The 288,358-nt window shown below is 44.5% G+C and overlaps 10 protein-coding genes and 1 long non-coding RNA gene across 17 annotated transcripts in view; 2 read left to right on the forward strand and 9 right to left on the reverse strand.

The window, feature by feature from the left end:
• The window catches only part of antxr1d (ANTXR cell adhesion molecule 1d), a 50,996-nt gene extending 43,789 nt beyond the window's left edge, over positions 1–7,207 (forward strand). Inside the window, exon 18 of the mRNA XM_079513202.1 lies at positions 6,807–7,207. Coding sequence (XP_079369328.1) covers positions 6,807–7,136 — 330 coding nt within the window. The 3' untranslated portion in view covers positions 7,137–7,207. The remainder of the gene's footprint in view (positions 1–6,806) is intronic.
• Positions 7,208–7,489: 282 nt separating this feature from the next.
• Positions 7,490–8,863, reverse strand: LOC306931025. The gene is made up of 2 exons (XR_013790953.1): positions 8,511–8,863; positions 7,490–8,411 (listed from the first exon to the last, which is right to left on the reverse strand). It is a non-coding gene; the product is annotated as an uncharacterized lncRNA (long non-coding RNA).
• A 1,806-nt stretch (positions 8,864–10,669) lies between these two features.
• On the reverse strand, positions 10,670–40,661 carry rrp12 (ribosomal RNA processing 12 homolog). 2 transcript variants are annotated; one of them, XR_013790940.1, is made up of 35 exons: positions 40,433–40,661; positions 37,223–37,452; positions 36,389–36,472; positions 36,199–36,281; positions 35,545–35,650; positions 35,139–35,255; positions 34,263–34,401; positions 34,026–34,153; positions 32,948–33,046; positions 32,719–32,810; positions 32,506–32,617; positions 31,521–31,621; positions 31,295–31,409; positions 28,801–28,943; positions 28,359–28,480; positions 25,627–25,691; positions 25,055–25,217; positions 23,802–23,959; positions 23,555–23,622; positions 23,017–23,110; positions 21,808–21,966; positions 20,507–20,587; positions 18,634–18,739; positions 18,072–18,179; positions 17,239–17,396; positions 16,893–16,984; positions 15,975–16,136; positions 14,558–14,730; positions 13,846–13,953; positions 12,783–12,832; positions 12,575–12,653; positions 12,420–12,484; positions 11,742–11,824; positions 11,133–11,340; positions 10,670–11,073 (listed from the first exon to the last, which is right to left on the reverse strand). XR_013790940.1 is itself a non-coding variant. In XM_079512068.1 (34 exons), exons 1-34 carry the CDS (start codon positions 40,569–40,571, stop codon positions 11,238–11,240), a joined length of 3,885 nt encoding a protein of 1,294 aa, XP_079368194.1. In that variant the 5' UTR covers positions 40,572–40,661; the 3' UTR covers positions 10,670–11,237. The 2 variants fall into 2 exon arrangements, 1 of the variants encoding a protein (XP_079368194.1); XM_079512068.1 differs by having other exon boundaries at positions 10,670–11,340.
• A 2,693-nt stretch (positions 40,662–43,354) lies between these two features.
• On the reverse strand, positions 43,355–58,780 carry ubtd1a (ubiquitin domain containing 1a). 2 transcript variants are annotated; one of them, XM_079512174.1, is made up of 5 exons: positions 58,385–58,780; positions 57,241–57,330; positions 47,295–47,522; positions 45,192–45,377; positions 43,355–44,060 (listed from the first exon to the last, which is right to left on the reverse strand). In XM_079512174.1, exons 1-5 carry the CDS (start codon positions 58,434–58,436, stop codon positions 43,837–43,839), a joined length of 780 nt encoding a protein of 259 aa, XP_079368300.1. In that variant the 5' UTR covers positions 58,437–58,780; the 3' UTR covers positions 43,355–43,836. The 2 variants fall into 2 exon arrangements, with proteins under 2 accessions (XP_079368300.1, XP_079368301.1); XM_079512175.1 differs by lacking the exons at positions 57,241–57,330; positions 58,385–58,780 and adding an exon at positions 54,261–54,641.
• A 1,413-nt stretch (positions 58,781–60,193) lies between these two features.
• Positions 60,194–65,079, reverse strand: LOC306931642 (tubulin alpha chain-like). The gene is made up of 4 exons (XM_079513132.1): positions 64,921–65,079; positions 62,587–62,809; positions 61,532–61,680; positions 60,194–61,448 (listed from the first exon to the last, which is right to left on the reverse strand). Exons 1-4 carry the CDS (start codon positions 64,921–64,923, stop codon positions 60,483–60,485), a joined length of 1,341 nt encoding a protein of 446 aa, XP_079369258.1. The 5' UTR covers positions 64,924–65,079; the 3' UTR covers positions 60,194–60,482.
• An 846-nt stretch (positions 65,080–65,925) lies between these two features.
• Positions 65,926–85,426, reverse strand: LOC306931647 (uncharacterized protein). Of its 3 annotated transcripts, none has more exons than XM_079513140.1 (11): positions 85,173–85,426; positions 84,096–84,220; positions 82,082–82,217; positions 81,178–81,288; positions 79,988–80,120; positions 76,703–76,881; positions 75,966–76,045; positions 75,351–75,513; positions 74,195–74,277; positions 73,484–73,674; positions 65,926–68,943 (listed from the first exon to the last, which is right to left on the reverse strand). In XM_079513140.1, the coding sequence occupies exons 2-11, from the start codon at positions 84,217–84,219 to the stop codon at positions 68,458–68,460; spliced, it is 1,686 nt and encodes a 561-aa protein (XP_079369266.1). In that variant the 5' UTR covers position 84,220; positions 85,173–85,426; the 3' UTR covers positions 65,926–68,457. The 3 variants fall into 3 exon arrangements, with proteins under 3 accessions (XP_079369266.1, XP_079369267.1, XP_079369268.1); XM_079513141.1 differs by lacking the exon at positions 85,173–85,426 and adding an exon at positions 85,114–85,172; XM_079513142.1 differs by lacking the exon at positions 85,173–85,426 and adding an exon at positions 84,302–84,429.
• Positions 84,581–227,392, forward strand: wdfy4 (WDFY family member 4). 3 transcript variants are annotated; one of them, XM_079513137.1, is made up of 66 exons: positions 84,581–84,604; positions 85,384–85,471; positions 88,704–89,021; positions 92,555–92,666; positions 96,258–96,385; positions 96,911–97,042; positions 98,185–98,374; positions 99,660–99,849; positions 100,724–100,884; positions 108,785–109,020; positions 110,684–110,823; positions 111,393–111,523; positions 113,196–113,297; positions 115,391–115,581; positions 117,934–118,547; positions 118,642–118,812; positions 119,695–119,785; positions 120,461–120,690; positions 121,138–121,220; positions 121,571–121,820; positions 123,320–123,396; positions 123,834–124,052; positions 124,234–124,409; positions 126,088–126,322; positions 126,601–126,758; positions 127,352–127,463; positions 128,476–128,666; positions 129,855–130,007; positions 130,581–130,654; positions 132,620–132,784; positions 133,567–133,658; positions 135,330–135,426; positions 138,352–138,554; positions 139,091–139,251; positions 140,845–140,964; positions 141,700–141,894; positions 144,923–145,102; positions 147,414–147,540; positions 148,163–148,299; positions 149,918–150,156; positions 150,933–151,063; positions 151,580–151,771; positions 152,941–153,050; positions 158,294–158,371; positions 163,692–163,907; positions 165,017–165,095; positions 165,869–166,104; positions 173,213–173,361; positions 174,567–174,681; positions 175,262–175,347; positions 176,990–177,052; positions 191,070–191,112; positions 191,687–191,806; positions 193,814–193,940; positions 194,374–194,483; positions 195,751–195,901; positions 205,112–205,203; positions 210,426–210,644; positions 211,139–211,259; positions 214,554–214,711; positions 215,374–215,532; positions 216,135–216,314; positions 217,547–217,729; positions 220,633–220,729; positions 223,133–223,250; positions 226,868–227,392. In XM_079513137.1, exons 3-66 carry the CDS (start codon positions 88,725–88,727, stop codon positions 226,929–226,931), a joined length of 9,957 nt encoding a protein of 3,318 aa, XP_079369263.1. In that variant the 5' UTR covers positions 84,581–84,604; positions 85,384–85,471; positions 88,704–88,724; the 3' UTR covers positions 226,932–227,392. The 3 variants fall into 3 exon arrangements, with proteins under 3 accessions (XP_079369263.1, XP_079369264.1, XP_079369265.1); XM_079513138.1 differs by having other exon boundaries at positions 163,692–163,889; XM_079513139.1 differs by lacking the exons at positions 84,581–84,604; positions 85,384–85,471 and adding an exon at positions 85,704–86,140.
• On the reverse strand, positions 159,805–160,176 carry LOC306931449 (activated RNA polymerase II transcriptional coactivator p15-like; the record flags this gene model as incomplete). Its single annotated transcript, XM_079512851.1, has 1 exon — positions 159,805–160,176. One exon carries the CDS (start codon positions 160,174–160,176, stop codon positions 159,805–159,807), a length of 372 nt encoding a protein of 123 aa, XP_079368977.1.
• Positions 177,202–177,999, reverse strand: lrrc18a (leucine rich repeat containing 18a; the record flags this gene model as incomplete). Its single annotated transcript, XM_079512852.1, has 1 exon — positions 177,202–177,999. One exon carries the CDS (start codon positions 177,997–177,999, stop codon positions 177,202–177,204), a length of 798 nt encoding a protein of 265 aa, XP_079368978.1.
• Positions 227,393–236,792: 9,400 nt separating the features above from the next.
• vstm4a (V-set and transmembrane domain containing 4a) lies at positions 236,793–261,730 on the reverse strand. The gene is made up of 8 exons (XM_079512569.1): positions 261,597–261,730; positions 259,175–259,645; positions 245,464–245,517; positions 244,094–244,201; positions 243,182–243,215; positions 241,600–241,745; positions 239,300–239,367; positions 236,793–237,238 (listed from the first exon to the last, which is right to left on the reverse strand). Exons 1-8 carry the CDS (start codon positions 261,643–261,645, stop codon positions 237,056–237,058), a joined length of 1,113 nt encoding a protein of 370 aa, XP_079368695.1. The 5' UTR covers positions 261,646–261,730; the 3' UTR covers positions 236,793–237,055.
• Positions 261,731–264,772: 3,042 nt separating this feature from the next.
• cUnh10orf71 (chromosome Un C10orf71 homolog) lies at positions 264,773–280,777 on the reverse strand. Its single transcript, XM_079511939.1, has 3 exons — positions 280,247–280,777; positions 272,807–276,674; positions 264,773–270,835 (listed from the first exon to the last, which is right to left on the reverse strand). Exons 2-3 carry the CDS (start codon positions 276,465–276,467, stop codon positions 265,557–265,559), a joined length of 8,940 nt encoding a protein of 2,979 aa, XP_079368065.1. The 5' UTR covers positions 276,468–276,674; positions 280,247–280,777; the 3' UTR covers positions 264,773–265,556.
• Positions 280,778–288,358: the final 7,581 nt, after the last annotated feature.

Raw genomic sequence — 288,358 nt, forward strand, 5'->3', positions numbered from 1 at the left:
TAGTGTCGAGCATCTAAAAGAATCTACAAGGGCCTGGGCCATGGCTCAGTGGTCCAGGCACCTTGGCTGGTAATCCAGTCTGGCAGTGTGCTGCGGGTTCGACTCCCGATCCCGACGGCCCTTACTGCATGTCTTCCCCCCATCTCTCTCTCCCCATTTCCTGTCAGCCTACTGTCTGTCCCTCCATAAAATATATAAAATAAAGGCGAAAGCCACAAAAAAACATTAAAAAAAATCTACAAGCTGTGCCGAGCATCAAAAAGAACACTTCTGCAAGCTTGTAGATCTGCTATTTTCAGCGCGCGACACTGGAGCGCAGCCCAAGTATAACTCAGGCTTGACCAGGGGTGGGCAACTGGCAGCCCGGGGGCCACATGCGGCCCCCACCATCACTTAATGTGGCCCTCAGGTTAATGTCAGAATACTGATATAATATTGGTTTCAGCTGTTACTATTCCACAACATGCAAACATGACCTGCTTTTATTACTTCAGTCTAAATTAGTAGCTCATTGCTTCAACCAAAGTATAATTAAAGGCATTTGAAATTCGAATGTAGCAAAAATAGCTGATCTACAAGCTCAAAACGCGTCGCGCTGCGACGCGTTTTGAGCTTGTAGATCGGCTATTTTTGCTACGACAGTAATATATGGCCCTAGGGAGTGAGTGTGGAAATATAGTGGCCCTCTCCATCGTCAAAGTTGCCCACCCCTGGGCTTGACGTTGCTCGGAGCAGGTGGATTTATCTCCGTCGAAGGAGGGGACACAACTTTCTTCCCCCAGTAGTCTTTGTCTTGACAGTGTCTCTGGGGACCGCGCTCACGGAGCCACGCAACACAATGACCCAACAAACCTCCTTCACGCGCCATTAACTGAGGAAAATAAAACTGCCCTTCTCATGAAGGAAATGAAGGGAACGCAAATCGACTTTTGTTTCGGTGGGGGAGATGGCTTGCACAGGCATCGGTAATGGCCATATCAGACATGAAAAGACCACAATGATTTCTCATTGTGCAACTGATCTGCACGGAGGTAACAATGCCAGGCTGCCGGATTCAGATATTCTAATGAGGACTTCCTCACAATAGCCATGTCAAAAAAGCGAGGAATGCTAAAAAGACATAATAAATTTGGCGCTGCATCGGTCCAGCGGTTTGAGAGATTAGCTCCGGACAGACAGACAGACAGACAGACAGACAGACACACAGACACACAGACAGACACACAGGCAGGCAGGCAGGCAGGCAGGCAGACAGGCAGACAGGCAGACAGGAAATCACAACACATGTTGCGAGATCTGCTATTTTTTATGAATTAAGTCTAACTTATTAGACTGCGTGTTTTTCGGTTACACCAATTGCCATTTTTGCCATCATTCAGAGAGACACAAATCTTCCATAGGCTAGTCTCCTATACAGACCTAGCACGCCGTAAAGGACACAGCCAGAGAGCAATAAAATATTATAGCCGGATGAAGAATTGCAACTAGATCACAGAAAGTATCATCAATTTTTATTTTATGCTCTGAATTATGTATTACAGATGACTCCCGCTCAGGGACAGCAGATGTAAACTAGCTTATATACTGCAATATATTTAGTGTGCCTTGTCCCTGTCTCATAAACAGACAAATGCATAAAATGCAAGAAGAAATTAATAACATGAATCAGATCTTAGTCTGGATTGTTAACGACGATGTGAAAATAGATGATCTACAAGCTCCTAACGTGTTGCATCGTGACACATTGTGAGCTTGTAGATCTGCTAATTTTGCTATAAAAATAAATGAAATCGAAACGATTGACGATTATTCAAAAATAATTGTGATTATCTCCAATAATTGTGATTATCTCCAATAATTGCGATTAGGCGATTATGTAATAATTGCGACAGGCCTACCTGGCACTGTGACAATATTTGAAAATCTGAAATAGCGTGCCAGGGTTAACCACTTAAACCGGTTGACTGGAGTCCCTCAGGGCTCTATACTGGTGTGTTTTCTGTTTTCTGTTACTGTGGGGAAAGCTTTTGCTGAAAATGCAATTCTCATGCAATTCTCAGAGAAACCGTTCCCCACAATAATGTAGTTTAGTCAGGTATTAAAGTGTGCATATAATATTTTATCTTGGCGTTCGGCTCTGCTAAATCTTTCTCCCTGCTCGGCACAATTAGACAGCCATCATTAAACATTAAGAGCAGGGAGATAGATATACAATAACAACCCCCCCATGGGGAACAGAAATAGCAGTGCTGGGGTGGCTGTGGGAGCAAACTTAGGAACGCAGGAAGAATGCAGTCTTAAGGTGAGCTTAAATACCCCGGGCCAATTGGTCAGCTGACTGCCACATCAGCGTGGGTCTTGCATGACACTGAATACACCCACATAGTAATGCAGTAATGCTGACTTAACTAACTCTGCAAGCTACGTATCATCTATAATGTAGTCAAGGAGCAGTTCAGGAACGTTCAGGAACACCCCTCTCTGTCCTCCGCCTGCATCATACGTCACACTGCCAAAATCCTTAGTATTCATTTAACTTAATTCATTTAATCTGTTGGTTTACAACTCCACCGAATCTGCAAATGGCCGTCAGCAGGAGAGCTGCCACTTTCTGCCACACTCAGAGTGTGTGTGTGTGTGTGTGTGTGTGTGTGTGTGTGTGTGTGTGTGTGTGTGTGTGTGTGTGTGTGTGTGTGTGAGTGTGACTGTGTGTGTGTGTGGCTGTAGTGCGTGTGTGTGGCTGTAGTGCGTGTGTCATCCCTCCAGAGCGAGCATCACATAAACAGATGGGGAGTTGAAAGGCCACGAGCCGCGTTGTGACAGAAGACATTCCCTCCTATTGTCCCCAGAGCTGATGCCCCCCCCCCCCGTCTGTCTGTCTGTCTGTCTGTCTGTCACACAGCACTAAACCATCACCACTCTCCTTAGCCGTCTCCCTCTCTCTCTATGTCTCTCTCTCTCTCAAGACTGACAGAAAAATGCTCATTTATCCTGATAGTTATGTATCTAATTCTGCTGCACTGTGACAGAGTGGGTACATGTACACTACACCTTCATTATGCCTCATTAACACTTGTAGCGGACCCAGCTGGCCATGAAAGGTTGAAGACTTAACTGATGATTTTGAAGTTTTTATTGGTAATCAACGTAGAACTGTACAAGAAACAGGCATAAAATGTATCATAAATCAGACAGTAATCAATAGACAACATATCAAAAATCTTAATATCAGCAACAAACATTACCATAAACCATAATTACATAACCAATAAAAGCCATACAGTGCATAGCTTAAATCTACCATATCAAAATGCAATATGAAAACCACAACAATAAACCTCAGACAATAAACCACAAGAATAAGACCCAGTCAGACCAAATAACCATTAAAGAAATTCACCTTGTCCCCTTTCCAGCTGGGTGCTAAAGTGGCGTGTGCTTCATTGCATGGCGTCCATTTGTTTCATAAAGTTTGGCCGTGAGTCCTTTCCTTAGGCCTTCCTTTCCATAAGCCTTGACCAAACATTCCTTAAACACAATTTGTGTACTGGTCCCATAGTGATGCCGTTTGTGCTCCTCTACCATTGAGGCTGTTTTAACTGTTGCCATCTGTAGCACCATGATGGGCGTCAGCAGCACCACAGGTGAACTTGATCAGCCTAATCAGTGCCCATTGATGTGCTTCTGAAGTTTAGACGGAAAACAAGTGAAGTAAAGGTCTGTGAGGCCTACATGGCAGGAAGCCCTTCAAAATAAAAGTTTCACCATCCCGGGGTCCGTTACAACACTTACAGTAGTTGCATGTCGGTGTGCGCATCCAACAACTTTAGTGTGTATTGCTGTGCTTGCCCTGTAAACACGCAAAGCAGGAACATGCGGCTTAATGGTAATACTATAGACCTATATGATCCCACAGGGGAAATTCAGTTTTCAGCTCCGCCTGGCTCAAGTGGTCAGACTTGAGCGTAACGTACAGAGGGGAGCTGTTATAGGGTCCTGCTCAGGGACACCTCCTTACAAAGACCGGGGATTTAAACCTGGGACCCTTCTGTTTCCCAGACAGCCTCGCATGGCATGCCTCGCATGGCATGCGCATGTAATGGGTCATTTTCTGTTGAGGATGACAAATGTCTCTGTACGTCTCTCCCTTCCGTATAGTTCTCCCCGTTTGTGTTGACTGCTGTGGTGCGCCAGCCAGTCTGCGTGTGTCTTCTTGTCAAAGAACAGAAAGAGAAGCGGTGCAGAGGGAGTCCCCCGAAATATATATATATTATATATAGGGGGTTAATAATAAACAAAGTGCCAGGAGGGTGAGAGATGCAAACAGTGCGGCCACTAGAGCTGCAGCGGCACATTGTGTGGAGAGAGAAACCATGACAAGTGGCTGCTGACCTGCATCACATCATCATGGCGTCACGTCAGCACTACAACGTGGCTTCAGTACTCGTGTGCAGACAGCTTTAGTCTGAGATCTCCACCTATACTGGTACGTCTGGTGACGTCGTGTAAGGCCTCACTCACACTGTTGCAACATGCATACAACATTTGTCTTGTGTCTTGTCCGTGTTTAATGGCCGCCCCCAATGCATTTCCAATGGAAGTCACATGGTTTTGCAATACATTGGTTCTGCACTGCAGTTACTTTTTTTAAATCTTAGTTTTTTTTAAATGGTTTGCAGTTTTAGCCTCTACATTGAATGTAGAGGAATGTAGATATCACCACCAGACACATTGGTATTTGTGGAGGCGAAGTATTCACTACTCAGATGGTCTGGCTGTGTGAGACTCATTTAGCTGCAGATGTTGTTGTATGTTTATTGTTTATCTCTCCCCTGCCTGTCTGTTGATGCTCTCTTCCAGCATGTAATTTAATTCAAATAAGCTTTATCGGCATGAGTAAACACATACATTTACATCGCCGAAGCAAGTGTCAAAAAAAAATGGTGAAAGTCAAAGTATGTACATTTGGAGAAATACAGCATTTGCAAAAAAAAAAAGAAAAAAGAAAAGAAAAAAAACCCTGGTGAAAGTATGTACATTTGGAGGGATGCAGCATTGTGTAAAGTAAACAGCGCTCTCTCTCTCTCTGTTATTCATGGGCTTGTTGTGTCTTCATCCAGGCCATATGTGTGGTGGTGGAGGCCTGCTTGCAGTCGGCCTCGTATTCATGAGGCTGTGCTGTCATTGTGTCCATATGTTCCCTCCGGTGTTCACTGCCGTGGCTCTGCTGCTCACAAACTGGGCCTTTTCACTGCGGCCCACCGACACAGCTGGAGCGACCCCCACCTCCAGCCAAGCAATCAATTACACACGCACACGCGCGCGCACACACACACACACACGCACGCACGCACGCACGCACGCACGCACGCACACACGCACGCACGCACGCACGCACGCACACACACACACACACACACACACACACACACACACACACGATGAATGGGCCCTCCTCAGTCACAAAACCCTAGCTGCTGCCTGGCCCCCTCTTATTATTATGGCCCCTGTGTGACTTTAGGGCCTCTGGGTTTAATAAGGTGTTAAATCAGACCACCAAGGGTCTAACCCTCCATTCTACACACTGACTGAGCGCAGCTACCACTTTTGTGTACGTTTTGAATGTGTGTGTGTGTGTGTGTGTGTGTGTGTGTGGGGGGGGGGTCTAGAGGGAACAGAGAGGGTGCAGAGAGAAGAACACTATATCAATGAGGACAATAAGAGAAGAGAACCATTTTCCCCTGACTTGTAAATTATGTTAAAAGCTGCGAGGCCCCCCTAGACCATTGTGTGTGTGTGTGTGTGTGTGTGTGTGTGTGTGTGTGTGTGTGTGCACGTGCGTGCGTGCGTGGGTGTGTGTGTGTGTGTGTGTGTGTGTGTGTGTGTGTGTGTGTGTGTGTGCTCTAAAACCAGCCTTTACATTCCAGCCACAATAAGACACATAAACCACTTTGTGTTGTGCATCAAGAGAGACAGAATGGACGAGGCTCCTATAGGAGAATGCTAACATGTGTACCGTCGCAGTCGGAGAGCACAAACCTCCTATCTCCATTATATTATATCGTATTGTATGTTTCTTGGTACATCAACGCCCTGCTAGATCACACTACAGCGACAGACAAAAGTCTCGCCTGAAAAAGTAGATCTGCTGTTTTTTGCCGTTTTTGAACTTGAATCCTGAAAAGTACGTTTTGGACATAATGAGGTTTCCACTCGACAGAGACCATAAGTGATTGTGTACGTGTGTGTGAACGGCGTGTACGTGTGTGTGTGCACGTCGTGTACATGTGTGTGCGCACGTGTGCGTGCGTGAGATAACGTTGTCCCAGTTGGCTATAGCAGCACGATGACCATTGTGGTGCAGGTGTGGACCTTAACACAGAAACGGCTCTGTGTGACTTGTTGGTACACACAGGCCTCTGTCATCAGAGCTGGGCACGTTGCCACACCATCCACTTTGGCTGGTGCTTCTAAAGAAGCTCTCTCTCGCATGTGCACGCACACGCACGTGCACACGCACACACGCACACACACACACACACACACACACACACACACCCACACACACAGATACATAACGTTAGCATCGTCCTGCGTTCTGAAGCCTGATTATGGTTTCATGCCGATAGCGTGTTGGTGTTGTGTGGCAGTGTCGCGTTGCTGGCTTCTTACACTCAAATTAGCCGATCTACACATGAACAAAGCGGTGCGTTGTGAGGTGTTGCGAGCTTGTAGAACTGCTATTAAACGGATCTTAATATGTATGGCCTCGTAACTCTGTGTGTGTGTGTGTGTGTTTGTTTCAGGGTCGCTGCATACAGTTCCAAAGGGTGAAAGCGGAGGGGTCCACGGCGGCCCGGCCCGGCCCTCTCTCCCACGGCTCCCCCCCTCCCCCTCCCCTCCATCCCTCCCCTCCTCCTCCTCCTCCAGAACATCAACCACTGGTGCAGACCCCCTCCTCCTCCTCCTCCTCGGTCCCCCGGTCCAAGCCCCCTTCCAGAGGCCCCCGGACCACACCGCCCCCTCGAGCACCCCCGCCCGTGGCCCGCCCCCTTCCCCCTGGTCCGCCCCCGACCCGCACACCCCCGGGGGGACCCCCGGGACCCCCTCCGTCTCGACCCCCACCCAGACTCTGATGAGAGAGAGGAGAATAAGAAAAGGAAGAGAGGGTGTCTGAAAGGGGCCAAAATGTCAATTCTTAACAACTGTCCCCCCACCCCACCCCACCCCACCCCTCCCCCCCCCCCCCCCCCCCAAAAAAAAAGAATCTCCTGAAACAAGCCAGGAGCTGTTATTATGACTTGTTGAAGCTCTGTGCCTTGTTGCTGGACAGCAAAAAAGAAAAAAGAAAAAGAAAAAAAAATAAAAAATGAAAAGAAAATATATATTTAAATGTAATATCTAAATCAGCTACTGAGTTTTATCCGGAAAAGAACATTTTGAGTTTTTTGGCACATGTCATTGCCAGCGCTTGTTTTTGGTTCACATGATAACCTCTTCCATCCACCGCACTTTAATTGCACGAGGCTCACATCATGGGACTGTGATTTTAAAAAGTCATGGATTTGGTTGTAAAACCTTCCACATGCACCAGTGGTGATGAGTGAACCGAAATGAGCGCTCCCCATTCCCCCCCAACACATTCAGCATGGCAATGACACTGACATAGGCTACATTCCGCTGTTTTTACAAAACGTTATGACAAGAGCCAAGCATGTACAGCATGCTATAATAGTGTTGTTGGTGAATTCTTCCTGCAAGAAATGTCAGTGTAAATGTGTAAGGAAAAAGTCACGTGTCAGCGGCGTGTTGTAGAGTAGATGAAAGCTGCAGCTGTGATGTGTCGCGTCTGAGTAATACTGAGTCATGCTTGCCATGTTTTTATTTTAGATTTTCAAGTGCTTGACAATGGTAAATGAGAATGTGATGATTAAGACGGGGGAGGTTTTGAGATAATGGATGGTCATTTCAATGTTTCGAGGGTACTGCAATGTGAGTTAGTATGTGAGAGAGGCTGTGCTGGATGCTACAGTAGAGATCAAACTAAGGGACGTCGACCAAAGTAGCCGCTTCCCTCTTGTTCAGTGTTTCACAGTAAAATGTGTTAAATAATACATTTTTAACTCTACAAATGCTATCTGGGAACCCATCAGCCAAAAAAAAGGGGGGGAAAAACAGTGCCCTCTGCTATTTGTTTCCTTCAAATCGGTGCTTGAGAGATTAATACAAATGTAACCAGTCCATTTGGTTACTGTACTCTCTCAGTTTAACACGGAGGATTTTACTGTGTAGGAAATATAGGAACAGACACAAATCATGCTCAACTGTAGTGTTAAAAATACAGTATCACAACTGCGGGGCAGTTTTTCATATTTAATTTATTTAATACCGGCCCAATTCGCTTTCAATTTCTGTTCAGTCAAATGCCTGACTTCTATTCCTAATGTTTTGGTAGCTCAGTGATTAGAGAGGGACATAGTTACATGTATAATGGGTGGAGGCAAGTTAACCACATAAACCCTATTCAGGGGCAAAGATAGTCAATCTATGAGCTCAACATGTCGCTATTGTAAAGGGAAATGCTAGCAAACTAGTATAGAGCCCTGGGGGACCCCAGATAGCTAACGTACAAAAGGTTTTAAGTGGTTGCTTGCTACTTATTTGTGGGTTTCCTTTTTTGTTTTTACTTTTTAAAAGTACGATATTTTAAGAGTTGTATTGTTGGGGGTTCTCCCGTACAGGCTATTTACTGACTGAAATGATCATTTGCATTATTTCTATATTAAGTCTATTGCGTCTCTGTTTTCATTAAAAAAAGATTTTATACTGTAAACTGTGAGGATTAATCTATAGGATCTAAGAATGCAGAAAAGAGTTATTTGGTGGTTCTTCGCAGTGGGCGGGAACCCCTTTTGGTGTTAGCATTATGTTATGCTTTAGCTATTGAAAAATAGCAGATCTACAAGCTCATAGCGCGCCACCGAGTGGCGCGCTATGAGCTTGTAGGTCTGCTATTTTTGAAAAATCAAAGAACGACTGACATAGAAACATAGCTTTTTCGGAGAACTGTCAGGATGTAGAAGACATTTTTAGAATCTGATCTCAGGTCAAAATGGGTTATAATAATGGTTCTCAAACCTTTTTGATGTCAAGGACCTCCCAAATAAATAGGCCTATGCATGTGGTCACGGACCCCCATCTGAAATATGTTTGTGCCAGGGACCCCCACACGATTTGTGTTGCTAAAATCTTTCTAAAATATTATATATTGTTTTGATAAAACGTTTCTATACTTTTTGATTAAAAGACACACAATCCCAGGGTGTGGTTGCAACTTCTCCAGGTTGATTCATACCAGGGGTTGTGTTGCTTGTCTACTCCCAACACATACAGTATTCTTCCGCTTGTTGTGGGCACCTCTAATGGTTGTAAATAGCATCATTTGATGGGTGCTACATATACATATTTAAATACATGCTATATAGCACCAAGAGGTTCCACCAAAGAACCACTCGGTGCTTTCTAGCACCTTTTTGGTTCAGGGTCTACTCTATATAGCATCTTTATATTACAGAACACAAGCAGTTGTATGATTCATGTCTCTATAAATTGAATAGTTTCCCCCCATACAATGTCATCTGTGAAGAACTCTTACAAAGTCATAGAACTGCAGTTCTGCTGCCAAGCACAGCGTCGATGCAACAGAGAAACCAAATGACACATTTATTGGCTGTTGTATAATATTATGGGATGCAACATTGGTGATGTAATGTTTTCACTTTAATAGATCTTCTTTAATCAGTCTAATTACTCTTCAGCTGCTGTCCGGATGTGAATAATCTAGACATGACTTTTAAGAGATTGCCTGCATTATAAATCCTGAGTTGCAAACTTAATTGGCGCATTTAGCTGGTGTTAAAAGTTGTATGGAGCTATAGCAGCGCATCATTCATAACACGACGGTCTACAGTGCAATGGCGGCAGGTCTGGGAATGTTCCACGACAGACCAGGAGCACATCTGCTCTCCTCTTCAGAACAGACCGTCTCTGACAGAGAACTTAGTCACACAGGACGTCCGATAAAGGTGGTCAGTGTGTGGTCATGTGATTCATTGTGTAAGCAATCCATAACGGGAAATTTCGATCTCATGGATCTGCTATTCTTTGATGATCAAGTAGGCCATTCGTTCCAAAAAACTAAATATTAAAATATTGAGAAAAGAGGGTTCTGCCCAACAGCAAGGGCATACAAACAGAAATAGAAAATGAAAATATCAGATCTACAAACTCACAACTCACTTTGAAGGTTGTTGTGCTGTGAGCTTGTATTTTCACTATGCGTTGTACAATAAAGTATACAGGGCATACAGGGGAATGAAACCTAGGCTGATTTTGTTTTGTTTTCCAGTTTGAATTAATAGTTAGTAAGCAGTGCAACTAATAAAAAAAAATATATGAGTACGTTAGATTTAGATGTGCCACTATTAATTTGATTAGCTGCTACATTCCTTACATTACAGTGTAATATATAAGATCAGTCTTATGTAGCAGTTTATTTTTTTTACATGTAGTTTTTAAGCTGAACCAGGAAACAAACTACAAAATGAAACAAAGGTTTTCATCATCCCCATTCGTATTACACTTTCAGAAAAACACGTCAAGACAATAACACCTGAACTATTGTTTATTGCCTGTATTTCCCTAACAAATACTGCACCATCCTGCAGGATAATTGTCTTGAATCCACTCAAGAGACCTATGAAGCGTTTGATCCGGCAGTCTATAGTGTCATCTAGTGGTCAAACAGAGCAATAACATGAGCGCACACGGTATCATAATAGTCTATACACTTTGACCAAGATACATAAATACATATTCACGTTAAACAGACGGTTAAGTACCATCCACAGAGTGTATACATTGACCGACACTGATTCGACAAGCGTGTTCAATTTACGTTCACGCGGTCATCTGTCAATATCTTTGCAGGTTTGGTGACATTCAACAGGGTCACTGGCAAATATTTGCTAACTTCGTTCCACGCAGTCAAGATGTTACTTTGTCCATTTTCACCTGTAGACAAGACACGTAATGTCTCTCTCACACACACAAACACACACACGCCAATACACTCTTCCAGGGCGTACTTGTATGTTTACATTTCAGAATGTTCATGAGCAGTTTGATCACGCCATCACACACAATGAATCCAGAGTCCACGAGACGTCTTGTGCTCCTCAGGGTCTCCTCTTGTTCCTCTGCACCTTCTTCCCGGAGCGCGCCCCCTTCTGGGCGCCCCTCACCATGCCCTTGAACTGCCCCTGCAGCTTGGCTCGTTTCCTACGCACGCGCACAGGAAAGAATGAGCTCTCTATAGCAGTGGTTCTCAAACCTTTTCATGTCAAGGACTCCCATATTGACACTTATATGCCAGGGACCCCCCATGAGAGAAGTTTTTACAGATCTTGCACAGACTTTGCAGTCATTCTCAACCATTTTGATTTCAAGGACCCCCAGTTTGACATGCATTAGGTTACGGGCCTGTTTGGTTCCATTTGTACAGTTACAGATCTATCATTCACCATCTCAAGGACCCCTGGGGGTCCCCGGACACCACTTTGAGAACCAATGCTCTATAGCCGATCTACAAGCAACACTCGTGCGACACTCTTATATGAGTATTGCATACATTTTTGAAAAGCCATACAAAGTTGAAATGGAGGACAGCAACGTCACCATACCTGCGGTTGAGCTGCTCCTTCTTCAGAGGGATGTATGCGTACGGGTCGACCCGGCCGCTCATCTTTACATCTCCCTTCCCCTTCTGAAAGACACCCAAGGAAAGAACACACTTAAAACTGCAACGTGTCATTTAAGGTAATTGGAGTGACAAATAAAATCTGAGGTGGTACTTGGTGTAAAAAGGTTGAGAACCACTGTACTAGAGCATGTCTGAAATAAGTGTCAGTGCTGAAATCGACATGTAAAAATGAAATGAATGCTTAAAACATGTAGCTAGGTGTAATGTTAGAGACCACAGAAGTGAACCTTTCAAGCCTGTTTTCTCAACTCGCTGTTTCTCTGCAAGACATTACTCTAAAAGCCATATCTCCAAAACTGGTGGGTCCAACTGAACAATCAATATGTCAATTTGAAGCTATGATTCCCTGCTTTCATATGACATGGGAAAAAAAGAAAATTCAAAAGAAATCCAATGGCAGTCCCTCAGTCAAATTTAGTCACAAATAGACAATCTACAAGCTCAAGTGAGCTTCTAGATCTGCCATTTGAGCTATTTTTGAAACGTTTGAAAGAAATAATGGGTTTTATCATCACAATACCATATTCTGGTCTATAAGAAGTATGATATTTGATTTTGTCCATATTGCCCAGCCCCATTGTGTGTGTGTGTGTGTCACCTTAGACTTGTAATCTGCTCCAGAGTCTCGGCCTCCCAGCTTTCTGTGGATGCCCTTGCCTCCCGCTGAGTAAAGACAGGACACCATGAGGACAACTGACACACCATCACTTTACAGAGTAACATTTTGTAGCTTTCTTTAAGTATCCATCATACCCGAATATTTAGGCTGAGGTTCAACATCCATGTCGTCATCAAAGTCGCCATCTTTGAACTTCCTCTTCTGGATTTTTTTCTGAGGGGATTCAAAAAAAAGAAAAAAGGTGTGGAACAAAAGGCGGAGTAATATTTATATCATATTATTTATGAGCACCATTAAAAAGTCTTAATATGAGTTGCAAGTCAATACGATCAAAGTACTCACACTCTTGACCCCGGCCTCGCCCAGGATGTCATTCAACTCTGCCTCGTCATCTGTGGAGGGTACAGTCAATGTCACACAGCTGCACTACATTAAAGCAAAAACACATCTAACGACTGAAAGCTTTGTTAGGCCAAGTCCCGATCTGTGATTTGTGTAATTAAAACAATTGCCTAAATTGACAATGTGTATAAAATTGGTTGTCCCGATCCGATCACGTGATCGTAAATCGGGGCCTATCAAGTCATTTTCAAATGATCAGAATCGGATCGGGAGCAAAAAAAAACATCCCTAATTATAATTACTAGACTGGTGCCCGGCTATAGAGCTCAGAGTCTGTAACGATGGAAGTTGGAGATCCATGCCCCACCCGGCTATGCAATACCCGTTGTACCCGTGTCTGAGTACCCGTTCAAGCCATCTGTCTGTGTCCCTTTTATGCCCATATATGGAGATTTCTGTATCTGTCTCTCGGTGTCCCTTTATTCCTATATATGGAGTTCTGTCAGGCATGCCCAAATTTGGAGTGTTGTGCCAGCTCCAGAGCCCGGGCAGAAGCCTTTGTGGCGGTGCTGGACAACCGTGGGTCCGGCCGTCTCGACACCGGGCACTGCACTCCCTGCGGGGGTGTGGAACGCGTGTGTCGAATTTGAAGTCGGTGGGGCGAACGGTTCTCCAGTTACGTGCATTACAGCCGTACATACACACGTACGTACCTACAGAGAGACGTGGTGCATTTATAGATTTAAACTGGGCTTTTATGAAATATCCCAGATTCTCAGTAGAAGATACTTCTGAACATGCATTCCAATGCTGGTTTGACGGACTCAAAAACATTCTTTAATCTTAAAACAAACGTATGTTGTGAGCTTGTAGACTGGCTATTTTGGGTGTGCCACATGCTAGTAGAGGGTCAATTTATCCAAGTCCATTTTGTGAACAGCCATGATTCTAGGTCAGGAATCAAGACTGTTTTCTTTACTCTCTTCATTATTGGCTTTTCTCCTTATGGTCAGTAGAAAAAGACTGACGGCTGGCAGCCTACCGTCATCCTCAGATTCCTCACCTTTATTCTTGTCATCCTCGTCGTCTTCTGTGATGATCAGCTTTCCGTCTGATGACATCTTGAAGCCATGCTGGACTTTGGCGCTCTTCTTCCCTACCGGGTTGGTGGCTGAGAACACCATAATCACGTTAACAATCACATGACCTCTGTTCATTGTAGTGCAATGCTCAACCTCGGCAGATCAAACAACACTAAAAACCTCAGTGTTCATTTAGAGTCCAGATAAAACATTGTCTAACTTAAGCATCATGACACATCTCAGAGCGAAACGCAGAATCCAGAACTCCTTTAGCTCCATCTAGTGTTAGCATGCTCACGCTGCCGATATGCCGCCCGTCTGCTGCCACTCTACGGAGCATCTACGTTTATAAACGTGGATGGAACACAAATAATTAAAAGTTGAACATTGATTGATGGGCTCATGGGTGGATGTCCTTATTGGTTGAAATTGGACGGTTCAAGCACATGCCATATTTTATTTGACCACAATAACACATACATTTGATTTTGACTTGAATACAAAGAAATCGCCTTTTTTCTTCCCATCTTCCATATATTGTATGACTGGCATTTGAACTATGATTTGAACTACGGAGAGAGAAGGCAAAAAAATGACCTGGATAAATTTTTACACTCTCCTGGGTGTATAGGAGTGAAAATAAAGTACTTTGAAGTTGAAATGACGTTGATAAACCTTGAGAGATGTCCTTACCCAGAACTCTGTGGGCCGACTTGGGGTCCAGGAAGTTGAGCGGTTCGTCGGCCTCTCCTTCTTTCAGCCAGGCCTGGCCCTTGGGCTGTTTGCTTGCCTTCTTCTTGCCCTTTTTCACCTTCCCTTCATCATCCGACATGTCACTGTCCGAGTCTGCCAGGATGTCCTCGATGCTGACCAAGAGAGGGACAAAGGAATTGACCGTATGCACGTGGCAAACTGATATGCATCGATATGCATTTGACTGCCCCCCCATCAGAAAATATATTGTGCCAGGGACAACTATACAGGCATGCAAACAGGCCCAAGGTGAAAAAGGTGACAGTGTGCGGGGCACGGCGCTGTGCCGCGGGCGAAGCGTTTATCGGTACTAAACCCACTTTGGATCTACAAGCTATGAGCTTGTAGATCTGCTATTTTTCAATAGCTAAAGCATAACATAATGCTTACACCAAAAGGGGTTCCCGCCCAAAATGGGAGTCACTGTAAAAGTGAAATAAATCAATATTGAGCAACTGTGGCCCATTTCTTGACTAAAACGTTAGCAGTCTCTTACGCAGGGGGGGTAGACGTCACTATGACAACTAGCTACAATAACAGGGTCCTACGTTTGCCATCATTTAAATGCAGAACCAATTTACAAGCATCTACAACACTTCCCATAGCAAAGCATTGTAACCTTATAGATCGGTAACTTTCGAATAGCCAAAAAAATGTAATGGGAGTTTTAACCCATTCTGGGCGGGAACCCCTTTTGGTGTTTCAAGCATTTGGTTATACTTTAGCTATTGAAAAATAGCAGATCTACAAGCTCATAGCGCGGCATCGAGTGCCGCGCTACGAGCTTGTATGTCTGCTATTTTTGAAAAAACGTGAAAATGTGACACAAATCTTTGAATATATATTCTTTCAGAGCGAACGGTTTTTGAGTGGTGCAATCACTCCAAGGAACAGCAATGTCCGTGTTCAACCGTGTTTGTGTGTGTTCAACCGTGTTTGTGTGTGACTATGAGCACCAGTACCAATGAGTACCAAAAGTGTCGCTGTTGTGCCAGAAACAGAGAGAGAGAGATAGTGCCTCACTGTTGCCTGCTAATGAGAGAGAGAGAGGGGGGGGGGGGGGGGGGGGGATTTGCACCACTCAGTTCACACAGGTGTGATTTTAACTCAAATCTTTGCTACTGGGAGGTCCCTGGAACTACATATTTTCAGATGGGGGTCGGCGGCCAATTACATGTAACTTTTGGGGTCCTTGACATGAAATATGAACTTATTGAGCACCACTGACAGATTGAGCACCACTGACAGAAACATAGGTATTTCAGAAAACTGTCACGATATAGAAGACGTTAGGCCTAAATGGGTCAACTATTCCTCATTCAGGACCACGGCTTCAGGCAAGGCACAGTGTCCTAACCTCTGGGCCTTAGCGTTGGGCATGTCATTGTCCTGGTCGCTCTCCGAGTCGTCCTGCTGCTCAGACGCCTGCCTCTGTCTCTTGGTGCGAGACTCGTCCTTTCGGATGTTCACCAGCACCTTGTGGTGCTCTGCAGGCAGCATGCTCTTCACCAGCTCAAATCTACATCACACAAAATACACATTGCGTGGCTCAATCTCCAAATTCAGTAGCGCATGGCAGCCTTTTCTATCTCATGTTGACCGTCTTACACTTGTGCCCCCGATTGAACCTGAATAGCTGTCGCCTGACTAGCCAACCTGTCTTGTCTGGATGATGTTTGTGACCATGAACTGCTTTGTACATTGACTATATTGGAGTGTTTTTTTTGTTTTTATATATATATATATATATATATATATATATATATATATATATATATGTTTTGTTTTGAATGTTCTTTGGTTGTCTTGATTTGGAATTTGTGTGTTGTTTGTGTTTAAGTTTTTTTGTATTTGTTACTCTGTTTGTATTTCTCAATTTACTTCTATATTTGTAAAAAACAAAAAATTAATAAACAGAACATAAAAAAAAAAAAGAATCTACATCACACACACAAACGTAGTGTACACGCATACACACACAGGGCTGTCACCATCCCGAGATTATACTCGACTAATTGTCATGAATAATAACGTTCAGTTCTCTCAACCTCACCAACTCGAAAAGGCTGCTCTCTACATGACTATATGCAGCAAACACCATGTTTCACATTTTAAACGTCAGCTATTTGAAAATAGCAAATCTACAAGCTCACAATGTGACGTGTTGCGAGTTTGTAGATCTACACTTTTCTAATGTTTTTGACTGGTTAGTCAAACATTCCTATTACCATCAGTTGACAAAGACATGCGTTTAGTCGAGGACAGCTCCACTCACCCAAACTTTCTGATCAACTTGGTGAAGATGGTCTTCAGTTTGACCCTGAAGTGTCTCCTGATGTCCTCCTTGATGTTTCCAATGCCCTCCATCTGAGAGAGAGAGAGAGAGAGAGAGAGACCGACAATTAGCCACTGGGAACAGTCACTGACAGCCACAGGAAAAGAACAGGCTAAAATAGCCTATCTTCAAGCTCACAGCTTTGAGAGCTTGTAGATCGGCCATTTACGCCGAAGAGATTTGGTGTAGATAGACAAAGAAATGGTGCCCGTGCGAACTGAGCGGTGCAACTACATATACTTCAATTCAGTCTTGTGGTCATGATGATGAAGAGGATGGTACGTACCAGGACAGTGACGTGTGAGGCCAGGGTCTTGGTGTCCATGATGAAGAGGATGACCTTGAGGAAGCCCAGGGCGGCCTTGACCACCTCCCTGGTGCGAGAGGTCATCAGCAGACACACGTTCTGCAGCAGCTGTTCCATGGAGCTAGACTCGATGGTGTCTGGGTGGAACACACACAGGAATTACTCCTACTGGACACATGGAAAACCATGCAACCACCGCAACCGTGTTCACACGGGCAGGTACAAAGATGCAAAGCCACAAAGATCCACAGCACATTTGTCGCTTTGTATCTGAAGTTGAAGCCACTTTCTATCTTTTTGTAGCAGCTACAAACGACAGATTTGATTCGTAGCTTCACGTCGCTGGGCTTCCATTGAAAATGAATGATAGACTATCTTTGTATCTGCCCGTGTGAACGCAGCGTGAGAAGACACACCCCTTCATTGATGGACTGAAGCGCCCCACCGATAACACTCCTTTATTGCCTACCGTGTACTACCTCTACTTTTTAACTACTTGAGGCCCATTTGATGTTCTCATTAATTTTATCTAATTAATTTTGACTTCATCGTAAGATGGTGTGATGCGGCAAAAATACAATTTTTTTTTTACTTTTAGGTCTGCTATTTTTGAGACAATTGACAAAATGTTTGCCTACAATGACATGCCATCAACCCCACACTCCACATATGAGTGGAGTGGGGGGGGGGGGGAGCAAATGGTTAATCATCTTATTCTGCTGTAATAAAAATCCTGAATTCCACCCTTGGGGGAATAATCAAGTGCTATCAATCAATCAAACAGTCCATCCATCCATGGTAAAATGTCTTACCTTTATACTCGTACACCAGTCGGGTCAATGCTAGGATGGTGCAGGAGATCATGGTGACAGAGCCTGTCAGCCCTGCATACAGCAACACCAAATACTGATCTACAGCATCTGCGAAACAAGACCCACATGTTAAACCCATTTAGGCCTGACGTCGAAATAAAAAAAAAAAAAAAGTCTTCTGAAATAATATACATTCAAATATTTGTGCCGCATTTTCACGATTTTTCAAAAATAGCAGATCTACAAGCTCGTAGCGCGCCACGAGCTTGTAGATCTGCTATTTATCAATAGCTAAAGTATAATATAATGCTTAGTTAAAACACCAAAAGGGGTTCCCGCCCAGAATGGGTTAGCATTCTTTATAAATTATACCCTTATGCACTAACAACTAAAACATCATGCTGAAATGAATAATCGCCTCCGTGACCTTACTCTTTCACCCCTTCCCGGATTTAAACATCATCACATATGGATATTACATAATGTTGTGATATGAGACTAGATATCAGACAGCAGCATAAAGTTTCACTTAAAATAAACGATGGAACATTGGAATCGTTACCTTTGGTATTGCCACAGATGCGGACAAACGCTTTTCCTATTTCCACCAGCAAGGAGTAGGCGTTCTTACGAGCTCCAACCGACACCTCCTTGGTACAGATAATCACCTGGAGGAGAAGACACGCGTCAGTTAACCACTCAGAAGACTTCAAGACACGAGTCAGTTAACCACTCGGAAGACTTCAAGACACGCGTCAGTTAACCACTCGGAAGACTTCAAGACACGCGTCAGTTAACCAGTCAGAAGACTTCAAGACACGCGTCAGTTAACCAGTCAGAAGACTTCAAGACACGCGTCAGTTAACCAGTCAGAAGACTTCAAGACACGCGTCAGTTAACCAGTCAGAAGACTTCAAGACACGCGTCAGTTAACCACTCAGAAGACAGTAAGACACGCGTCAGTTAACCAGTCAGAAGACACGCGTCAGTTAACCAGTCAGAAGACTTCAAGACACGCGTCAGTTAACCAGTCAGAAGACTTCAAGACACGCGTCAGTTAACCACTCAGAAGACAGTAAGACACGCTTCAGTTAACCTGTCAAAGAAGACATGCATCTATTGTATACTTGGTTGTAACCATATCGCACGAAAACGGACAATCTACAAGCTAATACCAGGTTAAAAGTGGCCAGTGGTGGAAAAAAGTACTCAAATGTTTTACTTAAAGGACAACTTTAGTTTTTTCAACCAAGGTTCATGTTTTAGGTTATTAGAGAAAGTAAAAGATGAGTGTAATTATTTTTTTCATTTGCTGCTTTCTTTTCGTTTTAGCGATTTTAACTATTCTTTACAGGGGGGCGGGGGCATTCGAACATGGGGCTAAATATGTATTTTTTTTGTATTTTTTTACAATTTTATAGCATTTTTTTTATTATTATTTACTATAGTCCTACTAGACCCCTAGCCAGGAAGTTACATCTGGCCATAAAAGATCACAGGATCTACTGAATGTGAAGGGGGTACTATAGGGGGCTGCCATACTGTGTTGTAGGCTCAATATAATATGTCAGTTTGTCACCCCCTTCACATTCAGTAGATCCTGTGATCTTTTGTGGCTATAGTAAATAGTTAAAAAATGAATCGCTATAAAAAAAAATATTTTTTAATACATATTTAGCCCCATGTTCGAATGCCCCCGCCCCCTGCCAAAAATAGCTAAAAGAAAGAAAGCAGCAAATGAAAAAAATAAAAAAAATAACACTCAACATGAACCTTGGTTGAAAAAAACTAAAGTTGTCCTTTAAGTAAAAGTATCAATACTGCAATGTAGAAATAATCAAGTGAAGATTGTGAGCTTGTAGATTGGCCATTTTCAAATGGCCGAAATGTATATAGGGCTGAAGAGGTTAATGTATGTGTTGAAATAATAATCAGAATCTACAAAGTAACTAGTAACTAAACATTTTCAAATAATTGTACTTTTACTCCACGTAAAAGTACAAGATTTGGACACGAGGTGTAGTGGAGCACAACCGGAAACTACAAAATAAATACCTCAAAATTGTACTGAAGTACAGTATTTAAGTAAATGTACTTGGTTACTTACTACATGAACACGACTGACATGTGTGTGTCTGTGAGGAACACGACTAGCATGTGTGAGTCTGTAAGGAACACGACTAGCATGTGTGTGTCCGTAAGGAACACGACTAGCATGTGTGTGTCCGTAAGGAACACGACTAGCATGTGTGTGTCCGTAAGAAACACGACTAGCATGTGTGTGTCTGTAAGGAACACGACTAGCATGTGTGTGTCTGTAAGGAACACGACTAGCATGTGTGTGTCTGTAAGGAACACGACTAGCATGTGTGTGTCCGTAAGGAACACGACTAGCATGTGTGTGTCTGTGAGGATGTGTACAGTTCAGTTCGTACCTCTGGCAGCAGCTGTGTGATGAAATACTTGTGTTGTTCATCGAGATGTTTCACGATGTGGATCAGACACTTCAGTCTGGGCTGAAGTCAGAAGACAAAAGAAAATCAGATTATTTTACTACAACGATCATGTGCTCACTCGCTCGCGCGCGCACTAGAACCAGCTAAACTCGACTTGTCTTTTCAGGTTTTAGGCCTGGACGCCTGGTCATTTTGGGGCGATACCAAAGGGTTGAAAACTGCAGACTTACACCATGGTCACGACGGACCACTGCATGGAAGCTCCAGACCAGAATACTGTCCAACTGTTAACCCATTTTGACCTGAGATCAGATTTAAAAAAAATGTCTTCTACATCCTGACAGTTTTCTGAAACAGCTATGTTTCTATGTCAGTCGTTCTTCGATTTTTCAAAAATAGCAGACCTACAAGCTCGTAGTGCACCACTCGGTGGCGCGCTAAGAGCTTGTAGATCTGCTATTTTTCAATAGCTAAAGCATAACATAATGCTAACACCAAAAGGGGTTCCCGCCCAAAATGGGAGTCACTGTAAAAGTGAAATAAATCAACATTGAGCAACTGTGGCCCATTTCTTGACTAAAACGTTAGCAGTCTCTTACGCAGGGGGGGGTAGACGTCACTATGATGTTTAGAGCAGTGGTTCCCAAACCTTTCAGCCCGTGACCCAAAAGAGAAATTATACATTCCTCCAGAACCCAACATAGTGAAAATAGCAGATCTACAGGGTCACAACGCGTCGCTCCGCACCGCATTGTGAGCTTGTAGATCGGCAATTTTCACTACATCTTAAACATTTGTTTTCTAATTTATGGAATTGCATAGATTTTTATTTTATTTCTTCATGAAATGACTGGGATAGAAATGTGTCCTCGACCCACAAACGGGTCCCGACCTTAGAGTATATATGAATAGAGACGGCACCCGAGTTCTCCTCCCATCCACTTGCATTAAGTTGCTCTAAAGCGCAAGAGGCGATTTCACTCCTCCTTCCGGGTAGGAACAGAGTACATTCTGGGATGGATTTGCCCCAAACACATGAACGTGCTGCCGTTGACTATCATTGCACGCATGAAACAGCGTTCACGTGTCATCGTGAACGTGCACAATGATAGTCAACGGACCAGCGTGTTCATGTTTTTGGGCCCACGCTGCAATACCAAATTCGGCCACTATGTCCATTTCTCCTCAGGGTTTCCTCCGGGTGCCGTCTCTATTCATATATACTCTAAGGTGTTTGGGAACCACTGCTGTAGTGTGTGCACGGTGGTCGGTGGTCTTACCCTCTTTGCTGGTGACGAGGCGTGCTTCAGGTTTGCCATCAGGATCTGTTTGAGTGACTCCAGGTTGGTGACGACAAACGAGCGGCACTCCTCCCTCTCCCCTCCACACATCTCCTCCAGCACGCGGTACGCCTTCTTCTGCATGCGCGGCTCCTTCGTCTGGACGCAATTTAAATGCAAAGGTCAAGGTTCGCAATGGAATTTGGGGGGTTTTGGGGTCCATGGGCTATATGCACACAGAATAACTCATGGTCACAGGACTGGGCTGCGCCATGACACTTTCATGGACACTTTCATGGGAGCCAAACTCACACCGGAAGTTCAATGAATACATGGCAGTGAATGGAGCCGGCTGGACCAGTTCATAACAAACATTATTTATGAACAATTGAGACCTTTGTCGCAGCCCAGTCACGTAAAGCTTCCTTGCTGCTTCCCTACTTCCTTTACAGGTGTTACCAATGATAATAATTAACCCATTCAGGATTGGGCTTATTGTTGCCATGTATAGTTTTATTAGCAGTATAAAAAATTGCAATTTATGTTTTACAACAAAACTCTTACACCACAGACAACATCCTGCATAAATCTAAAACCCTATAGTAAAAACACAAGACTAATGTCCAGTAATGATATGGTGTGGCATTTCTGAGGATCTCTGATGTCATGTTATTGTTGATGATGTTATGATTGACTGGAGTCTGCAGTTTCTGCTGTCATGCAGGCCCTCTGTATTGTTTTCCTGTGCTTTGTATTATTCATTGCGTAGCAAGACATTGGCGCATGCGCTCAAATTATTTATCGTTTCTTCTCGCGGTCAACTCCAAATTTGGCCAGATGTGAGCCCCTTTGACTCAAATTAAAGTTAACCCATTTTGGGCGGGAACCCCTTTTGGTGTTAGCATTATGTTATGCTTTAGCTATTGAAAAATAGCAGATCTACAAGCTCATAGCGCGCCACCGAGATCTGCTATTTTTGAAAAATCGAAGAACGACTGACATAGAAACATAGCTTTTTCAGAAAACTGTCAGGATGTAGAAGGCATTTATAGAATCGTTCCCAGGTCAAAATGGGTTAATTTGACAGGGGAAGCCACTGCAGACCCGTTTCCGGGTTTTAGGACAACACAGTGTAGCCTGCGTAACTAAACATGTTGGGGAACTGTAGCTTGGAATCCATGGTTACAGATATTTTCCGCCGGTTCTTACCTCCAGATATGGCTTCATCAGCTCATAGGTAGTAGACATGCTGGCCTCGTCCACACAGGGAGCCATGGCGATGATCAGGTCCATGACCGACAGGCTGAGAGGAGACAGCAACGCAAGGGAAATGAGAATGTAGATTTTAAAACCCATTTTGGGACGGGAACCCCTTTTGGTGTTTTAAACATTATGTTATAATTTAGCTATTTAAAAAATAGCAGATCTACAAGCTCATAGCGCGCCACTGAGTGGCGCGCTATGAGCTTGTAGATCTGCTATTTTTTGAAAAATCGTGAAAATATTTATTTCAGAAAACTGGAGGATTTAGAAGATTTTTTTTATTTATTTCAAGGTGAGGTCTAAATGGGTTAAAAAATAAAAATAAAAGAGCATGACCAAAACCATTGATAAATATACTTCGTCGTACAGTGGGGGGTGTCAGAAAACAGCAGATCTACACGATCACTGTGTGGCACGTTGCGATGTGCTGTGAGCTTGCAAATCTGCTATGTTCATAAATAAGGCATTAGGCTGTTGTTCCTACCGGGTGAACTCGGTGGTCCCTGCAGAGACCAGTCTCTCTGTAGCTTTCTGCAGGAAGGTACAGGTCATCTGAGGAGGAAAGGAATCATGGATTAATTTGAGCACTGTTCACAGCCCTATTAAAGGATAGTGTGTGTGAGTGTATGCATTCTTGTATTAGAATTTGAGAAAGAGACATTGTGAGGACAATTTTCCACAAGTATAGTAATACAAATGTGTGTGTGTGTGTGTGTGTGTCCATAGCTGACCTGTGTGTCGGTGATGGTCAGGTAGACTCTAACGGTGTCTAGGACAGCCATCCTGCAGGGGTCAGCGTTTTCTCCTTCGGCAGGCGGCTGGCTGTACACATTGAACAGGATGGGCAGGAAGTTCTTGGAGAAGCGCGCCACCTCAGCCTTCTCTTCCTCTACAGACAGGGAAGCACATGGTGATGACAACATGCCTCCAATCATAGACATATAAAAGGTAGACTCTGGGGCGTATGTGCAAAAGTGAGGGCAAGCTTCCGCGCTGGTGCCAAGGAACGTAATGAAAGGAAGGGACGCGAGTCACGTGAATGGACGCCGCCATGACGCTCATGTCCATAGAACTCTATGGCTCATGTCCATATTAACTCTATGGCTCATGTCCATATTAACTCTATGGCTCATGTCCATATTAACTCTATGGCTCGTGTCCATATTAACTCTATGGCTCATGTCCATATTAACTCTATGGCTCATGTCCATATTAACTCTATGGCTCATGTCCATATTAACTCTATGGCTCATGTCCATATTAACTCTATGGCTCGTGTCCATATTAACTCTATGGCTCGTGTCCATATTAACTCTATGGCTCATGTCCAAATTAACTCTATGGCTCGTGTCCAGCGCACTTCCGCCCTCAGTGCGATACATGTCGCGCCAATGAATTGCAGCGGCGAATGAGGTTTCTACCTTTCTAATTATGTCTATGCCTCCATTACCTTCCTGGCACTCACGGGTGTCTGTACTTTAACACTGAGGTTTGGACATGTTTGCCTGTTGTAGGGCTGTCACTTTTCTTATGCACAATTACGTTTTTCACACTTTTAGAGCATATCCATCATATGCCATCATACGGGAATATCTAACATGCCAAAAGAATGGGAACATTACCATTTTTTATATCAAAAGTCCATAAACATCCAATTTCAATTACTTCCTTTGAACGTAAACATGCCCAAATCAAATAAAATGCCCCAAAAGGCCATTTCACTACGTCTTTAAATAATGTATAAACTATAAATGATAAACCATTCTATAGCAAACTGGGAGCAGGAACAGACCAATTTTAAAGTGTTAAAGAGAGATTGGTCCTCGCCAACACACAAATGGGGGGGGGGGGGGGGGGGGGGGGGGGGTCATGTGAACAATAGCACCTGAGCAAAATGAGTTTTTGTATGTTCCACACACTGGTAAAGTGTTTGTGAGTTGTGAATGCATACAGTAGGTGTGTATGTATGTACATGCATGCCTACGTGTGTTGCAGCTCTTGTTGATGATGGTGCGTAGGGCCTGGCAGATGGTCAGTCTCAGGTCGGGCCGTTCGTTGATGGTCACGCCCAGGGTCCGGGCCACGCCTTTGTAGGACTCCAGCACGTCCACTGCCCCGTTGCAGAACCCAGGCAGCATGGTCCAGAACTGACAGGAGAGGAGGAGACAGACAAGAGAGCCATGACACCTCCAACCACGTGATATAGCTGCTTAACCCATTTAGACCTGAGGACGCATGTGTGTCATATTATAGCTTTAAACCCATTCTGGGTGGGAACCCCTTTTGGTGTTTTAACTAAGCATTATGTTATACTTTAGCTATTGAAAAATAGCAGATCTACAAGCTCATAGCGCGCCACCGAGTGGCGCGCTATGAACTTGTAGGTCTGCTATTTTTGAAAAATCGTAAAAATGCGGCACAAATCTTTGAATATATATTCTTTTAGAGCGAACGTTTTTTTTATTTCGACGTCAGGCCTGAATGGGTTAAGACCTGAGGACCTGGTTCTACAAATGTCTTCTAAATCAAAACAGTTTTCTGAAGATCTGAGCTCACCTGCATCTGTAAGGTGTGGTAGACTTTGGCCTCCAGCTTCTGCCCTGCTTGTTCCAATGCTTCAGCTGCGGCACAAATCAAAAGAAAGAAAACTAGAATCTGACCGATGCCACCAGTTTTAGGTGAGTATATTATTCAATTTATGAAGAGAACATTTAAATTAAACCGCAATGAACAGGCAAAAAATGCACATGTGAACTTTTAAACTGCAATTTTCTAGCATACTGGCAGCACAGGCATCAATACAATAAAATGCTTTTTTTTGTTCATTATACTAAAAGGTCCATTCAGACAGGGAGCGGGTGACGCAGGCGTTGTCGTCTGCATCAAAGACCGGGTCTGCTCATGAGCCGCACGGAACACGTAGCATAAAAAAAAGCTCACTAGTCACAGCTAGTCACCGGCGGGAGTGTGCACGAAACAAGCACGTGCGACGATTTAACCCATTTTGACCTGAGATCAGATTCTAAAAATGTCTTCTACATCCTGACAGTTTTCTGAAAAAGCTATGTTTCTATGTCAGTCGTTCTTCGATTTTTCAAAAATAGCAGACCTACAAGCTCGTAGCGCGCCACTCGGTGGCGCGCTATGAGCTTGTAGATCTGCTATTTTTCAATAGCTAAAGCATAACATAATGCTAACACCAAAAGGGGTTCCCGCCCAAAATGGGTTAACGGGACCGCGGCCACGAAAATACACTTGCGTAATCGCCCCTCAACTTCTCCACGCGTCCAAAACAAACGCACGCCTCTCATTGAAAATTAATCACTAGGCGTGTCAGTTGCTGCCCGTCTGAAAAGGACCTTAATTCGAAAATCGGGACACATTGGCTGAATCAATTAAGCCAAAATAAGGGCCGATCCTATATTACAATTGAAAACATGTCCCCAAAAGCACGCACAGGAACAAAAGGCACCAGCTACTACGTCACTGACACGCTGCAACACGCTGCAACACACACTGCAACAACACACTAACACGACACAGCCTTACCCTCCGCGTCGATCCACGGCTATCTCCTCATGTCGCGCCGCACGCCCACAATCAACAACACCCGCGTAAAAACTGTCATTGCACTGCCACTACAGCCGCCTCCCGTCCACACTCACAAACAACATCAATATCAATAACAAACACAAACACGCCACAAGCACCGACACCCCCGCCTAATTTGTTGCCAGGTCTATGAAAACTAGCCCAGAAAAAATGCCATTCAACACGCTACTTACAACTCGCTTACAATTCGCGGACCTGGCAACACTGCATCCTGTTTTCCCATTGGCTACGGTTGCTACAACACGCATTTGCACTGCATCTTGGGAGCAACACAGCTTAATGTAGGGGTCACCGATTGCTGTGCTACATCCCCCTCATGTTCTCAACACCCCGTTCGGCTACACCACACACACTAACCTACACCATTCTCCACATGCAACACAGGGCCCTTATTGGCTAGCCCCCTCACATGGCGATCCCCACGCAACAAAACACAGCCAGCCACACACACACACACCCACCCACACACACACACAACGCCCACGTTCGGAAATATCGCACTGAGCGCACTGTGCAAACCTGGCGTGGTACAACAACAACAACAACACTACACGCACACGCGCGCGCTGCAACAACACACAGCTACGTACAGTGTGTGTGTGTGTGTCTGTGTGCGTGCGTGCGTGCGCGGGGGGGAATTTGGCTCGCCTCGCGATGCAGCGCAAATGCCACTACACTACACAGGGCTCGACAGTGCGACTAGGTACTCGCATTTGCGCCTTACAACATCACCGTGCGAGTTGTAACATTCACTTTGTACCACCGGTGCGACTACACAATCCGAACTTTCAAGCTACAACTTGCGCAGTTTACATCCACACGAATGTGTCACTCTCTCGGTTCTGCACCGCTGCTGGAGAAGTATAGCACTGTCGCAGGCAGCGCAACTAATCCCCCCCCCCCCCCCCCCCCCACACACACCACCGAGACGGAGGAGAGAGAAGAGAGCGAGAGAGACAGAGAGCACACACGTGAGTCCTGCACATTATATTGACCCTATATTAATTTGTACAACCTAGCAAAGCATAAGATATGATGGTTTGGAGAATAGGCTGCTCTCTCTTTTTACAAGACATAAGCCATTGCATACAGGTTCTCAACCTTTTTCATTTCAAGGACCCCCATAACTCTGAGAGTAAAACCAAATGGACCCATAACAGTCCCATTTGATTCCATTTGTACAGTATCACAGTTAAACATTATAAAACAGTCCATTTGGTTCCATTTGTACACTCTCAGAGTTACAGACCTGTAGGTTCCACTTGGTTCCATTTCTACACTCTCAGAGTTACAGACCTATAATGGGTCCATTTGGAACCCCCTCAAGGAACCATGAGGGTCCCTGGAACACACCTTTGACAGCCACTGCTTTAAATCTATACATAACTAATATAGAGCATATTTGATCCATTTATTGTTATGGATAAGAACAACAACACTACACGCGCGCGCGTGCACGCGCTGCAACACAAAACAGCTGCATAAAACGCGTGTCACTGTGGACTTCTGTATCTGTGGACTTCTGTATCGCAACGCGGGGCAACGCAACTCTGGGATGAGCGGGCCGAAGGCCCGCGAAATTCTAGTATCGTACAAACCAATTTGACAAGTCAGGCTCACGTATTATATACACAAGAGAACCCCACCGTGGTCAGCGGATAAGACTACGCATTTACCTTTCTGCTTCAGTGTGTTGGCCAGAGGGAGGAAATAGGAGACGAAGAAGGCCAGGTGGGTCTTCTTCACGTGGTCTCGTAGGACCGGGACCAGCCAGCTGCGTGGAAACTCCAGATCATCCCTGAAGAACAAAAGGGCACAAAAGAACAACTCGTTGATAACATAACTCCAAAACAAAATCCTATACAAACTGTAAGTAAGTACATTTTATTTATAGAGCACATTTCACAGACATCATAGTCACAAAGTGCTTCACAACAATAAAAACAAAACATGTCAATGGTAGTAAAAGTGAATAATAAGAATAAAAATAATAAGAATAAAGCAAGGAAAAAGACAAAAAAGAAGAAGGCACTGGTAAAAATCAAGAAATCAGTACAGCACTATGTTACAAAGGCCTGTCTAAAAAGTGTGTGCGTGTGTGTGTCTTTCTTTACTTACTCGCATCCGGTGATGTTGAGCGGTACGGCTGCCAGAACTATTTCGGGCCCCATGGCCTCCACCGCGCCTCCCACGGCTAAATCCAGCTCACCGCTGGAGGGGAAGTGAGGAGTGGCCCGCAGGTCTGACAGGGACTGTAACGACTGAAGAGGGACACAGAAGGACACGATGACAGGTCTGACAGGGACTTTAAAGACTGAAGAGGGACACAGGAGGACACAATGACAGGTCTGACAGGGACTGTAAAGACTGAAGAGGGACACAGAAGGACACAATGACAGGTCTGACAGGGACTGTAAAGACTGAAGAGGGACACAGAAGGACACAATGACAGGTCTGACAGGGACTGTAAAGACTGAAGAGGGACACAGAAGGACACAATGACAGGTCTGACAGGGACTGTAAAGACTGAAGAGGGACACAGAAGGACACAATGACAGGTCTGACAGGGACTGTAAAGACTGAAGAGGGACACAGAAGGACACAATGACAGGTCTGACAGGGACTGTAAAGACTGAAGAGGGACACAGAAGGACACAATGACAGGTCTGACAGGGACTGTAAAGACTGAAGAGGGACACAGAAGGACACGATGACAGGTCTGACAGGGACTGTAAAGACTGAAGAGGGACACAGAAGGACACGATGACAGGTCTGACAGGGACTGTAACGACTGAAGAGGGACACAGGAGGACACAATGACAGGGACTGTAACGACTGAAGAGGGACACAGGACACAATGACAGGGACTGTAACGACTGAAGAGGGACACAGGAGGACACAATGACAGGGACTGTAACGACTGAAGAGGGACACAGGAGGACACAATGACAGGGACTGTAACGACTGAAGAGGGACACAGGAGGACACGATGACAGGTCTGACAGGGACTGTAACGACTGAAGAGGGACACAGGAGGACACAATGACAGGGACTGTAAAGACTGAAGAGGGACACAGGAGGACACAATGACAGGTCTGACAGGGACTGTAACGACTGAAGAGGGACACAGAAGGACACAATGACAGGGACTGTAACGACTGAAGAGGGACACAGGAGGACACAATGACAGGGACTGTAAAGACTGAAGAGGGACACAGGAGGACACAATGACAGGGACTGTAAAGACTGAAGAGGGACACAGGAGGACACAATGACAGGGACTGTAACGACTGAAGAGGGACACAGGAGGACACAATGACAGGGACTGTAACGACTGAAGAGGGACACAGGAGGACATGATGACAGGTCTGACAGGGACTGTAAAGACTGAAGAGGGACACAGGAGGACACAATGACAGGTCTGACAGGGACTGTAAAGACTGAAGAGGGACACGGAAGGACACAATGACAGGTCTGACAGGGACTGTAAAGACTGAAGAGGGACACAGGAGGACACGATGACAGGTCTGACAGGGACTGTAAAGACTGAAGAGGGACACAGAAGGACACGATGACAGGTCTGACAGGGACTGTAAAGACTGAAGAGGGACACAGGAGGACACGATGACATCAGGTCTGACAGGGACTGTAAAGACTGAAGAGGGACACAGAAGGACACAATGACAGGTCTGACAGGGACTGTAAAGACTGAAGAGGGACACAGGAGGACACGATGACAGGTCTGACAGGGACTGTAAAGACTGAAGAGGGACACAATGACATCAATAGTCTACAGGTCTGACAGGGACTGTAAAGACTGAAGAGGGACACAGAAGGACACAATGACAGGTCTGACAGGGACTGTAAAGACTGAAGAGGGACACAGAAGGACACGATGACATCAATAGTCTGCCAGGGACTGTAAAGACTGAAGAGGGACACAGAAGGACACAATGACATCAATAGTCTACAGGTCTGACAGGGACTGTAAAGACTGAAGAGGGACACAGAAAGACACGATGACATCAATAGTCTACTCCAGTGGTTCCCAAACTTTTTCATGTCAAGGACCCCCAAATCAACATGTATTAGGCCACGGACCCCCCATTTGAAAACATATGCCAGTGACTCCGATAAGGGAGGATTTTTACGTCTCTAGCAGTGATTCCGAAACACATTAATTTCAAGGACGCCCAGTTTCACACGCATTATGCTACGGACCCCCGATTTAATGGCATTTCTATCTCTGGTACCCAATTTATATTGTAAAACCACTGTTAATTTAACTCTGAGAGTGTACAAATGGAAGGGTCCATTTGGTTCCATTTGTACACTCTCAGAGTTACAGACCAATAAGGGTCCATTTGGTTCCAAACTATCTCTAAGCTAGGTACCCCCTGGAACTCCCTCAAGTACCCCTAGGGGTCCCCGTACCCCACTTTGGGAACCACTGGTCTACTCTATAGCAGTGGCTGTCAACCTCATCTCTGAGTCCCCACACAAACCCCATGTTTTGAGTATCACCGGTCTATATCCTCAACTCACTATTCTGTCCATTGCTTGTCTTTGGTGTTATCAGAACCCCGGTGCTGTATAAACGTCTGTGTGTTACCTTGGTCATGACAGGGTGCGCTTGCTTTCCTGCAGCTCGATAGAAGCAACCCAGCACCTGCAGCACGACGGGCCAGGAAGCATGGAAACGATAAGACAGACCCTCCTCCACGATACTGGAACACACATACACACAAATATGACACCATTACAACAACAGTCATCATTGTGTAACTTAGGAAATGATATGAATAAATACTATTTTTCTATACAGCTCTGGAGCTCACCGGAACATTTTGCAGACGTATGCTGGGTTCCCGGTGGAAGCCGTGGCACTGACGGGGCCTATCTCTGCCATTCGAGGAGCCACACACTCATTCAACAGAGCCTGGACACAAAACATACATGGTTGAATAATAATAATAAAGATTGACTGGATTTATACAAAAAGAAAAAAAGAAAAAAAAAAAGAAAAAAAGATTGACTGGATTTATATTGTGTTTTTTTTTCCTTTTGTAAATTAGTGATACTACTGTATGCAGATATACTGTATGTTCGTAATGTTTCCTAGATACTCTGTGTGGCGTGTAATTGTCATCTTGCGATCAATTTACGTGACCATTTACCATGTTTCTTCTCGACTTGGGTTCATGCCATTTACTACTATGGTAGTCGGCTCAGGTTGTTCTGTAATAAACTAGCCTGGGAAGCATTCCTTTTCAGGGTTTATGATCCGGTCTGGAGCGGATGGTAACTTACATAATTTTGTAGTCATCAGGCAGGAAACTACAAATCGGAATCAGAAGTACCTCAAATTCCCTGTGATCAATGGCATCGTAATTTTAGGGCCTATACCTAATAAAAGTGTTGGGTGGGGTATTAACCATTTCCATCAATCCGTAGGACGTAGCCACACGTCCTAGGGAATCCAACCGACGCATGCATTGTAAGCTGGCAAAAATACTTCTCCGGTTTTTTTCCGGATCGTTTCCGGGGGCGGTTCAGAGTAAAATGGGCCATGTCTTTCCGGCACCCCAGAGCTTCTATTTTGAAGGAATCCCGGCACTGCTTGTGTTAATCTGATATGTTTCTTCGAGTACGTCTTAAAACGATTAGTTTGTTTGGTCCATATTTTATTCTAACTCGTAGCGACTGGTGAGACAAAAAACAAACAGGGGGGACCAAAACAAAGCGATGCCGAAAAAGCCGTAAACAACAAATGGGAATAAGAGTGTTTTAACACCAACAGACATCTGAGGACCGTTCCTTTACCTTGAGCGTGTTGGCAGCTGCAGAAGCCACCTGTGTGTGAGTGGACAGGAAGCAGTTCATGGCAGCGGAGAACAAACGAGGGAGGTGACCCAAACTTAGAGAACTCTGCAGACTGCAGGGAGAGAGACGGGAAACGGTGATCAACAACATTGCCAGAGGGGAAAAAATGCTACTGTTATTTGGCGCACATTGCTGTGTGTGGAAGTGATTTACCTCGCCAAGTGGACATGGGCTTTCTCCATGACAGCCAGCCAGGCCAGTATGGGCTGCAGGTCATTCTCACTGGGCAGGTAGTCATACAGGGCCTGGTTGGGGACATTCCCATTGACATGTACATTTTCATACAATTCATACAATCCCAGGTCGGTTTTGTGCCTTCACCTGCTTTGCTTCAGTGTTTTATTCTGTACGTTTGGACAAATCAATGGTGCATTTCTCTCACCGTGATGATCTGTGCGTTGAGTTCAGGTGACAGAGAGACGGCACCCGGTTTCCCACTGAAGAGTCTGTGGAAAGCCTGCATGGCGCTAGCCGTCACCAGCTGCAACCGACACAGGGAGATTATGAGAGGAATGTATCTACCTGTCCTGTCCAACCAACACAGGGAGAGTATGAGAGGAATGCATCTACCTGTCCTGTGTGTACCGACACAGGGAGAGTATGAGAGGAATGCATCTACCTGTCCTGTCCAACCAACACAGGGAGATTATGAGAGGAATGTATCTACCTGTCCTGTGTGTACCGACACAGGGAGAGTATGAGAGGAATGCATCTACCTGTCCTGTCCAACCAACACAGGGAGATTATGAGAGGAATGTATCTACCTGTCCTGTGTGTACCGACACAGGGAGAGTATGAGAGGAATGCATCTACCTGTCCTGTCCAACCAACACAGGGAGAGTATGAGAGGAATGTATCTACCTGTCCTGTCCAACCAACACAGGGAGAGTATGAGAGGAATGTATCTACCTGTCCTGTCCAACCAACACAGGGAGAGTATGAGAGGAATGTATCTACCTGTCCTGTCCAACCAACACAGGGAGAGTATGAGAGGAATGTATCTACCTGTCCTGTCCAACCAACACAGGGAGAGTATGAGAGGAATGTATCTACCTGTCCTGTCCAACCAACACAGGGAGAGTATGAGAGGAATGTATCTAACTGTCCTGTGTGTACAAATGATCAATGGCTTTGTGTCCCGAGGTCATAATATGCATAATAAAGCAATAGAGTAATTTCAGACGAGTTGATCAGAGAATGTGAGGCTGTGAGCAAGGGAAATGAAAGGTTGCGAAACTGTGGTCAAATTTAACAGCATCACAAGCAAAACAACTTAAAATACAAGCACCCGTGCATCCAAGGCAATGAAACACAAACAATTCACGCAAGGGGCAGCAAAAATAATTTGATGCGCGTCCTCCGGAGGTCCGAAAATATCTTTTTTCATGTAAAACACGATGGGTGTCGGTAACTGATGGCAAAACGTTCAGCATTTCTTTCGCCCTACTTTGTGTACTCACCACATGGCTGAGTGTCATCACTCGGAGCAGAGTCTCGCAGCAGGACTTGACCGCCCCCAGAGGGAATGTAACCATGAGCTCCTTTAGAAGGCCCAGCACGTGTAGTATGGTGGTGTCCTCTTTACTGCCTGAACACAAACACACCACACAAATGATCAAACATCTCCAAAAAAAGGGGGTAGGCCAGTTGTGAAAAACAAAATGCCTCTGAGTCAGAGCACATGTCCTCTCTCTCACCCCCGGCCTGCTCCATTTCTTTGATGCAGAACTTGGCGGTGGCCATAGCAGCCGGGTGATGGGAGGGGGCGTTCTCTCTGAACAGGAAGTCACTCCCCCTGAGGACTGCACACACGCTCACGTGGGCGGCTTTACGCACCTAGACAGGATGAAATGAAACACACGATAAAGAAAAGGATGCACCATAGTTTCACCGTCGCATTGTGTTATGATCTTGAAAAGACACAGTTAACACCGTCTTGCATACTAGTAAGACGTATCGGGGATACACTCAAATATCACTGCATTGTACAACCAATGCAAAGACTTTAAGGCGGTCCGTCATAATAGGAATGTCATGTGATCTGTTCCAGTCTATACATTGGATTTAGATGTCCTCAGATTTAACGGCAGGCGGGGATCTCTGGTCTTCTGGCTGTGCGAGACTACAGGCACAAGGAACACATTTGAGCAGGCAGTGGATAGAAGCAAAATTCCAATGCCCAAAATCTCAGCCACTCACTCACGCTCGCTCTCTCTCCAGCATGGCAGTGTTACGGTGAAATTGGTGACCTGACGAAATATATGTGACCATCTTGTGGACTTCACATAACTTACATGGAGGTCTTTAAATACATGGCCTAAATACCGCTAGGTTAGACTCTGCTAATAAACAAACCGCAGTGATTATTATATTATATGATGTCTAGCTCTCATATAATGATAATGCTGAAATAGATTGTCTCCCATTTCAGCAGGTCACCAATTTCACGGTAACACCGCCATGCTGGAGTGACTGAGTTTGAGTGAGCAAGTGGCCGAGATTTTGGTTATTGGAATTCCGCTTTAGACGTCGGGCACTAGAGTAGACTTTGGAAAGAGAACCAGGAGACGGACCTTGGGCTTGCTGTGCACTGCGAAGCTGAGCAGACCATGGAAAGCCTGCAGAGTGGAGGGGTACGTCCACACCGATGCATCCTGCTTCCTCAGCAGAGTGGCCAGGCAGCACAGAATCTGGATAAGACACATACGTTAATGAAACACACGTTTTGTGTTGCACGGAACATAAACACCTAAACCCTACGTGTTTCATTGGCCGGCGTCCCGTAGGGGTCTATAATGGTCTTTTTACCAAATCTTTGATATACAATTCAACTTTGCCACATGTTATTGCCTATTTGTCAATATTGGCTATTTTCTCCAAATGTTCATCCATCACGCATATGACATGCACAGAATAGTCTTCACCAGATGATAATAATAATATACATATTTGGCTTTGAGGCAACAGACATCCACTCACCCATCGGAGGGCAGGAGCAGAGTCAGAACTGGCCTGCTTCGACATGACGTCCATCAGAGCTTTAGCCGTGTCTGAGAACTTGGAGATGAGAACTGGAGCTGGGACCCTGGGAGACATAATTAATACACATGCAACAATAAATATACAGTATATATATATATATATATATATATATATATCGTCTGTCAGGTGGAAACCTCTTACATCCAATACCGATTCAAATTTGAAAGTAGCAAGTAGTAGAAGCTCGACAAGCTCAAAACGCATTGCTTCGCGCCACGAGTCTTTGAGTGGGTCCCCAGCTAAGTAACAGTCTTTGAGTGGGTCCCCAGCTAAGTAAGTCTTTGAGTGGGTCCCCAGCTAAGTAACAGTCTTTGAGTGGGTCCCCAGCTAAGTAACAGTCTTTGAGTGGGTCCCCAGCTAAGTAACAGATACTTAAGAAATAAACAAAATGAACCCATACCGCTACTTCTGCAACTCTGAGAGACTGTAGAAATTGAATAAAATGGGCCCTTATACATTTCCATTTCCAGGACTTTACGGTGTATATTAGAGACAAGAGATTGAAAATCTTCAAATCAAATGGGGGTGTGTGGGTTATAACGGGTTCTTGGAATGTTAAAATAAAAAAAGCACGAGATACACCACACCAACCGTTTCATGGCGAGGTTAAGCAGGTACGCCACAGCAGCCTGCGACTCCCCGGAGTCTCCATCTACAGCCTCGAGGGTGGTCATCTGGAAAAGAGCACCAACACAACGCACAGAATTGGCTTGAACTGGACACGACACATTTGACAATGTCGAACTGAACGCAACAATATAATGCCAGTAAGTATACCCACCAGAGCAGCAAAGTACTCGGTCTCCGTCTCTTTCCCTCCCTGAGCACGGATCACTTCAGTAACGGCTGCCAACACCGCACAGATCTGTGGAACAGATGTATAATATATTATATAGTATGTATAGTTTACATAGATACTCCACTGTTATGTTCTTAGTTTACGCATGATTCATGATAACTACTTTTTATATATGTGATGTATGCCATGCTTTTGTTATTGCTTAATGTAAGTCGCTCTGGATTAAGAGCGTCTGCTAAATGCCTAAATTGTAAATTGAACACATCAAGGAGCAGCACTAAGATCTGAGGCTGATTCTACACCTGCTTTCTAAAATCAGTACTTCTGATCTACATGGAAGCCATGCTGTTATCAGACCCTGTCTTGTGAACTGCAAAAACCTCTTATCTACATATTTTAACTTTTAGTTTTTTCGTAAATGAATGCCCTATACTTGATAACACTACAGCGTCACAACAGAATTTCCAAAACTCTTCCAGAATATTTAACCCAATTTCCAGACCTAACAATCCTTCATCCAGTGCAATAATGAGTCTCTTACTCCTATGTGCAATGTCCAAATAAAGCATAGAATGTAGAATGGTATAATTCCATGCCAAATGTTTTGCTACACCACCTTCTTAGGGCATAGGATCATGCGTCAGCACGTTGTCAGCTTGTAGATCTGTTCTTTTTGTCACATCCTCCAGTACACATTTGGCTGCAATTACCGTTCGGCAAAATACGACTTCTGCTACATATACAATTAACACAGTATACAAAGTTTAAGAGGTTAATTGAACTCAGCTGGCTCCATAATGAAGATGACGAACCCACCTCTTTGTGAGCGGCCGAGTTGGACTCCCAGTAGCGCTGCACCTTTCTGAAGGTGACGTTGGTACAGTCTGACAGACCACTGAGGAAAGTGCCAGAGGTCCTCTGTGAGAGTGGCTGCTCCTCTGGTTCCTCGTCCATACAGGCTTCTCCGCGGCCACGCCGCTCCAGGGGTCCTTGTGTCTGCAGATCATTGTGTAGCTTAATAGCGTCCACTGTCAGGTCACTCTTTGCTATGGACAGAGACAGAAGACAGGCTAGTGAGTGGGAACTAGGCAGGGAACTAGGAACTAGGCAGCCAAAATATACAGCTCCTTATCAAACACACAAAAGTGAAACTTTCATATATTCGATCCATTGTGCATAAAGTTTAATATTTCTTTTTTTGTTTTAACTCAAAACGCATGATGATTATGGCATACAGCTCATAAAAAATAAAAACAATCCCAGAAATGTCGAGCATCTGAAAAGTATATTAATGTACAGTATGCAGTCAATACTTGGTCTGGGCTACTTTTGAACATATTATTTCATCAATGGGGCGTGGCATGGAGGTGATCAGCCTGTGGCACTGTTGAGGTGTTATGGACATAGACATTATAGTAGACGCCCTTTCCGGCTCTGAGGCGCGTGTCACAATTGAAGGCACAATTTTCCTGAGATTCCTTGCAAAGCATTTGCCTTCAATAAGCAGCTTCCGCGTGCGTAACATAAGTCCCGGAAAAGACGCGCTGTGATTGGCCAGTAGTCACTTGAGTTTTATTCTTTATTTTGTTTTACTGAGAATAAGGTTAGCAATAAGTTTAGGGTTAGGCATAGTTTTACTGGGGTTAAAGATGGAGTGCCACAATGTATGTATTTTTCCAGTTTTTCATGTGTCTATGAGGTGACAGTACTTCTTGGACCCCCTTTGTATTTAGGGTTTCTTCCTGGAGGCTGAACCCTTTACAGTAAAACGGGCCAATTAAATAAACACTGATAGTGTGACGTATAATTATCTTACGCACCCACCCAGCCACCCACGCACTTCCCCCTCATTATATATATATATATTTTTTAAATACGACAACCTCTGTGGGCGGAGCTGCCACATACACATATTTGAATTTTGAACATGGCAGCAGCACTGCTCTGTACCAAACGGTGTGACAGGCAGTATTACAGATGATGGCCCCCCACCAATGAAGAGGGCATTACCTCCTTGCCCTTTGTCAAAATTTTGTAACAAAATGGGTAGAGCCATGGGCAGTCCTTTTGTAAGGAGGGGGAGAGACTAGGAGAGGTGGGTGGTGTTAAAGTAGGAGGCGGAGGGACTGGATTAGGTGGGTGGTGCTAAGGTTAAACTCACGTATACCTAATGGACGTGTCCACATAAAAACGACATTTTAACAAATACTGTACACTTTTTTGAAAAAGTTCTTCCTCATATAATAATAAATATACCTGATGATCATGTTTTAGGCTGGAAAACAATCGCGGAACTCAGTCTTTAAGTTTAGGAATAGGGTTAAGTTTAGGCATCGTTTTACTGAACATAGTTTTACTGAAGTTAAGTTTAGGAATAACTTAAGGTTAGGTTTAAGCGTTTAAGCATAATTTACTTTTTAGGTTAGGTTCCGCGGAACTTCCGTTGGCTGTATGCCCGGAGCGAGTTGGTAAATGGGCGACTCGTTTGGTATTCGTTATGGAAGTCCAGGTTTGCTTTGATGCTATCAAGGAAGTCAATACAAATGAGCTGTAAGCTCATTTGTATTGTTGAGTCTTACAACCTCAAGGTCTCACACCTTCCGCTTGACAATTCAACCTAGAATCTCTGTGGGGTTCAGGTCAGGCCAGTTGGCTGCTGGTCAGTTAAAACCATGGTCAGTACACCAATTACTAGTAGTTTTGACTCTGTGGGCAGATCCAGCTGGAAAGGAAAATCAGCATCTCCATACAGCTTGTCATGTCAACACACTGAAGCACAAAGTGCACCTGATAGATGGCGGTGTTGACTCTAGCCGCAATTTGCAACTCTAGATTTTTTTATAATGGGATGAATCTAGAGTTGCAATACCCTCCATTGACTCCCCACTCATCCAATTTGCGTTTGCGATCTGCTTGTCTTAAACGACATTAAACTCACCAACATTGCAGCTGTAGTCCAAGCTTGAATTATCCTCTTTCAATCTGCCGAGCTAGTTTTTCATAGAAATCCCCCATAGACATGTTATGAGCTACTTTCTGTCAAGAAATTCTGTGCAGGTGATTCTTTTTCTAAGTGCTGGAAGTTTGGAAGCACTCGTCATAAGTCACTGAACGGTCCTGCGTACCACCTGTTTCGAATTTGCACATAATGCAGGAGGCAGCAGCGCGACCCGTTAACAAAAATGAGTGCTTCCAAACTGCAACACTTAGAAAAAGAATCACCTGCAGAGGATGCCTTGACAGAAAGTAGCTCATAACATGTCTACGGGGGATTTTAATGAAAAACAAGCTCGGCAGATTGAAAGAGGATAATTCAAGCTTGGACTACAGCTGCAATGTTGGTGAGTTTAACGTCGTTTAAGACAAGCAGATCGCAAACGCAAATTGGATGAGTGGGGAGTCAATGGAGGGTATTGCATTTGCAACTCTAGATTCATCCCATTATAAAACAAATCTAGAGTTGCAAATTGCGGGTATGTTGACTCTGGACTTCATACACCAGCAGATGACATGGCACCCCAAATCATCACTGACAGTCAGACAGTGACAGTGAAATCCTCACAAACTGAAGTCAATGATAAATGTCAACTAGCTCTGATCCATAGCCCTAATGCCATTGCTGCCGTTGCATTAAGGCATTAGGGCTATGGACCAGAGCAAAATGTCAACATTGATCAAATTGTCTGCTGAGGCAGACAATGTGAATGTCTATGATGAATGAATGATGCCAATATTCATGTACCTTTAGTTTACAGTCAGCTACGATAAAACTATATGACAAACTATAAATATGACATGTTGTGGCTCACTCACTCTGACACACAGAAACATCAGCTCATACATAACGTTATACAGGTCAACTCGTGCGTTAAGTGCAACTTCAAAACCATACACAACCTCACAATGAATTAATTTAAACCTTTGAAACTTTGAGCATTTAAAGATACCATAATGGCTAAGCTAAGTGCTAATGGTAGCACAGAGACCCACGTGTGATCAAGGAGGAGGAAGGCTGAAGGCTCTTACCAGTCGGTCGGCTGAAATAGCGACTTTTTGCGGCCTCTCGGAAGTGACTGGTCTGCGGGTTGGAGTCGCTGCTGTGACCTTTCCTCCATCGTTTCAGTTTGGACGACGTCCCGGATTTTAATTTCCCCGATTTGACCATTTTGTTAAAATTGAGAATAATAATCCCCGTTCTCTCAACTTTCTGCACTGCTGACGCTGTCGCTCATCTGATGACGTCACCGTCAGACTCGCGTGTCTGGTCTTTGCTTGTTATTTACTAACCAGTAGAGGGCGCTGTCTACCCAAAGGATAGATATGCCTTTCTCATCTATCCCTGTCTTGAATGTCTGATGTGATGATGACCATTGGAATATAGTGTGTATAAAATAGCTCAAGGCTCTATTGCTGATTACTTAGGTTAGGACCCGCCGCAGTGGTGTCCGATTAGAACTTAAACCAGGATGCCTTGACATCCCCTTCTGCCTTGAACAGACCTCTATTATATATTATCCGATTAGGCTTTGTCAGGATGACTGAACCAATTAAGATCCATATATAGGTTCTATCATATTGATCTGATATTAGCATTAGGTCAACCTGGACCAAATATAGGAATAGTCGTACTAGACACGTCATATGTCACATAGCCCGACGTCCTAGTCGAATATCCCCATATATGGAGACTAAATGTCCAATGACCAACTCTCCCTCCTCCTGATATGAATAGAAGTGAGAGTCTTCGTTACAGTGTGTGAGAAGGCGGAATAGAAGAAAAAACATAAAAAACGAACTGATCATACTATCGGATAATTTAATTTGAATGAAATAATAAATAAATACAATTCTATACATTCCATATTATATTTTATCGATAGTCCCACTCCCTCACGCCTGTCAATGTCTCAAAGCAATGTCCCACCTAGCCCGTCTCCGGACCCCCCGGGTTGAGCTCCTTTAAGCTCAACCCGGGGGGTCCGGAGACGGGCTATGTCCCACCCTATGTTTCCACCTCAACTGTTCAACCAGATAGGCCTATTTATTCAACCCATTGAGATGAATATTTTTCAGGGTGGTTAATTGGCATCTTTCACTGTATAGGGCCTCCCAAAGCTGAGAGTTAGTGTATGCCGTGCATATGTTATTTCAATTGTGCACAGTACATTTCTCAGTGATGGAAAGTACATTTACTTAAGTACTTTGTACTTTACTTGAGTATTTCCAATTTACTTTTACTTCTACTCCACTACATCTCAGAGCCAAATTTGTATAGACTACTTTCACTTTTACTTTAATTTTGATTAGAAAACATACATTAAACACTTCAACCCTATACATTTCAGCCATTTGAAAATAGCAGATCTACAAGCTCACAATGCGTCACATCGGCTAGGCTATTTTCAAAAGATTTTGTACAAAATTTGAACTTGTGAAATGGGACATTCTGCAATATGAGTACTTTTACTTTTAGTACTGTAAGTACATCTTGATGCCGATACTTTGGTACTTTTACTTGAGTAAATTTTTAATAGGCCTATGGGACTTCTACTTGTAACGGAGTACATCTACATTTCAGTATTTATACAATACTTTTAATTATTGCTCTACCAGAAAACAGATGTAGAGAATATGTTTATTTAATTTACAACTTATTTATTGATAATTCAGTCAAGCATCATATTGCTAAAACATTTAATAAAATCTACATTGGGTTGATAAAATACATCAGAACCATATCTGCTCCTTTGGACCCTTTTAAAAAGGTATGCCTTCAGCGATACACTTCACACTGAAAATATGAACTTTAAAACTGATTTTAAAATACACCACGTGTGTCTATTATATAGATCAATATGTACATATTTACATGTTCAAACGGCATGCCACGGAAATTAATATCTATATAAAAAATGACCCTCCTATACCTGGAAATTAGGTGATTGAAGTCATATCGTCTCTGTCGGGTGGAAACCTCATGTCCAAAACTGTTACTTTTCAGTATTCAAATTCAAAAGTAGCAGATCTACAAGCTCAAACGCTACATTTGATTATTTTGTGTGACGCTGTGGTATGATCAAGTAGGGCGTTCATTTACCCAAAAAAAACACCAAAAGTTTGAATAGGTTTCTGGCCGACAGAGACGACAATATAAAGGGTAGTAATAGATTTTCCTCAGCAGGATATCCCGGCTGACTCGGTCAGGATTCACACAAATCCTGAGTTGACACTTACAGCTGTGTAACTCTGAGGATGTGCAAAATGGAACCGAATGGATGCTTACGGCTCCAATTTAGTTCCAATGTATACTGTGTACACTCTCAGAGTTAGGCCTGACTCACACCTTTCGATCTAGCATACAACATTGTATGCATGCTAGATGTAAAGAAAGGGTTTGTTTACATCTTGCCCCAATGCATTTCCAATGGAAGTCACATGGTTTGACACAACATTTGTGTTGTACGGCTTTCGGCTGTGTTTCGACTGCCCCTCATACAACACAAATGTTGTGTCAAACCATGTGACTCCCATTGGAAATGCATTGTGAGCTTGCATCAGACAATAAGTCTCATGCATCAGCTATACATCAGTCTGTTGTGAAGGTATGAGTCAGGCCTAACTCTGAGGATGTGCAAAATGGAACCGAATGGATGCTTACGGCTCCAATTTAGTTCCAATGTATACTGTGTACACTCTCAGAGTCACATGGACACTTTCCTGTGCATCTTGCCACTGAACGATAGTGCAAAGTCAAACACAACAAGGGGGAGAAGGGCACGTAAACATAAAAGTGTAGGAGCTTTATGTGGTTTCCATTGGTCCATTCACTCCATTGGCCAACTTGGAGAGCTACAGGGTTCTATTGGGGGAAACGACGAGGCCATTTGAGGATAGGACAGAACGGGACTGGAGGGTGGGACATACATACAAAAGGTGCAATAGAAAAGCAAACAAACGTTTTAATAAAAACCAGAGAAAGTACACAAAATGTACAGTACTGTAATTGCAGTATACAAGCCTAGCGTGGCCAGAAAATATCACTGCATGCTTGCCGAGGGCAATTTTTTGTTGCACTGGCAGATTCGTCTGGTTTCCAGGCTACAACATTCCCTCATGGGTATAGCCCAGCGGTTCCCCAAAATCTTTAGCTCGAGACCCAAAAGATAAATGCAATGCCTCCCTGGACCCCCGGGACCCTAAATATAGTGAAAATATCCGATCTACAAGTTCACAACACGTAGATCTGCTATTTTCACTACTTTCTTAAAAGTTCAATTTCTTAGATTTTTCTTTTTTGTAAAATGTATGAAATTCTCTTGAAATGTATTTTTTTATACAGATCTTTTCTGAAAATCAGGATCCAGATCGACCCACTATTTGGGAACGCCTATATTGCCTATAGCTTTGTGTCCCTCTTTGTTTGGTTGATCTCAACTGGCTATGGCTGGAAGAGGCGGAGGCTGCTGGTTGACGATGACCTGGATCACGAATTCCTTCTGCATCTTGGTGTCCTGGAGGCGGGTCTTATCGGTGAGGAACTTCCCAGAGAAGAACCACCTCTGGTGGGCTATGTCGATGTCCTCCTGGGCCTGTAGCCGCCTCTTCAGCTCGGCGATGGAGTCTGCCATGGTGGCCGTCAGACACAAGTCCTTGCCTGTCAACGACGCAAATGACCTTAGTTTAGAGTAGATTCACTAGAGCACTGGTTGAAGGTTCCCAAATTTTTCAGGTCGAGACAAAATGTTTGCCTCCCAGGACCCAAACTAGTGAAAATAGCAGATCTACAAGAACACAACGCGTCGCGTTGCTAGCTTGTAGATCGCCTATTTTTATTTATTTTCTTAAAATTAGTTTTCTAATGTATGGAATTTCTTAGATATGTTTTCCTTGATTTCTTCATTAAATTACTGAATACATAAATAAAATTAGTTTTTAATTCATGAGAAAATGTTTGCTTTTTTGGGAATGTTTTTTAAATTAATAACAAAATGTAGGAAACCAAACATAAATGGACCTACAAATATCGCTACGTGACAGAATTGGGTCCCAACCCGGTGTTTGGGAAACAGTGATTAGAGCGCTGCTTCTCAAACCTTTTCATGCCAAGGACCCCCATCATTTATATATATTTGGCCGCGAACGCCGATACAACAAAAAATGCTTTGTGCCAGGGACCCCAGAACAGAAGATTAGTATTATTAGGCCTGACCTCAAAATTTAAAAAAAATCTTCTAAATATTAGATTTTTCAAAAATAGCAGACCTGCAAGCACGTAGCGCGCCACTCGGTGGCGCGCTATGAGCTTGTAGATCTGCTATTTTTCAATAGCTAAATTATAACATAATGTTTAAAACACCAAAAGGGGTTCCCGCCCAAAATGGGTTAAGAATCTAATAAAAACATTTTCAAATACTCTCAAGATTTTTGTAAAATGTTCAAAAATAGCAGATGTACAAATATGGATATGATTGTGATGCTGCATCAACATGGTCATGTTGGTCACCAATCCGGTCAAAATTACATTATTATCCATATCTCAGAAATGGAGAGACAGGAGATGTTGGCTCTGTACCTCCAGCGTTTGTGACTGAGTTATATAACAGTGAACATGAGTTATGAACAATATTATTGTAAAACGACAGATACAAGCAATATTACAGGAATATGCTATAATTGTAAAATGGGAATACTGGGCAGAAAAGGGAATTTGTTCTGATGCACGCATTATTTTCTATCCGGGGGGATAGAAAATAAGGATTTTTTTATTTGCTGGGTTTTTCCTTACCCGTTGACATGCGGACACGCAGTTTGAAGTCCTGTTTGGGTGGAGACGGTGGGGCCTGTTTCTCTACGTGCGCAGCGATCTGACCTCCATTGATGGTGTCTCTGATCAGGTTGACAGGCGTGGCTAGAGTGTAGACTGGGAGCTGATAGCGGTTGCCTAGCTCATCATAACTCTCTGTCAGAGAGCCTGTGGAGTGGGATGAGAACCGTTAAATCAGCTTGTCTGTCAAACACTGATCTCGGCAATCCAAGACAATCGGTGACCTCCGCCTGTATGGTCAGACAACTAATTCCACAATCTTCAAATGTTACGGAGAGTCTGTAACTATGACTGCTGACAGCCACAAATGGTTTTCGGAAATATACTTTTGAATTTCTGCTAAACAGTAAGTTATATTTTATGCTTTGTATGCTTTGACTAATTAGAGTTACAATGGGACACTTTTACAGATCTGCAAATGCTGAAACGAAGTGAGGAGGAGGAGGACGACGTCCGCTTTACAAAAGTGTGTGAGCCAACAGTCTGCCTCGGAGAGAGAGAGAGAGAGAGAGAGAGAGAGAGAGAGAGAGAGACTAGTCAGATGCTGACTAATTAAATAACAGCGTCATGCAAGAAGGGTCAATGCCCAGTCCCATCAGGACACTGTGGTGTTTTGGTCTACTAAGCCAAAGATCCAAGGAGATACGTTTGTCCTTGAAACAAGGAAAAAGCTTCGTAATGAAATCCCCCTCCACCCACCCACACGCACACACCCACCCACACACACACACACACACACACACCCCCACACACACACACGTGCGCGCACACGCACGCACGCACGCACGCACGCACGCACGCACGCACGCACGCACGCACGCACACGCAGCAGACACCACAGAGGGATTTCTTTCCATCAATCTCTGCCATGGTATCTGACTACTAGCAATCCATCTGCTCTCGTCATACTCTCTGCTCTAGTCACCCTGGTAACAGTTATGTAACGCCGGTCATAGCACGGTAATCTCTAAGCGACTGGATACACGGGACTCAAACCACAGAACACTGCTGATATTTTGAGAATTAACATTGAGTTACGTAGCAAAACTAGCAATGGAAGTTTACATCTTTGATTTCTAGGAATATATAATGTGTGTGCCAGTGCGAGTGTGTGCACACGCGTGTGAAATGCATGTGTCTTTTTTATATATTTTTGGGGTTTTTCTGTCTTTATTGATAGGACACAGTGAAGAGAGACAGGAAATAGGGAGAGAGAGACAGCAATTTAGCAAAGGTTGTCGGGACCGGGACTCGAACCTGCGTCATGCTGTCAGGCATGCACCTATAATGTGGTATGCATGCACCTGGCCCGCTTGGCCAGCGGGCGCCCTCCAGATCTGCTATTTTCAAAACATTTTGAGCGCTTTTACTTTTGGTACTTTAAGTATATTTTGATGCTAAATGCTATATGTTGTACTTTTACTCAAGGGGCGACAGTGGGTCAGGGGTAGAGTGGCCACTGGCCGGTAGAGCAGCCAGATGGGAACCGTGAGGTTCCAGGTACGATCCCGGGCTCCCCCAGAGTTAGTGTCGAAGTGTCCTTGAGCAAGACTCTGAACGTCTAATTGCCTTGGGTGAGCAGGTTGGTGCCTTGCATGGTTTCCTCCGCCATCGGTGTGTGAATGGGTGTGTGAATGGGTGAATGTAATGCACAATCTATGTAAAGCGCCTTGGATAAAGGCGCTATATAAATGCGCCATTTACCAAGTCAATTTCAAATACCAAACTTGTTCTTGTAACAGACTATTTGTACAACAGAGACAGGGTATTGATGATTTTATATGCGAGTACTTCTTGGTAGGGTTAAATGGTAATTGGTGCCTTTATCCAAGGCGCTTTACATAGATTGTGCATCAATTCACCCATTCACACACCCACTCATACACCGATGGCGGCAGAAACCATGCAAGGCACTAGCCAGCACATCGGGAGCAATTTGGGGTTCAGTGTCTTGCTCAAGGACACTTCGACACTAACTCTGGGGGAGCCCGGGTTAGAACAGGCAACCTTGCGGTTACCATCCAGCCACTCTACCCCTGAGCCACTGCCGCCCTGGGTTCTCACCATGGGGCAGAGTGATGCAGGCTCCATCGACTATGGCCTGTGCTAGTTCCAGGTCGTTGCACTCTGCAGCCAGGCCAGCAGCCCGCAGGGCGTCCCAGATCTCCTTCCGGCCGTCAAAGGCCGGGGCCGTGTCCCAGAATTCATCCCTCTTACTCCTCAGCTGGCCCTCTGTCATGGGGTACTCACTCTTCCATTTCAGACGCTCCTTCTTCAGAGGCTCATTCCGTCCTGTGGTGAAGAAAGGATATAGGAATGATTCACCTCTACTCTCACGTAATGTATCACAGGCATATTATGAGATGGCAACTGTCTCATACATTAATATTACCAAGAAAACAATGGTTTAATAATATTTGTCGGGCGTTCATACGAACACAATTGGCCCGTGTTCAAAGGAGGGAAGCCGGGCGGGGAGGGTCATATTTGTATTCCTACTGGCTGGGAGCGGCACCTGTCAGCAGGAAGTGTTAGGTGAGAGGAGTAGGGTGAAAGCTCTACCGTACGTCCTGCATTTTGAATTAAATTAATTGAATTAATTGTAATGAAAGGGCAAACAATAATAATAATAACTAGAAATGCACTCTGTCGAGGTGCCAACTTTTGCCTTGCACACAAGTAGGCCATTTATTGATGACGTAACCTTAGTTACGTCATGAAGAACGGTGGTCCCCTATTGGCCGGTGGACAACACCGACATTACAGTACTTGCGCGCTCTGCTTGCGCAAGTAACCATACCTTAGTTACGTCATCAAGAATGGTGGTCCCCTATTGGCCAACGGACATACGCAGCCGATTACAGTACTTGCGCGCTCTGCTCGCGCAAGTAACCATACCTTAGTTACGTCATCAAGAACGGTGGCCCCCTATTGGCCGACGGACAACACCGGACATACGCAGCCGATTACAGTACTTGCGCGCTCTGCTTGCACAAGTAATAATAATAATTTAAATAGCTATAAAAGAATAAATAAAGAAATATGGAATTAGAATCAAGTCGCCTTAAGAGTAGTTACAGATACAGTGGCACAGGGTTAAACACGTCCTGCCCACCACTCGAGGGGTTTGAATCCAGAACGCGGCGGCGCTGCTTTCTGCAAAACGTTTTGAGAACGATCAGCTGTCCTGAAGAGACGCACCACTTTCAACCTGCCGTCACTATTATATATCGGGATGTCACCATGGGGGAAAATGTAAAAAAAATAAAAATGTTTGAGAATAGCGAAAACGGCCGATGTACACTGGGAAAGCATCTGTCATTTTTTCACTGTATATACTGTAGCAACATATATTGTACGGTTTTCAGAAAATGTCTTAGGATTGATATCAGTGTTTTAGAACAGAAATAGCAAATATACAAGCTCACAGCGCGTCACTTTGTGCCTCGCTGCAAGCTTGTAGATCTGCTATTTTAGATTTTATTTTGAATGATGTATATCTTTTAACACAAATATTCTCTTCTGGGGGTCCCTAGCACAAAACATTTTCAGATGGGTGGTCCGCGGCCAAATATATATCAATTTAGGGGTCCTTACTGATTTATAATTTGTGACTCAGGTCTCAGGTCTTAATGGGTTAACTAAAATTACATAATTTTGTCACAGCGCAGGAACAAAATGAACAGATGGTACTGGTTTTGACTTGTGACGTAATATCCTCTTGTTTATGTACACTGAGCGATCAGGGCTCATCTTACTGTACGTCTGTGAGCGTAAACAAACCCTGCAATGACACGTGCACGCCCATTTCCAAAGAGCAGCACTAACGATACTGTATCTATGATATGATCTCACACATCTAATCTTAGGCTGACTAAACTCACTGCGGAGACTTCAAACAGAGACATTCTACGTGCAGGTGTCAGTTCAGGCAGCGTGCAAAGCCATTCCTGCGCAGGAGGAAGGTCACTTTGATACAGAGAGGCAGGGAAATCAAAGTGATTATTTATAGTGTTGTGGATTACTGCGGTATAGCCACACACACACACACACACACACACACACACACACACACACACACACACACACACACACACACACACACACACACGATCCAACAGTGGATTATAGTCAGTAATCAGGATCTACATAACAGGATTTATCTTCCACTGTTCCACATTGCTAGGAGAGACAAGCGCTCTGTAGGCAGTGAGAGGCCAAATAAAACAACAACAACACAGGGACTCATGCAGCGTTAGATGTCTTAATCAACCCCACTTGTTTCACTTGCGGGAAAATAACAGGCTGAATAATATACTTTCTGCGAAAGTGTCTTCATAATGTACACTAAGACCTTTTTTTTTTTTTTTTTTACCAGTTAACCACTAAACCCTATTTACAGTATACTTTGTTGACCGGGTTATGTCACATCTCAAACTCGAAGAACTTAAATATACAATCAGGGGCTCCACTCAGAAATATACCAGAGTTTGGCAACCGTTTCTAACCTACTTTGCCTTAGTATTTTCTACGTAGTCATTGGCCATCTCCAATTTCAGTTACAGTTTATTTCATTAATGTACAATTTGTGGGGTTTTTTTACATTGTATTTCAGGCTTTTATATTTTATACATGGATGTTGAGTACTGGTGTTGTTGTTTTGTCCTGTATCTGTTCTGTAATTGTTGTCATGTAACATGTTGTTTGTCCTGTCTCATGTGCAAACTTCAATAAAAATACTTGAATAATAATACTTTGTTGACCGGGGTCCCCTAGGGCAGGGGTTCTCAACGTTTTTGGCCGGGGACCCCCGGAGATGCTTTGGCAATGTCTCGGGACCCCCGCCCCGCCCCCTCCCGACCCCCAATATAAATTGACTGCTACAATTTAGCTATTGAAAAATAGCATTTCTACAAGCTCATAGCGCGCCACCGAGTGGCGCGCTACGAGCTTGTAGGTCTGCTATTTTTGAAAAATCGTGAAATAAAAAAAAATAAAAAAAATAAATCTTATTTATTTATTTTTTAATAATTTGGGGACCCCCTAAAATAATTTGGCGACCCCCCGAGGGGTCGCGACCCACGGGTTGAGAACCCCTGCTCTATACCAGATCTCTTCGCCTACATTACAGAATAGGGATACTAAGAGTTCATGTGGTTAAAAACATGGACACTGTTGTTGTATAACCATGGACATCCTCCAAGCTGCAGCTCAACCACATGCTGTGTGCTTTATCGTGTGTGTGTGTGTGTGTGTGTGTGTGTGTGTGTGTGTGTGTGTGTGTGTGTGTGTGTGTGTGTGTGTGTGTGTGTGTGTATACAGTACAGTATGTGCCTGGGTACAAACAGTATCTTAGTTGTATGATTAATATTTTATTACAATTTACAATTTAGCAGACGCTCTTAATCCAGAGCGATTAACAAATAACAATACAATAATACATAATACATCAAGAATCACAACAGTGGGATATATATATATATAACTAGAAAAACTGCCCTTCTGGGCACAGGTCTCCACCAGGAGGATAGGACTGTGTGAGATGTTTGGCAAAATGTTGAGGAGTAATATAAACATGTTTTTCTTCATTTTGTTGAGGAAATGCAGAGCCAATCACTCATAGCACGAGGATAGAATTCTGGATGAGCAGGACATGTGCAGCATTTTGAACGAAACGGGCCACTCCTGAAAACTTTGGAAGGCAATCTTAGCCAATCAGTGTAGAATCTGAGAAATCCAACAGACTCGTCTTGATCACATGACTACAGAGATCATGATTTGCGTGAGATTTGGATGAAATCTGTGCGACTAACATAAGCAATATGTTTTGCAGAAATCGGCCTCATGGTGGCGCTATAACCGGCAGATGTGGAGGGATGCAGGGACAATGTTTTTCCATGGCCTCTTATGAGTGCACATACATAAGTTGTATACAGATCGATGCAGTTCTAGCTAAAAACAGGAATTGGCCTGTTATAGCGCCACCGTGAGGCTGATTTGGGGAAAAAAATTGTGGCATGTCGTCCTCGGCCTAGTAGAAATGTGCGTGTATAATTTCACGGAAATTGCACACTGTGTTTGTGATTTGTGGCATTTTGTTCGAAACGGACCAATCATGTGAGCTTTGGAAGCCAATCTTAGCCAATCAGGATGGCAGATGGGAAATGGTGAAGATCCGTGTTGATCACATGACTATGGAGATAGTGTATACCGAATTGTGTGATGTATGGATAAAATGTGTACGAGTAATCTACAGAAATGTGTTTTGCCTAAATTGGCCTCATGGTGGCGCTATAACTGGCGCAGAGGCAGAGGTTCGTCGTTGGCATCTAGGGAGTGTGTGTGCAAAGTTTGGCATGGATCGGGCCAACGGTGGCGGAGATTAGCTGGTAACGGACGGACGGACGGAAGGAAGGAAGGAAGGACGGACGCACACACACACGGACGGAGTGCAAAACATACTCTCTCCCCATGCCTTCGGCCTGGTGGAGACAATGAAACAATGTGTATACAGTACACTAGTATAGAGTACTATGTCTACATAAAATGTTATCTAAGTTACATAAGTTTAGCCTTTGCATACGCCTGTAAGGTCTTCAAGGCTAGGGCAAGTGCTACGGCAAGTGCTATGATGGAGTCTGAAGAGGTGGGTTTTCAGACTACGGCGGACGATTGGGAGTGAGTCTGCAGTTCTGATTGCAATGGGAAGTGCATTACATAGTTTTGGAGCCAGAAGGGAGAAGAGTTTGGAACGTGTGGAGCGTTGTCCCAGTGTTTTTAGTGAATGTACTTCCAGCATGCGTTGGCTGATCTGAGCGCGCAGGAGGGTTTGTAGGGTCTGATCAGACTTGCAAGATATGGGGGTGCCATACCTATGGTTGCTTTGAAGGCCAGCATCAGAGTTTTGTACTCTGTGCGGGCAGCGACCCGGAGCCAATGCGAGAGCGGAGAAGGGGGGAGACATGTGAGAACTTTGGCTGGTTGAAGACCAAGCGAGCTGCGGCATTCTGGATCAATTGGAGAGGCTTAAGTGTGCATGCCAGTAGGCCAGTAAGAAGAGAGTTACAATAAGTAATCAAGTCAAGTAATACAAAGCAAGGCTTTACATTTTCTGAAATCTGTGCTCCTTTCCTTAACACTAAATATGTGTGCATTTTGTGCAATTTGCATTAAGCGTTTTATACTTATTATACTTTTCCATTCCGCATTAATAGGCTAAACTTGTGTGCAGAAGTGTCAAAAGACTCAAATGGAACCATGGAACTTATAGGACACACTCCAATGATTGGTTCACATTAAAGGTCCTTAATCCATCAAATTCAATATTTGATTGCAGACCTACCGACAAATGTCTGCAAGTCTTTTTAACTTGTATTGTATCACACGTAAGCGGGAAGTTTTATTTAGTTTTTATTATTCATGTGAATATTGTTTTTGGATTGTGATATCTCGACAACACTGAAAACGAGGGCAACCTTATTTATAGAATAAATAAAGGTTTGAATGAATGAATAATTAGATTATTCCCTCTTTCTTCAAACCCTGTGTTAATTCAAAGGCCCTGTTGCTAGCCTCTGGCAAATGAGAGCTGCATGCATTTTATTGTGTTAGCCAACATAGTATTGTATTATTAAACAGTGCTGTATTATTACATAGTATACTAAACAGCACTGAATATTGTATGTAATTTAGATAGCATGTTATGTAGACAGATGCCAGGTCATTATTGACTTGGCATCCTATAGTGTTTATAGTTTCAATGTACAGATTATTGTTGTTCTTTGAATAATATCCTACTGTTAGACTGATGATAGGTTACAATATGTTCTTGGTTTACTTATGATCCGAATATTTCTACGCATTTGATGTTTTACCTTGTGTTGTCCTGCTTACTGTAAGTTGCTCTGGAGCGTCTGCTAAAATGCCTAAATTGTAAATATTAGATAGTATACTGTCTCATTAAACATCACTGTATTATTATACAGGATAGTATTGTATTATTAAATGGTGCTGCATTGTTAGATAGTACTGTTTTATTAGACAATACTACATTGGTAGTATTGTATCAACATATTGTTGATACAAACTCGAGCAGCTACATTCGAGCAGCTACACTGCTACATTCTGTTGAGCAGCTACATTCGAGCAGCTACACTGCTACATTCTGTCGAGCAGCTACATTCTGATAAATACAGGTAGCATAGAACAATGTAATGATGATAAATTAGTTCTTATACAATTAGCTACATTACGTATCTGGAAAAAAACACAATGAGTTCAACTGTCATTGAAGGGACAGTTGAATGTCTTTGACGCTAGGTCCCATGCATACAATTCCTTCACAGTTCCTCTTTCACTCAAACATCGACCCCTAATAAAGTAAAGTCTAGTTAATAACACCTCTTGTTTGTTTGCATGAAGACAACCATAACAGCCTACATGGCCTACAGGTCTACATGGCCCTGATCAAAATGTCATTGTGTAATTCAGTCTCACAATAAATAGTGATACAGTCAGCAGAGGGGAGGGGATTACCCAACACATCGCTTTCATGGTTATTATAAGTCTTCTTTTCTTCTTTTCCTTCCGTTTGTTTAAGCCATGGTGTTAAGATACATTTGAACTAAATAACTCAATGCTGAATATGAATGATTTCACTTGTGTTCCATCTGCAGGAAAAATATAATGCCATAGCTATGCCAAGTAAAATGATTGTTTTGTGACAAGAAAACAGTAACACTACTCATGTTGAGTCTCTAAATACTGTGTAGCCTATACAATGACTTTAGGAGACAATATTTTAGAAGTAAGAATGCCTATTCTATAGTTTAATGTCTCTGCCGGGGGGAAATCTCATATCTGTGACTTTTCAGTGTTCAAATAAAAAAGTATCAAAATATCTACAAGCTCAAATCGAGCTTGTGGATCTGCTACTTTTGTGTGACACTGTAGTATGATCAAGTAGGGCATTCATTTACGAATATGGAGATAAGAGGCTTCTGCCCGACAGCAACGATAAGCAGTACTTACTTTTCGGCCCCACTTTGATAGAAAAGTCCCCGGCATGATAGCTGCGGCCCCTGGAGTTAGTTACTCCCATGATGACAATTCTCTTTCTGCTTGTTTGATGCAAGTTGAACTAAAGCAGATCTAAAACCAGCATTTGAGAGAAAGAAGGATCCATAAAGTATAATCCGAACAATGCCAGCTGCAAACTGCCACAGTCCTTCCTGTATGCAGTCTCTGCAACTGTCACTGCAACAAGCCTGACCTGTTTCCTCAAAAATGAACACCCATACTCACACACCCACACACACACACACACACACACACAACAAACACCCAAAAATACCACAGGATCAATTTGTGTAGAGCAGCAGTGCAACGCTAGGTGAGGCAAACCTGTCCCTTGTGTCCAAGCTACGAAGAGACAGCTTCATTGCACAAGAGGTGTAATCCTATTAAAAGCATGAGTTAGGAACACCAAGGGCAAGATGGCGAACCCATGAATAGACTGTAAAGCCTTAGCTTGCCAATTACATTTTATCAGTGGTGGTCTGGTGGACCCTATTTCGAGGTATACTGTCTCTCATGGCCTATTGTTGTGTTTCTCTGTTCTTTGGCATATTGATTGCAAAGGTTCAGTTCAAAGCATTTTTTCAGATGCAAAGCAGTTGTAGTAGAGGGCTCAAGGTGTGCGTGTGTGTGTGTGTGTGTGTGACAACTGTGTGTGTGTGTGTGTGTGTGTGTGTGTGTGTGTGTGTGTGTGTGTGTGTGTGTGTGTGTGTGTGTGTGTGTGTGTGTGTGTGTGTGTGTGTGTGTGTGTGTGTGTGTGTGTGTGTGCTAGTACATGAGCAGGCATGAGTGCGTGTTTGTGTTAGGCTGCGCAGGTGGTGAAAAACAACCATGCTGTTTTCGTGCTCAGACCCAGCCACCCACACACATAGCTCCGTAAGGGAGTGGTTGCACCACTCAAAAATCACACCTGTGTGAAATGAGGGGCTCTCTTGTCATCGACATCGTACATCAATTTATGTTATTTATAGAAGACTATTTTTGTCCATGCTAAACCCCTTATCGACCAGACAGTGGCCCTGTGGTTAGAGTGTCCGCCCTGAAACTGGGAGGTCGGGGTTCGATCCCCGGCCGGGTCATACCAAAGACTGTAAAAATGGGACCCAATGCCTCCCTGCTTGGCACTCAGCATCAAAGGGTTGGATTGGGGGTCAAATCTACTAATCAAATGATTCCCGAGCGCGGCGCACGCTGCAGCTCACCGCTCCTTGGCTGCGGCTCAACCGCTCCAAGAGATGGGTCAAATGCGGAGAACAAATTTCACTGCGGTAACGTGTGTGACAAATCGTATGACTTTGACTTATCCCTAAACTTGTCATCGTACTACTCCTCGTTTACATATGACGTAAGTTTTCCCGTCAATGGCGGATAATGTTTTGATGTTTTATTTATTTGTTTCATATTTAGCGGAATTATCAGCTCTTATCATTATACACTATCATGCATCATCTCATACTGGCCATTGGCCAATCAGAATGCCTGTTATTGGTTAGCTGATTTGCTCGTTTACATATGACGTACATTTTCCCTTCAATGTTTTGATGTTTAATTTACGTCATATTTAGCGGAATTCTGACGTATCCGTTCATCGTCAATTGCAAAACTTGAGACGGGCGGGGACAAAATTAAGTGGACATTTGACCAGAATTCTCTTACCGTGGTCAATGGCAAATCTTGAGACGTGTGGGGACAATAGCTGTTTATAGAAGGGGCTAGCGCCCCTTAAAAAAATCACACCTGTGTGAAGTGAGGGGCGCTCTTATCATCATACATCATCATAAATCACATTCCGTGCTCAACCAATTAAATCATCACAAATGTCATTCCGGCCAATCACTTTTGGCGTCTTCACTTTTCTGCCCTCACTTTTATCTTCAATATGTACTTTGCTCAGCCAATCAAATAATCGCTATGGGGTGATCAGCCAATCACAAGCCAATGTTTTGTGTTCACACAAACCTGGAAAGCTGGGCATAGGAGGCCCCTCAAAAAGAATAATAATTCTGTCCATTCTGAAAAAGGCATATTAACACTGAATTTGTAAAAGCAATGCCTCTTTATTTCAAAACTAGATATGCACCGATATTTAAATGTTGGCCCATATCCCAAGTTCCCAACATAAACTTGTTGACCTTTTTGAATGCTTCCCCAGAAAACACTGATAGAATCAACAGCCTTCATCATCACAAAAGGCTTTTTCAGGCTTATTTTCTTACATTTTCAAAATAGTTATTATAAAATAAAATATCGGCTAAGCCTAAAACCGATATTATTTTGACATTGGTTTGATAGCGATATTGCCCATCGCTATATTATATTATCACCACTTCAGCACACAATGCATCACAATGTGTGATTTAATGACACGCTTATAAGCCTACAATAATAAGCAGGACTTTACATTTTACAATAACTTCTGCAAAGAACTTCGGGAGGCATACTATGGTCCGACGGAGCATTGGTTCGAAGGAGCATTGGTCCGAGGTGCGTTGGGGTTAATGGAATTGTATTATCATTCCATACAAGTACAGAACAAAATTTGGTCCTGGTCATGTCAAAATAAATAATTTATTTCCCTGCGAGGAGCCTCAAAGAGTAATAGAAGCTGACAATCTTCTTACTCTTTGAGTAAGAATAGTCTCCTACAAAGAGTATCCTACTGACTCTCCTTAGACCTGGTCATCAGATTATTGGCACAGCAATGTGACAAAAACAAAGAAATCTCCATGAGATTCAAGGCTTCGTGGGGTGTGTGTTGATAGTAAATAAGTCTTTTTTTTGTGAACTACCGTACTCCTTTAATAGCTGATCTACATGCTCAGTAAGCCAAATATATATTGATTCGGGGGGTCTTTGACATGAAAAGGTTTGAGAACCGCGACTGTTGTATAAGGAATATATAAATAGATCCAGGCATGGTTCCAGCTTGTCTTACCTCCACGTTTTTTGCTTCTTGCAATGTCTCTGGTTGTCCCCTGATGTCCTTCTACACGATTCCTGCCCACACAGCCACCCACCATGGATCCTGACAAAAACAAAGCTCTATCATATATCATCATGTCAACCACATAACATCACCCATTTTCCTCTGTCTCTGGATTTATTCTCTTAGCAGATTTTGTATTGACCTGTACCTTCGTTGAACTGTACCCACACTACAGTTTTTCAATCAATCAATCAATCAATCAATCAAACAATCAATTTATCAGGTATGGTAATTTCAAACACGATTTCAACCTTTTAGTTTTTGTTATATTAATGCAAGAGCATAGAAACAGAGGACATTGCTCAACAAAACCACACTCGTGTGAAGTGAGGGGCGCCTGGTAATGTTTGTGTAAAGTGCTTTAAACAAACAGCCAAATATGGACTTTAATGTTTGTTTAGGGTAGTTATGAATTTGATGCCAAGCAAGTCTATGATTTTAATTTTGTTTAAATTTTGTTTAGGTCAGTAAATGACAACGTAAGACGTCATCTCGTTGATATAAATACATCTTGTATTTAAATCCTATTTCATTTGAGAACATCAACATGCCCCCAAAGCTCGGTGTGCCCCTCATTTCATACGACTCGAGTGTGATTTTGTACTTATTACAGTAGTAGGTTAGTTAAATTAAAGGTACTTTACTTATAGTACTGTCCACCACTGCTCAATGGCAAATTATCATGAGCAATAGGCGAAATGTTGCAAAAAATTTCCCTGATCATGACATCAAATATGACTATTAAAAAACAAAGGCACGATCTCTGAAGTTGTAAAGTGACACTGTCACATCATCAGGTCAGCCAATGAGCAATATGTTTATGCTACTGTCACGTGTAGAGCCAGCTGACACTAGGGCCAGCTGACAGTGATAGACCATGCAGTGGTCCTTTGTCATTACTGCATGCTCCTTCAGCTTCACTGAATATTGTGTCTATATTGTCTTAATTAGTCTACAACTACATTAAATCAGTCGCAAATCAGTTTTGTTCGGTTACGAGACGTACGTGCTACTATTTTTGTTGGATAAACGCAATTGTTACAAATCAAGACAATTCGTGATAAAGTATATACATCTATATATCTTTGCCTACCAGAAATCCAGTCAGCGAAATTATGCATTCGTCTGCAGTTTGCTCTCCACATCCGAACTTGTTACAAAGTTTCCAGTGGATCCTCTGATGATGCGACGATCAAGAAAAATATCTATAGTCAGCAGTTTGACACGGGTTCTGATTCTAAAGACCCAACAACACCCCCCGCCGTGCAGCGAGAGCTATTAGTTTACTGCTGCAAGTAAATAACCACGGTTTCTCGCGCATGCACAAAAATACGCAAGTTTCTGCAGAAAAAACAAAAATTAACTAAAAAAATGTATGCTCCCAGTGTAATAATAGTGTAAATGGTGGGAGGGGACCACCATCATCCATACATACACACCCCGCTTGTACACTAACGCTATGCTAAAATTAAATCCCCTTGCGTCTGGCACGCATGCGCAACCTGAAGTCCTGAACCACCTCTCATCTTCTGTATCATGATCACACCCTCCTCCAGTCTGCAATCTGTCAGTCTGAGCGATGCCTCCAGTGGCGGGACAGTATAACCCAGGCCACTACATCAGTACATCACCTAGTAAAGTGATTTTCAAAATAGTATAGTCTAATTATTAGAGTGGTTCCCAAACTTGTGGTGCGCGAGCGCCTTCTAGGGGGTCGTGTGCGACATGAAAAGTCTAATGGTGGTGCTATGGTTTTATTTTAAATATATGGCAAGTAATGCAGAATATAGCCTATGCTGCATATATTATGCCATATTCAGGTTCATATATGTGGATAAAATATGTGCATATATGTGGAAATATGTCTCTATATAGCTAATGCAATTTATATTTCCATGTGGGGGGGGTGCATCAGCTAGGTGAAATGAAATGATTACTATATTTACCCAGGGTATCTGGGCTAAGCTCAATAACTTGTTTCCAGCCAGGCCCTGCTCATAGAACATTTCATCGTAGTGGTTCAATGCCTTGTTCAAGGGCACTTCAGCGGTGGTAATTTTAACGTGTCGGACCGCTGATTCGAACTGGCGACCTTCCGGTATCAAGACCGCTCCGCAATCCGTTCGGCCACCGCTGCCAAAGGTAGGGAGGTAACAGGGGGTGCATGGCCAAAAGGGTTTGGGAAGTTTGTCTATATATTTCTATGATGTTGCACGTATTTCAAAATCAAATAATGGTGAAATGGACAACATTTGCCTGATTTTTGTGGGTTAGAAAATTGGGAAAATGACCCAATGTTGTTTGTTCTGAAATAAACATCAGAAAACAGAACACTTGTGGTCCACTCAATTCCTATCGTCGGTCAGATTATACCGACTGTCAATCAGATTATGCCAAAATACCAAGGACGCAGTCCGAAAACTGAAGCATGGTCCTGATTCCTTTTGTGGGCTAGAATATTAGAAAAATGAACCAATATTTGATCAGAAACAAACAAACGTCAAAAAACATGTTTCTTTAAAGTCAATGCCTGTCAGATCAGATTATACTAAGATCCCCTGACCCAAAATAGTGGAACAACAAAAGGGTTTTTACTTGAGTCATGAAAAATAAAATTGGTCCGTGACCCACTGTTTGGTAACTAGTGCTATGTACAGTACTTTGGGCGATTAAATGCACAAGAGTATCTGACAAAGGGCTTGCATGCATCAGCAAACCTTCCCTGGATGAATACAATTGAAAACAGGATAAAGAATGTGGACATTTCAGTTGCTGAGGCATCAATCATCACACAGGTCAACTAACCCTAATCAAGTATTTTAGTGCCAGTCTATATAACCACTTTTCTATTAAGTCATACACACCATTTGGGTACTGTAAACAAAAATTGCAACTGTGGGAATAAAGTTTGAGCTTTCTTTTAATGCAGAGGCAAGGTAAAGGGACATTTCTAAAATGTGTACATTAATATGCGTTAGTTTCAGGTAAAACTGCTGCTCCTACCACTTATAGATTAGTATAGAGAAGAAAATGACAGCTTCAAATCTATACAAATGGTCATGTCACAATTTACTAATCATTGACTGCACAGGAAGCCAAACAGTTTCATTGAAAGTTCAAACTTGAAGCAACCAGTTAATTTCTGATGAGATCACTTAATTAGAAAGGTTTGGTTGCCAAAGAGTGGTCTTCTAGTACTCTTCTCCTTCTGCGACACTGTCGGCTCCCACCTCTTCGTAATCCTTCTCCAGGGCGGCCATGTCCTCTCTGGCCTCAGAGAACTCGCCCTCCTCCATGCCCTCACCAACGTACCAGTGGACGAAGGCCCTCTTGGCATACATCAGGTCAAACTTGTGGTCAAGACGAGCCCAGGCCTCAGCTATGGCTGTGGTGTTGCTCAGCATGCATACCGCCCTCTGGACCTTGGCCAGGTCTCCACCAGGAACCACTGTGGGAGGCTGGTAGTTTATGCCCACCTTGAAGCCTGTAGGGCACCAGTCCACAAACTGGATGCTGCGCCTGGTCTTGATTGCTGCGATGGCAGAGTTGACATCTTTGGGCACCACATCTCCACGGTACAGCAGACAGCAGGCCATGTATTTACCATGGCGAGGATCACACTTCACCAACTGACTGGACGGGTCAAAACAGGCGTTGGTGATGTCTGCAACAGACATCTGCTCGTGATAGGCCTTCTCAGCTGAAATGACTGGTGCGTAAGTGGCCAGGGGGAAGTGGATACGTGGGTATGGCACCAAGTTGGTCTGGAACTCTGTCAGGTCAACATTCAGGGCTCCGTCAAAGCGAAGCGAGGCAGTGATTGAGGACACAATCTGGCCAATTAGCCTGTTGAGGTTGGTGTAACTTGGCCTCTCAATGTCCAGGTTCTTACGGCAGATGTCGTAGATGGCCTCATTGTCCACCATGAAGGCACAGTCGGAGTGCTCCAGAGTGGTGTGGGTGGTGAGAATAGAGTTGTAGGGCTCCACTACAGCAGTGGAGATCTGGGGAGCTGGGTAGACTGCAAACTCAAGTTTAGATTTCTTCCCATAATCAACAGAGAGCCGCTCCATTAACAGGGACGTGAAGCCAGAGCCAGTGCCACCACCAAAGCTATGGAAAATAAGAAATCCCTGGAGGCCAGTGCACTGGTCAGCCTGAAAGAGAAAAATAAGTTGGTAAAAACTGAAGCTACAAGCTAAGCAGTTTTAGCCAAGAACAACAAAGTCAGAGCCCTCACCAGCTTGCGAGTTCTGTCCAGGACCAGGTCAATGATCTCCTTGCCAATGGTGTAGTGCCCACGGGCATAGTTGTTGGCAGCATCCTCCTTTCCTGTAATCATCTGCTCAGGGTGAAACAGCTGCCGGTATGTTCCATGACGCACCTCATCTGTCAATGGAAGGTTTTCAGTTATTTTTATATATATATATATATATATATATATATATTTAAGTAGAAAATCATTGCAGCAAACAAATCTATAACAAATTTACTACCTCAATCTTGAGTAAATTCAAATCGTTCAGCAATTTACTGAATGATGCGATGTGGTCCCGGTTCAGTGTGAGGGAATGAACTGTCACTGAATGTGACAAAAGAACAGATCTACAAGCTTACAATGCATCCTCCTGAAGCACATTGTGAGCTTCTAAGTCTGTTCTTTGTTACATGATGTGCAGCATTCATTAAGCTGCAATCACGCAGTACCTACCTACTACCTTTGGCACAAAACTACTTGATTATGTTACACATTTCATGTAATGTTAGACATGTTTTTGATTAACCCATTCTGGGCGGGAACCCCTGTTGGTGTTTTAAGCATTAAGTTATACTTTAGCTATTGAAAAATAGCAGATCTACAAGCTCATAGTGCAGCACGAGTGCCACACTACGAGCTTGTAGATCTGCCATTTTTGAAAAATTGTGAAAATGTGGCACAAATCTTTGAATATATATTATTTCAGAGCGAACGTTTTTAACTCAAATCTTTGCTTCTGGGGGGGTCCCTGGAACAACATATTTTCAGATGGGGGTCGGCGGCCAATTACAGATAATTATGGGGGTCGTTGACATGAAAAAGGTTGAGCACCACTGACATAGAAACATGGGGTTTTTCAGAAAACGGTCAGTATTTAGAAGACATTTGTAGAATCGTCCTCAGGTCTAACGGGTTAACAAAATAGCCCAAGAACTTTATAAAGTCTAAACCAGGGCTAGAAAACAGTTTTCAATTTCAAAATATTTTCAGGAATTTCATAGACATCTGAACCATCCATCTTCATTGGGGCTACTGACCAATGACAGTGGGTTCCAGGTCGACAAAGATGGCCCTGGGGACGTGTTTTCCCCCACCAGTTTCACTGAAGAAGGTGTTGAAGGCGTCGTCTGAAACACCAACATTCTTATCACTGGGCATCCGTCCGTCAGGCTGTATGCCATGCTCCAGACAGTACAGCTCCCAGCAAGCATTGCCCATCTGGACTCCGGCTTGGCCCACATGCATTGAGATACACTCCCGCTGCAAAAGAAGAAGTGAAAAGCAGCAAAAACTAATTAGAATTCTGAATTGATGGTTATAGACAGTAGTAAAATGGCTACCAAATTCTGTAAATGGCCATTATAGAAGACAAATAAGTCACAAAGTGCCGTCCTCCATGTCAAGACATCAAACACCTCACATCCTGAGCCAGTCTGTAGCACAGTTATCATTTCATTACAGTAGCAGATGAAGAGCCGGTTGCCATCAAGCTACATAGCATTATGGTGGAGATAGTGTAATGGAATCATTAGTCTCAAAACCCATTGAATGTGGTTCAAAACTACAGAAGGGTAAAAACATGGCAGGCTACATAAGGCCTGCCCCAGTACTCCTTGATGTAAGCAAAGCTGTAGCTAAATCATGGGTGTGACCCTGAAATCGATCGGAGGATTGGTCGAGCTGCAACAACTTTTGCTAGGCTAAACCAGAGAGTATGAACCAACAGTAAACTATCAACCCACACCAAGATGGCTGTCTACAAGGCATGCATCATCAGTATCCTGCTGTATGGGAGCGAGACCTGGATCACATACTCAAGACAAGAACGACGCCTCAACGCATTTCACATGCGAAACCTCAGACGCATCCTTAACAAGATAGTGTCACAAATGAGGAAGTCCTCAAACAGGCTAGGATGCCCAGCCATGTTACGCCAACGATGTCTTAAATGGCTCGGTCATGTCCACCGCATGGCAGACGGGAGGATCCCCAAGGATCTGCTCTATGGACAGCTTGCCACTGGCACCAGGCCAGTAGGCTGACCCCACCTGCGGTTCAAAGACGTGTTCAAGACGTTCAAGCGTGACATGAAATCCATGGGAATAGGAGTAGACAACTGGGAGGACAGTGCAAGTGATCGTGCCTGCTGGAGGCATGTGGTCTGGACTGGAATCCAGAAGAGCGAAGCGGAGCTAAACAAAGCAGCAGCAGAAAGGAGAGCTAGGCGAAAGGCACCTCAATCGGTGTCAGCAGGCGACAGCAGCGCATGCAAATGCCATCACTGCCAAAGAGACTGTCACTCACGTGTTGGGCTGCTCAGACACACAAAGTACTGTTCCCTCAGCATCACCTGATCCAATCGCGCTTGTGCCATGGTCTCTCGAGACGGAAGGCCGCTACTACTACATAAAGGCCTGCCCCAGTACTCCTTGATGTAAGCGAAGCTGTAGCTAAATCATGGGTGTGTCACTGTCAAGGTGTGCAAATGACATGCAGGCATTGACAATACATGGCAACCATACACCATAATATAGGGCATCTCTTCCTTTATGCAACAGCCTACACATACCAGTAGCCTTTACAGTCAGCCTAATTAGCAATTGGTAACACCTTAGCCATGGTTCACATGACGCTCGTACTTCACGACAGTCATGTTGCAGGGCTAGTAACACCTGGTCCATAGCATTAGGCAGGGCTAGCCCAAGATTTAGACTCTCGTAGAGGTTGTTTCCTCTAGCTCTGGTCCATAGCCCTGCCTTAGCCCAAGATTTAGACTACATTTACTTTAGTCTAAATCTTGGGCTAAGGCAGGGCTATGGACCAGAGCTAGAGGAAACATTACCCTACATTGACGTTATCACTTATCAATATGTTTATGGAAAAAGTCTACCATCTAAATGATGCTGCTTGCACATTGGCACACCTAAACCGAACACCCATTAGTCATGATGTTTTTACCCTTTGTGTGTTGCCGATTCGCTGAATATGCCACAGGATAAACATATTAAGCTATGCCATTTGTTTACGGTTTTCCAGTTCACATTAAACACTGCCGAAGGGTAGAAACATGGCAGGGCAGGCGAGTAGGCCTACAAACTACAAAGACAACACACCGTACGTGATGCAGAGGCTGTAACATGACAAATATGAACCCAAGGCCATCACTCACTCAGCAACATATGGGAGGGGTGAATTGGAAAACGCATTACAAAATCATCCTAGGGATGGGCTGACCGGCGATAAACAAAACAACTTGATGTCAGCCGCAGTCAATTTGCGACCAAAATGGGTTTGGTTTAAAATAATGAATCCCAAAAAGACACTTGTTTTTCAGAAATAAATAGTTTGATTTATATCGGTAGGCTACTCACCATTTTGTGATTTTTGTCCGCTCGACGCTGAAACCTACGCCACCTCGTGCTGTTCACTCACTATACCGGCCGGCGTTATGAATTCCTCCAGAGTCTAGACGTGATTTATACTTGTGGTTGTGGCGGTGTCGCGCACCGAGAATAGCCGATCTACATGCTGACAACGCGTCATATCCGTGAAGCGTTGTGAGCTTGTAGATCGGGGCTATATTTATCGCTCGTTCGAGTTTGATTCCAAACGGCTCTGATTTAGATTGTCTGCAGCAGTAATTATGCCCCGGGCGAGGCTTCCCTCCCCATCAGCTCCCATATATATTTGAAATATAATATTTCTCAGACTCAGAGTCAGATATTGTTGCGGTCTGTCTGTGTGAGCCAGCGGATACGGAAACAGTGTGTGCGCGCGCGCGTGCGTGTGTACTACAGTACTAAGTGGTTAATGTATGTTTAGTAGCCTAATACAAATCTAAATCTACAAAATAACTAGTAACCAGTGAAGTAAAAGTCAAATATTTCCCTCAGAGATGTGGAGTAAAAAAGTATTGAATAGGCTACTCAAGTACTTAAAGGGGAATTCCACTCATTTTCAACATTTTACTATGTCATTAATATACCTTAGAGCTGTGTTTCGTAGAACTGTAGGCTAGGTCTGAAATGTTAATGATTGATGATGATGGGGGGAATGTTTTATTATTTCCACACAACAGCTTTAACGTATATTAATGACATAAAATGTTGAATCTCCCTCTGAAAATGAGTGGAATTCCCCTTTAATCTGTACTTTACTTGAGTATTTGTATTTGTGGAGGATACTGGTTATTATGACTCTATCTCCACATTAATACCGTAGGCCTACTCACAAACTCCACTTGAGCTGTATTTCGGTAAAATGATGATAAAAGATACATTCAAGTGACTGACAATGTATAAAGTCACCATACCGACTTTGGTGAGGCAGTATTGTGTTGTTCTAAAAACCTTTATTAAACAAGATATTGGTAGCAGAGTGGAGGAAGTGAAAAGACTGCAGCAACTGAAACAACAAGACAGGTGAGTACTATAAAATGTAACAAGAACCAATAAAAACATTACAAGGTAAAACAGTATTCTTTTTTAAATATTATGACATGCCCAAAGTGTGTTATGACATGCCCAGTGTAGGTATTTGCATGACATGAAACTGGATTATCCCCAAACTTTTATTTTAAATGGCAACAACACAAGTTGAAAAGGTTACGGATAAGAAATATAAAAACAGATGTGAGATGCGACATTGAAGTCATCCAAAGCCTTTCCTGCTAAAACACAGTTCAGTACCATAACATGAAACTCCATCATGTCAATGTCAACCACATATTTTTTAATGGCTTTAAATTAGCAGCCTCAGTGAGAACTAAAAACTATTATTCCTATAGTTGGTGGCCTGTTGGCCATTTGTTTTTCTGCATTATTAAGTCACCTCTACATATTAAAATAAAGTATTTTACATTAAAGTACATGAACAATGGATGTTATCAGTGGCGTGTCCAGACTTGGTGGTCCTATTTGGGCATGCACACACACATACACTATTGGAATAGCATTATACCATTTTTTTTGTCCACTACTACCAATAATATCTACTTTTATAACTAACTGTTTTTGTTATATTTGAAGATTGTCAAACAAATCATTCTAATTTAAAAGATGAATACACCTACTAGCTGCAAGTGTGTGGTACAGACCATACAAATGATTTGCATGGTGCCACCCATGGGTACCACACACTCGTGTTGCAACTGGTATGTAGGTGTATCCATCATTTAAATAACAAAAGTAATTTTGGGGGGCATTTGTAAATATGCGAGAACCTGCTCTAATTGATTTGCGAACCGTACTCATTTTCCATTTTCATCTTTTCATATGCATTGAAATTAACGTTCATTTCTGGTTCCTTTGGATCACCAATGTGTTTGTTTGAGACCAACAATACTGTAATCTGACTAAGGAAGGACAATTCATTCTTCAAGCTGCACACCGCACTTTTTAATGCAATAAACAATGGCTTCTATTTCAGCATGCTAACTTTCCAGGAAGAGAAAGGCTGTAGTTCCAATTAGCTTGGAATCCCCATTAAACGTGCCATTGGTAGGCAGGTTTATGAACTGTCCAAAGCCCACCAATGAGACCCTGTGTGAGCAGAAATGGGGCCATCTTATAATGAGCATTAGTGAGGACCAATTATATGAAGATAAAAAAAGTGATCCTTTAAGCTCTATTTCATACTTTCATAGCGAAAATAAATAAATAAAATAAAATAAAATAATTAAACGCATGGCCTGTTTTGTTTGTACGATAATGAATGGTCAACTAAGATTTCATGATGGTGACAGAGACTTCATGTGAATACAGACAGAAAATCGCTCCACGAGTAGGCTAGATGCCAGGCGATCTGCGACTGGTACCCATGGAAATATTTGGTGCACGAGATCATACATGGCTTGTTTAAAGTTAGAGGCTGACGTGCATCCGTGCAACTGTTGAATTTACATTGTGACTCTAGTCTAGGCTGATGTCATACAAAACTGCCACCCCCCCAGAAATGCCACGCTAAAAACACCACTGTTGTTGGTACATCCTTATTCTTTATTAACTAAAGCAACATAAAACATATCTCATATAACTTAAATTAGTTCAGTTAGTAAGCTAGCAGAGTTGATTAGCCGCGCTGTTTTAGCCATGGACCGATGTCGAATGCCACTTCAGCTGTGTCAAATCATTGCTGTCCTGTGCGTCACATAGAAAAAAACGACCACAATTCAGCTCTTGTCACGGGCGGGCTTGTGATGAGTAAGAATGCGCCATGCAATTTCACAGGATCAAGCCGGGGTGTCGCTCCCATGCCTATACCTACCTACCTTCTCACTCACCTTGCATTCAAAATGTATTACTACAGTAGATGCCACAGTAGCTTCCCTGTGTGAAATGCCCTTTGGGCCTGGGGTTTTCAACGTTATTCAGCCCAAGGACCCCTTAGCCGAGAGAGAGAAGAAGCATGCAGGGACCCCCCCCCCCCACTACATATTGTATAAAATTGTGTTGCATATTAAACTTTTTCATAGACTTGTTTGACAGCACTATCATCAGTGTATGTTGGATTCATGTCAATGTTTCAGACATTCAACCCATTAAGGACGGGAACCTTTCAAGACGGGAACCCATTTTGGGTTCCCTAAGAAAACGTAGGTCAGGATTTAGAAGGCGTTTAGAATCGGCCTCAGGTCTAAATCGGTTAACCAGTAAACTTGACCTTTCACTCTGTGCTTGGTCTGCCCTTTTCCCCCTTAGCCGAAATAGCAGAGCTAGCTACGAGCTTGTTTGTAGATCTGATACTTTTGGCTAAAGTTATCCTCTGAATAGTGATGCTAGGGCTCAAGTGGTTAAAAAACAAACAAAAAAACAGATAACTATCACACAATTAAGATTTTGCTCGCCTCCCAGTAGTAACACTGAGGACCCCCTAGGGGACCCCCCTGTTGAAGACCACCTGCTTCAGGCTTAAATGTCGATGGAGGCCCTGTCCAGCCTGATTTGCCTCCGTCCCTCCAGCATAAAGGTTAACACTGTCACCCAGCGCTGCCGCATGGACCTCTGTCGGACTACCTCGGTGGTGGTGTCGCAGTGTCTGAAGTACGTGGTCGTGCCCTGGGCGATGCCGTCGAACTGTTCGCTCAGCAGCCACGTCTCCCAGAGGAGCGTCAGCCCGTTCATCACCGCCAGCGCCACCACCCACGACTCGTTGCCCAGCAGAGAGAGCCACGAGGTGGCGCCGCGGCCCCCCAACTCGGTGACCACGTACAGCAGGTAGTCGGCGGCCGTGGCGATGAAGAGGAGGTGGGCGCCGGCCATGGCGAGGATGAAGACCACGAAGAGGCGGTGGTTTTGGCGGCCGATGCACAGGTTGAGGAAGAGGCAGTGGTGGTCGTAGTCCTGCACGCACGTGTCACACAGCTTACAGTGCTTGACGTGGTCGGGCTGGAACAGCTGCAGGGGAAAGACCATTAGCACATGGTGCGCTCTTATCAATTCAATTTAATTCAATTCAAAGGAGCTTTAATGGCATGAGAAAACATACGTTTACAGATTCAGGTTATTAATATTCTTTTCAGATTTTAAGGGATAGCTCCTTGCGATGCAGCATCTAATTTTCAAGGGGACTCATGAAACATGAACAAGATACATAAAAACATACAGTACACAGACACAGATACATACATATCCCATTTAGGCCTGACGTCGAAATAAGAAAAACGTTCGCTCTGAAAGAATATATATTCAAAGATTTGTGCCACTCGGTGGCGCGCTATGAGCTTGTAGATCTGCTATTTTTCAATAGCTAAAGTATAACATAACGGTAATGCTTAGTTAAAACACCAAAAGGGGTTCCCGCCCAGAATGGGTTAAATACACCCACCCCACCAACCACCACATTACATTGCCAAAGCAGGTGTCAAAATATAAGAAAAACTGTTGAAAATGTGGAAAGTATATGCACACAGGTATAGCATTGTGTAAACAGAGCGATGTCACACTGTGTTGTTATATGTTGTACAGGGTATATAAAGCTTTTTGGAACAAACAGCAGCAATTTTGCAGTCACTTTGTGATAAACATTTTCTTTCTCAAGCCTCAGATGTAAAATGTGTTTGAAGGTAGCAGCTCTGTTTATATGTGGAGTAGGTCTAGAGGTCTACTCGGCACAGACACTCAATGGTTAGTGTTGCCATGTCTGCTTATTATACTATTGGGCTTGTTTTTCTGTAAATTACTTGTAAATAGTGTTAGTGCAGAGCTTGTTTTTCTGTAAATTGCTTGTATTGTTAGTGCAGGGACATGCCAAAGGTCGCTATCGTGCATAAATTGTGTTCATAAGCTGTCCAGCCAGCTCTATTATTTCACCAAAGCTCCGATGTGTGTGCCCAGCCCAGTGCAACGAATCTGATGTCTGGAATTGCATGATAGCGAAAATAACATTAATACCTTCTTTTTAATAATATACCTTGGGTTTCCAATACTGAACACTTCATTCAGCTCATGACTGTCACTGCATCAATCTTAAACCCTTTCCTGGATCTTCACAATGTTACAATTTTCCTTTCAAAAGTGCAGGCAATACTCAGTGGTCTATTAGCTAATATCGCCATCTACTGGACTTCAGTGTTTCACAATTTCTCAAATCCTTTCCTACAATCATTAATTTATTGTCTCCACCAGGCCGAAGGCATGGGGAGAGTATGTTTTGTTACATATATCATTTCTTTCAAAATCTTTTGAAAAATATTCAATGATTTTAAGCCATTTTCAGAAATGTCCAAGAATTCTTAAAAATAACAGTAGGCTATCAGAAGCTCATGATGTGGCACATGAGCTATTGCCTGAAGTACTGGGGCTTAAGTGATTACTTCATAATGTATTCTTCCTCTCTGTCGAGTGGAAACCTCGTAAGAAATATCAAAAGTAGAATATTTGCAAGCTCTGATTTGCTACTTTTGATATTTTTGCAGTGATGCAAATTATAGCCTGTATCTTGCATCCTTAGACGCACTAAATTGAGAAATGATGCAATCATGTCACCCTCTGGGGGTCCTGGGACGCAATACTGTACTCAGTACTGTACTGTAACAGAATCCACATTAAAAACAAAATCACAGTAAAAATGAAAAATTATTATTACAAATATTTCATGGCCACATCAGACTACGTTAAATAAACAATAAATGAATGTAGAAATCGTTGATCGAAAAGATAACACACAAGCGCCTCCATTTTGCGCACACTCAAACCAAATTCGATGAAATGGGAGTTGGGAGTTTGTAAAAATGACAAATACCGGGCTTGATCCTGTGAAATTGCATGGCGCATTCTTACTAAATATGACATAAAATGTCCCTGGGACCCATCTAAAAGACCACCCCTGGGTCCCGGGACCCATTACACTGAAAACCTATTTACATCACTGCTTTTGTGTGGCGCTGTAGTATGATCAAGTAGGGCGTTATTTACGGAAAAATATGGAGATAAGGGTCCTCATTCACAACGGCGTTTACGCTCATAAAGTGACGTTACGTGAGCGGAGCGTGAGCGGACAGGCATTTACGTGGATTCCCACATTACGTGGGAATTCATGAACTTGAACGTGAACTTGACGGTGACGTGGGTTGGTCGGAAATTCCGCTGAAAGCTGCGCCACCTCTCATGGTCGTGTACGGCTTGCGTAGATGTATTAAGAAGGCTTTAGTCTTCATGCTGAATCAATTAAAAGTCCCCAAACCTCAGATAAAATATGTAGGCAAGGCATGTGTCCCCAACATTGGTCGCACATAAAAAAATGATAGCCTATATAAAAGCCAAGTATCACTTGTATGCCTAAATGCATGCATTCTAGAGGCAGGTTAGCCTAGAGTGCCATACAGAAACTGCCCCTGCAAGCCCGACACCTTTTTTATTTATTTATTAGGATATTTCTAGCATGCGCGATTGCGCTGCTCACTTGACAGCTTTCTACTCGCAGTGCAACGCGCTGTGAGCTTGTAGATCGGCTCTCGCAGTCTCGCGGACTCGCGCTGCATGTTAAAAAACAAACTCACAATTATAATAAGAACATACACTTATCTGCATTCTGCACTGTACGAATCCAACGTTGTTTAGTGTAGTAATGTCTGCAGTATAGGCCTATTTAAATTGTTTCGTTATGGAGCTCCTTTGAGTCAGTCTGACTGTCGGTGCGTGTGTGTGTGTGTGTGTGTGGGGGGGGGGGATTAGCCCTATATAAAAAAATAGAAGACCACATTAGCCTATTTGAATGAATGGCATCAGCGTGTTTGAAAGTCGGCCAGTCATATCATAGTTTTAAGCCAGCTCACCTCCACTCGCGCTTGTTCACAAACATGACGGACAGACAGACAAGAAAGGCTGTTGATGATGATTATTATTACCACTGTAACTCGCTGATCAGCATGTTGACAGAGACTCAGCCAATTAAAGTTTCACGTAGGCCTAAATGCCTTTGCTGCAAGCACCTATCTGCCTCCATTTGCGTCGTGGTATTAATTTATAATAATGTATTGATCACATGCGGACGCCACACAGAATAGCCAACTCTAACCTGCAGCTGAGGAAACATACAACGTAGTTGGATCGGATGAAATAGCCTATAGCCTTTAGTCCAAAAACGAATTAATCCCACAAGAAAAAAAAGAAAGAAAATATGTCCTGTGTCCATGCATGTCCATATATTTGCTTTCCAAATCCGACGGGATTGCAGGAAATCAATCACCGCAGTAGACTAATCAATAGGGCCTTTTATCATTGCCGAGTTTTAATATAGCATTTGGTCGTGTGGTGAACAGTACAAATTAACTTCTTTCTCATTATGTGAAAGTAACTGTAACATCAGTTAACTTATTAACGTTCTGACATTTAACAAGGAGTGAAGTAATGCGTGCCAAGTTGGCAAGTTTCGTTTATAATTATATACATATAACTCGCGCTGTTTGCTTGAAGATCTGTCCGTGCAGAGACCCGCCTGTCAAAATTAACTGCTCTACAAGCTCATCGCGGCTGTTGCAGGCTATGATGACGTATTTCGATATTTCCTGTTGCCTTATATGGTGTGGGATGGGCGTTCTAACCAGGCGACACCAGGCGAATCGCTTGGGAAAAATGCGGAAAGGCTACACTCTGCGATCCGCACAAATGAAGTGATTACACCAGCTTCCCTGAATACGACGGGAGCAAATCGCAGCGTGATCGGACAGAGAAATACGATGATATTTAGTATCTGTTTACGCATACGTTACACTGCGGTGTATTTCTCCTTTGTGAATGAGGACCAAGGTTTCTACCCTGACAGCAACAATTTGTAAGTTCGAGCCCCGGGGAGACCCACATCTTTGGGTCTCGAGCTGAAAAAAGGTTTGGGAAACCCTGTTGTAATTAGTCCATGTTGCCAGACTGGTGCCTCCCACAATTTTCATGTTTCCTTTCATACAGTTTGGTGCATGGAAGCTCTGATCATGATTTGATTGATAGATTGAATAGTTTATTAGACGGAATGTATAAACAGCAACAGAGTACAGTCAAACACTCAGTCCAAAAGGGAGGATAGCACCAAAAAAAGTCCTTGCGGTCTTGTTTCCATTTAGGCCCAATGCAATCAATTCATAGACAAGCGATAAAGAGGACGTGAAGGCTTCTGATGTTTAGTCCTTACAGTCGCGCAAATGTGTTAATTGTCATATAAATAAAATATAATCTAAGCATATATAGCTTGCTGCTTAGCAGAAATGGATTTAAAACATTATGTGTAACCATTTTAAAATATATTTTTGCGAACGGAAATGACGGACATAATGCCAACTTCCATGTTCGGATTTCTGGAGGTGTAGATCCAGACTCTGTATATAGTATTCGGAGAGTGTGGAATATTTGTCTGGCTACGCGAGACAGCCGAGACTAGTTAGTCCATAAACCAAATCCCCCTCCACTGTAGTTCCACCCGTAATATGACATTGTCGGTTCCTACCTCACAGTATGGACAGAACCTGTGTGGGCTCTGGGTGTTCTCCACCAGGTCAGCGACGCAGGTGTAGCGGGGGTCGGAGTCCTGCTTGGTCAGAGTCCCCGGGTCCTGGGTCAGAATCTTACAGAACAAGCCCATGACCAGGGAGAAGTGCACCATGGACACTTGGACCAGAGTGCCGGTTGGCCACGCACGTGAACACACACGGTTAAGGGCCAAAATACAAGAGGAGATAACTACAGTCTCGGAAACAGTACTCAAATGTATTACTTAAGTAAAAGGTGTCAGTCAATTTCTGTAATGTAAAATACTCAAACGTATTGGTATCAAAATGTACTTTAAGTACCAAAAGTAGAAAGTACTCATTATGCCATTTTCAAGTGTAGAAAAATCTTTTGAAAATAGCAGATCTACAAGCTCACAATGTGACACACTGCATTTTGAATTTTTTACTATTTTGAAAAATATAAAAAAATAGTTCAAATATAGCCAAACAACAAGCTCACGACGTCCACTAAAATGTAAACATTAAATGCCAAAAAAGAACAAGGGGTAAGGCAGCGCACCAGATGGGGTCATCTCGAGCACCACTGACTAGGAAACATAGGTTTTTCAGAAAACTGTCAGGATTTAGAAGACTCTTTTTTAAATTTCGATGTCAGGCCTAAATGGGTTAAACATAAACATAGATCAAACTCTTTTTTTTAAGGATATTGGGCATTATTCTTGCATAGAAGCAGAGGAGAGAGTGGAACAGTCCAGCTATGAGCGTTCCCAGGTAGATGGGGTTGGGTAACCTGGAACAAACACACAAAGAAAACAGGCGATCACTCAATGAAAACAACAGATGAGCACGCCACGTAGCATTGGTTCTCAAAGTGGGGTCTATATAAATATCTTTTAAAGCGATTTGTTTTTCCAACTCAAATCTTTGCTTCGGGGGTTCCTGGAACAAAATAATGTTCAGATGGTGGTCCGCTGCCAAATACATATCAATGTTTTTGCGTGTGCAAATAAAAGAGACTAAAAAGCAGTTTTACTACAGACTAAACTTTTGGTGATACCTCATCCATTCATTAGAAAATCGACCAGAAGAGTAAGAGAGGGGAAAAAACGGAAGGCTCTTTAAAATGGCTACAAGCTACAAGCTTGTAGATGGGCTATTTTCTACACACAGCCAAGTGTAAACATTTTACGACTCCTGCCGAAATACATTTTAGTCTACTAAAATCAACTGTAGATTTAGTCGACTAAAATCTTATGATATTTAGACGACCAAGACTATGCCTAATGCTAAATCAAAATGTGCTGTCAGAGTATGAACAGTGAACAAGGGCTATACCTGTGGTAAAGTGGTCATACGGTGGTACATACCTGTGGTAAGTGGTCATGCGGTGGTACATACCTGTGGTAAGTGGTCATGCGGTGGTACATACCTGTGGTAAGTGGTCATACGGTGGTACATACCTGTGGTAAGTGGTCATGCGGTGGTACATACCTGTGGTAAGTGGTCATGCGGTGGTACATACCTGTGGTAAGTGGTCATACGGTGGTACATACCTGTGGTAAGTGGTCATACGGTGGTACATACCTGTGGTAAGTGGTCATACGGTGGTACATACCTGTGGTAAGTGGTCATGCGGTGGTACATACCTGTGGTAAGTGGTCATACGGTGGTACATACCTGTGGTAAGTGGTCATACGGTGGTACATACCTGTGGTAAGTGGTCATACGGTGGTACATACCTGTGGTAAGTGGTCATGCGGTGGTACATACCTGTGGTAAGTGGTCATGCGGTGGTACATACCTGTGGTAAGTGGTAATACGGTGGTACATACCTGTGGTAAGTGGTAATACGGTGGTACATACCTGTGGTAAGTGGTCATGCGGTGGTACTGGGTGAAGATGCTTCTGGCCAACCAGGGGAACAGCAGGCTGCATGTCAGCCCACCGTAGCCGCCCATCAACGACGCTATCAGCAGGATAGCAGCTCCACCCACGGATGGAAACAGCAGCGTCCAGTAATAGAGGGCTAATCAGAAGACAGAATAATAATGATGAACCTATCGTTGCTGTGTGCTGTGTCAGGACAGAAACCTCTCATCTCCATGTTTTAGCTTTTTGTGTTTTTTCCGTAAATTAACCCATTAAGACCTGAGAACAGATTCTACTAAATGTCTTCCAAATCATGACAGTTTTTTGAAAAACCTGTTTCTATGTTAGTGGTGCTCAGACTTCTTTATGTCAGGGACCCCAAAAATGATATGTATTTGGCCACCGACCCCCCCCCCCCCCAATAAACAAATATTTTTTATCTTGTACACCTGCTACTTTCGCTATTTTTTTATTTGATTCCTGAAAAGTAGCGGTTTGCTCTGTTTGATCAGCACAATCAATATCATTATTTGTTTTTGTTTTATTGCATGCAGCATCTCATTTTCGAGGGTGTCCCATAAAACAAAAAACATTATGTTTTTTTTTTACCATTGCCATGATCCTCTTTGGGTCTGCTGTGAATTGGCTCGTTGATGTAGCGAGTCAGGAGTTTGGTCAGCTGCTGATGTCTGGAAGAACAAGCATATTGTTGCTGTCAGGCAGGAACCATCTTTCCGAAAATGAATGCCCAACTTGACACAAAAGCAATAAAAGCATCAACAGTAGCAGATCCACAAGATCCACAAGCTCAAAACGTGGCACGAAGCGACGTGTTTTGAGCTTGTAGATCTACTTGACTTCAAATCAAAGAAATAAGTTGGTGTTCAATAAGTTCAGTTAGTAGGTGTTCAAGACCTGAGGCCGATTCTACAGATTACTGAAACATGTATGTTGCAACGTATATCATATATGGTTCTCAGAATATGTTTGTTTCAGGGACCCCCAGAAGCAAAGATTTGAGTTAAAAATGTTTAAAAAAATAAATAAATAAACATATATATATATATATATAATCTTTCAAAGATAGCAGATCTAGAAGCTCATACTATGAGCTTGCATATCTGCTATTTTTGAATTGCCAACCAATGTGCTATAGCTAAAATCTAAAACGACACAGATGCTTTCCCGGTTTTAACAGATGAGAACAAAACAAACCAAAAATAAGGGGATATTTGCTTGCGAGTCGCGACCCATAAAAAAACAAATGGGCCGGCCACTCAAACTTGGGTCGAGAGACCCACTGTTTGTGAAACAGTGCTCTAGCCTCTAGTACGGTATGTACTGACCGGAAGGTCTTGCCCTGCCTGCTGAGGTCCAGAGGGGTCAGTCCACTGGCGTTCCTCTCATGCAGCAGTCTGTAGCCGGCCTTCTGCAGCAGCGTCCAGCAAACCTCCACACAGCCCCGCTCCGCTGCTACGTGCAGCGCTGTCGCACCCTGCTGGTCAATCGCATCCACTGCACACCTCTGGCAAACAGGAGGCCGGGTACAAGGTTGTTATAGTTAACGAAAACTAATGAAATAACAAAAAATAAAATAAATACTGTTACTTTTCAGGATGAAAAAGAAAAAAAAATAGCAGGTCGACAAGCTCGGATCTGTGACTATTGATGCTTTTGTGACGCTGTAGTAAGATCAAGATCCCACCCATGTGAAGTGAGGGACGCTCACAAAACGTTAGAATATTATATGAGATGCCCGACAGAGACGTTATGCTTTAGGCCACAGAATCACATTTTATACCATGTTTTCTCTGGGAAAACCCCAATGGGGAACCCCAATCTGAAATCCTCAGTGTTTACTGAATGGAGGCAATTTCTACACTCTAAGGCCCTCATTTATCAATCGAGTGTAAAATCTGCCCCAAATTCGAGTGTAGGTTTCGTAGTACACCCACGTCGCCACGGCATTTATAAAGTGATCACAAACAGCTGATCCTTCCTTCATTTTGTTCCGAAGTTTATAAATGTGACGGCTGAAATCTATCTGGCACGTCCTATGAAATCAAGCCTCGCCCTCATTTTTGCGACATGAACAACTGCAATACGACCTGAAAACCATGGTTACAGGGAAAAAAAAGTTTCCCCCGTGCCTTGCCCCCCTCACCCCCCTCTCTCACACACACACACACACACACACACACACACACACACACACACACACACACACACACACACACACACACACACACACACACACACACACACACACACACACACACACACACACACACACACACACACACACACACACACACACGCAACTTGCAAGCCCAACTTGTGTTGTATCTTAAATAAATAAAGAACGAACACCTGCATGAATTAAATAAAGCTGTAGGCCTACCCTGTCTGTTTCCCTCTCACCTCGCTTGCCTTGCTGTCATGTCCACGCACGCACGCACGCACGCACGCACGCACGCACGCACGCACGCACGCACGCACGCACGCACGCACCTCAAGGCTACATGACACATCGCATCGCCATGAATGGAATACGTTTGTAGGCTGGCCTATATTCATTTTACCCATTTGTGCGCAGTGCACGGCGAAGGCGATCAGTGCGACTGTGCACTGCTGTGATAAGTCCTGTGGGTGAGTAATGCCTGCATGAGAGATAGGCTACCATGTCGTCAAGGCAGTCATAATCAACGTTTATGGAGTGATTTGATCATTGATGAACGAATCATAAACATATGGATGAAGGCTTGCATGTGTGCTGGTATGTGCTGGCGACGCACGCCCGGAAATGATCTCGCTTTTATCTGAACTGTCAAAGCACTTATTTAAATGGTGAATGATTAAGCCCCTTACGCCTATAGCCTGCTACAATTGCAAATAGGCAAGCTGTATGCTTGTCATTGTCACTTGGAAATAAAGGCGTGCAGTCCATTTATGCCTAAATATATTTTTTTATAATATCACAGTGATTATATAGGCATCTGATGTCACGCTCATGCCGCATGCGCTCCCAAATCATCTCACAAGTGCGCTCGCATAACAAGGCCAGTAAAGCACTGTTTGATTTAATAAGCACAAACTAATACATTGTAAACATGTTATATTGTTTTTAATTGCACAATTTTAATTGCTTAAAGTTGGAAATCTCTCTTTTTCTTTTTTTACATGTATATACATACAGTTTTATATTAACATTTTAGGAGGGAATACATATGTGACAGCGTGTCAGCAGTTCAGACAATGCTGCTCCGCTTGTGTACGACAGAAAAACAGCCGAGGACAAAGCGTACGACAGCTCCCGACCAGACGTGATTTTTGTCCTGGCACACGTTCAATTTCAAGCTTTGGTGGAAATGGTAAATGCCGACAATTGCGGTAATTCCGGCGTGCACCCATATTTTGGCGTACGCCGAGTTGATAAATGAGGGCCTAAGACTAAGGGGCCGTTCACCTGTCTCCTTTGTGTCTCCTGTGTCTTCTGTGTGTCGCAAGCTCGCAATTCATTTTCAATGGGAGTCACATTTGACGAGACAACCTTGTTCCATGGTGGGGGAGGAGGAGGGCAGAAGACAGCCAGGGAGCAAGCTTGTCTCGTCAAACCATGTGACTCTCATTGGAAATGAATTGCAGGTACATTTGGACCCTGCCCTGGTGATCCCCGGACCCGACATGGAGAAGGAGTGATGAAGAGGGTCACAGCTAAATGACTGATATAGTTAGGAACCAAATGGTCTTCTTATTATGGTACATGTATATAAGGCACCAAATGTGGTCCTATGTGTACATCAATCTCACGGTTAAATTAACCCATTTTGGGCGGGAACCCCTTTTGGTGTTTTAAACATTATGTTATAATTTAGCTATTGAAAAATAGCAGACCTACAAGCTCATAGTGCTACGAGCTTGTAGGTCTGCTATTTTTTGAAAAATCGTGAAAATATTTATTTCAGAAAACTGGAGGATTTAGAAGATTTTTTTTAAATTTCGAGGTCAGGCCTAAATGGGTTAACACTGAGGATTGTACAATGTAGATTGGGGTCCAAGAGATAAAAATGGTACAGAGGACCCGATAGCCGAGTGGTTAGGGCACGTACCATATAGGCTCTAATGCCGGACAACGAGTCCTCGGCTGCACCATTTGCATGATGTAGGAAACAGGAGTCCGTGGCTGTCATGTTGGTTAAATACTATACTAGATTTTTCAGGCCTTCAAATCTAGTTTAAAGTGGTCTCTGTGTTTGTGACGTCTCTACCTAGAAGGCAATTTTTGCAATGGATAATATAAAAAGGGTGAGAATCACTGATCTACTGTGAATGTTTCAGACATCATGAATGCATGCTTTAAACACAGGTGTGGTGCATAGTGGGTGTTTGAATGACTTTTTGGTGAAAACAAGCGATATATATTCAACTGCCAATAACTTATGAATTGATTATTCTATAACTTTCTATCTTTTACAATAGCTCGATTATCTGTTGCATCCCCACTTGGCACGCTTAGTGTGTGTGTGTGTGTGTGTGTGTGTGTGTGTGTGTGTGTGTGTGTGTGTGTGTGTGTGTGTGTGTGTGTGTGTGTGTGTGCGCGTGTGTGTGTGTGTGCGTGTACGGTGTTTCACCTGGGTTCGGAGCAGATAGCGGACCACCTCGGTGTTGCCAGTGGACGCGGCCAGGTGGAGAGGTGTGACTCGGTACAGGTCTGTGTCAGAGAAGCGGAACATGCCCGTCTCCCACAGGTAGTGCATGGCGACGCTGAGGAGAACAGGACGACAACCAGCCCAGGCATTACATCGGTGTTGTCGGGAAGAAACCTCTTATCTGAGTCTAGGGTTGTCCCGGTCCGATCAGAAATCGAGGCCGATCATCAGCGATCACGTCATTTTCAAATGATCGGAATTGGCTCGGGTGAAAAACACCCGAACCTAGTATCAATATTATATCCATATCATGCTATTAGACTGGATATTGTCTGTGATATTGTCTGTGGCCTGGCCAATCAGCAGCAGCTATCCCGCTTCTAGCTGCTGCTGATTGGCCAGGCCGTTTTGTGGCCAGGCATCGAGTCTGCCTGAGAGTTCCCAGATGGGAGCAGGAGGGGGGAACCCAGTGTACACTCTGCTGCCCCATCTGGCGGAGTCAGGTTAGGAGGCTGAACCCTTGACAGTCAAACGGGCCAATGAAATACACATTAAAAAATAGTGACATCACACTATCAGCCCCTCCCCTAACCCCTCCCCCTTTATCATACAACTACAGCTGTGGGTGCGGCTTCAGTTCAGGTGGATCACCACCCATCACCACCCACCAGGCAAACCAGGCATACTTAATGAACTGGTGGGCGTGCCCACCTAAAAACAACATTTTAACAAATACTGTACACTTTTTTGAAAAGATTATACCTCCTTATACAACAATAAGACCTGATGATCATGTTTTAGGGTGGAAAAAAATCACGGCACTCCATCTTCAACAGTTTTGGACATGTGAGGTTTCCACCCGACAGAGACGACATAGTGTTAGGCCCATGTCTAAGGTTGCCTGATGCTTTGTGTGCCAGTGTTGCTTGTGGAAAATAGCCAATCTACAAACTCGCATCACAAGTTGGGATATTGGATCCAATAATGCAACATTAATCCAATAATTAAATGCTATTGATATCCAAATAGTTTTTTAGCGTGACAGCTAAGATATCGCCTCAAGCTATATACAGTACATTTACAGTAGTTGATGCCTCATCCATACAGGATGATGCCTTTTATTCACTGTGGAAAAGATTCCTCGTTTCGGAAATAAATTATATTTGACTCACATGTTGCCTCCGGTCACTGCGTGATGCAGGGAGGTCTTCCCCTGAAGATCGATGATGCGCAGGTCAGCGCCATGCTGCATCATCTGGTGCATGACATAGATGTTCCCATGCCTGGGGAGGACAACCAGTTGTTGTTATTATGACCACACAGGTCTCACTGTCTCACCAGCGACCAACTAACGTTTCAGGCCAAAGTCTTCCTCGGCGTAAATATCACACAGAGGTATAGGCTTTGTCTCGGAACGTTCCCGACACGAAACGTCACGATTTCCGTATTTTAACTGGTCGACAGGCATATGGTAGTGGTACACACATCAACCAAAATAAAAGGATCCCTGGCTAATAAGCCTCATATGCCTTTAACCCATTCTGGGTGGGAACCCCTTTTGGTGTTTTAACTAAGCATTATGTTATACTTTAGCTATTGAAAAATAGCAGATCTACAAGCTCATAGCGCGCCACTCAGTGGCGCGCTATGAGCTTGTGGGTCTGCTATTTTTGAAATATCGTAAAAATGCGGCACAAATCTTTGAATGTATATTCTTTCAGAGCGAACGTTTTTTTTATTTCGATGTCAGGCCTAAATGGGTTAATACACCTTTTACTCCCCCTTGAGGAAAACATGAATAAAATAAATAAGGGCTCATTAGCCAGGGAAACCTTATGTCATGACCAGAGTAGTATAAAAGAGAGTAATGACACTCCCGTTGACTCTCATTGTAACAATGGAATGCGGAAGTGCTCATTCTATCTCAATGGAATAGTTCCAGCCATAGGAGCAATGTTTGGAACTGTCGCCCATAGGCACCCGCTTTGCGGCGAGATCAAAGCGTGTCACGGGTTGGTCATGACCAACGCCACTGACGACGGACGGACGGGGGGGGGGCTCATCACGTCCACTGACCTGCAGGCGAAGTGGAAGGCGGTCTGTCCCGCGTCACACGTCAGGTTGGGGTCAGCTCCGTTACTCAGGAAGAGGTCAACCAGCACACGGTTACCATGGAGGGCTGCGTAGTGGAGCGGGGTGAAACCACCCCAACCTGGAGCACGCACGCGCACACGCACACGCACACGCACACACACACACACACACACACACACACACACACACACACACACACACACACACACACACACACACACACACACACACACACACATCCTGAGTGTTCGTTTAACTCTGACAGTGTACAAATGTAACCAAATGGACCTGTCAGAGTTACAAATGGCTAAATTAACCCTACGTATTTTTACTGTCTACTGTGTTTACTACTGTCTTGTTTTGGGAAAATGCTTCCTTTAGCATTGTACACGTTGGCGCGGAGACAACAAGGGTGCGCCGAGAGGTGAACCGGTGACCTTCCGACCTACGATCGGCGTCAACCACCCCAAATTACTATAGCAGTGGTTCTCAACCTGTGGACCGGGGTCTACCAGGATACTTTGGAGTTTGGACCACCAAATAATTGAGAAAACACTAATATTTTAATGATAATCTACTGAATCTAACATTATTTTAACATCATTTTAAAAAAATCTTGAAAGAAAATAAAAATGGTGATATCAATAAATAGGAACTTAAAGTATGTTTCTAATGAACTAATATGAAGGCCTGTCCACACCAGTGCAACTACTGGCAACTGCTTGCCCAATGGCAGTTGCAAGGAGTTGCATTGGTGTGGACTGGCCTTAAAACTGTTTCGTTGCAAGGAATTGCGACTAGTTGCATTAGTGCGGTCTGGCCTTTAGCCGGAAAACAATCGACTGATTGATTATTTCAAAAAATGCACGTGGGCCACCCATCTGACCAATTTACACGGCAACCTATCAGCTAAGATTTTCAAGTGGGCCCTGGTCCAGTGGTCCAATGGTACTAATAGTACCATTGATGTGGGAAAACGGTTTGAGTGACTCGATCCCTTCAGTAGAAAATGTAGAAATTCCTGGATTAAAAATTATAGTGATACATCAGTTAATGTATGTTTTGGTTTTGTATTAGTAATTAATAGATCTGCTATTTTTGGGGGGAAATCTTGAAAATTAGTGCAAATCTTTGAATATCGTTTTTTTTTTTTTAATGTAATCATTTTTCATTTTTGATATTTTGTATGACATGTTTGCTTTTATTTAATAGGGTACAGTACAGTAATGTGACAGGAAAGGGGGAGAGAGATGGAGGGAAGACATGCGGCAAAGGCCGACGTGCTCGGGACTCGAACCCGCGGCACGCCGTCAGGCTGGATTACTGGCCTAGGTGAGCATTTTTAACACAACATTTTTACTTCTGGGGTTCCCTGGCACAACATATTTATTTGAGATGGGGGTCACATCCGTATAGCCAACACTTTGAGGGTCATACAGTAAGCACTGTTAGTGGTAGGGTAGCGTACAGTAGGCTAGATCTCTAATGCAGGGGTCTTCAACAGGGGGTCCGGGACGCAGGGGTGGGGTCCTTAGAGTTACTACAGGGGGGCACATCATCTTGTGATATGAACGTTTTCTTTACATTAACCACTTGAACCCCAATATTCCTATTCTGAGGGGAACATTAGCAGATCTACTAGCAAATCTACAAGCTGTACTTCTGCTATTTTCGGCAAGGAGGTTTGGTGTTGGGGGGAGGGGAAAGAGCAGAAGTTAATTAAGTATTGAGGACGAGGTTAAGTGGTTAACTGAAAATGTACATTAACATGAATCCAACACACACTGATGAGTGCTGTCAAGTGTCAATTTAGTTTAATAGGCTATGCAACACACATTGTATATACAATATGTAGGCAGGCGGTGCCGGTGGGGTCCCACCGTCCCTCCCTGCATCATCTCTCTCTCAGCGAAGGGGTCCTTGGACTGAAAAACGTTGAAGACCCCTCGCCCCTGCTGCTCCAATGCATTATTATGCTAAATCGTATGATCTTTACCTTTATGCTTGAGGATGGAGCGGTCGCACTGGATCAAGTCGACGCACTGCTCGGTGTTTCCTCTCTGGATACAGTCAAATATGTCTGCAGCGCCGCCACCATCATCAGAGCAACTAGGATGCATGCTGACAGAGAGATAGATAGATGTTATTAATCTAAACAACACACAGCGGGCTCCGGGGGGCCCTCTAATCAGTAGCACTCACCGCTACAGATGCACAGCCCAGCGGGTCCCTATGCGGTATACTATTATAAACATCGTAATAATGTAAAAGCGATACACGGTCGCTACAAAGTAACGGGATCTTTCATTGTTGCTGCAAGCAAAAGAAAAGATTGAAGGAGGAGGCAGAGATCAGATCACGCCCTGCGCACCTGATTGGCCGACGGGCCGACACGTGACGCATAGGCCCAGCGCTGCGTCAACGGACCACGTGGTCCCTGTTTATTTATAAAGTCGTCGTACCACGGTGCTGCTGCATGACGGCTGGCGGCAGTGTCACTTTAATGTGAGTTCTGAATATGATACACAGATACATTATACGGACCAGTACAGTGATATTACGAGTGTTATTTATTCACCACTACATTTTGTGGAAGAACTATCTAACCAGAGGTCCGTAACACCATGTGGACCACTAGCTCCTTTCGGAACCCTACGTTAAAGTTTCTGACATTTTGATGACTTTATAGGTCCAAAGGAGCTCAACCCGGGGGGTCCGGAGACGGGCTAGTGGACCACCAGAGAATGTGGGGACTGCCCATAGATCCGATGGGATCTATGGGCCTGTATGTAGGCCTAGTTGAACCTAGCTCTGGTCCACCATAAGCCTTAAATAAAGAGGTCCATAAAGAGCTATAGTTGAACCTGAAAAACAAAAAAAACACTTTTGTGTTAGGCTACTTATAAAACACTATTTTCATTTGTCAGTCAGCTTGAAAACAGACGCCAAACGTGATCAAACACAGCAAAGGTTAGTGGACTTGTCACTTGAGTAAATTAAAGTAGGCTACATACCGTCCCGTAACTCAATCCCAAACCGCACCAAGCAACTCCTTGCAACATTGCAAACTTACTTGAACCGTGGTTGAAACTGTTTTGTTGCCAGGACTCGTGGGTTACTTTGGGTTACACGGTCTGGCCCATAGCCTCCTGCACTTGCCGTTGCATCAAGGGCTATGGACCAGAGCTAGGTTCCACCTTGAGCTGAAGTAGATTTTAGACATTCATTTGGCTTCTGACAAAGTGACGATAATGTAAAATGTAGGAATGATTTATTTTGTCTAGAATAATTTCCCACAGAGGGGTCTGCTTTTGTAATGCACCAGGAGGTGGCGGTGTTTACCCGTACGTCAGTTGGCTGGGGACAGCACAGGTATGTGTCAAACATCTCAGCCTCTCAGGCAAATAAAGGTCTTTACAGCCTTTTACAGTACACATACAGTGAGTAAGTCACCCAACTTGAAAAATAAGTACACTTTTGACACTTTTTAGCTGTGTCAAAACTCGTGGTCTGAGAATTCCTTAATTGGCAACAAGCATGCAGTGGTGACGTTGTCATTCATTGATTCATTGATGATTCAACATGATCGTTTCTATAAAAAGCCTTATGTTCATAGGGCTGTAATGGGAGGGGCTCACATAACCAGCAGAACAACAGTAGCAGCTGCTTTTGCTTCTGCTTTCTGCACAGCAGAGTGAGAGGCACATGACCTAGGACAGCTCAGCTGATGTAAGTTATGCCCCTTGTGCAAAGTTCAGCATTCAGTCTTATACAGATTACTTTAGTGAGTGAAGAAGGCGGTTTAGGCGGTGGAGAGAGAGAACACACGTTCTAGCAACTATAGTCAGTTCTTCTTGCTCAAGTCCCAGCCTGTCTATGTCTTCCTGACATGGGATGAGAGACAGTGGTGGAGAGAGAGCGAGACCAGACCACTTGTGTTTGGACACAAAAACAACCTTGGCACCTAACTGTTTGAGTTGCTAGGAAAGCCCCCCCACCACCACCACCACTCCCACTCTGAGATGTCTGCCTCTGCAACAGGTAAGCCTATAGTGTTTCTCAACGTCGGTTCCCCATGGACGAATAGGGGTCCAAATGGACCTTTTTTGTGTCTGTAACACTGTCTGAGAGTGGCACAAATGGAACCAAATGGTTCCATTTTGTACCACACTCAAGAGTTAAAAGTGACATTTGTACAATTTCTTATCCCAGGGATAAGAAGTCGTATCAAACTATGGCCACCTTGAAATTGAAAAGTTCACTGTCTGAGTGCTGTGAGAACTAAGTGTTGAAAGTGTTGTTGTGCTGAGCAAGAGAATTGGCATTCCACACATACAGTACACAGGGATGTGTTGTAAGTATGTAATGTATGCCCTAGTGTGCACATGTGGATTGGCTGAATGAGCCATTGTGAAAACTTGCAGTAACGTGTTGTTTAACATGTAGTTTTCCATGCCCTTAGGGTGGCATAGTTAGCCTATATAGTATATACGTTTGACGATAGATACACTTTTTGTTACCACCGGCTGTGTCACACTGATGAAGGCCGGATAGCTGGAACGTTTGTTCTTGCTTGTAAAGACATGGCAGGAAATAAAAGAAACAAACTCACTCTTGTCACTCTGAGTGTAACCCGTCACTTACTCAAATAGCCTAAAACACAGATACTGTACACACAGACGTGAAGGTTCAATCCTTATCCTAACACCAGAAACCATGAAAGAGAAACTATTGATAAGAGAACGTGGGATGTGTGACTCACTTCCCAGCTCATTTGTAATGTCATTTGTTGTTCTTTATCTTCACTTTAGGGTTGGCAGTCTGTTCTGTCACCCATTAACTCTCTTTGTGTGTTGTTGACAGAGACTATACAAAGCTACAAGAGGGTCTGTGTAATTGTGTCAAAAGCAAAACATTCCTCAAGTAATAACGCTCGTGAGCCATGTGGTAATGCACTGAAATGACAGATAGATAGATAGATAGATAGATATACAGACAGGAAAGTCGAGTAGGCACTGAAAGCAGTGCTTATTGAAATAAATTAGAATTCAGATTCAAATCAAAACACAAATGTACTTGGGCTGGTTGTCTGGCAGGAGGCAGAGTTACTGACGTCCTTGTGGGAACTCGGAGTGTGTTTCTAGTTCTGTCTACGTCAGGTCTGTTTGTCACCTGATTCTGACTTAAGGACACTAATATAGACACTAAGATAGCAGAGCTGCATGAATGTGTCACTTAATTTGCTCTGAACAAAATAACTGTATGCTGAACAAACGTTAAGAGTAAATAAAAAGCATATATCTTTGCTGTCGGGCAGAAACCATATTTGCCATATTCTCTATATAACGTATAACAAGTAGCAGTGATCAGCTTATAAGAGAGACTGTGTGTCACATTCAAATTGATAGAGCTTTATATTGATCCCCCATCTGTTGGGAAATCCAGGTGTCTCACTCAGCAACACCATTAAGCTGCTGTCATTTGAGGAAGTGAGAAACGCAGCAGTGATATGCTCTAGTGAACAATTTCTTTGTTTGTTTTAAAGTTGGTTTATTTCTGTATTGTTTTTTAATGCTCTTCCTTAGCAACATGCTGTTGGGATCCACATTGGACCTAAATATCTGTCATCTGTCGGACTCTAATGATGTGTGGCCTGTGAACTAGTTCAGGCAGTTCATACACTCGTATGCAGCTCTGTGTGGGAGATGTACTATATGGGATGTGTCAAGCCGCTGATCAATTGGCGGTTTATTTAAGATCACCTGATTCATTGTACTTCCTGTTGTATCGTCACTGTGGCCAATGGCCACAGTGACGTACTGTATGTGCTTTGTTTGCGCCAACCTCCACCCCAGCACCACCAGTAGGGTCTGCTTCCCCTCAGGGATCCCCATTAGAGATAACATTTTTTTTATATTTTTCAAAGATGTTCAAAATGAGCAGATGTGTGAGCTTATAGATCTGGTATTTGTGAATAGCCAACGTGTATAATATGGATAAAGTGGTGACAATTATATTGTGACGCTATATTAAACCCATTCTGGGCGGGAACCCCTTTTGGTGTTAGCATTATGTTATGCTTTAGCTATTGAAAAATAGCAGATCTACAAGCTCATAGCGCGCCACCGAGTGGCGCGCTACGAGCTTGTAGGTCTGCTATTTTTTTTTAAATCGAAGAACCACTGACATAGAAACATAGCTTTTTCAGAAAACTGTCAGGATGTAGAAGACATTTTTAGAATCTGATCTCAGGTCAAAATGGGTTTAACACATTTGGCTGGGGGATCCCCTGGAACCTTCCTAAGGACCCCTGAGGGGTCTCTGGACCTCACTTTGATAAGAGCCACTTCTGTACTGTACATGCAGGTACATACTGTGCTGTACATAATGTATGAACCCCTGATGTAAAACACCTTGAACTGTCTGCCTTTGTATATGAAATGTGCTATACATAAATACTATAGCACATAAACCTGCCTTGCCTCACCATAAAACACATTGTTAAATCTCTCTCGCTGTCACTCTCTCCCTCTCCCCCTCACACACACACACACACACACACACACACACACACACACACACACACACACACACACACACACAGCTATGTACAATCTCTCGCTCTATGCGACAGGAGTGGGTTGGTGACGTCATGGAGAGGATCAACAAGGAGACGGGTGAGCTGAGCGCTTCAGGAGAGCTGGCCTCGGTCTCTGAGGACCTGAAGGGGGACAGGGTGGAAGGGAAGGAGGGGGTCCAGTGGGGGTCCGAGCTCCTCCAGGCCCTCCAAGAACAACTCCAGGACCTGGGGAGGGGACACGCCACTACGTGTCCCACATCCGACGACTGCATACATGATGAGAAGGATCCTGCAACGCACAGAGAGGAGTACCTCCTCAAAGTCCTGCCTCTCTACATACAGGTACATACAGTACATACATACCTCATCTGAAGGGACCTCCTAGAAGAGAAGCGAAGATTTATGTTTATATTTATGTAAATCTCCAAACATTTTCTATATTTTTCAAACATGATAGATAGATAGCACAAATATGCACGAACATCTGGCATGGCTAATGGTTGAAAAGAAATTAGCAGTGAGTCTTCTAATGCTACTGCGGAACATTATTTCCACTGGTAAGCCATATAGCTTGGCTCACCAGTTAAAAATGACTTCTGAACATGGTTACGACACCAGAGGAGCAGCTTCTGGCAACATGAGAATAAAAACAACACCAAAATCAGGGTCAATAACTCTCTGGAATGCTCTGCCCAAAAACATCTTATCTACAATACATAACAAAATTACTTTCAAAAAGAATATCAAGATATACCTTGCCAATTTGCCAAGTACATAACTGTGAACTGTGATTTGTGAATTTGTTCTTTTGATTTTATAATATGAATTTGTTCTTTGTATTTGTTTTATTTTGTTCTTTTTTTATTTTTGTTTTTTATTTTAAATTGTATTTTTAGTTTTACATTTGTATTGTAGACCCCAGGAAGACTAGAAGCTCAGTCATGTGTCTCTAATGGGGATCCTTCAATAAACATAAACATAAACAAAGTGACACTCTTTGAGATTGTAGATCTGAGCTTGTAGATCGATCGGCTATTTTCACTGAATATTTTTTGCCTATTACGACATGCCCCAAATGGGGACACTATGACCCCCTTTCCACCGGTTGGTTCCCAATGGGAACCGGTTCTTAGTCCATGAGCCAGAGCTCCAAAATTGGTGGGACAAACTAGACCTATATTAAATTGTTTATAGGATCAATACAAGTAAATGAATACATGATACCCTTCCACAGTAGTAGCTTTTTCATATTTTCGATTATTTTGCATATTGTCCTACATAATGCCTCATTTGCATATTTAAAAATGTAAAATTTGTAATACAATAAATCATTGTCTTCGTGTAAGTACTCAATTGGGGAAGTTTCATGGTGATAACAATCTAATATAGGTATGGTTTTGCCCACTCAATTCATAATTAACGTTCCAATGTTGGAGCTCTGGCTCATGGACTGAGAACCAAACAGAACTGAACCGGTTCCCATTGGGAACCAACCGGTGGGAAAGGGGCCTATGGGCTCATGTGGTTTAGTACATTCAATTTGGAAAATGAGTAAAATCCAATTCTAAAAAGGATTCCTAGAGGAACTTAATGTACTTACAGTGAGTAGGAAGGACATTGCAATGATCAGATTAGTAGTTCTAAGATGTTTTCATTTCCGCTGTGTGACTCCATCGTACGACTGAGTATAAGTTGAGCACTAGGCTTCTTCACTCGTCAACGTGAACAACTGGATGAAGCTGATTTTGTAATTCGAATGGCTGAATTATGTCAGTCCCCCACCACACACACACACACACACACACCTATACATACCTTGAATTCCATCAGCGATTTATAGTACTGTGTGAGTGTATGTATTTGTATACAATGCCCATTGATCAGGATTACACCCGCTGACATAATGTGTGTGACGTGTGTGTGTGTGTGTGTGTGTGTGTGTGTGTGTGTGTGTGTGTGCGTGCGCGTGTGTGCGTGCGCTTATAATAATAATAATAATATAATTTTATTACTATACTTGGGCCAAATGCCATTTTCCTGGGTCCTCACAACTTGAGACATGATAGTTTAAATACGTTCAGTATAGCGTTAGGATTATAGGATTAGCCTACAATTAGGAAATGACTCAGGTTGTGGTTAGGATTTGGTATTTAGGAGTTATACGTTACACAACAAGTTACACATTACCTAAAAATGTGTTGATGTCCTCGGAAGTAAAGTAATATAATATACTTCTTGTACATGTCTTACTCTTACACCGTGGATTCACTGACTCCTCACTGACGCTGTTGAGTCAAAACTCAGAAGTGGAGCAAAAATCTTCTCAGACCTCAGACAACTACATCTCCCAGAATGCACCAGCAAGATGGCTGCTCGTTTGCCTGAGCTGAACAAAAAAACCTCCCCGGTTATATGAGTAGGCGTCAGTGAATCCACGGTATGAGTCTGGCCAAGCCAGGCTAGGTCCCTGGCACAAGCAAAATCAGATGGGGGTCCGCGGCCAAACTCCTATTAGTTTGGGGGTCCGCGGCACGATGTGCACACACACACACACACACACACACACACACACACACACACACACACACACACACACACACACACACACACACACACACACACACACACACACACACACACACACATACATACAGAGAAACCTCATGACCTGCTTACGGAGATTTGACTTGAACACAGTGTAGGCCAGGGCCTCACCGTGGAACAGCAGGGTCAGGGAAATGTGATCTCCTGTTATGGAAGTGAAAGGACTCGCTGTGTGTGCATTGACTGTATATTATTTATGCTGTTGTAGTGCACTATAGCCACAGCAGTTCAGTGTGTGCATTGGCCGTCATTAGACTGGCAACGCACCTCAAACACTAACCTAAGCATAACCGCAAGCACGGGAGCAGCACATGTTCGACCGCATGTCCGACCGTTTCTGCATGTCGGACCTTTTTGAAACTAGCTCCTCGCCACTCGCCCTACACACTTCCACATGGTTTGAGCATAGATATATGAATAATAGAGACAGCACTGGAGGCGAGGGGAATCCTGGTGCCGTCTCTATATGCTCAAACCAAGTGGAAGTGTGTAGGGCGAGTGGCGAGGGCTTAGTTTCAAAAAGGGCCTATGCGTGTCGGATCTGTGTGTGCATCCCATTATTTTGCTGCTGTCGGGGCAGAAACCTCTTATCTCCTTATTCTAACCTTTTTGTGTTTTTTTTTCTCCTGTAAAATCGACGCCCTACTTGATCATACTACAGCGTCACACAAAAGCATCAAAAGTAGCAGATCCACAATGCACTGCGTTTTGAAGTTCTGGATCTGCTACTTTTGGTGCTCTTGAATTTGAATCCTGAAAAGTTACAGTTTTGAACATATGATGATGTTTCCATCCTACAGAGACGATGCTGTAGTAGTACATTAGCCACAGCGGTGCAGTTGTTATGGGATTCTAATCATGCAACAAATCTTCACGTTGAGCAGATTGGTACAGATTGAACAAAATTACATTTTCATCACTCAAAAAAGGTTACATATAGTGCCGCTTTAACTTCAGCAAACAACAACGAATAAATATATACTGTACACAAATGACATTTTGACAGTTAACTTGCAATTGTCACATCGTGATGCATTGAGATTTGAGAGTTTAAGCTAAATTATGCGATTTCTGAAGATGTTTTGCTTTCGCCTATAATGACAGCTAAACAGTAAACATCGACCCAGATTATGATATATATCGACCACTCGACCAGACTGATATATAGGCCTATATACATGAGTTGGGCTCTAGTCTACTCTGTATGTGAGATGAATTATTGTCCTTTCTGAACTGAACTATTTCCCTGCCTCTCTGTGATCCATTCTCAGGTGTGTGAGAGTGACATCAGGGCTGAAGGTCTGGAGCTGAAGGGCCTGGCTGCTCTCACTGCAGACATGGTGATCTTCAACATCCACAGCAGAATGGCAGCTAGACCTGCAGGTAGGATGGGGTGCATGCTTAGTTTAAACTAGTCATTGGTTAGACATGGGTTAGGGTTAGGTTTAGGTGTGCTGCCCCGTGGGAGGTTAGGTTTAGGGTGAGGGTTTGAGATAGGTTGTAGTTGTAGGACTAATGACTGGTCTAACCAATGAGTATAGTCTAAACCAAAAACTGTCTAAACTAAGTACTGCATCCGGTAGGATTAGACATTTCACTTGATACTGAACCGTCAAATAATGGCGATTTCATTGTGTTTTTTGGCAGTGGACATTTGGAACTTGCTGTATAATGACAAAATTAAATTAAAATACATTCCTGTTTGGCTTTTAGGTGTTGTAAACAATTATGACAGATTAAGTATACATAGATATGACTGACCACTACCAATAATCAAAGCAAATAATGCACTATGGTCAAAGTACATGTGATAATTTTATAATTTCAAAAGTCAAAGTAGCCGGTTAACAAGCTCATAGATCCATTTCCACTATTTTTTGAAAATGTATGAAATTCTTTCAACAGATGCATTTATACAAATTAATAGAGACCATTTTGAAGATCGATCAAGTAATTGCGATCGGTGTATTATAATAATTGTGACAGGCCTAGTTATGAACTTAATATAATATGGTCTGATACCAGTGGTTCTCAAACATTGTCCCCCAAATTGTATCTACCCCACCCCATCTGAAAATATGTTGTGCCAGGGACCCCTATATATACAAAAATGTAAAAAAACAATAGCAGATGAATAACATCTGCTATTTTTAATAGCCAAGATATAAATGGATAACATGGTTGAAATGATTGTGATGTTGGCACTCCGCTACGCCAGCGGCCCAGGCACCTAGGCTACAATGTACTGTAGCCGTTGCGGGTTAGAATCCCAATCCCGACAGTAGAAGAAGGACTCCTGGAGGTCCCTGGAACCCCCTTTGAGAACCACTGCTGTATACAGTCATGACTAGCCCATAGTAGGGCATTCACTTCTAGTCATTTTTACTAGTTGACTAGTCGACTAGTTGTTTAACCACCTATTATGTAAAAAAAAAACTAAAAAATATTTGTACATTTAAAAACTGTGTACATTGGTGACTATAACTATAATCTACCTGATTGAGGCCTACAAAATCGTGAAAAAAATTAAATAAAACTTTTTTTATTTTATTTTATTTTTTTCTTATCAACTAGTCAACTAGTACCAGCAAGGTCGACTAGTGGATTTACTAGTCGACTAGTAAACTAGTCGACTAGTTGCTTAATGCCCTAGCCCATAGATCCTGGAGTGAACTGCATGCTGCTTTGGTCTGGTGTTGAAATCATAGATATAAAAAAAAAACTAGATGCCTCATTGGCCACTGCAATTTGTTGGATACATGCGTCTCTAGTGTAAGGCGGAAGTGCGGAAGGCACACTGCGTCGCTGCCACTCAAGTGACTACTGGCTTGGCAAGCTTCCACTATGCTTCCCGCAAAACGCTTTCCTCCGTGTTGCCTACTCTCGAGATACACAGCGCCCCAGAGCCGAAGGAGGCGTTTCTACCTTTCTATTTCTATGGTTGAAATGAGAAGCTGCAGTTTATCCAGTCCGAAAAAGCATTCCTCCAATGAGCGTAGGGTTTGGGAGTGGGTCTAACGAACATCCAATCAGCGCGAGGCCCGTCTTCAAGCGTCATCAGGCTGTGTGACAGCAGGTTCTCATGAGGGGAAATGACAACGTACAACAATAGATATAGAGAGTTTAGACACTGCTATTGACGCGATTCTACTCGGTTCTACACTCTGCTTTGAAGGCCTTCATTCTACTCGGTTCTACACTCTGCTTTGAAGGCCTTCATTCTATTCGGTTCTACACTCTGCTTTGAAGGCCTTCATTCTACTCGGTTCTACACTCTGCTTTGAAGGCCTTCATTCTATTCGGTTCTACACTCTGCTTTGAAGGCCTTCATTCTACTCGGTTCTACACTCTGCTTTGAAGGCCTTCATTCTACTCGGTTCTACACTCTGCTTTGAAGGCCTTCGTTCTACTCGGTTCTACACTCTGCTTTGAAGGCCTTCGTTCTACTCGGTTCTACACTCTGCTTTGAAGGCCTTCATTCTACTCGGTTCTACACTCTGCTTTGAAGGCCTTCATTCATGATTCTACTCGGTTCTACACTCTGCTTTGAAGGCCTTCATTCTACTCGGTTCTACACTCTGCTTTGAAGGCCTTCATTCATGATTCTACTCGGTTCTACACTCTGCTTTGAAGGCCTTCATTCTACTCGGTTCTACACTCTGCTTTGAAGGCCTTCGTTCTACTCGGTTCTTCACTCTGCTTTGAAGGCCTTCGTTCTACTCGGTTCTACACTCTGCTTTGAAGGCCTTCATTCTACTCGGTTCTACACTCTGCTTTGAAGGCCTTCATTCTACTCTGTTCTACACTCTGCTTTGAAGGCCTTCATTCTACTCGGTTCTACACTCTGCTTTGAAGGCCTTCGTTCAAAAGAGATGTTTTTTTGCGTTCTCCCCACTGGATTTTATTTGGGAAGAGTCTCATCTACCAACTGCTGATCTCTAGTGATTGGTTGAGGGGAAATCAAATCCCCCCCCCCCCGTAAATCGCTCAGACAGGAGCCAATTTCAGACTCAACTTCAGGAAGCTTCAGTCTGATAATCAGGCTAAGTCATGACAGCACTGGAGAGGAAGTTCTGCCTCGCTCTTATCTGGTTCTGCTTTCCTTTGGTTTAGTTCCTGCCTTTACTCTCAAATGTCCTTCAGAATGGCTGGTATTCCTGTTCACGCACCAAAGTTTGTAACCGACAAAATGTACGTACTATATACATTACGTCATGTATGTCTAATGTTTAGAACCACTCTACGATGCTTTTTATCCATTGTGGACAACATTGGCATCTATCTGAAGAGAAATGCATTGCGTAATGAAGGTTATCACTGACATTTTGTCAACTACACTTGAATTAACTTCTTTCACAACAGCAGAGAAATGCTGTTGTGAAATACGTTTACAGTTACATGCTATAACAAGTCCCGACTACCACAGCCTTCCATTGTAAAACGCAGGCTGCAACGATTAATAATACCATTTTACCATTTAGATTTTTGGATAACGTGACCAGAGTGTTGTGGGATGAATCGGGGCTGCTTGATCTATTGTCCGGGTGTGTAGAAAGGCGATTGAAAGTAATCAATAAAAACATGCGCTAAACGGAGATCTACGTGTCCCGCATCGGACCGGTGGGATTCGAACCACGTAGAAAAATGGTTCCCGCATTTGGGGTGTTAACCACTCAAACCCGGGCCTCAATACTAGATCTTTGCTGATCTATAAAGCTCACATAATCTCGCATAGGGAGGCTCACAACTGAGCTTGTAGATCTGCTATTTTTTGACTAAAGTTCTCCTCAGAATTGACTTGAAAAGGTTTGGATGGAAGGATGTGCCTGTAACCTTGTGTTTTTGTCCTGTGTGTTATCAAGGTTTGGGATGGAAGGTTGTGCCTGTAACCTTGTGTTTTTGTCCTGTGTGTTATCAAGGTTTGGATGGAAGGATGTGCCTGTAACCCTGTGTTTTTGTCCTGTGTGTTATCAGAGGAGGCTCGCTATAAGGTGGTGGAGTTCTTCCAGAGCTTGGATGGACAGAGTGACAGCGAGGGGACTGAGAAGAACCCAGGATGGCTCTTATTGAAGTCCCTGTCTCTCCTGACAGCTGACAACACAGTGAGACATGTTAGGCCTGACGTCAAAATAAAAAAAACGTTCGCTCTGAAAGAGTATATATTCAAAGATTTGTGCCGCATTTTTACGTTTTTTCAAAAATAGCAGACCTACAAGCTCGTAGCGCGCCACTCAGTGGCGCGCTATGAGCTTGTAGATCTGCTATTTTTCAATAGCTAAATTATAACAATGTTTGAAACACCAAAAGGGGGTCCCGCCCAAAATGGGTTAACAAATGTTGATGCATTACTATTTTAGAATGTTTAATATTTCTATTTTTTTCCTGTAGCTGTCCCGAAGAAACCACCTAACTCCATTTTTAACACCCTTTACATGTGTTGGTTAAAGAAAATATTGAACCAAAGAAAAGTGGTAAATTGTGTTTCGACAAAAACCTTTGTTTTTTTTTCTCCCGGAAAAATGAACATTTTGTAGTTCGGTGGTTTCTTGCCGACAGCAGAGATATTCTATAAATGTGAGGATGTTTGAACATTTTGGTTGGTTGTGTGAAATACTGTGAATGTGTAGAAGGATGTGGTGTCCTGGATGCAGCCGGGTCTCCCTGCTGCTCTGGTGAAGTGTCTGTACTTGTTGGTGTGCCTCCCAGCCCAGCAGGACTCTGCAGCCAGGGAGGACAGCTTTCAACAACTACTCACACAGGTAATATAAACACTAAACCCAGCTCTCTCTGTCAAACACCATGCGCCGCTACACACATGGACAGCGTTGATGTTTAAACCATTGAGACCTGAGACCAGATTCTACAAAGGTTTTCTGAAGAAAATAAATTAATGAAACTATATTTCTACATCAGTGGTTCTCAAACTATTTCATGTCAAGGATCCCAAAAATGATATATATTTGGCCACTGCCCCCCCATCTAAAAAGACGTTGTTCCAGGGACCCCCCAGAAGCAAAGATATGACTTTTGCTGTGAATGAATATATACAAAGATTTGTACACGTTTTCACGATTTTTCAAAAATAGCAGATCTGCAAGCTCGTAGTGTGGCACTCGGTGCCGCACTATGAGCTTGTAGATCTGCTATTTTTCAATAGCTAAAAGCTAAAATAATGGTTAAAGTGGTTAAAAGCTAAAGCGACACAGATGCGTTCCAGGTCTTAATGTCTCCTGGTTAGATAGACGGTTTCATCTCAGTTACTTGGGAATGCCGTCGCTGATGGGAGACTCCATTCAGAGGAAACACTGCACTGTGGGTAGCTAGCTTGTAAGCAGAGTGTACCATTAACCAACCTCAAACTAGAGCCCAATGTCTGTCCTTTCCCTGCTGCATAGCGCTTGTTCTTCCTCCCTGCAACCATCATTTACTCCAGGGGTGGGCAACTGGCGGCCCGGGGGCCACATGCGGCCCCCACCTTCGCTTAATGTGGCCCTCAGGTTAATGTCAGAAAACTGATTGATTGATTGATTTCAGCTGTTACAATTCTACGACATGCAAACATGACCCGCTTTAATTACTTCAGTCTAAATTAGTAGCTCAATGCTTCAACACAAGTATAATTAAAGGCATTTGAAATTACATAAAAATGTTCATTTTCAGGATTCCAATTCAAAAATAGCAAAAATCTAAGATTTCAATGCAAATATAGCAAAAATAGCCGATCTACAAGCTCAAAACGTGTCGCAGCGCGACGCGTTTTGAGCTTGTAGGTCGGCTATTTTTGCTACGACAGTAATATATGGCCCTAGGGAGTGAGTGTGGAAATATAGTGGCCCTCTCCATCGTCAAAGTTGCCCACCCCTGATTTACTCTGTGTCGGTGTGACTCTCCCACTTGGCAGGTCCTGCTACAGCTCTGTACGCAGAGGGTGAGCGTAGAGCAGATGGTGGAGACTCAGGAGCTACAGTGTCTGATCATCTCCCTCACGACGCTGTGGGACCAGACCAGCGCCTCCTGGAGGCACCAGGCCACGCGTGTCCTTGGAGCCATCTCTGCTGCGCAGACACGCAACACCGTTCCCAGCCTATTGGGTAATGTAGCTCAGAGGCATTTTGGAAGGTTATAAGCCCTTCAATTAGGTTGGGCAAGAGAGAAGAGGGATCGTGTGTGTGTTGTTTTCAAGACATCTTGTTTGGGACCAAAGTTTTGGGAGGGACAGGTAGACATTGCCATCCTCCTAAATAACAGAAGGGATGGAGTAATTGAATGAATACATTTTAATTATAATAATGTAATTTATATGGCCGTTTTCTATACCCAAAGTCACTTTACAAAATAAAACAAACAAAAAACAACTTTTGGTGTTTTAACTAAGCATTATGTTATACTTTAGCTATTGAAAAATAGCAGATCTACAAGCTCATGTAGAGCTTGTAGGTCTGCTATTTTTGAAAAATCGTAAAAATGCGGCACAAATCATTGAATATATATTATTTCAGAGGACTTTTTTTTTATTTCGACGTCAGGCCTAAATGGGTTAATTAAGAAGTCACTAGAAAGGCTAAAAACTAAGCAAACGAAAACATTAAAATGAAAACGGAGCGATTAGAATTAGATGGGGGGGAATGCAAGTCTGGAGAGGTGAGTTTTGAGGGTGGTTTTAAACATGGCAAGGGTGGCGTGGCGGCAGCTTTGATGTGAGCTAGAGTTCCAAAGGGAGGGGGCTGCAACTGAGAAAGTGAATAACGCTTCTAGAAAACCTGAGGGAATGAATTGTACTGCTTTTACACCAGTGTTGTTTTCGTCGACTAAAACTAAGACGAAAAATGTTCGTCGACTACCTTTTTTCACTGACGAAAACTAAATGGAAACTACATGAAAACTAAGCTATTATGACTAAAACTAAGACTAAATATAGTGACGATTTCGTCAACAAATAAAAACTAGACTAAAATGTTAGGAAGGGACTAGTGGACAAGAGATCCGGTATAAGTCATTTTACACTTGGTTGCATGCTGAAAATAGACGATCTACAAGCCCACAACGCGTCGCGCTGCGAGCTTGTAGATCGTCTATTTTCGTATTTATTACGTATTTTCAGCAAGTGAAAAAAACGGTCGTTACGACGCCATCAAGGCCCGCCAAAATACATTTTGTTTGACTAAATCAACTGTAGATTTAATCGACTAAAATCTTATGATATTTAGTCGACTAAAACTAGACTAACACTAAAACATTCCAGGTGACTAAAATGTGACTAAAACTAAATGGAGACTATTCAAGACTAAAATAGAAATTTGCTGCCAAAAACAACACTGTTTTACACTTCATTTCTATGAAGTGCACCTCATCCATTCAGCCCGCCTCTCTTCTCAGATAAGAACTGCGTGCGCATCTGCATTCAGAACCTGTTGCGGAGCGGCGCTGACGTGCCGGGCCCCGTGCTAGCGGAGGTGGCTCTGGCCGTCTTTGGTTTCATCCGGGACACCTATCCCATCAACCCGGCCCTCTTCGCTGCCTTTGACACCACGGATGGCTACGCCGCTCTGGAGGGCGTCCTGAAACGGTGAGATTTTTGAATGGGGAAATCGGTAACGAGGGTTTTCAGTGTTCGGGGGTGTACGAAGCATTAACCTCGCCTCACCAGGCTTTCCACCACCTCGGAGGAAAGCCTGGTCTCTGTTTCAAAAGTCCGTATGATCCGGTCGGGAGCGGATGATATCGATATGTTGTAGTATTGTTTTGTAGTCGACAGGCAGGAACAACACACCCAAACTTCCTTTTCCCTCAAACCGATTTTTCTCAATAAAAGCTCTCGTAGCCTGTAGCTTTTATTGAGAAATATAGAATTTGAGGGAAAAGGAAGTTGCCGCCCCGTTGTTCCTGCCTGTCGACTATCATCCGCTCCCGAGTCCCGACAGGATCATATACCTAAATGAAATGGTGCCCAGGCTAACGAAGCATAATGCATATCACTGTTGTTGTTGTTGGGAAGAAACCTTATCTCCTCTTGATGCCTCAATGGAATAGGAGTAGGGAGACCACCACCTCCCAACAACTGCATGCAGTACATTGTTATATTGAATGAACATACTCGACTACCACACAGGTTAGAAGGGTTGGGGTCTGAATAAAGAGAGGTGAGGTTGAGATTGTGTACACTGGGAGAAGGATGCTGAAGATGGTTGAGCTGCCCAGGCAAGTGGAGAAGCAGAGGGAGGCCAAGGTTTATGCCTATGGATGATGCGGTGAGAGGGTGACCGAGGAAGATGCAGAGAACGGAAACGGATGGAAACGCTTTGCTTTGCTTTGCTGTGGTCACTTGTCATGATGGTACTGACCTGAAAATGGAAGAAGATGGGAAGAAGAAGAAGCAGATACTCTGCTGCGGGTGTCAAATTAAGCGCATCTTGCTTTAACTATCTTCCTTCTCCCTGTAGTTGTGAAGCAGGCGTTCCTGCAGAGCAGTTCCAGCCCGTGGAGGATCTGCTGAGGTTCATAGCGTCCCTCACGCTGTTGGGGAAGGGCGAGTTGAAGGTGGCCCTGTGCATCAGCAACCCCCAGCCTCCGGGCTTCAAGTTCGACCCCCCGCTCATCAAAGGTGAGAAGAAGAAGTCCTTCTGTCATCACGTCCTTTTTCTTTTCAACCACTTAAGCTCTGTAATATATTGACTCTGTCGGGTGGACAGACACAAACTGTTACTTTTCAGGGTTCAAATTTCCGAATTGGCAAAAGTATCAGATCAATGAGCTCGAAACGCCACGCTTGTAGATCTGCTACTTTTGCTGATTTATTTTGTGACGATGTGTAGTATGATGAAGTAGGGCGTTACTTTACGAAAAAAGAACAAAAAAGTTAGAAGTGGCTATGGAGATGAGAGGTTTCTGCCCGACACAATGATTACTTCGTCATACAACGCATAGCATAAAGTAGCTGGTCTACAAGCTCACATTGTGCCGGATCGCAGTGCTTTGTGAACTTCGGCTACTTTTGAAGATGTCTACATTTTCGGGATGCCTGAATGAAAGTGGTTTTGAACATATATACAGTACATTACATATACCAGTAAGACGCCCTGAGGGCGAGAAACGATCTCGCCCTAAAGGGTGAGGTCGCATGCATGCATTCATCCGCCTGGGTGACAGCAGACTACTGGGCGAGCGCTAGCTGGGGGGGTCAGATCAACATATAGAATTAATTCTGTACTGGCCATATATGAGGTGTCTTGAGTGTACAGGGTTTGATGAGGTCAGATCAACATATGGAATGTCAGAACAAGTCAATTCCATATATGGAGATCTAAGGGTGGCAGCGGGGGCAGTGTCTTGAGGGTACAGGATTTGATGAGGTCTGGCAATATATAATAATAATAATAATAATAATAATAATAGCTTGAATTTCTACAGTATAGCGCCTTTCATGAACCCAAGGACGCTTTACAAAATGAACAATCAAACAAACAGAAAACAAATCAACAAACAACTATATGCCATAAGCCCGAGAGAATAAGGTCATATTCACACCAGAAAGCTTTACTGCGATTAAAACGAATCCTGCTGCACATTGTCGGAAAGTGTGCTTCGTTTTGGCAGGTGTGAAGCCTCATTTGAATCCTAATGCACATCAAAGAACCGCATTCTGCTTCGCCAAAAACGGGGGTTTCGCTTTCGCTTCGCACCGAATCGAAATCAAGTGTGATTTCGATTCGGTGCAGGTGTGAATGCAATCCGCAGCAAATAAAATAAATGAAGCAAACTATGTGGCAGATGAATGATGAGGAAACACAGTTGGAGACGGAGAAGGTATATTTTACGCAGCGCAAAGATGTCCCGTTACCGTGGATAGACGTGGTCGAATGAGGAGACTGAAGCCCTTCATCGAAATATGAGGACGAGTATACATTAATCAATTGCTTATAAGGAAACCCATAAAAACACTGCAGTGTAGCCTACAGAATATTCTGTCTGTGTCTGTGCGAAAACATGGAGTGCTGTCACTGTCACTGTGTGGGGAGTGCGGACTTTCTTCATCTCGATAAACTTGTAAACGTTGGAGGTCGGATTCATTTTGCGCTGAGAGAGAGAGAGAGAGAGAGAGAGAGAGAGAGAGAGACTGCGTTACCGCGTTACCCTCATTTTACGTGACGTCCTAACTATTACTCGGAGTATAATTTTAACACCATAGATTTCACTGTGTAGTTTATGAATTGAACACATTGATAAAGGGCCCTGCTGCGTTTCCAATTGCTGCGGATGACAGCGCAGTGTGAAGGCAAACGCAGCAAATGCAAGAGTGATGCAACTTCTCCGCCCATTTGCATCGACTCTACCGAAGTATACTGTAGGTGTGAATATGACAAGTGTCTTTTCAAGGCAGCCTTAAAATAGTCCAGTGTTGGAGCATGGCAAATCTCTATTGGAGGAGAGTTCCATAGGGTGGGGGCTGCCACACTGAACACTCTGTCCCCCGAGGTCAGATATATATGGAGCGTGTCTTTAGTGTACAGGGTTTGATGAGATCAGATCAATATATGGAAACTCAGATCAGGTCAGCTCCATATACTGTATGCAGATCTAAGGGTGGCAGCGGGGGCAGTGTCTTTACTCTTGAGTGTACAGGGTATGATGAAGGCCCAGGGTAGGGCCGGGGCCTTAATTTTCGGGCCTGAACTCTACTAATAATAACTTTGGGGTGTCTAGAGCAGGGGTTCTCAACGTTTTTGGCCGGGGACCCCCGGAAATGCTTTGGCAATGTCTCGGGTGCCCCGCCCCCTCCCGACCCCAATATAAATTGACTGCTACAATAACCTTAAACCATTTTGGGCGGGAACCCCTTTTGGTGTTTTAAGCATTGTTATAATTTAGCTATTGAAAAATAGCGCGCGCTACGAGCTTGTAGGTCTGCTATTTTTGAAAAATCGTGAAAATATGTTTTTTTTTAAATATATATATATATATATATTTTGAAAATAATTTGGGGACCCCCTAAAATATTTTGGCGACCCCCCGAGGGGTCGCGACCCACGGGTTGAGAACCCCTGGTCTAGAGTTTGAATGGACAGGTATCAGTCAAAAGGGACACATCGAAGAGGAAGGACGGGTGGGAAAGGATCAACATATGGAATGTCAGAGCAGGTCAGCTCCTTATATGGAGATCTAAGGGTTTGAGGTCAGATGTAGAGTTGCTGGCCGGCTCCATATTAGATTGACATATTGATGATGTCAGATCGACATATGGAGACAGCCATACAGCATATGGAGCTTGTCATGAGGCGTGATCAGCGTGATGTCATGAGGCGTGATGTCACGAGGAGTGATGGACTGACAGCCATATATGGAGGCGGTCATATATGGTGGCGGGACATGTCACGAGGCGTAACCATATATGGAGGCGGTCATATATGGTGGCGTGACATGTCACGAGGCGTAACCATATATGGAGGCGGTCATATATGGTGGCGGGACATGTCACGAGGCGTAACCATATATGGAGGTGTGGCACGATGCGTGACACTGACAGGAGATTCAGGTTTTCAATAATGTGTACCTGTACCCCCTGTAGTACCTCTGCATACCCCCCTGTAGTACCTCTGCATACCCCCCTGTAGTACCTCTGCATACCCCCCTGGAGTACCTCTGCATACCCCCCTGTAGTACCTCTGCATACCCCCCTGGAGTACCTCTGCATACCCCCCTGTAGTACCTCTGCATACCCCCCTGTAGTACCTCTGCATACCCCCCTGGAGTACCTCTGCATACCCCCCTGTAGTACCTCTGCATACCCCCCTGTAGTACCTCTGCATACCCCCCTGTAGTACCTCTGCATACCCCCCTGTAGTACCTCTGCATACCCCCCTGTAGTACCTCTGCATACCCCCTGTAGTACCTCTGCATACCCCCTGTAGTACCTCTGCATACCCCCCTGTAGTACCTCTGCATACCCCCCTGTAGTACCTCTGCATACCCCCCTGTAGTACCTCTGCATACCCCCCTGTAGTACCTCTGCATACCCCCTTTGAGAAGCACTTTTGTATGACATACACACAGTAACATTTATTTAACGCCAGAGAGTGTACAAAGGTAACCAAATGGACCCGTGGGAGTCCATCCATTTGATTCTATTTTACACTCTTGGGACACTAGATATTACTGTGCAAGGTAATATAATAAAAGATATCATCAAAAGAACAACTTAGCCCGAAGTAATATAGGGGTAAAGGCGATATTTATCATATGTTTCGCTCTGGCAAGGTCAGGCGGGCAAATTTCATAACGGAACACGAAACCATTAAATCACAAGCAGCCTTTATCATAACACACACACTGGATTCCAAAAGTCAATCGAGTTACGTGGGCGTAAGATAGATTGAAAACAAACAACCCAAAGACGAGAGGCTGAAGCAGGAATCCGTTACGCTGATGGAGTTTGGGTCGCTGCGTTGTCATAACATGCACAGGCGCTCCTGGATCTGGAGAGCCGGTGTGTGCTGGTGTTTGTTTTAAGCCATTTTGGCCTGACCTCGAAATTAAAAATAAATCTTCTAAATCCTCCAGTTTTCTGAAATAAATATTTTCACGATTTAAAAAAAATAGCAGACCTACAAGCTCGTAGCGCGCCACTCGGTGGCGCGCTATGAGCTTGTAGATCTGCTATTTTTCAATAGCTAAATTATAACAATGTTTAAAACACCAAAAGGGGTTCCCGCCCAAAATGGGTTAAATTCATATCGTCTCTGTCGGGTGTAAACCTCATATGTCCAAAGTCCAAAACGGTTACATTTCTAGATAAAAAATCACAAAAAGTAGCAGATCTGCAAGCTTCGTGAAGACAGCTTCTACATCTGCTACTTTTTTATACTTTTGTGTGATGCTGTAGTAGTATATCAAGAACGGATGTGCCATTTGTGAACTTCGCATGTCCTGCCATTGGCAATTCAGTAGATTGTTAGTGCATTGTCAGAAACGGAACATCGTCAGCGAGAAAGGGGGGGGGTGGCATTTGCCAAGGTCTTAATTCTATTCAGATTCCCTGAATAGAGTTCCTCTGCTGGACACTTCTTTTCAGTAGCAAAGCGGTGGAATTAGCGAGGCTAATCGGTGTGGGGAAACATGCATTTTCAGAAAACCTTCAGGAAAAGATCAGCAAAGTGTGAAGAGTTTGAACGGCACATCTGTAGGGTGTTCATTTACCACAAACAAACAAACAAACAAACAAGAACACAAAGATTAGAATAAGGAGATGAGAGGTTTCTGCCCCGACTACAACGATATACAAGCGGCAGGTATAACAGGATTCATTTTCACACTTAATCAAAAATCACATCAGAAACCAAATAAGATCAACCCCCCCTCCCCACCAAAACAGACCCTTGTCCCAGCATCCTGGCAAGATGGCTACTCTTCTATGATAGATGGATATTGTGTGTGTGTGTGTGTGTGTGTGTGTGTGTGTGTGTGTGTGTGTGTGTGTGTGTGTGTGTGTGTGTGTGTGTGTGTGTGTGTGTGTGTGTGTGTGTGTGTGTGTGTGTGTGTGTGTGTGTGTGTGTGTGTGTGTGTGTGTGTGTGTGTGTGTGTGTGTGTGTGTGTGTGTGTGTGTGTGTGTGATGGAGGTGTGTGTGTGTGATGGAGGTGTGTGTGTGTGAGATGGAGGTGTGTGTGTGTGTGTGTGTGATGGAGGTGTGTGTGTGTGTGTTCAGGTGTGTGTGTGTTGTTGTGCGTGTGCCTCCATGATAGATGGGTGGTTGTTGGAGGCCAGTGGTGAATGGATGCGGGGCGTCCTAACGCGGTTAAGAGCTGCGCCACCACTTCATCATTCCTGACGTAATCACCTCAGCTCCCTGTTAACGTAACGGCCGTGTGTGTGTGTGTGTGTGTGTGTGTGGTGGGGGGGGGGGGGGTGGAGTTTAGGAGATTGTACCGTAGGTGCTGATAGCAGGAGGCGATGGAGTTTGCAGTGGGCAGGGGTCTGGTTATAACGTCTCTGTCGGGCGGAAAACCTCTTATGTCCAAAACGGTTACTTTTCAGGATTCTACTTGGAAAGCAGCAGATGGACAAGCGTGTGCGTCTGCTGACTTTTGATGCTTTTGTGTGATGCTGTTTGCAGAGCTTTAATTTATGAAAAAAGGGGAAGAAAAGTTAGAATCTGGAGATAAGAGGTTTCTGCCCAACACCAACAATTGTAGTGAAGAGGTTATAGCAGGAGGGGGTAGAGGGCACGAGTACACAGGTGGAATGAACCATGGTGGGGCTGTTCACAGGGGGAGGGAATCCCGGAGATCTTCGCTAATAACCGCAAGAGATAATAGGTTTGGTATGTAGAAGCATGCAAGCAATGGCTCAGAGGGTGACCTCTTGCTGTGAGGGAATGATGACACATAGTGTCTGATCTGTAAATGTGTACAGTGTTAAACCCAATTTAATCACGGGTTGTCTGGCACATCTCCATATATAATTTTGTGTTGTAGTGCAAGGGTTCCCATACTTCCCCCACAAAATAATCATATTTGAACTAGGTGGGGACCCCCCCACCCTGGCAAGCCCTTGGAATTGTATGCCATTACATTTTGACTCTGTTCCACAGATGAGAATTGTTAAAATAACCGAACTACAAGCTCACAATGCTGTGAGCTTGTAGATCCCTAAATTATCGCTTTAGAAATGTGCAGATACCCCGCATACACTTGTCACTGTCATCCCCAGTTTGGGAAGCACTGTTGTAGAGAGCATAGATATTATAAAAAATAGATGCCTCACTGGCTGTTGCAGTTCATTGGAGCGACGTGTATCCCAATGAAGGCGGAAGTGCAGTGCTGAAGGCTTTTTTTTTTTTTAACAAATCTTTATAACACTCATGACAATATACATTACAATACAAAACAAGACAAACATCAGAGCCAGGGGGGATTAGATTACTAACAGAAAACATTAAAGAGTGAACACAAAGCAACAGTTCTCCGCAGCTTTCTTATTTAGAAGTGCTGAAGGCATTTGCTGAAGGCGACTGCGTCGCTGCCCATGTGACGTCACTCATGCGACTCCTCAATGTCTCTCGCTGTCACTCAAGTGACTACTGGCCAATCACAGCGCGCCGGAAAGGGCGTCTACGTATATATGTCTATGGTAGAGAGCGCGAGACGAGAAAGCATCATGGCATGCTCTCACTTCTTCCACATCCGATTGGCCCGTAGTTTGAGGCCAGCGCAGTAACCACCAACCAGCTCTCTGTTTTCCCAGAGTTCCATGCGGGGAGTAACAAAATGACAGCTGGAATGTATATCGAGGGCCTAAACCCACCGCTGTGGATGTGGTGTTCCTGGTTAGGTGTGTGGGTGTCAGAGATATTATAATATAAATGATCATGACGGCTACATCCAACTGGGAAAACAAACATTACCTCTTCCTCTTTTATTCGAAGAACAATGTTTATTTAACTCAGGGGTGGGCAACTGTAGGCCCTGGGGCCACATGCGGCCCCCACCTTCACTTAATGTGGCCCTGAGGTTAATGTCAGAAAAACTGATATAATATTGGTTTCAGCTGTTACAATTCTAGACGACAATTTAGACTACTTCAGTCTAAATTAGTAGGTCATTGCTTGATTTCAATTCAAATATAGCAAAAATAGCCGATCTACAAGCTCAAAACGCGTCGCAGCGCGACGCGTTTTGAGCTTGTAGATCGGCTATTTTTGCTACGACAGTATATGCATAGATATGGCCCTAGGGAGTGAGTGTGGGAAAATAGTGGCCCCCTGATTTAACCCATGACAACCGGGAAAGCATGTCTTGTGTTATTTTAGATTTTTGCGTTGGCTTTTCAAAAGTAGACGTGCTGCCGAAAGCTTGTAGATCTGCTATTTTTGAACGTGTTTGAAAGCTACTGATTTAGAAGGCATTTGTAGAATCGGCCTCAGGTCTTAATTTCACTTAAAAAAAGACGTTTGGTCATTTCATCGTCTACTCAGGCTTTTGTGAACACCCCAAACAGCTTTTCAGTTGCCCGATTCAGTATTTAATATACGTTTTAGCCGCCCCGCTCCCTTCCTATACAAACCTTTTGTTTTTTTTAATTTTGATGGGAAAATTTAAAGAATAAGGATCCATAAGGTTTTTTTTTCTATATATTAATAAAAAGCAAGGCTTTTGCACACCTACAGGCGACAGGTGCGTAGGAGAGGGTACGGTGCCCAACAATGAAAAAGGAACAAACACCCGCACACTGTCTTCAAATGCAGTGACCAACTTTTAATAGGGAAACGGCAACGTTTCGGCCTATGCGGCCTTCATCAGGCTATCTTTATGGATAAATTAAACTATTAAACTATTAAAAGTTGGTCACTGCATTTGAAGACAGTGTGCGGGTGTTTGTTCCTTTTATATATATATATTAAAAATAAATGATAACCGTATTAGAAAAAAAGTTCAAATATGGAGATGCAGTACAAGGTTTCTGCCCCAGACAGACGGTGACTCTATGGGACTTTGTGTGTCTTTCCATCCAGGTGGCCAGGTGGTGAAGAACCTGCCGGCCTTCCTGCTCCTGCACGACTCCCTGATGCGCTCGCCGGACCCCCAGCTGTGCGCTGGGATCCTGCGAGCTGTGCAGAGCGTGTGGGAGTGGAACCAGGCCAACTTCTTCCTGCTGGAGTGGAGCACCCAGTCCCTGGCTCAGCTGGCCGGCTGCGTGTGGAGGAAGGCCCCGTCCGTTCACAAGCTCTTCTTCTCGCTGTTGGAGACGGTACGACTTAATATCCAACTAATGTATTCAATTGATTATAAAATAAAAATCACACCCGTGTGAACGGAGTGGTGTAAGGTATTATATAGCCTGTCTGACGTAATGAAATCATGTCTGACGTAATGAAATCACACCCGGGTGAACAGGGTGAACATAGCAACCATGCTCATTTTTTCTGCACAAACAAAGACAGTTGTAGGACGTAATGAAATCACACCCGGGTGAACAGGGTGAACATAGCAACCATGCTCATTTTTTCTGCACAAAAAAGCCAGTTGTAGGAGTGGTTTACACCACTCAACAAAAAAGCCAGTTGTAGGAGTGGTTTACACCACTCAAAAATCAATAATTTAATCAAAAACATGGTCATCGATCTCTGTTTTGTCGTCATAGGTGAAAAGTTTCAGAAAACGTCAAATAAAATGTCAGAAATAGTGAAAATGGCCGATATACAAGCTCACAACAGCGCATTTGTAGCTGCCTATTTTCAGTATTTTGATGAAGTATAAAATGCGGCTTAAGTGGCTAATCAATTCTTTGATATATTCATTATTTTTCATTTTTAATATAAAAATCACACCCGTGTGAACTGAGTGGTGCAGGGTCTTATATAGCCTGATCAGCTGTGGTCTGACGTAATGTCAGTGACCATAGTAACCATGCTAATTTTTTTGGGGACACATACACACACACACACGGGTACTAACAAAGCCAGTTGTTGGAGTGGTTTGCACCACTCAAAAAAACCACTTCTTGTTTATCTTCTATCTATAAATGCACCAAGTCTCTCTGTACGTGTGTACGTCTGAAATCCACGTAACTCGAGAACCGTTCGCCCCACCAACTTCACACGCATTCCACACCCCCACGGGGAGTGCAGTGCCCGGTGTCGAGTCGGTCGGACCCACGGTTGACCAGAACTGCCACAAAAGGCCTCTGCCCGGGCCAGACTACATATTTGGGCATGCCTGACAAAGAACTCTGTATACGGGTTTGTCCCACCGACTTCTGACATCATTCTGACATCTGCATAGACTCCATATTTGGATTTTGGGCATGCCTGACAAGGAACTCCATACCTGAAGCTGGCCTGTTCTGACATCACATTGATGTTCTGACATCTGCATAGACTCCATATTTGGGCATGCCTGACAAAGAACTCCATATATGGGCATAAAAGGGACACAGACATAATAACTGGGTGAGGCATGCATTTCCAACTTGCATCTGCCCAACAGCACCGCTCTAGTTCAATCAATGAATTAGAAATGTAATCAATGGAAGGAGAATCACTAATAAAGTAAATAGTCAATAGTATGGCTTCTCATGTATAACCACAGCCTCATGACGCACATACCTTCACCTCTCTCTCTACGCTCTAATGACACTTTGTTTTCCAGGGAAGTGCATGTCATTATTATACATTTCAACTGCAATCACAATATATATACGTGTAAAAGAGCATGTGATGTTTTTTTCTTTTCGTTCCACGAATTGTAGAATTGCAGTTTCAAAACATAATCATAAGAAAAAGGAAAGTATTAAACGACAAAACAATATCATATATATATATCTTTAACGAAATAAGGCAGACTATCTCAGACTTGACTTAGCAGCACATATCAAATGTGTGTTACGTTTGGGACTTTGGGTTTACCCACAGGTGGTGTTCCAGCTGAACTACATCCCCCACGAGACCTTGCGTGCGGTGCAGAGTGTGCTGAAGCAAGGATTGGCTGGGACACTAGCTGGAGGCGGGGCGGGGGCGGAGTTTGGAGTGACGGCTCTCAGCTGTTACCACAGGTGAGCAGATGGCTGCAGCGGACCTAGGGCTGTCACCATTATGACGTTGTACTTTTGTGATTAACCATTTAATTGTGTGGCTTTTAGGCCTTGCACGATGGCAGATATGACAAAAACTTAAATACACAAAGAAATGACTGTCAATAACGAAGCCAATTATCAAACTATATAATGTATAATGGCCAAGATACGCCATATTTCATATTTTATACTCATAATCTCGTACAAAATTGTGGAAATAGCTCACAGTGCTTCACAATGTGTGAGATTGTGGACCGGCTAGTTCCTCTGTTTTTGAAAATTGTTAAAAAATGTATGAAAATGATTATGACATTTATGTAAAATAATTGCGATTATGTAATGTAAGTGTGACAGGCAAGGCTTAAGCAGACCACAAGATGTTCCTCTCTGCTCTCTATAGGATGACTGTGCATAACCATTCCTCTCTGCTCTCTAGGATGACTGTGCATAACCATTCCTCTCTGCTCTCTAGGATGACTGTGCATAACCATTCCTCTCTGCTCTCTATAGGATGACTGTGCATAACCATTCCTCTCTGCTCTCTATAGGATGACTGTGCGTAGTGGACTGGTAGCAGAAGTGCTGAGCGACGGAGGCTTTCTGGAACTTCTCTTGGGGGAACTTCGAAGGAGAGCCAAGATCCTCCGGAAGGCTGGAGTGGTCCCTGCCACTAGAACAGGTACTGTCTGTGGGTAGATATGACCCCCATCCCCCTGTATAATTGTCTCTGTACAGACAATTAGCCCTTCACTAAATCCCACCCCAAAAAGCGATTGTCCAATGCCAATCCAAATAGTTTAGCAACGGTTGCTATGCAGGTCAAGCTTTCTTCGCTGCTAACGTGCCTATTGGACAAGGATGGGATGGGGAGGGACTTAGTGAAGGGCTAATTGCAGTCACGCAATGTGGTCAGTCAGGTATTTACAGGTATCAACACTTGGCTGCCCTATATCCTTATGGCCGAGCTACTATGGGGACGGGACGGAACGGAACCTGGAGCTTACGCAGCCAGGTTCCATTAGGTCAGCGTACCATTGGGGAGCCAATTCCGTCCCCAGTGTAGCCCGGGCCGTACTGTCCTATAAATTACATGCCCTATATCAGTGCTTCTCAAGCCTTTTCCAAGTCAGACAAAGACCCCCAAATTGACATGTATTTGGCCGCGGACCCATTTAGGCCTGACCTCAAAATTTAAAAAAAATATTCTAAATCCTCCAGTTTTCTGAAATAAATATTTTCACGATTTTTCAAAAATAGCAGACCTACAAGCTCGTAGCGCGCCACTCGGTGGCGCGCTATGAGCTTGTAGATCTGCTATTTTTCAATAGCTAAATTATAACATAATGCTTAAAACACAAAGGGGTTCCCACCCAAAATGGGTTAAAAAATTATAATAAAAAACATTTAAAAAAATAAAAAATAGCAGACATACCTGACATACAAGCTCGCAGCATGGCACAAAGTGACGCAACTTTGTGAAAATGTCAAACATTTCCGTTCTTTGCTTATAATGACATGGCCACAATACGGACGCCTGGTTGAAAGTGGTGAACAATACAATGTGTAACTGCGGATAGACTTTCAATCATGATACAATTGTTTTATTTTCCAAAACAAGTCACTTTGAAACGGTTAACGGTGGCACACCGCTGACACGTCGTAAACGCAATAAAACGATGAGGTGCTGTGCTGATCAACAGCACTCCATCTTGGTTTGCCGCCGCAGCTCAGCAGTACAGACTACAGACACTTCAGCGTGGCATTCAGCCCCTCTCATATTATTTATTATCGCGTAATAACTTATCGTTTGTTAAGCTGACATGTTAATTCAGTGGTTCTCAAAGTGCGGTCCGGGGACACCCCAGGGGTTCCTTGAGAAGTTACATGTCTGTAACTCGCAGAGTGTACAAAATGGACGTCATTATAACGTCTACTCTGGCTTCTGTGAGCTGTCTGAGCACCCCGGACAGTTTTAAGTTAAAGTTACCCATTGTAACTTCAAACTCCATATTTTGTCTGATAAAAAATGTAAAACAATGAATGTAATGTAAAGAAAAATGTCCGGGGTGCAAAAGCCTGAGTAGACGATGATAAAATAAATCACACCCCGTGTGAACTGAGTGGTGCAAGGTCTTATATAGCCTGATCAGCTATGTCAGTGACGTCACACACTAACCATAGCAACCATGCTCACCTTTGCACGGACACGTACACAGGTACACAAACATAGATACAGACAAAGCTGGTTGTTGGAGTGGTTTGCACCACTCAAAGAAATTACCCCGAATATGTTTGAAAGTGAAATAAAAAACCCTTTATTTTGCCCCTCTCTTTGCGCCTGTGTACTGCAGGTCCACAGGAGCAGTCTGGCGTGGAGGCCAGTGAGAGGGCCTTTACCACCTGCATGCTCAAAGTGGTGGCAGCCCTGACCCTGAGGTCCATCCGAAACACAGGTAAACACACGCACGCACGCGCTCAGCCGCACACACACACACACACACACACACACACACACACACACACACAGGCATCAAACCCTAGGCTGATTGCGTACTTGGTTTTTTACTGTACTGATTAAAAAAATAAACGGAAGGGTATAAATAAATCCATGGCAGGCTGACCTTTTAGTAAAGCGTCATGTAAGCAACAGAGCAGCTGCATGCAGCTAATCAAATGAATAAAGGGTTTGTTAGATATTATTGGTGTGTCATCACTATTGAGTGTAGTTAACATTTCTAACGTAGTATGCTGAGTCAGACCAAGTGCTGGGGTCAGACTCTTAATTCCAGTATGTTTCATTAGATTTTCTTTTCTTTTCTTATTCTTATTCTTGTCTCTCGTACTGTCTTTGCATGCTTACTGTTGTTGCTGCAATGACACCTGAATTTGTCCATGCCCATGATCCATCATATTGTACTATCTCACTTCCCTATATGTTATTGTGACAAGTAGTTCCTCTTTTGAGAGCAAAAATTACATTTACCTTTGAAGCATATTAGATGGATAATACTAAGATAATGGGTAGCACATCTAAAAATAGGTTCGGTCAGGTACACCCACGAATAGATTGAGACCATTAATGGCCTGAGAACATTTTATTTATAAATTGTGAATATTATATTTGATGTCAGCACATTAGCAGACAACCATCCAAGAGCTGGGAGAAATATTGTACATCTACAGTTGGAGGCCATCGATATTGTCCTTTTCTTTTTGCTGAGGTTTGCGTGATCTGCGCAAAAGGACAGTTAACGCATTTTGGGCGGGAACCCCTTTTGGTGTTTTAAACATTATGTTATAATTTAGCTATTGAAAAATAGCAGATCTACAAGCTCGTAGCGCGCCACCGAGTGGCGCGCTACGAGCTTGTAGGTCTGCTATTTTTGAAAAATCGTGAAAATATTTATTTCAGAAAACTGGAGGATTTAGAAGGATTTTTTTTAATTTTGAGGTCAGGCCTAAATGGGTCAAATGATAAGGGGCAATATCGGTGGCACCCAACTGTATAACATTTGGTCTGCTGCTTGACACGTCACATACTGTATGACATCGGGGTGTCTGTCTGTCTGAACTAGCTCGCACGCTAGCACGCTTCGCTCATTAAATGACGAAATGTTGCTTTAGAGCAGTTGGTTCTCTGGACTCTCTGTCTGGGGTCATTGGGGGGGGGGGGGGGGGGGGTAACTCAGTTAAGTCTGTAACTCAGTTATTATGGGGATCCTTGAAATTACAAAAAGTTTGAGAACCACTGCCCTAGTGCAGGGGTTCTCAACGTTTTTGGCCGGGGACCCCCGGAAATGCTTTAAAAACGTCTCGGGACCCCCGCCCCCTCCCGACCCCCAATATAAATTGACTGCTACAATAACCTTAAACCATTTTGGGCGGGAACCCCTTTTGGTGTTTTAAGCATTGTTATAATTTAGCTATTTAAAAATAGCAGATCTACAAGCTCATAGCGTGCCACCGAGTGGCGCGCTACGAGCTTGTAGGTCTGCTATTTTTGAAAAATCGTGAAAATATTTTTTTTTTTAAAAACTCTTTTTTTCCCCTTTTTTTAAAATAATTTGGGGACCCCCTAAAATAATTTGGCGACCCCCCGAGGGGTCGCGACCCACGGGTTGAGAACCTCTGCCCTAGTGGACATAGTGAGCAAATTGGGACAATATCAGTGTCAATATGCCATGAACCCCTCAAAACTGCGAAAGCATCATGTATCATTTCCCAGTTTTTCATTTCCCAGATTTCATATTTAAAAAAAGAAAATTCCCTGTTTTTTCCAGTTTCAATCACGCATCTTTGTCTTTGTGTGTGTGACCTTTTGTCTGTGTGCTTGTTTATTATTAGAATGCCTTATTCTAGACTACCAAATTTGGAATATTCCTTTACACCTAAAATATGGGTGTAAACCTCTTAGTGAATCGGTGTGGATATGTGTGCAGCGCACCTGGTCTTATAGTGTGTGTGCGGGACCTGGGCATGGTGTCCTACATAAAGATGTTCCTGTGTGGGTGTGCGTGCGTGCGTGTGTGTGTGCGTGTGTGTGTAGTGTGTGTGCGGGACCTGGGCATGGTGCCCTACATAAAGATCTTCCTGGACGAGGAGCAGTACCGAGGCCCCGCCCTCCACGTCCTGGAACAGCTGGCGGAGATCAACCCTGACGAGTTCATGAGCACGGCCGTCGGAGCGCTGTGCTCCTCCACGCCGCAGGAGGTGGCCCTGAAGCGCGACCTGCTGCAGGTATTCACCTTTTTCTTACAGCCCATAGTGCATTGCGTTTGTGTGTGCATACGTTCCAGTGCATTGCGTTTGTGTGTGCATAAATTCCTCTTTCTCTTGCTGTGTTGCCAGTTTTGCAAGAGAAACAAGTGGCCAGGTCTATGAAAACAAGCACAAATGAAAATAGCTGATCTACAAGCTCACAGCGACACATTGTGAGGTTGTACATCCGTTATTTAAAAACACATTGAGAAAAAAATCAAAATATTTTGAATATTTTTAAAACATTAAAGAAAAGGCACAAAATAATGTTCAGATGAATGTCTGTGGACAATTACATTACAGCCTATTAATCTGGGGTTCATTGATGTGAAGAAATGTGGAAGCAAGCCCAAATAAGCAACTACTATACACTTTAGAATCAAGCCCAAAAAAACCATCAACCAGCAACTACCAATAATTTATTTGCAAGTGACTTTACAGAAAAAACAAGTCAAATGTTGCTTATAATAAGCAGACATGGCAACACGAGGGATTTTGGGGATTCCCGATTCCTGCGGCATGGGATTACATTATTTGTTAATCCCCGGGATTGAGAATGAAAAATCAACGGGAGCGGGCAGAAGCCCAGATGAACTGTTTCTGGTACCATATCTTTGGAATGAAAGAAGAACACAGCATCCATTGCCTTTCCTAATGACTAAACAACCATGGTAGAATGTGAGTCATTCTACCATGGTGTGGGGCGGGATCAGATTTTTTTCTGTGGGAGTGGGACGGGACGGGAGTGAACATCCACTCCTGTGTCAGTCTCTAACGCACGCACGCACGTACATATCATTTTTGGCGTCCTTGACATGAAATAGTTTGAGAACCACTGATATAGAAACGTACGTTTTTCAGAAAGATGTCGTGATTTATAAGACCTTTAGTAGAATAATGGTCTCAGGTCTCAATTGGTTAAGTAGTAAGCACAAGTACCTACTGTAAGTAAATGTACTTAGTTGCTTTCCACCACTCATGTGTACCCAGTGTTACATGAACACTCAGGGCTTTAACAACACACAGCTGTATGTTGATCACTTCATTGTGCGTCCAATCAACAGCATTGCAATGCACTCAGAGCATAATAAGCTAGTGAATTTATTACCCGCTGCCTGTGGGACCATATGATCACGTTAAGGACAGAATGCAGATTGATTTGCTAATACAGATTTTAGCTGTTAACTCCGCTAGCATTCGATTAGAGCGGTGGCACTCTGAGCCATGATCAGATCAGTCCCAACGCCACACACATCTGATTAACCTTAAGTGAGTTACACACCTACTGCGTGTGTCCATTTTTATAGATGGCATGCGAGCGTGCGTGCGTGCGTGCGTGCGTGCGTGCGCGCGTCCATTCACCCTGTTTGTAGCATTTAGTGTGTGTGTGTGTGTGTTTTGTTTGTGTGTGCTTAGTTAACTTGGTTAAAGCAGGTGCCAATCAGATAGGGTGTGACCCGGGTTGGGTTGGAGCGTGCAGAGAGCCATTGTGATTACTCCACTTTGAGTTAATCACATTGCCTCTAGTCGCCGTGTCTCCCACATTACCTGTCTGATGGATTAGCTCTCCAGATCTAATAAAAAGCTAATAGCATTTGGTTCACCTCTCAAAACAAGTTACCAAAAATGATTCATGATATAGCTGTATGTTTCATTTATTTATTTTATTTTTTTTACATTGTTTTAATTGACTAGAAAAGGACCGTGTAGAATGTTGGGAGGGGGATCTTTGCTATGCGTCAAAATGAACTCTCAGGGGAGTTAGCGTGGTTATCAAGGTGGGGTCCTTGGGGCGGCGGTACAAGGGGGTCCCCAGCAAAAGTAGTTAACATAGCATCTTTAACCACGTAAACCTTATATACACTTGACCGGGACTCCCCAGGGCTCTATACTTGGTCCGCTCCTTTTTTCTCTCCCTCTACACCAAATCTATTTGACTCGTTTGCACACATACATACACTTATTACAGTATCTATTGAATTGTACAATTGAAGATAGTTTTGTTCAATCAACGTTCGTAATTGTCAAACGTCATCCAATAATAAAGTGTATTGAATGAAATGGATATGGTCTCTGTCGGGTTTAAACCTCATATGTCCAAACCTGTTACTTTTCAGGATTCAAATTCAAAAGTAGCAGATCCACAAGCACGAATTGTGTCACGTTTCGAGCTCGTAGATCTGCTACATTTGATGTCATTTTGTGTGACGCTGTGGTATGATCACGATCACGCAGGGCCGTTTATTTACGAAAAAAACACAAAAGGTTAGAATATGGACATAGGAGTTTTCTGCCCGATATTCAGTCAGACTCCCTCTTGTGTCGTCTCAGTCGGTGCTGAAGGTCCTGGAGAGCCCCAGCAGCTGGGATGCCTTCAGGCGAGCGGGGGGCTTCACCGGCCTGCTCTCCCTGGTGGTGGACATGGAGGGGGCGCTGTCCCCCCGCACTCCCCCTCCCCCCACCCCGGGGTGGGGGGAGGAGGAGCTCCTCCTCCTGGCTCTGCACGTCCTGGCGCTGGCCGTGCACCTCCACCCGGTCAACGCCCACCACTTCCAGACGGGGGGCTTCTACGAGAGGCTGGCCGAGGCCCTCCTCCAGCTGGGCTGCTTCCAGACCCCACCCGAAGACACCCGCCCTCCCAAGAAGAAGCCCCCTGCGGCCATGGGGGACAGAGACAGACCCTCCTCTCAAGGCGGGAGGAGCTTCCATCAGTTTGTGGAGTTGGCGGAGGCCGCCGTCGCGGCACCCACCCCCTCCTCCTCCTCCTCCTCCTCGTCGCCCCTCGGCCCCTGCGGCTCCTCCTGCGAGCCCCCTCCTCCCCTCCCTCTCTCTCTTAGGATCTGCGTGAGGTTGCTGTCCTACCTGGACCGGTTCGCCACGGGAACCTACCCAGCATCCCTGGAGCTGAGCTTGGGTCCGGCGGGGCTTGAGGAGCAGAGGGACAGGTATACACCGTTTTATTTAGCCGCTGAATAAAACGCAAGAGCAAATTTCACCCACTGTTCCACCCATTCTCATGTCGATTTGTAATTCTGACAGGGAGAGGGAGAAACCAAACGGGGCGGCGGAGCCAGGACGGGAACGGGAAGAGGGAGCGGATGCCGACGCGGACGCCGCGTCGTATCCGCTGTCGGTGCAGGAGGACACGCAGGACAGGTGGAGGAGCACGGCGCCTCGTCACAGAGTCTCCTCGGTCTGCTCAGAGTCCAGGTACAGCTGGCTGTCCCAGTCTATACGGCACATGGTCGCTGTCGGACGGGCAGAAACCTCTTATATCCATATTCTAACATTTTGTGCTTTTTCGTAAATTAACGCCCCACTCTATCATATACTGCACACACACACAAAAGCATCGAAAGTAGGACATCCACAAAAACGAAACGCGTTGTTTTTTTTATGCTTTTGAATTTGAATCCTGGTAAAGTAACACTTTTGGACCAGAGTTTTTCTTTACAGTACCGGTATATACCGGCTTGCATTCCATGCTCTTGCAAAATGTATTGTCCCTTAGTGGGGCTTTTTGTAGTCTTTAGTCATGGTGTTTTGGGGAGAGGAGAGTGGGTTTACTGTCCCATTGGCCGTGGGGCTTACTGTCCCATTGGCCGTTTGGCTTTAGTGCGTGAGCAGTGAGAGAGGGTGAGTGGGAGACTGGAAGACGTTTCTAACTCATGTATGTCGTCATGTCCACGTCGCCACACAAATAATCCAAACTATGAAAAACCACACCATCAAATAATCAAATGAAATAGTGTGGTTTAAAGAACATTTTTGTCTCCTACAAAATCACTACCGTACGTTCACTATTAATGAGTCGACTGGCGACCGGAAGTGCAGCGGCGGCCCAAGCTGAAGGCGGAAGACTTTGATCCATGTAGCCCATTGGAAACAACATAACATAATCAGCAACAAACAAAAATAAAAGCAGGTTGTGCAGGTGAGACTGAAAAGGTCTCAATTCACAATATGAATACAATACAAATAGACTAAGACTAAGTAATCCGATGGATGGAGAAATGAACACTGAAAATGTTACTGTATCGTTGAGGATTCTGTGACATCATATAAAAACTGACTTTCTGTCCATGTTTCCAGATTCACCTGTGAGCACACTATTCTTCACCCTGGAGCTGTGCGAGTCATCATGACTCTCCTGCCAGCTGTGTTCACTCCAGAGGACCCGCAGGTACACACCTGTCCTGTTTGGTGGCCTTTCCCTACACTTTCCCTTTTTTACACTTTTTTTTGTTTCTTACATTAAAAAAAATAATATGGGCACGGTGGCACAGTCGGTAGTGCTGTCGCCTCACAGCTAGAAGGTCCTGGGTTCAATTCCCGCTGGGGACGCTGTGGGTGCTGGCGGCGTGTTTCCTCCTCCGCTTCATGCAGTGCCCATACCCGAGGCAGGGGGGCCTTTCTGTGTGGAGTTTGCATGTTCTCCCCATGTCCCCTAGGGTAGGTACCCTCACAAAAAACATGCAGTAATCCTGGTCTCTAAACTGCCTCCCTTTGGCCAGCCGGGGCGCCTGATGGAGGGGAAAGGAACTGTTTGGAATAACGTGTTCCTACGTCCAACCAGGGAAACTCTCCCCTGTCAGGTGTAAAGGAGCAACTTGGACACTCAGGCATGAAGGAAGCATGAGTTCAAGTCCGTTGCTCTCCCCATGCCCCCCATATATGGGGACTAGGTTGGCGGAGGGTGTGTAGAGCCCAGGATCACATTAGATAATTGACACAGGGGTGAAAAATGGGTTACAAAATCGTGGGATAAAACATATTAGTTTAGGCAGTAGTATGCACTACTGCCATACTGTTTTTGCTTAATGGGTCATAATGTTTAATCTCTCCCTCTCTCTCCCAGCTGTCCACAGAGGTCCAGTTGTCGGTGGCCCATCACATCCAGACGCTGGTCAAGCCGGAGCGGAACCGTCAGGTCATGTGTGGTGAGGAGGAGGAGGGAGGGGGTCTGGTGCCCACCCTTCTGACCCACTGTAAGGCCATGCTGCTGGCCCCGGACCACCCACTGCACCCGCCCGTCACGCGCATCCTGGAGAAGCTGTCCTCTCAGGCCATCACCACGTCTCAACTCAGGTTACCACTGTCGGGGCAGAAACCTCTTATCTCCCTATATTCTAACATTTTGTGTTTTTATTTTATTTTTCTCGCCCTGCTTGATCATACTACGGCGTCACACAGAAGCATCGCAAGTAGCAGATCCACAAGCTGGAATCGTGGCACGAAGCGACACGTTTTGAGCTCGTCGATCTGCTACTTCTGCTATGCCTTTGAATTTGAATGCTGAAAAGTAACGGTTTTGGACATATGAGATTTCCACCCCTATTTCACACTCTTCAAAAGAGTTTCAAAAGAGAGTTTTGAAAATAAAACGTTCGCTTTGAATCACAAGAGGGAGGGGACGGCAGGTGCAAGTGGTTACGGTTCAGTACATGTCTGAAATTGAACTAGGCTAATCTTAACATCCAAAAAATGTAATATTGCGATGCTTACTTCTTCCTTGTGCTTATTGTTTTTCTCCAGGACGTTCCTGTGTCTAGCAGACCCTCTCATGTGCTTAGCAAGCAAAAAAGTGGACTCTGGACAGGAGGAAGATCAGTCATTACGTACGAGAACTCCCATCTCAAATGCTAAAGAATCAACACTCCCGATTTATTAGAATTGTAACAATCACTTGCATAAACTATTTAAAGCATTTCTCCTTTTATCACTTCTTAACGTTGCATCTGGGGGGGGGGGGGGGGGGGTTCCGGACCCATCTAAAGGGGTCCGCCACTGAATAGATAGTATATATTTTCATGATACCAAACCTTGGTAGAGGATGAACGTCTTCAATTGTAACCCTTCCCAAAGTACCATCCTTTGAGCTTTAGTTTATTAACGGACACACACACACACACACTGTTGGCTTTTCCAGTCTTCATTCATTACATCGTCTAACGATGTCCCCCCCCAGGCATGGAGGCAGACGGCTCGACAGAGGAAGGGGAGACGGGGGGAGGGTCTTCATCATCGGCGGTGAAGTTCAAGCGGTCCTTCAGCCTGCTGAGATCCCCCGCCGCCGCCGCCGCCTCCTCCTCCTCCTCTCTGCCGCTCCACCAGATCATCAGCCTGGTGTCCATGACGGCGCCGCGCAACTTCAGACCCCACCGCCTCTCCTCGTCTCCCGCCTTCGTGGAGTTTGACATGAGCGAGAGCGGCTATGGGTGAGTCCTGTGTGTTGTGTTGTGCCTTTTGGAGAAGCCTTTTGAGGTCATTACAGGTACAGTTACGCGGCCTGTGTCACGAAGACACAATTTACAATTTACAATTTAGGCATTTAGCAGATGCTCTTAATCCAGAGCGATTTACATTAGGCAGGAACAAAAGTATGGGAATACATCACATATATAAAATGCATTTATCAAGAAACATGCGTAAGCTAAGAACGTAACTAGAACATATCTATATAATGACACTATACATATTAACTATACATATATACTATACTATGCTATACATATGTAGGCTACTATGATGTGCTATGACTATATACAATGCAATTATTGTGCTGTCTACATGACATGCTATAAGTCTGTTTCAAATGCTATCTAAGTCTAAAAAGTGCTATCTAAGGGGGTAGGATAAGTGCTATGGGCCATGATGGAGTCTGAAAAGGTGGGTCTTCAGACTACGGCGGAAGATTGGGAGTGATGCCGCAGTTCTGACTGCAACGGGGAGTGCATTCCACAGTTTTGGGGCCAGAAGGGAGAAGAGTTTGGGACGTGTGGAGCGTTGGCCCGGCAAATCATATTGTTGCTGTCGCCCTACTTGATCATGCTACAGTGTCACACAAAAGCATCTCCCCCTCAACAAGGAGATAATGGTTTAGTCATTTAAGGCACTAGTCGAGGATGCAACACACAGCGACTGTACCCGTTTTTTTTTGTAGCCCCAATGTATTCGCATTATGATGTTCCTTTAATATTGCTCATCTATATTTTACCTTATGTAAAAAAAAGTTAATTTCTTTTGTATGTGTGATTGTACTCAGGGCGTCCTTGCAAAAGAGAGCATGCTCTCAATGGTCTTCCCTCATTAAATATAGGTCTATATGTATATATTTATTTATTTTAATTCCTGCAACGATCTTTTAAACGTTAAACGTTATTGCCACATCACAGGTTTACAGGTGTAAAGAATAGTGGTAAGAAGGGGGTGTGTTAGAGGGCAAAAAAAGTACAACGCTGCGAACTTACACATTTTTGAAAAATCTTGAAAGAATCTTCTCTTCTGGGGGGGTCCCTGGCACAAACCATTTTAAGATGGGGATCCGCGGCCAAATGTGTATCAATTTGGGGGTCAAGTTTGAGAACCAATGTATTACAATTACACAATCATTCACACAAATCACAAAATCTGTGAGTGTCCTGTTCCAGCATCGCACCAATAGAGGGTATCATGTAATCATCATCATCATACCCGGATAAGTTATGCGGGAACACCTACTGAGTGGCAAAAAAACTACTTTCTGGCCTTGACATGCAAACAGAAAAAAATCTGATTGCATTAAATGAAACTCACTTTGCCACTTGATTTGCCACTCACTTTATGCATGCACATACCCTCTATACGGAACATTGTGCATATTAGTATAGTGGCTTTCAGTGCAACTTGCAAGTGGGAAAGAGTCTTTTGTCATGTGTTGCTCCTCTGTGTTGGACAGATGTCTGGTCCTGCCTTCTCTGGCTACAGTGAAAGGAGTGAACGCTGATTCCATCCCAACCGGTGGAATAGGGGGAGGTAGGAGAAGAACTTCAATACCCAATATTATGCAAATATTTATGAATGAGTAGATTATAGAATGCAGCCATTCTCAACCTTTACATTTCGTCACCGTCTGGGCGGGAAACCTCTTATCGCCATAATTTAACTTTTTGTGTTTTTTCGTAAATGAACGCCCTTGCAGCGTCACACTAAAGCATCAACAGTAGCAGATCTGCAAGCTCGAAGCGTGGCACGAAGCGACACGTTCTGAGCTTGCGGATCTGCTACTTTTGCAATTTTTTAATTCGGATCCTGAAAAGGTACAGTTTCGGACATACAGTATGAGGTTTCCACCCGACGGAGATGATTTCAAGGACTCCCCACTGGACCCCCCCCCCCCCCCCCCTCCCCGAGGACCTCTGGGAACTCAACAAATGAATAGAACTGTACTCGTGTCCTCTTTTATTTCCCAGAGTGCCGTGGTTTCCCGCCCGTGGCGGGCCTGTCGTATTCCTGCTGGTTCCACATCAACAGGTTCAGCGCGGCCTGCGACTCGCACCCCGTCCGCCTGCTGTCCGTGGTGCGCCACATGTCCCGCGCCGAGCACCACTACGTCTGTCTGTCCGTCCGCTTCTCGGCCTGCGACGGATGCCTGGTCATTTCCACCGAGGAGGAGCCTTTCACGTTCCTCGGTGAGGAGAGACAGAGAGAGAGAGAGACAGAGAGAGAGAGAGAGAGACAGAGAGAGAGAGAGATTAGGACAGTGCCTGCTTTTCTTTTTTTAGACTACTGTATGACTAAAATTAAATCAAAAATCAGCTGTCAAAATGAACACTAATGTGAGCTCCTTCTCTGCTGGCCGGTTGGGATCAGATATGATGGAACCAGAGGTGTCCCCCAGCTCCCCGCCTGCCTCTGTGCGGTTCCGCTGCTCCAGTGCGCTGGTGCCGGGTCAGTGGCACCACCTGGCCGTGGTGCTCGCCAAGGACCTGAAGAAGAGCTGCCGGGTCTCGGCGTACCTCAACGGCAGGACGGTCGGAACAGCAAAGGTATACGGACAAGATCCACAGACAAGATCCACAAGCGATTCGTTCTTGTCGATCTGCTAGTTTTGCTATTTTTGAATTTGAATTCCGAAAAGTAACAGTTTTTTTTTGGACATACAGCATGATGTTTCCACCTGACAGAGACTGTGAATCGATAGGTTGCCAATTTGACCCTTGACTCACCCAGTCTACATGTCGAAGTGTCCCACTCCCTGAGCAAGACACTTAACCCATAAAAGCCCCCCCCCCCCCATGTGATCATCAGAGCCACTTGATCAACCATCTGCTGGGTGAAGCAGTAAAAGCTAAGCGGTTTCCCCTACCCTAGGGACCAGACAATGCTCCTCCCCTTTCCCAGTGGATGGAATGCAAGTAGTGCTGGGTGGTATGGACAGAATTAAAAGAGAATTCCATACTAAAAGGCTTTCTTACCTTTCTTGTAGTTCCCACCAAAGAGGTCCAGGTGTTATTTTGTGCAAAAGCTCCTTATTGGCTATTTCCCCTACCATAAGCCCTCAATTAATTGCATTGCATTGAATGGGAATTGAATGGGGCTATGGGGTGTTGTGTTAATTCGCTTATTTCCATCGCTCAAAATTATTCTTTTTTTGTATATATCCTCTCTTCATAATGTAAATAATATCCCAAGCGGCACACTTTACTACTTATTTCGATGGAAATAAGCGAATTAGCACAACACCCCATAGCCCCATTCCATTCAATGCAATTCATTGAGGGCTTATGGTAGGGGAAATAGCCAATAAGAAGTTTTTGCACAAAAAAACACCTGGACCTCTTTGGTGGGGTAACGACGTAACGACTACAAAGAAAGGTAAGAAATCCTTCTAGCATGGAATTCTCCTTTAAGTATCACTATATTTATGACCAAACACCTTGATGTCGATATTGTGACAATATTTTCGTATTTTGCTCATCGTAAGGCTACGGAAGGCTACGGAAGGCTCTGAATGAAGGATTGTCAGGTATACTGTTGCTGCATCACAAACCGTGCTCCCTCTGTATCCAGCCATTCCCAGGCCCGCTACGTGTCCATGGTTGTTGCTGCATCACAAACGGTGCTCCCTCTGTATCCAGCCGTTCCCAGGCAGCTATGTGTCCATGTAGTCTAGTAGCCAGCCTATAGAGCCCCATTGTGAACCTGGACATGTTGAGTACACCAACGTTTTATGTTAGAAATGTTTAGTATGGGTCCCCAGCATGTAGAAACTTATTAGTTTTGCAAAAAAAACACTCATTGGGCTAAAAACGGCCAATGCCGTCATCACAAATGTGATGATGTCAGCACATTTGGGCAAGTGGGCATGGCCGTTTTAGGCTCAATGAGTGTTTTTTTTGCAAAACGAATGCTTGGAATGGATTCAGCATCATGAAAACCCCCTAGTTTGACACATCACATTCATTCATGATGAAATTTTGAATATTTGGCCTTCTATAGGTTGTTAATGGTATGGTCACTCACATATTATGCCAATTATGAAAATTGCTCAACATATGCAAGTTAGCATCCGGCAGTTTCTACATGCTGGGGACCCATACTCAACATTTCTAACATAAAACGTTGGTGTACTCAACATGTCCGGGTTCACATTTTGGCTACTAGACTAATGGTTGTTACTGCATGACAAACCGTGCTCCCTCTGTGTCCCCCGACGCCGTATAGATGCGCTACATCCAGCCGTTCCCAGGCCACTACGTGTCCATGGACCCCACGGCCGTCGTGGACGTGTACGCGCTGGTGGGAACGCCGTCCGTGTGGAAGGAGCACGCGGCGCTGCTCTGGAGGGCGGGGCCCGCCTACCTGTTGGAGGACAGCCTGAGCCCCGAGGCCGTCGCCGCCATCTACGCACAGGGCACCGCCTACCTGGGCAACTTCCTGTCTCTGCGCCACATCACGGGTACGACAGTTTAATTTAGACGTTTTTTTTATATTTAAATGAGATTAAGAAAGTCACCACTCGCCACACATGGTGTTAAGGGCGCCTCTTGTCGCTCTTTCAAACGCTTGCATAGGACAGTGCATAGTCTAAAAAGGCTTGCGGGGAAATTGGTTTGCTTCTAAATTAATTAACTCAATTACTTTGTGCAAGAAACCCAGCCATCTTACGGGATTGCAGGTTTTAAAATGCCTTAGCGGAACGTAATAAAAGGTTGTCTGTGTGTGTCCTCCTGCCAGGCCACGAGGCGGCCGCGATGGATCCTCCCCTCCCTGCCAGGCTGCTTCCTGAGGAGAGGATCTCGTTTGGGATCAACCCCTCTGTATCGACGGTCACCACCGCCACGCAGATCAGAGAGGACTACAACGAGGTGGACTGCAGACTCATTGCCAAAGAGGTAGGTGTAGGTGGGGAGAAGCCTCAAGGTTGATCCTATTATATTATAGTCTTATTATGTTATGGTTAACCCATTAACCCATTTAGGCCTGACGTCAAAATAAAAAAAACGTTCTCTCTGAACGAATTTATATTCAAAGATTTGTAGATCTGCTATTTTTCAATAGCTAAAGTATAACATAATGCTTAGTTAAAACACCAAAAGGGGTTCCCGCCCAGAATGGAAAGTCGTAGTCCTCAAATGTCGTCGCGCCAAGGACCCCCACATTGATGCCAGGGACCCCCAGAAGAGAAGATTTGCGTAAATTGTTTTTACACTGTTTTAACACTTTCAAGATTTTTCTAAATTGTAAAAAAAAAAAAGAAGAAGCTTGCAGCACGTCACGAAGTTCTAGCACTGGATCTCTTCTCCACTAGTCCCTCCATACATTTGTTGACAAAATTGGCAATAGGCCTACTGTATAATATGTACTGTAGTCATAGTTTTATTCATCATAGCTTAGGTTTTTATTAGCTTTTAATTTAATTTAAAAAAAAGGTACATTTTTCGTCATAGTTTTAGGCGCCAAAATGAACAAGTGTGTGTTGTTGCAGATGGGCATAACGTCCCGGGATAACTCCACCCCTGTGTTCCTGGCCCGGAACCTCAGTCAACACCTCAACGGTACAGCTCGCACCATAGGAGCAGCCCTGGTCGGCCATTATGGTAAATAGAGTTCTCAAACCTTTTCGTGTCAAGGACCCCCAAAATGTATTGGCTGTGGACCACCCGTCTGAAAATGTCTTGTGAAAGGGAGGGACCCCCAGACCAGAAGATTTGTGTTTGTGCTTGTAGTCTTGAATAGTCTTGAATATTTCATTTAAAAGCAAAGGTTAAAGCCTCAATCTGCGATTTATTAACCTGGTTGGCTGTATGTATGTAGCCTGGCTAATAAGCCAGACTAATATCACACAACACTGTCGCGGTATATTAGTCTGGGCTGGCTCCACTTGGATTTCATTTCCCGGGGGGAGGGTTCAAACATTTTCTCTTCGACGCAATTGGTCAGAGCTACTGTCAGTCAAAGGTCTCAAGCATTGAACGTCACTGTACCAAAGCCCGCCCATATTGCATACCGTGTCCCGATTGGCCCGACCTGTTCTCGGTTGTAGGAAAGAGGCGTGCTACTGAGCCTCGCCAGACCCTAATCCGCTGGCAGGCAATTTTTTTTTTGCCAATGGCTGATTCGGTCTGGTTTATTAACCAGGCTAGTATGTATGTACTGTAGAACTGTAGAGATTTTGGTTCCTACCTAAACTACTGCGCTGGAACTGACACAGAGGCAGTTCTAGCGGACCCCCGCAGATAATAATAATAATGCAGCTGGTAATTAATTGGTTTAATCAATTATTGTTTTCTTGTTGTTTTTGCATTTTAACTTAGAGATTATGTCATCTCCGTCGGGTGGAAACCTCATATGTCCAAAACTGTTCTTTTCAGGATAGAAAAAAAAGAATAATAATAATTATGCTAAAGTAGCAGATCCATCAGCTCAAAACGAGCGGCTTCGCACCACCTTTCAAGCTTGCGGATCTGCTACTTTTGATGCGTTTGTGTGACACGCTGTAGTATGTGTCGTTAATCTACGGAAAAAAACCCGTAAAATTGGTTAAAATTGGAGGTAGCTGCCGAAAGCGCCGTGGTAGTGTGAAGCTCACAGACGCTGCCGTTTTTACAGGAGTGCGTGCCTTCACCCCCAAGAGCGCGGCCACTGGTTTCCTGTACCTGGGCGGGCCCGCGCTGATCCTCAGCCTGGTGGCCATGGCGCCCGACGACGGCTCCCTGTACGCCGCCATGAAGGTCCTGGTGTCTGTGCTGGAGACCTGCCCCGCCATGCAGCAGGAGATGGACCGCATCCACGGCTACAAGGTGGCTCCACAATGTAGCGCTGGAAACAAGTGGTTATACTTAACCCATTTAGGCCTGACGTCGTTTTTTTCAAAAATAGCAGACCTACAAGTTCATAGCGCGGCACTCGGTGCCGCGCTATGAACTTGTAGATCTGCTATTTTTCAATAGCTAAAGTATAACATAATGCTTCAAACACCAAAGGGGTTCCCGCCCAAAATGGGTTAAGTAAAAGCATCAATGCTGCAAAATAGAAAATAAATTCTCTGTTACAAGTTAAAGTCCGGAATTCAATTCAATTCAAGTACAAAATGATTGGCATCAAAATGTACTTAAAGTATCAAAAGTAAAAGTACTCATTGCGCAGAATGTCCCATTTCAAGTTTTCAAATGTATATACAATAGAAGTGGTTACTGTATGTTTTGTAATAATAATCCAAATCTACAAAGTATTGGAAATCGGAAATGCTCAAGCAAAGTACAGATAACTCAAAATTGTACTTAAGTAAATGTACTTAGTTTCCACCACTGTCCAAAATGTATTACACCAATAGGCTCAGATAGTTAACACGGGAAGATATTCATTCTTCTACTCTGCCCACCATAATGTGGAATGACATCATCCACGGATTAATTTATACTTGCAAAAAAGAGATTTCTACCTTTTACTACTAGGACTTATCAGAGGAAATTATGAAAATATATTAAAAAAAAATGCAAATTGTATGCACATTTATAATAATTATTAAAATAATAATAATGAATTAATAATTTACATTTGGGGGATATCTTTCACAATAATAAATAAAACATTTTCTAGACATTCTAATGATCACAAAAAAACATATATTACAGTTATTTTACTTACTTTTATCAGGGTTAAAGGTCAAAGGTCATAGGTTAAATAATTATTTTAGAGATTTTTTAATTTGTGTGAATTTCAGCCTCTGTGGGGGGTATTTATATGCAAATATGACCAATGGCATTGCAATGAACATCAATGATGACGTTTAGGTGAAAAAAGATCATTAAAAAAATATATGAATTAATTAATTCATTAAAATATGTTGTATTATTGCAACGCTGGGTGTTACAGGGTTAAAGCAGTGATTCTCAACCTTTTTAAGCAGCGATACCCCAACATCATATTTGAACCGGGGGAACACGTGTGCAGGATGTGTTAACCGTACAACCTCTCTACTACGACAGCTGCTGTCCTTCCTGCTGAAGATGAAGAGTGTTCTGGTGAGCAGCAGAACGTTCCAGCTGGTTCTCTACATGTGCAGCTCGCTGGAGCTGCTCTCTGGACCCGTCTGCCTTCCCAACACGCCAGCCTTCCAGGCCCTGCTGTGTAACCTGGAGGTATAGGCATAGTATAAATGTACACGTAAACGACGTAGAATGTGTTAAGACCCAAGTTTTTCAAGTAAAAATATATAATATGTATTTGGCCACAGAATACGAAGTGACGCGCTGCGAGCTTCTATAGCTGCTATTTTTTAATAGCCAGCGTATGTAAAAAGAACCAGCGGAGCCACACAGGGAACATGAGAAAGGGAACCTGAAGAAGGTCAGTAGACCGAAAGCTTGCTAAATAAATACATTGATTGTGCGCAGATCTGAGTGTGCGGAGCTTCCCTTTATTTTTTTCTCAATAGCCAGCGTATGAAAAATGGATAAGGTAGTTGAAATGATTGTGATGCTGTATTAACACATTTTGCTGGGGGCCACCAGGAACCACCTCAAGGACCCCCTGAGGGTCCCCAGACCCCACTTTGAGAACCACTGAATTAAACTGATAAACTAAGTAGAGTTGTGAGCTCTGAAATCAATTTGACCAGCCTTCAGAATAGGATTACATTTTTTTCCCCCCCACATAACATGCTTGAATGTCAATTAAAAAAAAATATCTCTCTCTCTCCTCCTTTTTTTCAGGTGTGGCAAAACACACCAGATAATCTGGACCTGTCAGTTCTAAATCACTTTTCTGAAATGTTGAAATCATCAAGGTAACGTCCACCCTTCTCAACCTTTGTTATTTATTTAAATGTTTATAAAAATCTGCCTCATGATGATGTCACTGGAAGACGGTTTCTAAACTGCCCACAGCCGTCCTATGAGACACAGACTGAGTAGAAAAAAATCGTGACATTTTTTCATGATTATTAGTGAGGACCTATTATATGAAGATAGGTTGAAAAGTGGTGAAGTGGTCCTTTAAGGACCCCCATTTTGATATGCATTAGGTCACGGGTAGGTTGTGGTCTCAAAGGTAAAATGATTTTCCTCTATGGGGAACCAAAGAATTACAGACCCATAAGGGTCCATTTGGTTCCTAACAGCCAATCATTTACCTGGGGTCGCCTTGAACCCCCCCCTCAAGGACACCCAACCACATCATTAGAACATGCGCAATTGCATATCTTGTTGGGTGGAAACATTATTATGTCCAAAACTTTGACTTTTCACGATTTCATATTCAAAGCATCAAGAGTAGCAGATCCACAAGATCAAGACGCGGTGCTTTGCTGCGCATTTCGAGCTTGTGGATCTGCTACTTTTTATGCTTTTGTGTTGAGGCTTTAATCCATTTTGGGCGGGAACCCCTTTTGGTGTTAGCATTATGTTATGCTTTAGCTATTGAAAAATAGCAGACCTACAAGCTCATACGAGCTTGTAGGTCTGCTATTTTTTTTAAATCGAAAAACCACTGACATAGAAACATAGCCTTTTCAGAAAACTGTCAGGATGTAGAAGACATTTTTTAGAATCTGATCTCAGGCCTAAATGGGTTCATATGATCATGCGTCGTGGCGTTAATTTACGGGTTAAATAATGCGTTTTTTGCCCGACGGCGACAATATGAGGCAGAGCGATAGCACACTAAACAGATTCACATGACGTGTGTCTAAAAAGGCTGACACAATGCAGCCGAGTAGAGACAACAAGAAGCCTGTTGTTCGGGAGGAGTTGCCGACTAGACAGATCTTATCGGCAGCTCTGTCGACGTCTGCTGCTGCTGCGAGCCGCCCGTCACCCGCTGTCACGGAAACGTACCACAACAAACGCTCAAAGGAATGTATACAGTGCAGAGTCAGTCTTCCACCGCTGTAGGGGGCGCCGTGGCTGACTGCTTGGATTGCTGGATTACGTTTCCTGTCTGTGTGAAGAGACTGTGATTGATATTCATGCTCTCTCTCTCCCTCTCTGTCTTATCTTTCTCCCTCTCCGTCTCTCACTCCCTCTCTCTCCCTCTCTCTCTCCCTCCTTTCTCTCTCTCTCTCTCTCTCCCTCTCTCTCTCTCCCTCCCTCCCTCTCTCTCTCCCTCTCTCTCTCTGTCTCTCCTTTCTCCCTCTCCGTCTCTCCCTCCCTCCTTTCTCCCTCTCTCTCTCCTTTCTCCCTCTCCGTCTCTCCCTCCCTCCTTTCTCCCTCCCTCTCTCTCTCTCCCTCTCTCCTTTCTCCCTCTCCGTCTCTCCCTCACTCCTTTCTCTCTCCCTCTCTCTCTCTCCTTTCTCCCTCTCCGTCTCTCCCTCCCTCCTTTCTCCCTCCCTCTCTCTCTCCCTCTCTCTCTCTCCTTTCTCCCTCTCCGTCTCTCCCTCCCTCCTTTCTCCCTCCCTCTCTCTCTCTCTCTCTCCTTTCTCCCTCTCCGTCTCTCCCTCCCTCCTTTCTCCCTCCCTCCCTCTCTCTCTCTCCCTCTCTCTCTCTCCTTTCTCCCTCTCCGTCTCTCCCTCACTCCTTTCTCTCTCCCTCTCTCTCTCTCCTTTCTCCCTCTCCGTCTCTCCCTCCCTCCTTTCTCCCTCCCTCTCTCTCTCCCTCTCTCTCTCTCCTTTCTCCCTCTCCGTCTCTCCCTCCCTCCTTTCTCCCTCTCTCTCTCCTTTCTCCCTCTCCGTCTCTCCCTCCCTCCTTTCTCCCTCCCTCTCTCTTTCTCCCTCTCTCTCACCCCCCCCCCCCCCCCCCCCCCCATGTCCTCCTAGTGGTGACAGTGGAAGTGCAGCGGCGTCCATGCACAGTGTGGGCCTGCTGTCTAAGCTGCTGTACCAGCTCTGTGATCCCAGCGTGACCGTGAGGAAGGTTCAACTAACTTCCTGCATCATCACACGCCTGCTGAAGGCTCATTTTACCACCCTGGACATATCACGGTACAGACACACACACACAATTTGCTGCCGGTGCATTTGGTAAATGCTGGTGCATTTATATAGCGCCTTTATCCAAGGCGCTTTACATAGATTGTGCATTACATTCACCCATTCACACACACATTCATACACCGATGGCAGAGGAAACCATGCAAGGCACCAACCAGCACATCACGAGCAATTAGGCGTTCAGTTTCTTGCTCAAGGACACTTCGACACTGACTCTGGGGGAGTCCGGGTTCCAACTGTCAACCTTGCGGTTACCATCCAGCCACTCTACTGCTGAGCCACCGCCGCCCCAACACACACACACACACACACACACACACACACACAGCTCACCCTGCCTTACAGAGTTTTATATAAGGCCTTTTACACTGACAACACACGACAGAGCTGTTGAACATTTTTAGCTACAGTCTTGGATCAAAACAATAAATAAATCCGTAATAGTCTTCCATTTCCATTTAAAATAATGTACCCTTGGGCCCTCTGTGATACACACACGCCAAGTTTGAAGTCGATAAGTGAGACGGTTCTCGAGATATTTTGTTTTTAATTATTATAATTTCAATATTAATAATAATGCACGACAAAGGGTGGGGAGGCTTTTCCGGAAAAGGTGAAAAGAAGTGTGTGAAAAGTGTCTGCACACACAAAACATGTTTCAGGGATTGTATGTACAGGTATCACATTAACATTGTGGAAATGCAGTATTGCGATGTTGGTCGCTATCGGCCAGAGCTATCATTGGAATTATAGCTGTGGTGTGTTTGTTTCAGGATCGGACTGTTCCTGGTCTACACGCTGCCTCCTGCTGGTGAAAGTGAAAGCTGCGGAGTCTCTGACAGGGTTCACACTGAGGATAGCACAGGTACAGTGCACTTATTACAATAATACCCCCAAACACCCTGACCGCTCAAACATTACACACCTTCACAATACCCTCAAACATTCATTCAAAGTCACAGAAAGCCCTAATGTACTCGTGACACTTTTTTGGTAAGCGACAACCTTGCGTGATGGATTATAAAATACAGGGGTAATTTTACCGTCTACTCTGAAAGGGAAATATACCCCTTTAAGCTGAAGGCGTCTTGTGTCAGTCATTTTGACAGCAAATTCTGATTTAGTCTTCTTTTGAATATCGCACCATATAGTTTAGTTTAGTCATCTGGAATTGTTTATTCTTAGTCTAGTCTTTGTCGATTAAATATAAAAATGGTAGTATTTTAGTCTTTTGGACTAAACGATCAATTGTGTGAGTGATGATCATACAGTGTGTGTGTGTGTGTGTGTCCTGTGTAGTGATGATCATACAGTGTGTGTGTGTGTGTGTCCTGTGTAGTGATGATCATACAGTGTGTGTGTGTGTGTGTGTCCTGTGTAGTGATGATCATACAGTGTGTGTGTGTGTGTGTGTGTGTGTGTGTGTCCTGTGTAGTGATGATCATACAGTGTGTGTGTGTGTGTCCTGTGTAGTGATGATCATACAGTGTGTGTGTGTGTGTCCTGTGTAGTGATGATCATACAGTGTGTGTGTGTGTGTCCTGTGTAGTGATGATCATACAGTGTGTGTGTGTGTGTCCTGTGTATTGATGATCATACAGTGTGTGTGTGTGTGTGTGTGTGTGTCCTGTGTAGTGATGATCATACAGTGTGTGTGTGTGTGTGTGTCCTGTGTAGTGATAATCATACAGTGTGTGTGTGTGTGTCCTGTGTATTGATGATCATACAGTGTGTGTGTGTGTGTGTGTGTGTGTCCTGTGTAGTGATGATCATACAGTGTGTGTGTGTCCTGTGTAGTGATGATCATACAGTGTGTGTGTGTGTGTGTGTCCTGTGTAGTGATGATCAATGATCATACAGTGTGTGTGTGTCCTGTGTATTGATGATCATACAGTGTGTGTGTGTGTGTGTGTCCTGTGTAGTGATGATCATACAGTGTGTGTGTGTCCTGTGTAGTGATGATCATACAGTGTGTGTGTGTCCTGTGTAGTGATGATCATACAGTGTGTGTGTGTGTGTCCTGTGTAGTGATGATCATACAGTGTGTGTGTGTGTGTGTGTCCTGTGTAGTGATGATCATACAGTGTGTGTGTGTGTGTCCTGTGTATTGATGATCATACAGTGTGTGTGTCCTGTGTAGTGATGATCATACAGTGTGTGTGTGTGTCCTGTGTATTGATGATCATACAGTGTGTGTGTGTGTGTGTCCTGTGTAGTGATGATCATACAGTGTGTGTGTGTGTCCTGTGTAGTGATGATCATACAGTGTGTGTGTGTGTCCTGTGTAGTGATGATCATACAGTGTGTGTGTGTGTCCTGTGTAGTGATGATCATACAGTGTGTGTGTCCTGTGTAGTGATGATCATACAGTGTGTGTGTCCTGTGTAGTGATGATCATACAGTGTGTGTGTGTGTCCTGTGTAGTGATGATCATACAGTGTGTGTGTCCTGTGTAGTGATGATCATACAGTGTGTGTGTGTGTCCTGTGTAGTGATGATCATACAGTGTGTGTGTGTGTGTGTGTGTCCTGTGTAGTGCAGAGCTCGGATCCAGCCTCTCCCGTTTGGATCAGGAACCAGCTGTTACTCTCTCTCTGTGACCTCCTGACCTCGCACGACCCTTTGACCCCAGAGTGAGTTACTCCTTAAACCCAGTATGGTTGACCAGTCCCCCAGGGTATTTTCTGACCCCAGAGTGAGTTACTCCTTAAACCCAGTATGGTTGGCCAGTCCCCCAGGGTCTTTTCTGACCCCAGAGTGAGTTACTTCTTAAACCCAGTATGGTTGACCAGTCCCCCCAGGGTCTTTTCTGACCCCAGAGTGAGTTACTCCTTAAACCCAGTATGGTTGACCAGTCCCCCAGGGTCTTTTCTGACCCCAGAGTGAGTTACTTCTTAAACCCAGTATGGTTGACCAGTCCCCCAGGGTCTTTTCTGACCCCAGAGTGAGTTACTCCTTAAACCCAGTATGGTTGACCAGTCCCCCAGGGTCTTTTCTGACCCCAGAGTGAGTTACTCCTTAAACCCAGTATTGTTGACCAGTCCCCCAGGGTCTTTTCTGACCCCAGAGTGAGTTACTCCTTAAACCCAGTATGGTTGACCAGTCCCCCAGGGTCTTTTCTGACCCCAGAGCGAGTTACTCCTTAAACCCAGTATGGTTGACCAGTCCCCCAGGGTCTTTTCTGACCCCAGAGTGAGTTACTTCTTAAACCCAGTATGGTTGACCAGTCCCCCAGGGTCTTTTCTGACCCCAGAGTGAGTTACTTCTTCAACCCAGTATGGTTGACCAGTCCCCCATGGGGTCTTTTCTGACCCCAGAGTGAGTTACTTCTTAAACCCAGTATGGTTGACCAGTCCCCCAGGGTCTTTTCTGACCCCAGAGTGAGTTACTTCTTAAACCCAGTATGGTTGACCAGTCCCCCAGGGTCTTTTCTGACCCCAGAGTGAGTTACTTCTTAAACCCAGTATGGTTGACCCGTCCCCCAGGGTCTTTTCTGACCCCAGAGTGAGTTACTTCTTAAACCCAGTATGGTTGACCCGTCCCCCAGGGTCTTTTCTGACCCCAGAGTGAGTTACTTCTTAAACCCAGTATGGTTGACCCGTCCCCCAGGGTCTTTTCTGACCCCAGAGTGAGTTACTTCTTAAACCCAGTATGGTTGACCCGTCCCCCAGGGTCTTTTCTGACCCCAGAGTGAGTTACTTCTTAAACCCAGTATGGTTGACCCGTCCCCCATGGGGTTATTCTTTTGCCAAAGCTTTCCCCACGGTACGGATGCTGGGGTTGAACCCATTTTGACCTGAGATCAGATTCTAAAAATGTCTTCTACATCCTGACAGTTTTCTGAAAAAGCTATGTTTCTATGTCAGTCGTGCGCTACGAGCTTGTAGATCTGCTATTTTTCAATAGCTAAAGCATAACATAATGCTAACACCAAAAGGGGTTCCCGCCCAAAATAGGTTAAACTAGAGCTGTGTTTCTCTTTAAAAGGTGTAAGTAATATTTTTATTTTATTTATTTTTGTTAAAATGAGTGTTAAATGGTTTTATATTCCCATGTTAATCATTGTTATAGAGTGTGTTTATGTTCATTTCTGTGTTTGTTATCCCCAATAGAGACATATAGGAAGGAGCCTCTAGTCTTCCTGGGACCTTGAATACAGCAAATTCAATACAGACGTGCAATTAAAAAAGGATTAAAGATAAAGACAAGAAAGGGAAAATTTAACACTATAACAATCTGGAAATGTTGGAATTATAATCCCTCCGTCTCATCCCTGGTCTCCCCGGGGGGTCTCCTTGATGTGTATGTATTTGTTCTCTTTCCTAATTCGGTGAAATTGGTGAATCATCCGAAAATGCATTTTCTTTTATTAAAGATTCAGAGAGACAGGGAGACGCCTATTACTGAACAAACACGATAATTGAGCAATGAATGTCGAGCTTTAACCTTTTAACAAAACCATTATTATTATTATTATTATTATTATTATTATTATTATTATTATTATTATTATTATTATTATGTTGTTGTTGTTGTTGTTGTTGTTGTTGTTATTGTTGCTGTCAGGCAGAAATCCCCTATCTCCATATTCTAACTTTTAGTTTTTCTCATAAATTAATGCCCTACTTGATTATACTACAGCGTCACACAAAAGTATTGCGTTGTGTTTTGAGCTTGTTGTAGATCTGCTATTTTGAATCCTGAAAGGTACGTAATTAAGTAAGTTGGACATTATGAGGTTTCCACCCGACAGAGGCGATATTAATGTTGTTATTATCATAGACTCTCAAGACAGACTGTTGACAGGGGTCACTGTTTTTTGGTTATTTGCCGACGGGATTCTCAGATTGTTATTATTATCGCTACAGTCTGTTTTGCCAATTATTCGGGGGCCCACTTTTCAATACGGCCCACAGATTGAGAGAACCACTGCCTATGGGAAATTTAAGTGATTTCCCCCTTGTTCCCAAGCCTCCAGAGCGGCTGGCCAACACTGAAGCCGCCCCCTCTCTACTGGCCAAAGCTGGAACTGCAGGTGGGCGGTTTATTTTGCCCGTGCATATAGCATGAGCAAATTAGCGCGCAGCTGAGGTTTAACACGGAGCACTCGTTCAGGCGAGTTAGCACTTCCACCAAATCTTTGGTGTCCAAATCAAGAAAATGCAGAAGTAGAGCGTCTTCTGGGTCCTTCAAACGCCACTGAGTAACTCCCGTTGAAATAAATGGCTGGGGGCGGGGTTGTCCAGTCTCTAGATTATATATACTAGCCCTTACCCGTTGTGAGATATTGCCCTGGGTGCGTTTTCGCATTTTTAATTCACTAATAAATTCATTATTAATCTATAATTTGTTAAATTGAAAAAAGGGCTTCGTTAAGACCTCCATATTATTATGGTCAATGCCTGTGTGAAAAGTGGGAGTGATTGGTGCAGGCAGTGAGGAGCTACGGCAGTGTTTCTGACACACATTCAGACACACATTCAAACATTTGGTTAATTATAGTATGATGATATGATGATGATGATATATAACTCTATGCTTGTTCCTCCTCGTTGTAGGCATCAGAAAGACCTGTTCCAGACCCTGGGCAGGGACTGGTTCCTGCTGTTCCTACAGGGTCACCTGCACCGGTCCACCGTGCGGCCGGCCCTGGCGCTGCTCACACACCTGCTGTCCAGTCCGAGCCAGCAGGACGGCTTCAGAGAGGGCCTTCTGCCAGGGACCCTGGTGGACGGCATGGACGAACCCTTTGTCATCATGGGTGCGTAAGCGGTACAGTATTATACACCGCAGTGGCAAGTACATTTCTTTTACAAGGCGTGGACCAGAATATGTCTTCGGCCATGTCCGTTCGTGCACCTTGTCAGTCTAGTATAAACTGGTAAATGGTGCATTAGGAGCAATTAAGGGTTCACTTCGACACTAGCTTGGCCCAGCCTGTATGATTTCTGGTCTAGAAAACATTGGTTCGCCTATTTGAGCACCCGCAAAACCCTTTTTTTTTTTTTTTTACATTACTCCTACAGATTTTGTACAAACATCATGCAAATTGGCACACAACCATGAATCACGTTTCACGCATTGTCCAATTGCCGTGAAACGTATGCATGCACATTCCCACTAGGCCTAAGGAAATCAACAATAAATCCATACAATGCTGGCCCACACTATAACCTACCTGGCCTGGCAGGAGAGAGAGACCTGTGTGCACCCAGGAGCAAATGTATCTTAGTAAGGTTAAGTTTATACAAGTATTCAATAAGTGTTTTACTTTATTCTTGTCCGCTGTACCACTAGACAACCTGCGAGACGACTCCTGGTCCTACGAGTGCCTCGGCTCCACATGTCCAGGCTTCCATGTTCTGCTGGAGCTGCTGGTCAGCCAGTGTCACCTGCCCCAGGTGTATGGAGCGCTGGCAGCCATGCTCCTGGGGACCACGGCCAGCCCATCTGCAGAGGTGTGTGTGTGTGTGTGTGTGTGTGTGTGTGTGTGTGTGTGTGTGTGTGTGTGTGTGTGTGTGTGTGTGTGTGTGTGTGTGTGTGTGTGTGTGTGTGTGTGTGTGTGTGTGTGTGTGTGTGTGTGTGTGTGTGTGTGTGTGTGTGTGTGTGTGTGTGTGTGTGTGTGTGTGTGTGTGTGTGTGTGTGTGTGTGTGTGTGTGTGTGTGTGTGTGTGTGTGTGTGTGTGTGTGTGTGTGTGTGTGTGTGTGTGTGTGTGTGTGTGTGTGTGTGTGTGTGTGTGTGTGTGTGTGTGTGTGTGTGTGTGTGTGTGTGTGTGTGTGTGTGTGTGTGTGTGTGTGTGTGTGTGTGTGTGTGTGTGTGTGTGTGTGTGTGTGTGTGTGTGTGTGTGGCTATTGACTCATTTTGACCTGAGATCAGATTCTAAAAATGTCTTCTAAATCCTGACAGTTTTCTGAAAAAGCTATGTTTCTATGTCAGTCGTTCTAAGATTTTTTTTCAAAAATAGCAGACCTACAAGCTCGTAGCGTGGCACTCGGTGCCGCGCTATGAGCTTGTAGATCTGCTATTTTTCAATAGCTAAAGCATAACATAATGCTAACACCAAAACGGGTTCCCGGCCCAAAATGGGATAAACATGATATACAGATGTGCCTTTTCAACTCGTCGCACTTTCCTGATGTTTTCTGAAAATGCATGTTTTCCACTGCAGATTTTATTCACTGATTTGGCCTTGCTAATTCTACTGCTTTGCTACTGAAAAGAAGTTGTCCAGCAGAGGAAAACTGAATAGAATTAACATAATACACGTTTGGCAAACGACCCGGCCCCCTTTCTCACTGACGATGTTCTGTTTCTGATAATGCACTGACAATCTACTGATTGGCCAATGGCACGACATGTGAAGTTCTCAAACGGCACATCTGTACAAAATAAACAAGTTGCGTATCGTCTCGGATGGAAACCTCAAATGTCCAAAACTGTTAGTGTTCAGGATTCAAAATGAGAAACGGCTAAACGAAGCGACACGTTGCTTCTGCTTGTGGACCTGCTACTTTTGATGCTTTCATGTGACGCTGTAGTATGAACGAGTTAATTTACGAATTAAGTTACGAATTACATTAGAATATGTGACTAAATTTGACTGAGGGACTGCCATTGGATTTTTTTGAATTTTTGTTTTTTGCAAGGCAGGGAATCATAGCTTCAAATTGACATATTGGTTGTTCAGTTTGACCCACCAGTTTTGGAGATATGGCTTATAGAGTAATGTCTTGCAGAAAACAGCGAGTTGAGAAAACAGGCTTGAAAGGTTCACTTCTGTGGTCTCTAACATTACACCTAGCTACATGTTTGGGTATTTCTTTCATATGTACATGTCGATTTCAGCTCTGACACTTATTTCAGTGTCTGCCCTGTGCTATTAATTCATTTTGTAAAAAAAAAAAAAAAATGTCCTCTGGTGAGCTGGAATTTGCTGGAATTTGCGCGATGGCAGTCTCTCAGTCAAATCTGGTCACATATGGAGATGAGAGGTTTTATGCCCGACGGCAACGATAACCGTTATCATCATTAGGCTGTGTCTGCACCCGCAGGGGAATCTGGACAGCGTCCTACAGTCTGTGATTGACGGCCAGGTGGACGCCAGCGTTCACAAGCTCTGTCCCGAGGTGGCGGCTATTCTGTTGGAACTAGTCCGAACCATCATCTCTCAGGTAAGAACTGGTCAGAAGGAAGGAAGGGCCATCCGGGTGGCACAGAGCTAAAAAAAAGTTCCTTCCCAACACTGTGGAGTCCATTTTTCTGTTGGCCTTATGTATGGTCTTACTTAGGTATGACCTCACAGTAGGTCAATTGAAATGACCTAGAAAATGACCAGCAATATTACACGAGAGAGTGTGCTTTACCTCTGCGTTATATAACTAAGATATTCACACACAAAAAAACATTTTTTAATGACAGATGTGGCCACTACACCAAATGACTAGCATAGCAACCCAGTCGGCTCTGCTCTGAGAGCGCGGCGGTGGCTCGGGTAGAGTTTCCGGATGGAAACTGCAAGGTCGCCAGTTCGAACCCGGGCTCCCCCAGAGTTAGTGTCGAAGTGTCTTTGAGCAAGACACTGAACCCCTAATTGCTCCCGATGTGCTGGTTGGTACCTTGCATGGTTTCCGCCGCCATCGGTGTATGAATGGGTGAATGTAATGCACAATCTATGTAAAGCGCCTTGGATAAAGGCGCTATATAAATGCACCATTTACCATTTACCAGATCAGCACAGCTGATTTTTATGTCTTGATTAGGTGTTTAAACACAGCTAGATGGCTACTTCAACCAATCGGATACGACCTGTTGTATATAATGCAACATTCTGAAGCGGTTAAAGTAAAAAAGTCACAAACATAAACCTTCTCTTGTGTTCATTTCTCCTGCATGGTTGGTGGTGACAGCCTATCCCTTCTGGGAAGAGGTTGTCCGTGAACGATGATGATGATGATGATGCATCATGGCAGTTGCAGTTCCCAGGGAGCGTGATGCAGTTCCTGTGTCTGCTCCACAGCCTGTGTCCCAGAGAGCCACTGTGGGCATCGCTGGAGTTCCTCCACACGCTGGCCGCTGTCGTCTACCCCCTGGACGCATCCCAGGTTCGGACTAACTGCTATCTTGCTACTCGTGCTTTTTCTTTCGCGTTTTAACCCATTAAAACCTGAGACCAAAGGGGCACGTTGGCACAGTCTGTAGTGCTGTCACCTCACGGCTAGAAGGTCCTGAGTTCGAGTCCCGCTGGGGACGCTGTCGACTCCTCATGCATAGGAAGGATGCATGAGGCCAGTCCGCTGCCCTCCCCAGGTCGGCAGTGGAAGTGTAGTGCCCAGGATTACATTAGATAATTGACACTGGGTGGAAAAAATGTTTTGCAAATCGTGGGATAAAAATTGAGTTAAGAAAAAATAAAAAAATGTGACCAGGTTCTACAAGTTACAGTTTTCAGGGAGTCGGACCCCCCAGAAGCAAAAGATTTGAGTAAAAAACGTTTGCTGTGAAATAATATCTATTCAAAGATTTGAGCCACATTTTCACGATTTTTCAAAAATAGCAGATCTACAAGCTCGTAGCTCGTATGAGCTTGTAGATCTGCTATTTTCAACAGCTAAAGTTTAAAATAATGTGGTTAAAATTGGTGGTTAATATTCTTTTGCAGATCAATGGGATTTTGCTTTACTTTTATGATACTTATTCGATACTTATAGACACTAGTTTTAGTTTCTGCAACCATTACACTTTAAAAAATTAAACCTAAATTTTTGAGGTTTTAAGTGGTCACTTTTTTGCCACCTATATTAGACCCTCCAGAAAAATGTGGGCAAAAATCATTGATTATGCGGCTTAAAATCCTTGATTATGCAGACTAAAATCCTTGATTATGCAGGCTGAAATCCTTGATTATGCAGGCTAAAATCCTTGATTATGCAGGCTGAAATCTTTGATTATGCAGGCTAAAATCCTTGATTATGCAGGCTAAAATCCTTGATTATGCAGGCTGAAATCCTTGATTATGCAGGCTAAAATCCTTGATTATGCAGGCTGAAATCCTTGATTATGCAGGCTAAAATCCTTGATTATGCAGGCTAAAATCCTTGATTATGCAGGCTGAAATCATTTATTATGCAGGCTAAAATCCTTGATTATGCAGGCTAAAATCCTTGATTACGCAGGCTAAAATCCTTGATTATGCAGGCTGAAATCTTTGATTATGCAGGCTAAAATCCTTGATTATGCAGGCTGAAATCCTTGATTATGCAGGCTAAAATCCTTGATTATGCAGGCTAAAATCCTTGATTATGCAGGCTAAAATCCTTGATTATGCAGGCTAAAATCCTTGATTGTGCAGGCGAAATCCTTGATTGTGCAGGCTGAAATCCTTGATTGTGCAGGCTGAAATCCTTGATTGTGCAGGCTGAAATACTTGATTATGCAGGCTAAAATCCTTGTATTGATTATGCAGGCTGAAATCTTTGATTATGCAGGCTGAAATCTTTGATTATGCAGGCTGAAATCTTTGATTATGCAGGCTGAAATCCTTGATTATGCAGGCTGAAATCTTTGATTATGCAGGCTGAAATCCTTGATTATGCAGGCTGAAATCTTTGATTATGCAGGCTAAAATCTTTGATTATGCAGGCTGAAATCCTTGATTATGCAGGCTGAAATCTTTGATTATGCAGGCTGAAATCCTTGATTATGCAGGCTGAAATCTTTGATTATGCAGGCTGAAATCTTTGATTGTGCAGGCTGAAATCCTTGATTATGCAGGCTGAAATCCTTGATTATGCAGGCTGAAATCTTTGATTATGCAGGCTGAAATCCTTGATTATGCAGGCTGAAATCCTTGATTGTGCAGGCTGAAATCCTTGATTGTGCGGCTTAAAATCCTTGATTATGCGGCTTAAAATCCTTGATTATGCAGGCTGAAATCCTTGATTATGCAGGCTAAAATCCTTGATTATGCGGCTTAAAATCCTTGATTGTGCACGCTGAAATCCTTGATTATGCAGGCTCAAATCCTTGATTGTGCAGGCTAAAATCCTTGATTGTGCAGGCTGAAATCCTTGATTGTGCAGGCGAAATCCTTGATTGTGCAGGCGAAATCCTTGATTGTGCAGGCGAAATCCTTGATTGTGCAGGCGAAATCCTTGATTATACAGGCTAAAATCCTTGATTATGCGGCTTAAAATCCTTGATTATGCGATGAAATATGCAGGGTTATATGTGATTTTATGCTGTGAAATTACGGGAAGTTGTGAAATATGCTGAAATTTGCAAAATATGCAGCTAGATGAGAAATGCGTGTGATTTTATACGGTGAAATATGCAGGAAGTTGTGAAACATGCAGGATTATACGCCCTTTTTGAAAAATAAAAATAGACCACTGCATAATCTGCGCTATTAGCCGGATTATGCCGTAAATTATGCGATCGCAGGAACGCATCATCAAGTGTCTGTCAGTCACAGTACTTCCTTAGCATAGAGCAAGACAGCTGCTCGCTTTCCGGGCCATCTCACAACGCCACGACGCACGGACCGCCTCACGGAACCTAGCGCCGCACAGCCCTATCCTCCAACCTCAATCTGCCCTGCATTACACACGCCAAAAATTCTAACAATCATCTTAATTAAATTAATTTGCGTAAAAAAAAAAACATCTCCCCGCAAATCACGTGTCACCAGTTTCACCAGCGAAATGCATGTTGGGACGGGCACAGATTAATACTGGGACACACTTTTCCGCGTGAGACCCACACAGGGAAAACGATACTACTAGCTACAGTACTCTTGCGTCAGTCGACAGAACTTCTTCTTTGGGGAAGCATCGCGGCCAACGCGGGGGTTGCGTGGCACAGGCACCTGAAAGCCAGCTCTGACAGTTGGACGGGGGCATGTTAACGTGAACACACAACTTCACAGTACACTGTGGAGGACTTTTGTATCGCATCGCGGGGCCGGGGGGACTTGCATTGACGCGTGCGTGCGTGCGTGCGTGCGTGCGTGTGTGTGTGTGTGTGTGTGTGTGTGTGTGTGCGCGCGCGCAACAACACACAATAATAATGAATAACCCATCCGTTACCATTATTTTAATGACATGACGCCTCTGTCCCCCCTCCTTCCCTCAGTACGGGGGGGTGGGGCCTGGTCTGGGGGGCAGCGAGGAGGAAGACGAGGTGGCGTCCGCGTCGTCGAGTCACCCGGCCAGGAAGCAGGTGTGTGACTTCATGCGTATCCTGCTGATGGACAGCCTCCTCAACGTTCCCGCCAACAACAACGGCACACACCCTCTGTTGCAGCTACTGGCGGTGAGTATCAATACTGCAATGTAGAAATATACATTTACTTGAGTCAAAGTACAAAAGTATTGGCTTCAAAATGTACTTAAAGTCCCATTTAAAGTTTGCAAGTGTATAATAATCTTTTGAAAATAGCAGATCTACAAGCTCACAATGCGTTGCATAAAGTGCGGTCTTCTCTTATTGGGGTCCCTGGCTCAACATCTTTTCAAATGGCAGTCCATGAACAAATATAATATAATTTGGGTGTCCTTGACAAGCGTGTGCTGTGTGTATTGGTTACTGTTATTACCACTTGCTATGGTTCTGTTCATTGATAGCTTATTTATTTTCTGTTTCTGCACTTTGCGATGTGATTTAAAAGATTGTGAAACAATCATAATTTTTTTAACTTTTCACTACATTAGTTTGTGTTCGTTTACAATGTACAGTACCATTGCCAAATGTCCGCCAATCTACATTGCCTGGTTTTAAAATTCACATATGAATGTGTAGCCCATAGACATATATACATAGACGCCCCTTCCGGCTCTGAGGCGTGTGTCAAAATTGAAGGCACTATTTTCCCGACATTCCTTGCGAAGAATAGCGGAAGCAAAGCGGAAGCTTGTCAAGCTTCCGCGTGCGTAACATAAGTCCCGGAAAAGACGCGCTGTGATTGGCCAGTAGTAACTTGAGTGACAGCGAGAGACATGGAGGTGACGTCACTTGGGAAGCCGCCTTCAGCAAATGCCTTCAGCACTTCTAAATAATAAAGCTGCGGAGAACTGTTGCTTTGTGTTCACTCTTTAATGTTTTCTGTTAGTAATCTAATCCCCCTGGCTCTGATGTTGTATTGTTAATAACTTTGTTGTTTGTGTTTGTTTGTCTTGTTTTGTATTGTAATGTATACATGACTGTTATAAAGATTTGTTAAAAAAAAAAAAAAAGCCTTCAGCACTGCACTTCCGCCTTCATTGGGATACACGTCGCTCCAATGAACTGCAGCGGCAAATGAGGCATCTATTTGTTAATATCTATGGTGTAGCCTACTCCCTCCCTCTCATTGAAAAGGGCTGTTCGCTGGCTGTGATACTGGCTCTGTCCAGTTGGTGTCACCCTTTGCTCATTTAATGTATGTGTTACAGTAACTGCTACTTCATGATTAAATCATGCACTGCTAGAAAGAAGAGGTCTTTTTTGATTGATTGATTGAAGAATTTATTAACAGTTTGCAGAATTACAGTACATTTCAAGCACAAACTCAATACAAAGGCTGTTAACTGTGAGTGGACGACCCAATTAAGCATTACACTTGTTTCCAACAGGGTCCACCATGTTCAAATCATCAAAACATTTAGAGACGTACAAATAGACACTTCTATAGACAGAACAGGAATTCATCAAAAAAGAATTCATCAAAAAGGAGGTAAAAAGGGAAAAGAAATATATACAGTGAGGGGAAAAAAAGGGGTGGGCGGTGGGGGGGATTCACGTTCAGCTCCGTTAATTTGTTTGTTTTCCTTGGGGGAGCTGCGTTGGGTCCCCAAGTCGGCTCCGTGGCCGTACCTTGAGTTGGCTGTGTGGCCGTGACCGTCTCTTGTGTTGTCCTTGCGTTGGGTCCCCAAGTTGGCTCAGTGGCCATACCTTGAGTTGGCTGTGTGGTCGCGACCGTCTCTTGTGTTGTCCTTGCGTTCGTGTTTGAGGGATTCCGATTTTACAGGGGCCAGTTTCGAATTGCAGCCGTCCGTAGGTGCCCTTTGAGAGCGGTTTTGAAAGAGTCAAGGGATTTGCATGTCTTAATGACAGTTGGTAGGGCGTTCCACATTTTAGTGGCATAGGAGCGAAAAGAATTTAGTCCCTTGTTTGTGCCGAATCTGGGTTGTACATGGTTCGTTGCACTCCCTCTGGTGTTGTGGGTGTGGACTTCGTTAACATTAAGGAAGTATCTAGACAGGTACATGGGTATCTTGGTGGTGTATCGAATCTTGTGGACCAGACCCATTGCAAGATGCTGTACTCTAGTACTCTGTACTGTAGGTCTAAACACACACACACACACACACACACACACACACACATACACACACACACACACACACACACAAGATATCTCTAATAGCTTCCTCCGAGTATAAAACACAAGGAAGAACAGGACGTTTGACAATGTATACCAACATTTAAATAAACTAACCACTTGAACCCCAGCACTCAGCATCCATATTCCAGGGTGAACATGAACCAAAATTAGCCGTTCTACCAGCTCACAATGCGTCATGTAGAATAGACCGCCTATGTTTGGGCAGAGAGATTTGGCTCATAAACAGGTGCTGTACTGTAGTTCTCCCCAGGCGAGGCTTCGCTGGAGCAGCAGCAGAGCTTCCAGACGGAGCTGCTGGAGTTCCTCATGGACATCATCCACATGATCAGCCTGGAGAACGAGAACAACACCCACCTCAACCCACAAGGTACCTCCGTAGCCTGCCTGGGAACCACACTGAGTCTCTGGTTGGCCGCCGCGAGGCCATAGCCAAACTGTACCATTTTAACCCATTTAGGCCTGACGTCGAAATTTAAAAAAAAATCTTCTAAATCATGACACTTTTCTGAAAGATTTGAGGCACATTTTAACGATTTTTCAAAAATAGCAGATCTACAAGCTCGTAGCGCGCCACTCGGTGGCGCGCTACGAGCTTGTAGATCTGCTATTTTTCAATAGCTAAATTATAACATAATATTTAAAACACCAAAAGGGGTTCCCGTCCCCAAAATGGGTTAATGATAATTATGTGGCAAACCTTTTCACCTTTTCTATCCGGGACAGCACCGAGTTTTTGAAAAAAATCTTGAAAACGTGTGCAAATCTTTGAATATAATATTCTTTCACAGCGAACGTTTTTAACTCGTATCTTTGCTTCTGGACATATTTTCAGATGCCGGTCGGTGGCCAATTATATATATAATCTTTGGGTTCCTTGACATGAGATGGTTTGAGAATCATGACATGTCATGATTTCGAAAGACATTTAGTAGAATCTGGTCTCAGGTCTGTTTTCTCTTCTGTAGAATCTGGTCTGTTTCTCTTCTCAGACTGTGAAGGCCAGACGGTCACCCTCATGGAGAACGTGGCTCTCTTCAGTAAGACACTGGTCCAGAGACTGTACGGAGGCATGCTGCTGGCGGACCCCGACAGCCTGCTCACGTTCCTGACCGATCAGATAGTGGTGGTGAGTTCACCTCGAGAGAATAAGGTGCTTCTTAAAAAAAGAAAGAAAGAGAGACAATAGGCCTATCTCACAGCCCCCTTTCCACGCCCACTTCCGGTAGATATTGGTGTCATTTAACATTAGGCATTTACACTTTTTTTCTCTGGAGAATCTAAGTACATTTCCTAATGTTAAAATGTCAAAGACCGATAATAATATGAAGAAAACACAATGGTATAACAACTCAAATAAGTAGAATAAACCTTACCTTTACAAAACGGTAGTTTGTGGCTTGTGAAAATACCTATTTTAACATGGAAGCCTATGGACCGCAAAAACAATAACACCACTATCTCCAAAAGGGGGCGTAAAAAGGGGGCGGGGAAATGCTGTGAGATAGGCCTATTTGATGACGGTTTGTCTGCCCTGCGGCCCCTCGTCCGTTACTTGAATATAAGCACCTAAACGGACAGGATATACCACTGATGTGGTTGACTGTCTATCATCAACAGCATTTCAAATGTTTTCCATGACCAGCGTTTCATCGTACTACTTTATTTTACACAGTGTCACCTGAGCAGTATTAGGGTTTTCTTTTTGTCTGTTTTCTCTTTTATTTTATTTTATTTTTTCTTTAAATTTGTATAAAGATTTGTAACCTGTTCTTAATAAAAACGTATTTGACGACAAAAGATAGTGGTGGTGAGAGACACACGGATACAGGTCAATTGGGCACCTTGGACATCTGGGCTACCTCGATGTAAAATTGGCTATTTTGTCCAAAATGTAAAATATATATATATATATTTGAAAAAGCCCCAAAATAACTGGATATACAGGTTTTGCATCAATTTGTAGCAATATTACACCTTAATTGTCAAATGTTTAAGCATGTAATGATCATCTGTACTTTCTTTTAACATTTCTTTTGACCATTATCAAATATTGTATTTTTCTTTTACATTTTGGACAAAATAGCCAATTTTATTTACATCGAGGTGCCCAGATGTCCAAGGTGACTGCACGCACGCTATGAACTACAGTTTTTTTCAGTTTTACAGTATTATATTGATTACTTACGTGATTGATTACGCAGTTTCTTGAATATTTGAGAAGCTTTATATATATATACTATATATATATATTTATTATTATTATATTATTATCAAAACATATATATCGGTATTTATACACTTTTCCCCCGTAAATGAACGCCCTACTTGATCATATTACAGCGTCGCACAAAAACCTCAAAGGTAGCAGATCCGCAAGCTCGAAATGTGGTTCTTTAACAACCTTCTTATTAAGAATCCTTTACAATATATTACATTGATTAGTTCATACTTCTGCTATGAAGGGGTACAGATCTAAGCTGTAATGTGTAATTGTCTGAAACCCTTTACTTGTACTTTTTGTGGTAAAAGCTCTCAAACTTTCTTCCTTCCTGCCTTGATCTCCTTACCCCCCACACCCTCTTCTTCCCTTTCTTGTACTTCTTGGAACAAAAATGACACGATGGGAGCTATGCACGAAAACACATTTCACACACTTTTTACTTGATTTACTTGTAAAACTGTGGTGTGACAATAAAGTTGATTCTGAACATAGTTCATTTATAATTAAACCCATATTTTTCTAGGCTCTGGAGAAAGGCCAGTCGCTGAAAGAGAAGACAATATCCACCCTGTACTCGTGCACCAACAAGGTGTTGCTCTACTTCCTGTCCCACCCTCGACGTTCCCCGGCGGAACAGGAAGTGGTTACCAGGACGCTGCGGGTCATTGTGGCGCGCTGGGACGTTGTCATGGCAACGTACAATGCCAACATGGTCTTTGTCACCTGCCTGCTGCATTGCCTGCTGATGATACGATCTGGCAGGTACAGTTAGATGGAACATGTACACACACACACACACACACACACACACACACACACACACACACACACCAATTATTTTTGTATAGACGCCCGACAAACTGGATGCACCACGGCGAATTCGAAACCACTAGCCTCCGTTCACAAGTTCACAACGCCTGCGTTGTGAGCCTGCAGATGGGTTATTTTTGCCAAAGAGGTTTGGTGTAGAGGGAAAAAAAGTACAGTAAAAGGTCAAGTTTACTTATTATTATTGACAGTTTAAGCGGGTAAATGAAAGGTCAGGTTCACTAATTATTGAATGTGTCTTGAAAATACACATTAACATGAATCCAACATACACTGACTGATGATATTGCTGTCAAATAGGTCTATGAATCTCTATGAAATCTGTGAAAACACAATTTAACCCATTTTTTGGGCGGGAACCCCTTTTGGTGTTAGCATTATGTTATGCTTTAGCTATTGAAAAATAGCAGATCTACAAGCTCATAGCGCGCCATCGAGTGGCGCGCTACAAGCTTGTAGGTCTGCTATTTTTGAAAAATCGAAGAACGACTGACAGAAACTTTTTCAGAAAACTGTCAGGATGTAGAAGACATTTTTAGAATCTGATCTCAGGTCAAAATGGGTTAATACAATATGTAGTGGGGGGGGGGTCCCTGCTTCCTTGGCCTGGGGAAAAAAACAACCTTGAAGATCGCTGGTCTAGAGGGTTGAAGTGCTTTAATATTGGGTGGATTCATGCTGACATCTCTTCCTTGTGGCTTTTTCCACAGCTACTCTGAAGGCTTTGGGTGTGAGGTGCAGAAGGTCCACAGTACCCGCAAGATCCTCTCTCACCTCTTCCCTCTCAAAACCCCTCGCTCTGCCTCCGTCAACCGCACCACCACCACCCACTCCACCTCAGGTACGCCAGTGTACACGACATCATCCACAATGCCATCACTTTGTTGAGTTGTTATGTTGTCTATATATTCTTAAACGTGGGGGGGGGGGGGGGGGGGGGGGGGGGGCGTCGTCGATATGAAGCTCCATCTCCTTGAGTGTTCAGACCAGACCACTGGTTCTCAAACCTGTCAAAATCATGTGAAGGACCTCCATTAACTCTGAATGTGTTGCACTTGGGAGGGCCATTATGTCCCCACACACGGTACAAAGGGAGAAATGGTTGTGATGACATTATGATGACTATTCTCCTGGTCCTCCTCACAAGAGAAATGGTTGTGATGACATTATGATGACTACTTTCCTGGTCCTCACAAGAGAAATGGTTGTTTGATGAGCTTGTAGATCTGATGTTTTCGGTGAGCGGAAACTAAGTACAGTACAACTGTGTGTGTGTGTGTGTGTGTGTGTGTGTGTGTGTGTGTGTGTGTGTGTGCGTGTGCGTGTGTGTGTGTGTGTTCGCTCGCTCGTGTCACAGTTGAGAGTGAGCTGACATCCTTGGCAGAGGCATGCTGGTCTAAGGTCATGACGGAGAGACGCCACACCCTTGAAAGCCACTACAAGATCGAAATCTCAGCCAATCAGAGCGGGACGCCGGGCTCCGTCAGCATGACGGACGTCAGTCCACTGTGGGAGGAGATGTCCCGTAAGGCCTGGCACATATACATAGGTCAGTGTCACATTATCAGTAGAGGAGATGTCCCGTAAGGCCTGGCACATATACATAGGTCAGTGTCACATTATCAGTAGAGGAGATGTCCCGTAAGGCCTGGCACATATACATAGGTCAGTGTCACATTATCAGTAGTCAGTGATAGAAGTAGAAAGAGGATTAGAGTAATAGTATAGTCTTGCCTGGCCAGACTGTTGCCCTCTCGCAATTTTCAAATGCTTCCATCATACAGTCTGGAGCAACGGAAGCTTGGATCATGAGTAAAGTGATAAAGCTGAAGCGGAGCCTCCTCCCCACTTCAGTTTTGTCTTTTAGAGTCGCGATGTGACGCATTGTGAGCTTGTAGATCTGCTATTTTCAAAATATTTGAGTGGTGTAAACCACTCCTACGACTGGCTTTGTTAGTTTACGTGTCTGTCTGTCTGTCTGTCTGTTCGTACCAAAAAATGAGCATGGTTGCTACGGTCACCCAGTTCACCCGGGTGTGATTTCATTACGTCAGACATTACGTCAGATCAGAGCTGATCAGGCTATATAATACCTTACACCACTCAGTTCACACGGGTGTGATTTTTTTGTATACATTTTGAAAACTTGAAATGGGACATTCTGCATAATGACTGCTTTTACTTTTGGTACTTTAAGTACATTTTTATGCCAATTCCTTTGTACTTTCACTCAAATGTATTTTAGAATTCCCAGACGTACTACTTGTAACAGAGTACAGTGCTTCTACACCAGGGGTTCTCAACGTTTTTGGCCGGGGACCCCCGAAAATGCTTTTGCAACGTCTCGGGACCCCCGCCCCGCCCCCTCCCGACCCCCAATATAAATTGACTGCTACAATAACCTTAAACCATTTTGGGCGGGAACCCCTTTTGGTGTTTTAAGCATTGTTATAATTTAGCTATTTAAAAATAGCAGATCTACAAGCTCATAGCGCGCCACCGAGTGGCGCGCTACGAGCTTGTAGGTCTGCTATTTTTGAAAAATCGTGAAAAAATATTAAAAAAAATTTTTTTCTTTTTTTGAAAATAATTTGGGGACCCCCCAAACTAATGTGGCGACCCCCCGAGGGGTCGCGACCCACGGGTTGAGAACCCCTGCAGTAGTACAGTGCTTCTACACTGCAGTATTGAGTGCTTTCCCACCCCTGCTCCCCTCAGAGTCCCAGAGGAGCAAGGCCAGTGGCGGTGCTGTGAAGATGGCTGATGTGATCAGCAGTGCCCTCCGCTCTGTTCAGAGAAGACTGGGCAGAGAGTCTGTCACCGTGGAGGTAACTCACAAACCCAGCGCTGGAAAGGAACTATTTACTCATTATGCTGTACTTTACTGGAGTATTTCCAATTTGCAGTACTTTTACTTCTACCCCCACTACATCTCCGAGGCAAATATTGTACTTTGTAGTTACTAGTTACTTTGTAGATTTGTGTTATTATTACAAAACAAACGTATATTAAACACTTCAGCCCTAGGCAGTACAGTACAGTAGGCCTACAGTATACTGTATGACTCCCCAGTCAAAAAATACTTTGTGTTTAAAGTAGACACTCGTGCTCAACATCTTAATACTGTCCAATATTTAGATAGGGAGGGGGTGATATTATGAAAAAACACAAAGTTAAAGGGCCACTTCACAGCTTTTGCAACCAGATCTTATTTTAATGATATTTCCTGGACTACATGTTGTCTCAGTAAGACAGCCCTTCCCCTATCCACAAGGAGGAGCAGTGGACCAAAGCATTATGGGAATTGTAGTCCAGGAAGGAAGTGAGCCCAGTGTCAGATGACATCATGGAGACCATGGACACTTTGAAATACTAAAATATCTAAAAACACATAATTACCCACGTAAAAAAAACAACCCAGGAAAGTGTTTCTTGTCTCCCAAAACATCATTAAAATAAGATCTGGTTGCAAAAGGGGTGAAGTGCCCCTTTAAGCAATGGCATGCTAGAGTCATAGCTCACACGTGTGTGTTTGTTTTATTTGGGCAGGGCAACACAACGGCCTCTCCCAGGCTCCTGCAGATTGCACTCACTCACACACACACACACACACACACACACACACACACTCACACACACACACACACACACACACACACACACACACACATGCACACATGCACACATGCACACACAAGCGCGCGCGCGCGCGCACAAATCGTCTTCCCAAAGTCACCGTTTTGTGTTTGTGCTGTGGGCCCTCCAGCCCTGTGGGGGTGTTTGATTATTCCTTTAAATGGATTTGGATTATCACAGCTGAGCGCCCCTGAGTGGGCAGAGTAATTGATATATCTGTTTGGGCCCATCCAGGGGAACAACGCTCGGCTACAAGCGCCACTGTTTGCCGCTGAAGGTTAAACCATTTAGGCCTGACCTCAACATTTAAAAAAAATCTTCTAAATCCTCCAGTTTTCTGAAATAAATATTTTCACGATTTTTCAAAAATAGCAGACCTACAAGCTCGTAGCGCGCCACTCGGTGGCGCGCTATGAGCTTGTAGATCTGCTATTTTTCAATAGCTAAATTATAACAATGTTTAAAACACCAAAAGGGGTTCCCGCCCAAAATGGGTTAAAGACGGCGTTTATTGTTGTTCCCCCACCCCCCCTCCGAAAAACACGTGGCGCCACATCATTAGTTCCCCCACGCCGCTTAAGACGTCGCGCCATCTGGAGACGGGAACGGGGACGTATTACTCAGGCACGCAGGCATGAAATTACCGCGTCTGTGTCTCTCTGTCGCGGAATAAAATCCCAACAAAGTGCGTGCGGGCCACTTCCCCCCATTGGTGTGTGTTGTCCCTTTTTCTCCGCAAAAGAAATCGGGGATGGCAATTATAGCGGTACCAATCTGATGAAAACATTATTCATTTGATGTTATTCTTTATCATATCAGCCTCTGACAGGCTATCAGGGAGGGTGATGAATTGTTTTCTCCCTTCTGAAAGGCAGGCAGGGAGAGAGAGAGAGGGAGAGGGAGTACGTGAAGTTTGCTTCCCGCGGGGTTGGGAGTAGAACTCTGCCAGAGCTTTGAGAGAGTGTTAGGGATATTTAAATCGGTGCTTTTCAAACTTTCTCATGTCAAGACTGAAAATGTTTCGTGCATTTTTAGATTTTATTTTTTTAAGATTTCAAAAATAGCAGATGTGCAAGCTCACTGTGAGCTCGTAGATCTGCTATTTTTGAATAGCCAACGTATAAACGGATTAAGTGGTTAAAATGATTGTATTATTTGCTAGGGACCCTCTGGAACCCCCCCATAAGGACCCTTGGGGGTCCCCAGGACCCCACTTTGAGAACCACCGATCTAAATGTCAGTCCATTTAGCTGACTAATCAGCAAATGGACTCGTTAATTGCTGATTAATCAATGAATTCCTCATTAATTGCTGATTAATTAACGAGCCACTATTTTAACCAATACATCTATACGTACCGTAGTTGACTGCATGGGGCCGTGTGAGCCCGTTGTGAGCTTGTAGATCGGCCAATTTCTGTCAAACGTCCCCCCCTATAGCATCGGTGATGCTAGGGGTTCATGCCATCAACTTCGTTATGCGGTGATTGATGAGGAAGAACTTAATTGGGGGGAAATGTGTTTTAGTTTATTGAACGGTTGTAATAATATGTTTCCGTGTACAAGTTCCAGTCCCTTTAGATGTTGATTTTCATTCAGCGGGAGAGGAATTGTATAAAGCAACACTGTAAGGTAATGAATGAATGGAGGACAGAGAGAGAGAGAGAGAGAGAGAGTGAGGGTTCTGATCGACGGAATGTCCTCAGTCAAGCTCCAACGACAAAAAGCTCCCAGTGATTTATTTCATCAGTGAATGCCGTTTCCATAATCATATCTGTGTCCTCATATTAGAAAGATAATTAACAGCACTAATGATCACGTTAAGTGCATTACACATTCCACTGCCGGGCCCAGAATGAAGTTGACATTATGTTGCCTTATCATCAAAGGTGGCTTATTGTTGGGAAGTCATTAAAATGGAAATGAGTGTGATGTACTGATGTTAATTGCGGAGGGGAAGCGACGAGTTATGTATTTAATGCAGCGCTTAACCCATTTTGGGCGGGAACCCCTTTTGGTGTTTTAAACATTATGTTATAATTTAGCTATTGAAAAATAGCAGATCTACAAGCTCATAGCGCGCCACCGAGTGGCGCGCTACGAGCTTGTAGGTCTGCTATTTTTGAAAAATCTTGAAAATATTTATTTCAGAAAACTGGAGGATTTAGAAGATTTTTTTTTAATTTCGAGGTCAGGCCTAAATTGCTTAAAAAGACAATGAGGTTGCTATCTGCTAAATGGGGTAATTAATGCTATATATTACTTATGTTTGTCCAAATGAAGGAATGAAATTAGGAGGTGACGACGCCGACTCACTGTTTATCTGTCAAAACACGACTCTAGTCGGTAAACTTCATTATTAGTCTCTAATATTTCTGTAATCGCTCTCTTTGTTTTTCCTCCCGCTCTCCGTAACTTCTCATTTGGCCAGGCAGGCAGGCGGTCGTTTTAGAGGCGCTGTTTTTGTCTCTCCAGATAGCGTGACAAAGTTTGTTCCTTGGGAGTTTATTTCGGAGAATGGGCCACGAGTTTGTCATGCTGTGGGGCCTTTTTCCGCAGGTCGTAGCAATTCTTGTGTCTGGAAAGATTTTCACTGGTGGATATCGTTGTGGTCGGGCAGAAACCTCTGATCTCCATATTTTAACTTTTGTGGTGTTTTTTCTTTGTAAATTAACTCCTCCTTGATCATACTGTAGCCTTCTACAGTGTCGCGACTCGCACAAAAGCATCATTAGTAGCAGATACACAAGCTCACAACTCTGCGTGGCGTGTTTTGAGCTTGAGGATCTGCTACTTTTGCTACTTTTGAATTTGAATCCTGAAAGGTACCAGGTTTAGTAACCTAAACTATTTCATGACAATGTAAAATAGGGCTCCGATATGCTGTTGGCTTCAACTTCAAACAGAAACCATTTGCTGTATGTCCAAAACTTCAAGGAGATGGAAAAGAATAACCTGTATTTCAAGTTCAAGTTGTATTTATTATTGATACGTATATTTGTGGTACCTGTGTGGCCAGAAGAGGCTTTGGAGAGGAGAACCATAATGTCTGGAAACCTCACATGTCCAAAACCGTTACATTTCAGGATTCAAATTCAAAAGTAGCAGATCTACAAGCTCCAAACGCGTCGCTTTGCGCCGTTTTTCGAGCTTGTAGATCTGCTACTTTTGATACCTCCGGTGTGACGCTGTGGTACGATGAGTTTTCTGCCCGCAACAACAAAATCTTAGCGTTTTGCCAATTATTATCGTCACTTCTCCATCAGTGGGCCTTAGGCCAGTGTGACAACCGTGATGCGAAGCGGTGCGTTTTGAGCTTGTAGATCTGCTACTTTTGTGATAAAAAAAAAAAAAAAGAAAAGTAATCCGGAAAAGTCACAGTGAACATATGAGATTTCCACCCCGCAGAGACAATACGTTTTATCCCTGCTTCTGGTCAGACTGAGAATTAGCCTATTAAAACCGGAAGAGCATTTTTGTGTCATTTTGAGCTAAAAAGCATTATTATATACTTTTGCTGGTCAAAAATAGCAGATCTACAAGCTCACAGCACAGCACGCCGTTGCGAGCTGTGAGCTTGTACATCTGCTATTTTTTTAAAATCAAGACAATTTTGTGAAAATCTTTTAATTTTATATTTTTTAAAGCAAACCTCTTTAACTCAAATCTTTGCTTGTGGGGGGGTCCCTGGTTGGAACAAAATTTGAGATGGGGGTCCTGCAGCCAAATACATATAATTTTGGTGGTCTTCATGTTTGATAATATCACAATTTAGGAATTAATAAAGCCACCTAACCCTAGTGTCCCTATTTTGGGCAAATGTGTAAAAATGTGTAATTTACTAAATAAAATAATTGATCTTTGTAGATTAGCTATTTTTGCTGTTTGTCGTGCAACAAAACATATAGGGAAGTGGGTAAGAAAATGCCTGCCACTCTGTTTTCTTTTATAAAATGAACAAACCCTGCGTGCACGCACACACACACACACACACACACACACACACACACACACACACACACACACACACACACACACACAGCTACAATACCCTTAACTACAGCGTTTCTCAGTGATATTAATGTTTATGTTAATTAGATCAACACCCACAAATGATTACATTTCCAGACAGTGTTATTGTATGACCGTGTAGCCACTAGCTTATTTTGCCCCGGCGAATGCAATTTAGACCAGCTGTAATTGTTTGAATGTGTTGTAATTGCATGAGGGAAGCAAACAATACCGTGATGAATATTCCATCTATATCTTTGTGTTGCGATTGTGGGCGCGCGCGTCTATGTGAGTGTGTCTGTGTGTGCAGGTGCAAGGTCCCTGGAAGTGATTGCTTGGCCCCCATCTTTTCATTCGGACAACTCACGATGTTCTTTCTTTCTCTATCACTCTATCTCCCTCTCCCTCCCTCCCTCCCTCTCTAGGAGTTTCTGTCTTGCATGGAGTCTCAGCGACAGAGAGGTCATGACATGTTTGAGAACATGAGGAGAAACAACATGCAGGTCTGTCTGTCTGTCTGTCTGTCTGTCTGTCTGTCTGTCTGTCTGTCTGTCTGTCTGTCTGTCTATTTGTCTGTCTGTCTGTCTGTCTGTCTGTCTGTCCGTCTGTCCGTCTGTCCGTCCAGGGCATACTGTACCTCGAGCACTGACTAACCAAATCAACGTCAGACTAAGTGTGTGCGTGTCTGCAATAACACGATGTGTGGTGCCAAGCGGGAAATCGTCCTTTATTTTGAAGACCTCAGCTGTAATCCGTTTTTCTAATCTCTCTATTCATAGTCTCTGTCGGGGTGGAAACCTCATGTCCAAAACTGTTACATTTCAGGATAAACTAGAAAAAGTGCCCTTCTGGGCACAGGTCTCCACCAGGAGGATAGGACTGTGTGAGATGTTTGGCAAAATGTTTAGGAGTAATATAAACATGTTTGCCTTTGATGGCAATTGGATGACTTGAGGCATTTTGGTCTCTCAATCAACCTGTTGGTGGCGCTATAACAGGCCAATGTGAAAAGGGTGGGATATATTCCTCAGCCTAGTAAGAAAATGTGTGAAAGATTTCACGTAAATTGCATGCTGCGTTCATGATTTGAGGCTTTTGTTCAAAACGGGGCAATCTTGCAAACTGTGAAAGCCAATTATAGCCAATTAGGATGGAATATGAAATATCGGACAGATCCGACTTGAGCACATGACCATAGAGATACTGTGTAACGATTTGTGAGATTTTTGGACAGAATCTGGAGGAGTAATATCAAAACATTTGTTTTACAAAAGTCGGCCTCCTGGTGGCGCTATAAAAGGCAGATGCGGAAAATGCAGGCGAAAGGTTTGTGCTTGGCCTCTAGGGAGTGTGCATGCAACGTTTCACGCAGATCGGTGCAGTTTTAGGTAAACAATGTGAAAAGCTACCTCATGGTGGCGCTATAACAGGCCGTTCTGGAAAATGCAGGGCAGAGGTTAATCGTTGGCATCCAGGGAGTGTGTGTGCAAAGTTTGGCATCGACCGGGTTAACGGTGCCGGAGATTAGCTGGTAACGGACGGACGGAAGGACACACGGACACACACACGGACGGACACACACACGGACGGAGTGCAAAACATACTCTCTCCCCATGCCTTCGGCCTGGTGGAGACAAAAATATATAGCAAAAGTAGCAGATACAAGTGACGATCAAGTAGGGGCATTAATTCAGAGAAAAATACTAAGATAGGTTCCTGCCCTACAGTGACGATATATTAGTTGTTTTGAACAAAAAAAATCACACTTGTGTGAAGTGAGGAGCGCTCTTATCATCATACATCATCACACATCACATTCTGTGCTCAGCCAATCAAATCATCACATTCCGTGCTACAAACACATTCCGTGCTCACACACAAAGAGCTGTGCATAGAACCTTATGCCAAACACAACTTTGGGGGAGCACACAGCCAGTTATGATAACCTCTTGACCCGGTCATTGATCTCAGAGATCTGGTCCGTCAGTAGGCGCCACTGCTCGGGATTCAAGGAGATGCCTTTCCTGCTCGGCTTGGCCTCTCCATCCGAGTTCATCCAGTACTGTCGGATGTCGATCAGGACCTGGCCTTTGAAGGGCGACACGCTGACGAACTTCATTTTGCCCAGGTGCAACATGTCGTCCTCGCCGCTCTGCTTTGAGCTTTCCTTCTTGCTTTTCTTCCTGGAATCTTTTGTCTTCGGCGTGCTGCTGCTAGTCTTTCTTATCTTAGCTTTGGTCTCCACCTCCACCTCGCTGTCCTCACTTCCAGACGAGGCAGGAGAGACCTCCTTTGATTTAGTCGTCATGGTGTGTTTACGGATGGATTTGTAGACTTCCGATAGAAGGAATGAAGGATATAGGCCCGTGGTAATAATATGCAACCCTGTTCACTCCTTTGTATATGACAGAAGTTCAGAAATAGGCGATCTTATATGCTTCATGTGGCCGACCTGTGACGTCAAGTCGTCTGTGACATATCTATATATGACGTATGACTTCAGCCCAATCTGAGCTCCCGTACATTTCTAAAAGTAGAAGACATGGCCTGTCCTTTTTATGATTGGGTGTTACGGTCAAGAACTGAAGCTCAGTCATTCGTCAAAGGACCTTTGACCTTTAGATCAGTGGTTCTCAAAGTGGGGTCCGGGGACCCCCATGGGTCCTTGAAGGAGTTCCAGGGGGTCCCCAGTTCTTGAAATTAAAATGGTTGAGAATCTCTGCTAGAGCTGTAAAAAATCTTCTCTTATGAGGGTCCCTGGCATATCTCTTCTAATGTGGGTCCGCGAGCTAATTAGTGTCAATTTGGGGGTCCTTGATATGAAAAAGTTTGGGAACCACTGCTTTAGATCTCCCAATTATATGATTGTATGAATGATATGATCCACTCTATCTACTCCTGGTTAACTACTCCCCCTTAACATCGCATTTCCATTAATCTGTGCGGAAGAGTCTGGACCCTGCTAATGAAGAGTCTGGACCCTGCTAATGAAGAGTCTGGACCCTGCTAATGAAGAGTCTGGACCCTGCTAATGAAGAGTCTGGACCCTGCTAATGAAGAGTCTGGACCCTGCTAATGAAGAGTCTGGACCCTGCTAATGAAGAGTCTGGACCCTGCTAATGAAGAGTCTGGACCCTGCTAATGAAGAGTCTGGACCCTGCTAATGAAGAGTCTGGACCCTGCTAATGAAGAGTCTGGACCCTGCTAATGAAGAGTCTGGACCCTGCTAATGAAGAGTCTGGACCCTGCTAATGAAGAGTCTGGACCCTGCTAATGAAGAGTCTGGACCCTGCTAATGAAGAGTCTGGACCCTGCTAATGAAGAGTCTGGACCCTGCTAATGAAGAGTCTGGACCCTGCTAATGAAGAGTCTGGACCCTGCTAATGAAGAGTCTGGACCCTGCTAATGAAGAGTCTGGACCCTGCTAATGAAGAGTCTGGACCCTGCTAATGAAGAGTCTGGACCCTGCTAATGAAGAGTCTGGACCCTGCTAATGAAGAGTCTGGACCCTGCTAATGAAGAGTCTGGACCCTGCTAATGAAGAGTCTGGACCCTGCTAATGAAGAGTCTGGACCCTGCTAATGAAGAGTCTGGACCCTGCTAATGAAGAGTCTGGACCCTGCTAATGAAGAGTCTGGACCCTGCTAATGAAGAGTCTGGACCCTGCTAATGAAGAGTCTGGACCCTGCTAATGAAGAGTCTGGACCCTGCTAATGAAGAGTCTGGACCCTGCTAATGAAGAGTCTGGACCCTGCTAATGAAGAGTCTGGACCCTGCTAATGAAGAGTCTGGACCCTGCTAATGAAGAGTCTGGACCCTGCTAATGAAGAGTCTGGACCCTGCTAATGAAGAGTCTGGACCCTGCTAATGAAGAGTCTGGACCCTGCTAATGAAGAGTCTGGACCCTGCTAATGAAGAGTCTGGACCCTGCTAATGAAGAGTCTGGACCCTGCTAATGAAGAGTCTGGACCCTGCTAATGAAGAGTCTGGACCCTGCTAATGAAGAGTCTGGACCCTGCTAATGAAGAGTCTGGACCCTGCTAATGAAGAGTCTGGACCCTGCTAATGAAGAGTCTGGACCCTGCTAATGAAGAGTCTGGACCCTGCTAATGAAGAGTCTGGACCCTGCTAATGAAGAGTCTGGACCCTGCTAATGAAGAGTCTGGACCCTGCTAATGAAGAGTCTGGACCCTGCTAATGAAGAGTCTGGACCCTGCTAATGAAGAGTCTGGACCCTGCTAATGAAGAGTCTGGACCCTGCTAATGAAGAGTCTGGACCCTGCTAATGAAGAGTCTGGACCCTGCTAATGAAGAGTCTGGACCCTGCTAATGAAGAGTCTGGACCCTGCTAATGAAGAGTCTGGACCCTGCTAATGAAGAGTCTGGACCCTGCTAATGAAGAGTCTGGACCCTGCTAATGAAGAGTCTGGACCCTGCTAATGAAGAGTCTGGACCCTGCTAATGAAGAGTCTGGACCCTGCTAATGAAGAGTCTGGACCCTGCTAATGAAGAGTCTGGACCCTGCTGATGCATGCTTGGCTGCAGGAGCACAGCATTGACAGACGTCAATGCTGACATCACAAAAAGTGATGTCATCTCCACTCTCCAACCAGTTAACAACCCAAGCTTTTAAGGCTTGGCCCCGTCTTATCGCTGCTTGCAGCTATATACATTATTCCGTTTTCTGTTCTTCCGTTTCTGTTCCTTCCGTTTCTGTTCCTTCCGTTTCTGTTCTTTGTTTTTTTGAGGCTCCTCCTATGCCCAGCTTTGTCTGTTTGTGTAAACACAAAAACAACGATTTGATTGGCTGATCACCCCATAGTGATGATTTGATTGGCTGAGGAAAGTACAAAAGTGAGGGCAGAAATGGGAAGACGCCAAACGTGATTAGCCGGAATTACATTTGTGATGATTTGATTGGCTGAGCATGGAATGTGACGTATGATGATGTGTGAAGTGAGGGGGTGCTCTTATCATCATACAAGTGTGATTTATTTTTACATTTTTGAGTGGTGCAAACCACTCCAACAACCAGCTTTGTTAGTACCCGTGTGTGTTTGTGCCTGTACGGGTGAGCATGGTTGCTATGGTTAGTATGTGACGTCACTGACTGATGCTTTCCTGGTTCTAATGTACAGTAACTATAACAATAAATGTGTAGTTGCACCACTCAGTTCACACGGGTGTGTTTTTTATTTCTATATACAGCTCTTTGTCCTAACTCGTGTCACATTTGCCAATGAAAGGAGAATTTACATCATGTGTGTCTGAGCAAATCAGCTTTTTTTGTAGCCGTTTTTTTTGTGCTAACACAAACATTAAATGCCATTGACAATGAATGGAGAATTTACGTCATATGGGTCTGTGCAAATCGGGTAATCGGCTATGTATATAATTCTCGTTCATGTTATCTGCGTCGGTATAACATGACCGAGAAGTGGTATAGTGTGGCGCATTGTGTAATTGTGTACCAAATGAATTCATGAGGAAGTATGTTCATTTTTTTATTGGATGATGTACGATAATAAGAGCGCCCCTCACTTCACACAGGTGTGATTTAAAAAATCACACCCGTGTGAGTGGTGTAAGGTCTTATATGACTGATCAGCTGTGGTCTGACGTAATGAAATCACACCCGTGTGAACTGGGTGACCATAGCAACCGTGCTCATTTTTTGAGCACAGACAGACTAACAAAGCCAGTTGTAGGAGTGGTTTACACCACTCAAAAAAAACAACAACCTGTAAATCACTTTTGGACTGTCTGTTGTCTTGTGAAAGGTGCTCCTATAAATAAACCGTACTTCCTCCCCTTCCCTTGCAGCTGTGTTCCAGTGAGTGGGAGCGGGTGAGCGGCCAGTGGCTGCGGGTGGAGGCGGACCTGCTCCGGGAGAGGGCGGTGTTCGGCCCCGGGCCAGGGGTGGAGGTGCCCACCACCAGGGACTGGGTGCAGGACGCGGCCGAGGGGCCCAACCGCACCAGACCGCGCATCCGCAGGAGGGCCCTGAGATGGTCCAAACGGGTAACCATAATGAATGCAGTAGGATTTACTCACTTTTTTTCACAAGATATGAGTTAAAAACGTTTGCTGTGAAATAATATATATTGAAAGTATAAAATAGCTCAAGACTGTATTGCTGATTACTTAGCTTAGGACCCCCGCAGTGGTGTCCGGTTAGAACTTAAACCAGGATGCTTTGACTTCTGCCTTCTCCCTGAAGCCGACCCTCTATATATTCTCCGACCAGGCTTGTCACGATGACTAAGCCAGTTAGATCTGTCCATATATGGTTCTACCATATCTATCTGATATCAGCACTAGGTCGGCTCGGGCCCAAATATAGGGATTGTCATACTAAACATGTCATATGTCATATAGCCCAACGTCCTAGTCAGAGTCTTCGTTACAGAAAGATTTGCACACGTTTTCGTGATTTTACAAAATTAGCTAAAGTTTAAAATAATGTGGTTAAACGCTAACGTGACACAGATGCGTTCCAGGTCTTAACCCAATCCAAGCCAAGGAACGACAGGTTACGTTTTAACCCATTTTGGGCGGGAGCCCCTTTTGGTGTTAGCATTATGTTATAATTTAGCTATTGAAAAATAGCAGATCTACAAGCTCATAGCGCGCCACCGAGTGGCGCGCTACGAGCTTGTAGGTCTGCTATTTTTGAAAAATCGAAGAACGACTGACATAGAAACATAGCTTTTTCAGAGAACTGGATGTAGAAGACATTTTTAGAATCTGATCTCAGGTCAAAATGGGTTAAGCCGTGTGGCAGGACGTAATTTTGCGTCTTAAAAAAGAAAAATATAAACGCTGGCCACTGGTCTGCGTTTCTATTGTAGTGTACTGGCATGGATTGTGTTAATGGGTTCTCAGAGAGTATGCGAATGGAACCAAATGGACGCGTACGGCAGTAGTCCTCTTTAACCTTTTCATGCCAAGGACCCCTAAATTGATATGTATTTTGACAAGGTTTTGTGCTAAAACGTTCATAATTCTAAATTCCTTTTTTTCAAAACGTGCACAAGCTCACAGCACAGCCCAAAGTGATGTTGCTGTGCAGTTATATTTTTCAAACGGGCGTCCTTGAAAATGTTTGAGAAGCACTGGTTGAACAGATCTCCCTGTGTCTCTGACAGGTGCCTGGGTCCCTGTGTCTGTGTTTGAGGACCGGAGCCTCTGACCACCACAACAGAAGTGGAACAGAACCTGAAGCAGGTACAGAGAGACAATCCTGGGGAATTGCGAGTGTGGTTGCATATCTCTATATTTAATTTTGCGGTGTAGATATAGTCTAATCAGAAGAGGGCAGGATTTCTTGCTTTCGTACAAATGTCTGGTGAAATAATTATGTGCCCCTATGCTCTAGTGCAGGGGTGGGCAACTTTGACGATGGCGAGGGCCAATATATTTCCACACTCACTCCAGAGGGGCCACAGTGCATATTACTGTCGTAGCAAAAATAGCCGATCTACAAGCTCTGCACTGCGACGCGTTTCATTGAATTGAATCATTGAATTGAAAACCAGAATATTTTTTTTGCTATTTATTTTTTATTGGAATCCTGAAAAGTAACCTTTTTCATGAATTTCAAATGCATTTAGTTTATAGTTACGTTGACTTTATGAACTGTTAACATAACTACATTGGACACAAAAAAACAACAACATTTTAATACTAGTTATTAAGTACTAGTCATTTAATACTATTCATGAAGTAATTAAAGCGGGTTTGGAATTGTAACAGCTGAAATCAATACTATATCAGTATTCTGATATTAACATGCGGGCCGCATTAAGTGAAGGCCGCATGTTGCCCCCGGGCCGCCAGTTGCCCACCCCTGCTCTAGTGAAATTAGAAAATCAGTGCACTATAGGATGTTTGTTCTGAGTGTGGACAAACAGCTCTCGAGTGTCCTCCTCCAGAGCCCAGTGCACTATAGGATGTTTGTTCTGAGTGTGGACAAACAGCTCTCGAGTGTCCTCCTCCAGAGCCCAGGATCCTGTGTGAGCCCGGAGGAGCCGAGCTCAAGGAGGCCAACGGTGGATCCGACGAAATGTCCGACTGCGAGTGTCTGACCTTCTTCCCCGCTCTGAGCGAGACGCCCGCCGCCTCCAGCGAGGAGAGCCCCACCTCTGGACCCCCCGCCGCCCCCGAGTCCTGCTCCAGAAGACAGACCTGTCCTGACCTCCACGCCATCCTGCAGGAGCTCCAGCCTGGAGAACAGGTTAGTGTTAGAGTAGACTCTGTATGGGTCCCGACCCAAATACCGGGTCGGGACCCATTTGTGGGTCGCGGACACATGTTTGCTAGCATAGCTCTGCTAGACTGTTGAGTAAGCACACCTTGGTTTAGCTCTAGACTTAGGCTTGAATTAGAGGTCTGTAAGTTTATTCACTTTATTGTTTTCTTTTTTCATGAATTGCTATTCTTGGATTATTTTTGAACACTTTGAAGAAAGAAGACTAAATCGGCATAATTTAAGTCTTTGGTGTGTCGTTTCTGTTCACCTACGTAGCACTCATCCAAACAAACTCATTCACAATCGGCCTCTAAAGCAGGGGTTCTCAACGTTTTTGGCTGGGGACCCCCGGAAATGCTTTGGCCATGTCTCGGGGCTCCCGCCCCTCCCCCCCCCCCCCCCCACCCCCAATACAAATTGACCGCTACAATAACCTTAATAATAGCGAAGATTCATCATAAATAAATACTGAAACCAGATATAATCATTAAGGAAAGTTTATGCATGTACTGTGTGCACTGTGTAGTATAATCCAAAATAATTTGGCAACCCACGTTGTTGAGAACCCCTGCTCTAAAAAGGTGGTGGTTTCAAGTTGCAACCCCGACCAACGTTTAACATTAGCATCCTTTTAGAGCTGCTCTCTATAGGGGGCACAAAGTACGGATACATCATCACGCCGATGGACGGCCTCAACTCCTACTCACGCCGCTAATATTCACAATCCTAATTGTCTGACACAAGGCCCTGGGATTGAAATGGCCCAGCGCTGCTGCTATCTGCGTCTCATCTCTCCTCATTAGTGTAATGTGATGTTAACACACAGCAGTGGTGGAAACATGTAGGTCTTATCTGAAAAGGTTTTGCGCCAGAGACCCGTCACCCGTTATTTTTTAACCATTTAGGCCTGACCTCGAAATTAAAAAATATATATTCTAAAGAAAATATTTTCACAATTTTTCAAAAATAGCAGACCTACAAGCTCGTAGCGCGCCACTCGGTGGCACGCTATGAGCTTGTAGGTCTGCTATTTTTCAATAGCTAAATTATAACATAATGTTTAAAACACCAAAAGGGCTTCCCGCCCAAAATGGGTTAACTCTAATATCTAAACTGACACGGATGCTTTTACCCGGTTTTAATGGGTTAAATGTAATTCTTAGGTACTTTGCTTGAGTGTTTTTCTTTATACTTCCACTCCACTACTTTTGAAAGGCAAATATTGTACTTCTTACTTCACTACAATTAGAACCGAAAGGGATATTCTTGGCCAAAACCGAATACCGAATATAGGAAACAGTTGGCCGAAAACCGAATACCGAATATGATTAATATTATATATCTTTTTTCCTACCATTGCTGTCATGGCCGTACCTTAAAGCTACCTGATTTATGGCAAAATAAATGGTTATGGCAAAACTTAACTTGAAAAATACTCATTATGGGTCCATAAAACATTTATTCATCTCTTTTGAATGCATTAATTGCATACAGTATTCGGTGATATATTTTCTGCCTATTCGGGCCGAAACCGAATAGGCCGAAAATGCTTTTTTAGCCATTTTCTGCCAAATATTTTCTGCGGCCGAATATTCGGTGCATCACTAATTATTTGACAGCTTTAGTTACTTTGAAGTTATTATTATTTAAAAGAAAAACATCTTAAAATACTGAAAATAGCAGATCTACAAGCATAATGTGACATGTTGTGTGAAGTAGACAGGCTATTTTCACTACTTTTGTGTGACACTCTTGTATGGAGGGATGATGAAGTAGGGCATTAATTTAAGAAAAAATAACGTGGGATACAAGCTTTCTCACCCAAAAGTCCAAAATGCAGGGTTTATTTTTGTACAATTTTGAGTTCTTCTACTTATCGTCTCTGTCAGGTGGAAACCTCATATGTCCAAAATTGTTACTTTTCGGGATTCAAGAAAAAATGGCAAAAGTAGCAGATCTACAAGCTTCACGCTGCGTTTCAAGTTTGTTGGATCTGCTACTTTTGATGCTTTGTGTGACGCTGTAGTATGATCAAGCACAGGGCATTAATATATAACATATGGGGCTCAGGAGGTAGAGCAGGTCGTCCAATGATCCATGGGTCGGCGGTTCGAATCCCGGCTCCTCCTGTCTACATGCCGAAGTGTCCTTGGGCAAGACACTGAACCCCAAATTGCTCCCGATGTGCTGGTTGGTAATTTGCATGGCTTCCGCCGCAATCTGTGTATATGAATGTGTGTGTGAATGGGTGAATGTAATGTAAAGCACCTCGGATAAAGCGCTATATAAATGCACCATTTACCATTTATTAATTTACAACAAAAAAAAAACACAAAAAGTAAAAATATGGAGATTATTATTAACATTATATTTTGATGCCAATACTTTTGTATTTTTACACAAGTACAATGTTGAATGCAGGCCCTTCACGTGTTATTTCTATATTGACTCGAGTAACAAAAACTCCGAGAGTACATCTTTCCTCGTTAATGTAATGGGTTAACACAGAGCTCTCTCCTTCGCCCGTCTTCCAGCAGCTTACGTGTTGAATTGAGGCCCTCGCCGCTCCGGCTACCAGCGGCGCCATTTAATGTTTCTGACACAAGTATTAATAAAAACAGTGGGAGGTTGACGCGAGCTGTCTCATACCCCTGCTTAGTAAGCTACGCTCGCCGCGGTGCCCCCCCGTTGTCTTTCAAACGGTTCACTGAGCCTCCATTTTTATAGGCCTATATTTTATTCTCACTGTGAGGGTCAGATGTGTGTGTGTGTGCAGATGTGTACTGTATAGAGGAGGGGTCCGGGGGGGGGGATGAGTTTTATTTGCTTTTTTTTTTCTCGCAAAACCACTTATCTATTTTTTGTAATCAAGTTAGAAATGTGGAAATAATGACGCAAACTGAAATTTCAATTAATATACGGTTGACGTATAAGGTCGTAAATGTCCTCTTCTACCCTGGATTTGAACCCGGCCTCCTGCAGCAAGTCCTGAAATGTTTTACCACTGAGCTATGAAATGTTTTATCCCTTGCTTTGCTGCCGGGGATGAATTGAATCTTGACCCCCGGGTCAGAATTTGTGTCCAATCCTGTGTCTAGGTGAGACATATGACCTTTGACACGATCTGAAATGTCTCAATAGAAGATGACAAAACACAACCACCCCAATTACAATTGTGTATGTTTTATTGTAATTACATACTCTACCATACAGGTTGGAAAAAGTACATTTTATTCATTCATTTAAAAAGAAGTTACATAGTGCTGCTTTAACATAAAGTAACAAGACAACATTTTAAACAAAAATGTAGACCCAAAGATAACATTAGGCCGGGCTGGCCGTCTATAGACTCAAAGACAACATTTGGGCATATGATGCAAAAACAGCAATAGTTAGTACATGATCTACATATAGACTCTACAAATGTAGGGAGTTTGTCGATGTCCACAAGCACAGAGGAACTGTTACAATATAGGTGTACTATAATGTAATGTGCCATCTATAAGCTCTACCCTAAATTAAACACAATGCTTGATTGATTGATTGACTACTTTATCAGAAAGAAATGTAAACCGCACATGGTACAGAAAGACATTAAGGCTAAGGCCTGGGCCGTGGCTCAGCGGTCCAGGCACCCTGGCTGGTACTGCATGTCACTCCCCCATCTCTCTCCCCATGTCACCCTTCTCTCTATCCCTCCATAAAAAAATATAAAATAAAGGCGAAAGCCAAAAAAAACATCTTAACTCAAAAAAGTCCTGCGGGGACTTGTTTCCATTGTGGTCCGTCCTATGCATTCAATTCGTCAATATAGCATAAACATGTTTATGGATGGTGTCGGGGCATTCCAAATTTTGTGGTGCCAGAGAATTTTCCCATGTTTGTTCTGGGTGGTACCAGATCTGTACGGGTCTCTGGCGCAACAGCGGCATGCTGTCGACCAGATTGAAGATTGGCCTAGGGCGGCGGCGGTGCGTTCCATCGCCCATAAACACTTTCATGTTGCTGACCATCACGACGCTCACAGTTTAGCCCTCAGAACATTAGCATGGCGCGTCATGCTGTCGTGTAGCGGGCTCTCCGCGGTTTACGTGAGAGAAACACTGCACACTTGTGCGTGTGTGCGTGTGTGCGTGCGTGCGTGCGTGCGTGCGCCCTGCTGAGTTTCCTGTCAAATGAACGCAGTCATTAGCTCTGAGGAATGCACAAATGACTCTCTCTCTCTCTCTCTCTCACACACACTTGCACGCGCACATGCACATTAAACACACATGCATTGCACACACACATCGCGGGGCACACAAAGGAGACACACTTGTAATTAGCTTGCCAGCGCCAATAGTGTGATTATGACTGTATAATGTGTGTGGGGAGGAATCAATGGGCAGACATTAGCCTCAGTCAATAAGAGCTCTGCCTCTCCCTCCCCCCCACCAGACTGATAACCCACATTATGTCTGTCTGCAACACAGACCAGTTGATGGGTGCATATTGTCGCTGTCGTGGCAGAAAAACCTCTTATCTTCATACTGGTATATTTAATTTGTTTGTGTCCCACCCCCCCTAAATTAACATTTCACTTGATCGTACTATTACGTCACACAAAAGCATCAAAAGTAGCAGATCTGTTTGATCTGCTCATTTGCATTTTGAGTTCTGAAATGTAACAGTTTTGGACTGTATGAGGTTTCCAGCCGACCGAGGCGATGTTTAACCGATTGCAGGTTAAAGTGTCAAATTAGAAGATTTATTTTCACTTGAGAAGAAATTTCCTGTTGTTTGTTTGTTTGTTTTTGACATAATGTCATCATCATCATGACATTGTGACTCTGACTTCTCTCTGAAAATCTGAAAAAGAGTTCATTTAAACTGGGAGTTAAATAGAGTCCAAACAAACACTCTCACAGATCTGTATAACTCTGATAGGGTACAAACGGAACCAAATGGAGGTTCCGTTTAGTACCCTGTGTCGGCGATTTCACAGCCCGCGAGACTCAACCTTGACTCCTTGAAGATATGTGATGTTGCATGATGGGAGCCATTACTCTGTGTCTGCATGCGTGCACTCAGACACAAGGCCCTGATCACTTAGCAGGTTTCCTATTGTGTGCGTGGCAGTGATTAATTCCCCTAATAATGGCCCGGGTCTCGAGTGCGAGAGACAGAAGAGAGAGAGAGAGAGAGAGACAGTGTTGCCAGATTTTTGTGAGAGAAATAAGCAACCGTGTATTTGAAAATGAGCCCAAAAGAAAGTGACTATAGGCTTAGTAGGCTATATACGGAAAACAGACGATCTACAGTCGGCTATTAAAAAAATAATAAACTATAAAAAAAACTATCATTTTTTTATATTTTTTTAACACATATCTTATATGGGGGGGGGGGGGGGCGTCTGCAGACAAATTGGCCTACATGAAAATGTGGGGGTCCTTGACATGAAATTGTTTAAGCTCAACATTAGCTTAACATTCGGAAACAAGCCCACAAAATAGCAACTACACACTTTAAAAGCAAGCCCCCCCAAAAACACCACAACCACCAATATTTACAAGCGACTTTCCAGAAAAAACGTGCCCAAAGTACCTATTATTATTATTATAATAAGCAGACGTGGCAACACTGGCAGGCGAGCGGAGAGGAGGGTGGTGGGGTGGGGGGTCTGATTTGATTAATATAAATTGTGAGAGGGCCTATGGGTGGGCTCGGGCCCCATATGGTTTCGGGGGCGCGGCTGTGTGTCCCAGGGGGCCTTTAGCGGGGGGCCAACGCCAAGAGAGAGAGAGAGGGGCCAGGTGCAGCACACTCACTGTGAAATGAGGGGAGACAATAGAATTAGCCACGCATTATCATCACAACGCAGTTAGCATTAGCTACAGTGCCACTCGCTCAAAACGGTGTGTGTGTGTGTGTGTGTGTGTGTGTGTGTGTGTGTGTGTGTGTGTGTGTGTGTGTGTGTGTGTGTGTGTGTGTGTGTGTGTGTGTGTGTGTGTGTGTGTGTGTGTGTGTGTGTGTGTGTGTGTGTGTGTGTGTGTGTGTGTGTGTGTGTGTGTGTGTGTGTGTGTGTCTCTCTCTCTTATTTGGGTGTCTTTGACTGTGAGCGACTGGGAGCTCCGCCGTTGAATTAAAAAAAAGAGGGTCCGGGGCCTTCTCCTTTCCATCAATCAAGTGTGGTAATGAAGTGTTGGACTGTGTCATTTTAATAATGATTAAAATAAGTGATTAAAATGATCAATCAAGTGACGCCTGCAGTGTGTTGGGCTGTGCCGCCGCCACGCCACGCCCTGTGTGACACACACGTGTGATGGTGTTTTTACTGTCCTTTAGTCCATTAACCCTTTTAGACCTGACGTCGAAATTAAAAAAAATGTCTTTTCTGAAAAAAACATGTTTCATGTCAAGGACCCCAAATATACTGTATATGACATTGGCCACCGACCCCCATCTGAAAATATGTTGTTCCAGCGGGACCCTCCCAGTAGCAAAGATTTGAGTTAATAACTCGCTCTGAAAGAATATATATTCAATGATTTCAGGCACATTTTCACGATTTTTCAAAAATAGCAGACCGTGCCGCGCTATGAGCTTGTAGATCTGCTATTTTTCAACAGCTAAAGCATAACATAATGCTTGAAACACCAAAAGGGGTTCCCGCCCAAAATGGGTTAAGACCTGAGAATGATTCTAACAAATGCTTTCTAAAATTAGTGGCTCTCAAACTTTTTCGTATCAAGGACCCGCAAAATGATCCCCATCTGAAAATGTTTTGTGCCAGGGACGCCCATAAGAGAAAAAAATAAGAATCTAAATCATTCTAAAACACTTTCAAGATTTTTTTAAAATGTTAAAAAATAGCAGATGTACAAGGCACAAGGTGACGCGCTGTGAGCTTGTATATCTGCTATTTTGAGAAGTTGAACCACTGTTCTAAACCACTGTTCTAAATCCAGAGAGTTTTGTTTTAAACGTATATTGCTATATAAATTTTAAATGACAGATGCTCTTCCGATTTTAATGGGTTAAATGGAAGCTAATCTCTCTCTCTCTCTCCTCCCCCCCCCCCCCTCCCTGCCGGTGTCTCTCTGTCGTCCTCCAGGTGAAGTGTAAGATGTGTGTGGTGGTGGTCAGTGGTCTCATGGTGATGGAGGGCCTGGTGCTCTTCGGGAAGGAGAGCCTCTACGTGTGTGAAGGCTTCACCGTCAACTCTGCTGGAGATGTTTGCTGCAGAAAGCACCATCCCAGCAGGTACTGCTATGCGTGCGTTTGTGCGTGCGTGGGTGGGGGTGTGTGTGTGTGTGTGGTTACGCGAGCCAGACAAATGTCATGCTTGCGTCATACCGTCTGGAACAACGGAAGTTCTGAAAATGATCAGGGGATGAAGATGATGTGACGCCTCCTCCCTACTTCCATTTCGTCTTTACAGTCGCGCAAATTTGTCCTAATATAAATCAAGCTATACACTAATCCAAGACGATGGCCATGGAGTTCTCATGTCTCACAGCACAAGCAATCTGAAATTACTCCACATTTTACAGTATTATTGCATTCCTCACCGCCCATGCACTTGCGCGATCTACAGTTAATATAAAACTCCATGACACTATATTATTGTTATGTCATTTCAACCGGAAGTACTGTGATGCACTTCATATTTATTTTCCGACAATTTATTTATTTATTTATTTTTTAATTAATAATCTAATTCTAAATAATCGAAGCACATTATCGCTTGCTGCTTATCAGAAATGGAAATTCACAAATAAAATGTAAAGGTATTTTAAAATATATATATTTTTTGTGAACGGAATCGGGACATTGTCCGTTCTCGGATTTCAGGAGGTGTGCAAATTCATTAGTTTCTGGGCTCTATATAGTAAATTGTGGAATATAGTTGTGTGGCTACACAAGACTAGCGTGGGTGTGGTTATGTGCATGCGTGCTCATGAGTCAACTATGTTCATGTATGTCTGTGTGTGCTGTAGCTTCACCTAACCCAGGGGTTCTCAACCCGTGGGTCGCGACCCCTCGGGGGGTCGCCAAACTATTTTAGGGGGTCCCCAAATTATTTTCCAAAAAAAATAAATATATATATTTTCACGATTTTTCAAAAATAGCAGACCTACAAGCTCGTAGCGCGCCACTCGGTGGCGCGCTATGAGCTTGTAGATCTGCTATTTTTCAATAGCTAAATTATAACAATGCTTAAAACACCAAAAGGGGTTCCCGCCCAAAATGGTTTAAGGTTATAGTAGCAGTCAATTTATATTGGGGGTCGGGAGGGGGCGGGGCGGGGGTCCCGAGACATTGCCAAAGCATTTCCGGGGGTCCCCGGCCAAAAACGTTGAGAACCCCTGCTGTAGCTTCACCTAACCCCTAAACCCAAAACCAGAAAATGAACAATTTATCTAACTCAATATTACGTCCTCTCTCTCTCTCTCTCTCTCTCCCAGTGTGAGGGAATCGTCCATTTCCACCGTGTTGAGTAAAGAAGCAGCGTCAGCCAGCTGTAAACGCTGGCCTTACGAGGACATAAAGGAGGCACGCTTCATACGCTTCCTCTTGGAGGTCAGTTTGGGTTTTTGTATTACTTACAATATATTTCATAATATATTGCTGTATGGCAACAAAAAAAACCTTATCTCAGTATTCTACCGTAATGAACACCCTACTTGATCATATACCGCAGCGTCACATGAAAGTAGGCAAGTAACGATTCACTCAACTCACGATACGATTTGTATCACGATATGAGGTTCACGATACGATTTTTCACGATATTAAAAAATATATATATTTTAAAGAATTTTTTTTAGTTTTGTTTTAATTTTATATCATTTATCTTGCCCCCTGATTTTTTTTTTTTTTAATCGTTTTTTTTTATTTCAATGAATCGATTCATATCGTCTGGATTAATATCGACATATATCGATATACGATATATCGTTACATGCCTACATGAAAGCATCCAAAGTAGCAGATCCACAAGCTCGAAAACCTGTCGATCTGCTGCTCTTGCTCATTTTGAATTTGAATCCTGAAAAGTAACAGTTTTGGGACATATGAGGTTTTTCCACCCGACAGAGACGACACACAAGTCCTCCGAACTGAAGGTCCTATATTCTCTCTCTTGTCTGATCTGTTCCAGGACAACGCTCTGGAGATCTTTGCGAGAAACGGACATTCGGCGTTCCTGGTGTTCCTGAATAAAGACCACGTCTCTGCATATAAGAGGTAAATACCGCCACAATTTGCCAGGGGAGAGTTTTTATTTCCAGCCCTGACTAGCCCATTTTGGGGCGGGAACCCCTTTTGGTGTTAGCATTATGTTATGCTTTAGCTATTGAAAAATAGCAGATCTACAAGCTCATAGCGCGCCACCGAGTGGCACGCTATGAGCTTGTAGGTCTGCTATTTTTGAATAGCTGGATGTAGAAGACATTTTTAGAATCTGATCTCAGGTCAAAATGGGCTAGAGTACCGGTAGGCTAGTAAAGTTTACACCTAGTTTATACACCCTAGTCTGTGTGCAGTGTTTATTTATGACGATGGTTTTTGTCCAACATGATATAGCATCACAGCTATATGCAACGATGCACTCATAAAACTGGTGTGTAGTTTAGATTAGTCAACCTTTTTTTATGGATCAAGGCCCACTCGAAAATCATGAAAGTGTTAGCAGCCCACCCATCTTTTTTTATATATCATTTTTAGCTATGCCAATTATTTCTACCCCACACACATTTCTGTGTTAACTTGTCACTGCTGTTTTATCCCACTGACTCACCTGACAGTGAGGAGCCCCCACCGGGAGGATGTGGGGCCTTCATCCCACTCCTTCCGCCCAACATTCCCCGCTGACAGGTGCCGCCCCCAGCCCGTAGTAGGAGTACATGCATTGACCAATGTCACCCCTCCCTGCCCGGCTTCCGCCCACGGGCCTGTTGTGTTCGTGTAGATGCAAAGACGGATGCAACACGGTGGATTCGAACCCACAGCGTCCGTGGTGGTGGGCAGGGACTTTACCTCTGCGCCACCCGAGCGCCACAGCTGTCCACCCATCTGACCACTGAACACGGCAGCCCACAGGCTTGTGGTCAGATGCGTGTGTGCCGCGTGAATTTTCAGATCATGTGTTTTGGGCTTGGATCACTGGAACCACTATGAAAACAACATTTTGTCAAGGGTTTCAAGTAAAAATACGAATCTTAGTTGGATTATTTACTGTAGGGGGTCAACATGCAATACCCCCACAGCCTCCCAGTGGGCCCCGGCCCACACTACCGTAGGTTAGAAGTAGACCATGTGAGGATGGTTAGGCATTAAGTTGATCTGGCACAAGTTCTCCTGTTTCACCAAACTCACTTTTCTCAGGTCACATCACACGCACGACACGATTTGCCGTCACGGCTCACCACTGAAGAAATTATATTTTGACTTGTGTCACCTCTCTGTCTCTCCCTCTCTTTCTCTCTACCTCTCTCCCCCTCCCTTTCTCCCTCTCTTTCTCTCTCCCTCTATCCCCCTCCCTTTCTCCCTCTCTTTCTCTCTCCCTCTCCCCCCTCCCTTTCTCCCTCTCTTTCTCTCTCCCTCTCTCCCCCTCCCTTTCTTCCTCTCTTTCTCTCTCCCTCTCTCCCCCTCCCTTTCTCCCTCTCTTTCTCTCTCCCTCTCTCCCTCTCTTTCTCTCTCCCTCTCTTTCTCTCTCCCTCTCTCCCCTCCCTTTCTTCCTCTCTTTCTCTCTCCCTCTCTCTCCCCCTCCCTTTCTCCCTCTCTTTCTCTCTCCCTCTCTCCCCCTCCCTTTCTCCCTCTCTTTCTCTCTCCCTCTCTCCCCCCCTCCCTTTCTTCCTCTCTTTCTCTAACTTCTCTCCTTGTGCAGGTTGTGTTCGGTGGTGCCGTCATTGAAAGGTCGCGGTGTGGCTGAGGTCATCGCTAACGCCAGGTTGGTGTCATTTTATTTTCTGATCATTCTGAAAAAGCACCTTTTTTGTCAAGCTATATATTGCCCATTTATTTTTATTTCACGAACCTTAATAGAAAATCTTTGTCAAATAATACACAAAATGGACGGGGTACGTAAAGATTTCGTTTTCACTTTTTCTCCATTCTGCATCTCCACATATCCTGGTTTAACACGGCCACTGAATTTGGCATCATCAGTCCCGAATAAGTCCTCTTTCGTTTCTCCCCAAAACCCCCTGCTCTTCCTTCTCGAACCTTCATCCTTTTCAGTCTTTCCTCCTTGCACCTCTCGAGACAGGGCTTACACAGGCCGCTCTCTGTCACCAAGTACATCGCCTCGTCACGCTCCGACTTCACCTCCTCCGACACCCCGTCCCTCTGAGCGCTGCGTGACACGGGATTCCGCTCCACGTTCAGCTTAGTGAGGCCGGCCAGTTCCACTATCTCAGGTAGTTTGGTGAAGAGGTTATCGAACAGACCCAGCTCCCGGAGAGCCACGAGGTTTGCTGTGGCGGGAGGCAAGCCGTCCAGCCGGTTCAGCCCCAGATTGAGGCTCTGGAGGTGGGACAGGACGCCCAGCGTCGGGGGTAACCCCGCGGAGGTCAGGCGGTTGTTGGCCAGGTTGAGGTGGGTCAGTCCCGCCAGTCGACCGATGGCGTCGGGCAACGCCTCCAGCTCGTTGCTGTGGAGGTCGAGGCGCGAGAGCGCCGACAGGCTGCCGATGTCGTCGGGAAGCGTGCGTATCCGGTTGCGGCTGAGGTCCAGCTCGTCCAGGTCGGTCAGCTTCAGGAGACATCGGGGGAAGGCGCAGAGGCCCGCGTTGCTGAGGTCGAGTCTGCGCCGGCCGTCCGGTGTCATCGAAACCGCCTTCTTGGCCGCCTTCAGGCTCACCCTGTTTGTCTGGGCCCGTTTCCCCTTCTTGACCATGGTGCTGCAACGCACAGCGCACCACAACTCACTATGACCATGGTGCTGCAACGCACAGCGCACCACAACTCACTGACCATGGTGCTGCAACGCACAGCGCACCACAACTCACTGACCATGGTGCTGCAACGCACAGCGCACCACAACTCACTGACCATGGTGCTGCAACGCACAGCGCACCACAACTCACTGACCATGGTGCTGCAACGCACAGCGCACCACAACTCACTGACCATGGTGCTGCAACGCACAGCGCACCACAACTCACTGACCATGGTGCTGCAACGCACAGCGCACCACAACTCACTGACCATGGTGCTGCAACGCACAGCGCACCACAACTCACTGACCATGGTGCTGCAACGCACAGCGCACCACAACTCACTGACCATGGTGCTGCAACGCACAGCGCACCACAACTCACTGACCATGGTGCTGCAACGCACAGCGCACCACAACTCACTGACCATGGTGCTGCAACGCACAGCGCACCACAACTCACTGACCATGGTGCTGCAACGCACAGCGCACCACAACTCACTGACCATGGTGCTGCAACGCACAGCGCACCACAACTCACTGACCATGGTGCTGCAACGCACAGCGCACCACAACTCACTGACCATGGTGCTGCAACGCACAGCGCACCACAACTCACTGACCATGGTGCTGCAACGCACAGCGCACCACAACTCACTGACCATGGTGCTGCAACGCACAGCGCACCACAACTCACTGACCATGGTGCTGCAACGCACAGCGCACCACAACTCACTGACCATGGTGCTGCAACGCACAGCGCACCACAACTCACTGACCATGGTGCTGCAACGCACAGCGCACCACAACTCACTGACCATGGTGCTGCAACGCACAGCGCACCACAACTCACTGACCATGGTGCTGCAACGCACAGCGCACCACAACTCACTGACCATGGTGCTGCAACGCACAGCGCACCACAACTCACTGACCATGGTGCTGCAACGCACAGCGCACCACAACTCACTGACCATGGTGCTGCAACGCACAGCGCACCACAACTCACTGACCATGGTGCTGCAACGCACAGCGCACCACAACTCACTGACCATGGTGCTGCAACGCACAGCGCACCACAACTCACTGACCATGGTGCTGCAACGCACAGCGCACCACAACTCACTGACCATGGTGCTGCAACGCACAGCGCACCACAACTCACTGACCATGGTGCTGCAACGCACAGCGCACCACAACTCACTGACCATGGTGCTGCAACGCACAGCGCACCACAACTCACTGACCATGGTGCTGCAACGCACAGCGCACCACAACTCACTGACCATGGTGCTGCAACGCACAGCGCACCACAACTCACTGACCATGGTGCTGCAACGCACAGCGCACCACAACTCACTGACCATGGTGCTGCAACGCACAGCGCACCACAACTCACTGACCATGGTGCTGCAACGCACAGCGCACCACAACTCACTGACCATGGTGCTGCAACGCACAGCGCACCACAACTCACTGACCATGGTGCTGCAACGCACAGCGCACCACAACTCACTGACCATGGTGCTGCAACGCACAGCGCACCACAACTCACTGACCATGGTGCTGCAACGCACAGCGCACCACAACTCACTGACCATGGTGCTGCAACGCACAGCGCACCACAACTCACTGACCATGGTGCTGCAACGCACAGCGCACCACAACTCACTGACCATGGTGCTGCAACGCACAGCGCACCACAACTCACTGACCATGGTGCTGCAACGCACAGCGCACCACAACTCACTGACCATGGTGCTGCAACGCACAGCGCACCACAACTCACTGACCATGGTGCTGCAACGCACAGCGCACCACAACTCACTGACCATGGTGCTGCAACGCACAGCGCACCACAACTCACTGACCATGGTGCTGCAACGCACAGCGCACCACAACTCACTGACCATGGTGCTGCAACGCACAGCGCACCACAACTCACTGACCATGGTGCTGCAACGCACAGCGCACCACAACTCACTGACCATGGTGCTGCAACGCACAGCGCACCACAACTCACTGACCATGGTGCTGCAACGCACAGCGCACCACAACTCACTGACCATGGTGCTGCAACGCACAGCGCACCACAACTCACTGACCATGGTGCTGCAACGCACAGCGCACCACAACTCACTGACCATGGTGCTGCAACGCACAGCGCACCACAACTCACTGACCATGGTGCTGCAACGCACAGCGCACCACAACTCACTGACCATGGTGCTGCAACGCACAGCGCACCACAACTCACTGACCATGGTGCTGCAACGCACAGCGCACCACAACTCACTGACCATGGTGCTGCAACGCACAGCGCACCACAACTCACTGACCATGGTGCTGCAACGCACAGCGCACCACAACTCACTGACCATGGTGCTGCAACGCACAGCGCACCACAACTCACTGACCATGGTGCTGCAACGCACAGCGCACCACAACTCACTGACCATGGTGCTGCAACGCACAGCGCACCACAACTCACTGACCATGGTGCTGCAACGCACAGCGCACCACAACTCACTGACCATGGTGCTGCAACGCACAGCGCACCACAACTCACTGACCATGGTGCTGCAACGCACAGCGCACCACAACTCACTGACCATGGTGCTGCAACGCACAGCGCACCACAACTCACTGACCATGGTGCTGCAACGCACAGCGCACCACAACTCACTGACCATGGTGCTGCAACGCACAGCGCACCACAACTCACTGACCATGGTGCTGCAACGCACAGCGCACCACAACTCACTGACCATGGTGCTGCAACGCACAGCGCACCACAACTCACTGACCATGGTGCTGCAACGCACAGCGCACCACAACTCACTGACCATGGTGCTGCAACGCACAGCGCACCACAACTCACTGACCATGGTGCTGCAACGCACAGCGCACCACAACTCACTATGACCATGGTGCTGCAACGCACAGCGCACCACAACTCACTGACCATGGTGCTGCAACGCACAGCGCACCACAACTCACTGACCATGGTGCTGCAACGCACAGCGCACCACAACTCACTATGACCATGGTGCTGCAACGCACAGCGCACCACAACTCACTGACCATGGTGCTGCAACGCACAGCGCACCACAACTCACTGACCATGGTGCTGCAACGCACAGCGCACCACAACTCACTGACCATGGTGCTGCAACGCACAGCGCACCACAACTCACTGACCATGGTGCTGCAACGCACAGCGCACCACAACTCACTGACCATGGTGCTGCAACGCACAGCGCACCACAACTCACTGACCATGGTGCTGCAACGCACAGCGCACCACAACTCACTGACCATGGTGCTGCAACGCACAGCGCACCACAACTCACTGACCATGGTGCTGCAACGCACAGCGCACCACAACTCACTGACCATGGTGCTGCAACGCACAGCGCACCACAACTCACTGACCATGGTGCTGCAACGCACAGCGCACCACAACTCACTGACCATGGTGCTGCAACGCACAGCGCACCACAACTCACTGACCATGGTGCTGCAACGCACAGCGCACCACAACTCACTGACCATGGTGCTGCAACGCACAGCGCACCACAACTCACTGACCATGGTGCTGCAACGCACAGCGCACCACAACTCACTGACCATGGTGCTGCAACGCACAGCGCACCACAACTCACTGACCATGGTGCTGCAACGCACAGCGCACCACAACTCACTGACCATGGTGCTGCAACGCACAGCGCACCACAACTCACTGACCATGGTGCTGCAACGCACAGCGCACCACAACTCACTGACCATGGTGCTGCAACGCACAGCGCACCACAACTCACTGACCATGGTGCTGCAACGCACAGCGCACCACAACTCACTGACCATGGTGCTGCAACGCACAGCGCACCACAACTCACTGACCATGGTGCTGCAACGCACAGCGCACCACAACTCACTGACCATGGTGCTGCAACGCACAGCGCACCACAACTCACTGACCATGGTGCTGCAACGCACAGCGCACCACAACTCACTGACCATGGTGCTGCAACGCACAGCGCACCACAACTCACTGACCATGGTGCTGCAACGCACAGCGCACCACAACTCACTGACCATGGTGCTGCAACGCACAGCGCACCACAACTCACTGACCATGGTGCTGCAACGCACAGCGCACCACAACTCACTGACCATGGTGCTGCAACGCACAGCGCACCACAACTCACTGACCATGGTGCTGCAACGCACAGCGCACCACAACTCACTGACCATGGTGCTGCAACGCACAGCGCACCACAACTCACTGACCATGGTGCTGCAACGCACAGCGCACCACAACTCACTGACCATGGTGCTGCAACGCACAGCGCACCACAACTCACTGACCATGGTGCTGCAACGCACAGCGCACCACAACTCACTGACCATGGTGCTGCAACGCACAGCGCACCACAACTCACTGACCATGGTGCTGCAACGCACAGCGCACCACAACTCACTGACCATGGTGCTGCAACGCACAGCGCACCACAACTCACTGACCATGGTGCTGCAACGCACAGCGCACCACAACTCACTGACCATGGTGCTGCAACGCACAGCGCACCACAACTCACTGACCATGGTGCTGCAACGCACAGCGCACCACAACTCACTGACCATGGTGCTGCAACGCACAGCGCACCACAACTCACTGACCATGGTGCTGCAACGCACAGCGCACCACAACTCACTATGACCATGGTGCTGCAACGCACAGCGCACCACAACTCACTGACCATGGTGCTGCAACGCACAGCGCACCACAACTCACTGACCATGGTGCTGCAACGCACAGCGCACCACAACTCACTATGACCATGGTGCTGCAACGCACAGCGCACCACAACTCACTGACCATGGTGCTGCAACGCACAGCGCACCACAACTCACTGACCATGGTGCTGCAACGCACAGCGCACCACAACTCACTGACCATGGTGCTGCAACGCACAGCGCACCACAACTCACTGACCATGGTGCTGCAACGCACAGCGCACCACAACTCACTGACCATGGTGCTGCAACGCACAGCGCACCACAACTCACTGACCATGGTGCTGCAACGCACAGCGCACCACAACTCACTGACCATGGTGCTGCAACGCACAGCGCACCACAACTCACTGACCATGGTGCTGCAACGCACAGCGCACCACAACTCACTGACCATGGTGCTGCAACGCACAGCGCACCACAACTCACTGACCATGGTGCTGCAACGCACAGCGCACCACAACTCACTGACCATGGTGCTGCAACGCACAGCGCACCACAACTCACTGACCATGGTGCTGCAACGCACAGCGCACCACAACTCACTGACCATGGTGCTGCAACGCACAGCGCACCACAACTCACTGACCATGGTGCTGCAACGCACAGCGCACCACAACTCACTGACCATGGTGCTGCAACGCACAGCGCACCACAACTCACTGACCATGGTGCTGCAACGCACAGCGCACCACAACTCACTGACCATGGTGCTGCAACGCACAGCGCACCACAACTCACTGACCATGGTGCTGCAACGCACAGCGCACCACAACTCACTGACCATGGTGCTGCAACGCACAGCGCACCACAACTCACTGACCATGGTGCTGCAACGCACAGCGCACCACAACTCACTGACCATGGTGCTGCAACGCACAGCGCACCACAACTCACTGACCATGGTGCTGCAACGCACAGCGCACCACAACTCACTGACCATGGTGCTGCAACGCACAGCGCACCACAACTCACTGACCATGGTGCTGCAACGCACAGCGCACCACAACTCACTGACCATGGTGCTGCAACGCACAGCGCACCACAACTCACTGACCATGGTGCTGCAACGCACAGCGCACCACAACTCACTGACCATGGTGCTGCAACGCACAGCGCACCACAACTCACTGACCATGGTGCTGCAACGCACAGCGCACCACAACTCACTGACCATGGTGCTGCAACGCACAGCGCACCACAACTCACTGACCATGGTGCTGCAACGCACAGCGCACCACAACTCACTGACCATGGTGCTGCAACGCACAGCGCACCACAACTCACTGACCATGGTGCTGCAACGCACAGCGCACCACAACTCACTGACCATGGTGCTGCAACGCACAGCGCACCACAACTCACTGACCATGGTGCTGCAACGCACAGCGCACCACAACTCACTGACCATGGTGCTGCAACGCACAGCGCACCACAACTCACTGACCATGGTGCTGCAACGCACAGCGCACCACAACTCACTGACCATGGTGCTGCAACGCACAGCGCACCACAACTCACTGACCATGGTGCTGCAACGCACAGCGCACCACAACTCACTGACCATGGTGCTGCAACGCACAGCGCACCACAACTCACTGACCATGGTGCTGCAACGCACAGCGCACCACAACTCACTGACCATGGTGCTGCAACGCACAGCGCACCACAACTCACTGACCATGGTGCTGCAACGCACAGCGCACCACAACTCACTGACCATGGTGCTGCAACGCACAGCGCACCACAACTCACTGACCATGGTGCTGCAACGCACAGCGCACCACAACTCACTGACCATGGTGCTGCAACGCACAGCGCACCACAACTCACTGACCATGGTGCTGCAACGCACAGCGCACCACAACTCACTGACCATGGTGCTGCAACGCACAGCGCACCACAACTCACTGACCATGGTGCTGCAACGCACAGCGCACCACAACTCACTGACCATGGTGCTGCAACGCACAGCGCACCACAACTCACTATGACCATGGTGCTGCAACGCACAGCGCACCACAACTCACTGACCATGGTGCTGCAACGCACAGCGCACCACAACTCACTGACCATGGTGCTGCAACGCACAGCGCACCACAACTCACTGACCATGGTGCTGCAACGCACAGCGCACCACAACTCACTGACCATGGTGCTGCAACGCACAGCGCACCACAACTCACTGACCATGGTGCTGCAACGCACAGCGCACCACAACTCACTGACCATGGTGCTGCAACGCACAGCGCACCACAACTCACTGACCATGGTGCTGCAACGCACAGCGCACCACAACTCACTGACCATGGTGCTGCAACGCACAGCGCACCACAACTCACTGACCATGGTGCTGCAACGCACAGCGCACCACAACTCACTGACCATGGTGCTGCAACGCACAGCGCACCACAACTCACTATGCATGTAGTCGCTGTCCAGCAGAAACCTCTTATCTCCATATTTAAACCGTTTGTGTTTTTTCGTAAATGAACGCATTACTTAATCATACTAGAGCGTCACACAAAAGCATCGAAAGTACAAGCTCGACAACGTGGCTCGAGCTTGTAGATCTGCTACTTTATAATAATAATTTGAATCCTGAAAATTAACAGTTGTGGACATATGAGGTTTCCACCTGACAAAGACGACAAAGACAAAACTCACACAGTGCATAACACACACAAAAAAATGTTTTTGCTGCAAAACACAATGTGCGTGTTTTGCTCAAGAAGAGTTCAGTCCACTATCACTTTAAGCGATGATTGCCCTCAAGAGACAGATTTACAATATTTTATCTAATCTATACCGCAATATATAGCACATAAATTTGTCATGTCGTGTGTGTGTGTTTGTGTCTGTCCGTGAGAGCGCGCGCGTGTGTGTGTGTAAACGTGTTTTTGCATATGCAGGATGTACTTGTGTGTGAAGGGGTGTGTGTGCGTGCGTGTGTGTGCGTGTGTGTGTGTGTGTGTGTGTGTGTGTGTGTGTGTGTGTGTGTGTGTGTGTGTGTGTGTGTGTGTGTGTGTGTGTGTGTGTGTGTGTGTGTGTGTGTGTGTGTGTGTGTGTGTGTGTGTGTGTGTGTGTGTGTGTGTGTGTCGTTTTGTAGGGGCTTCTGTTATTTATACGGATACAAGGGCTCATGTATGGCCCGGGGCAATAGGGGAACGTGTGCTCTCTGGAGAATGAGCGCTTGAGAGGTGTGTGTGTGTGTGTGTATGTGTGTGTGTGTGTGTGTGTGTGTGTGTGTAGTGGTGGTGTTATGTCTGCTCTCCTGCCTGCTCACCCGGTGTTGCCCGTGGGGGTATTTAAGAGCACGGCTCTCTAATTAAGGCTAATGCCGGGGAACAATAGGGGAGAGGAGGCATCGCTGGGTAAAACACACAATGTGATGCTGCTCCCGCTCACCATTCAACTGATTGAGCTGTTTGCCTCTCGCAAGGCGACCAAGTTGTGTGTGTGTGTGTTCGTGTTTGTGTGTCTCTTGTATTTCGCTGTCGGGGCCAGAAACCTCTTATCTCCGTATTCGTAACTTTGTGTGGCTTTTTTTTTACGCAGATTTAGGCCTACTTGATCATACTAGTGTGAAGCAATGCGTTTCGAGCTTGCAGATCTGCTACTTTTGGTGGGGGGGGGTTTATCCTGAAAAGTAACAGCTTTGGACATATGAGGTTTCTACCCGACAAAGACAATATAATGTCTGTGTTTGGGTGTGGGGGGGGGGGGACGTGCACGCCTACAGTATGTGCCAGTGTGTTTACAGTATAGGCCTGATGCACAAGCACGAACGAGTGTGTGTGTGTGTGTGTGTGTGTGTGTGTGTGTGTGTGTGTGTGTGCGTGCGCGCGCGTGTCCACACACACACCAAAAGAGTCAAATCAGGACTTTGATAAATGATAGTTAGGAGTGTGATGAGACCTGTGCTCTTCTCCCTCCCTGTCTAAAAGAGGTGTGTGTGCACGTGTGTGTGTGGGTGCGTGTGTACGCGCGTTTGTGCGTGTACGCGCAAGTGTGTGTGTGTGTGTGTGTGTGTGTGTGTGTGTGTGTGTGTGTGTGTGTTACACCCCAAGGCCCTCTCTCGCCTCATTTATCATCCTCAGGATGAGAGAGGTTATCCACTGGCGCGCTTGTATCCCATTATAACCTCCTATAGCAAACTATTGCATGCAATTATTACCTGCAATTAGATAACATATACTGGGCCAAATGCAATGATTGATTTAGTGTTAGTTTTACAAAAATAATTTGGTCAGGAGTTATTGGGGTTAGAAATTGGATACACTTCACACGGCCGCACGCTTCTCTCCTCCCCTCAATGGAGGTGTCATAGGTTTTCCGGAGCAGAGGAATTAAGTTGTCTGTTCTCTTAAATTACTTGTGCGCTGTTTTTTCTGTAAAAAAAAAAGAAAAGCCCTGCTATATATCCTGCATTCGTCCATGCATGTAAAAGATTATCCGGAATGTACCTGTAAGTCTTAACTGCTTTCAACCATGGCATGCGTCCTTGTTTTGGGGGCATGACATTTTAAGAGGAAATTGTTACAAAATTGCAACTTGTATTTTCAGGCTTGTGAGCTTGTAGATTTTCTATATTTTGCCGTATGGTGAAGTACATGTTAGTGGTTCTCAAAGTTGGTCCGGGAGGGACCCCCAGGGGTCCTTGGAGGCGTTACCGTGGCTATTTACAAATAGCAGATATACTGTACGAGCTTGTACATCTTCTATTTTTTAATAGTGTTAATATGATTTTGAATCATTTAGATTTTTTTTTAACCCAAATCTTCTCTTCTGGGGATCCCGGCTGTCACAAAACATTTTCAGATGGGGGTCCGCGGCCAAATTTACAGTATACCAATTTGGTGGTCCTTGACACGAAGAAGTTTGAGAACTACTCGTGTGTATATATATATATATATATATAGGGCTTCAGAGGTTAAATGTACTCACCATTATCTTGTCTTTCTTGAGTTTATCTGAACGTTGATGTTATCTGGATGCTGGACATTATGTCCTGTGTCAGAAACATACCCTATAAACAGACGAAAACTGACATATTGTAGACTGCGAAAAACAACAACACTGCACTTGTTCCGTAATGCGTCTTGTCTCACGTCTCACTCTTAGTACCCACACTTGAAAGTGCCTTAGATTCACAGTGACTATTGTAAAAGAAGTTTTTCAATTCGAGGTTGGGCCTGTTCAGTCCCCCCCCCTTTTCTTCTTCAAATGTATGCCATTTTTATAGGTGGTAAAAATGCCAGCAACACCTCCCCCCCAGTCTCTGCCTCCTCCACCACCAGGCAACACCTCCCCCATAGTCTCTGCCTCCTCCACCACCAGGCAAAGTCAAGGTTCTCTCTTGTTTAATGGCGTTACTTAGCAACTGGGCCCGCTCGGCGCCAGCACTTTATTGCCATGTTACTGGCCCACAGAGGGGAAAGAGATTTCAGGGAGCAAGTTGAATGTTTTTCTAATTTAGATTAAACACGCTTAGGATAAGGTGTTCCGTCAGTAAAAACGCTTAATGAAATGTGCACCAACACCAACATCCCCAACGTTTAGCACAGATATATTTGTCCTTCTTGTTTATCGCAACAAATGCTCTTGTATCTTAATTGGAAACAATGGGTTCTGACGGGGCAGTGTTGCGCGCTCAGCAGTTTTGTTAATGCATGGCTTCTTCTTGAGCATACCGTCTTTTTTTGTAAGCGAACGCTTATTAAAAGATCCGCTTACAGCGGGGCCGGTGAAACGATCGGCTATGTTTGGCGGAGAATGTCTTGTGACTGGAAAAGTTTGTCCTGTGGTGGCAGGATGCATGTCTTTAATGTCTCTTCTTTTCATTCTTTTTCATTTCATTTCGCGAGAGAAATATGCAACCAGGTCTATAAAAACATGCCCAACAGAAGTACTTTAAATGTATAACATATGTATAATAATATCATTAGATACATTGGCTATTTGAAAAGAGTCCATCTATACAAGCTCACAATGTGTGAGCTTGTAGATATGCAAAAAAAACATTTGAATATTTTTGAAACATTTTAACAACACAAATCTGGCCGGGGGTCCCCGGCTCAAAATATTTTCCGATGGCTGGGGGTCTGCAGACTATATTAATGTAGAGGGTCCTTGGCATGAACATTTTTGAGAACTACTGATTTATACATTTTGGAAGCAAGCTCAAATATAGCAACCCGCAACTACCAATATTTACAAGCAACTTTACAGAAAAACAAGCCCAGAGTCGCTTATAATAAGCAGTCCTGGCAACACTCTGCTGTGACCAGGAATGTGACCTTGTTATTCGGGTCTGACAACTCGTCGTCACCTTGTGCCTGGTGTGTGGACGGATCATAGTCACGGTGACGTCCAAATCACCTGGTGCAAAAAACACATAGACCATAGTGGACCCTCTTTTAACCACTTATATACCACCTAACCACCAGTTTGTCCTACATAGAATAGCATAAAAAGTTGATCTACAAGCTAACAACGTGTCAGTGCGCGAAGAGTTTTATAAATGTCACATTTGTTTTTTCCTATGACAATGCCCAAATCTCTTGCAAGCACACAGATCAACAGATATAAAGCAAATATATTTTCCACCTATAGATGGAGCCATACTGTATGCTATATCCACCATGATTCTAAAACTACCAGTTCCCAGTAGAAAGCTCACCTCAGTCATATAACTGATCGTACAGCTGTGTACACACACACCATTCATTCACCCACCCATCCATCCACCCATTCCATTCATTTCCTCAACTCAACTCACCTCTGCTGTGCTCTGCTGTGGAATGGAGTGGAGTGGTGGCTGCTTGACAACTCTCTTAGGGCCAGGCATTGCTGTACTGGTTGGCCAGGTTGGTTGCCTGGTAACGGAGTAATCAAAACTTGGACTTCATATTTTGATATGAACCCAAACAGAATGTTGCCCAGCAAACAGTCTGTGCCTTCTAGGATAGAATGTCACCGTTTGAGAGAACTGGACTGTACTGTATAGCCTGATTGATACTGTACTTACAGTATGTCCTGTCTTTTGTTTGTTTGTTCGTCTGTTTTTATATTATTTGTATTTACTATTTTTTTGCAATAATTCCATTACATAGACAATTGCGAAATCCTACACTAGATTACAAAGTTCTCCATCTTCATTTCAAAAAACCCCAACCCCACCTAGTACAAAAGTATAACAATGCATGGATCTCTTGCATTTGGATGATAAAGCATGAAACAATTATTATAAAATGAATCTCTGGTGGTGAATAGGGGTGTAAGGAAAGAAGGGCTGATTGATACTATAATTTATTAGGGCTGTCAAAATAACTGAGTTACTTAATTTGTGAAATTAATTAGATTAAAAGTTTTAACGCAATTTATGCATGGTTAGATGACCCGCCCTGTAGTAGATCCCTTAATCCCATCCACTCTGCACTAGTCATCGCTCTGGTATGTGTCTGTGATGGCTGATAGATCCAAACGAGATGGAAAGAGAATCCCTATCTAGATGGGGAGAAAACAAAACTTAAGTTAGAAACATACTGTACTGTACATTAAATGTCTGCCATTCCCACAACACTATACAGAAGAAAAAACATGGCATATTTTGGACATAGTTCGAATGGTGATTGATCATGATTAATATATATTTTAAGCTGTGATTAATCTGATTACAATTTTGTATCGTTATGTTTATGTTTATTTATTTGATATGGACATAACAATTACATTGCTCATTGCACAGTTGTACAAATAGTAGATGCATCGTTTACAGTGTGTTAGCACATGTGCTAGTTTTCACCACTTGTCCACAGGAGACTTTTCTAAAAAAATACAATGACACTATATTTTAAGAAAACACCCAGTCAAATACAAAAAATATATACATTCTAATAATATTTACAGCATTTGACAGCCCTAATATTTATACGTTATACTAAAATAATCTACAAGCTCACGCGTCACATTGTGAGCTTGTACAGCAGATCAGCTATTTGTGTTTGTGGGAGACAACCGCCGAGCAACTATACATCAAGAGTATAACTGACATGAGTCTCATGACATTGTGAATAAAATGTACGCACTACGCACACAATATAAAATATACAAATATGTTCAGTCGTTAACACCAAACAGACTAAAGGTGTTTGGTGCTATCCAGTGCATGCTATTTAGTGTTCTGTGATGCTAATTGAATCATTTGTGTTTGTGTTTATGTGCATCAGGAAGACTCCTGTGGTGGGAAAGACTGCTCTTGCTAAGTGGCAGGTTAGTACTTTACCCAGCAAAGATGGCTACTGCTGTTCTACTGCTTTTGACGTCATTCAATAAACCACAAAACAATATTGATAGTGGCAGAAATGCTAGTGCACCATTTAGACCTGAGACCGATTCTAAAAATGTCTTCTACATCCTGACAGTTTTATGAAAAAGTTTCTATGTCGGTCGTTCTTTGGTTTTTCAAAAAATAGCAGACCTACGAGCTTGTAGATCTGCTATTTTTCAATAGCTAAAGCATAACATAATGCTAACACCAAAAGGGGTTCCCGCTCAGAAACCTCATGTGTCAAAAACTGTTATTTTTCAAGATTCAAATAAAAAAAAGCATAGTAGAGAGTTAATTTACACAAAAGAAACAACACAAAACACAAACAAGTTCAAATATGGAGATAAGAGGTTTCTGGCCAACGGTAACGATATGTCGTTTACATGTAGCCTAAATCTAAAATGACACGGATGCTTTTCCCCGGACTGGACGGATTAAATGAAATGAACTGTGTGAACTCTGTGTGCCGTCTTTAATCTGCTGTTGTCTGATCCCGTCTGTCTGTCTGTCCTCCAGAGAGGTGAGATGAGTAACTTTGAATATTTGATGCATCTCAACACCCTGGCCGGGAGGACCTACAACGACCTCATGCAGTACCCCGTGTTCCCCTGGGTGCTGGCCGACTACCACTCTGAGGTACTGTACTTGTACTGTATACACCACAGGCCACTCTGACACTCTCACATACCGGTATGTATTGTTGCTCCTGGTCACAGGTGCAAAGTATCTAAGTCAGTGGCGTGCACAGACATTTTCGAGGGGCAGGCAGGTGCTCAAGTGAAAAAAAGGGCACCTTGTGCAGCGTGTGGAACCGTCCGGTTGCCTTAACCCATTTTGGGCGGGAACCCCTTTTGGTGTTAGCATTGTTATGCTTTAGCTATTGAAAAATAGCAGATCTACAAGCTCATAGCGCGCCACCGAGTGGCGCGCTATGAACTTGTAGGTCTGCTATTTTTGAAAAATCGAAGAACGACTGACATAGAAACATAGCTTTTTCAGAAAACTGTCAGGATGTAGAAGAATCTGATCTCAGGTCAAAATGGGTTAATAGTGTGAGATTTATAGATTTTGGGGCATAAATAATATATTAGAAGCTTTTTATCAAGGATTGATCAATGTCACCATGGTCCACATACTGTACACTGTCCTTTTTTCCCCTTTTTTTCCCCCCACAAGGGCACATTGCTGTCCAGAAGGCAAAGGGCAGGTGCTCTAGCACCACCTAGTGTCTATCTGCGCACGCCACTGATCTAATTACATTTAAATGCTGTAGATCTTAGTATTTACTTTTTTGAGCGGTGCCAAGCGCTCCCAGGAGTGACTGAGTGTGTGTGTATATGTCCCTATGTCTGCATAGTACGACCTGTCGGCCCTTGTCCCTTCTATGCCCATAATATATTATGTCATCAGTGTATGCCCCTATATTGGAATATCCCCATTTGTCCATATATGGAGCCGTCTGATTTGTTTGTGCCTGATGCCATGCTATGATGACTGTTGCATCGGCGTTTCTATCTGGACATCCAAGCTACTCGATGGCGTTTAAGTTAATTTTTTTTCTTTTTTTCTCGATTTTGTAGGCCTCAAGATCAGGTAGATTATAGTTATAGTCACCAGTGTACACAGTTTTTAAATGTACAAATATGTATTAAAAAAAAAAAAAAAGGTAGTTAAACAACTAGTCGACTAGTAAACTAGGCAACTAGTCAACTAGTAAAAATGACTAGAAGTGAATGCCCTAACGGGTACTGCACTACCTCGAGGCCTTGCTACTGCATGCACTGAGTTTGAAAGCGGTCTGTCCCATACAGTATATGCACCATATTTGGGCATAGCAGTCAGTCCTTGTCCCTTTTATGCCTATATATGGAGATTGCTGTCATCATGTCATCAGTATGCTATATGCCCATACACAGGCATAGCCCCCTTTTGTGCCCATATTTGGAGCAGAGTGATCTGTTTGCACCTTTGTGAACACACTCCATATTTGGGCATAGTATAGCTGCATTAGGAACTACAGTAGATAGGTTCTCAACCAGTGTTGATTTTGACCGCAAATCTTGATTTATGTTTTAGTTATAATCTCTAATATAATCTGAATAGTATTCATTTAGTCACATTTTAGTCACCTGGAATGTTTTTAGTGTTTTAGTAGTTTTAGTCTACTAAATATTGTAAGATTTTATTCGACGCGTTGTGAGCTTGTAGATCAGCTATTCTCAGCATGCAACCAAGTGTAAAATGACTTCCTAACATTTCTTTTGTCTATTTTTTATTTGTTGACGAAATTGTCAATATATTTAGTCTTAGTCATCATAGCTTAGTTTCCATTTAGTTTCCATTTAGTTTTCGTCAGTGAAAATAGGTAGTCAACCATCTCTCTCTCTCTCTCTCTCTCTCTCTCTCTCTCTCTCTCTCTCTGTCTCTGTCTCTGTCTCTGTCTCTGTCTCTGTCTCTGTCTCTGTCTCTGTCTCTGTCTCTGTCTCTCTCTCTCTCTCTCTCTCTCTCTCTCTCTCTCTCTCTCTCTCTCTCTCTCTCTCTCTCTCTCTCTCTCTCTCTCTCTCTCTGTCTCTCTGTCTTTATCTCTCTCACTCTCTCTCTCTCTCTCTCTCTCTCTCTCTCATTCTCTCTCTCTCTCTCCAGAACCTGGATCTGTCCAATGCAGCCACGTTCCGGGACTTGTCCAAGCCGATGGGCGCTCAGACAGAGAAGAGGAGAGCAATGTTCCTCCAGAGATATGAAGAGGTGGAGAACAGTTCGGGTGAAGAAGGTACTGTATACAGTTTATTTATAACAGTACACGAGTACATGCACTATGCAGTCATACACAGTACAATGTCTAGTGAATTTAACTCATAAAAGAGTGTACACTCTGAAAGGGATGTAATTCTAGCCTGGTTTCCAGCCCACAGACCCCGCCCACTCCACTGAGCGCATGCACCGAGGCTCAGAGTCTGACAATAAGGCTAATATTATTCACTTTCAAACATGTTTGGGGTCATATTAACGTCTACCCAGGCTTTTGTGTTTCACGCCAGACAGTTTTTAACAGTATTTAAATTAATTTGATTTTATCAGACACGCTCATCCAGCCGTCTGAGCAGCCATCTGCCGGGTGTAAAGTCATTTCAATCCCCTCCCACATGCAGGGACCAGTAAACATTCATCCTTTTGATCTTAAAATGATTCCTGTTCCTCGGCAGGTGAACTGTCTGCACGCTGCCACTACTGCACCCACTACTCCTCAGCCATCATCGTGGCCTCCTTCCTCGTCAGGATGGAGCCCTTCTCAAACACCTTCCTGGCACTGCAGGTGAGGCCTTTAATTTGAATCCATACGAGTACAGTTGTATTCTCTACAGCATTAAGTGAGGATTGTGTGCACATCTTATGACTGTATTTAAACCAGGTGCTGGACATCAAGGCCAGAATCAAGGAGAAGAAAAAACATCCGCACACTTGTTTTTAAGCTCCAAAATCGTACTTTATGTAAATTTGAGACCTTTCAGGTCTTCATCAGGCAAATATTGACAATTACAGATACCAGCTCAACTTTCTGTTAACTTTTATAGTTTTCTGTGAAACAGAGTTGGGCACGGCGATACTGGATGTGACTGAGCTCAGCTAGAGGAAAACATTGTCCTTACTCCCTCACAGAGAGCAGACGAGAGGTTTCTGCCAGACAGAGACCATACTATACATTGTACTGACTGAAGTATGACTATCGCCACTCCTTGAAAATGGTTCCCCAAGTGGAGAAAGAATATCAGTCGCCTGTATCCGTCCTAAAGCAGAACCACAAGCACTCCTCCACAGTAAAATGCTGAGTTGTAGTTGAACTCTGAGAGGGTACAAATGTGACCAAATGGACCCCCTCTGTGTTACAAATGGATAAATTAACACCCACCACCATTTCAGCATTTTATTGTGGAATTCAATCGTTCTAATAATGACTTGACCGAGTTATTTTTGGGCAATCTTGATTCCTGTTCAATTTGTATGTATGAAAACAGATTATAGCGGGATTTCAATATATATGCAAATAATTAGAGTTGCGTACAAAGCATCTAAAAGGAAGCCCGTTCTCGTCGACCACGGAAGTTCCCAATTTACAATGCACCATCCAATTGATTACAATGAAAAGGCATGCATATTTGATAGTCAGAATAAAGCAATAAAGATGTTAGCCCGGTGAATCACACTGCCTTTCCCCTCTCAGAAGCACATAACGGGTGTGCAGTAATATCCATAACTGGATTTGCATCTCTAACAGAGTTTAAACCCGGTATATATGCTATTTTCATTCATTGAGGTAATTGTTTTACTCTAAATTACATTCTCTCTCATGAGATTTCGATCGCGGGATTATAGAATTTCGCGGAAAGATGAAAAGCTTCCTTCAATCCTTTCAAAAGGCAAATATTTCCTGCTTATGTAACGGAACGAGGAATATAAAATGTGTGTTAGTGTAATGCAGCGGAGCAGAGACCTGCTTTTATTCATCTTTAAAACTTTGATTTGCTGTTTTTTTCTTCCCCGGGGTCTGACTGTGTTTTGGTTTGTTTTTCCTGTCCCGGTAGGGAGGGCTGGATGTCCCGGAGCGGATGTTTCACAGTGTGAAGAAGGAGTGGGAGTCAGCCTCCAGAGACAACATGGGCGATGTCAGGGAGCTGATTCCAGAGTTCTACTACCTGCCAGACTTTCTGCTCAACTCCAACCACATCCCACTGGGTCAGTCCCAACTCCTCCCAACAATCAATTAATGAATCATTTAGCCACTGGTATCGAGTCCCTCAGGGCTCTATGCTAGTGTATTTTATGTTTTCTGTTATTGTGGGGAATGGGGATTAAGCTTTTGCTGAAAATAGCGTCAAGCTTACAACGCGTCGCAGCGTTTATTCAACATTTTCCCAAACATTTCAAAAATATCAAGATCACAGCTTGTGAGCCTGTACATCTGCTATCTTTTAATAGCCAATGCATAAAATATGGATAAAGTGGTCAAAATGAGTGTAGTAGAGGCCCCAGTAGGGGTCCACGTGCACCCCATTAATATTTAATTTTTTTCTAGTTTGGATTTTGGGCATCCATAGGACCTCTAATATCCATATTTTGATGATCCCAAGAAAATAAAATGACCAATGAGACCTGTTGAATTGCTGGTCGGAAACAACGGAGAGACTGTCTTTTAGAGACTGTGGCACACTCGAATTTGCCACCTTGTCAAGAAGTGGGGTAAATATCTAATTGATTCAAAGTTTGACTACATTTCGGCGAGGGAAAAAGGGCCATAGCCATTTCCCAAAAGGTCCCTTTAGCTGTCACTTCAATATATGCGAATGGAAATGGTTTACATGGATACCTACATGCATGCCTCCCCTGTACAGACATGCCAATTTTATGCCAATCCTGTGTAGTTTTGGGCAAGAACCCACCTATATTCCACCTATTGTAAACATGAGTCCACTTTACTGTATCTATAGCTGTATGAGACAACTGTACTGTTCCTATACTGTAGCTGTATGAGACCACTGTGCTTTATCTATAGATGCATGAGTACTGCAAAGTGCTGTACAGGTTAAAATACAATTGATATAGCTGCAAGCAGCGATAAGAAGGGAGCAAGCAATAAGCCTTGTGCTATTGCAGCTGTTCGTACCTCAAACATACTGTACATGACAGACGAGACATGAGTTATCCCTGTTAACTCATGTGCCTGTTATCACTGCTTGCAGCTAAAAACAATTGTAAAAATCTTCACATACAAACTTCTCTTCAACTGGGATTTCAGATAATGGTCCATAGATTGTGTGTAGAACATTTCATGCAAATTGCTCAAAAACATGAATCTTTTCACTTAAAAAAATGTACTTCTGATGTTTTTGTCCGTATAGGCTCACGTGTAGAAATGTTCATGCATTTTGATCAAAGAGTAGAGTAGACTACTGCACTAGAGTAGTCTACAGATACACTAGACTAGAGTGATCTAAACATACAGTAGAGTAGTCTACATATGCCCCAGAGTGGTCTACAGATCACAGCATTGGTCTATAGATGCACTACAGTAGTCTATAGATGCAGTACAGTGGTCTACACATGTAGTACAGTGGTCTATACAGATGCACTACAGTAGTCTATAGATGTAGTACAGTGGTCTACACATGTAGTACAGTGGTCTACAGATGTAGTACAGTGGTCTACAGATGCACTACAGTAGTCTATAGATGTAGTACAGTGGTCTACAGATGCACTACAGTAGTCTATAGATGTAGTACAGTGGTCTACAGATGCACTACAGTAGTCTATAGATGTAGTACAGTGGTCTACAGATGCACTACAGTGATGTGCAGACCACTGAACTACATCTGTAGACCACTGACATGATCTGTAGACCACACTCCCCAGGATTGCATTGTCAATACCCGTGTGCAAATTCAGATCAATTGCTCCAACCACTGAGATGAAGGTAAATCTCATTATGAGAGTGTTGTCTGATGACATCCTCTGCCCCTCTGCCACTTATATTGGCGGTTATGGTTATGCGATGCTCAGCCAATCACGGCACAGAATGACACAGCTTCCATCCAATCACAGCGCAGAATGGCACACTTTTCCGCCAATCACAGCGTAGGAGAATCTGACCTATATGCAGGCTAAATTGTCAAAATTCTGCTTTAACTAGCATGTGACGGGTCAAACTAGGGTGTTTTCATGCTTCTGACTCCATTGCAAGCATTTGTTTTGCACACACTCCTTGGGCTAAAAATGGCCATGGCCACTTGTCGAAAAGTGATGACCTCCTCACAGTCCAAATTTGCATCATCGCTGAATAAGTTAGGGAACCAATGGGTTAGTTAGACGACATACACCATATATGGTTATGGCTATGTCGTAGTGACTTGAGCAGGATGTAATAGGCACTAGGCAAAGTATAAAAGGGACCTGCACACTTGCACAGTCACAGTACAACCACTTTTGCATCAGAGAGCTAAGAGCAGCGCAGCGAATGAAACACAGAACTGAAACATCTCTTCAGGCCGGTCTAGTCGACTCGGTCTTGCAATTCACTACAGTTATCGAGACCGTCTCTAGTTCTCATTGACTAGACATTGTTCTGGTTGCGTTCTAATTGAACAGTACGCCACTGCAGCGAGTCTTGGCTCAACCAACAAATCCCAGATCAAGCTATTTTTCAGTCCAGTGCTTTGAGTGGAATCGCAGCTATGCTATGCTATTCAAAGAGGTCTTCAACAGTGACATTTGGATCCAACAGAGACACGTCATCAGAGCCAATGGGGTCCAAAAGCGGAACGCTTTCGGATCCCGCTCCAGACCGGACGTCCGCTACAAAATCCTCCACAGTCGTCTTCAACATGACATCTTCCCTTCTCTTAATCTTGTCCCCTGCACAGATTGCAATAGGTCAAATGTACTTGGGTGAATGCCCCAGGCAGCCCATTATACCCATCTACTTGATCGTAGCAGGAGCTTTTGGCCTTCTGTCGACTGTGCTTTCCTTCTTGGAATTGAGACTGGAGACAGTGGATGGGTCGGATGGCTCCGTCAAACGCCCCCTCAGCCGATTCTGCAAGATTTTTAATTATTTGGTCACTCTTTTCCTCTGCTGTTGGTTCATCGCTGGTAACGTGTGGATCTACTCGATCTATGAACCCAACTACAATAAGACTACAAATTCAACTTTGGATCAATATTGTAAAAAGACCCTCTACCTGTTTGCTTTCTGGACCTCGACTGTGTCCTACATCCTAATTGCTCTTCAGCTGTTATGTGGCACACTCGAATTTGCCACCTTGTCAAGAAGTGGGGTAAATATCTAATTGATTCAAAGTTTGACTACATTTTGGCGAGGGGAAAAAGGGCCATAGCCATTTCCCAAAAGGTCCCTTTAGCTGTCACTTCAATATATGCGAATGGAAATGGTTTACATGGATACCTACATGCCTCCCCTGTACAGACATGCCAATTTTATGCCAATCCCTTGTAGTTTTGGGCAAGAACCCACCTATATTCCACCTATTGTAAACATGAGTCCACTTTACTGTATCTATAGCTATATGAGACAACTGTACTGTTCCTATACTGTAGCTGTATGAGACCACTGTGCTTTATCTATAGCTGCATGAGTACTGCAAAGTGCTGTACAGGTTAAAAATACAATTGATATAGCTGCAAGCAGCGATAAGAAGGGAGCAATCAATAAGCCTTGTGCTATTGCAGCTGTTCGTACCCCAAACATACTGTACATGACAGACGAGACATGAGTTATCCCTGTTAACTCATGTGCCTGTTATCGCTGCTTGCAGCTAAAGAAAATTGTAAAAATCTTCACATACAAACTTCTCTTCAACTGGGATTTCAGATAATGGTCCATAGATTGTGTGTAGAACATTTCACGCAAATTGCTAAAAAACATATTTTTTTTCACTTTTTCAAAAAAATTTACTTCTGATGTTTTTGTCCGTATAGGCTCACGTGTAGAAATTTCCGTGCATTTTGATCAAAGATCACGGGAGGAGATATATTTGAACTGTTTTTTCATATAATTCAAAATGGTGGCTGATCTAAAGGTCAAAAGTCAGAATACAAAGGTTGTTCGGCATGAGGAGACCCATATGTGTATCAAAGTTGTATTGCTGACGGTCAAACAGTTCATGAGCTATGCCTGTTCAAAGTTTGCATTTTCAATTGAGTGCTATAGTGCCACTCTTTGCATGGCCATCTGACATATTGCCAAGTTTCGTGAAAACCAACTGCACGGTTAAGCCAGAACTGTTATTTTTGGCGGAAGGAAGAGAAAACTGACAAATACAATAAGGGACCAAGAAGAAGTCCCTTCGGGCTTGGTCCCTTAAAAACAAAACATTAGCACCTGCAAAGGAAGATCATAGACTGCCAGGCTCAGCTGTCACTAAAGACCAGGGAGAAGGAATTAGTCTTTAATACAGATTGATAAATATCCAATGACTGGGCCTGGGGGACAGAGGCTCTGGAACAGCTTGCCCCCAGTGGGAGGCAGTTGCTGCGAAGGCTCAGTAGAGGTAGTATAGTGGTTTACAGATACACTAGAGTGGTCTACTGATGCACTCGAGTAGTCTAAACATACACTAGAGTGGTCTAAACATACACTAGACTGACTAGAGTGGTCTACAGATACACCAGAGTGGTCTACAGATGCACTAGAGTAGTCTACAGATACACTAGACTAGAGTGATCTAAACATACAGTAGAGTAGTCTACATATGCCCCAGAGTGGTCTACAGATCACAGCATTGGTCTATAGATGCACTACAGTAGTCTATAGATGCAGTACAGTGGTCTACACATGTAGTACAGTGGTCTATACAGATGCACTACAGTAGTCTATAGATGTAGTACAGTGGTCTACAGATGCACTACAGAGATGTGTAGACCACTGACATGATCTGTAGACCACACTCCCCAGGATTGCATTGTCAATACCCATGTGCAAATTCCTCCTCACAGTCCAAATTTGCATCATCGCTGAATAAGTTAGGGAACCAATGAGTTAGTTCGACATACACCATATATACGACATACACCATATATGGTTATGGCTATGGCGTAGTGACTTGAGCAGGATGTAATAGTCATGCCACTAGGCAAAGTATAAAAGGGACCTGCGCAGTCACAGTACAACCACTTTTTCATCAGAGAGCTAAGAGCAGCGCAGCGAATGAAACACAGAACTGAAACATCTCTTCAGGCCGGTCTAGTCGACTCGGTCTTGCAATTCACTACAGTTATCGAGACCGTCTCTAGTTCTCATTGACTAGACATTGTTCTGGTTGCGTTCTAATTGAACAGTACGCCACTGCAGCGAGTCTTGGCTCAACCAACAAATCCCAGATCAAGCTATTTTTCAGTCCAGTGCTTTGAGTGGAATCGCAGCTATGCTATGCTATTCAAAGAGGTCTTCAACAGTGACATTTGGATCCAACAGAGACACGTCATCAGAGCCAATGGGGTCCAAAAGCGGAACGCTTTCCGATCCCACTCCAGACCCGACGCCCGCTACAAAATCCTCCACAGTAGTCTTCAACATGACATCTTCCCTTCTCTTAATCTTGTCCCCTGCACAGATTGCAATAGGCCAAATGTACTTGGGTGAATGCCCCAGGCAGCCCATTATACCCATCTACTTGATCGTAGCAGGAGCTTTTGGCCTTCTGTCGACTGTGCTTTCCTTCTTGGAATTGAGAGTGGAGACAGTGGATGGGTCGGATGGCTCCGTCAACCGCCCCCTCAGCCGATTCTGCAAGATTTTGAATTATTTGGTCACTCTTTTCCTCTGCTGTTGGTTCATCGCTGGTAACGTGTGGATCTACTCGATCTATGAACCCAACTACAATACGACTATGAACCCAACTTTGGATCAATATTGTAACAAGACCCTCTACCTGTTTGCTTTCTGGACCTCGACTGTGTCCTACATCCTAATTGCTCTTCAGCTGTTCTGTTTATGCTCTAGTCTGTGCCTCGTTGGCACCTATCTTCTTGCCCTTGCCCTGTCTTCTTGTGTCAAGTCTCAGACCTCTGACTTCACATTCGATCCACTTGATCCAAACATTACGAACTATAGTCTTATAAAGACCACCCAAGTGACCTACAATAGACCCCAATGGACCTCCAAAGGAGCTGGCTGATGACACCCAGCTTTATCTTGCAGTAGCTCCAGACGACCCCTGTTCTCTTGACCCCATTGTTGACCTGTCTATCCAGCATCAAATGCTGGATGACTGAGAACTATAAGATAAAATAGAAGAAAAAATCCATAAGAAATAGACTCGATAACCACTGCCTCCTTTCATATTATATAAACATTGCACGAATTGGAGCTATCTATTGTTAGACGATGCAAAAACATTGATCCACACTTTTGTTTCCTCTCGACTTGATTACTGCAATTCTGGCCTGCCAAAGAAAACAAATGACAGGCTACAACTTGTTCAGAATGCGGCAGCTAGAGTTCTAACTTTAACTAAAGGCCTTTTCAGACAGGGAGCGACTGACGTGCCTAGTAATTCATTTTCTTTTCTTTTTTAAATCATTTTTATCCCACGATTTTGCAACCCATTTTTTCACTCTGTGTCAATTATCTAATGTAATCCTAGGCGCTACACTTCCTCTGCCAACCTGGGGGGGGCAGTGGACTGACCTCATGCTTCCTTCTATGCATGAGGAGTCCAAGCTGCTTCTTTTCACCCGACAGGGGCGACTTTCCCCGGCCGGACGTAGCGCGTGGAAGGAACACGTTATTATGACCAGTTCCTTTCCCCTCCTGGCTGGCCAGTGGGAGGTAGTTTAGAGACCAGGATTACTGCATGTTGACCCTTTCGCCAACCCCACCTCGGGTATGGGTACTGATGACGCGGAGGAGAGAACACGCCCACAGCGGGAATCAAACCCAGGAACTTCTAGCTGTGAGGCGACAGCACTACCGACAGTGCCACTGTACCCAGTAATTCATTTTCAATGAGAGGCGTGCAACGTGCGTTTACTTTAGACGTGCAGAGAAGTTGAGGGGCGATTACATAAAGCGTATTGTCACAGCCACGGTTCCGTGAAATTGTCGCGTGCATGCTCGTTTCGTGCACACACCCTCGGACAACTAGACTTGGATTATGGTGAGCTTTTGTTGAGGGGTGCTAGCCCCTCCTATGCCCAGCTTTGTGCGTGTGTGTACCACACATTGGTGTCCTTAGACTAAAGGAACTATCAATTTTAAGCATGAGCCTGTCGACATTGTAACATGTGACATTCAGTCCTAGAATGTTTTATTTTCTCCATGTTCAACTCTGAACTACACTGTCCCAACACCAAAGACTACAAGTAGCAAGCCATTTTTGTATGCCTTAATTATCGCTGCTGTTCCTCTATCTATGCAGAGCTGCACGTTATTTTGATTTTTTTATGATTGTTTCCAAAAAAAATTGCTGTTTGTGGCCTGAAATGGAGTTATGATGTGCTTGAAACTGAATAACCACTTTTATAATAACTTTTTTTTATTTAATTGTTTTCCTTTGTATGTTAATTTACTTCAAGAGTCATGGTATTTTCTATTATTTCCATTCGGTTTCGTGTTGGTGATAGGTGTAGAAAGGGTTAACCCATTCTTGACGGGAACCCTTTTTGGTGTTTTAACTAAGCATTATTTTATACTTTAGTTATTGAAAAATAGCAGATCTACAAGCTCATAGCGCGCCACCTTTTTGAAAAATCGTAAAAATGCGGCACAAATCTTTGAATATATATTCTTTCAGAGCGAACGTTTATATATATATATATATATACTGTTTTAATTCAGCTTGGGGCTTATGAGCCCCAAGCTGAATTAAAACAGTTGCACTGTGTTTAGAAAAGCCGATTTGCTCGTCCACAAAACATATGACATAAATTCTCCATTCATTGTCAATGGCATTTAATGTTTGTGTTAGGACAAAATAACCGATTTGCTCGTCCACAAAACATATGACATAAATTCTCCATCCATTGTCAATGGCATTTAATGTTTGTGTTAGGACAAAATAGCCGATTTGCTCGTCTACATATGACGTAAATTCTCCTTTCATTGTCAATGGCAAATGTGTTAAGGACAAAACACTATATATGGGAGGGCTCAAAAAAGAAGACCAAAAGAGAAAGAAACATCATAATTAAAAAAAGTTTTTTCTGTAATTATAATTGAAAAAGTGAAACTTTCATATTCATTGTGCATAAAGGGAAATATTTAAAACCTTTTTTTTGTTGTAATCTTGATGATTCTGGCATACAGCTCATGTAAATCAAGAATATCACACCCATGGGAAGTGACCCCTCACTTCACATGGGTGTGATATTTTTGATCATCATACATCATCTCAATCCGGCCAATCAGAATTTACTATCCTCACCTTCGTCTTCAATGTTTGTGTTTTGAGACGTGTGTGGGGACAAGATTTAGCGGACATTTGACCTGAATTCCCCCTTTCATTGTCAATGGAAATATTGAGACGTGTGAGGACAAAAGCTGTACATCCTCAAAAATCACACTTGTGTGAAGGGAGGGGCGCTCTTATCATCATACATCATCATACATCACATTCCATGCTCAGCCAATACAATTATTTCCGTGGTACAAACACACAGATGCATAAAGCTGGGCATAGGAGGGGCTAGCGCCCCTCAATAAGGGACGGATCCGTGTGGACCCCTCCTGGGGCCTCTACTAGTGGGGACCACCTGTAACGATTTTATAAAGAGTCAAAACTGTATTGCCTCTGTCGGGTGGACATTTTTCAAAAACTGTTACTTTTCCGCATTCAAATTCAAAAATTGGCTACTGGTATAACACATTATTCTAGTATTATTCTAGTATTATAATAATACTTATAATAATGCATGTTTAGCTTTAATTTAGGACAAAACACTAAAAGTTCAAATAAGGTTTCTCCGCCGTCAGAGTTGATGTTGTACATACATGCATTGACAGGTTCCATACACGATGATGATGTTGTACATGTATGTATTGACAGGTTCCATACAAGGTGGTGATGTTGTGCATGCATGCATTGACAGGTTCCATACAGGGTGGTGATGTTGTACATGCATGCATTGACAGGTTCCATACAGGATGATGATGTTGTACATACATGCATTGACAGGTTCCATACAGGATGATGATGTTGTACATACATGCATTGACAGGTTCCATACAGGATGATGATGTTGTACATGCATGCATTGACAGGTTCCATACAGGATGATGATGTTGTACATGCATGTATTGACAGGTTCCATACAGGATGATGATGTTGTACATGCATGTATTGACAGGTTCCATACAGGGTGGTGATGTTGCACATGCATGTATTGACAGGATCCATTGCAGGGTGATGATGTTGTACATGCATGCATTGACAGGTTCCATGCAGGATGGTACGACATTGGGAGATGTGGTTTTACCTCCATGGGCCAAAGGTGACCCCCAGGAATTCATCAGAGTCCACCGAGAGGTCAGTCGCCAGTGAAATACTTGATTGTTCATTTCATTCTGAAAGTGTACAAAGAAGGTTAACGTCAACATGGGTTTAAAAAGTGTTAAAGTTGCACTATGTAGCTTTCCTCTTATAGGCCTAGCCCCGGATTTGAACCCGGTTAATTGCACAAGTGCTGACATTTTCACCATTGAGAGCCTGCCTGCTTGCTCAGGGCATAAATTGAATCTTGACCATCAGGTCAAAATTGACCTTTGATTTGATACAATATAAATGTCTCAATAGAAGAGCAGGGAGACAAAATACAACCACTCAAATTGCATAAGTTATATTGTATTAACATACACTATCATACAGATTGGACAAAATTGCATTTTTCTTTTCTTTTTTAGTTGCATAGTGAGGCTTTAACACGGATTAAAAAGGGTAATAAGGTGTTAATAATGTAAAGTATACCCTCTAAGAGTTAAATTAACACGTAGGATTTAACAATGTAGAATTCTACTACAGTGCTGGCACTGTTTTACTCTCGCACAGCTGAGACATATAAGGGCCTAATTACAGGGCTGACATTAGAGTTTCAAGATCTCAATGAGTTGCTCTGCGAAACCTTGTGAGCTTGTAGATCTGCTATTTGTGCAATTAGTCTCTACACACGCACACATACACACACACCCTGTCTTCCTATTGGCTGGCCTTTACACAGCTAATAACTGGTTTGCAACATGCTACAGACTCGATATTTGGTCCATAGATGTAGACCACCAATAGGAACGAGCTGTACTTGCTTAATTGCTTAAGCCCCGCCCCCCTATGTCTTCCTATTGGCTGGTCTTTACACAGCTATAACTTTTGTTTACAGCATGCTACAGTCTTGTAATTTGCTCCATGGACTTAGACCACCAATAGGAGCACGCTGTAATTGCTTAAGCCCCGCCCATCTGTCTTCCTATTGGCTGGCCTTTACACAGCTCTAACTTTTGTTTTGTTTTGTCTCAGCTGTGCGAGAGTAAAACAGTGCCAGCACTATGACTGTAGTAGAGGACCTGGCTAAAATATGTATGCACTTCATTTAGGAGAGAATATCTCAACTGTTCTTGGCTAATATGACCCCCCCGAACAACTTTGGAACTGTGAACAATTCTCTATCCGGGGCGAAATACCCGAAACTGACCACGCCCTTTTTAAAATGCGAGTACTTACTTCACACCACTGTCGATCGGCTATATTCAGCAAAAGATTTCCCCACAATAAGGACGCTGGGTTGTTTGACTGTTAGGCTACTAAGTGTAACATTGTAAAGTACTCAAATAGGCTACTGTACTAAAGAACAAGTTTTAGGTATTTTTTTACATTTCTTGTAATGTATTCAATACTTTTACTTCTACCTCACTTACACCTCAGAGGGAAATATTGTAGGCCTACTTTTACTCTACAATTTGTGAAAACTTTAGTTAGGCTACTAGTTACTGTAGAATTAAGATTTAAACTTTAGTTAGGCTACTAGTTACTGTAGAATTAAGATTTAAACTTTAGTTAGGCTACTAGTTACTGTAGAATTAAGATTTAAACTTTAGTTAGGCTACTAGTTACTGTAGAATTAAGATTTTGAGTATCATTACAAATCACGCTAACCACTTCAGCCGTATACATATTTCGGCCATTTGAAAATAGCAGATCGGCTATTTTCAAAAGATTTTTTTAATACATTTTGACAATTATGAATTGAAATGGGACACTGCGCAATGAGTACTTTTGGTACTTTTGGTACTTTAGGTATATTTTTTGCACTTTAGCACTTTTAGTCAAGGTTCGACTCCCGATCCCGACAGCCTTTACTGCATGTCACTCCCGCGTGATTTCTTTCTACGTCCGAGCATAGACATGGTAACGCCCCGCCTGCCTCTGATTGGCCTACCAACACTGCCCATCTTGCCTGTCCTCCGAGATGCAAGGCTACTCCGCGATGGAAAATAATACAAGAGTACAAGAGAATGGCAACACGCGACAGTAACTTGTAACTTTAATTTTTGTAGAAGAGGCAAACTAATATTGTTTGTGCCGTTTGCTTTGATTGAATAATTGATTGAACAACTATGATTTGTTTTGGCTGTGTTCTAAATTAAAGTGTTGGTGTTGATTATTGTGTATTAATCTAATTATAGTAAACTAATACTAAAAAGATATTTATTTATTTCCCACCACGGAGTAACCTCGTAGCCTCGGTCCCATCCCATGCTTACTTAGAAAACTTAAAAGAAAACCTCGCGGCAGACTATCCAGCATGTAACCTCGCCTCACCAGGCTTTCCACCACCTCGGAGGAGGGCAGGTGGGGCGTTACCATGTCTATGCTCGTACGTAGAAAGAAATCACGCGTCACTCCCCCATCTCTCTCCCCATTTCCTGTCAGCCTACTATAAAAATGTATAAAATAAAGGCGAAAGCCGCAAAAAAAACTCTTCATCTTGATAATCTAATTGGTTTAAGAGTGTGTCTCTTTGCCAAAGAACAAATAGTACCCTCGAACTGGCCCCGTCCAATCACGCCGGTCACCGTGTCCAATTTCCTGTAAACAGACGGGACTTCAGGAATTGGCAGTGGTAGACGGTAACTAAAGTACATTTACTTGAGTACTCTTTTGAATACTTATGTTTTTTTTTTAGCATGCACTTCTATAACAATCTAGTCACTCCAGTTCTATGGTCGCTGAGGTGGAGGTTATGTAACTCGATGGAGAACACCAGATTGATCCATTTTAAAAACAGATTCTTCATCTTGATAATCTAATTGGTTTAAGAGCATGCACTTCTATAACAATCTAGTCACTCCAGTTCTATGGTCGCTTAGGTGGAGGACGGAGGTTATGTAACTCGATGGAGAACACCAGATTGATCCATTTTAAAAACAGATTCTTCATCTAATTGGTTTAAGAAGCATAAAGGAAGGGAATATTCCATTAGTGTCTCTTCGCCAATGAACAAATAGTACCCTCGAACTGGCCCCGTCCAATCACGCCGGTCACCGTGTCCAATTTCCTGTAAACAGACGGGACTGTCAGGAATTCGCAGTGGTAGACGGTAATTAAAGTACATTTACTTGAGTACTCTTTTGAATACTTTTTTTATTTTTAGCATGCACTTCTATAACATCGCATGGATGCACCTGGGACGTATCCTCAGTGATGTATCCCAAGGTCATCAGGGTTTCGGGTCTGTCACCCAGGCGACCCAGCTGGGGTGATCAAGTCCCGACTTACGTCCCAGTAGCTACCCTCGATCAGTCCCATTAGGGAAAGACCACCATTTTTGAGTGGTGCAACCACTCCAAGGAACAGCAATGTCCGTGTTCACCTATGTGACTCGTGTTAATGTGTGTGACTCATGTGTGACTCATGAGTACCAGTAGGGGCGCTGTTGTGGCAGAAACAGAGACAGAGAGATGCACTGTTGCCTGCTAATGAGAGAGAGGGGGGGGGGGGGGGGGGGGGGGGGGATTTGCACCACTCAGTTCACACGGGTGTGATTTTTTTAACTATGTACGTTGTGAGCTTTCGGCTATTTGAACTGTTTTAAAAATGTAAGCGTTTATATTCTCAGAAGGCCTCATCCCACCCATGCATGCTGCATTTGAATCGGGGGGGGGGGGGGGAGTCTGGCCAACGGTATAGACGGCATCTCTGAGCACTCCACTGTCTCCTCACATCGTCAAAATCAGCAGATCCACAAGTTTGAGATCGAGCTTATGGATCTGCTACTGTTGATGCTTTTGTGTGTGACGCTGTAGTATGATCAAGTACTGTAGGGCGTTAATGTACAACAACAAAACAGTTAGAGATAGGAGGTTTCTGCCCAACAACGATGTTATAATACACAGCTTGTCGTGCTAATCAAGGTGGGGTTTTAGGGAGCTACCTTTTACAGAACAATGCAGACTATTTATTCATATTGAAGACGAGGCTCAAGACTCTCTCTTCTTCTTCTTCTTCTTCTTCCTACAATGCCGTTATTATTTCTGCTTGTCGTTTATTGGGCTGCATGTAAGGCTCGTCTTTCCTTGGCCCCTTACCCCCTCGTTCCCTGTGTGTGTGTGTGTGTGTGTGTGTGTGTGTGTGTGTGTGTGTGTGTGTGTGTGTGTGTGTGTGTGTGTGTGTGTGTGTGTGTGTGTGTGTGTGTGTGTGTGTGTGTGTGTGTGTGTGTGTGTGTGTGTGTGTGTGTGTGTGTGTGTGTGTGTGTGATTAGTGTTTTATGTCGCTGCTATCTTCTCTTTCTACATCACACCCTATCGTTCGCAGGCCTGGAGGCATGTGGCTTATCAGTCTGTAATCTACTGAACTACTCATATCACCAACCATTCTTGCAAAATTAGCTATTTTAGCAGATTGTTGTTGTTTTTTCCCCCCTTCCATGCACAAATTAACTCAGGACAATATATCCCCTGTTATGAGACCGGAATATGTTTTTTTTATTTTTTATTTCTTTTTACTGTTATTCCAGGTGGGAGTTATTAAAGATTGTGTTGAAGGGGGACACCGCTGGTCATAATGCCCACTTTGGCTCCACTTACTGTTCCAAAACCAATCTCCCGCTAATTGTACCCAAATTATTCTTTAATTCAAACATGGAGAATAAGCTCATGAACGGAGTAGTGTAGCAACGACCCTGCACTTTTAAAATGATCTTTTTTGAAGGAAAGCATCGAAGCAAGTAACTCGATTGGTTGTGCGGTTGGAACAAGTTTCTCTGCGTGGCTTAACTCTCGTATCGCAGCTTGAGCGATGGTTTGTGTATCTCTAATAATATACAGTATGCACAGTGCATTTTAACACCGTGAACAATGCAGCTACAGTAGATTTATAATATCACTTAACCAGGCAGGTCTTATAAGGCTTTGATTTATACGTATACTGTAATTGTGCACGGGTGTGCCGTGCACTGAAAATAGCTGATTGACAAGCTCGCAGTGTGCCGTGACGTGGCGGATTGTCTGCAGAAATAGCAGATCGACAAGCTCGAAACACGTCACAAACACGTTTTGAGCTTGTGATGTTTTTGTGTGACACTGTAGTACGTTCAAGTACGACATTAATTTACGAGAAAAAAAACACAAAAAGTTAGAATATGGAGAATAGGAGGTTTCGGCCCAGACTGCGACGACATAAATTAGAGTTTATACTTCCTACAATGATCTGGGGGGCCTCACCTCTCCTCTCTGCTGCTGCTGTGTGTGTGTGGTCCTCAGGCCCTGGAGAGTGACCACGTGAGCTCCCACCTCCACCAGTGGATCGACCTGATCTTCGGCCACCGCCAGCAAGGCACCGCGGCGGTGGAAAGCGCCAACACCTTCCATCCGTACTTCTACGCCCAGAAGCACAGAGGGGCGCACGACGGCCCCACCGACCCCCTCATCAGGAGCACCATCCTGGGATATGTCAGCAACTTTGGCCAGGTTCCAAAGCAGGTATAGGAGTTTTAACGGGACGAGTCACCTGCATGTGTTAGTATAGCTCTCTATGCTGATAGTACTCAGTATTTGTTCAGTAACAGGAGTCTTCCAGGTCTCTACAGCTTTTTATAAGACAGACAATGCATTTTACGGTTGGGATACCAATTTTATCCAATCAGGATACAGATTAAACAAGTGAATGTGTGAAGTGATGACACAAAGAATATGAGCAGACAAAACTTGGAACTGGAACACTGTAAAAATGAAACTAATAAATGCTTACTCTCTCCTGATTGGCTGAAAGTTTGTCACCTACCTACCTGCCTGAAGATCTGCTAGTTTTGGAAATCTTTGTATAGCCTGTATACATTCTTTCAAAGCAAATATTTGCTCCTGGAGGTCCCTGCCTGGAACAATTTGGTTTGGCGGTCATTGACGTGAAAAAGTTTGAGCACTGCTGCTATAGCATTTAGAAGACATGTCTTTGAATGGGTTACGTTCTCCCTCAGCTCTTCACCAAGCCCCACCCACCTCGCAATGGCTCCAAGAAAGAGGGCTCTTCACCTCCTCATCACGTTCCCTTCTTCTTCAGACTGGATAAAGTCAAGCCCAATGGTCAGCTATTCAAAGGTGAAACTACAATCCATACCTTTTATGTCCATTGTATCTCTTTGTCTTTCTCGACAGAGAGAGAGAGAGGGAGGTAATTGCAACGATGTCCGAACAGTCCAAACTACAATAAAGATTTGGGGCCCCATCTTGTGCCACCCCTTATACCCCTTATCCCTAAACGTCTTTGCCATCTATTACTATTTTTGAAAGCCAAAAAAAAAAACATAAAAAAAAAAAAGCCCCATATCGTAGCTTTAAATTAGTCAAGAAAAGCTCATCCAGACACTTAATAATTATAATTATAATGATAATGATAACGACAATAATAATTCATGCAATGGATTGTCCAAAATGATGATTCAGTGTTGCACTATATATATTTTTTCAGAGAACCCTAAATTCAATCCATTACAGTCATCGTTTCATATTCCATAGCGTTTTTTCACTGCTCCGCCATTATTTTATTTCCCACCGTTTGATGTCAGTTATATTATATATACAGAGTCCACTGGGAGCCATTGGAGGAGGCTGGCACCGTCCATAGATTAATTTACACCATGCTGGGGGGGGGGGGGGGGGGGGTGCATGTGATGCGTTGGAAGCTACAATATGGAGATGACTGTTACACCGAGTCCTACTTAATAATCTGAATATCCCTAAAGGCTACTGAGCGAGACGAGATGAAAACTCCTGAATGCTCAGAGAGGGGATTCCTGCATATTACATTTCATATTAAATCTCAGAGTGTCTGATCAGATCAATAAGGAGATAGAGATGAATAGAGGGGAGGGATGTTCTTGCACTAATATGCAACAACGCTCCACTGTATACCTCTCCCTTTCTGGGGACGTTTTATGTGGCAAAGCTGGCAATGGAATATAATGACTTATGCCTGTTCCTGCATGAATAGATCAATTACAGCCACAATTACAGCAAGACAAACTTGTCTGTGTGCGCGCACGCACGCACGCACACACGCACACACGCCCGTACGCACGCACACACACACTTTGCACTGTCGAGGATGCACATTATATACACCCCTGAGGCCTAAGCCTGGCTGTGATGTAACCTGGGATGTTGCTGTTTAATTGCCCCGTTTTCTATGGTCAATCTAATGATAGCCAGTACAAGTTTACACTGAGCCACCAAACTCTTTAATGTGATGGATTTGAAGAGCAATTACCTTTTATTTGAGCAAGTTTATTCAGGTATAGACCACAGGCAGAATGAGGTCAATCTCAAATCGTTTTTTTTTTTTTTTGCTCTGCTTTTTAACACAACTTTTTTGTTTATAAGTAGCGAGTTACAACCAAACAAACTTCTTGCCTGTAGGAGCCAAGAGCTTTGTAGCAGCTCTGGTCTGTGCTCGGTGTCAGGCTCTGTGTCTAACGTACTTCTACCATGATATCATGTTACATTAAAGCATAACCATCACCACGAATATTGTCGCTAACTCCTATTGCCTCATCAATTAGTGATTAATCCAGAATTCCACGACACCACACTCACACCCTGTCTTCCCTCAGTGCAGAGCTCCCATAACACTCACACCCTGTCTTCCCTCAGTGCAGAGCTCCCATAACACTCACACACCCTGTCTTCCCTCAGTGCAGAGCTGTCCTAACACTCACACCCTGTCTTCCCTCAGTGCAGAGCTGTCCTAACACTCACACCCTGTCTTCCCTCAGTGCAGAGCTGTCCTAACACTCACACCTTGTCTTCCCTCAGTGCAGAGCTGTCCTAACACTCACACACCTTGTCTTCCCTCAGTGCAGAGCTGTCCTAACACTCACACCTTGTATTCCCTCAGTGCAGAGCTGTCCTAACACTCACACACCTTGTCTTCCCTCAGTGCAGAGCTCCCATAACACTCACACCCTGTCTTCCCTCAGTGCAGAGCTCCCATAACACTCACACCTTGTCTTCCCTCAGTGCAGAGCTGTCCTAACACTCACACCCTGTCGTCCCTCAGTGCAGAGCTGTCCTAACACACACACCCTGTCTTCCCTCAGTGCAGAGCTGTCCTAACACTCACACCCTGTCTTCCCTCAGTGCAGAGCTGTTCTAACACACACACCCTGTCTTCCCTCAGTGCAGAGCTGTCCTAACACACACACCCTGTCTTCCCTCAGTGCAGAGCTGTCCTAACACTCACACCCTGTCTTCCCTCAGTGCAGAGCTGTCCTAACACTCACACACCCTGTCTTCCCTCAGTGCAGAGCTGTCCTAACACTCACACCCTGTCTTCCCTCAGTGCAGAGCACCCATAACACTCACACACCCTGTTTTCCCTCAGTGCAGAGCTCCCATAACACTCACACCCTGTCTTCCCTCAGTGCAGAGCTCCCATAACACTCACACCCTGTCTTCCCTCGGTGCAGAGCTCCCATAACACTCACACCCTGTCTTCCCTCAGTGCAGAGCTCCCATAACACTCACACCCTGTCTTCCCTCAGTGCAGAGCTCCCATAACACTCACACCCTGTCTTCCCTCAGTGCAGAGCTCCCCTAACACTCACACCCTGTCTTCCCTCAGTGCAGAGCTGTCCTAACACTCACACCCTGTCTTCCCTCAGTGCAGAGCTGTCCTAACACTCACACACCCTGTCTTCCCTCAGTGCAGAGCTGTCCTAACACTCACACACCCTGTCTTCCCTCAGTGCAGAGCACCCATAACACTCACACACCCTGTCTTCCCTCAGTGCAGAGCTCCCATAACACTCACACCCTGTCTTCCCTCAGTGCAGAGCTCCCATAACACTCACACCCTGTCTTCCCTCGGTGCAGAGCTCCCCTAACACTCACACCCTGTCTTCCCTCAGTGCAGAGCTCCCATAACACTCACACCCTGTCTTCCCTCAGTGCAGAGCTCCCATAACACTCACACCCTGTCTTCCCTCAGTGCAGAGCTCCCATAACACTCGCACCCTGTCTTCCCTCGGTGCAGAGCTGTCCTAACACTCACACCCTGTCTTCCCTCAGTGCAGAGCTCCCATAACACTCACACCCTGTCTTCCCTCAGTGCAGAGCTCCCATAACACTCACACCCTGTCTTCCCTCGGTGCAGAGCTGTCCTAACACTCACACCCTGTCTTCCCTCAGTGCAGAGCTCCCATAACACTCACACCCTGTCTTCCCTCAGTGCAGAGCTCCCATAACACTCACACCCTGTCTTCCCTCAGTGCAGAGCTGCCCATAACACTCACACCCTGTCTTCCCTCAGTGCAGAGCTCCCATAACACTCACACCCTGTCTTCCCTCAGTGCAGAGCTGCCCATAACACTCACACCCTGTCTTCCCTCGGTGCAGAGCGCCCCAAAGGCCCGGTGGGTCAGATCCTGTGTCTGGAGAAAGAGATGCTGGTGCTGGATAGGAACACACTTCTCCTGTCTCCACTCTGCAGCTGCTACTTCGGCTGGGGCTATCCTGACAACTCCTGTGCTTTTGGAAACTACGCCACAGAGAAGGTACATATTTCTCCTCAAAATAGCGATGCTATGGGTTCAAGTGGTTAATGTAAAAAGAATAAAAAGTATATTCCATTTGTACAAACTTAACTTTGACACATCACAGTTTTAGAAGTAAAAACGTGGGTGAAATTAGTTTTGTCCACAGTTCTCATCGTGTTATTTTTTTCCCCAAGAATTACAAGAGAGGGAAGAAGAGAGAGAGAGGGGGGGGGGGGGGGGATAAGGACATCAGGCAGGAAAGAAGAAAGTTTGAGGTAAAGGGTTTCAGGTAAAGGGTTTCAGATCATTTAGAAGCTTGTTTCACAAACAGCGCAGCCATTGGGTTTCTCTTAGTTTATCCCGTTTAGGCCTGACGTCGAAATTTAAAAAAAGTCTTCCGAAAGAATATATATTCAAAAGATTTGTGCCGTGTTTTCACGATTTTTCAAAAATAGCAGACCGAGTGGCGCGCTACGAGCTTGTAGATCTGCTATTTTTCAATAGCTAAAGTATAACATAATGCTTAGTTAAAACACCAAAAGGGGTTCCCGCCCCAGAATGGGTTATTTACTAGTAAAAGTGCAACTCAACACGATGCATGCCAATGCAGCACGCAATGTTGCACGCAATGCTGTTATCCATGTTGTAACACTTGGCATGTTGTCCCCCACCTCCTGCAGACCTTCGCCGTGTGCGAGTGTCCGTGCGACTGGGGTCCGACGCTGTGCGCCGCGTGTCCCGACCCCGCCACCGTGGTCACGGGCGGAACCAGCGGCGTGGTCTGTGTGTGGGACGTGGCGGTCAGCAAGGACAAGCTCTCTCACATGAAACTCAGACGGGTAAGTGTGTGTGTGTGTGTGTGTGTGCGTGCGTGCGTGTGCGCGTGTGTGTGTTAGGGGTTTCACAGAATATTCGAATATCAAAACTAGTATTCGACAACTGTACATCAAAGTAGAATATTCACTATTCATTTTTACAAAATAAATCATATTTTTTTATTTTTGTTTTATTTCTTTGGCTCTGGTGTTTGTAGTTCTCATAATCCATGCATGGTTAACTGTCTTGGACTTCAAAAGATCAAAAGTAGCAGATCGACAAGCTCAAAAATCAACCTTGCCAAATTTTGAGCTTGTACATCTGCTTTGGTGCCACGCTGTAGTGGGATCAAAAGGGCGTTCATTTACGGGAAAAAAACACAAAAAGTTAATATGGATACTATAATACTAAAGGCCTATTCATACTCCATTTTGAGGTGATATGGAAGCGGCGGTTAGTAAAAACAGAGAGATGTGTTTGGGTGAGTGCGGTGAATCGCTTACCGCCGCGGCGTGTGACGCCATGTTGTAGTTTCCGGGGGTTCACCTTACCACCTAAAAACTGGAGTAGGAATTGGCCTTAAGACTACACTCTCTCTCATCATGTGTCATTATGTCGCGTCCAGCCGCTGTACGGTCACACGTCGGCGGTGACATGCCTGGCGGTGTCGGAGGTCCACAGTGTCATCGTCAGCGGCTCCGCGGACCTCACCTGCATCCTGTGGGACCTGGACGAGCTGGCCTATGTCACCCAGCTGGCAGGTCACCAGACCCCTGTCACCGCGCTGGCCATCAACGAGCTCTCAGTAAGTCTGTGTATACCATGAGGTGTTGGCAGGCCGCCTGCATGTCACCATTGGTACATCATTATTAACACATTAAAAATGTCAAATAGTGCTATATATAGCCTATCTACAAGCTATTTTTAACTATAAAGTCATTAAATACAGTATATATGTTATTTTATTTGTCATATTAAACTCAATCATTTGAGTGACAATAATCGTCAAGTAAAATGTCATAATCGTGACAGCTCTAATGAGGTGTCCTCTCTAATGTCTCCGTCCGTCCGTCCGTCCGTCCGTCCGTCTCTACTGTATCTCTGTCTCTGTCTTCTCTTTCTTTGTATTTCTCTTTGTCTCTCTCTCTCAATTAAATTAAAACCAAATGGGTTTTACTGGCAGGGGAATAAACATGTTTACATTGCCAAAGAAATAGAGAATTTGTATTATTAAAGATACCGTAGACCTATAGCCCTACTAGATTAAAGAAATATGTAAACAAAAACTAACTAAAAAGCTGTTAGAAGTGCTGTTTTTGCTGTTCCAAGTGAGCAATATCGGCAGTCTTTTGGGAAATGTGTGTAACCTATCCTCCTCTGGGCAGTTGACTACGTGTCAATATTTTTACTGGTTAAATAAAGGTTAAAATAATAATAAGTAATAACTTAACCCATTAAACCGGGAAAGCATCTAGTTTCATTTTAGATTAGCAATATACATACAGTTTTCTCAGAAAACTTAAGATTTAGAACATTGGTTGTTTGGTTCTCTAAAATGGCAGATTTAATCTGCTATTGTTGAACATTAAAAACAAATCTTGAGTTGAATAATTTTTGCATTTTACGGCCAAACATATGGTTTTGGGGTTCCTTTGCACAAAAGAGTTTGAGAACTACTGATTTAGAAGGCATTTGTAGAATCAGCCTCATGTCTTGCTGGGTTAAAATATGAAAGTATAAAAATAAATAGCATGTTTTAAATCTCTCTCTCTCTCTCTCTCTCTGTCTCTCTCTCTTACATGTATATGTTATTCCCCTTCATGTTATTCCCCCGTTCACCTCCCAGCAGGAGGGAGGGAGGATAGTCATTCCTGGCTGCGTGCGTGCGTGCGTGCGTGCGTGCGTGCGTGCGTGCGTGCGTGCGTGCGTGCGTGCGTGCGTGCGTGCGTGCGTGCGTGCGTGCGTGCGTGCGTGCGCCTGTTTGTCTAAGTGTCTGCACATGCATTAACCTGCCGTTACCCCCGTGACTCCCCCCAGGGTGAGATTGCGTCGTGTGCGGGACCCCTCCTCTACCTGTGGACCATGAAGGGTCAACTGTTGGCCTGGACGGACACTTCGTGCGGCCCGCAGGGGGACATCCTGTGTGTGGCGTTCACCCAGAAACACGAGTGGGACGCCAGGAACGCCATCGTCACCGGCTGCCAGGACGGGATCATACGGGTGCGTTGGTTCTGTGTGCCACATATTAGGATTATAGGGATGTCCCGATCACGTTATTTCGCTCCCGATCCGATTCCGATCATTTGAAAATGGCGTGATCGACCCCGACTTCCGATCGGATCGGGACAACCTTAAAGATGGAGTGCCACGATTTTTGTCCACCCTAAAACATGATCATCAGGTATTATTATAATATAAGGGGGAAGAACTTTTTCCAAAAAGTGTGCAGTATTTGTTAAAATCATGCTTTTATGTGGACACGCCCACCAGTTCATTAAGTATGCCTGGTTTGCGGTGATGGGTGGTGATCCACCTGCACTGAAGCCGCACCCACAGCTGTAGTTGTATGATAAAGTGTAGGCTACTGTACACAGCACTGGTTCTGGGGAGAGGTCCTTGGGGGCGGTTCCAGGATGTCAACATGCTAAATGATTGATCGTACAGAATGGGTCACTCTCAGAGTTAAAGGAGCATTCAGTGATTTGGGTGATTTGGAAAACCACCCAGTCCGCCCCGGTAACAAAATGTGCACATGCACGCTCTACAGTGGGGGGAAGTGCAACAGGCCAACAGCATGTGCACCAAGGCCCGCCCCCAGTCGATCATGATTGGAGGAAGGCCCCTCTCATCCTGATTGGATGAAGGCTTTGCCACCCGCCACCAAAACTGAAACTAGGGTTTTTTTTACCCCAGGGGCTCACTGGGGACAGGGAGGAACTCCTTATATGGTCAGCACACTCTATAGTAGGGAGGATTATCCAGAAAAAAATAAAAAATAAGTGATATTTGAATTAAGTAAAATCACTGAATATACCTAGCCTGACACTCAGCCTGAATTTTCATTTCGTTTCACTCCATTATTCAGTCTGAACGCCCTCCCTACTACAGCCGTTTCTGAGATGGGCGTTGACAAAGAGGCAGTCTTCGGCGATTGGTTCACCCTTAACCAATCACAATAGTAGCAAAGCAGATGACAAGGCTCCGACCGCAGCAGGCTGAACTTAGCCGTGGTTGAGGGCATGTCAGCGGGGGGGGACAGAGCTAAATGGCCGGGGCATGGGACTCGAGTGCGAAATTGCGATTATGCAACAGTTACCAAAAAAAAAAAACACGTCAACTCAATGTCATTGTAACTAACATTTTCGAGCGAAAAAATAATTTTTTGAATGAGACTTTCACCCAGTATGAAGCTAAATGTGACACCAAAAGAGTAGCATAAGTTGCTATGCTACGTCTGGACGGCGCTGTTGTTTTGACGTCATCGAGTTGAAACGACGCTGATTCGTCGGTCAGATTTCCAACCGAGTCTCAGACCTCCTTCGAGAGCGTCACCAGACCCTGAATCGCCTGAATATATTTTTTTAATGGGCGTGGCTAGCGATTCAGGGGCTGGAGCCAGGCTAGAATATACCTTTAAAGGAATATTTCACTTTGAAACTTGTTTGGGGTCATGTTAAGGTCTACTCAGGCTTTTGTGAACACCCCAGGTAGTTTTCAAAGTTGCTTGATTCAGTATTTAGATGTTTGATATTCATTTTATCAGACACGCCCCTTCCTTTACAAACCCATCGTAACTTCAAACTCCATTTGAACCATGATAGATTCATTAAAGAGCCCGTCTTTGGTTCTGGTGACTGATGTTGTCCTTCTAATGCGTGAGTGGCCTGTGTTTTTTTTCAATTACTTTTTTGTTCATTTTATTCAATGGTTATATTATAATTAAAAAACACAGCTCCGTCACACATTATATATCAGTCACCAGAACAAGGATGCTGCAGATAAAATGGATATCAATTATCTCAATTCTGAATAAACAACTTAAAAACTGGGGAAACGGCAAAGACTGAGTAGACGTTAAAATGACCCCAAACATGTTTGAAAGTGAAATATCCCTTAACCCATTTTGGGCCCTTTTGGTGTTTTAAACATTATGTTATAATTTAGCTATTGAAAAATAGCAGATCTACAAGCTCATAGCGCGCCACCGAGTGGCGCGCTATGAGCTTGTAGGTCTGCTATTTTTTTTTTTATCGTGAAAATATGGCGCAAATCCTGACAGAAAACTGTCAGGATTTAGAAGACATTTTATAAATTTCGACGTCAGGCCTAAATGGTTTAATTCCCTTTAAATGAATGAGGAGAGGGGGGGGGGGGGGGGTTGGGGGGGGGGGCTCCGTGGCCACGTGTCTATAAACCAAACTGGGGCTCCTTGAATGTAAAATGGTAGAGAAATCTCCCGTACGTGATGAGAGGGAGGAATGTCTGTCTTTTTTAAATTGAATCCATATGAATAATGGCTCAGAATGAGACGCTACAGCGTGTACTGTATTGTTTCAAATATGGCAGTCATTATACTGGTGTGTAAGCACTGCAGATATTTTGGATGTCAACCAACGCATTAATAACGGCATATGGTATTGTGTGTGTGTGTGTGTGTGTGTGTGTGTGTGTGTGTGTGTGTGTGTGTGTGTGTGTGTGTGTGTGTGTGTGTGTGTGTGTGTGTGTGTGTGTGTGTGTGTGTGTGTGTGTGTGTGTGTGTGTGTGTGTGTGTGTGTGTGTGTGCGTGTGTGCGTGCGTGCGTGCGTGCGTGTGTGCGCGTGCGTGCGCGCGCGCCGGGGCCGTGCTTGTGCGTGCACTTTCTTTTTGGGGTTATTATTAACATAAGCAGATGCTGCATCTCTTGCAATCAGAGCTGCAAACTCTAAATTGGGCCTCAGGTGGCAACGGGTGTCCACGCCAAATCCACACACTCCATCCACAAATAGGATCATTATTATCTTATTATTACCGTGTGTGTGTGTGTGTGTGTGTGCGTGCGTGCGCACGCCCGCCCGCCCGCGTTTATTATGTTGAATTATGTCTGATTTATTTTTTGCCACTCGTTCTGTGTCGCTCTCACACAGATATGGAGGACGGAGTACACCAGAGCACAATTACCTGGCCCTCCGGAGGAGCCCGCGTCTCCAGGGCGAGAGCATCCCGCGCAGACAGAGAGACGTGGTAATGCAACCGTCCCTTTTAAATGTGTCAAGAGGCGCCGCAACAGGACATGCAAATAATAGTAATAATAAATAGCTTTATTTTATATAGCACCCTTCAAAACAAAGTTACAAAGTGCTTCACAGCAAATGCAGAGGGACACAATAGGTTAAAACATTTGGGGAATAAAGGCAGCTTTTCTAAAAGTGAGTTTTGGGGAGGGATTTGAACCGGAGCACGGACTCTCTGAGCCCGATCGCCACAGGGAGGGCATTCCAGAGAGTCGGAGCTCTTCATGCAAATGCACCATCTCCTTTTGTTTAGCGTCTGAAATGTGGAGTGATTAGGAGAGCTTTGTCTGAGGAGCTCAAACTACATTTTGGTACATAATGGTCTTAACCCATTTAGGCCTGACGTGGAAATAAATCCTCCGGTTTTCTGAAATAAATATTTTCACGACTTTTTTCAAAACTAGCAGACCTACAAGCTTGTAACGTGCCACTCAGTGGCACGCTATGAGCTTGTAGATCTGGCTATTTTTCAATAGCTAAATTACAACATAATGTTTAAAACACCAAAAGGGGTTAATGTAGTTAAAATCAGCTAAATACAAGGATGCAAGAACTGGCGAAATATGGATACTGCTGCAGAGTCTCGGATGTGCATCGGGTCGCGCGTCGAAAGATCCGATCTACAAGGTCACGGTGCGACATTCTGTGACCTTATATTTCAATGCGCGACGCCGACACACAACTGAGTTTGAATCCAGCTTCAATCAATCTAATGATATATTTGTCACACGACACAAATACAGGATGAAAATTAAAGTGGAGTTGGAGATCGAGGGACAACTTTGAAAGAAATGCAACCATACAAAAAAGAAAATAATAAAATAATGAGCTTATTATTTTTGCATTACGTCACTGTCGTTCAGAAATATATATATATTTTAATGAATGAATGCCCTACAGATCTGTAAGCTCGAAAGCTTCCAACTTATAGAGCTACTACTTTTGCATTTTTTTGTATTTATTTTTTAATCCTGAAATGTCAGTTTTGGACATAATGAGGTTTCCACCCGAACACAGACAATATTTGATAGATAAAGACCTGTAATTTCAGAAGTGTGGTATAGGGTGATTATTCGTAAAGCGCTCATCATCTCATACCGTGCGAGGTACTCTCGGTGCGGGAGATTTCCAGATGAAAGTTTATAATGCTTGGCCCACATCCCTCGCTAGCATTAAGACCTAGCAGGAATTATGTTGTTATAAAGTTATTAAACATGGAGGCAGTAAACACTGATGAGTAATTCTGCTGACGTGTGTGTGTGTGTGTGTGTGTGTGTGTGTGTGTGTGTGTGTGTGTGTGTGTGTGTGTGTGTGTGTGTGTGTGTGTGTGTGTGTGTGTGTGTGTGTGTGTGTGTGTGTGTGTGTGTGTGTGTGTGTGTGTGTGTGTGTGTGTGTGTGTGTGTGTGTGTGTGTGTGTGTGTGTGTGTGTGTAATTTAGAAAGCAATAATACCCAAATCCAATTTGGCATACATTGGTTACAGCCTCGCGACACCTCACAGGAGTATTACACTTGGCAAATTACATTGGGAACAAGTCTTTGCGTAACACTGAGGCATCGGGAGAGGATATATTGGAGGGATTCTTTCCGCCTTTTAACAGGCGGCTGACCACAGATAAACACCACTGCTTAACCACTTTTGCTGTATGGCTGACCGGAGTCCCCCAGGGCTCTGTACTTAACTAGTGTATTTTCTTGATATTGTGGGGGAAAGCTTTTGCTTGCTGAGAAATAGCAGATCTACAAGCATGCGACACATCGGCTATTTTGAGCAAAAGCTCAAAAGGCTGGGGTTGGTTAATTCACACAGTAAATTCACATAGTTCTTTTTTCCGTGGACGGTCGTTCACCAGAAGGAGTAGGGTTGGGATTTGGAAGGATTGAGTGACCGTCACTATCGTCAACGTCACGCATAAATCATTGGGCTCTTTATGAGAAGTAATAAGTTCTAATAACGGTCTTGAAAGTTCGTGCATACATTTAATGCTGTGTTTCACTTTTCTTTCTCCACTTTACTTAGAGAACCCAATGACAGCTTATGGTGTCTTATAATCACCATAATGCATTTTAACCCATTTTGGGGCGGGAACCCCTTTTGGTGTTAGCATTATGTTATGCTTCAGCTATTGAAAAATAGCAGATCTAAAAGCTCATCTACGAGCTTGTACGTCTGCTATTTTTGAAAAATCGAAGAACGACTGACATAGAAACATAGCTTTTTCAGAAAACTGTCAGGATGTAGAAGACATTTTTAGAATCTGATCTCAGGTCAAAATGGGTTAAGTAAGTTCATAATGCATTATGCAGTAGACATGGGCTTAAACATCATGTTGGTATGGTTGGCTCCTCTGCAGCGGGGAGTGGTTGCTGGGAGAGACATCTGGTGTTGTGTCGAGAGCTCAACCGAAGTCAGTCCACGTCTGGACGCCGCTATAAGATGAACCCTGCCATCACTGCACTGGCCATGTCCAGGTAGAGCACACACACACACACACACCTCTACAGTGTATATGGTTGCTGTCGGGCAGAAACGTCCCATCTCTGTATTTTAACTTTTATTTTTATATTAAAGGTATATTCAGTGATTTCACTTAATTCAAATATCACTTTTTCTTTCTTTTGTTGTGATAATCCTCCCTACTATAGAGTGTGCTGACCATATAAGGAGTTCCTCCCTGTCCCCAGTTAACTGCAGGGGTCAAAAAACCCTAGTTTCGCTTTTGGTGGTGGGTGACAAAGCCTTCATCCAATCAGGATAGAGGGGCCTTCCTCCAATCAGGATCTAGCGGGGTGGGCCTTGGTGCACGTGCTGTTGGCCTGTAGAGCGTGTGCATACATATCTTGTTACCGTCACCCAAATCACTGCATACTCTTTTAACGCCCTACTTGAACACATGACAGCGTCACACAAAACTATCAAAAGCAGCAGAAGGTGGCTCAAGTTTGTAGATCTGCTACTTTTGCTATTTTTTTATTTGAATCCTGAAAAGTAACAGTTCCACCCGACAGAGACGAAATAGACCTATGTTTTGTTTTTTTTTACGACGTAGTTCACAGATAAAATGCCTTATTTTCTATCAATTACACACCCCATGAAGCCTTGAATTCATGGAGATGTTTTAGTTTTTGCCAATAATTTGATGACCGGTGGAGACTCCTGTCATCATTAGTGTGGCAGGGCAACCAGACTATTGTTGTTGTAAATGAGCGATACTTTGCCGCGCTACTCCTCCCCATGTCAAATCGACCGGCTTCATCGGGAATCGTGTGCTTGTATTTTGCTAAGAGATCCGTTGTATAGTTTCATTGATATGAATTAATTAGTTCTCCATAGACTTACAATGGGAAGATCGAAGACTAATTATTAAGGCTCCAATTTAAGTATTTTTTCCCTCAGAGACCGTAAGCGCCATGTTTACAAGATTTGGGGGGCGGAGGTTCATAATAATTATGAAAATTTATTGGAAAGGAATTACATCAGTCGGCCTGATGGTGGTGCTATAACAGCCCACTTTACGTTTTTCCCTATAACTCTTGAACCGTAAGTCGTAAAATCAAAAAAATTCCATGGATTCCTTGGGTCATGACGCATCTCCCCATATAGGCCACCAAATTTGAATTTGAACACACTCTTTGCTTCTCCTCCTTTTTGATTTTGTCCAAATCTCTCCAAAATTGGTACACATGATCTCCGGAGTCCGGACCTATCCGATTAAAACACCACAGGCAGAATTTTGATTCCGAATTTTGAAGCCGTAATCGGTTAGTGGGGTGGGCTTATTTTTCAAAACATGCCACAAATCATGAACCAAACGTCCAATCCACCCCGCATTTGAATCACATTTCGCGGATGGTTTAATCAACCAAAGAGCTAAAAGCAATTCCATTTTCATCCATAGGGGGTGCCGTAAATGCAAAACATGTAACCATTTGTTGCAAAAACATGATTTTTGGGGGATAAATCCCCCCCTACTTACACATGATCACAGGGGTGACTTGCCATTGTAATTGGGTAGCAAAATTAGTGGGAGGGGCCTATGTAAGCGATTGCGGCAACCACACTTTGCACTTTTTGCGAGCTTTCTAGTATATGTTTTGTAATTCTACAAGTAACTACTGTAGTAACTAAAGTTTTCAAATAAATGTAGTGGAGTGAGAGTACGATAATTGCCTCTGATATGGGTAAGTAAAAGTATTGGAAATTGGAAATAGTCAAGTAAACCTACAAATACCTCAAAATTACTTTAAAACAGTTTCAAACAGTTGTTTGACTGTTAGGCTAGTGTAACATTGTAAAGTACTCAAATAGGCTACTGTACTAAAGAACACGTTTTAGGTATTTTTTTAAATTTCTTCTGTATTCAATACTTTTACTTCTACCTCACTTACACGTCAGAGGGAAATATTGTAGGCCTACTTTTACTCCACTACAATTTGTGAAAACTTTAGTTAGGCTACTAGTTACTGTAGAATTAAGATTTAAACTTTAGTTAGGCTACTAGTTACTGTAGAATTAAGATTTAAACTTTAGTTAGGCTACTAGTTACTGTAGAATTAAGATTTAAACTTTAGTTAGGCTACTAGTTACTGTAGAATTAAGATTTAAACTTTAGTTAGGCTACTAGTTACTGTAGAATTAAGATTTAAACTTTAGTTAGGCTACTAGTTACTGTAGAATTAAGATTTTGAGTATCATTACAAATCACGATAACCACTTCAGTCGTATACATATTTCGGCCATTTGAAAATAGCAGATCGTCTATTTTCAAAAGATTTTTGTAATACATTTTGACAATTATGAAATGGGACACTGCGCAATGAGTACTTTTACTTTTGGTACTTTAGGTATATTTTTTGCACTTTAGCACTTTTAGTCAAGGTTCGACTCCCGATCCCGACAGCCTTTACTGCATGTCACTCCCCCATCTCTCTCCCCATTTCCTGTCAGCCTACTATAAAAAAATATAAAATAAAGGCGAAAGCCGTAAAAGAAACATAAAAAAACAAAAACAAAAAAAACTGATTCTTCATCTTGATAATCTAATTGGGTTTAAGAGCATGCACTTCTATAACAATCTAGTCACTCCAGTTCTATGGTCGCTGAGGTGGAGGTTATGTAACTCGATGGAGAACACCAGATTGATCCATTTTAAAAACAGATTCTTCATCTAATTGGTTTAAGAAGCATAAAGGAAGGGAATTTGCCATTAGTGTCTCTTTGCCAATGAACAAATAGTACCCTTGAACTGGCCCCGTCCAATCACGCCGGTCACCGTGTCCAATTTCCTGTAAACAAAGTCAGGAATTCGCAGTGGTAGACGGTAACTAGTACATTTACTTGAGTACTCTTTTGAATACTTACGTTTTGTTTTTTTGTGCATGCACTTCTATAACAAAAAACATCAATGGATGCACCTGGGACGTATCCTCAGTGATGTATCCCAAGGTCATCGGGGTTTCGGGTCTGTCGAACATCATACCCCTCGCTCAGGCGACCCAGCTGGGGTGATCAAGTCCCGACTTACGTCCCAGTAGCTACCCTCGATCAGTCCCATTAGAAAGACCAAGGCCACAGAATCCGTTGGAACTACTCCAGAACTACTCTGCCAGGGCTGGGAGGTACGCTTCTGGCGCATGGAGGGACTAGGCTCTGTGGGTTGACTCCTGTCCAGGCCCCTCCTACGTCTCACCAGGTCCACTCCTGCTCTCACCAAGCCCAGGACCTGTGCGTTGCACCAGAGTCCCAGCACCAGGCACTTCATTCAGGAGTGGTGGATTCCTAAGCCGCAATGTAACATGTAACATTTTTTTATTTTTATGTTTTCACATAAAGATGAATGAAAGGTATAAATTATAAGCACAATAGATGATGATTTTTATTCTATCCTGTAGTTATTAATTTGTGGAATACCACAAAAATAATCTGGAGATGAGAATCTGGAGATGAGAGGTCTCTGCAGTCTGCCCGACAGCAATGCTATACGTTATCACCCGTAAAGAACAGGCGAGCAACACGGTCCGTGGCGCTACGGAGAATTCATTCTTCTGTTGTCCTCAAATCTCCATGTGCTTGTGTTGTCTCTCTGCAGGAGCCATGCCACTCTGTTGGCAGGCGACGCCTGGGGCAGGGTCTACATCTGGACCTGCGAGTGATGGCAACAGTGGTTCTCGGAGGGGTACAAACTATTTTATTTGTACACTCTCAGAGTTAACTGATCTGTAAAAGGGTCCATTTTGTTCCATGTGTACACACTCAGTTACAGCCCCATAAGGGTCCATTTGGTTCCTACTGTAACTATGAATCATTTAGCAAATGGATGAATTGACGTGTAGGATTTGCCTGTGTGGATTTTTTTTATTTGCTTTCAGGGAAGGCAATCTTATACTGTACTGAACACATTTTATTTGTTCATATTTTGGTCATTTTGTTAAGAGTCTATAGAGTAATACAATTAAAATCCTTCCAGATTGCACATGATGTGAATTATGTTTACGTATTTTAAAGATACAGAACAGTATACTGTATTCTAATGGAAGGCAGCTGTGTGATTCTGTAATGCGTATGTGTAAATAATTTGATGGAATTATAATTAAATTATAATTGTTTTATTGTTCTGTTGTGTGTAAGTACTTGTGTGTGAAATATCAACAGCTAGACACCAGAACTATGTGACTTCACCATGCATGTGCCTTCTCTGAGGCCTCTTTTAGACGGCGACCATCTCCAGATAAAACGTCAAAGTCCCGTTGCGTTCTCATTTTTGAGTGGTGCAAACCACTCCAACTGGCTTTGTACCTGTGTACCCGTGTTTGTACCAAAAAAACGAGCATGGTTGCTATGGTTAGTATGTGACGTCACTGCACCACTCAGTTCACACGGGTGTGATTTTTTATTGACCCTTTACACGAGAACGCACACTTTATGAAAACGCTATAATGTCGCTAGGTGGCGGTAACGGGCTGCCAAATAGACCAGTCACCCACGTTACGTACAAGAAGAATAGCCAGCTCCCCCTTCACGCAACCCTAACGGGGTTTTGCTTCCAGAACACAACGTGGTTGTGTCATCTCATGTAAAGACCACCTGAGTCTCCACACTGAACCTGTAGGCTCTGCAGGCAACAGGCCCAGGTGTCCTCCATGAGCCATCAAGCCTAGCTAGCCTGCTAGGAAGCATGCAGGGACGGAGGAGGCGGGCTATTTAAGTCCTCAAATTGTCGCGCCCTGCCCCTTTACACACACACACACATACACACACACACAAACACCCCAACAAGAAGTACTGTACGTTTTAGTGTATTTTAACAAAAAAAGGTCAAATAAACAACTCTGAATAATGATGTTCCTTGGTAAAGCAGCAACAAGTGTATGTGTAAGTCTATGTGGATGCGTTGTGAGCTTGTAAACGTGTGTGTGTGTGTGTGTGTGTGTGTGTGTGTGTGTGTGTGTGTGTGTGTGTGTGTGTGTGTGTGTGTGTGTGTGTGTGTGTGTGTGTGTGTGTGTGTGTGTGTGTGTGTGTGTGTGTGTGTGTGTTCAATATTTTTCCTGGACCTGGTCATTTGAAAGGTCCATAAGACCATGGTCACTTTTTGGTAGGTACCAAAAGGTTCAGATTAATCACATGACGCTGCTGCTTTACTTTATTTAATTTCTTCAAGACAATCTACAAATTTCATTTCATTTCTTCAAGACAATCTACGATTTCATTTCTTGCCTGAATAACAAGACCATATTTTGAATAATCAATTTCTAACCAATGGAGCAACTATTTTAGATGTCTCTTTTGGAGTTGCATCATGGCAAGGTAACTATACAACCCTTGCTGTGTGTGTGCATATATTTATATATATTTCATGAACAATCAAATTGTTGTGTGTTTGGTAGCTTTCTGTCTTTGTGTAGGCCCACATGTCGTCACCGCTACATCTGGGACCCAGGAGACGGCATCAAAGGAGGAAGATCTGCCACTTGACAAATTTGCTATAATTGGGAGATCAACAGGCATCAGCTTCCCTGACTCACCGTGTCGGTTCCACGATGTCTGTGCATGACATTTGTGCCGTGGTAATATATAAAGCGCTAGCGTGCAATCGGGAGCGAATCCTTCTGCCCAACGGTGACTGGGTATTTTGTCTTTCACAAATGGTTGCACTGGTATAGAAATGTTGCACTTGACAGTGCACCTGAAAGGAGGACTGAACAGAGATGACCATGCTGCTGTGGCGATGGGGGGCAAGGTGTATTCCTTCGGAGGGTACTGGGAGAACAAGGTTCACATTGAGGTGCACATCTTCAACACAGTATCTTTGCGCTGGACAAAGTTGCCCCCAATGACAACTGGGGAGGTTCCCTCCATTCGCTGGGGCCACAGCGTTGTGCTGATAGACAACATTGTCTACATCTGCGGGGGATGGACTAACAAATGGGAGCACTATGACATACTTTATGCATTCAACGTCTACACCCACGGATGGTCCAAGCCCAAGGTTTCTGGGACTGTTCCAGGAGTGAGGTACAGCCACTCAGCCTGTGTCTTGGGAAAGGTTATGTATATCTATGGAGGGTACACCAAGCTGTCCAGGTACACCAACGTTATCTACAAGCTGGACACCAACACGATGGTCTGGTCTTTAATTAACACCACAGGTACTCCGCCACCTGCTCTACAATGTCACTCTTCTACTATCATCGGGACAAAGATGTTTGTATTTAAGGGCCAATGGTACAACAACTTTACCGTGTTTGACACAGAGACCAACCACTGGCTAAGCACGGAACCTTCTGCACAGCTTCTTGAAGAACGATGCTGGGGTCATTCAGCCTTTGCCTACAATGGAGAGCTGTACATATTTGGTGGCAGCAACTGTGTTGATCTGTGGAAATTTAGCCCAGACACCTTGAAGTGGAAGAGGGTTGTGCCCAAGGGTAAACGTCTGACAGGTCGGATGTATTCATGGATGTGCTGTTGCATGGTGGGAGAGCGTGTCATCCTCTATGGAGGAGGCGTGCCTGATAACCTGTACATCTTAGACTTAAGTCCTAGTCTGAAGATGATATGCAAGCTAGCAGTTATTCGGTACTGTCTGGAGGAGTCCGAACTCCCACACGACATCAGATGGGAACTGGCAACCATGGCTGGAAACAGCAAAAGAAAAAGTGACTGACAACGCCAGAGAAAAGAAACAGAGTTATATAGATTCAGGATACAGTTTGTAAAGGAGAACTGGGGATGGAAGAGGAAAACGTTGTAGTTGGAGACCATGTTTTTGTTTGTTTTTGAGCGGGGCTAGCCCCTCAAGTCTGGCTTTTGAAATGATATCATATGGCAGCCAAGTCTATGGACTTTTACTGTTTGTTCAGAGTGATTTTTTAAAAATGTGTTGTTTATTTTGCCATTGATTTTGTCATGTTTAATATATTTTTTATCCCACAATTTTGTAACCCATTTTTCAGCCCTGTGTCAATTATCTAATATGATCCTGGGCTCTACACACCCTCCGCCAACCTAGTCCCCATATATGGGGGACATGGGGAGAGCAACAGACTTGAACTCATGCTTCCTTCATGCCTGAGTGTCCAAGTTGCTCCTTTACACCTGACAGCGGGGAGTTTCCCTGGTTGGACGTAGCGCGTGGAAGGAACACGTTATTCCAACAGTGGGAGGCAGTTTAGAGACCAGGATTACTGCATGTTTTTTGTAAGGGCACGGGGAGAACATGCAAACTCCACACAGAAAGGCCCTTTCGCCAACCCCGCCTTGGGTATGGGCACTGATGACGCGGAGGAGGAAACACGCCACCAGCACCCACAGCGTCCCGGGACGCCAGGACCTTCTAGCTGTGAGGCGACAGCACTACCAACTGTGCCACCGTGCCCCTGATTTTGTCATGTTTGAGGCCATATTAAAGTGAGCATTGAACCGGAAAACTCCACACCTTCAGTGTTTCCTGCTCTGTGAGTGTCCATGGCTAACCTCGCAAACCACTGAACTGATCAGAACTAAAACTTCCTGAGCTGCCAGTAGACCCAAGGAAGTACCTCCCCGAATATTTTCATATATTGTGAATGTTTTGTCGATTCATAATCTCAGACCGCCACCCCTCCATATTTGATCAAGACTGATCAATGACGTGCAAGATCCACAGGGAAGTGTGGAAGTGACCTTACAATATGTTCTAAATCGAGTCATGGGCACAGACCTGGCTTTATTGTTTTGCGTATTGTTTTGGCAATGGAAAAGTTTTCTCATGCCAATAAAGCTCCTTTAAATTGAATTGAGTACAGCCTGGTCCTATGACAGAAGCTTTCTCCCCACTTATCTTTGTATGTAGCTATGCTCTCTCCCTGCTCTATTTGACAACCGACCTGAGTGTTTAATGTACTTCTCAAGTAATAAACTTCTAACTTCTAATTTAAAGTGTCTCTGACTGTTTGCTTCCACAAATACTGATTGATTCAGAATGCCCTGACAGAAGCCAGCCATGGCGCTATGAGTCCATTCTTGTTACATTTGTAATATCTTCTATTTTATATGTTCCTTTCTTGTAGGTTTTTACTATGATCTATGTGTATTTTTACAACGTGGCCCCTAGGGGTTGAGCCAACTAGTCCCTAGGAGACAGACACCTAAACCGCTTCCTTTGAAGCTCTCCAAGGCATATGGGCTCTTAACTGCTTAAACCCTATATCGTTGCTGTCATGTGGAAACCTATGTCCAAAACCATTTTAAAATAGTGAAAAATAGCTACAAGCTCACACAACGCTCAGGGCCTGACATCCCTGTCACAAAGTGCTGTGAGAGGGGCCTGATGTGACAGGGCTCTGTTACATACTCACATATTGACATACTGACAATGATACCGATGTGATATTGGCATGATACTGACCATAATACTGTCATGATACTGACATATTGACCATGATACTGACATGATATTGACCATGATACTGACCATAATACTGTCATGATACTGACATATTGACCATGATACTGACATGATATTGACCATGATACTGGCCATAATACTGTCATGATACTGACATGATATTGACTGTGATACTGGCATTATCAGTATCATGGTCATTTGAATGGTTAAGCATTCAAAGGAAGTGTAGAGTATCCAGTCTTGCACCACAGTCCTCACACCCCTTCAGAGTAGAGCTGTCGAGATATAAAAGAGATATTCTCTCTCCATTCTCTCTCCACTCCTCTCTTGAAGGGGGGAGGTCTCTCTCTTTAACCTTTGTGTGTGTGGATAATTGTGCTAAGTGGAGTAGCTTAATAGAGTGGAAAATAGCCCTCATAATTTTCCCAGAGAGCGAGCAATGACCTTCTCTAAAGACAACGGCCATCTCCATTCTCTCTAGACCACTGGTTTTATGATATGAAATGTCAAGCAGTTGGGCTGCTCAGAATAATTAAATCAAATAAATTATTGCACCTAGGCAGAACCATCTTGTAGCCTAACCCAATTATAATGCACTGTAAAGCTAATTATTAACCATGATTACAATTAGTCTAATTTGAATAAATGTAGTCATTAGTGTGTTCATCCTAGTCGCTGAGTCTAAGCCGTGAGGGGGGGTTTGGTGTGTGTGTGTGTGTGTGTGTGTGTGTCTCTCTTCTCGTCTCACGTCGCAAGCAGTAATGTGTAGAGAGCATCATTTTCTTCCTCCGCAACCTCCGTCTTCGTCCCATTTTTCACAAACTGACCTTCACAAAATGGCCGACACCCTTAACCTTCCCTGGGCAGCCGAGCGTGATACAGTACCTGCTGTCTCCAGAATTCACATGCAGTGTTTACGTCTGTGTGGTGTGTGTGTTGTCCAGACTTCCAAATGAGAAGCACTACTGCACTTCTTGGTGCCAACTATAGGGAACGGCTCGGTAAAACTAGAAAGATTTAACCACCCCGCCGTGGTGTCCCTATTTTGAGCCAAATAAATTATTCAAATGTTTCAAAGATTTAATTCTTATGTTGAAAAATAACTCGAATCCACAAGCTTCCAATACTTGTCATACAACGATGAATATATGGCTTAGCTCAGGGGTTCTCAACCCGTGGGTCGCGACCCCTCGGGGGGTCGCCAAATTATTTTAGGGGGTCCCCAAATTATTTTAAAAAAATAAATAAAATAAAAAGATGTTTTTAAATTTTATTTTTTCAAAAATAGCAGACCTACAAGCTCGTAGCGCGCCACTCGGTGGCGCGCTATGAGCTTGTAGATCTGCTATTTTTCAATAGCTAAATTATAACAATGCTTAAAACACCAAAAGGTGTTCCCGCCCAAAATGGTTTAAGGTTATTGTAGCAGTCAATTTATATTGGGGGTCGGGAGGGGGCGGGGGTCCCGAGACATTGCCAAAGCATTTCCGGGGGTCCCCGGCCAAAAACGTTGAGAACCCCTGGCTTAGCTAACCACTTAATCCAGGGGTCTTCAACAGGTCAGCCACATGTTATGTGTGACGTAACATACCAAATCTAGCAGCTCACAACACCTTGCAGCACGAGGCGTTGTGAGCTTGATCGTCTATTTTCAGAGAATTGTTGTAGAGGGAAAAAGAGCAGACCCAACATCAGGTAGTCATGGTGACTAAATATTGAGGGTTTAAAAGGTTTGGAAACACACATTAGCATGAATCTAACATATTAATAGAAAAGATTGTGTGTCAAACAAGTATATCAAGCTAGGTAACAATGAAATCTGGGGAAAAAGTGTAATTTTCAATACTATTTTATACAATAACTAGAAAAAGTGCCCTTCTGGGCACAGGTCTCCACCAGGAGGATAGGACTGTGTGAGATGTTTGGCAAAATGTTTAGGAGTAATATAAACATGTTTGTTTGTTTGTTTGTTTTTTGCAACAATGTTCTTTTGTTGAGGAAATGCAGAGCCAGATCACTCATAGCATCTCTGAGGATAGAATTCTGGATGAGCAGGACATGTGCAGCATTTTGAACAAAACGGGCCACTCCTGAAAACTTTGGAAGGCAATGTTAGCCAATCAGTGTAGAATCTGAGAAATCCAACAGACTGTCTTGTTCACATGACTACAGAGATCATGTGTACCGATTTGCGTGAGATTTGGATGAAATCTGTGCGACTAACATAAGCAATGTGTTTTGCAGAAATCGGCCTCATGGTGGCGCTATAACCGGTAGATGTGGAGGGATGCAGAGACAATGTTTTTCCATGGCCTCTAGGGAGTGCGCATACATAAGTTGTATACAGATCGATGCAGTTATAGCTAAAAACAGGAATTGGCCTGTTATAGCGCCACCATGAGGCTGATTTGGAAAAGAATGAGTGGCATGTCGTCCTCGGCCTAGTGGAAATGTGCGTGTATAATTTCACGGAAATTGCACACTGTGTTTGTGATTTGCGACATTTTGTTCGAAACGGACCAATCATGTGAGCTTTGGAAGCCAATCTTAGCCAATCAGGATGGAAGATGGGAAATGGTGCAGATCCGTGTTGATCACATGACTATGAAGATAGTGTATACCGAATTGTGTGATGTATGGATAAAATGTGTACGAGTAATGTACAGAAATGTGTTTTGCCTAAATCGGCCTCATGGTGGCGCTATAACAAGCCATTGAAGAATATTTGGGGCAGAGGTTCGTTGTTGGCATCCAGGGAGTGTGTGTGCAAAGTTTGGCATGGATCGGGCCAACGGGGCCGGAGATTAGCTGATAACGGACGGACGGAAGGAAGGAAGGAAGGAAGGAAGGAAGGAAGGACGGACACACGGACTGAGTGCAAAACATACTCTCTCCCCATGCCTTCGGCCTGGTGGAGACAATAATTATAGTTGGGGGAGTCCCTGCTCCATCTCTCTCTCTAAGCTAGGGGGTCCTTGATCTGAAAAGGGTCGAACCCCCTGACAAACCCTTTTAGGTTGACCAGGGTTTTTTACACCTAACCCACTTTCCCTGCCATGGCAGACGTCACCCTCCCCCCCGTCACTCCCCCGCCCAGCAGTCTGACATCACCCAGGCGTGCACACTCCGATCTGCCCCAGCAGTACGACGTAGTGCTGGGGCACTGGGGCTCAGTGTTCTTCCACTTTGCTGCCATGGCAAAAATGCACAATGTAAAAGTCCCTTATCTTGTGATTTTCTCAAAGTCACGTACACAACTTGAAGAATGAATTTGTTTGTGATTCTATTTTGTTTTATAACATTCTGGTAAGCTGATGATGTCATGGCAGCTCAGCTATATCTATATATAGGCTACTGTATGGAACTGTGAGGTCAGATGTAGAGACTTTGGCCAGTGAGTCATTATTATGACGTCACACCATGTCAGATATATCCATATGGAATCAGTGAGGTCATTGTAAAGGTATTGAACAGCCCATATATGGAGATCTAGGTGATGATCCAGGCGTCTCCATATATGGGTATCATCTTGCGTGGATTGTCAAAACAGAGAAACACACACACACACACACGCATATGGGTTGCAGATATGATTGGTTGTTTCAGTTAAACAATATGGCGCCGTCGTCTGGCCAGGGAACGCCAGAGGCGCTGCCGTCAGAGACTAGCAATCCCTGTTATGCCCATATTGGAGATCCTTGACTGTGATCAATATTAAGCCCGTATATGGGAATGCCAATATATGATCATATTGTGACAGTCTCATGATAACCACTGTGGTTGCCGCAAAGGTGACAGTTAACTATGGAATCATGCATTTCCCGTCAGTCAGTCAGTGTATCATTCAAAATCCCCATACATGGGGCCCAGGACCTCGCCCTTTAGACCTCGCTTTTCGCCCCCAGGCGTCTTACTGGTTATGCCAAGACCAGAATACTAGGGCATATAGTGTTCATGTAGTCAAGTGGTCTAATTGACATACATTAGCTGACACTGAATGTTAGAGCTGTTCATATATTTTTCTATTTGATTTGTTTATTAGTATGGTATTTATAGGAACATTTCAAAAGCCAAGTGTTGCAGAACAGTCTTATGGTGCAACAGTGAGTGAGATGCACGTCTTGCGACACAGTTTGGGATGTTTTCCGGCTTTGTAAGGCAACAGTTAACAGAAGCTACATGTACTAAACATTCCTGAACACAACAACATCTGGCATGCAGACTAGCCATGCCAAAGAGAAGCAACAAAACTAAACTTTCATCGTTGTCAGGCCAGAACCCTCTTATCTCCATATATAACTTTTAGTTTTTTTCGTAACTTTCCTCATCATACTACAACTACAGTGTCACACATAAAGGAGCAGATTTGCTTATGCTAGCTCAAAACGTGGCGCGAAGTGACGCGTTTTGAACTTGTCGATCTGCTACTTTTGCTACTTTTAAATTTGAATCCTGAAAAGTAACGGACCGTTTTAGACATTTGAGGTTTCCAACCGACAGAGACGCTTTGTCAAAACAAAACAAAGCAAAACGAACAAACAAAAAACTGTAGTGATGGAACGGAGCCGAACCGGCAGACGCAAGGCCAAGCAGTAACATTTGGAGTATCTGTAGTTTCATATTTATTTTTGTGGAAGGTTATGACTTTCACCCTCATCTATATTTTAAAGACAAACATTGTACTTTTGACTCCACTACATTCTTGGATAAAATACATCATGAATTAACCAAGTAATAAGCCACATAGTTGGAAAATAGTTAAAACAGATGTGCTGCAAGCTAGCTCACAACACGTCGTGATTTGCGACATGCTTTGAATTATATTCTATAGTTCTTGGGGGGGGGGGGGGGTCATTAAAAAGAAAACGTACTTTGTAATTTGTACTTTTGAATACTCCAGTGTTTTACAAAAAAAGGCATGTACTTTCAAATACTTACGTATTTTTAATAAGCTAGTACAAATCTAAAACTATAAGCAACTTCAACTTGTGGTCGAACAATATTTGACCAGGAGATGTATGTATATATCGTCTGCTCTGTCGGGTTAGATTTCAGGATTCAAATTAAAAAAAAACAGCAAAAGTACAATACAGCTTTTGTGTGACGCTGTAGTATGATCAAGTAGGGTGTTAATTTACGAAAAAACAAAATAGTTAGAATATGGAGATAATAGAGTTCTGCCCTTGACAGCAACTACTGTACATGAATACTTTGAGTACTTGTGACGGGGTTTGAGTACTTTGTCCAACACTGGTATATTTAACAAAAGAAAACACTTAATAATAAATGCCATACGTTTTCATAAATAGAGTCTTTTTGTTGTGATGTGACGGTATGGATGTCTCGCGGCCCCTCCCCAGGAGGGACGGTTGGGACATCCATCCATTGCGTCTACAGCTGCCTCTCCTGGAAGAGGATCTGAGCGTACACCGTGTCCGAGCAGGAGGTGGCGGAGGCCCCAGCGGCGGCGTCTGGGCCGGGGGAGTAGGAGGGGTCGGCGGGAGGCTCACTGGGCCGCGGTCTGACCAGCTCCAGCTCTGCGTATGTCAGACTGTCCTCTGTCGAGACTTTTGGCTGGAGAAGAGGACGGGGATTGGGGAGACATTGGGGACACATGAGAGAGAGGGAGACGAATAGAACAGAAAGAATAAGAGAGAGAGACGAGACAAGAGAGAGACGACGGAGAGAGAGAGAGAGGGAATACAGCCAGGAGATACGAGAGATATTGTGTAAGAGCGTAAACATTTCGGCGTTCAAAAGTACTGCAGTAGTGAGTTTTTAGCAGTCATAAATTAGTGGTTCTCAGTGTGGGGTCTGAGAACCCCCAGGGGTCCTTGGGGTGGCTCCTGGGTGTCCCCAGCAAAATGGGGAACTATTTTATACTTTTATTATTTGAAAATTGCTCATCTACAAGCTCAGATTGCACATTGTGAGCTTGTAGATCTGTTATTTGAAACAACGTGTGAACATTTTTGAATAATTTCGCTAATTGTAACAACACAAATCATTCTTCAGTTTTTTGTTTTGGGGGGGGGGGGGGGGGGTTTCAAATTGAGAGCCCATGGCCAAATACATAGCGATTTCGGGGTCCTTGACATGAAAATGTTTGAAAACCACCATAATCATAAATCATAACATTCTAGAATTCTAATGCATCAATAAGTATTCCTCTCTCTCTATACTACAAGTAGATGGGGTCGCCAAGTGGTTTTCATTTGCAGAAAGTATGTGTTTACAGGCCTCGCACGAACTTTTGGAACATTCAGTTTAGAAGAAAAAAACAGTGTACAATAGAAGTCCTATCCAGTATCCAATATCCTTCAGATCCTCAGAGCTGTGCTAATCCAATCAATATGGTCCCGTGCAAAGACTCCCACTCTAGCCAATCAGAATCAGCCATGTCAAGTTACGGGCCAATTAAATAGATTAATGTCACTTGCAAATGTACTAGAAAAATAATGAGTAGAAATATGATTGATTTTAAGATGCATTTACTCATGCCTACTTTGACGACTGTTACTGTAAATATATGAATTAATATAGATAAAATAAAGCATGGTGAATAAGTAATTGTGTTTGAGAAACAGAATGATGAGTGTCATAACTATGAGGATACAGCAATACACGTATGTGGTCTTCAACCAGTTTCATATCAAGGCCCATTATTTATTCGGAATATGAGCCACGGACCACCATTTGATGACATTTAGCCCCTCAGACCCAAAACTTAGAATATTTTGTTATCGTTGGATATGATTGTATCCACATTTCCATGCTGTATTGATGTGGTACGATTAGGAGAGATAACAGGCAAACGTCCCAATCCAAAATAAATAATTCTAACTCTTGAGAGCGTAAAATTAAACCAAATGGACCAACTCTCCATTTAGCTGGGGACCACCTGGAACCCCCCCTCAAGGACCACTGGTGGTCCCACTTAACCTGACTCCGCCAGATGGGGCAGCAGAGAGTACACTGGGTTCCCCCCTCCTGCTCCCATCTGGGAACTCTCAGGCAGACTTGATGCCCGGCCAACAAAACGGCCTGGCCAATCAGCGGCAGCTAGAGGCGGGATCAAGGCATACACAGTGCTGCCTTGATCCCGATTGGCCAGGCCGTTTTGTGGCCGGAGCATCAAGTCTGCCTGAGAGTTTCACAGATGGGAGCAGGGGGGGGGGAACTCAGTGTACTCTCTGCTGCCCCATCTGGCGGAGTCAGGTTAGGTCCCACTGCTAGACAATCAAGAATGCTTGGGAGTGCTACTGTAAGTCGGAAGTCCCGGCCATTGCATGCGACTCTGTAACCCAATTCAAAACGTGACGAAAACACAAACAAAAAAGATTCAGCAGCAGCACAGAATCTCCCCCAGCAAAAATACAGTGTTAATGTATGCATTTGTAACTCGGAGAGTGTACAGTATATCGTCTTTGTTGGGTGGAAACCTCATATGACAAAAAGGGGTTTACAGGATTCACATAAAATAAATGGCAAAAGTAGTAGATCTAATACTTTTGATGCTTTCGTGTGACGCTATGATCAAGTAGGTTTCTGCCCAACAGCAACAATGTGTTCAATTTGCACACACTCCCAGAGTGTTGAAGTATACAGTACTTAATAATATAATAGAAATCTTACAGGAACAGATCTCCTGGACTGGTTCTTTAAGCGTCTGGGCTTCCGCGGTCTTTGCGCGGCACTGGGAACTAGAACACAAGAACAACAAACAACACCTCAGATGAACGAATAGCAGCCCAGGAAGAGAACTATCAGAAAGACCTGGCACTGTCTGGGGTTGAAGCCAAGTCATTGGACTTGGCCCCTCAGTGGGTTTGAATTAGCATAATCTATTCAAAGTTTTCAACGGCAATGACCTTTTTTCCACAGTAGGCATTCTGTGACACCAAATAGTCGGGTAAATACAGGTGCTAGCAATGAGACTGTGTGTGTGTGTGTGTGTGTGTGTGTGTGTGTGTGTGTGTGTGTGTGTGTGTGTGTGTGTGTGTGTGTGTGTGTGTGTGTGTGTGTGTGTGTGTGTGTGTGTGTGTGTGTGTGTGTGTGTGTGTGTGTGTGTGTGTGCGTGCGTGCGTGCGTGCGTGCGTGCGTGCGTGCGTGCGTGCGTGCGTGCGTGCGTGCGTGCGTGCGTGCGTGCGTGCGTGCGTGCGTGCGTGCGTGCGTGCGTGCGTGCGTGCGTGCGTGCGTGCGTGCGTGCGTGCGTGCGTGCGTGCGTGCGTGCGTGCGTGCGTGCGTGCGTGCGTGCGTGCGTGCGTGCGTGCGTGCGTGCGTGCGTGCGTGCGTGCGTGCGTGCGTGCGTGCGTGCGTGCGTGCGTGCGTGCGTGCGTGCGTGCGTGCGTGCGTGCGTGCGTGCGTGCGTGCGTGCGTGCGTGCGTGCGTGCGTGCGTGCGTGCGTGCGTGCGTGCGTGCGCGCGCCATGAAGATCAAACGGAGTCAGTCAGGGTGCTGCTATTGTGCCCGCTGGCTCACTGGAAAGACTCGGCTACACTCAATGGAACGGAAACGTACTGATTTTAGCTACAGTGACCTTATATGCCAATACATGTGAATAGGGGAAGGGGAATTGACATCGTTGTACATGTGTGCGTGCCAGAAAGTACAAACAAACAAGACTTGGAGGTGTTTCCTGCCTGGATTTGGCTCCTTTTCGGGGCTCTGGAACTTGGAAAAAACAAATGTTTTACTCTATGAATTAATTTGCTGGTTCAGATTGGTGGTTGTTTTGAAGGGCCTCTGTATTACATTACGTAACCATACAGTAGTTTTGCGCTAGCACAGAACAAGATACCTTATCCGACTGTATCTCACAAAACGCGATGGTGATATTGATGTTGTTTGCACCTCCAAGGCGCATATTTGTTTCATGTCAATATGGCTGTGTTGACAAAGGTCTGTAATGCCAAAGGAATAAAATGAACTCTACCTCTGTCATTTTGGCATCAGTATACTGAGGAGCAGTACTTGCATGTTTTACATAAGTAAAGTATCAATACTGCAATGTAGATATACAAGTAGAAGTCCTGTATTCAAAATGTACTTGAGGAAAATTACAACAAAAGTATCAACATTAAAATGTACTTAAAGTAACAAAAGTAAAAGTATTCATTGGGCAATATAAAGTTCAATATAAAAAATAATTTTGAAAATAGCCGATTTTAGCTAACATTATAAGCTAAGCTTGTAGATCTGCTATTTTCAAATGGCCAACATATATCTACATGGCTGAAGTATGTTTTGTAATAAAGTAACTAGTGTACAGTACTTGAGTACAGTTTTAACCCACAGATGGATTTCACTCCCTGCCAATCTCCACTCTATCCACATCACAACCCTCACTAGACATAGTGTTTCCAACAATAGTTAAGTATAATCGTTATTTTCCTCTTTTACCTCTGCTGGGAGCACTAGAATCTAAACAATGTAAATGGACTTGGACATACAGTAGAGAGCAGAATGTAAGGGCATTGCAATTCCCTAATTGAGAGGCTAATGGCCGATTTAAGCATCAAAGTCATATTCCCTCATGGATAATAACAACAAATCCCGTGCTGACTGCCAAGGGTTGCTCAATTAAACACTAAAGTCGTATTTTATACTTTTATGTATATATTTTGATGCATTTTTATTTACTTAATTTAATATATCATCTCTGTCGGGTGGAAACCTTGTATGTCCAAAACGGTTTTCTTCAGGATTCAAAGTCAAAAACGGCAAAAGTAGCAGATCGACAAGCTCAAACCGTGGTTTCGAACTTGTACAGTACATCTGTTACTTTTGAGTGACGTTTGTAGTATGATCAAGTAGGGCGCTCATTTACGCAAAAAAACCCCGCAAAGTTAGAATACGGAAACAAGAGGTTTCTGCCTGACGATAGCAACGATATAAGTTGTGCCTTGGCATAGTAAACCAGGTTAAAACTGTACCTTTAGCTGGTATGTGTGGTGGCAGCGGCTCCTCTGGCAGGTGAAGTAACGTTGGTGCCGATGCCTTTATGTGAGACGTCTGTCTGGTCTCTTTCCGGTGTGCCCGGGGAGACGAGCTGACGGAGCTCGTCACCGTCTCTCCTGAGCTGAAGAGGGCAGAGGAAAGAAACAGCCTTTTATTGACCCTCCTGCAGGCTTTTATTGACTCATTAACCCACTTAGGCCTGACCTCGAAATTTAAAAAAAATCTTCTAAATCCCCCAGTTTTCTGAAAAAAATAAAAATGAAAAAAATATTTTCATGGTTTTTCAAAAATAGCAGACCTACAAGCTTGTAGCGCGCCACTCGGTGGCGTGCTATGAGCTTGTAGATCTGCTATTTTTCAATAGCTAAATTATAACAATGTTTAAAACACCAAAAGGGGTTCCCGCCAAAAAATGGGTTAAGACCCGAGACCAGATTCTACAAATGACCGTTTTCTGAAAAACCTATGTTTCTATATCAGTGGTGGTCAAACCTTTTCATCATGTCAAATGATATGTATTTGGCCGCCGACCCCCCCCCCCCCCCCCATCTGAAAATGTTTCGTACCAGGGAGTCCCCTCTGAGGGACCCGGACTCAGCTCAACAACGTTCAATGCCTTGCTGTTTGCTGCCACTGTCCCTGCTGTTTCTTTTTTAAAGATATTCTTTGGGGCTGTTTGCCTTTTATTGAAAGATAAACAGTAGGTTGACAGGAAACGGGGAGAGAGATGGGGGGGGGGGGGGGGGAGAGACACGCAGCAAAGGCCGTCTGGATTACCAGCCTATGTGCCCAGGCTGCTGCTGCTGTTCCTTAGATTGCTGCTCACCCTCCACCACTGCAGCTTAACACCTTGTTGTTGTGGATCTATATACTTTTATAGGTGGGTTTTCGAAAGACCCCTATTGGTTGAGGGTGGCGGGGGGGGGTGGTTAGTGTGCTACCTAAAAGATGATCCATTCGTCGGCAAACCAAATAAATGTAGGCCTATTGCTCATTTTATATTAATTAAAAAAGCGTTTTAATTAAATTCACGGGTTGTCCTAACTGAAGTAAGGGTTTATACTGTAAAATAGCTCACAATGTGTCACGTTGTGAGCGTGTATGTCGGTTATTGAGTGAGTGACACTGTCATACCATAAATAAATCAGGTGTCAGTGTTTGAACATCCAGACTGAGACATCTTTAGAAATCAGATTTCAAACCACAGAGGAATGTCGTTCAGATCTGATTTGCAGAAATCAGTTTCTGTGTTGTTTTTGAGTGGTGCAACCACTCCTATAGACAGCTGTGTGTGTGTCTGGGTCCCTGTGTCCGAGCACGGAAATATATAGCCTTTGTTCACCACCAAGTGTCACTGTTGCACAGCCTAACACACAGACACACACAGGCCAGGGAGGAGGGCTGGTACAGTACAGTACAGTACAGTACAGTACAGTACAGTACAGCACCACACTTCAAACGGGTCTGATTTTTTTTTTTGCTTGATAAAAAAACAATCTGATTCCATTCAGGCCAAAAATCAGATTTGGGCTGACAGTTTACAAGATGAGGACTTACCTGCTTTCAGGACATTTGACCAGCAGATAACTAGCTGTGGAGAAGACAGACAAGATAAAGATCAGAACTGGACTCATGTTGATCTGAACAGACATGGATGGATGTTTGATCAGTTATGCTTTATATACCAGTAAGACGCCCTGAGGGCGAGAAGCGACCTCGTCTAAAGGGCGAGGTCCTGTGCACACATCTGCCTGGGTGACGGCAGACTGCTGGGCGAGCACTGCCGCTTTGGTCAGATCAACATGGAATGAATTCTGTACTGGCCATAAATGGAGCGTGTCTTGAGTGTACAGGGTTTGATGAGGTCAGATCAACATATGGAATGTCAGAACAGGTCAGCTCCATATATGGAGATCTAAGGGTTTGAGGTCAGATGTAGAGTTGCTGGCCGGCTCCATATATGCAGATCTAGGTGATGATCCAGTCTTCTCCATGTATGGCTATCCAGGGTTTGATGAGGTCAGTGTCATGATCTTCATATATGGAGCGTGTCACAATGTGTACAATTGTGAGGTATTTTTACTTTAATGGAGTATTTACAGTTTACTTCGACTCCACTACAACTCAGATTCAAATATTGTACTTTTCACTCCACTACAATCATTTGAAAACTTAGTTACTAGTTACTTTGTAGATTTTGATTATTACAGCGGAAAAAATCTTTTGAAAATAAGCTCACAATGTGTCGTATTGTGAGCTTGTAGAACTGCTACTTTACAATTTTTATGCAATTTAAGATTTCTAACTTTTGGTACCAACAACTTTTGAATTCCATACTTTTACCTAAAACAATTACAATACGTTTTCCACCACTAATGATCTGACCTCGATTTTCCAGATTGGAAATCTGCTGACTTTTCTGTTGAGCGGCGCTGTCAGATTGTTCCATGTGACGGGACAGTCTCTCACCTTTGAGCCTGTGTCTGTTATGAAGGTACTGGCCCGTCAGAACCAGGGTGAACAGGAAGATGGACAGGAGGCCGAGGGAGCAGATGAGCACAGCACACAGATACACGTCTACAAGAGAGACACACACACACACACACACACACACACACACACACACACACACACACACACACACACACACGGGTTAGGTGAGGGTTATCAAGTTCAGTGGTTCTCAACCTGTGGGTCCAGACCCTCAGGGGGGTCCCCACATGACCCCACATGATTATTATTATTTATTTTGGAGGGACGGTAAAGTGACTTTTTTTTTAATACCTAAAAAAAATGAAATGGAAAAAAGAGCATTACTGCATCAAAAGTCATCAACAAACTATATATACTTAAAAAAATGGTCAAACATTTGTCAAATTATATAGAGGCAAACATTTAAAGAAATAGCTGATCTACAAGCATGCTTAATATGTACAGTATCTGCATATTGTCATACTGCCATACATTGTCATACTAAATGTAATGCCTCAACTCCTGCATTCCATGTCACTGGGTGATATGATTATTTTGGGGGGGGGGGGGGGGGGTCACGTCCTGAAAAGATTGTGAACCTCTGACGTAGTTTAATGTGAATGTCGTCTCTGTCGGGTGGAAACCTCATTATGTCCAAAACAGTTGCTTTTTAGGATTCAAATTCAAAAGCAGCAGATCTACATGCTCCCAAACGCACTGCAAGCTACTGTGTGACGCCGTAGTACGATTAAGTTGATTTACGAAAAAAAGAATATGGAGATAAGAGGTTTTGGCTCCAACAGCAATGATGTGTAAAAAGGTAACAGTATATATCCACCTTATTGGAATAAAGCGTATCACCTTAACCACTTAAAGGACCACTTCACCACTTTTCAACCTATCTTCATATAATAAGTCCTCACTATTAATCGTGATAAAATGGCACTATTTCTTTCTATTCAGTCTGTCTCATAGGAGGGCTGTGGGCAGTTCAGAGACCCGTCCACCAGTGACATCATCAATGGGGAATCCAAGCTAATAGAAACTGCAGGCTCTCTATTCCTGAAAAGTTGCAATGCGAAAATGGAAGCCATTGTTCTCACGATAATACAAATCAAAAAATGTTGGTAAAAAAATCGTGTTTAAAAAACATCTGCCTAACGATGATGTCACTGGTGGACGGGTCTCTGAACTGCCCACAGCCCTCGTATGAGACACAGACCGAGTAGAAAAAAATGGTGCCATTTTATCATGATTATTAGTGAGGATCTATAATATGAAGATAGGTTGAAAAGTGGTGAAGTGGTCCTTTAACAACACAATGAAAATGTAGCTGAAGGAGATGCTATAGCAGCAAGAATATGTACCTGCAAATAAGCGCCACACTCCTTCACTGCTGCTGTCCTCCAGGGTAAAGTGCACTGGAAGGACAAGTAGTCAAAAGGTCAGCACAGTAATACATACATACATACATACATACATACAGCACTAGAGCTGTCACCATCATGAAGCTTTATTAATCATTTTTATCCCACGATTTTGTAACCCATTTTTCACCCCTGTGTCAATTATCTAATGTGATCCTGGGCTCTACACACCCTCCGCCAACCTAGTCACCCATATATGGGGGACATGGGGAGAGCAACGGACTTGAACTCATGCTTCCTTCATGCCTGGGTGTCCTTTACACCTGACATGGGGGGTTTCCCTGGTTGGACGTAGCGCGTGGAAGAAACACGTTATTCCAACCAGTTCCTTTCCCCTCCATCAGGCGCCCCGGCTGGCCAGGGGGAGGCAGTTTAGAGACCAGGATTACTGCATGTTTTTTGTGAGGGTACCTACCTACCCTACGGGACACGGAGAGAACATGCAAACTCCACACAGAAAGGCCCTTTCTGTCATGAAGCTTTAGTTGACAATTCATTGTCATAAGTAGCAGATCGACAAGCTCCGCGTTTCGAGCTTATGGATCTGCTACTCTTGATGCTTTCGTGTGACACTTGGAGTGTGATCAAGTAGGGCGTTTTATTAAGAAAAAACACAAAGGTTAGAATATGGAGGTGGGAGTTTTCTTTTAGCAATTTAGCAAAAAATATCTGCGATCGGCTTCAATATTTATTACATCATCATAATTGTGAACCCTGTAATGCTCATGGTCGTCGAGGACACAGATTGGAACCGCAGGCTGTGTGTATCTTTGTACATGACGGTTGTCTGAGGGCAGTGACCTAAACACAGCAGTCTGAGGGCAGTGACCTAAACACAGCAATCTGAGGGCAGTGAGCTAACACAGCAGAAATCCTCAGCGGTTTCCCCAAATATCCAAACCACTGACATGCAGAGTTAGAGGAAAGACTACTGCAACACACACACACACACACACACACACACACACACACACACGACATATCTCGAGTCCTGGACAGCGTGAGGGTGATTCCCCCGTTGCTCTACGTTTGCAAGTTGTATTTTGTTGGTCAATTCATACTTGTTCTATACGACATTTGAATGTGAATGGAATGAATAGAAGAATTGTCAGAACGCCATGGCGTATAATAAAGAGGGCCCATTATTGAGCACTGCGTGTACGCGTCAATAGCAGTGAGATGAACAGAGCCTCTATAACATGACCCAAAATGTGTTGATTTCTTTCAACCATCTCAACCTGACATCCATATTTTGGAAATGTACATTTCCCCCAAATAAATGTAATCCAAAACTGTTATTTTTCAGGATTAAAAATCAAAAGTAGCAGATTGATGAGCTTCGAGCTTGTGGATCTTTGACTTTTGATACTTTTGTGTGATGCTGTATAGTTTGATACAGCGTGAAGAAGGGTCTTCTCTTATGTGGGTCCCATCCCTGGCGCCAAATAGGATCAACTGGGCATCCACGGCACAAATACAAAGGTATGAATTTGACTGATACGACTGATATGAGGAACACGCCTCACTTACTGATACCGTGAGAAGACAACTAGTGATGGAAGCTATCATATGGACCATATGTGTGACCTTGAACCACCTGTTCCAAGTCCTCATCAGATCAAACGGTCTGTTTGATGTCAACGTTGGCTCTGAACCCTGTGCTATAGAATACCTGCTGTCGGGTGGAAACCTTGTATGTAAAAAAAAAAAAACTTTACTTTTGGGGCAAAGGAATAAAAAAGAGACCTGTGTTCCAATGGATCCAATGTAGTTATTTAGTCACAATCTCTTGTTAACCCATTTAGGCCTGACGTCGAAATTAAAAAAACGTTCGCTCTGAAACAATATATACCTATTCAAAGATTTGTGCCGGATTTTTTACGATTTTTCAAAAATAGCAAACCTACAAGTTCATAGCGCGGCACTCGGTGCCGCGCTATGAGCTTGTAGATCTGCTATTTTTCAATAGCTAAAGTATAACAGAATGCTTGAAACACCAAAAGGGGTTCCTGCCCAAAATGATTTAAAGCTTTTCATTGGTTAAATATTTATAAAACCCTAACCGCAAGTCAAACTTAACCACTTTCACTTACGAAACATTTAAAAACTAAAAAATCCCAGACCTACCTTATACAAGGCCTGTCTGTAGATCAGCTTATACTTGTAGATCTGCTATTTTCAGTACTATTGCGCGACACTCTCTCTCGACAGTAGTAAGTACAGCATTACAAATCACACCTGTGTGAACTGAGTGGTGCAACTCCCCTCCCCCCTCTCTCTCTCTCATTAGCAGGCAACAGTGCAGCACTATCTCTCTCTCTCTGTTTCTGGCACAACAGCGTCACTTTTGCCCCTACTGGTACTCATAGTCACACACATTAACACACGGTTAACACAGACATTGCTGTTCCTTGGAGTGGTTGCACCACTCAACAAAAAAACATTATGGAGATACAAGGATTCTGTCCAACAGTGATGATATACTGTATTCTACAGATGTGCCTGTCAGACAGCAGGTACAGATGTCCTGTCAGACAGCAGGTACAGATGTCCTGTCAGACAGCAGGTACAGATGTCCTGTCAGACAGCAGGTACAGATGTCCTGTCAGACAGCAGGTACAGATGTGCCTGTCAGACAGCAGGTACAGATGTGCCTGTCAGACAGCAGGTACAGATGTGCCTGTCAGACAGCAGGTACAGATGTGCCTGTCAGACAGCAGGTACAGATGTGCCTGTCAGACAGCAGGTACAGATGTGCCTGTCAGACAGCAGGTACAGATGTGCCTGTGTGCTGCCAAGTGCTTTAGCAAACAGAGCAGGATATCAACTAGCAACTTTCACAGTCTTTGAATTTAACCCATTTTGGGGCGGGAACCCCTTTTGGTGTTAGCATTATGTTATGCTTTAGCTATTGAAAAATAGCAGATCTACAAGCTCATAGCGCGCCACCGAGTGGCGCGCTATGAGCTTGTAGGTCTGCTATTTTTGAAAAATCTAAGAACGATCAGGATATAGAAGACATTTTTAGAATCTGATCTCAGGTCAAAATGGGTTAAATCCCGAGAAGTACGTAACAGTTTTGGACATGTGAGGTTTCCACCCGGCAGACACTAAGACCACTTATACTAGTCGGAGACCCACGAGACTGACAAGAACAAGGGAATGAAATCACTTGTGTACAGTATACATATGTACAGCAATGATGTGCCCTTGTCATTTTTAACCCATTTTGACCTGAGATCAGATTCTAAAAATGTCTTCCACATCCTGACAGTTTTCTGAAAAAGCTATGTTTCTATGTCAGTGGTTCTTCGATTTTTCTAAAATAGCAGATCTACAAGCTCATAGCGTGCCACCGAGTGGCGCGCTATGAGCTTGTAGATCTGCTATTTTTCAATAGCATAACATAATGCTAACACCAAAAGAAGGTTCCCGCCCAAAATGCGTTAAGAATGAATTATTAGGCACGTTGGTCTTTTAACCCCCGGCTGCAGCCGTCTTTATTGTAGACAACATAACCCCTCTGTGGAAAAAGAAAAAAAACACATAATCCTGGCAGGAAGACATAAAAGTGAAGCAGTGGTCTCTTAAGAGGCCAGCTCCATCCTTTTGCTCTTATGAGATCTGATGTAGGAGACAGGCTTACGTCAGATCTTTAAAGAGGGCTGTGTGTGTGTGTGTGTGTGCGCTCCACAGCCCGCTTTTAGAAACGCGCCGCTAAGCAGCCTGCACTTGGCTCCGGAGTGAAGTTGGTCAGATGTTGGTCATCTGAGAAGGGCGGATTGACTGACTCCCCCCTCTCCCTACGATCTCCAGTGGGGGAAGGCAGTACTTTTACTACAGTACTGTACTTCATCATAAGACCCTTGAGATGCATCCTCTCGTTTTCGACTAGGTCCTCAAAGTGTAGTACATTGTCTTCAAAGTGTATCACATTGTCTCCAAAGTGTAGTACATTGTCTTCAAAGTGTAGTACATTGTCTTCAAAGTGTAGTACAGTGTCTTCAAAGTGTAGTACATTGTCTTCAAAGTGTAGTACACTGTCTTCAAAGTGTATCACATTGTCTCCAAAGTGTAGTACATTGTCTTCAAAGTGTAGTACATTGTCTTCAAAGTGTAGTACAGTGTCTTCAAAGTGTAGTACAGTGTCTTCAAAGTGTAGTACAGTGTCTTCAAAGTGTAGTACAGTGTCTCCAAAGTGTAGTACATTGTCTTCAAAGTGTAGTACAGTGTCTTCAAAGTGTAGTACACTGTCTTCAAAGTGTAGTACAGTGTCTCCAAAGTGTAGTACATTGTCTTCAAAGTGTATCACATTGTCTTCAAAGTGTAGTACATTGTCTTCAGGTGTAGTACATTGTCTTCAAAGTGTAGTACATTGTCTTCAAAGTGTAGTACACTGTCTTCAAAGTGTAGTACATTGTCTTCAAAGTGTAGTACATTGTCTTCAAAGTGTAGTACATTGTCTTCAAAGTGTAGTACACTGTCTTCAAAGTGTAGTACAGTGTCTTCAGGTGTAGTACATTGTCTTCAAAGTGTAGTACATTGTCTTCAAAGTGTAGTACAGTGTCTTCAAAGTGTATCACATTGTCTCCAAAGTGTAGTACATTGTCTTCAAAGTGTAGTACAGTGTCTTCAGGTGTAGTACATTGTCTTCAAAGTGTAGTACATTGTCTTCAAAGTGTAGTACATTGTCTTCAAAGTGTATCACATTGTCTTCAAAGTGTAGTACATTGTCTTCAAAGTGTAGTACAGTACATTGTCTTCAAAGTGTAGTACAGTGTCTTCAAAGTGTATCACATTGTCTTCAAAGTGTAGTACATTGTCTTCAAAGTGTAGTACATTGTCTCCAAAGTGTAGTACATTGTCTTCAAAGTGTAGTACATTGTCTTCAAAGTGTAGTACATTGTCTTCAAAGTGTATCACATTGTCTTCAAAGTGTAGTACAGTGTCTTCAAAGTGTAGTACAGTGTCTTCAGGTGTAGTACATTGTCTTCAAAGTGTAGTACATTGTCTTCAAAGTGTAGTACATTGTCTTCAAAGTGTAGTACATTGTCTTCAAAGTGTAGTACATTGTCTTCAAAGTGTAGTACAGTGTCTTCAGGTGTAGTACATTGTCTTCAAAGTGTAGTACACTGTCTTCAAAGTGTAGTACACTGTCTTCAAAGTGTAGTACTGTGTTTCCATTTTTCGATACTTTATACTTTCGACCCCACTGCATCTCTGAGGCAAATGTCGTACTTTTAATTCACTACAATTATTTGTCATCTTTAGTCACTATACTTTGCTCATTTAGATTACGAGAAGAAATGCATTAACCAATTATTTTATACCTTTGTCTACTCGAAATTACAAGCAATCTACAAGAAATCTACAAGCTCAGAATGCGTCGGTCGCATCGCCACACGTTGTGAGCTTGTAGATCAGGACTTTTACTTTTAACAGAGGACGTTTTACGTTGTGGTATTGCTACTTTTACTTGTTTTATTAAAAAGAAAAAAAAAATGTCTTTGAGACGAGGGAGTGGGTGAGGGGAGAGCGGAGTGTCTCCACTCTCTCTGCGATGATGTCCGCTGAGAGAGAGAGAGAGAGAGAGAGAGAGAGGGAGTGGGCCTTCTCATCTCTGATGTCCCCCCCTGGCCCTCGCTGAGAGAGTGGGCCTTCTCATCTCTGATGTCCCCCCCTGGCCCTCGCTGAGAGAGTGGGCCTTCTCATCTCTGATGTCCCCCCCCTGGCCCTCGCTGAGAGAGTGGGCCTTCTCATCTCTGATGTCCCCCCCCTGGCCCTCGCTGAGAGAGTGGGCCTTCTCATCTCTGATGTCCCCCCCCTGGCCCTCGCTGAGAGAGTGGGCCTTCTCATCTCTGATGTCCCCCCCCCTGGCCCTCGCTGAGAGAGTGGGCCTTCTCATCTCTGATGTCCCCCCCCCTGGCCCTCGCTGAGAGAGTGGGCCTTCTCATCTCTGATGTCCCCCCCCCTGGCCCTCGCTGAGAGAGTGGGCCTTCTCATCTCTGATGTCCCCCCCCTGGCCCCCGCTGAGAGAGTGGGCCTTCTCATCTCTGATGTCCCCCCCCTGGCCCTCGCTGAGAGAGTGGGCCTTCTCATCTCTGATGTCCCCCCCCTGGCCCTCGCTGAGAGAGTGGGCCTTCTCATCTCTGATGTCCCCCCCCTGGCCCTCGCTGAGAGAGTGGGCCTTCTCATCTCTGATGTCCCCCCCCTGGCCCTCGCTGAGAGAGTGGGCCTTCTCATCTCTGATGTCCCCCCCCTGGCCCTCGCTGAGAGAGTGGGCCTTCTCATCTCTGATGTCCCCCCCTGGCCCTCGCTGAGAGAGTGGGCCTTCTCATCTCTGATGTCCCCCCCTGGCCCTCGCTGAGAGAGTGGGCCTTCTCATCTCTGATGTCCCCCCCCTGGCCCTCGCTGAGAGAGTGGGCCTTCTCATCTCTGATGTCCCCCCCCTGGCCCTCGCTGAGAGAGTGGGCCTTCTCATCTCTGATGTCCCCCCCCTGGCCCTCGCTGAGAGAGTGGGCCTTCTCATCTCTGAGGTCCCCCCCCTGGCCCTCGCTGAGAGAGTGGGCCTTCTCATCTCTGATGTCCCCCCCCTGGCCCTCGCTGAGAGAGTGGGCCTTCTCATCTCTGATGTCCCCCCCCTGGCCCTCGCTGAGAGAGTGGGCCTTCTCATCTCTGATGTCCCCCCCCTGGCCCTCGCTGAGAGAGTGGGCCTTCTCATCTCTGATGTCCCCCCCCTGGCCCTCGCTGAGAGAGTGGGCCTTCTCATCTCTGATGTCCCCCCCCTGGCCCCCGCTGAGAGAGTGGGCCTTCTCATCTCTGATGTCCCCCCCCCTGGCCCTCGCTGAGAGAGTGGGCCTTCTCATCTCTGATGTCCCCCCCCTGGCCCTCGCTGAGAGAGTGGGCCTTCTCATCTCTGATGTCCCCCCCCTGGCCCTCGCTGAGAGAGTGGGCCTTCTCATCTCTGATGTCCCCCCCCTGGCCCCCGCTGAGAGAGTGGGCCTTCTCATCTCTGATGTCCCCCCCCTGGCCCTCGCTGAGAGAGTGGGCCTTCTCATCTCTGATGTCCCCCCCCTGGCCCTCGCTGAGAGAGTGGGCCTTCTCATCTCTGATGTCCCCCCCCTGGCCCTCGCTGAGAGAGTGGGCCTTCTCATCTCTGATGTCCCCCCCCTGGCCCTCGCTGAGAGAGTGGGCCTTCTCATCTCTGATGTCCCCCCCCTGGCCCTCGCTGAGAGAGTGGGCCTTCTCATCTCTGATGTCCCCCCCCTGGCCCTCGCTGAGAGAGTGGGCCTTCTCATCTCTGATGTCCCCCCCCTGGCCCTCGCTGAGAGAGTGGGCCTTCTCATCTCTGATGTCCCCCCCCTGGCCCTCGCTGAGAGAGTGGGCCTTCTCATCTCTGATGTCCCCCCCTGGCCCTCGCTGAGAGAGTGGGCCTTCTCATCTCTGATGTCCCCCCCCTGGCCCTCGCTGAGAGAGTGGGCCTTCTCAGCGGGCCTCCAGCCTTTGTTGTGGGGTTCCCACAGACGGAGGGATCCAGGCGGATTTACATTTCCAACTTTGTTTCCCCCTCATTGTTTGCCCTGGTCTGCTGGGCTCTGGTGTTTGTGTTCCTGTGGTCCACGCATGTCGGAGATGCCTGAGGTTGTGTGGCTTTTCGTAAAGCGGGACGTTGCCCTGTATGCAGGGCAGGGCGTTGTCAGTCATATAGCTTTTGACTTGAGCCCGTTTGGCTCTGTGGAAACACATCCAGTCAAATAAAAATGCACTGCAATGGATATTTTACCATTTAACCCATTTTGGACTGAGGTTGATTAAAAAAGGAAAAGGCATTTTTCTGAAAAACCCATGTTTCTATGTCAGTGGGCCACGGACCCCCATCTCAAAATATGTAGTTCCAGGAACCTCCCACAACCAATTATTTTAGTTAAACATGTTCGCTCTGAAATATATATTCAAAGATTTGTGCCACATTTTCACGATTTTTCAAAAATAGCAGACCTACAAGCTCGTAGCGCGCCACTCGGTGGCGCGCTGTGAGCTTGTAGATCTGCTATTTTTCAATAGCTAAATTATAACAATGTTTAAAACACCAAAAGGGGTTCCCGCCCAAAATGGGTTAAACCAGAAACCTTAGGCACGGCCCGGGTGCCAACATTGGCATAGGGGAGAGGGTGATTTGGCATAGGGGAGTGGGTGATTTGGCATAGGGGAGAGGGTGATTTGGCATAGGGGAGTGGGTGATTTGGCATAGGGGAGTGGGTGATTTGGCATAGGGGAGAGGGTGATTTGGCATAGGGGAGAGGGTGATTTGGCATAGGGGAGTGGGTGATTTGGCATAGGGGAGAGGGTGATTTGGCATAGGGGAGTGGGTGATTTGGCATAGGGGAGAGGGTGATTTGGCATAGGGGAGTGGGTGATTTGGCATAGGGGAGAGGGTGATTTGGCATAGGGGAGTGGGTGATTTGGCATAGGGGAGAGGGTGATTTGGCATAGGGGAGTGGGTGATTTGGCATAGGGGAGAGGGTGATTTGGCATAGGGGAGTGGGTGATTTGGCATAGGGGAGTGGGTGATTTGGCATAGGGGAGAGGGTGATTTGGCATAGGGGAGTGGGTGATTTGGCATAGGGGAGTGGGTGATTTGGCATAGGGGAGAGGGTGATTTGGCATAGGGGAGTGGGTGATTTGGCATAGGGGAGTGGGTGATTTGGCATAGGGGAGTGGGTGATTTGGCATAGGGGAGTGGGTGATTTGGCATAGGGGAGTGGGTGATTTGGCATAGGGGAGAGGGTGATTTGGCATAGGGGAGTGGGTGATTTTGGCATAGGGGAGTGGGTGATTTGGCATAGGGGAGTGGGTGATTTGGCATAGGGGAGTGGGTGATTTGGCATAGGGGAGAGGGTGATTTGGCATAGGGGAGAGGGTGATTTGGCATAGGGGAGTGGGTGATTTGGCATAGGGGAGAGGGTGATTTGGCATAGGGGAGAGGGTGATTTGGCATAGGGGAGTGGGTGATTTGGCATAGGGGAGTGGGTGATTTGGCATAGGGGAGAGGGTGATTTGGCATAGGGGAGTGGGTGATTTGGCATAGGGGATAGGGTGATTTGGCATAGGGGAGAGGGTGATTTGGCATAGGGGAGAGGGTGATTTGGCATAGGGGAGAGGGTGATTTGGCATAGGGGAGAGGGTGATTTGGCATAGGGGAGAGGGGAGAAAGGGTTTTCTTTTAAAATTACATGCAGAAACATGTAGTCAATTCAATTAAGTTCCCTTCACATCTGTATGCAAATTGCATCCTGCACATGATTCTGCATACACTCAAAACTATGAACTGGGGGGAGAGTCTGGGAGATAAGGTGGGTTATATTGATCATTACAATGTCCTGCCAAAGCACATATTTCAATGTGGTGTCATCATTTTATTTAACGTTGATATGGCACACTGACTATCAGGGAAATAAAAACATGTCAAAAAAGGTTGCAAACCCGTGATTTAAAACCCATTTTGGGCGGGAACCCCTTTTGGTGTTAGCATTATGTTATGCTTTAGCTATTGAAAAATAGCAGATCTACAAGCTCATAGCGCGCCACCGAGTGGCGCGCTATGAGCTTGTAGGTCTGCTATTTTTGAAAAACCGAAGAACGACTGACATAGAAACATAGCCTTTTCAGAAAACTGTCAGGATGTAGAAGACATTTAAAAAATGTCGACGTCAAAATGGGTTAAACCATTTATTAGTTGCCCGGAGTTCATCATCATGTCTTGTGAGCTTGTTCATTGGCTATTTCTCGCAGAATGCTTGCCACCAGAAGAACGACTCTTATGATTAAGGGCCGATTCATACTCCTATTTTACCGCTGTTTCGGCGCTGTAGAGCCAAAATGATTTCGGCTCTACAGAAATTTTCAGTAGCACCGGAGAGCCGACTTTAGGACGGTACCCGCCCGCCCGAACTTCAGATGACGTCACATTGTAGGCTCTACAGCGCCGAACCGACTTTTATTCCGCTCTAAAATAAGAGTATGAATCGGCCCTAAAGGGTCCCAGGACCCAGGGGTGGTAGATGGTAGATGGGTCCCAGGGACATTTTATGAGTCCTACTTCAACGACGTTAAGAGTACAGTACTGAGTACAGTACAGTATTGCATCCCAGGACCCCCCGGATGGTGACTTGATTGCGGCCTTTCTCAATTTAGTGAGTCTAAAGGATGCAGGATGCAGGCTATTTGCATCACTGTTACAACATCACACAAAATAATCAAAAGTAGCAGATCCACAAGCTCAAAACGCATGGATTGGACTGCTACTTTTGTGGGGGGGGGTTTATTTGAATCCTACAGTTTTGGACATATGTGGTGTTCACACCCGAACGAGACGATATGCTCTGATTATGATATATAGGAGACAGTTTGACATTCATACTGTGACGGCAGTGTCCTTTTGGAGCCGCAATAACAGTTGACACCCAGAGAAAAAGGAGGAACTTCTAGTACTTATTCACAGAAGAAAAAACAACATTCGTCCTGGCATTCGCCGTGCATTTCCTAGGAATCCCCTCACTGAGCAGCAACACAGGCGTGGCGTGCACACGCTTACGGTACGTCTTGCTACGTCTTACAATGGAAACACGAGTTGAAACAACAGAAGTGGTTTAGCAGACGGGACCAAAACGCTGACAGAAACATGCAGCGCGGGGCACAGTGTCCCCCCCTCCCTCCCCTCCCCTCCGCCCCGTTTTCCCCAACCTGGTCCGTTTTCTGCTGCGAGCAGAGGGTCTGTCTGCGTCTGAGTCTGACCCCAATCCTCTGGCATTTCCATCTCAAAACAATGAGCTCACACAGCCAAACCGCACTCGACAGTATCGGCCTGTGTGTGCAGCGAAGAAGAAGAAGGTGCACTGGTGCTGAGCTAGCTCTGTTCAGGAACTCTGAACTGCATGACATCAGCATGCTAGCTTTGCTTTTATGCGACCCTCAGGATAAAAGATTTACTTGAGAATTAAATTGCACTGGAACTTGTTTAGTTTATTCCCCCACCTGATTTCAGCAGGAACCAACAGCAGCAGCACAACAACGCAACCGTACTCTGGTGGATAGGAAATTTATGGCAAATACTTGGTAATATAATTTCCCCCTCAAACATTGCTTTTTATGTTTCTGGTATAGGCCTAGTCTTCTGTAAAATGTGGTTGGTGAGGTTGGTTGACATGATTTTGGAGTAGACCGTAGATGTCTCAAAGGCTGCCACCACATTCTGCTTTAACCGTGTTCAGTTAGTTTTTTAGCTGTAATGGTTGTGTGTGTGTGTGTGTGTGTGTGTGTGTGTGTGTGTGTGTGTGTGTGTGTGTGTGTGTGTGTGTGTGTGTGTGTGTGTGTGTGTGTGTGTGTGTGTGTGCGTGCGTGCGTGCGTGCGTGCGTGCGTGCGTGCGTGCGTGCGTGCGTGCGTGCGTGCGTGCGTGCGTGCGTGCGTGCGTGCGTGCGTGCGTGCGTGCGTGCGTGCGTGCGTGCGTGCGTGCGTGCGTGCGTGCGTGCGCGCGGGGCATGCTTCTGCTTTTGATATCCTCGCTGATCAATCCTTTTTATGGCTGTTGGGGAATAGATTTGTTTTATCCCTACTTTTGGTCAGACTTAATTAAACAGTAAGGCCAAGTGTGGACAAGGATGGACACATGCACACCGCACAGACAAACAGGGCAGTATTATGCGTGTCTTAAGTACCAGGTCTTATTACTTAACTTAAGACCTGGAGGCGTGATCAATGTAATTTGGCTATTCTGAGTGGCCAAACAGCATTGACCACGCCTCCAGGTCTTAAGTTAAGTCATAAGACCTGGTACTTAAGACACGCATAATAGTGCCCACAGTCTGGTGAGACGGTAGGAGGCAAACCATAGTCCTAGAGAGACCTCAGTGCCTGCAGTCCCCCAAGAACACACAAGGCAGAGGGAGCCTCCTGTTGGTTCTGGCATGAGAGAAAGGACAGTGGGCAGATCCGCTGGGGGGTGCCCTGGGCGCGGCAGTCGCTGGGGTGTGGTCAGCACTGGTTTGCTGCACCTGGCCGGCAGGTCACTACGTTCCCTGTTGGCCAGCTGGCCAATGCTATAGCTGGTGCTGGTTGTACCTCGGTGATGGCTGCACCCGGGGCGCCACCTCCGCGGATTTGTCTATAGCTGGAGGCCTGGAGGAGAGGCAGTGACTTGGCCAAGACCGTGTGCGCGCATGTACGGAGTTTCGGCTGCTTCTACTATATGAAGCAAGCGGTGGCTAGAAACGGAAGTTAAAATACGGTAAAAATATTATTATTAATTCTGTATTAATACTCTTTCATCAAATCTTGTGTTTGGCAAAGGAGGGTTTAATAGCTTAAAACAAGATATCTCGTGGTTGGCATAGATTCGGTTAACCCTGGAAACTCAGTTTACTCAAAACCTTTCAATAAAGAATTGCATTTAAAAATAGCTCCACAACGCATGTTAGCTTGTCGATCTACTATTGTCACTATTTGTAGTAGATCTACAGTCTAATACACTGTACTACTAGTGCTACTACTACTACGTACAATATTGTATGGGCTTAAGTGGTTATTAACCACTTCAACCTGGCATCCAGATTTTGGGCATGTCATTTTAAGTGAAAGATTTCAAATAATTTAAAAGAAAAGCAATCAAAATGGTTCCAATATTTACGATGCGTTGTGAGCTATTCATAGTACAACTAAGTATAGGGCTTAAGTGGTTAAATAAATCAAAACAAACGACGCCGTCCATCACCAGACCAAAGCCTACAAACAGAAAGAGGTCATGTGACTCCTGGATGTTGGGAGTGTGTACAGGAAACAGCTGGGTGGGTGACCCCGTGACCCCAGTCTCCAATACTCAACTATCAGCTGTGTAACCGATGGCAAACCATCCTCAAGGACATTTTCCCACCCCAATCGCTGTGATTGACACCAAAGATATTCAATTACTAAAGATACACCATCCCCATTGGAGCCACTACAGGTGAAATGGTACACAAATCCTACAAAAGGAGACCTCGTTCGTCGACATGTATGTGGTGGCGTGGCACGTACCTCCGCCCCCTAGAGACTCAAGTTGGGAACTGTCAGCGCGCCTGCCTTGTTCTCGCATCTCACTTGATTTAAAAAAGCCCTGCATTTGTTGTAAAACCTTGCACATTATGCAGGATGTAGCATGACTGTGAACCAAAACAAGTGCTCCCCAAAATAAATTCCTTGGGAATTGCGTACACACAACCCATTGGGCTTGTCTGCTAAACACACATGACCTTGACATTACATGGTGAAAGTCAGTGTGAAAGAAAAACGCCAGCTGCACCTTTACACTCAAAGGAACACAATGGTTTAATATATGTTCATGTATATGCATTTTTGTCAATAAAAACATGACATTCGTTGTGAAACATTTGTTTAAATATGTATTGTTGACAGCCTGTGTGCAGAATTCAACATCTAAGCTTGTTCCTGATTTGCTGCTGAGCGGGACCAAAGCGTCCATGTTAAATGTGAATTACGGATGATAAAGCCTAATTCATATTTCGCACCAAAAATAGCCGACCTACAATCTCACAACGCGACAGCAGTGACGTGAGGTCACAGACGGGGGCCTATAGCAGAAACCGGGCCCTGGTTTACCTGTGAGATGCATGGCGCCAGTACCGTTGGACGCCGCCTTCCAGGCGTTGCGATGTCGGCGGATCTCCTGGACCCTGCAGGTGTACCAGCCTTGGTCCCGCAGGGTGACGTTGACGATCAGCAGCCGATACACCTCGCCCTCGCTGTCCTCATACAGGCGGAACTTGGGCTGCGGGAAGTGGCGCGTGTAGTTCCCGTAAAACTTCATCTTCTTCATCCCCATCTTGACGATGAGGAGCTCCGAGGGACGGAGGGACGGAGGCGCCAGCGAGGGACGAGGAGGAGGAGGAGGGGAAGGAGGAGGCGGCGAGAGCGTGGGAGCAGATGGAGGAGTGAAGAACCAGCGGAGGACCAGAAAGCTGTTGCTCCTCTTCCTCTGCGACACCAGGCATGACAGCGTGAAGTTGTCGCTCGCCGGGACCGAGGCGAGGGGGCCGGGGGTGACCGTCACGTTCAGGGCATCGCAGATCTCTGTTCGACGAAAGTACACACATGCATCATGTACTGTACAAACTGTGTCTTTGGTGATGGTTTTACTCTGCAGAGTTAACAAATTAAATGGACCCTTTTTTTAAATTCATAGGACTTTACAGTGTACACAAGATTGACAAGAAGAACACATACAACTAAAGCATCCGGGGGGACAGAGACCCTGCCTGTGCATGCGAAGGGTTGACCTTTGACCCTTTAGGATAGTTTAGGTTAATCATATCTTCAGGGCAACCCACACCGTCTCATTCAGTTTCATGAAAATCTGCTTGGCTCTTCTCAAGTAATCTGGCTAACAAACAAAAAACAAACAACCAACCACATGAATACCATACTCAAACACACAAACAAACCAAGACCAATTACAATACCATGCCACCCACTGCTGTGGGCAGGGGAATAAAGACAAAAAACATTTGCTGTGTTCAGCATGATAAAATAAAAATAGTATAGGCTAGTACTGTATACTATATTCAGTGCTTTTGGCCTTTAAAAAGAAAATGCCTAATGCCTAAGACATTCTTTCAAATCATAGCCTTTAGACAGTCATTCTTATTCACTTTTTGGAGCTCACATTCTAATGAAATGCACATCTAGCTCTATTTCTATCTGTACTGTAGTAGGGCTGTTGTTAGGGTTGTTTTCCTGAAATCACCAGCTTGGAATGTATCCTGTAATCACCAGAAAGTATGAGAAGTCAAGATTGCGTTTGGTCCAATGTTTCCAATCAGCAATGATAATACAGTAACCCTGGTGTATTCACTTTTACTTGCAAGGGGGGGAAGACAGCTGTTTAGAGGCACTAGTGTGTTTAATCTGTCTTCGTGCCAGCTGGGTCAGGCAGGGCTCCTCTGCGGAGACAGCAAGTCTGGGAGCAATATGGCTGAAAGAGGCTCTACAGGTGGGAGACATTTATCTCCGGCACCGTAGCCCCTGAAACAGTGAAACAGACTATAGGAGAAGAAACATGACAAGATAACAGGGACCATCTGGGATCCCCCCCCCCCCCCCCAGCCATGCAGCACCGCCTTTTCTTGGCTCTTATTTGTGTTGATTGGTTGATTTCCCCTCTGGGTTTGTCCCACGTAATTTTGTGTGACATGTATATCCCCGGCAAAACGACCTGTGTGGCTGTGTGAACCCTGTATGAATCGGTAAACGGTATACCACGGGTGTCTTATTTCTAGGCTTCTCAACGCCTGGTCCGGGGTCCACCAAGGGGTCAAAATGGACCCTCCTTGCGAGTCTCTAAATCTGAACATGGTGGTTGGTGGACCCTCTTGTAAACAAGTGTAATGCTTAATTGGGTCGTCCACTCACAGTTAACAGTTTTTGTATTGAGTTTGTGCTTGAAATGTACTGTAATTCTGCAAACTGTTAATAAATATTTCAATCAATCAATCAATCAATCAAGCATGAATGGAACTTTTATTTATTTTTTTACATCTTTGGGTATCCCAATCTACCCTTGCACAATCCTCAGTGTTTATTTAACTCTGAGAACGTAGCAAATGGAAAGAAATGGACCCTTGTGGGTCCATGTGGACCTCCTGGTGGTCCCCGGACCCGACATTGAGAACCAGTGGTCTATCATCTGCAGGAGCAGGTACGGCTGAGGAGAGCATACAGTACAATGATGTAAACCTAAATGTACGTACAGTACACAAACCATCTGCATTCTTCCGTAGGCTACTACAGGAAGATTTAACAGCCCTGGAGTGTACACTGTGTCCGACAAACTGATGACTGAGCTTTAGTTGCACTACAGAATGATCCTTGGAAAGTTGGAAAAAGTCCAAAGTGATGGATGAAGTTATCATTTTGCATTCTTTTACTTCTTTTAGCTTTATTTAATTTTTTTGCACGCTTCTTCCCTTTGAGCTCATCCCTGCCTTAAGTTGCATCGTTGTTATAATAAACAAGGTGGACTTACCGGTGTACAGAGCTTTAGTCAGGACTAGGATCACCATAGAGAAATACATTTTCTTCAGTCAGCGAATCCATAAACCCAGACAACTACACAACAACAGCACGTACACGAGCAGCTACATCCAAACAGAACAGAACACAGACAGCCACCACCATTAACTCGGCCGCTCTCTCTTTCTTCTCTTTCTGTGTAATACGAAACAGTAAATGCTCTGTTCCCACTTAGAAAACTCCCACTGCACTCTCCCACTACTCTCTCTCTCCCACTACTCACTCTCTCCCCTCTCTCTCTCTCTCTCTCTCTCTCTCTCCCCTCTCTCTCTCTCTCTCTCTCTCTCCTGCAAAACGTAGGAAATGTCATTTCCTGTGTTTCATGTGAAGAGTGTTGGACGTCAGCCCGGGACTCTGTGTCTAAACCGGTCAAGTTGCAGAAGGGTTTTTGTGGGTGGGTGTGCGTGTCCCTGTGTCACATTGTGTATCTTTGTCTGCACTGCTGCCACACAGACAGGAATGAGCACAACACAGCACGTCATTGTGAAGACAAGAGCATGCATGCATGCACACACACACACGCGCACGTGTGACATACACACACAGAGAGAGAGAAATAAGGGGTCCCTCAGCAAACTGATTATGCAGGTCTGTCTGATAATGCGTCTCTCATTGATGTCTTAATTCTTGCGTTTCAGAAAGAAGCAGATGTACAAGCTCAAGGAAATGGCAAGCCCTCCAAACTCACACAAATTGGGCCTCATTTGGCCATTCGTTTTAATTGGGCTTAAAATGAATGGGGATATTAATCAGAGGCTGAGGTGAGCACAACCCCATGTGTGTGTGTGTGTGTGTGTGTGTGTGTGTGTGTGTGTGTGTGTGTGTGTGTGTGTGTGTGTGTGTGTGTGTGCGTGTGTGTGTCAAAGTGGGGATCCCCAGGGGTCCTTGGGGTGAGTTCCTGGGGGAAATTTGAATAATTTTTCAAATCATCTCTTCCAGGGTGTCCGCGGTCAAAAATATTTTCAGAGGGGCGTCCGCGGCCAATACATGTCAATGTGGGGGCCCTTATTGTTGACATGAACCAGGACTGGACTGCTCACTGCTCCACATGATACAGTATGCATGCGTTTCGACCTCACCCTGCTGTTGCTGCTGTCTGGCGCTCGGACAGAGCGGCATGGGCTTGTCTCTCTCTCTCTGGCTGTGGTTGTCAGAGCGTCCCGGCGGAATGAAGCCTGCTGCTTTATTGGGCAGCAGAAAACTGCTGAGGCAGGGCTTCTTTCTGCAGGCGCTCAGCGCTCTGCCAAAGCCAAATGAAATTACACAACACATTTAACCCTTCACGCCTTATATATACACGTAGGATTCTCTCTTGGGGGGGAAGTGAGCTTACGACATACCCGTTACCTACCTAACCGCACCGCAGTGATTTCATCTTTTTTTTCTTGTTCAGCCCAATAAATTCAGGGTTATTGTTTGTTTAATGTTTACACTTACACGCAGTCTGCACGATAGATGCCTTTTAAGCTTCAGATGCAAGCATCCTCGTGGTTTGGTGGTGTATTCTTGGTGTCAAGAAAGGGCAATATTAAGTACACGTGTTGCTCTTTCGTGTGAAGTTTCGTGAGAATTGCCTGTGTTTTTCTTGACATAATGTTTTGTCAACTAGTCTTCAGCCTAGCAAGCGAGTGCTTCGCTCGCCTCTGCCCCGCAGTGGTCAAAGCATGTCACTGCCACTCGTTGAATGCCACAGACGAAAAACAGTCGAAGTCCACACTATTTATCCATAATGTATAAATGATAGATAAGGGGTCAGGACAACGAGGCCTTTTCGTGGAGGGGTCAGAATGAAATTTGGACTTAGACTGTTTTTCGTCTGTGGTACCATTACTGTCAATCTACTGTAGGCCTACAATAAATGCCTGCAATGACACTGGTGATACCGGACTACCGCTACCAATGAACGACAGGCAATTAAGCAGCTATGTCTATACAAATACCAGCACTTAAACTGACGTTATGATTAAGTGAGATAAAAGGAGACACTTTGATGCACTAGTACTATTGCCAGAAGAACTAAGAATTAGGTTTCACTTCCACCACAGGCATTATGTTAGGTGACTTAATAGGTCTAGTCTTAAGACTGTCATACATTGACAGGGATCCAAGGATAATTTTAGGTCATTGATTCATTCATCCAGCAGAGCAGAGAACCACTAAAATGGATCAGCCTCCGTAAATTTTGCTTAATCTCATATTTGTTCAGTGTCACAACAGCTCTTTAGTAAACAGAAAATACATTTTCAACTTGGGATGTCATTTCATCCTATATCCCTCATACAGGATACTGGATAAACTGCTGGATGTGATGAAACAGAAAAACGAGCAGACAGAATTGGAAATGGAACACTATAAAAAAACACTATAAAACTGAAGCTGATGGGTATCCTGATTGGAGGAAATTGGCAACCTACCTGAAAATGTATTTTCTGAGCTGGAGAGACACACTTTACTGTACGCGTTTGATCGATAACAGCAGTAAACAGCAACGATTAGGCCTACTATCAGAATATAGCGATATTTGACACTTATTTTGAACAAAATAACCTTTTTGAAAGGTAAGACTAAAAAGATCTATAAATAAAAACACTACCACAGAACAATACACCTTGTGCACTCATTTTCTGTTTATGAACCCATCTCAATACAAATATCACCACACTCTTATGCTCTTGTTTTTGTACAAAGGCTTATGCACAAATTGAAGAAACTCTACATTTTCTATTGTCATGCACAACCAGAAAAATGTGTGAAGGCCAAAGCAGGATGTGTTTTCTAGCCAAAATGATGTTATGGTGACACGGTTGTTCCAGTGTCTTCTGAACGTATGGGAAATCAAGCAATAGCAAGTTGTTGTATTTATATTCATTTCGCCTGTTTATCTGGATTTTTATTGTATCTTTCTTTACTTATTTCACCTTTTATAAGGATACATTTCACTGATTTTTTTACCTGCAGAACTCCATGTCACACTATTCTGGTTCACAGCAAGACAAAAACATTGATCTCCCACTTCAGAGACTACTTTTATGAAATGAAACCCAAGAAACGGCAATAAGGTCATATTATTTCCACTTATTTTTTTGTTTACTGTGCTTAAACAGATCAATCAATCAATCAATCAATCAATCAATCAATCAATCAATCAATTTATTCTGCAAATAAATAATTGCAGACGTTGGATTGACACTATGGATTTAACATTATTTCGTGCATCACAAAAATGCAAAATGCATTGTTTCTCCCATAACAAATGTGACGGAAACGTGAGCGGCTCTGTGCAAATTTCAGTCATTTCAGTTATTCCTTCAAGCTATTGCACAATACTGTAATGTTTTCTTATTTGTAATATTCCTTTCTAGTTTGCAATGATATTTGTTGATCACTTGCACCAGAAATAATATCTTAGCATCTGGTTCAGAATTATCAAATGGAATGGTAAACATGTCTGTAACATAAGTAGTGTTAGCTTTGATAACTACAACTTTAAAGCAAAATATAACAGCAGCAATTGAACAGCATGTCTCAGGGACCTTTCATCAAAAGCACCTGATAACCAAAATACAATCGTTTCGCACTTCAATAAAATCACATATACATCCATTTCACTTATATAATGAACAATACTGTGTCTAATGTGCCTCTGGGTGTTTATCTGATGCTGAGGTTGGCTACAGTAAGTACATTCAGTCATTTTTAGGCTCTCAAATGATTCCTCTCAAAATGTTCAGTGCGGGCCAACGGTCCGGGCACTTAGACCACAATGTAGCCTGACAGAGCGTTGCAGGTTCGAGTACTGATCCTGACAGCGTTTGCCTCTTGTGTCACTCCCCATCTCTCTCTCCTTCCCTGTCAGCCTACTATCGTAGCGATAATAAAAACATTAAAAAAAAAAAAGCTTCAGTGCGTCACGTCACCAATCAGACACATCCATAAAGTCCTCTAGTTCACTCATAGTTATGATATCACTGTTGTAAGCTGCTGCAGTACGTGTCTTGCCCGGTTCACAGGCAGTGTCCATGTAGCGAGTTTGCTCTGGGCTGCCGTTGTTCTCGTGTGAGTCCAGTCCCTGTTCATTCTCCTGGTATCCATAATTCTGTCTCTGTCTGGCAGGGCCTGAGTCCTCGGGAAGGGTGGAGGTCGCAGACATTCCTGAGGAAGACCTATGGGTTGGCAATGAGGACTGGTGGTGTTGGGGATAACCCGGGTAACCTTGAGGGAGCGTGTGGGGCTTCCCGTTGGGAGCAGCTTGGGGCCTGGCCGGTTGCTGCGGCTGGGCCTGCTGCTTGAGTCGGGGCTGGGGCTGGGGCGGAGAGCCACCCTGGGCCGTCTGCCGCACATTTAGCTGGACGTACTTCCCTGTCTCCGGGTCAAAGAAAGTCTTGGCCTTCACTTCCACGGGCATGTCCACTACATAGTACTGACCGGATCCGGGATCCTGCAGCACCTTACGCTGGGTCACAGGGAAGTTCTGGGGATAGCCAGGCTCTACGTGGTACTGCGTCACTGGGGTGGGACGGCCGGCATGTTTTTGTGGAGCAGGAGGTAGAGAGACAGGAGGTGAGTGATCTGGAGAGGCGAAGGCAAGGGAGACAGGGGGCGAGTGATGGGGAGAGGCGATGGCAAGGGAGACAGGGGGCGAGTGATGGGGAGAGGCGATGGCAAGGGAGACAGGGGGCGAGTGGTGAGGGGAGGCATTGAAAGAACGTGCGGAGGGCCGTGACCCTGAGTGGGAGGAAGGTGCAGAAGAGTCTTGTGTTGGGGCACGAGCGAGGGAGATGGGAGCAGAGAAATGGCGAGAAGACAGGACAGGTGCGCCGGAGGAGTGGAGCTCAGTGGTGGCTGAAGGAACGCCAGAGTCAGTATGGTGGGGTTTCTCCTCTGGAGCAGGGGACTCCACGGAGGTTTTACTCGACTCCTTCTTTATCCTCCGCTGTGTCAGCCTCTTTGCTCTCCGTAAGGCTTTGTCAGACTTTACAGGCACGCTCGGGGGCTTCCCCAGAGAGCGGGACACGTCGCTGCTGAAACTACAGGCCGACTCTGGTCTGTCATAGTCATAAATCCCCCTTAGCTCTGCCAGGTCGGCTGCACTGGTGGCGAAACTCTCCATGTCTTCCGACATGTTGCTCATGATAGAGCGAGAGTCGTCTTCATCAAGAGCGATGCTCCTCCTGTTGTAGGGACGGTGTTCTAGGAGAGGGGCCGAGTGATCTTGCGTCGAAGAGGTTTCTCTGGTGTGGGAGAACCTGCCTGACCCAGTTAAATTGTCGTGCTGGATGGGAGTTCCAGCGCTGTGTCTCACTTTGTCCTGCTCATCCTCAGCCACCTGTGACCCCCGCCAGCCATCCAGAGGCGAGCCCACCCTGAAGTCTTCGCCGAGGTTCTTGTGGAAGCGCGGTTTGACCGACCTGGTGAAGGAGGCGCCTCTGATGGTGTTATCCTTAACCTTGAACATGGTGGGCTTGGCTCCCATGGCAGGGGAGGAGGCGTTGGAACGTGAGGCAGATGGAGCTGGAGATGGAGTGGCATGAGGCCTGATGTAGGACCCCGCATCTTCAGCGGACTCCATCCCAGATGGCTCCACTCGTCTCCTGGAGGGTATAGGTGAGGGCGGAGGTCTGCCGTTTCCGTCTGCTGTGTTGATGTCGTAGTACTGGAGGGCGTCCTTCTTCTGCGCTGCGTATTGTTTATCTCTCCTGTCCTCCTCTCGTTGAGCCGCTCTCCTCTCCTTCTCCTGCAATGCTTGGCACTCCTCCTCGATCTCTGTGGCTCGCCGTTCCTCTCTCTCTTCTGCGTTACTCTCCTCCTCTTCCATTTGAGCTGCTCTCCTCCTTTCCTGCTGTATCTGCGCCACCATTCTCTCCTCCTTCCTATGCCTCTCCCTTCTCTCCTCTTCTTGTTGAGCAGCTCTCCTCCTCTCCTCCTCTCCCTGAGCAGCCTTCCTCTGTCTCTCCTTTCTCTCCTCTTCTATGGTATCTCTACTCCTCTCCTCCTCCTCTTGTAGAGCAGCCATCCTCTGTCTCTCCTTTCTCTCCTCCTCTTGTAGAGCAGCCATCCTCTGTCTCTCCTTTCTCTCCTCCTCTTGTAGAGCAGCCATCCTCTGTCTCTCCTTTCTCTCCTCTTCTATGGTATCTCTACTCCTCTCCTCCTCCTCTTGTAGAGCAGCCATCCTCTGTCTCTCCTTTCTCTCCTCTTCTTGTTGAGCAGCTCTGTTCCTCTTATCCTCCTCAACTTGTAGAGCAGCCATCCTCTGTCTCTCCGTTCTCTCCTCCTCTATCTGAGCAGCTCTCCTCTCCTCCTTCTTCTGTCTCTCCGTTCTCTCCTCCTCTATCTGAGCAGCTCTCCTCTCCTCCTTCCTCTGTCTCTCCTTTCTCTCCTCCTCTATCTGAGCAGCTCTCCTCTCCTCCTTCCTCTGTCCCTCCTTTCTCTCCTCCTCTATCTGAGCAGCTTTTCTCTCCTCCTCCACCTGTTTGATTCTTCTTTCCTCTGCGAGCTGGACAGCTCTCCTCTCCTCCTCCTGCTTCTGAGCTGCCTCCTTCCTCTCTCTCTCTTTTCTCTCCTCCTCTTCTATTTGAGCAGCTCTCCTCCTCCTCTCCTCCTCTGCTCTCTGAGCTGTGACCATCTCCTCCTTCCTCTCTCTCTCTTTTCTCTCCTCCTCCATCTGTTTCCTCTCCTCTGCCAGCTGAGCAGCTCTCCTCTCCTCCTTCCTCTGTCTCTCTTGTCTCTCCTCTTCTATTTGAGTGGCTCTTCTCTCCTCCTCCTTCCGTTTGAGCCTCTTCTCCTCTTCAATTTGAGCGGCTCTCCTCTCCTCCTGCTCTCTTTGCTTGGCTATTTTTTGCTCCTCGATCTCCTTTGCCCTCTTTTCCTCCTCCGCTCTCCTCTCCGCCTGTCTCTGTCTTTCTCTCCTCTCCTCTTCGATCTTGGCAGCCACAGCCTCCCTCTCCTTTGCTCTTCTCTCCTCTTCTCTCTGAGCCACTCTCCTCTCCTCCTCAATCTGTGTTCTTCTCATCTCCTCCACTGCCTGTTTTGCTCTTCTCTCCTCCTCTTCTCTCCTCTCCAACTCCCACTGTTTTTCTCTCCTCTCCTGCTCTCTCTTAGCAGCGATGGCCTCTCTCTCCTTTGCTCTCCTCTCCTCCTCAATCTCAGCGACTCTCCGCTGTTCCTCAATCTCAGCAGCTCTCCTCTCCATCTCTCTCTGTTTTGCTTTTCGCTCCTCTTCTGCCTTCCTCTCCATTTCTCGCTGTTTTTCTCTCCTCTCCTCCTCTGCTTTCCTCTCCTTTTCCCTTTTCTCCTCTTCTGCTTTCCTCTCCATTTCTCTCTGTTTTGCTCTCCTCTCCTCTTCTGCTTTCCTCTCCATTTCTCTCTGTTTTGCTCTCCTCTCCTCCTCTGCTTTCCTCTCCATTTCTCTCTGTTTTGCTCTCCTCTCCTCTTCTGCTTTCCTCTCCACCTCTCTCTGTTTTGCTCTTCTCTCCTCCTCTGCTTTCCTCTCCATCTGTCTCTGTTTTTCTTTTCTCTCCTCCTCTGCCTTTCTCTCCATCTCTCTCTGTTTTGCTCTTCTCTCCTCTTCTGCTTTCCTCTCCACCTCTCTCTGTTTTGCTTTTCGCTCCTCTTCTGCCTTCCTCTCCATCTCTCTCTGTTTTGCTCTCCTCTCTTCTTCAAGCCTAACAGCGATGGCCTGTCTCTCCTTTGCTCTTCTCTCCTCTTCCCTCTGAGCAGCTTTCTTCGCCTCCTCAATCTCAGCGGCTTTCCTCCCCTCCATCATCCGCTTGATCCTCAGTTCCTCCTCTCTCTGCTTTGCTCTTCTCTCCTCCTCTGCTTTCCTCTCGGCCGCCCGTCGCTTCTCCTTGACCTCCTCCTCACGCAGAGCTGCCAGTCTTTCTTGTCTCAGTTTTTCTCCGCCACTCAACCCAAAGTTGTGTGTTGGCCCTTGGATGGCATGTGGATGAGACGCTGAGGTCGTTGCTGCAGGCATGGGATGACTGTGTGACTGATGAATGCTTTGACCTCCTTGATTGGCTCCTTGTGTATCGGTTACTTTAAACTCTCTACTGGCTGCATGCTTAAGGTGTTCAGACGCTGGCTTGCTGTCGTGGTTGAGATCTTGTCTGTGTGTTCTCTCAGCTTCTGCAGTTCCTTCACTTGGCTTAGCATCGGGAAGCTTGTTCTCTTTGTCTCCCAGCCTGAACATACCTGTCCTTTTGTGTTCTTGCTCCATGGTAGAAAATACTACAGATTTGGGCTCTTTGCTCACTTTGGCACTGACCTCTGGCTCTTTGGGAAAAGTCCTTTCTTTCGCCGAGAGGCCCTGTGTCTCACTAGTGAACACTGGGCGTCTACTAGGACGAGTCTGGATTAGTGGGAAAAATCCTTCTTTTTTGCCGGGATGGAAGTCTTGTGTCATTGTGTCTGGACTACCCTCTGCAGCGATCACTTTTAATCTGGCATAGTCTGCAATGGCTGATATCTCAGGCGTAGTGGAGGCTTTCTCTTTAGATTTCTGTTTGTAATTGGCATTGTGCTGCATTGTATTATCCCTTGTGGAATGGATGCTATTTGCAGGCTGTCTTTCTGCTGCCGATGAATTGGGCCGACTCTCTGTGTCATGTTTCCTGACATGAACATCTTCATCTGTCTTCGTCCTTGCGCTGAACTTGCTTTGTCTCTGTGTAGGACCGTCACTCTGCTTTGAAGCCTGCTCATCTTTCACTTCACTGTGCATCCTTTTGCTATGTACACGTATGTCATTCTCCGCAGTAGACTCTGCTATCCTATTTCCACTCACTTGAAAACTGTCATCTCGTTTTGGTTCATTTCTCTGTGAAACTGCATTTGAGATATTTCCAACATTTGAACTGAGATTAACTTCTGTTTGGTTTGTTGCCCCTTGCAACTGAAAATAATCCTCATCCATCCTGGCATGTGTTGTGGCTTCAACTGTCACAGGTTTTTCAGGTGTTCCTCTTTTGACTTGCTTATTCTCTCTAGTGGAAATTGCAGCGTCGTGTTCATGACCAAATCTCAACGAAGGAGTCCCCTGTCTCTCACTGGCCGACGTATGCCGAGCTTCCAAGCTGTCTTTAATTGCTTTTAACTCATTGCTTCCTGGTGTGACGATTTTAGCTCGGTCCTCATCTTTTGATGTGTTTGTTTCTGTACCAGGGCTTGGCAAAGCAGCTGGTTTGTTTTCATGTACTGCACCCACGCTGCTAGGAGGAATTTTAACGGCAGGATGATTTTCTGTCATTTCCTGTCTCTCTTTCTCAATGACCCTTGGCACAACTCGGATGGCAATGCTGTCTATGTGCAGTTGTTCTTCAACTTGGCTGTGCTCTCCACTATGTGTCCTTGCATCCTGCTCCCCCATCGATACATGTATGTTTTCTTTCCCTGTCATACTGTTGTTTTCATCATAAAGGTTCTCCTCAGATGGTGCAGAGTTTGGGTTTTTATTTGTGTAGTCTTTAGCCTTTCTTGTTATTATCCCCTGTTTAAAGAGGAGGGGTTGAGTTTCAGGAGAGATTGTACTTTTAGCACCTTCACAAGCATCTTTATACACCTGGTCATCGCTCAAAGAAGGTTTTCTCTCTCTTACTGTTACCCTTATGCCCATGATCTGCAAGTCATCATCAGCTGTCCTGGTCTCGCTCTGACCTAAGACCAATTTTAGCGAAGGGCCTGAATCTTCAGGAATTGCTTCACTTTCACCCTCCGCTCTGTTCATAGTTTGAGTTTCAAGTATGCAGCCTTCTTTCCTCACTACTGCTTCAGCCTGTGACGAGTCCCCTTTGTTCACCTTAGACTGGTCTTTGTTTGATACTTTGCTTCCAAATCCTTCTTTCTGTGGTTCATGGTTTTCTCCATGTTTAGATTCTTTTTCTCCCATGTTGAAATGAGCAGGTGTCCTAGATTGTGTCGTTGACTCAATTCCACGTTGATCTACTTTAGTCAGTTTGTGTCGCGACTCTTCATCTGCCGCTTTGGCTTTGCTTTCCGTCTGTTTGTGTTCAGTCGGTGGTTGTACTCCCGCGGTGTCTTCGCTCTTCAGGGGCACTGTTCTCATCTCCGAAGCCCCCATCTGTTGCTTGGGTGCAGTGCTATTTGAGTCTGTTGAGTCATGCCCTTTAGAGGTTTCCAGTGGCGGTGGCTTCTGGCGTACATGACTAGCCTGGCCGCTTAGTAAATGCTTTGTGGGGTTTATGGAAAGACCCTTTTCTTTAATTGCTGAAATTTCCTTTTTAGCGTGAGCTTTGATTTTGGATGTCAGTATCTCCTGCCTGGCTTGTGCTCTCTCTTGATAGGACAGTGCTCTGTAAGGCGTAGAATGTGTATCTTTACTGGGTTTTCTTTCGGGGGGGAGAGATTTAGCAACGTTTGAATGTCTTGACAGTGACATGTTGTGATCGGGAGGCTCGTGTTTTTCTGAATTGTCATTCATTGCCTGGTTATCCTTTGCTGTGTCATTACATGCATCGTTGTTTCTTCTAGTCCCGTCAGTGAGTAAATCATTGGCACTGGATAATTTAAATTCTTTTGATGACTCACTATAGACATATTGATTTTCTCTAACCTCGTCATATTCAGTAGAATGCAGGCTTTGCTCCTGCCCTATTTTATCTATGGGGATTCTTTCAGGCTTGGTTTCATCCTTTAATTCCTCATTGCTCATTTCCTCTACAACCTTATCAACTGGTGGTTTTTGACTTTCATCTGTATTGCTCCAATCATATTTCTCCCGGACATGCTCATAATAATCTGATTTAACTGGATGAGAACTATTGACAATTAAGTCTTCATTTTGTTGATACGTTTGATTTTCTGCCATTTCAAACTTTTCAGGAGCGCTTTTATTTGCCACGTCGCCCTCTTCCATGGAAACACGTCCAGCTTGATCTCTCTGCTCTCCTCTCATCTTCTCCTTTATTTTGGCCAACTCTGCTCTTGCTTTGGCCAACTCTGTTTTAGCGTGCTCAACTTTAGTAGGCTCAAGCTTGACCTGCTCTGTGTCCGCTTGCTTTGCTTTGGATTTAGCGGACTCTGATTTCATTTTCTCTATTTTAGAAAGCTCAGCTTTGGCCTGCTCTGCTCTAGCTAGCCGCGCTTTGACTTGTTCTGCTTGAGTTTGTTCGGTATTAGTAGTGAGCTGTCCCGCATCAATTAACTCACCCCTGGTTTTGTCTTCTTTAGCTTGCTCCATATGTTCTATTTTGATCTTTCCGTACAATTCTTCCTTTTTCTGTTCCACTTTGGCCTGTTCTACTTGACTAATTCCGACCTGTTCTGCCTCACTCTGCTCTATTTCTTTTACTTCATATCTGTTTTCTACTATCAACTCCCGATCAGCCTGTCTGTCTTCGGCTTGTTTTACACCAGAGTGCTGTGTCTGCTGAGCCTTTGCCAGTTCACTGTCGAGCTGTTGTATCTCTCTGTTGTCTGATTTAGACTGTTCTCGCTTGTTCTCCATATGCCCAGTCTGTCCCTCACTGGCCCGCTCCTCTTCTGCCTGCTTTTCTGCAGTATGTTCTAAATGATAGTCCTCTGCTTTGAGCTGCTGTGCAAGTCCTCCCATGGCCTGCTCTTCTTTCATATCTCCGGCCTTGTGTCGTCCTCCGCCAGGCTGTCCTTCTATATTTAGCTCTGCTCCAGATGACCCTGAGCTGGGCTGTCCCACCTGAACCCTTCCTTCCTGCAGGGCTTTAGGTGCTTCCGTTTCAGTATGATCCACTTTAATCTGCTCTGCTTTGGGGTCCTCAGCTCTGATCTGGTTGGTCGTTGTAAGGACATTTTCATTGCACGGTCTACCTTCAGCACTAGAAGGCAACTGTTTCTGCTCGTCGTGCTCGTCGCGCTGTTGTTTAAAGTCATTTTGTTTTATGCTCAGAGCTTCATTCTCCTCAAGCTTTGGCACATATCGTTTTTTCGGGGCAGTCTCCTGCATCACCGTGTTTTTCGTGTCTTCGGAGTAGAGCATCTGTTGTTTTCTGTACTCCTGCTCCATCTTTCCATATGGATAATAATTATTCGTTGGATAATTGTCTTTGATTTCATGTCCCTCGTTTTGTTGTGCACGTTGACGTTCATATTTGGCCTTTGCTGTTCCAGGATCCTGATTTGAATACTGGTCGTTGAGTACAGACTCGTTACCAAGAGGAGCATATTGCTGGAAGTTGTTCGAAATGTTATAACTGGCCAACGGTTGATTAGGAGCATTGAACGTAGCCTTGTGCAGATTATATGAGGTTCCATCATTCCAGCTCTGCTCCTGTGCACTCTGGGAGGACTGAGCTTGTTTGTCCTTCTCGGACAAATATGCAGATACCTCTCCCTTCCATGCAGGCCGTGGTTTGTCCTCAACACCCAGGCTCTCTGCCACTTGGCTGCTTGTTGTACCAACATATGCCTGTTGTCTGCAGCTGTCCTGGTGGGACCCAGCATTGTAGCCATATCTGTTTTCTTTGACTTGCTCATATCCGTCTACATTAGTGAATATTGATCTATTAGCGTTTTGCTCAGTACTCGTTTTGGCTATCACATATCCTCTGTTTTGACTGTTAGAATCAATATCGGATCTGACTTTGTCTGTAGTAGAATAGAATGGCTTTGGGCTTTTATTATGTCTAGTGAGGGGTGAGGTAGCTATTGGCAGTGTGTTATAAACGCCTAGTTTTTCAGAACTGGCCTGCCCATATACATCGCCTGCCTGGGGTTCTCTCGTATCAAGCTGGCCCATTTTAAAGGGAGTAAATGGCGATAAGTCTTCTTGGCGATTCAGTCCGTTAATAAGCTGGTTGCTATTGTAGTTTCCCTGTGGGAATCCACTGAATCCACCATGGGGAACCGTCTCACCTTGCATCTGAGCAACCAGGTATTCACGTGCATTGTACTCTTTGTTCAGGCCTGAATACTCCATCATGGGTTGGGAGGTGTACGCCGCAGGTGGCGGTATGCGGCTGCATTGCTCTTGTAAAGCCTGCTGCAATGCAGCATCCGCCGTACCGGGTTCCTCCTGTACAAACACCCGGGGGATTTGGATATCGGGGAAATCAGGCATATCTATTATTGTGTCTCTCATGGGCTCGTTGGCGTTTTGGTTGACCTGCTGTTTGCCTCTGTCGACCAAATCCGGGCCTTTGAATTTGGGCGGGCTGTACGTGCTCTTCACTCTTTTGCGGTTGTCTTTGAGGTTGAAGAGGAGGCTCGTGGCTCTGGATTTGTAACTGGACCTCATGTCAGGCGTGGCTCCCCTGCTCTCGGCCCGCACAGGGGGATGCTCCACGCCGAGAGGTGACATGGCATCCAATATCTGTATCGTGTCCTGATACCCGGCGGGGGGTATCACCGGTGTCAGCAGCTGGCTAATATTGAAGGGAGTCATGCTACTGGCCACGTTTCGCTCGGCCGTGCTAAAGGGGATTAAACTGTCGTAACTGTTAAGCATTCCCTGCTGCTTGGCGGTCATCTCCAGCGTGACGCTTTGCTCCGACGACGTCATCATTGTGATTTTCTGCTGGAGCTTGCTCACGGAGCTGAGAGTGTCTCTGACGTGGCGGGACAAGTCTCCGGTCGGCGAGACCGTCGACGGGCGTTGGGATGTGAGTCTGTTCATTGCCTGGCCACCCTGTGTCTGCTTCCAGGGAGGATACTGGCCCGTCAGCTCCGACTCACAGCGTTTCTCCAGGGCAGAGGCTTTTTGCAGCACCGAGGAGGTTGAGGTGGAGCGAGGAGGAGGTGGAGGGGCCACGGGCTCCAGTGTCTTTCTCTGAGGTCTGGCCCCTCTCTCTGTATACATGCCAGGCCCCGGTGGCTGAGGCCCCAGGGAGAGCTCCTTGTACATAGGTGTCTCATACCATCTGGGAAACTCAGAGCGGGGCATAAATCCTGTGACTTCTCCTTGCTGAAAGGGAAACCTGTTGTGATCCCTCCACAGCTTGAACGGGCTGAACTCACTGTGCATGAAGACGCTGGAGTTGATGCTGAACGCGCTGTGTGTGCTGTGGGATGTTCTCATGAAGGAGGAGGTGGCGGAGTCCATATGGGCCACTGCGGTAGCCATCTCAGAAGAGTAGAAGTTGTTATCTCTGGAAGAAAAAGGGCCGGGTGGCGAGAAAGGGCCACTATTGAAGTTCTGGTGGCAGGCGTCCGAGAACTCAGACAGCTCCCTCTGGATGCTCATGAGAGCCGACTTGTCCCAGCTCGCCTCATTAGCGTTCCACTCCCTGAGATTACCGTCTCTGCACCCTTCCGAGCTAAACGCCTTGATAAGGGACGAGACCCTGGAGCGGCTTCTGCGATGCTGCGCCCCCAGCTCCATGGGTCCATTGAGGAGGGACAGCTGTTCGTCCCCCTGAGAGTCCTCCTGCTGAGACATGTCCACAAAGGAGCGCTGGAATGTGGCAGAAACCCCCCTCTCTGTCCTCTCGCCGTAGCCCTCCCTCTGCGGATCCCCCTGGGTCTGTGGTGCCCCGTGCGGCGGTCCTCCCTGCATCCGCTCTGCTCCGTACTGCTGCACCCGGAGGCTGAAGCTCTCATGGGTGGCTCTCTTGAGGGCCTCCGGGTCCCCGTGACTGCCCTGGCTGAAGGCCAGCTGTGTCTCCCTCTGGACAGAAGGGGAAGAGGTGCCGCCGCCGCCGCCGCCGAGGTCTGAGTCATTGTAAACGGCCTCGTCTCCGATGCAGAGGCTCCTGAAGGCGCGGTCGGTCAGACTGCTGACCTCGCGGTCGGTCTCGTCCAGGAAGGACCCGCCGCCGCTGGAGGTGTCGCTGTGCGCTCCGTCGCTGTGCTTCCGGTGCTTCCGGCGCCCGGAGTGGCGCTTCTCCGCTGACGTCATGATGTATCGGCTCACGCAAACAGAGCTCCGCCTTCTGCTCGCTCATTCACGCAACTGTTCAGTTCAGAGCTGAACTCAGCTTGCCACCAGTGTTCACAGGGGCCAGAGTTTGGGCCCCTCAGGGTGTGTGGCAGTGGGTGGCTCCTAGGACAGTTGTCGCTTTTCAGTTGTTCAATGTCCAAATCACTCCTGGGATGCCTTGCTTTCCTGTAGAAGAGACCAGAGAATTAGTCCAGCATCATAACACTTATATTAATTGTATATTATTAGTATAAGACATGCACAAATATACAATATGCACACATAAATGTATGTACACATACATTTACACACACACGCCTCATATTACACACATAGTACACGCATGCACACACGCACGCACGCACGCACGCACGCACGCACGCACACACGCACACACACATACTGTACATTTAGTAGGAACAATGCATGCAGCACCGTCAACCATTTAAAGTGAGGGCATGTACGGTAGGCCTATGTACTATTTTACTTTACCTTCCACTTACTATTGTTGCTATTCTTAATTATTTCTGTGTTATTGTTAATGTTAATGCTGCTACATTGTTGAGGAGTGTTAATTTTATGCGAAGAGATTTGGTGTAGAGGGAAAATTGAGTCAAGTTGAATCGAATTGAATCGAGTTATATAAAGCCTTTACAACCAAATCTAATTATGCAGGGTCTTGTCCAAATCGACACCTGATACAGGGTGACAGCTTCTGTTTTTAACTTTAGTGATGATGGTGAGCCTGCCTGGCCTTTATGGGAATCTACTTTCTGTGAATTAAGCAGCTACGCTACGTATGTGTGCAGGCTGAAAACAGCCTTGTAAATCCTCCCAGTGAATTACACTGACCTTCGGAGACATGCGGTGAACTGAGCCATCCTGTTGCTAGGCACAGTAGACAGGCCTCAGTCTCACGTGAGTTATTTTTAGGAAAAGGAAGACGGTTCCCATGCAAACTCTGATGATCACATGGACACACATAACATCCCCCCTCCAGGCATTCATCATTAGTTAAAGGTGGTGTTGTAAGTGATATTATTTTTGTTCAACTGTAACACCCAGCATTGCAATAATACAACATATTTTAATTAATTCATTAATTCATTCATTATTTTGTTTTATGTTCTTTTTTCACCTAAACATCATCATTGATGTTCATTGCAATGCCATTGCAATGCCATTGGTCATGATATTTGCATATAAATAGCCCCCACAGAGGCTCAAATTCACACAAATTAAAAATCTCTGGACTAAATTTAGATTTTTTTTAACCTATGACCTTTGACCTTTAACCCTGATGTAAGTAAAATAACTGTAATATATGTTTTTTTGTGATCATTAGAATGTCTAGAACATGTTTTATGTATTATTGTGAAAGATATCCCCCAAATGTAAATTATTATTATAAATGTGCATAACATTTGCATTTTTACATAATTTCCTCTGATAAGTGAAGAAGTAGTAGTAAGGTTGAAATCTCTTTTTTGCAAGTAGAAATTAATCCGGTGTTACAGGGTTAAATGAGTGTTAAATAGCTCTATAGTAATATATTCCCATAGTAATCATTGCTAGAGTGTTTGTTCAATCACTTGTCTACCAGTGTCTCCAGCTCTTCAGAACTTTTTTCAGCTTGGAAGAGCATTTTCATACAATCAGGAGAGAGAACTACATGATACAGGATGTGTGAAATGGGAAGTGATTCAACAAATAAAGGAACAGACACAATTGTAACTGTACCACAAGATGATAAATTATCTCTCCTAAATGGATCAAATTGGCATCATAACCTGAAAATGTATTTTGTGATTACTAAAGAGCTGGAGGGATTTCTATCAGTATCAGTTACTGATTAACGAAGAATATCACTTACTGTTAATCATTTTCAACCTGGTGTCCCTATGTTGGGCATTGGACATTATAACGTCAAAAACTCTGTTTTTGACATTATTTGTGAACATTGCAGATGTTCATTGTGAACATTGCAGATCCACAGTACAAGCTCATTGAAATGTGTTGTGAGCTTGTAGATTGGCTATTTTCACAGTTTGTCATACAACGCAGTATAGTGCTTAAGTGTTAATAACTACAGTATAATAGAAGCGTGTGCAATCTTATGAAAGAAGTCCAGATTCAATATGAGTCACATTAACAGTGACCGTATATGATTGCAAGATACGGTTACTGTGACACAGTGTGACGGCTACTGTGATGTTTTGGAAACCAACAAAAAAATAAAACAAATCAAAACTCAAGTTTTATTAATGAATAGAAAATCTATGTCTTGTATCTACTGACAAACCTGCCGTTGCACAAAGCATGTAATGTGTATTTGCCGCTAACATATTGTTGTTTCAAATCAAGGTTTGCACTCTGATAGCTAACATACAGTAAGTGAACGCAACGGTGTTACAGTGATAGTTAAATTTACTGCAGCTGCCAGGCAGCCTTTTCCATGCCCAGAATATCTAGTGGTCCATTAATACCTAGTGACCTGAGAGCCATCCAAGTCCTAGACGTCTATACACAACTACACACCACCACACTGGCTCGCTCACCAACTATACTAATAATGACATTTTATCATACTGTACATACAAAAACATTTGTGAGGGGCGCTAGCCCCTCCTATATACAGGTTTAATGTTTGTTTTTAGTTCAATGTTTGTTTTTAAAACGCCATTGACAATGAAGGGAAAATGTACGTCACATTGTCTCTCATTACGTCATATTGTCTCTTTATTGTTAATGGCATTTTAATGTTTGTGTTGGCACCTAATCAACATGAGTTAGACTTTAATATAGTCTAACTCAATTAATATATTAGCGCCCCTCACTTCACACGGGTGTGATTTTTGAATCGACTTTTTGCTTATCAACCACTTGAACTGTCCCTATTCCGGTCATAATAGGAATAGGGACTATATTATGTTAAAATCTTCATATGAAGAACAAATATTCACTAATAACTGTTCCAATAATGATATGTCACACTGTTCATCCGTGCATGTGGCAGGTTTATTTTTGTCCAATGAAGGACTTCCAACTTAAAACCTGACACCAAGGATACTTCGTTTCAAGGGGCCTAAGGTCAGAGTGGGGTTTGTGGTGGGGTTTGTGGTGGCCTTCTCCATGCACCTTGGAAGTAGGTGACGTTGTGCCGTCACCTACTTCCAAGGTGCATGGAGAAGGGGGGGGGGGGGGGGGGGGAAGTCTAAAGTGGTCGAAATACCAGCTACACTTGTAGTGAGGTCCAAAGGTACTATTGTAGTACAACAAAACCGTTAATTCCAACAGCAGGAAGGATGTTGTTGCTGTCGGGAAGAAACCTCATAACTCCATTTTTCAGTGCTATTGAACACCCTTTACGTCTGTGTGTTGTTTCGAAAATATTGTACCAATGGAAAGTAGTAAAAAGTGCTTTGGACAAAACCTCTTAACTCCATTGGACCCTCAAACTGTCTGCTAAAACAGCTAACTCCTCCCGACAGCAGCGATATGTTCAAATCTTCATATGCAGAACAAATATTTACTAATAACTTAATAGTATTGTTAATGTTAATGGAACAACTGTGCAATATCTGTAAAAAGTTATTTATTTCACTTATTTAACTTAATCATGGTAAAGCAAACACGATTGCACCATATAAACTATAAAGCACATGCAGAAAGGAAGAACCTACAAATGCATGCCCGATGTTTAGCCTAAGTTCTATTAGGGTGTGTAGATTGATCTTGTTTAGAGCTGTTGGCCTTACCTTTCAGTATTATAGTCCATATTATGTAGTGGGTCTTTTGTAAATCCTCACAAGGCGTCATCCCCCCTCCCCCACCGTCCCCCCTACAGTGCCAAGGAAGCTTGAACACAAACACTGTAGAGAGATAAGAAGTCTCTTAGGAAGTTTCTGCCCGGCCAGGTACCGGTTCAGCCTCCTCCCGTCGATGAGAATCAAAAGTAGAAACCCAGTAGTATGTCCGTCCACGCACAGGCCTCTGAGGTCACACTAGCCAAAGGGGACGCGGGGCTGGAGACCGGACAGGAATAGAGGAGTTGTACGTCCCAGAGAAAGTATCCACCACTGGGGCCAGCATGAAGGCTTGGAGCCTGCATGCATGTGGGTCTGACCGACCCTTCGGTGTCGGATATCAGGCAGATGAAACAAACAAGCCTCTCCACTATTTATAAATCTGGATGGCTGTACTGGTTGACTATTAGCAGCTAAAGCTACAGTAGCTGTCAGCAACTGTGAAGGTGTTGTTGAGTCTATCTGAAGAAGTTAGATGATTTCCTCTGAGAGAAAAGCTGTATTTTTCTCAGGGCCGCTTAGTGGGTGTGGGGTTGTGTTTTTTTTAGCATGAGGCAGACTGTCAAGGAGACATAAATAGCCCATTGCCTCACTGAACAGTCACCTCCTCTCATTTAACAGATCTAACAAGTAGGCCTAATGCAGAGTGTTAACAAGTGGCTCTTAAGTCATAACTAAGGTCCATCTGGACTCATCTTAAGATGACGCAAGATGGACAGCATTTGAGCACTTAGCACCAGTACAGTATGTGACTTATGTCATTTATTTTCATAATGCACAGCAGGCAGATACCAAACGTAATTCTGTCTGTACTCAATTTGTCACTGTACATTTGACACATTGCAGTGGGCAATGCTCACATTGCAATGCCCACATTGCAGTAGGCTCACAATGCATCGCGTCACAATGCAACCCTGAAAAGGTTGAAGAGCCATTGACATGTACTGTACGTGAAATGTGTGTCCATGTACCATCCTAACTATTAGGACCAGTGTCCAGTGGGCGCTATTAATACAGCACCCAGCTGGGAGCAATCAGGGGTTAAGTGTCAAGGGCACCTCCATGCTGGGCGGACTGGTGGGTGGACTGGTGTGTGGACCAGGGACTGGGGGGGTGGACCAGGGACTGGGGGGGTGGACCAGGGACTGGTGGGTGGACTGGGGGGTGGACCAGGGACCTTCTGATTCCCAGACGTATGCTCTGGGTCCCGCGACGTGCATGGAATCAAGTCTGGCTCAACCCAAAGTAAACACAGTTAATATTTAACATAACGTTTGTTGACATAATGCTTAGTTAAAACACCAAAAGGGGTTCCCGTCCAGAATGGGTTAAGATCATATACAGCATATTTTATGTTGGGGGGGGGGGGGGCAATCAATGAATCTAATAAAAAGTACACATAAGCACAACGACGTACAATTATGTTTCAGTCCTCCCAGATATGTACTTTAACCCATTTTGATCTAGAATATTATAGCCGGGAACAACTCTAGGAAGGCGTTTTTAAAAATCGTCCGAATGGTCTAAATGGGTTAATGGTTTAACACTTAATTTAAACCAATTTAATGTTGCACATTTTAGTATTGTGCGCTACCTTTTCATGACTCCAATCCCCCCCACCCCCCACCCACCCCCCAACACACATACACAAACCTTGGGCCAACACTGCCTGTGGCACTCTTTCCCAATGCTTTTCACTGTAGCTACTGTAAGTACAGTGGCTGCTGTAAGCAGTAAGTCTGGCTACTTACTGTATAACAGCAGAAAAGGCCATGGAAGGGGGAGGAGTTCCTCTTACCTCCCACTGCTATAAATGGAGATTGCTGCAGCAGATAGTTGTTCCCTGGGTGGGTGTCTTGGGGTGCAGGGCTGGCCCATGGCAGCATGGCTGCTTGACGGACACACACACATGGGGCGCTAGCGGAGACGCACACATGTGCTCCCTGTCACTTGCCAACAATACTGTACCAAGGGCCTGGCCAGGAGACATATACCCGAGTTGGCCAGGTCTCATGTATTGCAGTGAATAAAATCTGAACACAACCTACTTTTCAATGTATTAACCACTTAACCCATTCTGGACGGGAACCCCTTTTGGTGTTTTAACTAAGCATTATGTTATACTTTAGCTATTGAAAAATATTTGTAACCCATTTTTTCACCCAGTGTCAGTTGTCTAGTGCAATCCTATGGGCGCTACCCATATACACTCCCTCTCAGGGCCGGATCTACCATATGGGCACTTTGGGCACGTGCCCAGGGGCCCTTGGGCCCCTATTTTTTATTATTATTATTTTTTTGCTCCACAATACATTTCCCTGCTAATCCAAATGAAATAAATGGTGTCTAAAAAGATTAGTGTTTTATTGTTGGTGAGAAGGGCAGCTAAAAAGTGCAATTGTGTGTAAAGCAGCAACAATGCGCTAGATTGGCTGTCACTCTGGGGGGGGGGGGGGGGTAGGCGACCGGAAATAGGCCAATATAACGGCATAAAACTGCCCCAAAACGGCTCTAAAACAGCAAAAATGTTGCGTGCGCGAAGGGGGGGGCCCTTTGAGCTTCAGTGCCCAGGGGCCCTCAGAGGTGTTAATCCGGCCCTACTCCCTCTGTCAACCTGGGGAGAGCAACGGACTGACCTCATGCTTCCTTGGCTTCCATGCATGGAGTCCAAGCCGTTTCTTTTCACCTGACAGGGGGGGAGTTTTCCTGGTTGGACGTAGCGCGTGGAAGGAAGGAACACGTTATTCCAACCAACTACTACATGTTTTTGTGAGGTATACGGTACCTACCCGACCTATAGGACACCGGGAGAACATGCAAGCTCCACACAGAAAGGCCATTTATGATAGTGTAAAATTATTAATTTATATATATGGCCTTTTTTGGCCATAGTAGGCTAATCATTATGATTGGTACTGGTCATTGTCAGACAGTCATTTCTTTGTATATTTCAGTAACAGGCTTGAGTTATCCTATTTGTCATATCTGCACTGTGCAATGTTTGTTTACGTCTTATCTTCAAAGCAGCCGTTTCCCCCTTTTCCAGTGTAAAAGACCTCAGTGTTAAATGATTTGTAACTCTGAGAGCAGTGAGAGCTAGTGTACAAAGAGTGTCACGAGTCCATTTGGTTACAGTTGTATTTCACTGTGGACGGAAAAGACACAAATCATGTAGTGTTAAAAATACACAACTGTGGGGCATTTTTTTTAATAAATTAATTTTAGAGTCAAATCCCTTTTATTGACTTCTAGGTTCTATTCGGAATCCTTCGGTAGCTCAGTGATTAGAGAGGGACATATAAGGGTAAGTAAACCACATAAACCAGAAAATACTTCATCTACCAGCTCAACACACCGCTATTAGTTGCTGTTGTAAAGGGAAATGTACCGAGTATAGGACCCCGGATAATTAAACTATAAAGGGTTTAAGTGCAGTTTTAAAGGCTAATTCACTGCTTGCAATTTATTTGTGGGTTTAATTATTTTATTCTTTAAAGTGCAATATTTTAGAGCTGTATACAAATATTTCCAGTGACATATACAGCTCGTGTTCCAAGTGTGGTTTGTTTTACCAGTTTCTCAGTGGTTTCTAGTCTTCTGTTCCTGTCCTGACTTCCTGGGATTCATTACTGGGATTCTTCAGTAAGGAATTTCACTTCCAGTGTCTGCAAGTCTTCTTTTGTGTCAATATAATAAGCCCAACTTACCCGTGGGACCCAAAAGGAGCTCAAACAACAACTAAACACTGTATCGCCTCATCCTGCCTGAGACTATGAGGTATCGACGGACTCATCCTCAGAGTTTGAGGTTGACCGTTTGGTCTCTGTAAATGAGGGCTAGGCCGGTGTACAGAAATGACAAACCAAAGACTTCAATTATGCAGATTTATTCTTCTTTAGTGGTTTAAAAAAAGGGAAAACAATAAACTTACAACCCTGTATGCCTGTATAAGTGTATATTTGTACGTCTCTAAATGTTCTGATGAATTGAAAATGGTGGACCCTGTTGTAAATAAGTGTAATGCTTAATCATGGATCGTCCACAAAGTAACAGTTTTTGTATTGACTTGTGCTTTCGTTTGAAATGTACCCATTCTGCATACTGTGAAATAACAATTTCAATCAATCATCAATCAATAGAGCTACTCATTTGATGAGGGATGCCTATTTCAAGCATATCAGCCTAGAGAATGTCAGACTCTACTGACTCTCTAAGGGCAGATCTATCCATCATTGTGCCCCCTCTTTCCTACCTGGGTCATTCCTACTATTCGGTGGCATTTCAGCCTAGTAACCTTTTCAAAACAATTTATTTTTTGACAGGATTTTTCTTTCTTTTTTTCTGAAAGAGGGCAAGCTCAGTTGTCAGAAAAACATATTTGTCCGGCTTAATGCATAATTCCAATTATTTCCATATCCATAATTTACACAGGTGGGACACATTTTGGACATAACAGGGGGTACATTTTATGCTAAAGATGGGCATTACTCCTCATGCAATGAAGAATATAGTAGCACATTGTGAACACAGAGTAAGAATTGTAATATAACCACATAAGATAGCTCGTCGAACTAGTGCTGGTTGTCTAGGCTAGGACCCGCTGCAGTGGTGTCCGATCCGAACTTAAACCGGGATGTTTAACGGAGCTAATTGGAGTAGTGGTATTGGTAAAGCTATGCAAGGTATCTGGGTTGTAAAGCCAGACACCTTGGTTCGTATGTGTTGAGGTGTTCTTGATCTTCGATCTTTTTTATCAACCATATTTTCAGAATTATGAAAATGTATCAATTTCGTAACAGGGTGGACATGTTATGCTTTACCACATCAGTAACTCAACCTAAAACATTGATAAAAATTCAAATTAAAAAGTGATACTTATACCTCTTCTGTATGGGTTTCCTATCAAAAATATATGCTACTTTCTGAAGTCATGTGGCTAGAGAAATAGTCGGGGGGACATTTTGCTTATTTTACATAAGATATGCTGTATTATGTCATGGGGACACAAATGGCACCGAATACTAGGAATGACCTCTAGTCTGGGCCTTTACTTTGTTGATTTCGAAAACACAGGACATGATGTTAAGTCCAAAGTGCCTAGGGACTCTGCAAGGCAGGGGCGTCCTACTCCCTGAGCCAGGCTTGCACTTGACCGCATACCTAAGGATCGAAGACTTGAGCACTGTGATGTCGAGACAGCTGGACAGACACTTCACAGGGGTTGTCAAGTGGGGTCCTACTTTCACCAACGTTTCGCTGATTTAACCCCACGACGTCTCCAGTAGGCTCAGCAGTGCATTCTGGCGTCCCAGAAGCACCCCCCTCTGCATGGGCATGGACAAACCAACTACAAACCAACTAATATCCTTAGTAAAGGACATGACATCACCTTTAAATCCAAGTGACACAAAGAAAACAATTCAAAACCACCCCACTGAGCATATTTTGGCCTATTAGACGTTTAAAATACATCTAAATGGCCATCTAAAAATGGGTTATAAAAGGTGTAAAAATGAAAGCGGTCAAGGCTTAGATTAGACGTTGAAACAACGTTGTTTCAACATCTATAGACGGTCTATATGTAGACGTTTACAAAACAGCTAATCAACGTCTAGACCGCTAAAATGTTTTCATTTTTAGACCAATTATAACCCATTTTTAGACGAACGTCTAGCCGACTATTGCTCAGTGGGATCTAAGTAAATTATCGCCATACACAACTAGGTAAGTATTCTACATGCTTTTAGCAACACCACTCTTTTCAGCCATAATTAGTCCATGAGCCGGACAAGTTTTCATTACGAAATGAGTGGGCAAAACCATACCTATATTAAATTGTTTAGAAGGTCAATATAAGTAAATTAATATATGATAACACTTCCACAGGAGCAGCTTTTTCATATTTATCACACATTTTGTTATTTTCACCTATATACATGATGGGTGAATAGGATGAAAAAAATTAAGAACTAGTGATCACCATGAAACTTCCCTAGTTGATTAATTACATGCAAACAATGATTTATTGTATTACAAGTTTTCTGAAATTGTATATTTAAATATGCAAATTAGGTATTATATAGGAAAATATGCCTGATTTTGCCTAACTTTCCCGAATCAATATTCAATCCAAATATTGTATTGAATATTGTATTGACAGAGTCAACATTCTTATTTCATTTTGTTAACATGTCAAAGTCAAAGGTTTTAAACGAGGGAATATTCAATGTCCATATACCGGTAGTAGCCAATGTATCATCTAACTATAAATGTAAATATAAAAGTCTCTGTGTCTGTACAGCTGTACGTCTGTAATCCATGTAACACGAGAACCGTTCGTCCCACCTACTTCAAATTCGACACACGCGTTCCACACCCCCACAGGGAGTGCAGTGCCCGGTGTCGGACCCATGGTTGTCCAGAACCGCCACAAAAGGCCTCTGCCCGAGCCACAGCTGACATCACAAGGCCTCTGCCTCTGCAACTCTATATTTGGGCATGCCTAAATACGGGTTCATCCCACCGACTTCTGACATCTGCATAGACCCCATATTTGGGCATGCCTGACAAAGATGGGCATAAAAGGTGATACCGCTGACATCACCATGACTTGACCAGCTCAACAGAATGATACATTGGCTAATAGATGGCAGTTACAGACAGTTACCTTTTTTACGTAAGGGATAATATCTGGCTAGGTGGTCATTGTCGGGAGATAATTCACCGACAGGGAGTTTAACCACCGAGGCGAAGCCGAGGTGGTTACACTCCCTGAAGGTGAATTATATCCCGACAATGACCACCTAGCCAGATATTATCCCGCTTATTACATGGCTAACTAACATAAATTAATCCATTGATCCAAAACACAACAAAAAAAGTATTCCATAACTTCGCGCTGGCTGCGTCTGCCCAGCTGCAGGGCTGAAGCACTGTCGGAAAACAAGGAAGTGAGTTGATAAATAGAATCCATTTTCGGGTCCAGCTGCTTCGTCTATTTCTCGCTCAAATGTTTTCAAAAACATTTTTAAGAGCAATGTTTAGCTGTAAATTACATTGTGTGTCAGTAGTGTGTGTGTTTACATGGCTGTTATGTTGGAAACGGCAGTAAATCAAGCGGGCGCAGCCGGTGGTGCTCAGAGGGTTTGATTAGGCAGCGGTCATTATACAGCGGAGCGGTCATTATCATGAGATAACTCACCGCTGAATTAAGCGATTGACCAATCAGAATCAAGCATTCAACCAAGCCATGTAATAAATGCCAATAATTATGCCGAAAGGTACCCGAGCCTACCGCAACTGGATGCGTGACACACAACAACGTGCACAGAGAGCTGAGTCAGACAAAGCACGAGATGCACGCCTAAAGCTGCAAGATCTGTGATTGGTGTCAAACTGTCAATGCGGGATGCACACTCAGTCCACGCATCACCCTGTGTCCAACCGACATCTATCCATTCACTCTGCCCCGCCAACAGTTTCCAGTGAGACCCTGCTTCGGCATGACTCAATAAGTCTCAGGGCCAGACACTACACCGTGTTGGGGTCTTCTGCATGAGGGACTTCTTCAGCCATGGCCAGTTCTATGTGGCGGCCAGTAGGGTTAGCAAATCAAGCAGGCATTCTTGCTCGAGATGAAGAGACAAACAAGAAGTGCCAGTTTATCAGCAATGTTGTTTTTAAAGAGGTCCTTACAATATAAGTGCAGTGCCCGGTGTCGAGTCGGTCAGACCCACGGTTGTCCAGAACCGCCACAAAAGTCCTCTGCCCAGGCTCTGGGCAGGGCCCCTGCCCAGGCTCCCACGGGCACTGGCCCATGGGAGCACTGGTAAATTCAGTCCTTTATTTCCGAGTCAGTCAAGGCTACCTCTGTGATAATCAGGTCCTCTTCTTGGGGTTGGTTATTGCATGTTTGTAATTTGCACATTGATGTGCATTTCAAGCCATGTCAAGCACGTGCATCCTGGGAGCTTGCATTTGCGACTGCAGCAGCTGCAACACTACATCAGGAGCTGGAGATCCCAGGGGTTGACACTAAGGTCTCAGAGGCACTTGCCCGTCGGG

This window comes from Electrona antarctica (genome assembly GCF_951216825.1).
Source record: "Electrona antarctica genome assembly, chromosome: 10".
In the NCBI taxonomy this organism is placed as follows: domain Eukaryota; kingdom Metazoa; phylum Chordata; class Actinopteri; order Myctophiformes; family Myctophidae; genus Electrona; species Electrona antarctica.

Excerpts from the sequence above, each read along its gene's own strand:
- rrp12 (XM_079512068.1), bottom strand. The coding sequence starts at position 40,571 with ATGGTCAAATCGGGGAAATTAAAATCCGGGACGTCGTCCAAACTGAAA. Across the intron at positions 18,740-20,506 it reads TCACACAGCTGCTGCCAGAG|GTGATTATCTGTACCAAGGA; the intron begins GTACGAACTGAA and ends CTTCTCCTCCAG. Across the intron at positions 12,654-12,782 it reads GCGAGGCCGGGGTCAAGAGT|AAAAAAATCCAGAAGAGGAA; the intron begins GTGAGTACTTTG and ends GAATCCCCTCAG.
- ubtd1a (XM_079512174.1), bottom strand. The coding sequence starts at position 58,436 with ATGTGGAGAGCAAACTGCAGACGAATGCATAATTTCGCTGACTGGATT. Across the intron at positions 57,331-58,384 it reads TTTCGCTGACTGGATTTCTG|GATCCATGGTGGGTGGCTGT; the intron begins GTAGGCAAAGAT and ends TGTTTTTGTCAG. Across the intron at positions 45,378-47,294 it reads CTGCATCACTCTGCCCCATG|GCTCTCTGACAGAGAGTTAT; the intron begins GTGAGAACCCAG and ends CCCACTCCACAG.
- LOC306931642 (XM_079513132.1), bottom strand. Across the intron at positions 61,681-62,586 it reads CCTGGAACCCACTGTCATTG|ATGAGGTGCGTCATGGAACA; the intron begins GTCAGTAGCCCC and ends TTCCATTGACAG. Across the intron at positions 61,449-61,531 it reads TGGACAGAACTCGCAAGCTG|GCTGACCAGTGCACTGGCCT; the intron begins GTGAGGGCTCTG and ends TTTCTCTTTCAG.
- LOC306931647 (XM_079513140.1), bottom strand. The coding sequence starts at position 84,219 with ATGCATCCTAGTTGCTCTGATGATGGTGGCGGCGCTGCAGACATATTT. Across the intron at positions 76,046-76,702 it reads AGGCAGGGCAAGACCTTCCG|ACATCAGCAGCTGACCAAAC; the intron begins GTCAGTACATAC and ends TTGTTCTTCCAG. Across the intron at positions 75,514-75,965 it reads CAAAGAGGATCATGGCAATG|CCCTCTATTACTGGACGCTG; the intron begins GTAAAAAAAAAA and ends TCTTCTGATTAG.
- wdfy4 (XM_079513137.1), top strand. The coding sequence starts at position 88,725 with ATGCGACAGGAGTGGGTTGGTGACGTCATGGAGAGGATCAACAAGGAG. Across the intron at positions 110,824-111,392 it reads GCTCTCAGCTGTTACCACAG|GATGACTGTGCGTAGTGGAC; the intron begins GTGAGCAGATGG and ends TGCTCTCTATAG. Across the intron at positions 118,813-119,694 it reads TCGGTCTGCTCAGAGTCCAG|ATTCACCTGTGAGCACACTA; the intron begins GTACAGCTGGCT and ends CCATGTTTCCAG.
- vstm4a (XM_079512569.1), bottom strand. The coding sequence starts at position 261,645 with ATGTATTTCTCTATGGTGATCCTAGTCCTGACTAAAGCTCTGTACACC. Across the intron at positions 245,518-259,174 it reads TGGCGCCATGCATCTCACAG|TGCACTTTACCCTGGAGGAC; the intron begins GTAAACCAGGGC and ends TTGTCCTTCCAG. Across the intron at positions 237,239-239,299 it reads AGTCCAGGAGATCTGTTCCT|CCAAAAGTCTCGACAGAGGA; the intron begins GTAAGATTTCTA and ends CCTCTTCTCCAG.
- cUnh10orf71 (XM_079511939.1), bottom strand. The coding sequence starts at position 276,467 with ATGACGTCAGCGGAGAAGCGCCACTCCGGGCGCCGGAAGCACCGGAAG. Across the intron at positions 270,836-272,806 it reads TAAAGAAGACAAAACCAGGG|TACATGAAAACAAACCAGCT; the intron begins GTGAGTTAATTG and ends GCGTGGGTGCAG.